We start from the raw sequence: 255355 nt of genomic DNA, 5'->3' as shown, positions 1-255355 counted from the left end.
TCCTCTACTTACGAACATTCGACTTAGAAACTTTCAGAGATACCAACAAACCTGTCCCTATGAGATACCAACAAACCTGTCCATATGTCAAGTTGCAGCTTTTCGGACCGAGAGCTGTAAGTTCAAACGCCGCGTAATAGATGGCGGTGGTGGCAGCTACATCTGCAGAACGTGAAGAACTATTGGCATTTACAACGAGATTATACAACTTTTAGAGCCATTCCCCTCGTTTAGTGTACATGCCATACAACATGTTTGGAATTGACAGGACTAAAGTTGAACTTACGAACAAATCGACATTCGAACAGGCATCTGGAACCTAACTCGTTCGTAAGTAGAGGAGTCCCTGTACTGGATGAATCCCATGAGCGATTAAGCTCTTTTTCACAGATGTCCAGTAAACTATTTTTTTTATTCTAGCAGGTGAGAGCCACTGAGTTGTATCGCTATTTTTTCAGAAGCGACATAGCCACAACCGATAGCTCAACGAAGTGGCTTATGACGTAGACATTTATAGCAGCTAAACACTGTAAAAGCATGTTGATTCTAAATTTGGAAGGTAAAAACCTGAGGATCCGGAGAAAAATGCACACGACCAGGGGAGAGAGAACACGCAAACTCCAATAATATAGGCGTCAGGGTCGAGGTCGAACCCACGATAAATTGTACACCTTTTTCGATTTAAAGCTTTGGTGACTGCAGGGATTCATCTTCTTGGTTCTTTCGGTAAAGTCACGTAGAAGGGAAATAATAAAATAATAAAAATAAAACATAATAAAATAATTCTCACGACGTTTCGGCCACAACACAAGCAGCCGTCCTCAGGTGAAGAACAGGTCTGTCGGAAAGACAGCGTCTGAATGAACACCACCAGGCTTGGCAGCGTATATTTAAGCTGGGTTGGAGGGGGAAGAGTGCCTTGACAAAATAATTTGCATATAAAGAGGAATTTAGCATATTTATGGGAAATGCAGATATGGGATTAGTCACTACTTGTGGAATGCGTAGTCTTTCCGACAGACCTGTTCTTCACCTGAGGACGGCTGCTTGCGTTGTGGCCGAAACGTCGTGAGAATTCTTTTATAATGTTTGATTAAATTATTTATTTATTTATTTCCCTTCTACGTGACTTTACCGAAAGAACCAAGAAGATGAAATTGTACACCGTTGTGCAATACAGTCCTATGCTCGTACCCCCCCTATGCACCCCACTTTCACAGCCCCCACTGACGAGCACGAACTGTGAACAAATAAGGCGCCTGAAGCCGCGCGACGTGGGGGTGACACTCATCCAGCAGTGGCACGACAATGGGCTACACATGTGCATGTTAACACGTTGAAAGAAGAGCAGTCCATCTGGTGGGACTCGTGGGAGCCAAACAGAAATGCTGGCTTGGGGACGCAGGCACGCCCGGACCCCACCCGCCCTCACCAATCGTAACGTGACCCCAAGCTCTCCCCCACCCGAGCCCATCAACCTACTTACAGATACAATGGAGATGGTGTGCTTAGTGAGCACAGAAGATACGGCTTTGCACTCCGGGAGATCCTATTTCACAATTTAAATGTTCAAATATATAAATGTTATATGGAGGCATTCGGCTATATAAACAAACAAGAAAAGCTTTAACATTGATAAAAAAAAGTAATACCATGATATGCCTTCACTAATTCGTACTCACCAGCGTGAAGTGGTCTAAGAACTACAATAGGACAATATTGTGCCACATTTGAGTTTATACCACAGAAATACATCCAAAGTACGGTACTATGCATGCTGTTCTGATCACAGACTCGTTTTCCGCTTCTCCCAACACAAACGTAAATTTGTGTTTAGTCCATAAACATTTGTGTTTCGCGTATAAAATGTAATTGCTGCCCAAATAATACTGTGTATTTGCAAAAGTCCTTCCCATATCAGTCATGGAGTTATATAAATATATTATAACCCGTCTCATTACTTCCGATTAGCACGGTTGGCTACATACGGTGCGAAATAAGTTAAACATACATACATTACATTTTCGACAGTAGACCTCTCCAATTGTACAAATTAATCTAGAGCTTATTTGACATCACCAAATCCAACTCCCCAAATGTATTCAACCCATAAAACGGTGACAGGTTGCCTTAAGCCGGCCCATAGTCTAGCATGCCGAGTTGTATTGATTGTTTAAATCTCTCTCATAATTATTTAATACGTGTTTGCGCCCGTTGCCCAAAGTGACCCCGTCAGAATTTCCATGCGGTAAAACCCCAGCGATCGGCTGTACTTCTTGTGAGTTGAGAAGCAATCAGTCCACACTCCCTGTAAGGCAATTAAAGCACCCTGAACAATTGAGTCGGACGAGCCGGACGGATGAGACGCCCTGCCATCTGGTGGACATCTGGAAACGCCACGCCAAGCCACCACGCCACCACGCCACGCCGTGGCTGCGTTATTGCCGCAGAAACTCGTGGTTCTAACGCGCGCATTTAGATGATCAATTTATATGTGCTGATGTGCTATGAAGAAGGGCCATCGCTCAAACGTCGGATATTATGTTTGTTATATATCATGTTTCTTTGGACTTTCCGTGTAACACACATTTACTAATGAAGCGAGTGTTATTCTTTGGTTCTTTCGGTAAAGTCACGTAGGTAGAAATAAAATAAATCACGACGTTTCGATCGCAAACCAAGCAATCCTCATCAGGGGATTGCTTGGTGAGGATTGCTTGGGTTCCGATCTGATGAGGATTGCTTGGGTTGCGATCTAAACGTCGTGATTTGTTTTATTTTATTTCTACCTACGTGACTTACCGAAAGAACCAAAGAGTATGGATTCCTGCAGTCACGAAAGCTTCAAATCAAGATTGAAGGGAGTGTTATTTACGAATGTATTTTTTTATGAACCACGACCAACACTATTCGATTTAAATTTAGCTCACTTATATCTACAGATGACTGAATATTGTGCAAGCAATAGCTTCGTGTCTTGCATAGGAGAGTGCTATAATCTTAAATACGTGCATTGAGATTCATAGGAGACATGCAGAAGCTTTGAAATCAACCGCTTTTCTCTATAGCAGTGCTTCTTAACCTGGGGTGCACGCACCCCCTGGGGGTGAGAGACGTGCCAGATTTTATTAAATCCTTTATATTAAGTTCGCTTGCTTGCTTGCGTGCTTGCTTGCTTGCTTACGACCGTGCACATCTTTCGGTCGTTTTTTAACCCACTTCCTGTGATCCAATCAAGCTGACATTTTCCACACAAACTCGTTGTGCGTGACAATTAATATTCGTGAAAAAATGTTTCCAAAATGTTACATTTTTTAGGACAAAAATATTATATTTAATTACCAATTGCTTAATGGTGCCATGCAATCATCTGACCCATAGTTGGCAGCCATCTCAAGCCAGAGGACGAGAGGACTCTAGCCGCCACACATATAAAGGCTTTATATAGTGAAAAACTTTGTTTTTACGGGTTATACTTGTTTTAGAATTTAAATCATCTAAACACAAATGAAACCTATGTATTTATGAACATTATGAATGTTTACGATTAAGAACCAAAGGGGTGCAAGGCTGCAGTTTAAGAACCATTGCTCTTTCGACGATCTGTCGATTACTTTAGAGGGGTATTTATAAACGGATCACTACAATAAAATAGTCTATGCGTGGTATGATGCACCATTCGAGCTGTTAAGAAGAGTAAGTGGGCTTGAGCGGGACATGTCACGAAGATGGGCGATGTCCCACACTCGAGAATAATCCAGGGAGTAGCAGCAACCAAGAGACGGAACACCTCCGTTTGGACGTCAATTGAGAAGCTGAAATGATGAGATTAGCTCGTTCTGCAAGGTATTCCGTGGATTATTACAGCCCACGTTCGTGAGAAATTGACGACTTTGAGACAGCTTGATACAGGAATGTATTAACCATGGCTGAGGATAATTTACAGACCAGGGATCCTTTATTTATAGATAAACCCCTCTCTTTCTATGCGTCCAAATGTCAGTGCTGCGCGGCTGCTTATCAATCGCACCCGTGCTGTTCATATCACTCTGCAGTTGTGTGTAAGTGCTATGGGGGGAGCAGTGGCGTAGAGCAGTTAGCGCGCTGCGCGACGAACCCGGCGTCCCAAGTTCGATTCCCGCTAACGGCCACTGAACACCAGTGACGATTATCTGAACCGGTCCTGGGCATCCCTTAGGTTGACTCAGCCTCAAGTGAATACCTGGTGCGGTGTGTAAACATCACCACTAGGTGTGGTGTTGCCCCCCCCCGCCCTCGTGTGCCGTGCCGGCCTTCATAGGTGCTCGCTAACAGTACTTGCCCCAAGAGTCTCTTACAGGCTACACGAGGGATCAAATTATAAAATCGCACCTTCACCACCGGATCCCCACCACCATACCTCGCCTTGCACTGAAGGCTCACGGTAGAACCCTACGCAGTAGCAGCAGCGTCACTCAAAATCTGCTTCTGACACCAAAGGTCTCGGAACTGTTACAGCCTCACGTCGGGTTTTCTGCTGTTGCCCCCTCGGTGTGGAATTCTGTCTCTGTGCACATACGCAACATCAGATGCACTCTGACCTTTAAGAAACATCTAAAGGCTGTGTTGGGTCAGGGCTTTCGAGCAGAGCGGAGCTTGCCTCCGCGCCTCTGAGTTATTGACCTGTCGGCATAATCTGGCGCGTGATATCATTATTATTAATTTTATAGGTATGTGGCTGATTGCATAAACTGCCTTAAGTGAAAATGGCCCTTAAATTAACAATTAATTAGATTGGAAACTGTGGGGACATTTTAAGTTTAACATGTAGGCTTTCGTGACCAATATCATCCATAATACAGGTTTTTTTTTGGGTTAGATCGCGTAAATATATCAATGTGGCTTGGCTCTCCAACACACCGGTGTGCTGTACTATAAACGAATTACCATGTTCTGTTTACGTGACAACCCTTAATAATTGGCTGTGTCGGGTGGTGGCGGGTTTAACGACACATTTATATATTACGCGATCTAACCCAAAACACCTGGATTATGGGGACATTTTAACTTAATTTTTTTATGCAAGACGGATCCGATTAGTCTCGACCACTGGCCACCGTCACTTGAAAGCGACATATCCTACACAAGCCCACGAACTTTATTTTTTTAAACATTCAACATATCTCTAATTTCCGTATGCTCTCCAATGTACAGCACGTGCCCATGGGCATTGACGAATAATGAACCCGTAAAAACAAAGTTTTTCACTATAAATCCTTTATATGCGTGGCATCGGTTTTATTTTATTATTAATTTCTGTTTTTCTTGAGTAAGAGTTTCATTTTTATCACATTGGTATTTTAAATTAAATATGAAAAAATTTTTTTCCTAAAAAGTGGAAAATTTTGGAAAAAAAATTTCACGAAAATAAATTGTCACGCACAACGAGTCTGTGTGCAATATGTCAGCTCGATTGGATCACGGGAAGTGGGTTAAAAAACGACCGAAAGATGTGCACGGTCGTAAGCGCGCAAGCAAGCAAACAAGCAAGTGGACTTAATATAAAGGATTTAAAAAGACGGAACGACGGTCGTGTGGGGCTTGTTTAACCATACTTTACCACCAAGTTAAGTGTCGAGTTTCTGAATGATGTCACACTCCACTGATTTTAGCCATGCCCGGGAATCGAACTCAGGTTGCCGAGTTAATCGGGCAACACGCCAACAACTGTGCCACCTCTTCACCCCATAACGTATTGAACTGAAGCCATCTATGGCTTATGATCACGTCCTGAAACCCTTCACAACGCCTTGCGCATGCCTATACTGCTTATATCAATAATTTATATACAGTTTCCCATGTGATAATCCACTTGCCTTTAAGTAATGGACACATTTACTGGGATTCAGCTTGACTTCGTCTAAAGGAGTTTGCTTATCTATGCACGGTAGTTACTTTATATACATTATCATGCTTATTTCGTGTTATCCATATCTTAAAGAGGTATTTCTTTTTATATATATAACAGTCCATCTGGCGGATCACCAGCATTGATTCAAGCGAGCCTGACTGCTGTACTGTATGTCAAAACCAGTCTAGAGTTTTGCCTCGACGGTATTTGAATCAATACTGCTGGAATAATGCACTCCCACAAGGTCTTGCTGCTGTTGGGCTGTGTAAAAAAAAAAAACTTTTATTTTTCACGTGGAGAGACATAGATATGAAGGAGACATTGTCTGTTTTTACCTATTTTGTTCACTACATGTGAGGTCCTCCAAATGCGGTTCGGCTGGTCATTCCGGATTATGCGATGACATTTCCACCGGTTCCCCAAATAACTGGCAGAAATTGCGACGTCATTTTCTAATAATGACGAACGCCTGCAGCAAAGACTTTAAAAAGCGGGTTGCGATGGACATCATCGTGCTATATATTAAATACAAATGTCATTTTTTTTTTAAACGAGCTGCTGAAACTCGTAAAGATATAGGGCAATGAGATGCCGCTATCGTCTTGCAAAATACTTGGTTGCACGTCCCATATTATTACACGCGTTCTTTTTTTAACTCACTCTGTCTGTTGTTGTCGTTGTTGTATCCTCAAATCTTGTAACTCAATTTGAACCCACTTTCCAATGTGGCATCGACTGCAAACTTGCTATACTTTTGTCATACTGATGACAATATTATATTCTATCATAAAAAAATAAAGTTTGTATTTTTAAACATTCTTTTTTTATATATTATGTTTCGGCTTGGGTCTAACTGTCCACGGTAAACTGACGTTGGCTGTAATTGGCCACGGTCCCTTACGTTATGGAAAGCTTCGGGGCCACTTCCTGGAGTTGTGGAGTTCTGCCATTACTAGTAGGGTACATTTCATAAAAGCGTGTTTTAAAAAAAAAAGTATTTTTAAATATTACTTATTTTAGTGTGGTCACAATTATCTTATGTTTAGAAGTCGTCGGGAAGTGCGTAACAGCAGCCGCAGCGGCCATGATCAATCCACTCATGGATGAAGACCTCAAACCCTCACCGTACACCACAGTCCTGCAATGTGGCAATTCATCTAGCACCTGCACACCATCTGAATCAATTGCGGCATCATTCTCTGCAGTGGACGTACCCTCTCGGTTGCTTTTTAAATCCTTTATATTAAGTTCGCTTGCTTGCTTGCTTGCGTGCTTGCTTGCTTGCTTACGACCGTGCAAATCTTTCGGTCGTTTTTTAACCCACTTCCCGTGATCCAATCGAGCTGACATTTTCCACACAGACTCGTTGTGCGAGACAATTAATGTTCGTGAAAAAAAATTCCCAAAATTTTACACTGTTTAGGGAAAACAAATTAAATATTTAATTACCAATTGCTTAATACTGGCATACAATCATCTGGACCCATAGGTGGCAGCCATCTCAAGCCAGAGGACGAGAAGACTCTAGCCGCCACGCATATAAAGGTTTTATAGTGAAAAACTTTGTTTTTACGGGTTTACTTGTTTCTCCTTTGGCAGTCACTCTCCGACGCCCGTCTTGACCACCGGTCGTTATCCCTTCGAACGAGGTGTCCTGCCCAACCAATGCCACTTGTTTTTCTTAGCAGTCTACATGATGTCTCTAGCTTGCGTGTGTGTTCTCCTACCCACGTTATCACGGACGTCGACGAAGTAGGTGGACGGAAAACTGATAAGTGCCCAAATAACACTCAACACATTCGTCAATACCCCTGCCTTAAATTTAAAACAAATATATAACATGCGACGTTTCGGGCAATGAACCTTCGCAGCACATAGAGACCAGAGAAGTAGCGTAGATGCATAGAAAGGTTAATGCTTGGAAATTACATGGAGAGAAAAATGAAGCACGCATACATAGCCCCGTCTTAAAGAAAATATCCAATGGACTCAACGAGAAAATGGAGTATCGGGATTTCTCATCCACCATGCAGTAAAGAGCTACACCTCACTTATACTCCTCTATTTAAGGAACGAAACAGGAGGACTTTTTCACAAATGAAGCTAGTTGTAATTACTGGCGAAACGTCGTACTCAGATTGGAAATGTTGTGGCTTTGCTCTCCAAACGGAATGGCATGTTCTGTTTACCTGACAAACATTACTAATTGGCTGTGTCGGGTGGTGGCGGGTTTAACGACACATTTATATATTTACGCGATCCAACCCCCAAAAAAACTGTATTATGAATGATATTGGTCGCGAAAGCCAGAGGTGGGACAAAGTCATTGTTATGCAAGTCCAAGTCGAGTCGCAAGTCATCAAATTCATGACTCGAGTCTGACTCGAGTCCAAGTCACATGACTCGAGTCCACACCTCTGGCGAAAGCCAACGTGTTAAACTGAGTAAATAGCCTTTTTAAGCACAATTTTAGTGCACTGGTACAGTGAGGGAAAAAAGTATTTGATCCCCTGCTGATTTTGTACGTTTGCCCACTGACAAAGAAATGATCAGTCTATAATTTTAATGGTAGGTTTATTTGAACAGTGAGAGACAGAATAACAACAACAAAATCCAGAAAAACGCATGTCAAAAATGTTATAAATTGATTTGCATTTTAATGAGGGAAATAAGTATTTGACTCCCTCTCAATCAGAAAGATTTCTGGCTCCCAGGTGTCTTTTATACAGGTAACTAGCTGAGATTAGGAGCACACTCTTGTACATGAAATGAGAGTGACGATGCACGGTGACCCGGATCTGTGGAAACAATAACGAGCTTCAACAGGGTGCACAGACGTCAACACCATCATTATAAACTGGGTACAAAAGTCCTTCCTCGAATCTCTACACTCGGCAAGGGACGTGTGCGAACTTCATTATGCACATTATACACCCACAGCCCTACGTGCAAGCAAGGTGGGGGGGCGATTAGGAAAATAACATCGAGCAAGAGAAGAAGAACAAATAGATGGGGCAAAGCTGCGAGGTGACGAGGACACGAGAGGGAAGTGATGAGGGTTATCCCCCCCCCCCCATTTCCCACCACCTCCAAATGTGTGCATGGTGGGACTTCACTTGCTTCCTCTCACGGGCAGTCCGATCGCTGATTTAATGGTGTTGGCCAAACTTCCCAACGTAGCCAGGATCCCTTCCAAAGAAGAGCTTTGAAACTCAGTGAGGGTTTTGTTTTTCTTCTTGTTTTTTTCGGTAAAGTCACGTAGAAGGGAAATAATAAAATAATAAAAATAAAACAATAAAATATAATGTTTTATTTTTATTATTTTTTCTTATTTTATTATTTCCCTTCTACGTGACTTTACCGAAAAAACCAAGAAGATGAATCCCTGCAGTCACGAAAGCTTTAAATCGAGGTTTTTGTTTTTAACAGGTAATCGGAGTTCATAGTACTGCGTTGGTTGATACGCGCCCGGTATAAGCTGGTTGTTAACTTGTTTCGATACTGGGAGAACCGGCGAACTTTAAAATCAGTCAACAAACGCAAGTGCGCACATTCTTATTTTATTTTTAGAAGTTTCTTTTTTTAGACGCACCGCGCGCAATATCACCTGTAGCGTCAGTTGGCACGCCGTTTTATTTCGGGTAAGTTCATAAGGAAGGTGTGATTTCAACATAGGTCACCTTCGCCATTTCAAGTTGGGTCTTGAGCAACTATTTTTAGTGCCTTGTTCTCAAAACCTTTAGACCTTACCTACATGCAGACACGCCCACAGACACACACACGATTAAGAGCCCCTGTATGACCTGAACAGGTTGTTGGAGGAAACAGCCATACACCTGTCAACCCATATGGTTTACCCCGTGTTCTTGTGCAGGGAAATTGAGTTTTCAGGTCCATACGGCGTACAGCCGTTTCAATACGGGCAAAACATGTTTTTTTGTTTATTTGTATGTGTTTATCCCTTGTGATGGGATTTCGTAGGATGAACGTTGAGATGTATAAGGACACGGGGTGACCACTATGGTCTGAATTGGTCTGTAATAAGATAGGCACTGATAAGGGGTTGACAGGTATGAACAGCTGTTAGCGAGCACGTATGAAGGCCAGCACGACACATGATCGATTTGGTGGGCAACACCACGCCCGGCCGTCTTTGTCTCCCCACTAATGATATTTAAACAGCACCAGGTACTTATCTACTTAGAGGCTGAGTCGACCTAGGGGAGGCCCAGGACCGGTTCAAATATTCGCTGCTAAAATTTGTCGTGAGTGGAAATTGAACTCGGGTTATTAGCACAGTGTGCAAACCACTGCGCCACCGCTCCCCAAAACACAAAAACAGATATCCCCGTATAACCTTAACATACTGTTGGGCAAGTGCTGTTAGCGAGCACCTATGAAGGCCATAACGGTACACGAGGGGGTTTGGTGGCCACCAACACCATGCCCGACCGCCTTTGCCTCCCCAGTGGCGATGTTTAAACACCGCACGAGGTATCTTCTTGGTTCTTTCGGTAAAGTCACGTAGAAGGGAAGTAATACAATAATAAAAATAAAACATAATAAAATAATTCTCACGACGTTTCGGCCACAACGCAAGCAGCCGTCCTCAGGTGAAGACCAGGTCTGTCGGGGAGACAGCGTCTGAATGAAACACCACCACGCTTGGAGCGTATATTTAAGCTGGGTTGGAAGGGGGGAAGGGCGCCTTGACAAAATAATTTGCATATCAAGAGGTACCCTTTTGAGGCTGAGTCGACCTAGGGGAGGCCCAAGACCGCTAATATTGGGCTTGAGCGAAAGTGGGTGTCGCCGGTTTTTCTTATTTGTTGGCGCAGAGTGCGGACCACCGCGCCACCGCTCGTACCACGTCCACAGACAACGCGGGGCGAAGTCGTTGCCATAACAAAACGACTGAACATTGCACGCGAAGCACCCCGGGAGGTGGGGGAGTTGTTGATCCCACGCACCTGGGCTCGGGTGCTTTGCCACGGGCCAATCACAGGGGCCGCCCATTAATGACGTCACGCACCTAGGGGGGAAGGGGGGGGTGCAGACATTTGTGACGATGTGTGACGAGGGGGGGGTGGGAGAAGTGTGACGTCACGTTAAAATGCGCAACTTTAAATAAATATAGACAACGCGTTCTACTTAATTAAATAGACTTTTTAATAAATGTTTTCTCCTACAACATCAGAGTGCAGCGCCACATTAAATACGTACTACAATGACAATAGTTTAAAACGATTTGAAGCAAGTTTTATTTTAAAAATGGAAATATGGTTTTGTGGGGGGGGGGGCAGAGCTTTGTGACGTCATATTTGACGGGGGTCTGACTTTTTGTGACGCCGTGTGACGAGGGGGGGTAAAAAAAATCGTGTGACGTCGTTTATGGGGGGGGGGGGGTCCGGATTGTGACGCCAGTAGCCGAGGGACAGACACGGTGTGTTGTAGTGCCCTGTGTCACTCACGGGTGACAGGGAGGGTTGGTGTATGGGGAGCGGTGGCGCAGTGGTTAGCGCGCTGCGCCACGAACCCCTGACCTGCACAGTTCGATTCCCGCTCACGGCCGACGCCGGCGACGAACAAGCTGCAGCCGCGGTCCCTGTGCCTCCCCTGCCCCCTAGGTCGACTCAGCCACAAATGAGTACCTGCTGGTGCGGTACACATCAGGAGCGGGGAGACAAGAGGAGGCCGGGCGTGGTGCTGGTCTCCCCCCTCTCTCTCGCGTATCGAGCCGGCTTTCATAGGTGCACCTCGCTAACAGCACTTGCCCCAACAGTCTCTCTCTTCAAGCTATACGGGGATGAGTGCGGCGGCGGGGGGGGTCTTTGTGTGCGTGGAAGAGGTGGCGTTGGCAGTGGCTCCAAGGGCCGAGTTCGGGGTTGTGGACGGCACGTGGCGTGCGTTTTGACGTTTCCGACAGCGTTCACCTCCCCCAGAGGCGAGATGACAATCGCGTCATCATTCGATTACTTTTTCTTAGGTTTTTTCGGTAAAGTCACGTAGGTAAAAATTTAAAATTAAAATTAATAAAAGTAAAATAAAAATAAAATAAAAATCACGTGACGTCGTTACTTTTATTAATTTAAATTTAATTTTTTTTACCTACGTGACTTTACCGAAAAAACCTAAGAATATGAATCCTTGCAGTCAAGAAAGCTTAAAATCTAGAATCGATTACTTTTGTTGTAATAAACAAGACAAACAACGAAGAAACACAAACACAGAATTGTAACGAGCGCGGCTCGAGACGTAACGCCCCAAAAGCTCTGTCCCGTATGGTCTGTTCCTTTGATTTCGTCCTCCAAAGCCGTTCAAAGGGGATGAGCGCCGCTCATTTGTAGGCAGGCACACTCGTGGTGCTGTCGTGGTTATTAGTGGGAGCAATACTCGCAGTCGGAGCAGCAGCAGCAGCAGTAATTATTCACGCAGAACAAGTTTCCCTCCCCCCCCCACCACCTTATCAGCCGGGGCTGGTGGGATCGTGACGCGCTCGGCTCTGCGCAATCATTGCCCAGCGACTGCGTGCGGTGAAGGCTGAACTTGTCACCGCCAAATGATCCGCGGTCTTCCAACAGCAGCAGCAGCAACAAACTCATCGTCCTCCTCCTCCCCCGGGTGGTGTCCGGGTCCTCCTCCTCCAGCCTCTCTCTTTCTCTCTGTGTCTTGGTCCGCGTATCATTCATTCATTCGTTATTCGACAACTGGGTAGGAGGAGGAGGAAGGAGTGAGTAGCAGCAGCAGCAGCAGGAGACGCGTCCGGATTTTCTGGTTGTTTCGCAGCTTTTAAGTCGAACACAGGACTCGCTGCGTGGACGCAGCGCAGATTTTGGTGGTGGTTCGTAGAGTTTGGAGGTTTCAAGAATTAAAAAAAAATATTTTTTTGCCTTTCAACGATAGCCTGCGCACACGTGCACGTGTGCTCGCGTTATTGGAAGCGCATTGAAAGCGTTCAGAGGTTCGGAAGGCAGGTGTGCCGGGAACGACACAAAGGCAGGTAGTGATAGGTGGGTAGGTGTAGCCGGTGCGCGTACACGTCGTCACCGGCGCTCTATATAGTAGCTGGGTAGGTGTATACTCATCCGTCTTGTGCTAAATAAACTCCACCGCCGAAGCCGAGATGGCAGAGACCACGGCTCCTCCGCGGCGAGACGAAGTGGGAGATGCGAAACACAACCACCAACACCACCATCAACAACAGCAGCAGCAGGAGGAGGATCAGAAGGGCGACTGCAGCGAGCAGGAACTCCTTGAGCTGCTCCGCCAGAAGGAGTCGGAGCTGGTGATGGCTGCCGAGCTGGGAAAGGCTTTGCTGGAGAACAACCAAGAACTTCGCAGGACCAAGGAGATCCAGCAGACCGAGCTGGCCGAGAGGATGGAGGTAATTGTGTGTGTGCGCGTGTGTGTGACACAGCGCACCGTATGTTTTGTGTGTGTGTGCACGCAACAGACTCACAGCTGAGCGAGACTGCACGGTCAAGGTATTGATCGCACTTCACAAGGCAGCTTGCGATGTGTGTTGGGATATTTGTGTATTTTTATGTTAACTGTTTAATATATCGGTCGGTGACAAGTAGGGCTTGGTTCTCTTGAGCGAGGCGCTACCGTTCATAACACAGGGAACCTGTATTATAGCACTTTATATTTCGATGGTCTTATGCTTATGTTTACAGGGATATAGGGTAGACTGAGGACAAGATAAGGCGACACGGATTGTGCCGTGCCAAAATAACCCCAGTTCCTGCTGAATTTAAGAACTGACCAAGACCAACACAAGCTCTTAAACGTCAGAATAGTTCCTGCAATCGGATCGTTGTAGTATTACTTTTTTGTTTAACTGTGCTCGCTCTCCGACGTGTGTTTCGCGGGTTGTTGCTCGCCACAAATGTCCGACGTTTCACGCCACGGTACTGGGAGCTCATTCGGGTGCCGAATGGGGTAAGCGCGCATTCTACCTCGCTGCTGGTGTTTGATGCAGGGTAGACAATTACGGTCCATTCACCTGCGCCCACAAGCTCGATGTTCGTTCATATTGTCTTGCTCTCTGAGGATACTTGGGTAGGTGTACTGTAGCTGCATTGGAGAACACCCGTCGCGCATGCTCGGGTGAAGACTCGAAACTCCACACAGTCCGGGTTCAATAACCCACTTCGTGCGCTGCCATATGTTGACCCTATTTGGGCGCCATGGTGGCGAGATGTTAACTACCTCGCCTGGTATACAGGAGGTCGTGGGTTCGATCCCGACCCTGACGCCTGTATGTTGAGAGTTTGCATGTCTCTTCACCCATGGTCGCGTGGATTTTTCTCCATGTTCTCCGGTTTTTTTCCCCCTCCACGTTTAGAATTAACATGCGTTTCGAATATTTGGCTGCTATACATTTCCGCATGATACGCTACTTTGTTGAGCTATCATTTCGGGGTAGGTCGTTTCTGAACAAGAGCCATACAGTATGGCTCAGTGGGCTTTACCTGATAAAATTTCTTCCTGACACACAAATCGGGCCATTGCCTGAAACGTCGCCTGTTATACTGTATAGAACCTGAAGATACTTTAATTGACGAATTGTCAGCTTTTTTGTTGCTTTGTCAATGTTGCTTGTGCGCACTGCTGCCAACGCAGTATTTTCCAATAATTGGTGAAACCTGGTTTGTTGTTTATTAGAGTCGGGAGGAGATGGGGGGGACAAGTAGCCATGGGAGCTCATGAGTAGCCAGCCATGGGAGAGCAGCAGATAGCTGACCTCTCTGTCAAAGGTCACGGGGGGGGGGGGAAGCTGACCCCTCCCCCCGTCGTCCCCCCACCTGTGTTCCTACTGGCCATGACATTACCCACTTACATACCTGTCAACCCATTGTCAGTGCCTACCTTTATTACAGACCAATTCAGACCTTATTGGTCACCCCCGTGCCCTTAGAGATCTCAACGTCAATCCTACAAAGTTATATCATAAGGGAGAAACGCGAACAAATAGGCAAAGAAAAGCTTTTACCCGTATTGAAACGGCTGTACGCCGTATGGACCTGAAAACTCAATTTCCCTGTGTACAAGAATACGGGGTAATCCGTATGGATGAATAGGTATGCACTTAAAATTACCGAGTGATACCAACCAAATGCATCTGTTCACTCCTGTCGTGTTGTTGTATCGTCTTGTTCGTTGTAACTTTGTGACCCGCCTCGACTTGACATCCTGTAAAAAATATGCTTCATAGCTCATCGGATTCTTCCACTTTAAATGAAGATTCTGATCATCACCGTGAGCCACTGACTATCCACTGCTGGATGAAGGCATCCGATGGCCATCCCTCACAGTCAAGTGCTGCTGCCACCCGCCTCACTCCTTGCACATGAACTGATCTCATTCATCGCTCCATGTCCACGTTGGTCGTCCCTTTGGATGCGTGCTCTCGTTTGGCTGATTCCAACAACATCAATATAGTAGTTCCAAACTTTAATAATACTTCTAGATTGAATAGGTACTTCTACATGTGTTTATATGTGCTTTTTTAATATACAGAATTTTTATGCTTGGTTCTTTCGGTAAAGTCACGTAGATAGAAATTAAAATGAAAGATAATAAAATTAAATGGGAAAAAAATAATAAATTGAAAATAATAAAAGCAAAAAATTCACGACGTTTCGATCGCAACACTTTACCGAAAGTAAAAAAAGACAGAATTTTGTTCGTGGTGAAAGTGGCTTAATAGTGACCAACCTTACATCTAATGGTGTATTTTAGCGCGCTAAACTATTAGAATAGTTTATTTAATTTTACCAGGTAAGGCCCACTGAGCTCTGTAACTTATTGTTTAGAAGCGACCTGGCTATCAGAAATGAGAGCTCAACGAAGTGGCTTATCACGTGCGGAGATGTATTGCAGCCAAATACTCTCAAATGCACGGTTCTGAACATTCTGCGTCGTTACGTTGCTACCTTTCTGCCTTGTGTATTTTGTATACAGTGCCTGTAATTTTAGACGGGCTGCGCGGCACAACGTGCCTCTGTCAATAGTGTACACAGCTGTGTAGAACAGGGACCACTCGTTTTAGATGATGGTAACGCTTTACTGTAAATACATTTCACGGGCATTTTTTTTTAGATGGGATGTACACATTTTTAAATATTGCACCTATATTCTCTACTGTGTACTCTGGCGACTGCTTGGAAATTCAACTGAGAGAAGGTTTAGAGAGCAATTACAAGTTAGAGAGACGTGACATTGACTGTAAAGAAAGTCTAAGGTTGGGTTTCGACAAAGAGAGACGCGTCGCTCGAATGGATGATGGGCGACGGTCAAGACTAAGGACAGAGTGGCAGCCACAGCAGGGGACAGGCCCCAGACGTTGTTTTTACCCACGAGATAAAGCAATGATTTCTGCTCGTGTGCCGCAGCTAGATGTGGGGGTTGGTAATATTCTTAGGTTTTTTCGGTAAAGTCACGTAGGTAAAAAATTAAAATTAATAAAAGTAAAATAAAAATAACATAAAAATCACGACGTTTCGGAGGCAACGCAAGCTTCCGTCTTCAGGTGGAACCGTCACAGCACAACCCAAATTTTAATTTTTTACCTACGTGACTTTACCGAAAAATCCTAAGAATATGAATCATTGCAGTCACGAAAGCTTCAAATCTGGGGTTGGTAATGTTGTGCGACTGAGGAATAGCGACGGCTTGGGGTGGCCGTCATCCTGCAGTGGATAATTCGTGGCCGATGAAGGTGGCCGTATCGTGTATTCTGGATGCATTGAATTGTACACAAGTAATGTTGTCCACGCACATTCGCGAGTGTACATTTACACAGTGTGACGTAATTCTCCTAAAAGTAAGATGAACCTGCACGCATGTTCCCCGGTTTCTATAAAGTGTACTAATTTGGTCTCGCACACCAGATTTGTAAAGTACACCTCCAACGTTTTGCTCTCAAATTCAGTAAGGGGAGGGTAGAAATGTGGTCTTATGCAATGCGCTGCCCACATTAAAAGTGTTACATTGTGGGCACGTCGTGCGTGCCAGGGTACGAGTGTCGTTGAGTGTTGTGGTTAACATCCCAGTTGTGTCAGTCATACGTTGCCTCTGATAGCATGTTGGCTTTGCAGGGAAATACGGTCTTCAAAATTCCTAATAACACTGAGATATGCACGTGCGGTTCACACAAGGAGTGCCTGTGAAGTTTCATGTTGCACAAGGGCGACTGACAACCTTGACAAGTAGATACGTGTGAATGTCTGGTTATTATTAAGCCGAGTGGAGCGGTGGCAACGTGGTTAACGCACTATACCTACGTGACTTTACCGAAAGAACCAAAGAGTACAGTAATACATATCACTAAATCACCTATTATGGAAAATGTTAACGGACTCATGAATAATGTTCCATATCCATAGCTGTACCCCCACTAGAAACTGGCTGACTCACTTTGGATAGATTTAGTGTGAGATGGAATGATTTGCTTTGCTGACACAATCTGTCATTAAGATGCATTATATTTCATGAATCTTTGCCAGTACAGTGAATTAACATTGTTACAGTACATCATTGTGTAAAGGTTTTGTGTTGCAAGGTATTCCCCCGGATCTTCTCAGATGCCATTTATAAAAGCATTGCTTAAGCTCAATGGGCATTGCCTGAAATAAGTTGACCTACTTCCTAAAGTTGGGGTAATGTTTTACAAGTTGCCTTCGTCATCCAGATTGTTATTCTTTATCTGAATGATCTTCCGTCATGACAGTTTAGGGAAAACATTATGTTAATATGATTAACTGAAATTTACGAACCAATGGGCTGCTTCTCTCAGTTTGTAATTAAATAACAGCGTTTGCCAATTGAAAATACTTTTTAAAAAAAAGGTAAATTCCTACGTTTTAACACAAATTGCAACTGGGTTACTAAGCACTTAATTCCAGAGCTGAAACGTTAACTTACATCATAGATAACTCTTAAAAATACCACTGAACTGGAATAATTTTTAGCCCTTTGTCAATCCACTACAATACTGGATTATGACATCGTCATGCAGGGCTTCTTGTGGAGGTTTGTTGACCATACTTTACCACACTGGTCAGTGACGGTTAGCTAAGTTTGGGGCAGGAGGGGGGGTCCCAGGTAACATAACTTGACAACTCTTGAAAAAAACTAAAATCAACACAACACTTTTTGAATCTCCGATTGAATTTCAGATGAAACGAAAGCTAAAACCCACATCACCCCGTCTATGAACCAACGTAAATGATCTCATCAAATGTTTGGCATCCGTCGGTGTGCATGCACAATGTGCTTACATTTCGTGTTTTGTTGCTAGTGTGTGTGACGTGTGTGTGTGTGTGTCAGATGGGCACTGGATGACACAATTGTGCTTGGTGCATTCAATCCTTCCTTTGACTAATGAGCTTGGGCGTCTTTGGATCAAAGCTGTGTACTTCCTCCTGTGTGTGGGTGTTTACCGTGTTAACAAATGCACCTCCTGAGGGATAGTCAGAAACGCTGAAAGAAGAGGTTAACAACTGGTTTCGAATCGAGGCAACATTGCCGTGTAAACATGACATCGTCACTGTAAATATGACTGAGACTTGTCACGGTCACACAAATAAACATCCTAGGTCTCCTCTAATGCAGACCTCCGTGTTCGTCATAAAATTGTGGTTTAGCATGTACAGCACTTTGTGCGAGGGAATCTAGCCGAAGATGACAAGATAGTTTTACAGTTTGTTCACGATTGTAACGTCTGCAATTGAATATAAATCCGTCACGTGTAACCTATTCAAATTAAAATGTATTCACTGCATCCAAAATTAATATTTTTTTAAGTACAATATATAGAGGACGTACTTTTGTTCGTCTTATCAGGAGGATATGTTCTTGGAAGGACATTTTTTTCATCTGTTCTTTCAATTTCCTAAAAAAACTTCAATTTGAATAAATGATCTAGTTTTTCTGATATTTCAAGTCGGATGGTAAACCGGGGAAACGTTCTGTAATTGTAGCCTTCAGATGGATTTTCGGTTTTGTACCACGTGTTGTTCAGCACGATGTCTGACGCTTCGCTCCACGTAACGGGTGCCTTCTTGAGGAACTGAATTCAGCTCCTTGCGAGAAGAATGCATGCAACGTGGGTGTTGCTGTTGGTTCTCTCCCTGCCTTGCTGATGCTTTGACGAGCACTGCTCATTGATCATCATAAACCCCCCACCCCCACATTTCTTCGAGAACTAAATTCCGCTCCCGACGAAGAAGCTAACCAGCGTGTGGAGCCAAACGTCAGAGCCCACGCCGAACGACAACCGCGAAATACAACGGAAAGCTTCACAACGCAAACCGCGAAAACTCCTGCGGGGAGTTCTGAGATTGCCACGCGACTCCTGTGAGTAATTTTTGCAAACGCCCTCCCCCTGTATCCCGTCGACTTTCCCAGCGCCTGGAGCAAGAGCGTCATGGAGCGGTGAGGCGGCTGGAGGTGCGGGAGAGCGAGTGGGAGGGCCGCGTCGCCGAGCTCGAGGTGGAGCTGACCCACGTGCGCCAGGAGCTGGACAGGAAGCAGCAGGGCAGCCTGGAGACTGACCGTGAGAAGTCGCGGGCACTTCGCGAGCTCAGCGAGCAGAACCAACGGCTCCTGCAGCAGATCGTGGCGGTGAGGACCTTGGCACGGCTATCGGGCCCGCAGCCACTCTGGCTGCACTTGGGGAGCCCGCACGGTCCCCTCCGGCTGCTCAATAATTTTGAAATCGGCGTGGAGAACAAGCTTGTTTTGGCTGACCATCGAACAAAGATGGTCACTGCATCTCGTGTTCTCAGATGTGCTTCTGCGGCCGTCTGGAATGCCCTTCCTTTCCGATATTGAGATGCCACTGGAGCTATGCACTTTAAAATCTAGATTCAAAACTCATTTCTTTATAACTGCTTTTTGTGTTTAGTTTGTTGTTCTTCCCCCGCACCTCCGAATAGCACGGTTGGCTACGTATGGTGCGAATTAAGTTCAACATACATACAAGCTCGCCACACCAGTGCGTGAGATCTTCCTGCCATCTTTCTCTCCCTTGCTGCCACTTCTTCTGGCTGTCATTCCTTTGCTCCTTTCGTAGTTGCGGCGGTGCTTTCCTACAGAGGGGGCCAGAATTGACGTGCCTCCAGTGTTTGTGTCAAAGAGAACGGATGCAAGTTTATGTAACCATGCTTCTTTAGCTGTCTCTTACCCACTTTTGCTACCCATACAACCAAATCAACTAAGCAGTAGAACTCGTCTCATTCGCCATGATGTAAGGGTGCAATTGACGCATTCTGTTATCCACAAATACCCGTGAAAATAAAGAAGTACAGCACTACGGTGCTGTGTAGATGTAGGGGTGTCAGAGGAAGGATTCCCACCAATAGGAGGGGGAGTGGAACGGTGACAGGAGAAGGGGAGGAGCAAGTGAGGAGATATAAGGGAGAGAACGAGTGGGAAGAGGGGTTGGTTGACGGGAACGAGATTGGGACGGCTGGGGACAGGTGTGGATGGGAGAAAAGGATTAAAAGACGAACCCCCTGCAAGCTTGCGTCGGCACTCCTTTACATAGATGACGGCAAAAAGACAGTGCATCAATGTCCAATGTATTGTAACCTCCGTGCTCCCATCTCTATGCCCCTTTGGCATCCACTAACCCGCACCAAGGAGGGTGGTAAAGAATGCTCCACAACTGCACGACCTGCACATAGTGGGGAGGCCCTCATCCAGCAGCGGATTGACAAGATGCTGTGCGTATACAAGTCAGAGGTGTGGACTCGAGTCATGTGACTTGGACTCGAGTCAGACTCGAGTCATGAATTTGATGACTTGCGACTCGACTTGGACTTGCATAACAATGACTTTGTCCCACCTCTGAGATGTGGACTCGAGTCATGTGACTTGGACTCGAGTCAGACTCGAGTCATGAATTTGATGACTTGCGACTCGACTTGGACTTGCATAACAATGACTTTGTCCCACCTCTGATACAAGTACACGTACATGAATTAACGTCTCGTACAACGTGACTTCATTAGTTGCCGGGGCTAATTAAATCGGCAGTTGAAGTTTTTCATCTTCGCCTCGTCGATGGCAACCTGCGGAATTTGACTCCAAGTCTGTGGATTTCATTTCGTCAACATTCTTAAATTTTAATGGCTAATTTAAATGCTGATTAACCGCACACTAAGTTGACACTGGGCGCTCAATTTTTAGCGGGAATATTTTGTTTTCATCTTCATGGCAAAGACTCGACCAAAATTCCGCTGCCCATCGTCATCATCGACGACGACGGACCAACCCTAATAACACCGTGCCCTTTTGCGCCTCGCACCTGGACTCTTCTCCAAGGCACACTGGGTGTGGAAAAAATTTGGCGAATGCAGCAAGCCCACCTTGGACGAGGGCTGAACGATTTGGGGAAAATATCTAATTGCGATTTTTCTTACAGATATTGCAATCGCGATTTGATTTACGATTAAAAAAATTTGAAGTTAAGCTTTAGTTCAATATTCACTGTGATACAATCAAAATATGAACTGCTCTATATATGCTAATGCAAGGATAAAAGCTTAAAATATATTAATTGCTTCCAACATGTATTTATTAAAATATTTTAATTGAAATAGAACAATCAAACATAGAGCAATTGTTAAGTTAAATAAATAAAGTCATAATAATAAAAAATAAAACAGTTCCAACAAGAAAGTAATAGGACTTTTCTTAAATCGTAAAAAATCGCGGCCTTTGCGATTTGCTCACCGCATTTTTTGAAATTGCCATTTCGATTTGAAATCGATTAATCGTTCAGCCCCACCTTGGACCCACTGTGCCACCACCATCTCTGTGGTTCGTCCCAACCACACCCCCCACCCCCGTGCAGTCGCCACGCAACCGAGGCCACTCACGTTTCCTGCCTGGCTTGGCAGCGATCCAACCACTCAAACCGGCATGTGACGGCTGCCTTGTGTAGTTTCGCAGCAATCGAAAGGGGGAACGGTCAGCGAACCACGCAAAAAGCTAGGGGGGCTCTAAGCACCTCAAGGTGGGAGGGGGGGCATGCGGATTGATGAAAAGAAAGGTGCACGAAATATAATCTCAAAATAAAGCCCTCGTGAACGTGAAGGGCACAAACCCCCTCTGTTTGCATCTCTCTCCCCGCACCATTGTTTCTTGTTTGCGTTCCTCTTGTGTCACTCCATCTACCTCTCCTTTCATCTAGGATTTTAGAAATTGCAAGGGCACTGCCACCTCCCGATGGCCGCCCCCAATGAGCTGGCAAGCCTACTCGCTGCTCAATTGAGGGCAATATGTGAAGCTGCTATTGATGCGCTTGTATTGAATCGGGTCCCGTCACGTAATGATTTCCTCTGTGAGTGCCGCAGACGTGCGCCCTGCAACGCTATACGTGCACGCCTATGCATTATGCACCCGCTGTGCGAACTGTCCCGTAACGCATTCTTGCGGACGTAATTACGGCATTACAACACTTTGCAGGCTAGGTAATGGCTTTTTACTTACTGCTCATGTGCAAACATATTCAGGGTTTGTATACGAGTCATTTATATTAAACGTGTGATGCGTCGGGCCCGCTTGAAAATCTGAGTGGTTGCGATTGAACTATATACACACATTTTTTTATCTCATGGCTTACAGGGGTTATATCAACCCATTAAATCCAAAGTACGTATACACAGACACATCGATTCTCACATGGCGCGATTTGATTTATGTTTTCCGTGAGCTTAAACAATCAGGTCCATTGATTAATTGCTGCGTCGCTGCACCTTGGAGTACGACATCGTGCCACTCCCTGCTTGGGGTAGTGTGGTTTGGTAGTGTGGGTGGCATGGGTGTTCGCACACTGCACTGTGAACCTGGCGATCCGCGTGCTCCAACATCGGCGGCGAGCGATGTTCGAACCGCTCCCGATTCCACCACCCCATGTAGCCAACCTGCGTAGACCCGTGCGGTGGAGTATGGACAACCAATACACCCCCCCCCCCCCCATAACCAGCAAGGGGTGTGCGGGGACGTCTTCGTCCAGCACTCGGTAAGCAAGAGGGCTGCATTATAAATATGCCGAGGGTCCTTATGAGACACGAAGGTCAAATGCAGCTATTTAATGGGAACATTCACGCAAAAAAAGATGCGTGGTGTGGGGGGGCGGGATTAATTTAATGTTATTTGAAACGGGGCAAAAAGCACAGCACGCTTTATTGTTTGCTAAAAAGTATGGCTCGCCCCCCCAGCATGTGCTTGAAATGAAGGTTGACTATCTGTTGTTCAGCGGTGTTGGTGATCGCAACACCTGCCTTGAGGCGATAAAGGCGCGTTGTATTATTATTTTTACTTTCAGGGCCGTCTCCTATTAATCTCCCTCCACTTATTTTTTCGCCTCTTGGCAATCGTTCGCTCATCAACGGATGGCCGCCCGGTCGCTCCCTTCTGGTGTTGGTTACGGCCGAGTTGCTTCAGCTCAATGGCACTTTTATGCGAAGGCTTTTACGCACATTCCACCTTTCGAGCGTGTACCGTTGGCGCTGACAGAGAGATGCGTTTTGATTTTGTATGCACGCCAGTGGATGTTCGGCAACAATATATGCGTGACGATTTCCCCCACCTCCGATTTGCCGCACCTCCGATTAGCGCTGTTGGCTATGTCCGGTGAGAAAGAAGTTCAACATACATGCATACAATGTGTGACAATGCATAATATTGTCCCCTATGTAATTATAATTTGCTTGGCGCCCGCAGAACTGTACGCACATGCAAATGTTATGATTGTCGTCCTCGTGGCAATGGAGGGTCACGATTCAATTTGCTTGCCGATTCCACTATATTTAACAATATATAGCAGCATACAACTTATACGACCCTAAGCGGAGAGATTATCGTGGGTACGATTCAATGTTTTGTTGTTTGTGAGCTTAAATATGATAATTTCCACATCGTTACAATCCATTGCATGGGCACAATATGTCTTACTGCCCGTGCATTGTGGTTCTGCTCCTCGCACATTTATTCATTATCGGTAGGGTATACCACTTTTTCCAGAACTATCGTTGTAATGTGTTGCTATGCTTCCACGTATGTGCTCCCCGCATTGACCAGCGTGGTAACGTATGGACAAATAACACTCGTGACCTGCACAGGCTTAAGAAAGGCCCCTGTCCAGCAGCTAGTTTTCTCAACAATGACACAGGGTTCTCTTGGCAGATGGAACAGTACAGTTACGAGACGAAGTGAGGAGCACGAAGAGCGGCGTGCTACGATCCTCGCTCGTGCTAGATTAGCGTCATCTGCAATCCTCTTACGCATCAAGGGGAATAAGCTTCTCAGTAGATTCACTGACGGTAGCAGAATTAGTGTTATCCTTTGCACGCGTCTGCATACGCTGTTAGGGCTGTTTATCGCAGTAACGTAATGCACGTTGCTTTCTTTAAAGTTGATGACATAGCCACCGTTTTTCTGGTTATTGTCGTGTTTCGTGTTGTTGTTGTTTGCATGGATGCAGGGTGACATGGGAAGTTCCATATCTATGGTACCTTTTTTGCCGGTATAAAAACTGATACTAAATAAGAACAGGCTACCCTTCCTGGCCATGAAACAGGTGTTAAGATTTTTCAAACACCACTTGGCTTCAGAACAATTGAACCGCGCTTAAAAGGCAAAATACGTTCCAAACATGTGTCTATGCTTAGTATTGTAAACTAAACCACGTGCATATTGAGCACTGTAGGTCCTCGTTGTTTTTCAGGAATGCACATAGTTTATCGTCATTATCGGCCAAGGTCAGTCCACTGCTGAATGAAGGCCTTCCCAAGCCACCGGAGGCACCAAACATTACAATTCTGAGATTTAATTGCTGCATCTCCGCGATGGACATCCTTTCAGATGCGCCTCATTCTTCGGCTGCCACTCCATCATTAGTCTTGACCGTCAGCCATTAACCTTTTTTTCGAGCGACGTTTCCTGCCCAAGTCCCACTCGTTTTTCTTAACGGTTTGAATGAAGGCATTAACCTGGCTATTCGACACGTAGGCTTTCGTGACCAATATTATCCATTGTATTATCATCTGGCCTTCGTACCTGATTGGCTCACAAGTGCCGACGTCACATTTATCCCTCGAAGACCGAAACAGGAGGATTTCTCCGCATCTGTGGCTGTCGCCTGATGATGCAAGTTGTAATTACTGGCGAAACGTCGTACTCTAATTGTAAATGTTGTGGGTTTACTCTACAACATACCTGCGTGCTGTACTAGTAACGAATTGGCATGTTTTGTTTACACGACAAACCTTATTAATTGGCTGTGTCGGGTGGTGGCGGGTTTAACGACGCATTTATATTTACACGATCTAACCCCAAAAACCTCTTATGGATAACCTGCCTACATTCGCCAATCGATGCGCTCCTCTTTCTGTACAAGCCGGTCTCCACAGTGCCGCTCTCTCTCTCATAAATTGGACATTACGTTCACAGTCTAGATGAGCAGCTTAAGACCAATGTACTAATTCTCAGCTGTGGAACGTGTCGCCATATATATGCGCACTTTATTATATTATTCCCCTTTCTAACAGTTAGGAGCAAAAGTGACCACAATATGTGTAAGATGAGATGGCGGCGTTTGTGGAAATTATCTGTGCAAGGTGGCACAGTCGACGCAATGGCTGCAGGTTACGCGAGTGCTTTTTCTCAGGGGGACTGTGCACCGGGTTAATGAAGACAACGTCCTTGCGATCATGGTGAGACCTCGTTATGGTAACAACCCCTTCAGGAGATGTTGACGCCACGTATGATGTCACACCTCTGTGCCACTCCCCAGCGGCCTTGTCGTGTGGCCCGAACTCCAAAGTCCACGTCCACACGAGAGGGCCGTTCGTTATCGCTAACGGCGTTCGCTCGGCCTCAGCACGGGCAGTCGCGTCTCTGGCACGAAACGTCCCATGACACAAATCTGTAACAAGGCAGAAAGATTGGAATTTTTGCTCTACGTGTTGGCACATTGCAGTTGTGGCAGAGTGCCCAGATATGAGAGTGAGCGAGGGCCCCTTTGTTTTGTGCTAACTTTGTCACCAGGCCCCCTGAGAAGACCGTGGTCTCCCTCCCTCCCTCTCTCTCAAGTGAGCATTCCTGTTGAGAGAGGACAAAGCCCTTTTTAATAAGGGGGGCAGCGTGGACATCGCTATGGCGGTGGCGCAGGGGTGAGCACACTGCGCTATGAAACCCGGTGACCTGAGTTCGATTCCCGGTCGTGGCTATCGTCAAGTGACAAGTGTTTGTGAACCAGGGGGGGTCCCCACCCAAGACCTCCACTCGGGGCCCCCCACTCAGGAACCCCGCCCCCCCACCCCCAGGTCCCCCCCACCAACTTCACCAACCTGCCACTGATCAGCTCAGTGAATGTATGGTCAAACGAGCACCAATCACGACTGATACTTGTGGGCAGGAGTTCATCCATTTCATCCAGCAGTGGGGTGATCGAGAGCTGCAAAATGTTACTATGAACGATAGCGTGACACTGGCCCGCGACTGGAGGGTCATTATTTGCATCGCCATGACGTGCAGGGCCCCCGTACCTGCCAGGCGGGCTTTGTCCATCCGAGTTCCGGTTTGGCGACTTCTGCGAAGGTCAAACGCTTCCTCCCAAACACGTCTGCCGGGGCGTTTTATATTAAATATTAAGCAAATACAAAACGCGCAAAGCCGCAACAATCAAAAGGTGCTGCTTGAGACTTGATTAATAAACGCTGGCACGCTCGCCTTGACCTTTGATCCACGCTGATGTCTGCAATCAGAGTGGTGGATGGGCTGGCTGGTTGGCATTAACTCGCCTCGTTTTTTTTATGAACTGGTCCGGATTGAATTGAGGATCTTTATACTGCACGAGCATATCCCCCCCTACACACCTGCTGGCATTGTATCTGTATGCAGAATTTATGACGAAGTAACGTACCTATTGTGTTTATATTTAGTTCAGTGGTGTCAGTGACGCCCGTACAATGTTGCATCTGATCGAGACAATGGGTGTGTCAAGATTTGATGACAGATGATGGTATGACACCTGACTCACTGCAACATTGGTTTTGCATGATGTATCAAAATAAACGCTGCCAGTAAAACACCTGTCGTCTTGAACAACACGGCCTCCATACTTAGGTGTGTTTTGGTTCATTCGCAGGACTTGCAGAAGGGCAGAAGATGATATTAAAAGTAATATTTAAACAAACTTTTTTTTTAAACACGCTTTAATGAAATGTACCCTACTCGTAATGGCAGAATCCCACGACTCGATGAAGTGGCCCCGAAGCTTGCCATCACGTAAGGGGGCCGTGGTGATTTACAGCCAAGGTCAGTTGAGCGTGGACAATTATACCCAAGGCGAAAGGTAACATTTAAAAAAGAATGTTTCAAAAAACATTTTTTGATAGAATATAGTATGGTCATCAGTATGACATAAGTATAACAAGTTTGCAGTTGATACCACATTGGGAAGTGGGTAAAAATTGAGTTACAAGATTTGAGGATACGACAACAACAACAGAGTGAGTTAGATAAAAGCGTGTAAAAAGGATTATTTATTGTATCATGAAGGTTGTTCAAGAGCTATGACAGTGTAATATTCAAACTTTAGGCAGCCGTGACCACTTAGCTCTTCTATACAGTGTAAATGTCGTGTCCAGTTAACACTGTCAAGGTATTCATCATCGGTGTCGTCAGTGGACTCTCCATGCCTACTACATCTGCCCTCTCATCTCACCCCACTCTTCACACCTCCGATTAGCACGGTTGGCTACGTACCGTGTTAAAGAAGTGCACACTCCTACCTCTCCATTCTCATCTATGAACTAACAATGAAGCCATTTTTTCTATTTTACCAGATAAGGCCAACTGACGTGTATAGCTCTTTTTTCCATAAGTGACCTGCCCATAAATGAATGCTCAACGAAGTCACCAGTCGAATATTTCAAACTCATGTTTTTTGTATAAATATGGAGATAAAAACCGGAGGAACCGGAGAAAAATCTCTGCGATCACGAGGAGAACACGCAAACTCCAAATATACAGGTGTCAGGGTCGGGATCAAACCCACGACCTCTTGGAAACCAGGCGAGGTAGTTAACATCTCGCCACCACGGCTCCATTCAACTTTCCCTCACTGTACTCTCCCGACCCCCAGACAATCTTCACTCAGTGGGAGGTCGTTCATTCTCCTCTGCCGTGCCCATTGTCTGGAATTCCCTTCCCATCGCCGTCTGTGCTGGCGACTCTCCTGCCCCTGTTCAAGACCTTCCTCTTCTGCTCCCCTCTGCCTATGACTGAGCGCCTCTCTGCAGTATTAAATAGACATGGGCTCGCCGCTTCTGCACGACGTCGTGAGATGCGGCCGCATTTAGATGCCATGTAAAATCCAAACCTGTATTGCATTCGTCAAATCGTGGCAGTGAGGATGTGAGACACATCCTGACCTGATGTGACCTTGCACAAGGTCTCAGTGTCTTGCTAAGGAGCTTGATGCAGGTCGGGTATTGTGTGGTTCTCGTTTGTGTGTGTGTCACCCCCCCACCGCCACCCCCGGTCCTTTTGTGCTGTGCTCAACAGAGAGACGGAGAGAGCACACGGGCACGGCGATTGCCTTCGCGTTTCTCCTGTAAAGCAGTTTTAACGCACACGCAAGCAAAAAAATTTGCACCTTGACTGTATCGTTTCGGGCATGCACGGATAAGGCACTTCTAGAACCACGCTGTACTTGCGTGCCCTTTCGCTGAACGCGCACGATTCCATCGATTTGACATGAAAAAATGTCATCTAATCTAAGACATTTAAAAAAAAAATCTGTTTTCTTTTATATTTTCACTTTTTTTTTACATGTACAATGCTCGCGTTTGTGTGGTTCTTTGAACACCACCACCCTGCCCCATCAATCGGCGTGCTCCATAAATCTTGCCCTTCACTTTATTACCGTACTGTACTTAAACTTCTTCACAACGCATAATTGCCAACCCATACCTATTGCAGCGGTAGTCTGCTGACTATCTTGTTTTAAATACTGTTTACCGCAATTAGATTTTTCACAGAATCACATCGGCAATTTTTTTTTAACTTTATTATAGTGGCACAATTAGCTTTGAAAGTCGGTTCGTGGTAAAAGAAAATAGTTTCAAAACCGGCAGCTTGCTTCCTTAAAGCTGTACAGTTGACAAGTATTATGATAATGGATCTTTGTGTAGCTATTATCCATGACTATTGCATTTTTAAAGTTTCAACTTTACAGAATTGTAATGCGGTCTCGTATCTCTCAGCTGACAAGAGCGCAACTGCGTGACATTACAAGCTGACACTGTGCCAACCTAAGGCTTAATTGTTATTTTTTTCCCATCATTGAAATTTTTTTTTGTAATTTTCAAGCATGAATACGGTTATTGTTGTATTTATCGTTGAGATGCAGTAATATACAATTGTGAGCTGTGGAGGATGTTCCACGCGCAACTGATAAGAGAAACATTCAACAATCTCTGCCTGTGACTCAAGCCCAATTCCCCCATCAGCATTTCACACGGACTGTATCCAAATGGGTGAAGCTGATGGTTGAAGAAGAGGTCACATTCCGAAATTTGTATTTTTGACACAGATGAATGAAAGGTTTACAAAAACAGTCGGCTTATACTGGGCATCAACCTCTGAATGATGTGCTATCTAAAAGAGGCAAGCTATGCGCAATGCCAAATCCTGAAAAGATGTGCGGTGTTAATGGCCAAGTTAAACAAGTACACTGGAGCAAACTTGACATTTTTTCATTGTATCAGATCTGGCATCAGATGATATTGAACTAAAGTAAACAAATTTTTTTTTTAAGAAGCGACCTGGTCACATAAGCCACGAAGTGGCTTATCATGTGGACATTTATAGCAGCCAAATACTCTAAACAAATGTTTCTAAATGTGGAGGGAAAAACCAGAGGACGCGGAGAGAAATCCATGCAACCACAGGGAGAGAGAACATTCAATCTCCAAATATACAGGCATCAAGGTCGGGATCGAACCCACAACGTACCCCCTTTAAGAACGGTCTCGATGACAAGAAAAAATACAACTCCCACAATCCCCCCACCCACCCACCCCCGCGCATACCACATAGCACTAGTTGACGTTCCCTGTGATTATGTACGTCGTCGTCATTGATGGAAGTCATCTCATTATTGCAAATTCACGCTTCAGAACTTTTCATCGATGTTGGAGCGACGCACGAGAACGGGGCTTGGCCAGTGGGAGTTCAAGTGAAATTAACATACTGTACTGGTGGTGTATGTATGCATGTTGAACTTCTTTTGCACCATACGTAGCCGACCGTGCTGATCGGAGGTGGCATAACATGGAGTGGAGAAGTGGAGACGCAGTGGTTAGTGCCACTACAAGTCAAGTAAACTAAACAATTTTTAAAACTATTTTACCAGGTAAGACCCACCTGAGCTATTAGCTGTTTTTTCAGAAGCGACCTGGCCACAAGTGATAGCTCAGTGAAGTGGCTTACCACTTGGACATGTATAGCGGCCAAATGCTCTTAAATGCAAGTTTCTAACATGAACCCGTCAACCTGAGTTTAATTATTGTGCTATGGCTAACGTCAATGGAGAGGTGATATCTGAGCCGGTCCTGCAACCGGCCCCCTCTTTCTTCCCCTCACCAGCTGACATTGACCACGGCGATGAATAATGGTATTGAAACAAACAAACAAATCCAACAGTGGGTTGACATAAGGACATTATCACGTGACCCAAACCAAAAAAATCTATTGTGCGTCGTAATAATGGGCTGTGAAAATATAAGCGGTAAGACTTGGTAGTATTTTTTTTTTATTACTTTGGAGAGAGTATTAACCATTTTTTTTTATCTTACCAAAGGGAAAATAGCCGAATTTTGTTGTCAACGCATCACTAGATGACTGGCATTGAGCAAATTTCAAAATTGTTTGTGTTTGGGCTGTAGTGGGTGAGGCTGCGGGCGTTTATGTGCCTAGGCAAGTGTGTACTTGTTAGCACTCAGACACACTTGTCCAAACATGCACGCATGCATGCTCAAGGTTTGTTTAAACGTATTGCATGATTTCCCAACAACTATTTCACTGCTCAGCTAATTATGTAAGTACTTGATTTGGCCTAGGCTGCGTTGGCAGTGGTGCACACATTTAAAATAATCAACACATTCGTCAATAACATGGTCGTAAAAATATATATATACACAATCTTCTACGTTTCGGTTAATGGCCCTTTTTTCATGGCCTTTCTTCAGCACATGTGCGATGACCGAAACGTTGCCTGTTGTGTATTTTTTCCTTTTTTGGGGCAACGTTATTGACCATTGCAGCGATGTTTTTTGTAATTATGCAAGTGCTCTTTAAGCAACAGTGATTCACAATGTATTTTACGCCTTTTTAATTAGCAGATGGGGTAATGGAGCAGTGGGTGTCAAACCCGGTGACCTGAAGCTTTCATTCCTGGCCGTGGCTAACATTGGTGGCGAGTGATATCTGCCGAGGGTCTGGAGATCGTACCTACCCAAACAGAAGACGTTGTGAGGGAGACCTTCATCCAGCAGTGGATTGACAAAGGGCTATACTTGTTTCATTAAATATATGCGAGGCCTTGCAAGTAACATTTCGTTGAAAACTGCTTCTATCAGCCCTTCTATTACCTGCAACTCCGATCAACCACATCACCGGATCGATGCACTAACCTTTTTACTATCCGTGCGTAAATGTCTCTTGCCGTATAATCTGCACTTTGCACGGATAAGAGGAATAACATGGCATTGTGTCAGAAAATGTATCCTATTATCCGCATTTGCCCACGCTTCTTCCTGATACAAGCGGATAATGCCCGCCCATAGTGCCCGCGCTCTTCGCCCGTATCAGCACGGATGAGAGGAATTCCCCGTTACCAGGCATCTCTGGTAGGCACACTTCTCAAGCCTGATAGTGGGTAATGCGTGAGATGGGCCAGTGGTGGAGTGAGAGGCCAGTGAGGGATTCGGAGGGGAGCGGAAGGATCCTCCATGTCGCTTGATAATAAGTATAACCCGTAAAAACTAAGTTTTTCACTATAAATCCTTTATATGCGTGGCAGCGAACTTAATATAAAGGATTTAAAAATATATTCGCCTGTGGAGGACGCGGGGATCGATCCCGCGACCTTTGGCATGGGAAGCAAGGGCGCTACCAACTGCGCTACTCCGCCATGGCCTGTGGAGGGGTTACGCTCTGGGCTCTTACACTCTGACGTTCAGCCAAAGCCATGAATGAGTTCTATTTGAAAATATGTAAAATAAAAAAATTTTGCCTAAAAAGTGTAAAATTTGGGAATTTTTTTTCACGAACATTAATTGTCTCGCACAACGAGTCTGTGTGGAAAATGTCAGCTCGATTGGATCACGGGAAGTGGGTTAAAAAACGACCGAAAGATTTGCACGGTCGTAAGCACGCAAGCAAGCACGCAAGCAAGCAAGCACGCGAACTTAATATAAAGGATTTAAAAATGACAGATTCTAATGCCTGAGACGCCACTCCAATTGCAGGAGACGTGTGAGGTCTGGGTACGTAGTGAAGAATCGAGCCATATACATAATATATACCAAACACTATATATCAGTGGGAATATGGCTCGCTATTAGTATAGTTTACAGCTCTTTGCTTGTAAAATGGCATTACGTATCATCTACCATCAGTTAGCCGACCATTGTACCTGCCCATTGGACCTGCCCATTGACGTAACGTCGATGGGTGTGACTTTCATTGGGCCAATAAACACACACAAGTACAATACTGTCACCTTATTTAGTGTTTTATTATCTTGCCCAGTGTTGTGATGCAGCGTTCAGAAGTGTGGTCTCCTAAAGCTTAAGGTTCAATGAAACTGTGGGTCTGTATTTTCAAAGCGTAAACCACGACCGGGACCTATTAACACAGAGTAATGCTTAAGAGGAAAAGGTAGCACGAGTGATTTGCATTTTCTTCCAGTTTGAGACTCTAAAAATAGATGTACTGCACTGTAGGTGTTGGCCAAGAGTAGGCGTGTACCGAAACACACCCTTGATTCGAATGTCACGATTAAATTCAGGAGTAGATCGTAATAATTGTTTAACCATTCTGGGGTGGATGTAGAATCTTTGTAGTTGTAGTTTTCAACTCTTTGGCAGGCAAGGCTGACTCCAACTGTTCTCAAAAGTTGTACTTTTAAACGAATTTTTTTATCACGACAAAGACATAAAAAAAATTCTGGGCACCAATTATTTTCTTGCACACTTATTAGGCCAAGAGAGACAACTTGAGGAATGTGTAATAATTTAATCGCATTTCCAAGGCAACATTTTCATGATGGCGTGAGGGATAGGAGTTCGCATGGGTCACTGACCGGAAAATTCCTATCAACGCTTCCCCTCTTGGGCCACACGCATGGCTTACTAACCCAGCAGAAAACAACAGCAGCAGCAGCAACAACAACAACTTTAATTTCCAGCAAAAAAACAACTTTGCTAACCACAAAACCACAAACCCCCCCCCCCCCCCGCTATTATTACGTGAGAGAGAAAAAAACTCAGCAAAGTGCGTTGGGCGCGGCGTTAAACTGCCCCGTGATTTAGTGCGATGATCTAGAATGGCACAGTCCGTCCGCTAAGTGAGCAAATTCACGTGGGAACCTTTGCCCGTGCCGCCTCTGATTGCCGCCGCCCGTGCTCTACCCTGCCCGGCGTTGGCCGCTCACAGACTGCGGCGCTTAATTATTTCGCCGGCAGGCAAATGAAGCGTGGCCCGGCCGAAACTCCACGCCGAGTGGTTAATTAACGCGAGCGCTGCGCAAAAAGGGGCAACCGGAGGAGGCGAGCGGCACTCTGAAGAGGGGTGGCTCTTGTGGAATGACAAATCTCCACTGACAGGGGCATTGCGGGCGGTTCGTGTGGTTTTGTATTATTATTTTCCTGTCATTTGCGGGTGAATTCATTTCGTCTCGAGTCTGTCGGTGAAACGCTCGCTGCGAAAACTCCCAGGGAATGGGTTGTGGTGTCGGTACGGTTTGAACAATATACACAACCCTACCACCGTTTAAACGAAATATATTTATTGGAAGTTAATTTGTATTGGGTGTAGAGAGGGGTTTGTTTTTGTGGTTGTGCTATAGAACTCCGTTCAGGTCAACGCAAACAAGCCGCGGCACAAACCCTAGAACACGTCGGAGAGCGAAAAGTACGTGTTTGACTCCTATTAGTTGTTTCTGTCGGCCGTGGAGAAGGAGAGACACAAACTCATAGCGACATTCTCATTCTAGATTTGAAGTTTTCGTGACTGCAGGGATCCATACTCTTTGTTTCTTTCGGTAAAGTCACGTAGGTATAAACATTTTTTTAAAATCACGACGTTTCGATTGCAACACAAGCAATCATCATCAGGTGGGAAAACCAGAGCAATATTGTTTTTTTCTCATTGTCTCCGTCGTGTCAGCTTGATGCGTCCTGGCCACTTCAGTTGTGACCAATAAACTGAAAACCAACGTCACTCTTCACGATTGGTGCACTCGTGAGCAACTGACCATTAAAATTGCACGACGAAGCTTTTTCGCATCCTTGGCGTCTGCTTTTTGATCATGAAAACCACGTATCCCATCGTACTTTTATGCGTTGGCTGTGCTTGTGGTATTGTGTGTGTGTTATTGTTTGGTATAAAAAAATGAATGCACGAGGCAGGGATATTCACTGTATGTAAGAACATCCCAAGAGTGTTCTGTAAGGGTAGTTGCTAAGCATCCCACTGTTGTGATGTGGTCAATCTTTGCACCGATCTCGTGGGGATTGCTGAACGTTGCAGATTCCATGCATGGCAGATTATCATCGCCGTTAATTGTCGTCATTTGCCTCCTTCAGCTTCGGCTTTTTGCGCCTTTTATCAGAATATTTAAATGCGTAACAAAATGTAAAGGGTACACAGTACGGTACTTCATAACTGAATGTAAAATGACCTTCCAAAAAGGGGCAAAAAAAGACATTCTAATAATTTTTGTTTATTTTACACATGTATATTTTATTTAGAATGCTTGGTGAGCACAGGCCCAAAACGCGAAGCGTCCAGCAACAGACGGCACGATCCAACGTGTGTGTTTGGGTTGTGCCGCGAGTTGTTCGCCATGTTGTCCGACGTTCCGCTCTGCGTGCTTAGACACTTCTGCGCGAACTGCAATCGGAGAGCTATTGCAACACGAGCACCGGAACCAGCTGCAGTTCACGAGTACAGTGGGCCCAACGGCACCGCTGGAGGTGTAACTGATAACGCGATGCTCGTTTCTGGAGGCCAGTGTCACTGTAGCCTTTGCGCCTTAAAGCAAAGTTAGAGCTATTTTTTTTGCAATAAGGGATCTATTGTTTAAACACAGTTTGCCGAGGACAGGCTTTTAAAGGCCCAAAACACCAGGTGGCTGAGCGACAAAGAGACCTGAAAGTTGTAGTAACTGTTTATGTATGTTAAACTTCTTTTGCACCGTACGTAGCCAACCGTGCTAATCGGAGGTGCCTAAAAAGGCACGGTTTTTAAATCCTTTATATTAAGTTCACTTGCTTGCTTGCTTGCGCGCTTACGACCGTGCAAATCTTTCGGTCGTTTTTTAACCCGCTTCCCGTGATCCAATCGAGCTGACATTTTGCACACAGACTCGTTGTACGTGACAATTTATTTTCGTGAAAAATGTTTTCCTAAATTTTCCACTTTTTATGAAAAAAAAATGTCATATTTAATTAAAAATACCAATGTGATAAAAATGAAACTCTTACTCAAGAAAAACAGAAATGAATAATAAAATAAAACCGATGCCACGCATATAAAGGATTTATAGTGAAAAACTTTGTTTTTAGGGGTTAATTTTTTAACTGTGTGGTTTACAACATAAGTAGATTAGAATGAACACGTTTCGTGTGAATTTAGAAATGTTATAATAACCCATGGTGGGAGGGGGAGGGTTTTGGGGCGGGGATAGACGATGAGAGGGAATTCCAAAATTGAGCAGTGCGAGGAAGGAATCGTAAAAACGTGGCGCCACGGTGGCGAGATGTTAACTACCTCGCCTGGTATACAGCAGGTCGTGGGTTCGATCCCGACCCTGATGCCTGTATATTTTGAGTTTGCATGTTCTCCCAGTGGTTGCGTGGATTTTTCTCCGGGTCCTCCTGTTTTCCCCTCCACTTTTAGACCCATGCATTTTGAGTATTTGGCTGCTATAAACTTCCACGCGATAAGGCCCCTTCGTTGACCAGGTGGCTCTTGAAAAAGAGCTGTGGAGCTCAGTGGACCTTACCTGGCGAATAATCAATTAAAAAAAGGTTTGTGTTTTTGGCCTCGCAGTGCGGCGGCGGTTGATCGAAGTGTGCCCGCGTGTGTGTTCGCCAGGCGGGAGAAACAGAAACGCGGCTGTCGGCCGAGCTGACCAAACTACGGGAGGAATTCCGCGAGAGGACCCGCGCCGCCGGGGTGCACGCGCTCAAAGAGACGTCCCTTCATTCAGAGGTGAGGACAGGCACACACACAAAGACGAAGACCCCCCCCCCCCCTGCCGTATCACTTGAACAGACTGCTGGGACAAGTGCTGTTCGCGTGTAACGCCTATGAAGGCCGGCACGGCATACGAGGGGGTGGGTGGCCAGCACCACGCCCGGCCGCCTTTGTCTCCCTAGTGGCGATGTTTACACACCGCACCAGGTATTCATTTGAGGCGGAGTCGCCCTAGGGGGAGGACCAGGACCGGTTCAGATAATCGTCGCTGGTGTTGGCCGTGAGCGGGAATCGAACTCGGGTCGCCGGGTTCGTAACGCAGCGCGCCAACCGCTACACGACCATGCCCCAAGGCACGTACACACACGTGCGCGCACACACAACAGTAGCAGCCGCCATTCCCCACTAACTGAAGGTGACGTCACCACAGCACTTGTACCAGGCCATGTGCACTTGCAGGATATCGCGTGATACGTGGAAGGCTCGCCGTTGGCAGGGGGTCACGGGGCAGAAACAAAATCTTTATTTAGAGTGGAGGAATCCGATGAGCTATGAAGCTCTTTTTCACAGATGTCCAGTATAGCGGGTCAGATGTTACGGGTTAAACGACTAAGATCACTGCCAAGATGCAACGCCTGTGCTGCCTGTTGTGCCGACGTGCCAACACACTGCGATGCACACACCTGCTCTCTCGAGCTGTCCTCACAGCTCAAGATGGGCCTTGCGTATCACGAGACTGAAAACCCATCGCAGGCACCGCTCAAACCCGTGTTATAAGCATGCGCGCTTACGTCTCAACGAAGGCACGTTTTTCAAATATGTGGTCTACAACTTTAGCCCACGTAATACCATTAATATTCTATATTTTTAAATTGCATGTGCTACAATGCTTTGGCTGTGATTTCACACGCAAACACAAGTACCGTGACATCTGTTATCAATTGCATGTAATTTCCATCGTAACCTGTATTCTCCGCCTTGGCTCGGAGGTCATCCTTGTGCCGGTGTTTTTCAAGTTGAAGCCAAAACCGTGGATGCATAGCTGCCGACAAAGCTGCTGTGACCCACTTTTGGGTTTGGCCCAAGATTCCTACCTTGCAAAAATAATTCGCTGTCCCCAGACTGTGGCCCAAGTTTTCTGTTGGCCGGTACCTCGTCTGCATTGTTACCTACTTATCCACGTTGACGTAGATAGTCTGTAAGAGTACACGTTTCTTGCAACAAATGGCCAATTCAATGTATCGGTGCACAAACAGCCCTTTACCAGAATTAGTCGCAAGAAAAGCTATCGACCTTTGTTGTTTTGTATTTAATAATAATAATTGACATTTGTAAGGTGCATTTCACCAATAGATCCCAATGCGCTGGGAATGGATAAACTGTCACGATTCGTTAATTGGTCCGCAATTGTTCTCGATTATGTCTGCTCGACTGGCAAAGAGGATACGCCATTAAATAAGATATTTAATACTTGAATAGTAGTCAAATGGCAGAACAAATCGTCATGTCACTGTGCTCTCGAATAAGAATCTTGCAAACCCGGTTGGTATTTGGACATTCGATCGTAAGCCTTCCATTATTGATGACAGCCCCCCCCCTCCCTCTGTCAAAGAATCTTTGAGAATATCAACAATGGCTTTGAGTGAGCCACATTGCTCGGTGCTGGCACAACTCTACGCCGTGCGAATCCTTGACCCTCGAATGGGAATAGTTCCGCTTGACGTCGCACCCGTTGCTCTATCGCTCCCTCCACACAATAACCTCCTCCTCGTTCACTCACCGTCCACCCCCCACCCCCACCGCACCTCTCCTTCCGCATGGCCCATGTCCACCATTCCCCCCCCCCCACCCCCGTCGTTTCACCTGCCCCTCCGCCACCGCCCCCCCCCCCCGACCCCAACTCCGTGTCCAGCTGCGAGTGCTTCTGGAGCGGCGACGTGAGCTGGAGTGCAGGGTGTCTGCCCTGCAGGAGGAGAACGCCGCCACGCAGGGAGAGCTGGACGAGGCGCTCGCCCGCTCGGCCATGCTCGAGCGCCAGGCTCACGGCGCGCAGGTGCAGGTGAGGCGGCCGCCAGCGCCCCTTCCCCCCCCCCCCCCCACCGAGTGGTTAGCGGGTCTAAACTAAAACTCAACGGTATTTTTTCTTCTTGGTTCTTTCGGTAAAGTCACGTAGAATGGAAATAATAAAATAATAAAAATAAAACATAATAAAATAATTCTCACGACGTTTCGGCCACAACGCAAGCAGCCGTCCTCAGGTGAAAACCAGGTCTGTCGGGGAGACAGCGTCTGAATGAGACGCTGTCTCCCCGACCTGGCCACAAATGATAGCTCAACGAAGTGGCTTATCACGTGGAGATTTATCGCAAGCAAAATACTCTAAACGCGTGATGTTGATTCTAAATGTGGAGGGAAAAACCGGAGGACCTGGAGAAAAATCCACGTGACCACGGGGAGAGAGACACGCAAACTCCAAATATACAGGCATCAGGGTTGGGATCGAACCCATGATCCTCCTGAATACCAGGCCAGGTAGTTAACATCTCGCCACCGTGACGCCCGTCTGCCACCTGTTACGGAGGTTCGTGGGTCGAGGGCCTGTGGCCGCCCTGGTTATTACCGCAGGTGACATAGCCATAGAGTGCCATGCGTCGACTGCTTCACGATGCACGTTGAATGCCCTGTGACGTGGTGAGCATGCCAAGCGTGCTGGTGCCACGGTTCAACGCTTCCACATTTGAAGATTGTTTGCAATTTACCTAATTAGGCAAGGCCACGTAGCAACATCACCCCCTACTGTCAAACTCCCGCAGACTATACCCGTCTGTAAAGCGTATGAATAGCGCAATTCCCATTTCAACGCTATTGCCTTTAATCCGAGTGATACGAACACCATTCACCGCACCGATTATTAATGTTATTGTTTAGTTTTTGCCCTGCATATAACAGGTAAATGCTCTAAACAAATAATTGTATTAAACAACGACATCAACAATTGACAAATGAATAAACACCTGATGATAATAATACTATCTCCCTGCACTATATTCCGCTCTATTGAAGCTTAGCAGAAGCTTCGAGAAAGTTGCTATGCCCGTGCCACAGTGCACCCCACACTCTACTTGCATAAACACAACGTCTCCACTCTCTGTGTGACACATCATAGTTGGCATGTAACCATTCCCCCATCGCCATTTGATGTATTGTCATGAATCTCGGGGGGGTCTTGATTTGATGCCAGAATCAATTCTGTCACCTAGTTTGTATTGCCTTCTAGCGTCTATGTTGTGTCTCCTTTGTTCTGTTAGCTTTTGTGCTAATCTGTACGGCAGATTAGTGGTTAAATCCTAAATAACCGATTCTTACGCACATCAGGTGAAAGTCGGGTTTACCGGTAGTTGTTAACCAGCTGAGAACTCAAAGAGACCAGGAGACGTGTCATTCCCCTCCCCTCTGATTACCGCGGTTGGCTATGTAGGTTGCGAAAGAAGTTCTACATACAGTAAAAACTTGGATTGCGAGTAACTTGGTCCGCAAGTGTTTTGCAAGACGAGCAAATTTTTATTTAATATTAATTTGATTAACGAGCGAGGTCTTGCAATACGAGTAGTACGAGTATATGCTTTGTCTGTCGAGCGTCACGTGATCGCAGCTGATATACGAGTGCTTTGGATTACCAACACGTTTCCGGAACGAATTATGCTCGCAATCCAAGGTTTTACTGTACATACATTTGCAAGTGACCTGATCGTACGATTCTGTAAACGCGCCATCGGCGTAAGCGTCGTTTTTACTCGACGAATTGTCACGCGCCCACTCCCGTGGCTCAACGCCGCCTCGGCCGGTGTTCCCCGTGCAATCCTTTCGGTGCCCTTCTTATAGGGTCGCGTGCTGATAGTCTTTTTCGCGTGTGCGTGGCGCGCACTCGCGCGTGTTTCGCGCGCAACGCGCGGTGGCGACTGATGCGCTCATGCTTGCCCCCGTGGTCCCCCCTTCCCCTCCCAGCTGTCCCAGCTGCAGGCGGAGCGCCGGGAAATCAGCGACTCGCCCCGGTGTCCTGCACGCAGGAGAGGGAGCGTGTCCGAGAGGGACCAGGGTGGGGACGTCAACAACATGTCCCTACTCTCGGAGATCGAGCACAGCATGGAGAGGGAACAGGTACTGCATGGGGGAGCGCATCAGGTGGCTTGGCTGGCTGGGCTATGGATGGGTCAGGTCAACACCACCACTGTGTAGGTTTCCGCGGTTGTTGGGCACGGCAATGTCCGGCGTTTGCACTCCGCTTGCTGTGGGAGCTTCTTCAGAAACGAAATTGTTGGCGGCGGCTTGCGGCGCGATGTAGTTGAGGGAGGAAGTGAACCTCTCGATCCAGTTACTGAAGAAGCTGCAACGTTGTTGTGAGCGTCTCTGCTCCGCCTTCTGTTGCTGATGGAGATTGAGGGGGGGCGGGTAGGGTGGAGCGGCTGTCTCCAAAAACCCAGTAACATCGTCGTTCACAAACCTCCTCCGCAGAGGCCAATATTGACACCATGGCGACGACTCCTTGTGTGACTCATTGTAAAGGGGAGGTAAATGGCATGGAAAATGATTCATCTTTCTACTTTTTAAAAGTGTTACCTTAGTTTTCCGGAAAATTTGCGAGGTCTCAATTTTCCAGGAAAAATATATTTAATTGAGGTACAGTACTTGCAACTCTTCAAAACGACTAATTTAAATCAACAATGAATTTTTTTTCTTGTTGCTAAATATGTTTTACTTTTGCACAATCCCATTAATACTTTTAAAGTGATATATTCCAAATGATCCATTATTTGTTTACTACTAATCTAGTCCTAATACGTTAATTAAATACAATTTACCTACTCCAATTATTTTCACAATTTTATCTTGCGTAACTAACAAACAGGCCATTGCACGATGGATGGAAATGGGGTGAGCATTAGATTGACCGACAGTTTTATTCGAACACATGCTGGGGAAAGTGGGATTTAACAACTCCACACTGGCTCAGCGGTAGAGCAAGCAGCTCATAATTGGAAGCTTGCGAGTTCAAAGCATTTTGATGTCAATAAAATGAGTAACATTTTTGTCAGAAAGTCAACCAGTGAGTTGACCTATGAAGAGATTCTTCCCGTCATAGTAATGTGGAATTTCCACCACTGGCTCAGGGTGGTAAGTCATGAAATGAGCACCGCCTCAATGCTCATTTGAGCAAGAAATATATATTTTTACGCTCAAATATAAGGCTGTTGTTTTTATAATGCGGACCATTATTGGTACCGACCTTCTTCATGTGTCCTAATACATTAAAATAAAAACAAATGCATTTTTTGGGAAACGATTTTTACTGCTTTGTTTAAAAGCATTCATCAGGGAGTGGGAGCGTGGAATGTGAGAGGGAGTTGGTCATGTCAATCGGCTCCACATAAATTCTCTGGTGAAAGCCGGTCAGCAATTCATTCATTGCTGCAGGTTAGGAAACAACCCAGTGAAAAGCACCCACAGTCGCGGGCTATTATTAACTTTCATGGCTGTGGTATTTTAGGAGAATTGAGTTTCGTAATAGTTCTGCGCAAAAACAAAAAGTAGTTCCACCGGCACCAGCCGTTTGGTGACATAGATATGTTCCATAATTGTTCCGACTCCCTGTTTAGCCCAGGGGGGTGGACAAACGTAGTGAGAGAATGTCCAGTTCTTTGTGTTAGCCCCAACAGAAGCTTGCAATCCAATACGTCTTTCAGAAAGATGGTAGGATCTGGATATAAGGACACCACCTGGGAGCAAGGCCAGCTTGCTTCTACCACAGCAGTGTTGCTTGTATCAGAAGTTGCCCTTTGATTCCCTCACTCAAGTCAAATACAAGGATGTGTTGCTAAACCGCGCTCAAGCAAAAAACGAAAAGTAAAAGCGCAGCCGTGTGATTCATCAGTCACGCCGTTACTGTTGGAAATCTAAGAAGTGGTGTGCTGATTCTAGCTTTGAAGTTTTCGTGACTGCAAGGATCCATACTCTTTGGTTCTTTCGGTAAAGTCACGTACCCTTATATCGAGCTTCTACTCCACCGTGTAGACCTTTTTGTCGGCGAGGGACGGTGCGTTTGGCATTCAGCTTGTCGTTGCGTGCGCTGTGCGTGTGATTGCGTTTCGCCGCGGGCCGCGGTTGTTGTGCAGCCCGTGCGTTGGCTGTGCTCGAGGCACGAACTCTCCGAGCTCTGTCTGCTGCTGGGGGTAGGCCCGCACGCCGTCGCGCACGGCTTGTGCCGCTGTTTTTGTGCCGTGTGCATGTGCTCTCCGGTTCGTTCAAACGAATCGCACTATATATCCCTTTCACCAGCACACACCAACGTAAACTGTGTGTGGCGTGTTTCAATTTTCTTTTACGAAGCCCGAGTTTGTTCTTTTGCCAATGTTCCTAGCGCGATAGTTTGCGTTTTTGTTTCGGAGGCAAAGTGTTGTTTTTGCTGCATGTTGATGCGATTGTAATTGCAGTGAATTGCATGCTTTTAAAAAGATATCTTAATCGTTAAAATGTATCCCCTGTATTTTGAAGTGCTGGAAATAACTCAAAAGGTTGACACACATCCACGATACAAAACATACATTTACCAGTTCCAGTGTAATCAATGTAAAAATACATTTCTAAGTGGCTCGAGCATTTCACTTTTAATCTAGCATCCAGGGTTCAGTTCAGAGCCACAGCTAGCATCAGTGGCACGAGTGATATCCAAACTAGTCCTTTTAACAAAAACAGTTATAATAACAGTTATCGTTGTGCAAGCTTGTAACTTAAAGTGTTCACGAATCACATACTTTTTAATTGAAAACTGTTTGCATTGCGATTTGTAAAGAGGAACAAAAAACCCGATAATACAAGCACTTACTTTATTCACGGCTGTGCCGCTTAGCTATCCGATGCGTTTTTCTGCCTGTTACCACTCTGCTATCTGGCACGATGTTTGACGTTTCACTCCACGCCCCAACCAACGTTGTTAGAAACCTCACGAGCTGCAATCGGAAGTGGAGTTGAGAAACACAACTCAAACCAGACATTGTTTTTCCTTCCCCCCGCCACCCCCCCCCCCCCAACGTTCAGTTCCAGCAGGACATCCAGAGCGTCTACGGCCAGCTGCAGTTCCTGTGCGAGCAGCTCAAGGGGGGCGACCCGAGGCTCAAGCTGGAGAGGAAAGCGAGCGGCGAGGTGGCGGCCGCGGGGCAAGCGGCGCCCGAGCGCTGGACGGGCAGCGACGTGGCGGCGTGGGCGGAGAGCGAGCGATGGCCGGCGAGCGACGCGGTCGACTCGGGCGTGGAGACGGACGTCTCGGTGGCCGAGAGCACTGGCAGCGAGGCCACCCCCGAGGGGCTGCACGCTGCTCTCGACGAGCTCAAGGCGCTCATCCGCAACCTGTGCGACAGCGACCTGCAGCTGGTACGGGAGAGGGGGGACCGGCGGCAGCGCACGTTGAACGCTGCCTCCGACCTAATCGCCCGCATGGCGTCGCGGTCTAGACCGTGGATGCCACCCCTCACTCGTCGCCCAACGCTTTCTGACCTTCTACCGGAATCCTCCAGCTGCTGCACAGTGGGGGCGCCACGGTGGCGAGATGTTAACTGCCTCGCCTGGGATACAGGAGGTCGTGGGTTCGATCCAGACCCTGATGCCTGTATATTTGGAGTTTGCGTGGCTGTGTGGATTTTTCTCTAGGTCCTCCGGTTTTTTCTGTCCACATTTAGAAACATGCGATTTAGAGTATTTGGCTGCTTTAAATGTCCACATGATAAGCCGCTTTGTTGAGCTGTCATTTGTGGCCAGATCGCTTCTGAAAAAATAACAAAAAATAAAGAGACCTATAACCTCCAAGATCTGCAATACAGATCCCACCATTTGGTCCAAAGGTCTTCCCTTGAGGCGTGCTTAGGTCTTCCTATCAACCACTTACCCACTATAATTATATAGCGAGCCTCAAGAGAGATGCTCTTGAGCTTTGACGTAACCCCTGCTTTCATCGTCACCAAGCCGTGGCGAGGCTGGTTGTGTTTTTTTGGCCGTGTTGATTGACCGAGGGTGTCTTGTGATCTGTTGTGGCTTTGCGCAGGTACGGGAGCAGAACCTTCAAGTTCAGCTGCGGAGTGCCTTCTCAGAGCTGGACACTCTCCGTCAAGAAAGGGAGCATGACGGAGAGGAGCTGCGCGTCTATAAAGAAAAAGCAGAGCACCTGCAGAGCGAGGTTTCCACCAATTGCTTATTAGAATAATTATACTACTATAACACTTGCGTTTATATTGTGCCCATAATGAACAAAGTATCAGAGTACAGCATAGTCCATGAACAACAGGCCTAATCTGGCCAGACCCAGATAGCCTCTGCTTTAGATGAAACAAGTTATGTGGTCAGAGGTAGAAAGTGTCCAGTGAATTGTACGATACATAAAAATTTGTATTCGTACGGCGTCTCAATGAAACTGCATCTCAAGATGCTGCACTGTAAACCATTGGCTACATTTATTTGGTATGTACAGGCTGTCGGTCTGAGGCAGAGGACAAAATATTTGAAGAAGCAGATAAACAACACGAATGATCTTACTATAAATACCACTAATTGTAGCCAATGTAGAACTTAAAAGTGAGATACTGAAGACCCCAAACAAAAATGTGGAAGCGAAATTGTGTAACTCGTTAAATGTATGGTTGGTTTTACACTTCACGCTCCATAAAATAATATTATCCCATACATCAATTGCACAACGGTGATAACTTTCCCAACTTTGTATCCTCACAAAACCAACCAAATGAGAATAATTTCAAAAATAGCTGCAAATATGGCAATTGTGCCGTTCATGTGTTGCTACTGAAATAACCCACGGGTACGTGGCTGAGTAGGTCACGTGGCGGGTAAGCAGATATATTTATGTTGCTGTTGCTTTGCCTGCAATGATCGTAAATATTAACTTTCACTCTAAGTGTTCCTACTTGCTCACCGGCGTATCTGAACTACAATTCATCAAAATTCCTACTTCTTGCATCCACACATTCTGCTAAAAATGTACAAAGTTCGACCTTCCGTGTGCGCGGCATCCAGTAGTAGCTTGCATTTTGTACACCGCGTTCGCCATGCGGGGGATTAACCTGAAGTCCACCGCGATTATCCAACGGCTTAGAGATTCGTGAGACCCCCGTGGCGCTTTACAGCCGACACAGATGAACTTAACCGCAAATTGGCGTGGGTAAGTCATTAACGTTGACTCGCAATGTTACGCTGGCATCCCAATGCGTACCCCTTGTGTGACCCCCCATACGCTCTCGTATCTTCCTTCAGCTGGAGGCTCAAGCAGAAGAGCTACGAGAGGTTCGGGAGGAGTGCAAGGGGCTGCATACCGTGCTGGCGGGGCTGCCCTGGGACGACGGGTTGAGGAAGGCCTTAAGGGAGCGTGACGAGGCCATTGCAAAGTGAGTCTTCCCTCTTTCCCTTCCCACACTTGACCCTTTCTCCTTCGGAGACGACTGCAAGTTGCAGGGTGGGGTTCCTTTCACCGCTGAATCTCGGAACGCGCAAGTGGTTCAGCATTGATTTTGTTCAGAGGCATGGCACCGTTGTTTTTAAAGACATTGTACTCACCGCAAGGAACTGTAGCGACACGACCGCACTCTGATAACTCGCACCAAACTGTGCCACACCGTACTAATCATCAGAGGTGCGGGGAAGGACCACAAACAAAACACACAAAGCAGTTATAAATAAATTGGTTTTCAATCTCGATTTAAAATTGCATATCTCCAGTGGCTTCCTAATATCGGAAGGAAGAGCATTCCAGATGGCCACAGAAGCGCATCTGAAAGCGCGCGAAGCAGTGACCGTCTTTGTTCAATGGCCATCCAAAACCGCTGCGAAGGATGATCACAGTTCGCATGGTGGGGCATGCTTGTGAAAAATTAACCCGTAAAAACAAAGTTTTTCACTATAAATCCTTTATATACGTGGCATCGGGGCGGCTAGAGTCCTCTCGTCCTCTGGCTTGAGATGCCTGCCACCTATGGGTCAGATGATTGTGTGCCAGCATTAACCAATTGGTAAATAAATATTTAATTATTTTTTCCCTAAACAGTGTAAAATTCAGGAAATTTTTTTCACGAAAATTCATTGTCACGCACAACGAGTGTGTGCAAAATATCAGCTCGATTGGATCACGGGAAGTGGGTTAAAAAACGACCGAAAGATTTGCACTGTCCTAAGCAAGCAAGCAAACTTAATATAAAGGATTTAAAAAAAGTTGCGTCACTGATGAGGTTGTCTCTGTTGTCTCGGTGTGATGACAGGAAACAGGGGGTCGAGGTGGAGCTGGAGAGATGTCGAGAGGACATGGTGACATTGAGCAACCAGCTTCTGGAGGCCATTCAGCAGAAGGTTGACCTGTCACAGCAGCTCGAGGCTTGGCAGGTGTGTATGCCGTTATTACATTTCACAGCACACAGAACTTACAGGATACGGGGCTTCCTGTACATTTACGTAGCTGCACCACACGTGCTCGTTATTGCGGTACTTGCTTTTCATTTGAATGTCAAGAACGCGATCCCTGAAGTTTATTTCACGCGACAGGCATGCATAATTTGTTTTAAACGCGGGAGCAAGTTTGTTCATTTTGTAATTTGATTTGCGTCGCAAATTGTCGGCATGAAATAATATTTCGTGTATGCTCCTATAATATTCCAGCAATGATTAAGCAATCTAATTCGAGTAGGGGGTATGGGCTTGCATTGGGAAGGTTGTGAGTTAAAATCCTACCTCAGGGGTGGACTCAACCCTGCATCCCTCAAGTCAATAGAATGAGTGCCATGTTGTGGGCAAGCCCACGGTGGTTTGCCTATGGCAAGGCTTGACATAGGAATGTGGAATTTCTATCACTGGCCGACAGCTGTAAACAGGAGATTGGCAGCACCCTGAAATTGAACGGAAAACCACTTTTTTTTGTCAAGCATTCCATTATCGAAAATTACTTTGGGCTAACACCCACAGTCGGTGAATTATGTTGCTGTTGCTGTTGTTGTTTTGCTTAGGCGATGTAATTTCCCCTGCCTAATTAAGTGAACCATACCTCAAATTGTAGGGAGGGATAATAAATTAGTTATTCAGACTCAATTTACAGGCAGCATTTCCATCTGGTGTTTTGGTTGTGTTTTTTTACCCACAATTACTGGTCTCCTCTCACCCTTCCCAATGATCTGCTGTCACCCTCCCTCTGGTGGCGGTGGTGGAGATAGCTCCCTTCTCTTGGGGTACTCACAGCCTGGCTTCTCTGGCTGACAATCTAGACAAGCTTTGGGTTCCTGCTTGTCACTTTGCCTCTTAACGCCCGCCTATAATCCATCACCTTGAGTGGGCACAGGTATTGTATCGGTTGTGGTGTTTTAGTGGGTAGATGTTCCACATCCCATGCTCGAATACGTTCATAAACAACCGCCAAGGCGTCTCATCGTACTTGTGAAATTCCCCATGTGCATTTCCATGGTATTTTGCTTGCAATCGTGGGCACAGTATTTATAATAGGTCGGTTGAGTCAACTCGTAACCTCCGCTATCGCATGGGGGCGTCGTCACCGCAGACGCATGGAGACAATGTTTACTCGACTTATTTTGGTTACTTGACGACATTGGTGAAGGGAAAAAAGATTATCGTCCAATCTATGATGGCATCTATCCATTGTATTCGGGGTCATCCTCTTAACTGAACTGAACTGTTATAATAGGCAATGGCTCTACATAATTGTGAATTATTTTGAATTGGTTAACAAAAAATAAATACTGGCAACTGCTACACCAAACTTCCGTTGCTCTTTCCATTGCACTCCCTGGGTCTGCCCTTGGCCTCACCGCACACGTTGCTCAGTGTTTGGCATCGTTTGTGACTCCGTACAGCTGTTACCTTTACCCCATTGTAATACCCTGTCACGTCACCATCAGCCACATTCCAAGTCATGGGCCAAAGACGATTGAAAAAAAAACAGCCTTGCCCTGTTGGAGATGACCAACCAATAGTGCAGTTGCCATACCACGCCTGGTTTGGTTGGCCGTTGAAGGACATCTGTGGGAAAGAGCTTTCTAGCTCATCGGATGCTTTGGTGGAATGTTGCAACATGTAATGTAAATCTGTAATACAGTAAAACCTTGGATTGCGAGCATAATTCGTTCCGGAAACGTGTTTGTAATCCAAAGCACTCGTATATCAGTTTGGATCACGTGACGCTCGGCAGACAAAGCGTATAGTACGTACTACTCGTATTGCAAGACCTCGCTCGTTTATCAAATTAATATTTATTTAAAAAATTGTTCGTCTTGCAAAACACTCGCAGACCAAGTTACTCGCAATCCAAGGTTTTACTGTACTCTATTCAAATGTGCAGCCGTCGTGCAGATTCGCACTGGGCAGGGCCCATGGCAGCCACATGTGTGGCCACACGCTCATGTCATGTTCATGTCACAAACATCGTGAGTCAGGTGACGTCATGCACGTGCAGCGTTCCATACTGGCCTGCGTGTCCATAGGTGTGGTAATGGTCCTCGAAGGGCAGATGACACCGTTGTGTCTTATTGACAAGTTAATATTGCATTTGCAGCCATAACATTGTACGTCTAGATGTGTACAGCCCTTCGGTCAATATGCTGCTGGGGTTATTTGACAATCATTGCGGTCTTCTTGGTGCTTTCGGTAAAGTCACGTAGAAGGGAAATAATAAAGTAATAAAAATAAAACATAATAAAATACAATTCTCACGACGTTTCTTTCCGACAGCCCTGTTCTTCGCCTGAGGACGGCTGCTTGCGTTGTGGCCGAAACGTCGTGAGAATTGTATTTTATTATGTTTAATTTTTATTATTTCCCTTCTACGTGACTTTACCGAAAGAACCAAGAAGATGAATCCCTGCAGTCACGAAAGTTTTAAATCGAAATTTAATCATTGCGGCGTTTTGCGAAGGCATACGGGGAGCGTAAGTGCCAATGCAACGGCCGCGGGTGCTACCATCTGATGCTGCTGCTGCACTGCCATCTGCTGGCGAAGTAGCCGTACTGGGATAATCGCGATTTGTTCTGTGTTGTTGCGCCCTCTGCAGGATGACATGCAGATGGTCATCGGTGAGCAGCTCAAGGAGCAACACCGCAAAGACAAGTCTCGTCAAGTGTCTGCTGGATCTCTCCGGACGAGAAGTGTTCCTCAGGACACCAAGGGCTTCTTCCTCTCTTTCCTGAAGAACATTTGAGCCCAGACTTTTTGGGCTGCTGTGTGATGCGTAGGGCTTCAAGTGCAATTGCTGGAACACGACCGTTTGTTTTCGTCAATGTGTTGTTTTTTCTTCTTCTAACGATGCCGTTGCATCGAAAAAAGTCACACTATGGGAAATGTATATTTTTGTACTATTCCAGGACTCAAAACGCATTTCATAAACAACAAAATAAAAAAAGATAAGGGTGCAGTGGCTGATGCAGGTCTCTGAAAATCCTGCAAGTGCTGGTTTCCAAAATCAGAATCTCTCTCTTTAATTTAGACTGGAAGAATCCGATGAGCTATGAAGCTCTTTTTAACAGGTGTCCAGAAGATGTCCAGTTCGCAAATGCTTTGCCTTTCATCTAAGGTACGGTGCGAAAGAAGTTCAACATACATGCACCTTGGAGGCATGGAATATGGCGCTCTCTATGGAGTTATTTTTGAAGTATGCACTTAAATGTGGAACACTGTGTACATGAATAATAATATTTTGCTAACCAATGTTATAAGCTATACAATTTGATCATTTTGTTAACAAAAACAACAATACGAAATCCCTACCTTTGATATGCTCAACAATATTTATTTGTCTTGTGCTACACCTGACATTCTTCTGTGCTTGCAATATTACATGTTTAGATGATATAATATTTATGTTACTTACACTGCAGGTTTCAAGGTCATGTTTATAATATGTATATACAATGAGTATGTGGCGTTGTGCATTTGTTTGTGTACATTGAAGTTCAATACTGAACGGCTAACCCCGTGCATCCTAGATCAATTGAAACAAGTGACCTATTCATTTAAGGAAAGGGTTTTGGTCAAATAAAACAACATGAAAATAGCACACGGTGCATTTTTTAAAATATCACATTTGATGTAAAGATCTCTGGCTGCTGAGCAATAATTTGACAAAAATTGTAATGTGTATGACCTATACTCTTTGGTTCTTTCCGTAAAGTCACGTAGGTAGAAAAATAATAGATCGACGTTTCGATCGCAACACAAGCAATCGTCATCAGGTGTGTTGCGATCGAAACGTCGTGATCTATTATTTTTCTACCTACGTGGCTTTACCGAAAGAACCAAATAGTATGGATTGCTGCAGTCACGAAAGCTTCAAATCAAGATTGTTTATGACCTGTGCGGTTGGTACTGTGTGATAAGTATGACAAGCCTAGTTTTTTTCCATTCCCGAGTTGTGTGTGCGTGCCTGAGGTTGCAGAGATGTGATGCTATGAATCTGTGCATTAGGACCTTGGTGGTGGAGATTATTCAACGTGATGAATGGTTTTCAGGCCACCTGCTACCAACTGGCCGAGTGTGGCTTCACAGATGAGCAATTCCAAATCTTAGACTTACCCTGTCACTGGAGAAGAAACCCCCTTTTTCATTTGGTGTGATTGTGCATACAATGTTATATTTATTTATGTTTATTTTAAATGTTTGCATTATCCGCCATTAAGATTTTGCATAATTAGTCTTTCAGAGAGAAAATAACATGTGATTTTGGATCTTAATACAGAAAACTCACTGCACTGTACTGCCAGTAATGGTTCAATACCCGTGCCAAAGATTCAAAAAACCTGTCCTGAAACCGTAACCTCGGGAAGTACACAGAATCATTCGTGCTCAATTCTGTAGTCGTATACCATATCATGGTGTGGGTTGTGTCTAAAATGAGTATCGTGCCTGGAAAAATCGAGTGACCAAATGTAAACTGGGAGCAGGAATGTTCAAGTCGGTTTTGGATTTGAAAGTAATCCTGATAACCATTTGATAGTTTAAGAAATGGTACAAGAAAGCTGTTTTGTAAAGAATTAAAGGTCTACTTTTAGTTGTTATTGTCAAATGAATGTGATATAAATGTGCAGTATAATATAAAATGTATACTTGTGTGTTTGATGAAACAAAAGTGTTAAACTCGAGCACTGCACATTAACTGGGTTTCTCCCTCCATGGGAACACTCTTACCCTGCTGTCAAGCTATGGACACAAAAATAACACGTCCGTTATGAGCAATAAATAGTCCTTGGCTTTTGTTAACTTGTGTGTCTCTTAACACAGCTCCATTCTGGTTACTAAAATCGCTACTCGTCTGAGCAGAAAACGTGACGGTGGTGGTGGTAGTCGTTTGTGCTACAAATGACAAAATTACCTCTGCTATGGAAGTTCTCGCCTTTGTAAGTGCTGAGCTGTCCCAGGAGTTTGTGTCCGACAGCACACCTCCCACCGTCCTGTCTACCCATAGAAAGCACATTTTAAATCATCGTTTGATAGGGACCGTAATGTTAGATGCTGCTACTACAGTAACGCCAAAAAAACCGTTTTGTGCATATATGTATCATGAGTACGTGATTGCAGAATGTGTGAAGATGCTTTTATTGAGTTCATAACCATTCTACCGCTTCTATAAAATCCGGCATCAAAAAGTGCAATGCAGTTCAGTATTGACATGCAAGGAAAATAACAAGCATAAGGCAAATGCCGACGTGGAAATTAGGTGGTTCAATTGCTTAACTGGAATGCAAATATTGTTGGTGTTTTTAATAATGCTGATACTAAATGTAATTTCTTGGCGAACTACTCTTTGTAATAGAACTCGGGCCGTCTTTGTAGATGTTTAATGTTGGGATGACTTTGACATGCTTGTTATAACACGTGTACATAAATAAAGTTACAAATATTTCCCGCACAGTTTTCAAAAGCTTCAAACATCATTTGCTATGTTCTGTTTTGCACCAGTGCTGGTGAAAGCGCCTCTCTGCTTAGAGGGAGCTCTTAGAACCCATCCGGAGCCGACTCTTCAAATCTGGCCACGCATCTTGGAAGAGGTAGGAGTACCCACACTTTACCCTACCAAGATACACCCTACCAACTTGGCTGTTGGTGTATCTATTACTGGTCGGAACCTGCTGGTTACACCAGCCCACAGGGGATTATTGTGTCCGTCCGTCGTGCAGGGAGGGGTGGGGAGGGGAGGGTGGGGAGGGGAGGGTGGGGAGGGGCCCAGGTGGGGAGGGTGGGGCTGCGTGGGGGGTGGGAGGGGTGGGGCTGGGTGGGGAGGGGCTGGTCACCCCGTGGTGCCCTTATAAAACTCAACGTTTAACCTACTCACACCGGATTGTGCCCGCCCTCAGTCGGCCATATTTGCGGAATATACCACGCCGCCGTTGACCCAGGCCATTGACCGAGCAACCCAACGCTCCTACCAGCTCCCTCCGCAGGAATGTGTTACTACTGGGTAGACGAGAGGTCCATGGATTTAAGAAACTATCCCCGTTATTTGAGTTGCCGCGCCAGGAGATCGAACCGGCTACCTCTGGATTGCAAGTCCAGTGTGCTAATCTTTGCAACTTTTATGGTTTATCAGTCGATGGATGATGACCCTGGCAAGCTCACTTTCATCTCATATCGTTAAACAAACTTGGAAGACATCAACAAACAATGTAAACACAGGATCTAGTTATAGCAGGAGAGCTCCATTCAGGGATGTTTATCACCATATCCTCATGGATCATGTCCATTGTGGTGGACTGCAATTATTTCACAAAGTAATGATGAGCGTCATTGTGGTAAAAAAAATGCTAATTATTCATTGACTTTGGGCCCATATCTAATGCAGAGAGTCCTTGCCTATGAACACTGGAAATTTGCCATTATTGGTTTTAGCAAGCCTGACGAGACTTTGAACGTAAAAAAAAGATCTGGAGTTTGAATTGTATTTGAATTAATGCTGCTGAAAAAGTCACTCCCATAAGGCCGTTTGACTAATGGGATGTGCAAAAAAAGAAATGTATGTGGCGTGACAGATATAAGATAGGAGGCGTATCGCCCGCTTGTTTATTGTGTTACAATTTATTGCCATGATAGCCACGGGGCACATGGCTCCATATAATTATACAATTGTACGTAAGATGACGGTGGTTAAAATACGGAGTGAGGTTATTAAGAGTGGTGGTGTATAGTTGTGGTGACGGAGGGGTTGGGGTAAGCCCGGTCGTAGCTCGGGAGGGCAGGGGAGAAAAGATTATTTTTAACATAACTCTTTTTTTATTGGGTTTAACAAAAAGGCTTTCGCGACCAATATCATCCATAATAGAGGTTTTTTGGTTAAATCTTGTAAATATATAAATGTGTCGTTAAAACCCGCCACCACCCGACACAGCCAACTATTACTATTTTACCAGGCAAGCCCCACTGAGCTGTAGGACTCTTTTACAGGTAGGAACAACAGGTTCTACACTGCCCACCAGGGATTATTTGTCTGTCTGTCGTGCATATTTGTCTGTCGTGCACTTGTCTGTCTGTCGTGCATATTTGTCTGTCGTGCACGAATGCGCTGTCCAACCAAGTTCCGACCTGCCCACTCCGAAGGAACGTGTTTTTCAAAAGCGACCTGGCCACAAATGATGGCTCAACTAAGTGGCTTATCACGTGGACATGTATAGCAGCCAGATACTCTAAACGCGTGATGTTGATTCTAAATGTGGAGGGGGGAAACCCCTGGAGAAGCCTGAGAAAAAATGCACGGAGGGAGAGAGAGAAAGACACGCAAACTCCAAATCGACGGGAGGCGTTCTAAAGGAAGAACTGAAACAGGTCCGTGGAGATGATTGTTTTATATGCGGTGGGAGTTTGTTCAAGTTGAAGGGGGACAAGAATGAGAAAAGGGAACGACAGCGAGACTGGGCGCAGGGCGAGGGGGACACAGGGAGAGAGACAGTCGAGATCGGGAGCGTAAGAGGTCGGTGTGGGACAGAGAGAAGCGAGGTGAGGCAAGACCACGGCACTTCGTCTATTCAGTGTGGCCAGCGGTAAAGCCGAAAGACCCAAAGAATATCAGAATAGTTATTTACACCGGAAAAATCCGAGAAGCTGTAAAGCTCTTTTTTCACAGAGGGTCCCTGGTATAAACGTCTTCGGGTGGTTCGTCCGCCTTGATCCAAGCAAGACTGACTGCCGATGAGGCATTGAATGTGCAAACCGGCCTCGGGATTTGCTTGACCTGAACCAGTGCTGCTGAATAATTAGGGACATTTAAGGGGGAAAATTGTCTGCTTATTTATTTTGGCAGTGGTGGGGAGATCGGATTCCTACGGACAACCCCACGTTGGGCCGACTAGACATCTGTGAAACGACTGGACGTCTGTGACAAAGAGCTTTACAGCCCATTGGATTCCTCTAGAAAATAAAAAAAATTAAATTCCGAATCTGGGTCCTGCAAAGTAGAGAATCGATTACTGAATCCAGAAGCAATAGAGAATCGTGCGAATCGAGAGAATCGCCAACGTGGGGGTGGGTGGGGGTGATGATGGGGGGGAACGGGGGCGGGGTGGGGTTTGTCAACGCCCCGCTTTGGTCACCCCCCCCCCAACCTTCGCTGTCAATCACCGCCGCGTCCACCAATAGTAGGAGAGGGCCGAGTTGGCGATCCACCAATAGGAGGAGAGCGCCGAGTTGGCGATCCACCAATAGGAGAGTGTCGAGTTGGCGATCCGCCATCGATCGTCAAACACCCCCGCGGTTCTCAAAACGAAAGTCGCCCTGGGGGCACCAAACAACGCAGCTCGCGGAGCTGAGCGCCTCGCGTCAGCACTCTCTTTGCGCCCCCGGGGCAGAATTTAAATTGATAACAAAACAAAAAGTGTGACCTCCCCCCACCACCACCACTGCCCTCTCCCACGGCCGAGGCATCTCCGGTTGGGCTCGGCTCGCTGGGTCTGAACGGGGCCCCGAACCTCGGTCTCGATGTCGTCGTGGTCGAGATGTTTGCGAGCCCGCGCGTGCGTGTGCGGCCTTTGCCGTTTAGAACGCTGCCGTCGATGAAGTTCTAATCGGCTGCGTTGGTGTCTCTCGCTCATCGGGCCCCGCCGCGCGCGATGGCCTCAATACCCGCGGACCCCGAGAGCGGACAGGGGTCTCGGTGCGGGGCCCCGGGGTCAACGTCCCAGGGCCGCCGCCTCCCTCCCGAGGCCGCCACCCCGTCGCAGGTCGTCCCATCACGAGCCCTTCCACCATCGCAGGTGCCCGCGTCTTCCCACGGCGACGTATCCCGGGTGCCACCGTGGCAGAATCTTCCTTGCCACACGACAACGCCGCCGCCACCACCGCCGTCGTCGTCGTCTCTGGCTGATGGAGGGCCACAGATGTCTCCGCCGAGGAAGCGGCAACGCCTCGTGCACCTTTCTACCGAGGAGAAAGTGTCGAGAAGGTATGGAGAGAGGGGGGTCCCCTGGCACCTCTTCCTTGTGCGTGCCACGGTGTGGGCAGGAGGTGGTGTTGTGTGGTGGACGGGGGTAGAGGGCATTTAAGATGTTCTCGTTGGTTCTTTCGGTAAAGTCACGTAGAAGGGAAATAATAAACTGATCGAAATAAAACAATGAAATTCTCACGACGTGTCGATTGCAACACAAGCAATCATCATCAGGTGTGAAAACCACAGCAAAAAACAGCAAGAAAATGTTCTTGCTGTGGTTTTCACACATGATGATGATTACTTGTGTTGCAATCGAAACGTGAGAATTTTGGTTCATTTTTTTGCTTTGTTTTATTTGATTAATTCCCTTCTACGTGACTTTACCGAAAGAACCAAGAATATGAATCCCTGCAGTCACGAAAGCTTTAAATCGAAATGTTATAGTTTGTTCGCTTTTTTGTTTCACCTCTGGAAGTGGCTGCATTGGTATTTTTATATATGTCATAGAAGGCGCCTTTAATTTTGTCTTGTACCTCCTAGAATCACCCAGGAATGTCCTTAACGCTCGTGGCGTCACTCCACGGCGACCAGCCCCCCTCATTAATATTCATGAGCACGTGACGTCCTTCCATTCATAATAATTAGCGGGTGACGTCACTCCACATGGGGGGGGTGAGGCGCCTCCTCCCCCCTCCTCGGCGTCAACTCAACCCTCACTACAAAGGCAGAACCCTCACGTCACGCGATCTCCGTCACGCTGTTGAGACATCGAAGTAAAAAGGACGTCATGATGAACAAGGGATTATCACCTTAAAATGAAATAAATCTGTGTCACCACGCCCTTACAAATTGCACACGAATTGATGCAATGAATATATCACGTCGTGGTCTGCTTGGCGCTTGCAAGTTTCAGATTTACTGTAATACAACCCGTCCTTGGACGGGCAAAAGGCGTGTTCTATAGAAGCAAGACTGGGATTGCGTAAGGTTCGACGTTCAATTAAACTGCGTTTCTGTGCCTTCAGTGACGTGCGGTGCGAAATAAGTTCAACATACACGATTGATGAAATGGGCTGTGAAATCGTCAGACTAAGCTTCACAGGCGAAACTGGTTTTCAGGTGGCGGAAATCTGGGATTTCTATACTTTCGGCTCGTGATAGAGATGTAATGATGATCCCTGGGAAGTAGCTTATTGGGCCACCTGACAAATCAACAATGTTTGTAACCATTTTGGTCACAAATATTTAGTGCAACCGTTTACTAATGTCACGACTCAGCCTCTTTCCCAGAGCCCCATTAACTTCAGCTTCAATCGATGGAAACTAACTTGTCTTGAATGTATAACGCTGAATTGTTAAGATGGAATCTGTAAATAATGTTGAGAGAGAGAAAAAAAACCGCTTCCGAACAGGATCCTGTAGTTGGATTGGTAGCAAATGTGCTGATGTGCTTTGATGTGTGTGTGTCTGCCTCCGTGTTGGAGAGCGGTAGTGTAGTGGTAAGCGCGCTGCGCTACGAACCTGATAACCCGAGTTTGATTCCAGCTCACGACCAACACCAGTGACGATTATCTGAACCTGTTCTGGGTCTCCTCCCTGAGGTCGCCTCAGCCTCCAATTGAGTACCTGGTGCGGTGTGTAAACATCACCACTGGGGAGACAAAGGCGGCCGGGCGTGGTGCTGGCCACCCCACCCTCCTCGTGTACCGTGCCGGCCTTCATAGGTGGCTACTCGCTAACAGCACTTGCCCCAACAGTCTGGTCAAGCTATACGGGGGGGATCTTTGTCTTTCTCTTTGTGCTTGATAGGAAGCTGAAGAATCGTGTGGCAGCACAGTCTGCCCGGGATCGCAAGATGGCACTCATGTGCGACCTCGAGAAGAAAGCCGAGGAGTTGCGCGCAAAGGTACAAATTTTACAATAATTTTAACACGTTAGGCTTTCGCGACCAATATCCATAATAGAGGTTTTTGGGTTAGATCGCGTAAATTTACGTTACAATCATCATCATCACTATTCGTGGGCAGATGTCCACTGCACATTTCCGCATTCGTAAATGTTGCAAGCTCGAGATAATAGTTTTATAAACCATCACAATAATTTATTATGCACAAACTATCGCGCTAAGTGTGTTGTTGCTTTGATGCAACCTCTGGGGCTTGAAGCATCTTATTGTGTAGCGTTTAATCGGCTCGTGAAGACTTGTTAGAATTCCTATTGAAATCATCGCCCCATACTGGCTTTGGACATGTAACCTTGTCTGCTTACATTTTGGTATCTGAGTCACCCCATATCAGTTTAATATTTTTTTAGTAACTGTACTGTACTCTGATCAGTTTAAAAATAATCTGCCCGAGCCGACTTTCGTTACGTGAAATGCATTTTTTATGTTGACTTATGTTTGTGCGTTATTTTCGATTCGTCATGTGACCGTTGTTTTTCCTTTGTTTTATATTCGCATCATTTACTTTAATTCATTTGTTTTTCCTTTATCGTTTTGGTGACCCAGGAGGCCACACTTGCGAATCAGACTTTCTTCATGTTCAATCTTGATTTGAAGCTTTTGTGACTGCAGAAATCCATACTCTTTGATTCTTTCGGTAAAGTCACGTAGGTCGAAAAAAATAATAGATCACGACGTTTCGATCGCAACGCAAGCAATCGTCATTTTTCTTCCGCCTGATGACGATTGTTTGCGTTGCGATCGAAACGTCGTGACCTCTTCTTTTTTCTACCTACGTGACTTAACCGAAAGAACCAAAGAGTATATTTCTTCGTGTTCTCGCCTTGGGTTAACAAATCGAACTTGCCTGGCAGAATAATGTACCACTTGCAGGCTAAGTGCTCCCGCCTTGTACCGCACAAGTGATAGCTTCCACGAGGTGGGGTGCCCTAGACGTAAAGCACTCTTTGAGTTGCCGAGGCATTTTAAGTGCCATATCAAGGTTATTGCCAAGGTTTTAAACACGAAACCAGACTTTTAAGTATATATCATCAGCCACGGCCAATCCACTGCTGGATGAAGGCCTCTCCAAGCACTTGCACCGACACGCCTGTTCCATGTCCTCGGTGAACGCCCACTTGATTGCACTTCATTCCGTTTGGCTGCCACTGTTGCAATTCTTGACTGTCCATCCTTCTATGCAGATAATTTTATTATTTTCTGCCTTTGGAAAATGAGACCGTATCCTTAACGATGAAATATCTTTTTTTTTTCAGAATCGGTTACTGGTGGAGAAAAACCGGGCTCTGAAAGCGCAATCTCTGAACCTTGCCCATCAGAACCTGGAACTCCGGCGTAGACTCTCCAAGGACGTCTTCCAGGAACAGGAGGTGTGAATTTGTTCACGCTCCACACGGCAGTGTATTTGACACTTTAAAGGATTATTTAATACATAAATTTCCGTGCATTTTTGTTTGTTGCATCAGGCAGCGCAAGACAAGTGTTTGGACGACCACAGTGTGGTGGCCGGGTCCTCCGAGTCAGCAGTGCTCAGGGGAGCTGTACCTCAGCAGTGGGTGCTGACCCGGCCACCATCACAACTCGTCGTCCTCACTTGTGCGGTGCTGTCGACAGCTCTGCGCACCCCAAGGTAAAGCTCGTTGATTTATGTGGAGGTTCGCATAAATGTCCTCGAGCGGTTGTGTACCTTTGACAGCGTCGGTCTACTGTTGCATGAGGACCTCCCCGTGCAGTGCAGGCTATTTGACCATCATATAACAACAACCACCATTCGCCACTAAGTGGCGGTGACGTCACCACGACGCTTGTGCCAGGCCATGTGCACCTTGAGGTCACGTGAAGTGTCGAACGCCCGCTGGCAGGAGGTCACGGGGCAGACCCAGGTGCCACGGGTCGACTGACTGAGATGACCGAGATGACTGGCTGATGCACCACCTGTGCCCCCTACTGTGCCAACTTGCTGTGCTTTAGCCACCCGGGTGACCATCATACATACACATACGTACATGCATCACACTGCACCACGTGGGTATGGTCCGTGTCCGTTGATGAAGGTGTGGAGCATACATGTGCTGCCTACCAAGTAGCTCGCCAGCTTTATCCGTATAAATTTGTCTCGGCAGACATCCTTATTTAACAGCCCAATGCCTTTAGAAGGAGTTCAAATATTTTTCGTAAATACAGTGGTACCCAGGAGATCGAACTTAATTCGTTCCAGAAGGCCATTCGAACACCGATTTGTTCGAACACCGAATAAATTTTCCCCATAAGAATTGATGTAAATTATATTAATTGGTTCCAGACACAAGCAATCTCTCATAAAGCATTTTTACACTAAGTTTACAGTAATTACATGCATAAAAGCATACAAAAAAACAAGAAAATAAATAAATTGAATAAATATTTGTAATAAATGAAATAAATGAACCGTGAACTTCACTTTACCTGTAGTAAGGAGAGTTGATGGCTTTAGTGGACCGTGGTGAGGAGGAGGATGTGGTGGTGGTGTTATTGTTGGGAAGGGGAGTCCCCTTCCATAACGTCCGGTAACTGCCCTTCTGGGGTTCTTTCTCTTTTGTGCCTCTCTTCTGCCACTAACTGTGAGTCACTTGAGCTCTTTCTGACTAAGAACTTATCTAAAGAGGTTTGTTTCTGCCTCTGTTTTAGGCTGTTTCGAAAATGACACATTGCATTATCATTGGCTTATCACTACCACTAACCTTCTTAGGAGACATTGTGTATGGATGAACACCAAAAAACACTAAAATAAAGGAAATTAACGAAAAAGTTAAGGAATTATGTTTTGCGGGTCTGCACTGGGTGACAGCTACGTGTTAACTGAGCCTCTCACACGGCAAAACCTTTGTCTGGGCAAGCGTCATGCAAGCTGGCCATACGCGTCTCAGCCGTACAGGTTCTTTCAAGTCGCGATTGCCCGTTCGACCTCCGAATTTCGTTCGGTTTCCGGGGCAACAAATGTTTGGAAATGTCGTTCGAACACCGATTTGTTCGAGTTCTGGTGCGTTCGATCTCCGAGATTCTACTGTATAATTTAATGTATTGAAAGAAACACTTTTTTCATAAATTGTTGCTTTTAAATATGCTACAGTTATGTACACATTATTTTTACATCTCGTGTAGATTTTATATCGTCATGCAAGTTTATTCTTTGGAACACCCTAAACCGTGCTTAATCTCCTTTCCAGTGCGGTGATCTGTTTGGTCTCCTGGATGAGCTGGACATGGATCTGTTTGGAGATGTTGATACGTCTTTGGGCCAAGACACTGAAGATAATGCAAGAGGTTCATCTGGTAAAACAGAAGAAGAATATTCCATACCGACCACCTCATCTCCAGATATGGGGAGCACATCAGTTGAGCTGGACACCGATAATGATATGACATTGAACAATCTGCAAGTTGATGGTTTCATTCAATATCTGGAAGACGTGTCAAATCTCCAAGACCAATACTCAAGCCCGCATGCACTTGTGGGCTCTGAGGCCAAGCATTGTGTGAACTATGAGGGATCTTTAAAACAATTACAAGGGTCAAGTTCTTTCCAACTCGGAGACCAAGAAGTGCATTCCCATTTAATGGACAGTTTCTGTGGCTGTTTTGTTGCCAAAGAGAAAAATACGTCGAGTCTAACAAGACAAAATTGCTTCATCCAAGTAAATAGTTCTCAAATGTTCATTCACGATGACTATGACCTTGCTTTGGCCAAGCAAAATGTCAACATGCAGACCATGCTGCACACATTTTCTCCAAATAGCCCTGACTATGATGACAAACCAACTTGGAGTTCCGATTGTGGCTCCCAAGACACACAGCTGATTCCTAAAGTTTTGCTTAAAGACCCCAAGGTGCTTTTTGAGGTATTACTCGATGAATCATCCTCAGAAACATCACCTGACCATTTATTTTCTGAATCATTTAAATGCAACTCCGATGCCACTGGCTTAACTAAAATACCTTCCCAGCAGTACGAAGAAAATCTAATCGAAGACGTTCTTGAGGAGCTAGGGTTATCCAGTCCAGAACGTGGGCTTTCTGCTTCAATCGGGCCTGCATCTAAACTTCAAAAGTCGAATATTTCTTTAAGCAGAGAAACACTGTTTCCTCAGTCCACTGATATCGGCGGATACTCTTTTCATGATTCAATATCTCTCTCAACGGAGAGCTTCAATTCCTGGGAATAATATTTCGATTCTCTTCACGTGATTTAAATTGTGCAGAGATGGTAGGCGACAGTGTTGACATTGAACTGTTGTGGTTTGCAGCAAATTACTCTGGTGACATGTTAACACAGCTCCGATGTGTTTTCGGGTTGTACCGTGTTGCCCGACGTTTCGCTCCGCATGCTGGCAGTGTCTGCAGGAGTGGAATGGGGAGCAGCAGCTTATGTTTCTCCCTTGATTACACTGGTCAACACACTTTTTCTGGCATAAGGTATTCCAACGGTTTTAAGGTAATTTTGGGGTGCTGATTCCAAATCTGGCATCAGTTTTTTGTCTATCACATCAGGTTTTTGAGATCTCAAATATTGCATTTTCAATAAAAACTGCAGAAGAAAAATATTAAATAAATGTGGATATCTACATAAAATTATATTATAAACACACTATCCTAAAAATACAGCACCATCTTTTAACACTAAAGCAGTCACTAAGTGACAGAGTTAATTTCGGGTAAAATCAATGAAAATGGGGTATGCCGATAGCATAAAAATGATGTGATAGAGCAAATCTGAATCCAGATTTAGAATCCGCACCCTGAAATTAGTCTAAAACCGCTGCAAAAGTCCAGACCAGAAATTTTTTTTTGTTGACCAGTGTTATTCTACCTTCTCGCTGGACAGCACCGCTGCCTGAAAGGAATGTTTAATAAACACCAAGCTTGTGTTCCTGCTGCAGTTTTTATTGACTGTAATATTCACCTGGAAGTATGATTCATGAAATGCTTATTCTTTGTCAGATGTAATTATTTCAACAAGAACACCTTGATATTATTAACATGTTATATTGTTTTAAAGCTTTCGTCGCTGCAGGGATTCATATTCTTGGTTCTTTCGGTAAGTCACGCAGAAGGGAAACAAAATAATAATAAAAATATTGTTTTATATTTTTATTATTTCATTGTTTCGCTTCTACCTGACTTTACCCAAAGAACCAAGAATATGTTATATTGTGTATTTTTAGGAGCTTAGTAGCCAATGTGTTGCCTTGTTGGCACTTTTAAGTAAAAAATTGGAGAACTAATTTGGCTACTTTATTTTTTGTTATCAAAATATTGACTCTTTATAACCCCTTGAAATAGACTATCCTAAATTGCAAGAGGTCTCCAGGGTAAAATAAAATAAAAAGTTTGTATTTTATTAAAATGTGCTAGGGTTTTCGTTTTAAAAATGCATCGAATGTTCGCAGTTCTACTGTGTAGCTTACCGATGTGCTTTCAGACAGCACAATCCGTGTTTGCCAGAATGACCGATGTTTTGCACCTCGTGTTTGGGAACATCTCCAGGATCTGCAGTTCCCACGTAATGGTTAACGTATGACTTTCGGATACTATGCCGAACAACAACGCAATAAAGTATAGGAGCGCACTTTAAGTCCGATTTACCTTCGCAAACCCTTTTATTGTGAAAGTCATACAATGTATGTTTCTCCGTACATGAATTGGTTTTTGCATGATGTGCACGTGTTTCTGTTCTTCAATGAAATGTAATATTAAAGTGTAAAAACAGAATGCTTGGTGTGTGCTCTGTTGCTTCATTCTTTCCCATTTTTGCCCCCATGGACACGTTTGTCAGATCATCAAACTGACAGTTGCGATAAATAATTAATAAAGCCATTAGCTATTTCCCGTTGGGGATTTCCATTTCAGGCGAATTTGCATTCGCCAAGGTTAAGATTGTTGACAATCGTTAATTTATTTTCTTTTTCGTTCTGAATCGTGCCTCAAACTAGCCCAACTTGTAAAACTGGAATGCGTTGCACAAAAGCTGTACAAACACTCGTGTCTCTACATGCTCGCATTCAGCAAACGTTTCCATCTGGATTTCCCCACTCAATTGAATATTTTTTACGTGATTATGGATACGTGTGTAACGGCGTAACCTCTACACGTGCAACGAGATATGCAGAATAAAAAAAAGACCGAAATGTAATACAGCACTGCAGACATTTGTTTTTTTTTATATTCGCAGTGTGTGAATAGAATCCAGTTTTTGTTCTGGCAGCACGGTTTGCCTTGGGCTCATGCATTCACACGGATTGTTTTTCTTCTTTGAGCTTCACGAAGATTTCCACAGGCTGAGAACTTAAATGTAAAAAAAATAAAGCGTGCGCGGTGTATTGCTGGCAAATTCAAAACAGCTCCACGGTTCAGACAAGAACCCTTTCAAATTTTAACACACGTGAACTTTGTTTTGTTGCTAACGTTTCTGTTCCAATTCTTTACGATGCAACTGGCAGTAGGCGTAGTCGTTAGTGCGCTGCTGTAAAGCCGATCACCCGAGGTTCGTAATGTTGTGGGCGAGTGACCTCAATCGCTCCTGGTTCCTGCTCCACCAACCAGTGTTGACAATCCCCCATCACCGGAGGGTCACGAGCCACGAGGCAGGGCTTTGTCCAGCTCTGAAATTAGAACAAGGCTCTGCATTACTTAATTTGCACTATGATCAATTCGCATGATGATCGTGTAAATATTTTCATATCATTCCAAATTGATTGACGACCTTGAGCTTTACAACACTCACTTAGTGATTGCTATCATGTTGATACGTCTATGGACCTGGTGTTTGAAGCATGATGAGATGCCTGCCGTACACACTCTGTTACGCTCTGATAAAACTGTTCTCCAATCTTTTAGATATGAAACCATATGGATATAAACTGGATCTATACAATTCTGATGTCTCGAGTCAAGTTCACTTTGTCGAGATGTTAACTCCGTTGCCTAGTATGCATAAGGTTGTGGGTTCGATCCCGACCCTGATGCCTGTGTATTTGGAGTTTGCGTTCCTCTCTCCCCCCGTGGCCGCGTAGGTTTTTCTCAAGGTCCTCCGGTTTTCTTCCTCCACATTTAGAATCAACATCACGCGTTTAGAGTATATGGCTGCTATGAATTGCCACGTGATAAGCCCAACTTCGTTGAGCTACCATTTGTGATAGCCAGGTCGAAAACGAGCGATATCGCTCACTGGGCCTTACCTGGTAAAATAAAAAGTTTAGTTTTTCTGTCATAGCCATGCATGTAATCATTACAAAATCCATCCGCCCTTTATATATATGTAATAACAGCCATAGAGGGTTCACGTGGGGATTGGCTTGCTGGTCCTGCTTGTAGCCAATAAGGGTTGAGATAGGGACCATGGCCCATGCGTCATCACGACAGGTCATCAGGAGTGATTGGCCTAGCCATTCGGGGCCCCAGCCAATGGGGAGCCGGATGAGGGGCGTGGTCCCGGGATTGACAGGGAACCATCGAGAATGGTCAAAGCTGTCCATGTACGATTGGCTGGGGGAACCACGTGACGAAGGTATTAAGAGCGAGTGGAGGGGAACGATCGGGAGCAGACTGAAACTAACAAGAGCAGGGTCACGCGCGGACGGGGGCTGGGATTGCCACGTGCGCGGTGGGGACTTAGTGCGTGGTCTGTCCTCTCTCCGTTGTCTGCCAGCAACGGAGAGTGAGTGAGCAAAGTGTATTGTGGAGTGGAAATGAAAGGACCGATTCCGAATACCGTCTCTGGAAGGATTATTACACTGGTGTCAGAAGTAATTCTGCGACTGTTTGGACGATCGTCAAGATGTCTAAACACCTCAGAAAAAAGAACCTGCTCGTGCCTCTGTCGGAGGAAGAGGCCGAGACGGAGGAAGATGAGCTGTTGGGAGCTACAGCCCTGGTGCCGCCGACTGACGACGCTCGCCTCGACGCCTCTCAGCGTCGACCGCGGGAAGATGCGACCACCGCAGGACCGAGAGACGAATGGCGGCTGATGGCGGAGCAGATTGAGTCGTTGCGCGCAATTCTGCTAAGCCTGGTGACCGCGGTGGCGTCCTCACCAGCCGTGGGTCGCCAGATCGCCGATCAGCTGGACGCCGCGGGAAGGGGTCCTGCTATGGAAGCGGGACCCGCCATTGCTCCTGCCACGCGGGAGGACGCCGTCGTCTTGGGTGGGGCGGCTGCGCCGGAGTCGTCGGCCGCCATTTTGGGCGCGCCTGCTACCACGCGGCCGCCGGACGCCATTTTGTCTGCACCGAGCGGAGAGCGGGAACGGCGGCCGGAGACGCCCGCGGCACGCGCCTGCCACCGCGGACATCGCCTTCCACAAATAAAATAATTTATCGCCGGGGGCGATTGGAGTGCTTTTACGTGGCGCTTCGAGTCGGCTTTTAGATCTGTCAACTGGACGGAGGAAGAAGCGCTGGGAGCGCTACCTACGCTGCTCGATGATGTGCCTCTGGGAGTCTTCCGCTCCATTCCGGCGTCCAAGAAGAAGACACTGCAGGATGCGTTCACAGAGATGGCGGAATTTTACGACCCGCCGACATCGGCCACCAGAAAATTTATGTCGCGTCGCCGGGCACCGGAGGAATCGCCGTTGGCCTATCGGGGGGCGTTGATGGCGATGGCCATGGCCGCCTACCCCGACGCAACGGCCGAGCATTTGGATCCACTCATCCTTTCCCGCATGCTGGAGTTGTCTCAGGAGCTCAACATCTCTCTACCAGTGTACGTCCACGAACCGCTTTCATCGCGGTGGGTGGCGCGCTGCCTGAACGCTAAGTTTAATCTCAAGTGGTGGGACCAGATGGCGGCGTGGACGGGGAAACCCGAGATCGACGGGCCGCCTCTGGGGTGGTCTCCGCGACTGGTTGTCCACTGCTCCGACGACTCGGGCGACGACGACATGCTGGCTGCTGCTGTCCCGCGTAGGATTCCGGGCCGGCGGCTGCGCGACCAGCGGGACGACTACACGGCCCGACCGCGTGCGAGGGCCGGGTCGTCCGACCACCGGCCGACGTCGGCCGCGTGTTTTAAGTGCGGCAGACGGGGCCACTTCGCCCGTGACTGCCGCTGCCGACCTCTGCTGTCGCCTCCTCCGCCAAGGGGACATCCATCTCCTCTACCTGCCGCGGAACTGCAACAACCTCGGGCGAGTCGGCACAAATCGGACACCCGGCAGGTCGTGTCACATCACTCATCCACTCGCACTCATTCTTACACTCCTAAGGCCGATTTTACTTCTCCTGCTCCATTGACACGCTCTGCTACACAGTGGAAGAAACTGGCTCGCAGGATTGTGGCTGCGGCGTCGGGCTCGTCGACGGTACGTGGTACCATCGACGGCGTTGACGTCCGTATCTTGGTGGACACTGGCGCATCGGCTACCATCATTTCGGATGTAATTTTTCATTTGTTGTCCATTCCTGCGTCGAGAATACGCAAGGTTAATGATGCGTGTGTTGCCGCCAAAGGGGGGAGCATGGGTATCTGCGGACAGGTGGATGTGCGCATCGCTATCGGAAATATTACCGCCGCAGGACCTGTGTTAATTTCTCGCTCGCTAGCTGTTCCATGCTCGTTGGGGACGGATTTCCTGCGCCGGATGCCGTTGCGAATACGGGTCGACCAGGACTGTTTGGAAATGCTGGGGGGTCGTAGGATGGCGTTCCTGCCTTCCCTGCTGGCCAAGGCGCCTACAGGTAACGCAGTTACTGCTGTAGTTGCGGCTACGGTGGAAGTTCCATCGGGAGTGCAAATGCTCATTCCGCTACGTTACCGAAAACCGCTTCAAATGGGAAGGGGTGCGAAAGGCGTGCTATTATCCCCATCGAATTCCATATCGAAATCTTTTTCTTTGGCGGCGGCACAAACGATTGTGCGCCCAGGTCAGGCACCTTTCATACAGGTCTTGAATGGGGGACCTGATCGCGTTGTTGTTCTGGAGGGATCGGTGCTGGCTCACGCCACTACCGATTTCGCCTCTTGTGAAAAACCGCCGCGCGCTCGGATGCCTGCTGATGGGTCTCCGCATGGTCGTTCACAAGAACGTTGGATCGCGGATTTATGCGGAGAGAATTCTTCCTTGTCAAATGAACATAGGAACGCCTTGCGTTCGCTGTTGCTGCAGTACGCTGATGTGTTCAGCAGGAATGATTTGGACCTCGGACGCACATCGCTTTTGTCGCACCATATTGAAACCGGTGCATCGCCACCTGTCTGTATGCACCCTCACCGCATGAGCCCGGCGGAAAGGGAACACGTGCGTGGGGCGGTAGATGAATTGCTGGCGGCGGATATTATCTCGCCATCCAATAGTCCTTGGGGCGCGCCCGTCGTTTTGGTTAAGAAAAAAGATGGTGGTACGAGGTTTTGCGTTGATTTCCGCCGGTTGAACAAAATCTCGGTAGCGGACGCGTACCCCTTACCGAGGATGGATGACTCATTGGATGCTTTATCGGGTGCTAAATTCTTTTCCACCCTTGACCTGTCCTCGGGCTTCTGGCAGCTTCCCCTCGATGACGAGTCAAAACCCAAAACGGCATTCCGCACGCCGCAAGGCCTCTTTGAATTTAATCGGTTGCCGATGGGCCTGTACGCGGCTCCGGCCACATTTCAGCGGCTCATGGAATTGGTGTTGGCGGGACTGCAGTGGGAAACGTGCCTCATATATCTAGACGATATAATTGTCTTTAGCCGCACGTTCGAGGAACACCTCCAACGCCTTGAGACAGTTTTTCAAAGAATGCGTGCGGCTGACCTTAAGTTTAAACCGAGGAAATGCCACCTCCTGCAACACTCCGTCCGTTACCTGGGTCATATTGTCAGTTCGGACGGCGTATCCACTGACCCTCTGAAAACGAAGTGTGTACGTCAGTGGCCTACACCCACTTCAGTGGGTGATGTTCGGCGGTTTATTGGATTCGCTTCCTATTATCGCCGCTTCGTTAAGAACTTTGCGACGTTGGCAAAACCATTACACGTTCTGACTGGCAAAAATCAAAGGTTTAAATGGGGGGCGGAGGAAGAAAGTTCCTTTATGGCACTTCGGGACCACCTCGCCACGGCGCCTACGTTAGATTACCCAGATTTTTCACAGCCGTTCATCCTTGATACGGATGCTAGTGATATCGGCATTGGGGCCGTTTTGTCGCAACGTAAGGATGGGGTTGAGAGAGTGGTGGCGTATGGCAGCAGGGTTCTGTCCCCTGCGGAAACGCGATATTGCGTGACAAGGCGGGAACTTTTGGCAATTGTCCATTTTGTTCGATTGTACCGACCGTACCTGTATGGATGGAAATTCCTGGTCCGCACTGATCATGCGGCTTTGCAATATTCCCTCAAATTGGATCAGCCGTCAGGCCAATTGGCCCGGTGGTTGGAATCGTTACAGGAATTTTCCTTCGATATAACGTACCGAAAGGGAGCCCGTCATGCGAACGCTGATGCGCTCTCAAGGCTGCCGCCAGTTCCTCCGTGAACTTGCCTGACGGGCACGCACCGCTGCGCCGCACCGCCCACGTCGCCCTGCCCGGTTATGGGGGCGATAGCGAATGAGGACGACGCAGGGGCGAAAGCGAAGGAGGAGGACCAGCAGGTGTCGGTGGACACCGATGACACCTTACGGCTGCCGCACGCGGTCTGGTTGCGCGAGCAGGAGGCCGATGCCTCGCTGTCTCCACTACGTAAATTGGTTGGGAAACAGAAATCGCAATTGGCGGGCTGGAAGTGGCAGATGTTCCGGGGTAAGTCGGGATTGCTAATGTGTACCGACGGGGTGTCTGACCGACCACGCTTGGTGGTGCCTACTTCGCTTCGCTACGACCTGCTCCGTGCTCTGCACGCTGATAAGTTGATGCACCTTGGCGTCCAAAAGACTGTGGCCGCGATGCAAAAGGATTTTTTCTGGGCCGGTATGACGGCGGACATCAATGATTTTGTCCGCTCGTGCCATGACTGTGCGAAAAGGAAGCCGCCTCGGAACCACTATGTACCACCGTTGCGTTCCATTGAAGTGTCCCGTATTAACGAATTAGTGGCTCTCGACATTCTGGGGCCGTTTCCCCCGTCGGCTAGGGGCAATAAATACCTTCTGGTCGGGGTGGAATATTTTTCTCGATGGCCGATGGCCTGGCCTCTGCCCGACCAAACGGCAGCGTCCATCACCGACGCTTTCTTGAACGGGTATGTCATGGACAAGGGGGCACCTGAAAGGCTGCTCACAGATCAAGGCCGGAATTTCTCCTCTAAATTGCTTAGGGAAGTTTGTGACGCGCTGGGTACAAAGAAAGTTCGCACCTCCCCATACCATCCACAAACAGATGGTATGGTGGAACGATTCAACCGTACCCTTTCCGCTATGCTTTGTCACACGGTCAGTGAAAAGCAAACCGATTGGGACTTGCACATACCAGGCGTCTTGGCGGCATACCGCATGGTTCCGCACACGTCCACGGGATACTCACCGTTTTTTTTTATGTATGGCCGTGAAAATGTTCCACCCATCGATGTGCAACTGGGTACGCCGAGTAAACAACCGTCCCGCTCCCTGCCTGACCACGTGCGTGACTCGCTTGAACGAGTAACGGAAGCGCGAGAGGCTGCCCGGTGTGCGACGGCCCGTGCTCAGGCAAGGAACGAACGGTACGCGCGTCGATCGCATACTCGCATGCCTTGGTCAGTGGGAGACCTGGCGTGGTTCCACTGCCCCCAGGTACCGGCGGGCACATCCCCTAAACTGCACAGGCCATGGCGGGGGCCTGTGACGCTCGTAGACGTTCGGAACTCGCAAAGTATCCGCGTTCAATACGGCAAACGTCGGTGGTATGTTCATTCCTCGCGACTTAAACCCTATGTTGACGCGCGTGTCGGCCCTTCATCCCCAATAGCTGACCTGCCGGGTTCTGCTGGGCCGACTACGCCGCTTGCCACGCCCGTTGATCCCAGGGGGGACTGTGTTGTGCCTCCTGCAGATGAACAGGTTCTGAGGGCTGAGGAAGCCCCCGCTACCCCCCCTCCAACGGGGCCCGCCCTGGACGTGACCAAGCACCAACAACCGACTTCTTCTTCGAGCCTGCCACCTCCTGTCCATCCGGAAGCAAAGCGACCTTGCGCTGGAAGCGGAGAGGGTCCCGCGTCGCGTACGCGGTCGAAATCTCTTCCGTTTCGTTAACGTTTGATCGTTTCGCTGATCCCTGTCGTTACCGCGCTGCAGGGGCGCCCTAATGTATGTTGTGATTTTTTTATATTATTATGGGTGACTGTTTTAAATGTTGTTAGGCGCGGGAACGCCGGTTCACCCTTAAATTGTTAAACGCACCTTGGTGCCCTAATAAGATGTTGCGGAATTGGTTCTTCACCCTTTTCCCAGCCGAGACGGCTAAATTTTTTTCACCGGGGGGGGGGTGATGTAATAACAGCCATAGAGGGTTCACGTGGGGATTGGCTTGCCGGTCCTGCTTGTAGCCAATAAGGGTTGAGATAGGGACCATGGCCCATGCGTCATCACGACAGGTCATCAGGAGTGATTGGCCTAGCCATTCGGGGCCCCAGCCAATGGGGAGCCGGATGAGGGGCGTGGTCCCGGGATTGACAGGGAACCATCGAGAATGGTCAAAGCTGTCCATGTACGATTGGCTGGGGGAACCACGTGACGAAGGTATTAAGAGCGAGTGGAGGGGAACGATCGGGAGCAGACTGAAACTGACAAGAGCAGGGTCACGCGCGGACGGGGGCTGGGATTGCCACGTGCGCGGTGGGGACTTAGTGCGTGGTCTGTCCTCTCTCCGTTGTCTGCCAGCAACGGAGAGTGAGTGAGCAAAGTGTATTGTGGAGTGGAAATAAAAAGACCGATTCCGAATACCGTCTCTGGAAGGATTATTACATATATATGAAAAAAATTATTGTTACAAATATCGAGCAATTAAAGAACTGTATTCAATTAAAATAGTGAAAAAGTAGACGGTACCTGCTGGTTCCAATATCGTATGGCACGTTTGGATGATTCCAACACAAGATCAGGTATTTGTAAATCATAGTTACACCCTTTTTCAAGTACATTTTATCCACCCATTCAGTTCACTTGTCAAAAAAACAGTTTTCATACCTTTGACGTTCGTTTCTGAAATTACTCTACATACAGAGGGCAATTTAATATCATGCTGTAAAGTTCTGATCTGTCCCTAGTTGTAACGTTCTGACCCGCCCCCACTAGACATCTTTAAATAAGAGCTTCATAGCTCATCGGATTCCTCCAGTGTAAATATTCAGATTCTCATGTGGCTGCGTCTACCCACTTGCTGATGAGACACTGGTATAACTGCTCCATACTTTGCTTGTACTGCATTAATGCTGCTGAAATGATCCCTACCAAAAGCAATGGGATTAATGAAGTGTCATAATGAACACTTTGTTTATATATATTCTGTTGTTTATATATAACGACGCTAATTATTATCTTCATTTACAGTTAAATTATTCATTCCCGGGAAAAGCCGTGGGAGCAATGTATTGTGTAAAGATGTATTGTGTAAAGATGACCGTTTTTTAAAAGTCAAGAAACATTTACGAGGGAGACATTTTTTTAATCTCTGCTGTTAGTTGGTTGGGGTTGTACGTGTATTGCTTTGTAAATACCGTAATGGGTCAATTACTGCTTATTCAGACTCACGAAGGGAGTGGTTCTTCCTGATAAGAACCAAGGAAGCTGAGAGACATTTCTTTCTCCGTAGTTACACACTCGTGTGACACATGGCAAGACGACTGAAAGGGCAGTCCTTGGGCGTCGCTTGTGTTCAACCATGCATCAATGACATACAGACATTTCGATCATCGCCTGCAGAAGTGGAATGTGACAAATACAGGCATGGCATACATAATGCATAAAGACCCACGGCGCTTTTGTTTGTACCAGTTTTTCTAATTACTGTAAATATGTGGGGTTTTTTCCCATGAAGCAGTCACTATTGCTCAGATTACAAACCTAGCTTTGTGTTGAACATCGTGGTTTAAACCACCAAAATACAGGGGGGGGGGTTTGTTCGTTAGATCGCTTAAATATAAATGTGTCGTTAAACCCGCACCACCCGACACAGCCAATTAGTAAGGTTTGTCACGTAATTTCGTTACTAGTACAGCACACCGGTGTGTTGGAGAGTAAACCCACAACATTTATAATTAGCATCTTACTTGAGGGTTGTTTGATTATACCACACCTCACCACATTAAAATAAACCTGCAACTCGAATATTGGTCGCGAAAGCCGACGTCTTAAATTAAACCACCATGCTCTTTGGTTATTTCGGTAAAGTCACGTAGTTAGAAATCAAATCAAACAAATCACGACGTTTCGATCGCAACACAAGCGAACGAAACGTTGTGATTTGTTTGATTTTATTTTATTTCTAACTACGTGACTTTACCGAAAGAGCCAAATAGTATGGATTCCTGCAGTCACGAAAGCTTCACATCAAGATGAAACCACCATGCTGAAAAAACAACGAATTATCTGATAATCGACTCCCCTTGCCCCGGCGATTCGATGAATTGTCACGACGGCTGCATTGGATCACTTGAAGCCACTCTCCACTGGTGCCCTGAAAAGCAATGAACAATGCGAATGAAATTAACATTGAAGGATGTACAGGGTGCTTAAATTTTTTTAAAGACATCTGAGAATTTGCAACAAAACCACAAGAAATGTGCCTCCGGCCTCTGGATATCACCTGGAGAAGATTCTCGGCGTGTGTTGACAATTATGGCGAACAAGTGGAGACTTTTTGAAGCGATTAACAAACATTTATTATCATGTTACAGTGTAGTATTTTTCCATTAAAAAGGATAGTCCCATGCAAGTATTAACGTTCTTTTGAAGCACCCTGTATTTTTAGCAATGAGTCACAAAACAAACCCATGAAAGCCCTATGTTAATACACAAATTGACTTAAGTTAGAAGATTTGCGAGATCGCCCAGGGCCCTGGCATCGCGCAATGCCTGGTAAGCCGACTGTGATTAAACCGGATTCTCAAGTGCACTGAGTTTTGATTGACAAACAAAAATCATCACTGCACTTAACTCTGCTCCATCTCAGTGGTGAGCAGCGCTATTTATCAATGTGGTTGGTCGAGTGCTGCCGTGTATCTCCGTTGTGTTGTGCATCATCAGAGGTCACTCAAAGTCATCCCCTGACGTCCACTTACGCGGCTCCGTGCGAGTTGGGGGGGGGGGTGGCATTTCATGGCGAGCTGCATTTGACTTTCGATTGCCGAACGAGCTGATTCCAAGGTCACACTCATTACACACCAAGTGCTTGCCACAGATGAACCCACTATACCTTGCTGATCTCGTCAAGGAGCACAAAGCATCACATGAACTCCGGTCATCCTTGCAGCGGCGTTTGGCTGGCAATCGAACAAAGACGGTCACTGCAATCCGCGCTTCTGCGGCCGTCTGGAACGCTCTTCCGATATTCGGAAGCCACGGGAGCTATGCACTTTTAAATCATCTCGATTGAAACCGAATTTATTTAGAATTTTTGTTTTTGGAGCTTTCGTGACTGCAGGAATTATTCTTTGGTTCTTTCGGTTAAGTCACGTCTAAAGATAAAATAATGAATTAAAATAATAGCGACGTTTCGATTGCAACACAAGCAATCATCATCAGGCATAAGAGAAATTGCAACAAAAATCTAACTAGAAAAACTATAGACAGACATACAAGCAGACAGACATCACAAGGACACACAGCGAGAGGACACATATCGGCACAGAGAGAGGGGTCGTTTCTGTGACGGTCCCTTAAATATAGGGAGGGGGGGCGGGGACGGAGAGAGGGAGGGGGCAGAGAAAATTAGCATATCAATGAGTGGACGGCAACGTGTTGCTGCTGCGCAAGTAAGATGACGACGTGGCACGGCACGCAAGCTTGAAAATTAGGAGAAAGACACACTAAAATTAAATAACCTCGCAAAATATCGAAATGTGATGTAATGCAACATAGAGAGTCGGTCAACACACAATTAACGCATAGCCTGGTTGATTACGTATTTCAAAGATTGCTAAGTTAGAATTTAAGTGTGAAAATTCCAAAGAGAGGAATTGCTTTTTTGTGTTCAGTTTGCTGTCCTTCCCACGCATCTTCGATTAGCACAGTTGGCTACGTACAGAGCGAAAGAAGTTAACAATGCATACGTTGCTCTGTGAGAGGAGCGATTATTTCTAGATTTGAAGCTTTCGTGACTGCAACGATTCATAATCTTAAGTTTTTATCGGTAAAGTCACGCAGGTAAAAAATAAAATAATAATAAATGAAAATAAATCAATTAAATCACGACGTTTCGGAGGCAACACAAGTCTCCGTCTTCAGGTGGAGACTTGTGTTGCCTCCGAAACGTCGTGATTTAATTGATTTATTTTCATTTATTATTATTTTATTTTTTACCTACGTGACTTTACCGAAAAAACCTAAGGGTAGCGAGTATATTGTTCATCCCGTGGCACAACACTGATGGCGCAATCGATATAGAATTCAGAAGTTAAAATACAGAAACTCTGAAACACATTTCAATTCCTAACATGCGCATGACACGCTTCCCAACGAAGCGTGGAGAGGCACAGGCTTGGAGTTCTACCGAGACACGATGAGGAAACACACGGATCAAAGAACGTGCGCATTTGAGACGTCCCATTTGCTATATTCTTGGTTCTTTCGGTGAAGTCACGTAGAAGGGAAATAATAAAATAATATAAAACAATAAACATTCTCACGACGTTTCGACTGCAACACAAGCAATCGTCATCAGGTGTGAAATCCACAGTATGCTTTCTGTGGATCATCAGGTGTGAAATCCACAGTATGCTTTCTGTAGATTTCACACCTGATGATGATTGCTTGTGTTGCAGTCGAAACGTCGTGAGAATTTTTATTGTGTTATATTATTTCATTATTTCCCTTCTACGTGACTTTACCGAAAGCACCAAGAATATGAATCCCTGCAGTCACGAAAGCTTTAAATTAAGATCCCATTTGCTGTTAAGAAAAAAGAGGGCCTATTCCTTCAACCTTATCTTTCTCTTTTCTGTTCTTCCCCTTTCCCCATTTTAATCGTATTCCTGTCGTTTCTTCGGTCAAAACTCCTGGCTCTTCATTGTTGCTGTGCCTGTTTGTGATGGTAGCATCTGGGATGCCGTGCACATACCCTGGTTCCGTGCGTCTCTGCACCCTGCTGTTTTTGAAAAGGCGAAATTAAACGAGAGAGGTGGGCTTGGGCAGTGGAAACTTCGCTCGAGTGGATGACGGCTGACGGTCGAGATAGCCCGTGGACTTGAAACCCAAGGAGAGAACCCCGCCCGAGAGGACATCCACCGGTAAATGTGATGCAGGAGGCAACGTGTATCGCCAAATCTCGAGACCGTGAGAGGTGGCAGTGGCGCGGGGAAGCATTCATCCAGCAGTGGGTAGAGCGGCGTAGGTAACGTTCATGGGGTGCTTCAGAAAATCCGACTTCTCGACTTTAGTACATCTACAATGGCCTGAGAGGGGGACAATAATACCTGTTACGTAAATCGTCACGTTTTACCTTGAGAGGTTGTTGTGTTCGAACGAGAGGCGTCACATGGGTCGGGAACAGAAGCCAAGGTATGCGGAAATATCTCACGCACAGACGCTCCTCCTTTTCGTGAATATACAATTGAGCACGCAGGGTGTATAAAGTAGCGCTGCGAATGTCTTGGAACACAGGTACGGCCACAATTTGTAACCGCGGCCGAGCAAAGCAAGTGGGCTTTAAGAGATGTACTTTGATGTACGTTCCATCGCGGTCACTTCGAAACGCACCTCGACTCTGAATGCTTCAAGGCTTGCAAGGCGAGACCTCTTTTTTTTCTCCGTAGGTGTTGCTGGATTTATTTGATCTGTTGAGTTCTGCAAGGGGGTAATGGTTGCTTCTCTAATATATATATTTTTTAATGTGGACATTTGTGAATGCCTAATTCTGGACTGCAGGAGAGAACAACGGCAAGTGAACTAAACTTCAACCGCCAACAAAGGTAGGCTGACATTGATCAAGCCAAGTTGTTGTTGTTTAATAAGGGAAATGTATACATATGTTTCCACGTATGAATGTGTACGGGGGAATCCAGCTTCGTTGCTCAGCGGTAGAGCGATGCGCTCGCAATCCGAAGGTTTGCGAGTTCGAATCCCCGTCGGGGGTTGGAATCAGCCCATCATTTTTCCCTGGGTCGATAAAAAAACGTGTGTACCACTTTGTTAGGGAAATGCAAAGAGTGGTTGCTTTATGGAAATACTCCATCCCTGCCATAGCAATGTGGAATTTCTACCACTGGGTTCAAGGCTGTATGCGATAATGAGCACTGCTTCAATGTTCATTTGAGAAGAATATGACTTTGACTTTATTAACTTGAATCTTACAGCGCAGGCAGTACCGCATTGGTTCGTGCATTGTACAATGAACGCGGCGAGCCCGAGTTTGATTCCCGATCACGGCTAATATCAGTGTAAAGCGATAATCCGTGACGACGAATGCGGTGAAGTATAGTCCTCCAGGACTGAAATAGCATGGCGAGGCCTTTTTATTCAGCAGGCATATTGACAATATGCAGTTTATATATATAAAACAATCTCACGTGTTAAATGTATATATGTGTGTGTTGTTGAATGTTAGTTAATGGGCATTGCCAAAGCCTATACGGGAATTTGAGGTGCACAAAACTCACCTCAAATAATTTCGTTTTGTCACCGTGTGCTGTTAAAAATATACGCCGATACCATTTGTATCCATGTGGTTCGTGCAGGATGTATTGTATGTCTATCTAATGTTGGCCAGGAGTTTATGTTGGGACACGTTTGCTCTGCATTTATCATCATCATCAATCATGATCAATCCACTGCTTGATAAAGGCTTCCCTCAAGCCGACACTCTCCCTCACGGTCGCACTCCATCTTCAGTCTTGATAACCATCCATCTCCCCTTTTCCTAACGGTCAACGTGATGTGTCTAACATGTGTAAATGTTGTGGATTTACTCTTCAACACACCGGTGGGGCTGAAGTAGCAAACTAATTGGCGCCTTGTTTTCCTGACAAATCTTACTGGCTGTGTCGGGTGGTGGAGGGTTTAACGACACATTTATATTTACGCGATCTAACCCAAAACAAAAACTTTATCATGGGAAAAATAAACACATTTCTTTTTTTTAAAGCGAGTGTTGTTCAATCGTGTATTGAGTTTTTGTTGTAGAGTGCTTAGGTGGGTGACCGTCACGCACAAACGGGTTGTTATGTTGATTCTGTGTGGCTATATGGCGAGTGGCAGAGGACAAAAGTGAAACAAAATGAATGATTGTACTCTACTTCTATGCTCCAGTGTCGATGCTGTCTGTAATGACCAACCTGCACTGACTGGCCTCGAGGATTACGACACATTTATATATACGCGATCTAACCCAAACACCTTTATTATGTATTCTTGGTTCTTTTGGTAAAGTCACGTAGAAGGGAAATAATAAAATAATATTAATATAAAACAATAAAAAATTATTTCTGTGGATTTCACACCTGATGATGATTGCTTGTGTTGCAGTCGAAACGTCGTGAGAATTTTTATTGTTTTATATTCATATTATTTTGTTATTTCCCTTCTACGTGACTTTACCGAAAGAACCAAGAATATGAATCCCTTCAGTCACTAAAGCTTTAAATCAAGATTGAACTTTTTTTACGAATAATATTGGTCGCGAAAGCCTCCTACGTGTTAAACTGACGTGTAGGTCCTCTGATCCATGTGATCCTCTCTCTGATCTCCGTGCCATTCCAACTGAGCACATCTCTCCGTTTTTTTTGCACGCCGAGCATTTGCACGGTTCAATCGACTCGTATCCGTGGCTCTCTTTTTATTCCCTCTCTTCATCAGGGGCCTAAACACCAAGGATCATGGAACAGTTGCTGAAGTATGCCGTTGTCGTATTCTGCACGACAGGACCGTGGGCCGGTTTCGGCATCAGTGGGGCCAAAGCTAAAAATTGTTGCTGCGGAGACAATGGATACTACTCACAATGTGACCTCGTGGCCGTGCCTCGGGGATTGCCGGCAACCGTCACCGTCCTAGACTTGTCGCACAATCGGATCGGTGCGATTCGACTCGGAGATTTTTCCAGCACTCCCAAGCTCGAAGTTCTCATCCTGGGTTTCAACCGAATTCGCACGATTGAAGCCGGTGCGCTGAAAGATGTCCCCCTGCTCCGCTACCTAGACCTGTACCAGAACGAGCTGCCTGCGGTGCCTGAGCAGGCTCTGATTGATCTTCCTAACCTGCAGACCCTCAACATCTCCATGAACAACTACACCTCCTTTGCCCTCGGCGGAGTCTTCTCCGGAATGAGTCGGCTGCAGTCACTCACCGTCGGCACACCCCGCACGTCAGCGTTGCACGCTTCAGATTTACAAGCGCTGTCAAGCATTCCCCTGAAGCGTTTGTGGCTGAACACCGGGTCCCCGCTGACATCTTACGAGCAGGGAGCTCTCGCCAACCTGACGCTGCTCGAGAAGCTTTTTACGAACGTTTCAATTGACGCAGATCCGTCCATTTTATCGAAAATGTTGCTCGACCTAGGGAGGACCCGAATTTCGGAAATTACAATAATGAACATATTGATCAACCAAGTACATAACCAGAGCATCAATTTATTCAGTGGCCTCGCGTATTGTCCATTGTTGAAGAATGTCACGCTGATCAGTGCGAATTTTACCAATTTAGATATAGTAAGCTTATTACTAAATATCTACCTGTCTGAAGTGACATCAGTTACGCTGACAAATTCATCGTACACCGACTTTGACAATGTGGTTTTTCCGCAGTTGCCCATTGAAAGGAAAGCGGCTCTGGAAACCGTCATCATCGATGGGATTTTCCACGTACCCATGACGTATCCCCTATTTTACATACCATTTTCGCTTTTCCCCAACTTTTCAAAATTTAAGTTATCCAACACAGGTTTAAACAAAGTCGATTGCTTGTTAATGACGTTCCCCGGTAAAATTTTAGACTTCTCTAACAATCTTCTTGTGGAAGATGGAATGTGGCTGCCTCAATGCCCCCAGAAAGAGAATTTAATAAATACGACTCATTTAATCATCAGCCACAACCGATTCTCTGACCTCAACACAATAGCTCAAAAGGTTGTGGACATGCCCAATATCAAGTCCTTAGACCTCAGTTACAACAGCATCAATTACATCCAGGGGTGCTCCGTCTGGCCAGCAACACTCCAGACACTGATCCTCCGCAACAACGACATCAGCAGGGATTCCAAAATCTGCATTTCAGAATATTTACAAGTGCTGGATCTCTCCTACACCAGACTCGAAACGTTCTCTCAGAACATCCTCAACGACGGAAAATCCCTGAGGGAGCTCTACCTCAGTGGCAATAACATCAAGTACATTGCACCCGAGTTGTACTCCCCGTCGCTGCAGGTTCTGTATATTGACAACAATGGCGTGGGAATCATCAGTGAAAACACCTTCAGTGGCTTTGGAAACATCAAAACCCTCGACATGAGAAACAATCCGTATTACTGCTTCTGTGATCTCTACTGGTTCCAGCAGACATTTGAAAAACAACTTCTGAAGAACTGGCCGAATGAATACGTGTGTAGCTACCCCAACGAGCTGTCGAACAGAACTCTGTCCGACTTAAACCTGAGCATCATAACCTGTGACAAGAGGATCATCATCTCCATGAGCGTTGGAATCACAGCCTTCATCATAATCCTCGCACTGGGTCTCGGGTATTACTTTGACGCCATTTGGTACATACGCATGGGCACGGTGTGGATTTCGGCCAAGAGGCGCAAAATGCGACAGGGTGCGGGGGGACCGTTCCAGTACCACGCGTTCATCTCCTACAGCCAGCTGGACTCGGATTGGGTGGAGAACACCCTGGTGCCCACCTTAGAGAGCTCCAACCCCGACCTCAAGCTGTGCATCCACGAGCGAGACTTCACGCCCGGAGAGTGGATCGTGGACAATATCATCCAGTGCATCGAGCATTCCAACAAGACCCTGTTCATCCTCTCGCGGAACTTTGTCAACAGCGAGTGGTGCCACTACGAGTTGTACTTTGCGCAGCACCGGGTCCTGGAGCAGCGCCAGGACTCGCTGGTGCTGCTGCTGCTCGAGCCGTTGCCCAGGAATTCCGTGCCCAGCAAGTTCTGCCGGCTTCGGAAGCTGCTCAACAGGAAGACTTACCTGGAGTGGCCGGCCGAGGAGGGCAAGCGGTCAATGTTCTGGGCCAGCCTCCGGGCTGTTCTGCAGTCAGACCATGAACCCAGCAATCCGGACTCCAACCATAAGTCTATCTCAAACAGTAACTCTAACACAATCCATAACCCTTATGTTTAAAAAATTAAATTACCTCCAATGTGGATTTATTTTTTACAATTTGAGCTTTAGCAATGTATATAAAATATAGTATGTGTCCATGTCCTTTTATACTAAAGACGTTTGGATTTATGGATGGCATCTAGACGCAACCACATTTCACGATGATGTACAGAAAGAGTGAGCAAAATGTGTACATTGGGGCAGGCAGTCATAGGCAGAACAGAGCAAGCCTTGAAATATTTACCTTTAAATATGTTACGTCAAATTTTAACCGTACGATCCAAATTATTCATTTAATTAAAGGAGAAAAATATGTTTGGTTATATTTATGACATGCGTACATATGATATTTTGTTATTTAAATTATAAATACGATATAAGTGTTACTCCACACTATCCCATCATTGACATGGAACGATTTGCACGCTATCTGGCAAATACAATTCCGTACGGTAAACGGTCTTGTGTGGAAACAGCCGATTTGATCAAATCACCGAGGAAGTGCTCGGGATGTCTTGTATCGTGCCTACATACTTATTTGATGGTGCTGCTGCTGCTGCTGATTCTGCGTTGGTATAGGTGTGCAACTAGCACATTAAACTCCCCCGTCGACAGCCCTGCCCTCAAAGAAAATACAACAAATTGAAAGACGATGGCTTGGGAAATGTCCCCATCCCATTGCTATACAAGTACACAACTTGAAGCTGGTTGTAATTACCAGCGAAACGTCACCACACTCAAATTGTAATGCTGTGGATGTACACATCGGTGTGCTGAAGTAACGATTTAGTACGTTGAGTTCACGTGACAAGCCTTACTGATTGGCTGTGTCGGATGGTGGAGGGTTTAACGACACATTTCTATTTTCGCGATCTAACCCAAAAAAAAACTTGATCATGGGAAAAATATATACATTTCTTCTTTTTTTAAAGCGAGCGTTGTTCAGTCATGTATTGCGTTTTTGTTGTAGATTGCTTAGATGGGTGACCGTCACGCACAAACGGGTTGTTATATTGATTCTGTGTGGGTATATGGCGAGTGGCACAGGACAAAGTGAAACAAAATGAATTATTGTAGAAGGAAAATAAAGTAAAATAAAAAAAATACAAATAAAACATAATAAAATAATTCTCACGACGTTTCGGCCACAACGCAAGCAGCCGTCTTCAGGCGGAGAACTCTGCCTTCTCGACAGACCTGTTCTCCACCTGAAGACGGCTGCTTGCGTTGTGGCCGAAACGTCGTGAGAATTATTTTATTATGTTTTATTTTTATTATTTTATTATTTTATTATTTTCCTTCTACGTGACTTTACCGAAAGAACCAAGAAGATGAATCCCTGCAGTCACGAAAGCTTTAAATCGAAATTGAATTATTGTACTCTACTTCTATGCTCCAGTGTCGATGCTGTCTGTAATGATCAACCTGCAGTGACCGGCCTCGTGAAGAAGTGCAAATAAGCCCCCCATGACCCATGTGGTGTGAGGTTCTCATCCAGAAGTAGAATGCCAAATGGGCTGTACGTGTTAATACATCTGCCCAGCACTCCGAGTGAAGTTAGGCCTTGATGTAGAACCATTAAAACGAGGCATTTGACAGTTGTGAAACCGTGGGTGTTTTTGCGCATTTTTTTTGTTACATATGCATTGTTTAATCAAGTTGTTAAACATAAATGTTTGAATTTGCTGTATGATTCATTGTACTAATACAACCGTACGTTCATTGTGTTTGGTAGTACGGTAATTATGTTGCCGTTGTGTTTTTACTTGCCAACAGTGCGCTTTGCTGTTGCAGTGGAAAATAAAAATGACAAACTCAAGTTAATGCCACAGTTGGTACGCTAATATAGAAGAACACTTTGTAAATATAGAAGTAGCCTTGCTTTAAGAGAAGTTCGTAAATAGTTTGATAGAGACCGTTGCAAACCACATCGTGCTGGTTAGATGCCAGGTATGACCAATGGAAAGCCAATCGCACGTTTTTTTTTATTGTGAATGTCCACTTCACGTCCCAAATGATGCTGTAATATGAATTCAAGGATTATGGCGAATACGTATTTTACCCTTTCTGGAGATAAAACAGGCATTGATATGTGCAGACCGCAAGTAGAAACCTTTTGCGAGGAATCAAGTTCGCATTAACCACACGTACTTGTGGTGAACATGCAAACAAACATCGTACTCTTTGGTTCTTTCGGTAAAGTCACGTAGGTATACAATAGAATAAATTAAATCACGACGTTTTGGGCGCAACACAAGCGTCCGTCATCAGGTGGGACAACCACAGTTGCCCACTTCAGCAATTGTTTCTTGCTGTGTTGCGCCCGAAACGTCGTGATTTAATTTATTTTATTTTATACCTACGTGACTTTACCGAAAGAACAAAAGAGTATGGATCCCTGCAGTCACGAAAACTTCAAATTTAGATCAAACAAACATGCTCTGATAATATTTGCATTGTCTTTGAGACTGATTGGCCTATACTACAGACTGCCTTCTTGATGGGCAAGTCTCACCAGTATCAGAGCAGAGAACGTAAAAAGGCGAACAGGACAAGGACAATGCCATGATCAGAGCATTTACAGCTCAGGGTGAGCTGCTACACAAATGGGACCTATTGTTATTTTTTATACTTTGATACTGGCAAGAAAGTACCCATTTTATAAATACATCTAACATGATATTCCTTGTGTCAATTATCGCGACTAAGTGCGGAATGTAAATACAGGATCAATAAAGCAAAACAATTGTGGGAAATATGGAATTTGGCACAAATATAAGCAAGTCTATGATTATATCTGGGGAAATATGAAAACCAAAATATTTAACATTTTCCGTCTCCCTGCAAAAAAATGACCCCATACAATTTAACAGAAATTTAAAAAATTTACATATCTGGAGGTTTTGGTGGGCGTTGAATCTAATTTTAAAATCGAGTTCAGGATAACTCAATGTATTGCGTACTCTTTGAAGACCAAGACGCGAACGCCGATAGAAAGTGCTCGTGCAATGCAGCCCCGTGGCATTGTTGAATAATAATAATTTACATCTATAAGGAACGATTCATCCAGGGTTCTCAGTGCGCCACGCACGAAGTTAAGAAATATAAATAAACATAGACAACACGTTCTACTTAATTAAATAGACTTTTTAATAAGTGTTTTCTCCTACAACATCAGAGTGCAGCGCCACATTAAATATGCACTACAATGACAATAGTTTAAAGCGATTTGAAGCATGTTTTATTTTGGGGGGGGGGGGGGAGCAGAGCTTTGTGACGTCATATTTAAGGGGGGGTCTGACTTTTTGTGACGCCGTGTGACGAAGGGGGCGGGGGTCAAAAATCGTCCAAAATCGCGTGACGTCATTTATGGACGGCCCCATACTACAAAGCCCAAAGAGTCCACTGGGTCATACGGTGGGAAGTGTAGGCCAGGCAAAACAGACGAGTCTTTCGAGAAGACCTAAACGGGGCGAGTGAGTTCGCCTTTCTAACCATTCGGTCGATTTAGCGCAGCGCATGCACAGGCTCGCTCGGTCACCCCAGGTGCAGAGTCTCGTTCTCGGAGCGTGGAGCAGATGTAACATCAGCAGATCGGAGAGGTCGTGCCGGTGCGTGCCGGTGTATCGGTTGTTGAATGGAAAATGGTGCAAGGCCCTTTAAGGCCCTTGTGTGTTGGCAGTGATACTTTAAATTCTAGCCGAAATGTAATTGCAAAATGTTGCGTTTTTTATTATTATTATAGGAGGTGGTAATCTGCTCACGGGACGAAGTTCGCGTGAGAATCCCGGCAGCCGCGTTCGGGACACACTGGGAGCTATGGACTTTTAAATCACCCAGATTGCAAACTCATTTCTTGAGATCTGCTTTTTGTGTTAAATTTGTTATCCTTCCCCCGCACCTCCGATTATCGTGGTTGGCTACATACGGTGCGAGAGAAGTTCAACATACATTACTTAAATATAAATATGGGACCACCAAAAAAAATCAGTGTTTAATGTAATTTAAACACATGTTTGAATGCTAAAGAGAATGATTAATAAAACGATCTGCGTTCGTCTTTCAAGGGTTCTACTCTTGCTCTCACTCCGTGTATTGTATACGAAAGATTGCTACACCCATTGCTTAATGGCCACCGGTATTCAATGTTGTTCCAACTCTTGTTTACGTAATTATAAGAAATTAGAAAGGGCTCCTTCCAGCCATATCAATGCTACGTCATCCAGTGAGTGATAGTTCTGCTAATGTACTGTTTAATCACCAATCAAGTTTCTTTAGTGGTAAATAAAATACACATCTAGTGTTGAGTATATTATTTAGTTAAAACAAAGTTGGTTAAAACGTGTTGAGTTTTTATTTTATGATCAGGGTTATCTCGAATACATTACCAATAAAATTAAGGTCGTCTGTTCAATATTTATTTTTAAATCTAATTATCCATGGGAGACAAAATTAGCAATCCAGTACTTTCAGTTCCCCATGTGGAGTCAAGCAATGTGACACTCGCCGATTGCTACTTATCTTACAGTTGTCAGCAACAGTGTGGCTTACGAAGGGCTTTCGTAAAAATGTTCTCCTTTTATTTTTGGGAAAACATTTGCTGCTTGTGTTATTTCTGGGAAGTCATTATTTCTGGACTGTTACCGTATTGAAAACCGATTCCGTGTAAATATGAATAATTCGCTGTAAAATCCTACTACGTGCCAAGTTTTAACGACTGATATATTACAGTACAGTGAACTCTCATATGTCCGTGGGTGGATTGTCCGAGTTATGAACCAACCGCGTGTTGCGAACAAATGTTAAAACGATCTCTGTGCCTACGCTTGCTTCCACCTTTATCTGCTCATAACTTGTGGAGGGAGTCCATGACTCAAGTGTTCACACAACTTCAAAAACATACACAAGTAATCCGATTACTTTAAGAAACAGTAACAACCGATCACACATTCGACGTCTGCACCCCGATTCTACGTAGGTCGGCATTATTTTAGAGCAATTTTGATTTTAAGCTTTCGTGACTGCAGGAATCCATACTCTTTGGTTCTTTCGGTAAAGTCACGTGGGTAGAAAAAAGAAAAGATCACGACGTTTGCAGGCCTCCTGCTGTGTTTGTTTTACACCTGATGACGGTTGCTTGTGTTGCGATCGAAACGTCGTGATCTTTTATTTTTTCTACCTACGTGACTTTACCGAAAGAACCAAAGAGTATGTTTTAGAGCAGTTATTTTTTGTTTAACCAGGTAAGGCCCACTGACCTATATGGCTGCAAATGATAGCTCAACGAAGTGGCTTATCACGTGGAAATTGGACAGCAGCCAAATGCTCTGAACGCGTGTCGATTCTACATGTGGAGGGAAAAACTGGAGGTTTCGGAGAAAATCTGCACAATCACGGGGAGAACACGCAAACTCCAAATATACTGGCGTCAGAGTCAGGATCGAACCCATGATCCTGTCTACAAGGCGAAGTAGTTAACGTCTCGCCACCGTGGCGCCCAATATGTTTGCATTATCCGTTTTATTATATCCAAGTTATCCCGACTCTATTAACCCGGTTAATTGGGAGTTGAATTTAAATCTATTACCGCCACTGAATAACGATGGCCGTTGATGAAATCCATTGTAATAAATGTAAATCTCTGATTGGTTACTTTAGCCGCACTTGTCCCGAGTAACCTAGCCTATTACCTCCTATAGCCATCTCTGTACCTCACATCACCTCCTCCAGCTCTGTGGCACCGAGTTTAGCAGGCCATTCCACGAGATGCCCGAGCAGTGTTTTGCCAGCATAGGCGTCACCCCCCCCCCCCCCCCATGTGTGCGTTTGTTGAAACTGAAAAAGAAAATGGACGCGTGTTACTGCAAGCACAATGCACGCAGCTTTTACAGACATTGCATTTTGAGAGCTAATCCTTGGTGACCACTTTTGAATGCGCTGCACAATTTACCGACATGAGTTTAGCAGCTTAGCTGTGGTCAGTGACGTAGTTCATTGCTATCGAAGGCCAGGCTTTTTTGATAGTCCGCATAAACAACTCTTGCGAAAAGAGCATTTGTGTGTACATAAGAGGGGTTTGAGAAAGGCGTACTAGCCGTGATCTGTACAATAGAATCTCTCTTAACGACCACCCCTGTTAAAGACTAATCGCTTAGCGACGAGACTCCATAGAGCCCAATGTGTAGTGTATAGTAGTGTAGTGTATAGGAGTGTATAGTAGTGTAGTATATAATGTAGTGAATAGTAGTGTAGTGCATAGTAGTGTAGTGTATAGTAGTGTAGTGTATAGTAGTGTAGTGTATAATATAGTGTATAGTAGTGTAGTGTATAGTAGTGTATAGTGTAGTGTATAGTAGTGTAGTGTATAATGTAGTAGTGTAGTGCATATTAGTGCATATTAGCGTAGTGTATAGTGCAATGCATAGTAGCGTAGTGTATAGTGTAGTGTATAGTAGTGTAGAGTATAACCCCCTCTTAACGACCACCCCTGTCAACGACTAATTGCTTAACAATGGGTCTCCATAGAGCCCAATGTGTAGTGTATAATAGTGTAGTGTATAGTAGTGTAGTGTATAATAGTGAAGTGTATAGTAGTGTAGTGTATAGTAGTGTTGTGTATAGTATAGTGTATAGTAGTATAGTGTATAGTAGTGTATAGTAGTGTTGTGTATAGTATAGTGTATAGTAGTGTAGTGTATAGTGTATTGTAAAGTTGTAGTGCCTCCATAGAGCCCAATGTGTAGTGTATAGGAGTGTATAGTGTAGTGTATAGTAGTGTAGTGTATAGTGTAGTGTATAGTGTATTGTATATGAGTGTATAGTGTAGTGTATAGTGTAGTGTACAGTGTAGTGTATAGTGTAGTGTATATGAGTGCATAGTGTAGTGTATAGTGTAGTGTATAGTGTAGTGTATATGAGTGTATAGTGTAGTGTATAGTGTAGTGTATAGTGTAGTGTGAAGTTGTAGTGCCTCCATAGAGCCCAATGTGTTCGCTTACCAACCATTCCCCTGTTGTCGGTGCAGTAAATATTAATGCATTGGCTAACCCCGTTAATTTTAATATTATGTGTTTATAACGGTGTTATTATCGTTATGTATTAATATCCATTGTTTAAATATTATTAAGTATATTAATTTTGATAAAAAAGGGGTAACTTTCGATGGTATCGTAAATAATTAGTTGTATTTCCTATCCTCGCTTTAAGACCAAACCGCTTAACGACCTGTGGAACCAACTACCGCCGTTAAGAGGGGTTCCACTGCATCCATAAAAGAAACGGGCTTTAGCAAAGACGCTATAAAATGCGTGTTTTGATCAACACTGGTAACTTTGTGGGCGGTAGGATGTGCCAGTGGTAACACTTGTGCCTCAGCCTGACGTGCATGGGTTTGATTCTCAACTTGTGCACTGTTCTGCGTGAATTGTATATGTGTGAATTGTATATGTGTGAATTGTATATGTGTGAATTATTTATGTGTGAATTGTATATGTGTGAATTATATATGTGTGAATTGTATATGTGTGAATTGTATATGTGTGAATTGTATATGTGTGAATTGTATATGTGTGAATTGTATATGTGTGAATTGTATATGTGTGAATTATATATGTGTGAATTGTATATGTGTGAATTGCATATGTGTGAATTGTATATGTGTGAATTGTATATGTGTGAATTGTATATGTGTGAATTGTATATGTTCTCACCCTGTTCGGTACGGGTCTTCTCCCAGAGCGAAATAAAACACACAATGTCACTGATATTGGCCAAACATCCCAATGCTGAAAAATGTACCTGCAAATTACTCAATTGGGATTGCACAAATCATCAACATTGTTCTCTGTTGCGTAAAAAAAAACTTGGCAGGACCCTCCCATACCTGTCAACCCCTTATCCATGCCCTATCTTATTACAGACCAATGTAGACCCTTATTGGTCACACCGTGCCCCTTATACATCTCAACGTTCATCCTACAAATTCCCATCACAAGTGAGAAACACAAATAAATAGACAATTGTGTTTTGCCCGTATTGAATCGGCTGTACGCCGTACGGACCTGACAACTCAATTTCCCTGTACAAGACCACGGGGTAAACGGTATGGGTTGACAGGGATGCCCTCCTGTAAACGTCTTGAGACTCTTGAGAGCCTCCCCTGTACACAAGCGTCATCATAATAATAACAACGGTGCCATGTGTTGTCATTGCCTATGCAACCTGTCTTTAATTGCCTCTCTCATCAGTCTCACTGTCTCACACTTATGGCCGTGACCTTACTGATATCACAGACGCCGCTAACATCAAGGGGACTCACCATTGGAACCTCATTTGTCAGTAGCAAAATATGATAATTGTTTTTTTACCCTTTTATCTGGCAACAAAACTGACACCTTTTTTACAAGGAATCATGTTTAAATAGACCACAATACCTGCAGTCGGAATGCAATACCTGCAGTAGGAATGCAACACCATGTGAAACTAGGCTCTAAGGAAAGCTGTCTCGGGTGTGGACCAATCAATTTGAAGGACAATGCATACATTATCAGAGTTATGTTTTTTGTTTGCATTACGACTGCAGGTATTGTGGTCAATGCAAACATGACTCCTTGTAAAAAAAGGTATCAGTTTTGTTGCCAGATAAAAGGGTAAAAAAAGCAATTATCACATCAAGGGGACTGGCAAACTTTAAACGTGAACGTCCGGCAGTACCGCGCTCTTGCATTGTGCTTCTTCGACTCCGCGTTGCTTCCTCGATTCTGCGGCCTTGTGTGCACACACACACACAGAGAGAGAGACGGAGGGAGAGCTCCAGCAGACGGCCGTTGAACTGTGGCCCACGACCTTTCCATTTATACGCCAAAAAAAAGGCCTGCAATGTGACCACACCAGGTCACGGCTCGGACTTAAGAGACAGCACGACTCGCCCTCGCTCCCGAAGTCGGGCACCTGAGTGCACCGAGGACAAATAAATGTGCGTCCAACCGGTGATGGAACCAGTGCCAAGATTAAGTTAGTGCGGGACCTGTAGCATATGTTATAAAGGGGCCCTAAAAAAAGAAATAAATATAAAAAAAAAAATCACTTGCGTAGTAAAGTAATTGTTTTTTTCACTTGCTATACAGCCAAATAATACGACAAATCGCTAACCTTAAACACCCAGTCGTTCATAAAAGTTGAAGGCAGTATAGTTCTATAGTAATAGAGTAAGTGCAGAATCACTGAACCGGAATTGATAGCTTGATAGCATTTAGCGCGGGGCCCTTGAAAGTGCAGGGCCCGTAGCTACTACATATGTAGTAGCTACTACACATGTGGCTACTACATATGTAGCTACTACACATGTAGCTACTTTTGCTTCTAGGATAATCCAGCACTGGATGGAACGTTGAAGCAGTCAGGCGCCTCGTTTGTGGAACGCATTTCCCCCCAGATCCGTTGGGGACGCTCCGACAGTCAGGGCTCGTCTCAAACACACATTTATTTTCTCGTGCGTATCCGTCTGCGTTGGGGTTCTTTCCCTCTTAGTTTGAACGTTAAAGGTTCTTTTTTTTTTACTGCGAATCTGTTGCAAAGCGCCGTGAGGCCTTGTGTGAATAGTGCTATATAAAACTTAGTTTTACTTACTTGACTTCCACGCCACATGCTGTGACTTTCACATCGGTGGTTTGCACACCATCAAATATCATTAGTTATTATAAATAGCCACTGATTTACCTTTAATGATTTCAAATATCCGTAATAAAAGCCAATACATTTTGCATTACAACTTCGGATTACTTTTTAGATTCGAATATCGGTGCTCCGCATGACCTAGAAAACCACTTATCGCCCCAAGTGGCTCTCTTGAGCTGAAAGTAACGAGCCCGCTAAAGTCAATCCATCCATCTGAAAGGGGAAATGCCTCATTGTACCCAGTCTTGACCAACTCCTGACCACGATGCCTCTATTGCGGCGTTTCTCAATCTTCTTGGGTCCACGGACTGCTCAGCCCCACAGCTATCATGCTTTTTGTAGGGGTGGAATTCAGATCTTAGGATTAGGGAAGTTTCATCGGGGTATCATGGTACCTCCTTTGCCCGTATCAAAATATAAGAACAGGTTTTTACCCTTTCTGGCAATAAAACCGATGGTAAGATGTCAAAACACCAAACTGTAAAAATGTCTTTGTGCTGTTCGCCTTTTGGCGTTCTCTGGTCTAACACTGTTTGAGACGAGGTTCTAAAGAAAGCTGTCTCTGGTGTGGACCAATCAGTTTCAAAGACAATGCACATGCGATCAGAGCATGTTATTGTTTGCATATTCACCCGAAGTATATGTGGTTAATGCTGACATGTTTCCTTGCAAAAGGTTTCAGTTTGGTGTTTTCAACATCTTAACACAACTGTTTTATTGCCAGAAAGGGTAAAACCTATCCTGATATGAATCAGGGTAGTTTACCCAACTTCATTTTTCAACAAAAAATATCAAGATTAAAATATGAATTAAGGTCCCAAACATTGTTATTATTATTATTCTTTGGGCCTTTCGGTGAAGTCACGTAGATGAAAAAATTATAATAAAATGAAAATTACTAAATTAAATCACGACGTTTCGGAGGCAACACAAGCTTCCGTCATCAGGTAGAACAGCCACAGCCAAATTACTGTCGTGAGTAGGATGGGGTTGACACGTTTGCAGTACTATGGTTTGTTTTACTGTTCGAAATGGCCGTATGTGGAACTGATGACGACCGCTTGTGTTGCGATGGAAACGTCATCGTTTTTTTGTTATTTTCTTTGAACCCATCCACGTGACTTTACCGAAAGACCCAAAGAATATGAATTCCTGCAGTCACGAAAGCTTCAAGTCACGCGTGTTAGTATTGTCCGGATCAACCTGCATTTGCACCACAAATCTGGAGGACGGTCGCGGACCACTTGTGGAACTTGGGGACCACACTTTGAGAACCACCGCCCTCTGCCATCCCAGTTCCTTCCCATGTTGCCACTGTGCAACGAACAAGAAAGAAACAAAAAAAATCAACGCACTCGTCAACAACAATGCAACCTTAGGGGCCGTCCATAAATGACGTCACGCACCTAGGGGGTGGGTGGGGTCAGACATTTGATGTGACGAGGGGGTGGGGGGGTTTGAGAAATGTGACGTCACGTAAAATGCGCAACTTTAAATAAATATAGACAACACGTTCTACTTCATTCACTACAATGACAATAGTTTAAAGCGATTTAAAGCATGTTTTTGGGGGGGGGGGGGCAGAGCTTTGTGACGTCATATTTGAGGGGGGGTCTGACTTTTTGCAACGCCGTGTGACGATGGGGGGGGGGGTCAAAAATCGTCCAAAATCGCATGACGTCATTTATGGACGGCCCCTTAAAAGAATATACTCGACTAAATTTTTATTTAAAGCTTTCGTGACTGCAGGGATTCATATTCTTGGTTCTTTCGGTAAAGTCACGTAGAAGGGAAACAATAAAATAATAAAAATATTAAACAATAACACAAGCAATCATCATCAGGTGTGAAAAACACGGCAATACAATTTTCTTGCTGTGTTTTTATATTTTTATTATTTTATTGTTTCCCTTCTCCGCGACTTTACCGAAAGAACCAAGAAAATATATTCGACGAAGTTTCGAGCAATCGTCCTCATTCATAGCACACGGGCTTCACTAGAGGGCGCGACCATACGCTCAACTCATCACGAACATTAATAAACACACCACCAGTCAGATTGAACTTGCCCTGCGTTCTTCCCAAGTCAGTCGGACAATATAATGATCGTGAGAACCGGCTGACGTTGCCACGCACTGAGTCTGCGGTGACTATTTTCATTAGTTTTCGCCATGCGTGGGTAAAGAATAATGAAAATTCTAGATTTGGAAGTTTTCGTGACTGCAAGGATCCATATTCTTCAGACGCCTCCGTAATTTTTGCTGGAGCCGTCAACACCTGATGACGGTTGCTTGTGTTGCTTCTGAAATGTCGTGATTTAATTTTATTTGTTTTCATTTTAAATTTATTTTATATTTTTTTACCTACGTGACTTAACCGAAAAAACCAAAGATTAATAATGAAAAGGTATCATCGCAGTTACTATACACTCTGTAAAGTTATAAAAGCATAACTAGTAATGCATGTGGGCTGTGAAAATGTCTACTTCCAAAAGGATAAAGAATTACGTTTATTTTCAGGAATTTGTGTGAAAGAACAGAGTCGGAATGTCTTGGCCAATGCAAAGGCATCATTTATCAGAGCACGTCTGTTTGCATGCTTTTTGCCACACGTATGTGTGGTTAATGGGGATTTTATTACTTGCAAAAGGTGCCCATCCATTCTTGTCTTTGAACATCTCAGCACATGCTTTATTAAAAAAGTGTAAATGTTGTGGTTTCACGCTTCAACACACCGGTGGGCTAAAGCAATGAACTATTTGTCTTTTGTCAACGTGACACTTTTTTTGCTGATTGGCCGTGTCGGGTGGTGGAGGGTTACGACACATTTATAAATAACGCGATCTAACCCAAAAACGTTGATTATGAACATGCTTTATTGCCAGCAAAGGGTAAAGAAAACCCCCACATATTCTTACTTTTCATCACTTTTCTCCAAGCGTGAAACATGTGGGCAAGTTGAAACATATTAGTTGCCGCTGCATATTCAAGGGGTCAACGGTGCCATTGGGCAAAGACGAGCAGCGTCGTTGATTGAGTCATAGTGGGATGGTAAACACCGCCCTTGGCATCCGAACAAAACCCTCCACACTTCCTCGTACGCTCGCTCAGCGCACAAACGGAGCAAACGGGGGACCCTGTCATCTGATGCGTGCCTAAACATGGGCACAAAAATGTAAGTGTGGGTGGTTTTTCTTGCCGTTGTTGTTGTTGTTGTATCATTGCTTAAAATCATACTCTCTGTAACGTGCTGATAATGAATAATCTAGCGCGCGTGCGTGTGTCTGTGTTCGTGGTATTATTTTATTATTTTTTTTCTTCTACGTGACTTTACCGAAAGAACCAAGAATATGAATCCCTGCAGTCACGAAAGATTTAAATCAAAATTTAGACGTCTCTCTGTCACTAACGCAGACCCTTGCAACGTGGTATCAGTCAGTGATACGGAATCACTGCTGCTTTGCAAACACGCATCCTTTTCCTACCTGCCTTGTGGCATTGTAGCAATCGATGCTGTTATATTCCCTTCTCACCCCCCCCCCTCCCAAAAAAAAATCAATAAACACCCCCCCCTCTCCTTCAAGTTACTCTCAAGCAAACGTTTTAGAATGCGGCCACAGTTAGATATGTATGTTGAACTTCTTTCGCACCGTACGTAGTTAATCGAGCTAATCACACTTTTCTTTCTTTATCTCTCTCTCTTTTTTTGTTAACACCGTATGAATGTCTGTGCGTCTGCATGCGTGTGTTCTCCTGTTTGTGCTCAATGTGTGTGCTGAATGTTTGTGTGTGTGCGTTTATTATATGTCGCAGTGTACCGTACTCAAACACACGTGGGAAGAGTTAAAATCGCCACTTTCTAGGCTTGGAACGAGTGACAAGCGCCATGCGCAGTGCTGCACACTCGCGTGGTGAACTTCTTTCACACCGTACGTAGCCGACCCTGCCAGTGGGCGGTGCGGGGGAAACGCAAAAAAGCAGTTGCAAACAAACGAGACGTGATCTTTCAATTTAATTGACGCGTCGCATGTATTAATAACTTTTTTTTTCAAACAGCCCTTGCATTACAGTAATATTTTGTCCGTATATTTGCTCATTTTTGTTTTATAAGCATTTATTTTACATCCGAGGTCTCTCTCCCTTCCGAAACAATATTTTATTTGCCATTCCCGCAAATAATCCGAGACTTTTAACACCGGAGAAGCCCCCCCCCCCCCCACACCGCTTGCTGTGTATCCTGATTTTAGCAGGAACCCCAATTTGACATGTCGCTGGGGACCCCCCCCCCCCACCATTCAGCTCAGTGGTAGGATTGCGTTTTTAATGCGTTCCTAATGCACGTGCGACGTTTAAATCATCATCATCAACAGCGGCGGCGGCATCATAATCCGTTTAATGATCTCATTCCACTTTTACATGATCAAATTTCCCGTTTAATGAACTTTATTTCCTCTCTTTATTTTCTCTCTTTATTTTCTCTCTTTATTTCCTCTCTTTATTTTCTGTCTTTATTCCCTCTCTTTATTCCCTCTCTTTATTTTCTCTCTTTATTTCCTCTCTTTATTTTCTCTCTTTATTTCCTCTCTTTATTTTCTCTCTTTATTTTCTCTCTTTATTTCCTCTCTTTATTTTCTCTCTTTATTCCCTCTCTTTATTTTCTGTCTTTATTTTCTCTCTTTATTTCCTCTCTTTATTTCATCTCTTTATTTCCTCTCTTTATTTTCTCTCTTTATTTACTCTCTTTATTTTCTCTCTTTATTTGCTCTATTTATTTTCTCTCTTTATTTCCTCTCTTTATTTTCTATCTTTATTTCCTCTCTTTATTTTCTCTCTTTATTTTCTCTCTTTATTCCCTCTCTTTATTCCCTCTCTTTATTTTCTGTCTTTATTTCCTCTCTTTATTTTCTCTCTTTATTTGCTCTATTTATTTTCTCTCTTTATTTCCTCTCTTTATTTTCTATCTTTATTTCCTCTCTTTATTTTCTCTCATTATTTTCTCTCTTTATTCCCTCTCTTTATTCCCTCTCTTTATTTTCTGTCTTTATTTCCTCTCTTTATTTTCTCTCTTTATTTCCTCTCTTTATTTCCTCTCTTCATTTTCTCTCTTTATTTTCTCTCCTTATTTTCTCTCTTTATTTTCTCTCTTTATTTTCTCTCTTTATTTCCTCTATTTATTTCCTCTCTTTATTTTCTCTCTTTATTTCCTCTCTTTATTTTCTCTCTTTATTTCCTCTCTTTATTCCCTCTCTTTATCCCCTCTCTTTATTTCCTCTCTTTATTTTCTCTCTTTATTTGGCGAGTTCCTTCGGTGCTGCTACGCGAACGCACTGGTTGAGGCGTCATGGAAAATTCAAACCCCGCCGCTCTCGGCCAACGTTGCTGTTGAAAATATCTGAAACCCGCCGTGTGGCCTCCCCCGAGATTGACTCGGCCTGGGTGCAGTGTGTACACATCAAGCCGTCGGGGAGACAAAGGCGGCCCGACAATGCCGCTTGCCACATCGCCCCGTTCATTTCGTCGCTCGCCGACAGCGCTTTGCCACGCAGCCGTGTTAAATGACACGTGGGGGGTGTGTGTGTTTGTGGGTGTCATAGTGAACGTTGTGTGTGTGTGTTTGAGCGTGTATACGCGTGTATAATAAGTACGTATAAGTGTGAATGTGGATGTACATTTCTGTGTGTAGGTGTGATGGCTGGCCATTAAACGAAGACGGTCACTGCATCGCCCGCTTTCAGATCCGCTTCTGCGGTCGTCGGGAACGCTCTGGAAGCCACTGGAGTTGTGCACTTTTAAATCATCGAGATTGAAAACTCATTTCTCTTAGAACTGCTTTTTGTATTCAGTCTATTGTCTCTTTCCCCCGCACCTCCGATTAGCACTGTTATCTACGTACGGTGCGAAAGAAGTTCAACATACGCTCAATCTCGATTCGTTATCGGCGTTTCTCTCTTCCATTCTTCTTTTCCCTTCAACTTTTGTATGCCTCGCCCCGGGTACGGGATCTTGGTCCGGACTCATTATCGTTAACGTGATCATTATCAGCTGTAGCAGGTGTTTTCTGTTTTCCGAACAGGAGCACGCAAGTAGCATTGTTATAGGCTTCGATGTTGTCACTTCTTGACCCTTTGGGTAAACGTTAGCTGTGTTTGTTCTTCGCTTTGGCATTGGGTGTGGCGTTCTTGTTGACTGGCATATAGAATTACTGCACTGAATTTTCCACACGTTTATAGCCACGGCATGAACAGCAGTTGCTTATGTCTCATGCCATTTTAATTTTTTATTTACAAACAGGAATATGCTCGCGTTTGCCACGACGCTTCTCTGCGTGGTGCAGCTGCCGCAAGCTTCTACGCAAAACTTGAACAATCCATACTGCTCGTACGACGACCATCAACAAACTGTTGACTGCTCAGACCGTGACTTCACGGCCGTGCCTCGGGGATTGCCGGCCACCGTCACCGTCCTAGACTTGTCTCACAATCGGATCGGTGCGATTCGACTCGGAGATTTCTCCAGCACTCCCAAGCTCGAGGTTCTCATCCTGGCTTTCAACCGAATTCGCACGATTGAAGCCGGTGCGCTGAAAGATGTCCCCCTGCTCCGCTACCTAGACCTGTACCAGAACGAGCTGCCTGCGGTGCCTGAGCAGGCTCTGATTGATCTTCATAACCTGCGGATCCTCAACATCTCCATGAACAACTACACTTCCTTTGCCCTCGGCGGAGGCTTCTCCAGAATGAGTCAGCTGCAGTCACTTACTCTCGGCACATTCCACACCTCAGAGCTGAAAGCTGCTGACTTGCAAGCCCTCTCAAATATTTCATTGAAGTATTTGGACCTGAACACTGGTTCTCCGTTATTACGTTACGAACCTGGATCCCTCGTCCATTTCCGATCACTGAAAACGTTCTTCATGAATTTTTCTGTGGACGGAAATCCGTCCATTTTTTCCAACGTCCTTATAGATCTGAATACATCTCAAATTACACAATTGGAAACATATCAAATATTGATCGAGCCCTTAAAAAACCACAGTTTTAATTTGTTTCAGGGTCTTAGTTACTGTCAGTCACTGAGAAAGATCATCATTGTCAATGCTAATTTCTCAGACAGTGAAGCCACGGACTTCATCAAAAACATGTACCTGTCAAACCTGAAAATGGTTGTGTTCACAAATTCTTCCTATAATGACAAAGGGCCTGTTGTGTTCTTTGGGATTAAGGGAGTCAACAGAACTGCCCCATTAAAAAGGCTGGTGATCGATGGGGTATTTCACCTGAATATGACTTACCCTTTATTTTTAATTAATTTCACCCTGTTTCCCAATCTTACTGAGTTTAAAATCTCCAACACAGGCATGAATAAAGTAGCCTGTTTATTTTTGAAAATTCGAGCAATTACATGGCTCGACTTTTCCCGAAATCTTTTGGATGAAACAGGCCTGTGGTGGGAATCGTGTAATTACACCGTTGTCCTACCCAATGCTGAACATATGGATATAAGTCACAATCACTTCAGGCACCTAAAGATAATATCCAGCATGGTTTCCCTAATGCCCAAAATCAAGTCATTAGACCTTAGTTATAATTATATCAACGACATCTATGAGTGTGCATGGCCTAATACTCTTCAAAAACTTAACCTACGTAATAATGACATCACCAGAAATTCAAAAATCTGCACTTCAAAGTATTTGCAAGTACTCGATCTCTCCTACACCAGGCTTGAAACATTCCCTTACAATATCCTCGCAGATGCAACATCGTTGAAAGAACTTTACCTCAGTGGGAACAACATCCGACACATCAATCCACAGATAGGCTCCGCATCTCTACAAGTTTTGTACATGGACGACAATGCCTTGGGCATCATTAGAAAAGGTACGTTTGAAAATCTCCATGCCGCAAGGTCTCTCAATTTGAAAAATAATCCCTTCTACTGCTTTTGCGATCTCTACTGGTTTCGAAAAACATTCAACAAGTCGCTGCTGACGGACTGGCCAAACGGTTACACGTGCAGTTACCCCGATTACCTTGCAGACAGCCCACTGGAGGATTTCAGCCCAAGCTACGTCGCATGTGACAGGTACATCATCATCATTCTCAGCGTCGTCATCACGGCATGTGTGATTGGCATCACTGCAGGGCTCAGCTACCACCTTGACGCCGTATGGTACATACGCATGGGCTGGATATGGGTTTCAGCAAAGAGACGGCGTTATAATAGGCTGAACGACGGTGAGACCTCAACGTTCCAGTACCACGCGTTCATCTCCTACAGCCAGCTGGACTCGGATTGGGTGGAGAACACCCTGGTGCCCACCTTAGAGAGCTCCAACCCCGACCTCAAGCTGTGCATCCACGAGCGAGACTTCACGCCCGGAGAGTGGATCGTGGACAATATCATCCAGTGCATCGAGCATTCCAACAAGACCCTGTTCATCCTCTCGCGGAACTTTGTCAACAGCGAGTGGTGCCACTACGAGTTGTACTTTGCGCAGCACCGGGTCCTGGAGCAGCGCCAGGACTCGCTGGTGCTGCTGCTGCTCGAGCCGTTGCCCAGGAATTCCGTGCCCAGCAAGTTCTGCCGGCTTCGGAAGCTGCTCAACAGGAAGACTTACCTGGAGTGGCCGGCCGAGGAGGGCAAGCGGTCAATGTTCTGGGCCAGCCTCCGGGCTATTCTACAGTCAGACAACCGTCCACTCGAATCTAGCCCTGACCCCGATGCTTAGCTTTCAAATGGCGTGGAGGAGGGGGGAGGTGGGGGGTTAAGTATGTTCTTGTTATACTTTTTTTTTCGGTAAAGTCACGTAGGTAAAAAATTTATTAAAAATTAATTAAATCACGACACAAGCTTGTGTTGCCTCCGAAACGTCGTGATTTAATTTATTTTCAATTGAATTTTTACCTACGTGACTTTACCGAAAAAACCAAAGAGTATGGACCCTTGCAGTCACAAAAACTTCAAATCTACAACTATGTTCTTGCTGTTCTTTGTATTTTCCACATTTTGAAATTGAGAGCCTTTCCAGATTTCTATTTCACTTACCAAATAAGTTGCACCGTGAATTACCAAGAGTAACTGATGTCACTGATGACAAGTAGATATTTTAATACGCTTGTTATTTCAGAACTGGTAATATGATATCAGATGTGAGATTATATATGTAGTCTCGGTGAAAAAGGTGTCAGTTTTGTTGCCAGATAGAAGGGTAAAAAACCAATTATCATATTTTTTACTGGCAAATGAGGTTCCAATGGAGTCTCGGTGTTCTTTATGTGTTTCGTGTCAGCTCTCTGTGATGGTAAGCTGCTTGAACGTTATTGATTGCTTGATCTGATTCTGTTCTCTCCAGGTTTTATATCTCTTCGCGTTTGCAAAGGTTTTTTTCCCAGTAGTACACGTGCTTACTAAACGAGATCAATATATTTCCTGCAGGTTGCTTGTGTCAATAAATGAGAAGATAGTGCGATATAGAGCTGCATTGTGGGTAGCAAAGAGCATAAAATACTATTGTTGCACTCTACTTCTATGCTGCCACGTATATGCGCCCCACAATCGGCAACCCACACTAGCCAGTGTGGTGAATCATGGTAAAAAGAATCCCCATAACCCAGAGGGCGTGGTATAAGGCCCTCGTGCAGTGGTTTATTGTCAAAAGAGCTGGCCAGTTGCACAAATAGGGCTAATAATTCGAGCTCTGAAAGTGCAGTTCAATAAAATGTTGCTTGGGCTTAACGCATTTATTATGAACGTGTTTTATTGGCCTTAAAGTTTGGGGCAGACAATTTAAAACAGCTTATTTTTACACATTGCTTCGTGTTTTTTTTTATGTTACTTTGACAATGCAATTTTATTTACAATCGTCTAATTTACGACAAATGTATCAATCTGAAAATGCTTAAACCATCTTATTTCACATCATGCGAGGATAAACGCACTTCTTTTCTACAACAAATCACCACCTTTATAAAATTGCTCTACGCTATAAGAAACGGTAGTCGTCATCTCCCAAACCAGGTGACATTTTGGAAATAACACGTGAAGAAGGGGCATCGTCTTAAATGTCACCTCTAATATTTTTTTTCCCTTTTCACGCTACAGTGGTATTGACGAATGTGATGAGTTTGTTATTTGTGCTTGTGCACCACTGCCAATGGAGTACCAGCAAATTATAATGTATTTTAATCTCCCAAATATAGTGAGTGCAGGAGATTCCCCCACTTATTCGCGGTAATGTGCAAGACGCAGCGGGGTTTACCTCTGAATTTACTCCACTTATCCTAGCTGAAGGAAAAACAGAGGATAATCACAGACGGGAGGAACGGGAGCGCGGATATTTATCTGGTTGGCGACCAAAATAACAAGAAGAGTCCAATTTTTTTCCACATTTGGTACATAAAACACAAACAACACCCCTCAAATATTTTAGATTTACGTCGGCCGTAGTTTCTCGCAGTTTCAAACCTTCCACGCCGCCGGCGGTCATCGACCATCGACCGAATCGGGACCTGGCATGGCCGGTGCGGCCACCAATCTCAAACGATCGGCCCCCACGTTGTAGACCAGCCGCTGTCTTGCCCTCCTTTAAATGAGGGGCAAGGGGACGAGATCCACTCTGGATAACAAGTAAAAAAAAATAGATTAATTTCCATCTTTAATTTGCTGCTACGAATCTACGCGAAAGAAGAAGATGTTCATGAGCCGCAATGCCACGAAGCAGCAGTTCCTTAAAGAACCAGCCGCACGCTGGTTCTTTAAGGTAAAAGGAGAAGTCGCGGATAAGAGCAGTGCCGGATTAAGCTAGTGCGGGGCCTGTAGCATATGTTGTAAAGGGGCCATAAAAAAAAGTAAATATGAAAACACGTACATTTTTAACTTGCATAGTAAAGTAATTGTATTTTTTCATTTGCTATACAGCCAGATAATACGACAAATCGCTAACCTTAAACACCCGGTCGTTCATAAAATTCGAAGGCCATTATAGTACTATAGTAATAGAGCAAGTGCAGAATCACTGAACGGGAATTGACAGCTTGAAAGCATTTAGCGCGGTGCCCTTGAAAGTGCGGGGCCCGTAGCTACTACATATGTAGTAGCTACTTTTGCTACTAGGAAAATCCGGCACTAGATAAGAGGCTTTGCGGATGATAGGGGTTCAGGTTGCGTTTTGCCAAACGTGCAGTGGGCGGTCGAGTTGAGCGGAATCCGCTTCGCTGTGTACGCGTGACAAACCTCTGTTGTGTAAATAAGGCGAATCCTAAACTGTGTTAAAATTATTTTAAAGTAATCGTGTTTTTTAAATATTTATTAACACTGTATGTACTCAATATGCTTCATCACAAAATTAGGAGTAAATTCACATTAATAATGACTGTACTTTGAACTACAAACGTTGATAAGTACGGTATATAACGCTTCTGAGACACGCTGTAAATGCTATGCTGTTTAATAAAGATTTATAATTATGTTACCTTTGTACGTGTATAGTACCATACCTGTCGAACCCTTATCAGTGCCTTCCTTATTACACACCAATCCAGACCCTTATAAATCTCAACGTTCATCCTACAAAGTTCCATCACAAACGAATAGACAAAAAATTTGATTGCCCGTATTGAAACGGGTGTACGCCGTATGGAGCTGAAACTTCAATTCCCCTGTAGAATCGAGATTTGAAGTTTTCGTGACTGCAGGGATCCATACTCTTTGGTTCTTTCGGTAAAGTCACGTAGATGAAAAATATAAACAATAATAATAAAAATAATAAAATGAAAATAACTAAATTAAATCACGACGTTTCGGAGGCAACACAAGCTTCCGTCGTCAGGTGGAACAGCCACAGCAAAATGACTGTAGTGAGTAGGATGGGGTTGACACGTTTGCAGTGCTCTGGTTTGTTTCACTGTTCGAAATGGCCGTATGTGGAACAGCCGATGTATACAACAAGTATGCGTCAACACTTGACAGTATTGTGTTTACGTGTCCCACACAATAATTTACCTTTGTTCCCTTTGCTTTTCTTCCGTTTGCGACACACACACACGCGGTTTTGAGTTGACGTGTAACCACAATTTCCAGACTTGCACACCACATTTCCATACCGCACGGTACTTACTAAGCCAGTCATTTGGAATACTTCATCGTGTATTCTATGTTTAGTACGCATTGGTTTTACTAACGCGTAGTTAATATAAGTCAAATAAAACTGAACATTTTCATTTTTACCAGGTAAGGCCCACTGAGCTTGTAATGTTATTATTCAGAAGCGAGCTGGCCACAAATGACAGCTCAACAAAGTGGCTCATCACGTGGACATTCATAGCAACCCGATACTCTGAGCTCGTGTTTCTCAGTATTTATTATATTATTAGACTGTACAAAACTGGCTCGGGCAGCTTTTAAATATGCTTAATCACAGCATTTCTAAATGTTATATGCGGTTTGAGTCCCATTTAAAGTTGACACAACACAGGCACCAGGCACCCTCATCAGCAGTGCCTCCTCCTGTCTGTACTCTGCAGGTTGAAGGCTCCTCAAAAGCCTCGCAACCATCTCCATTTCTCATGTAGTCTTGCACGAGGTGGTGCAAACCATCAGGCACATCACCGATGACTGCCCACAACACAACACTCGCATTCTGGTGGAAGAAGCGGAGTCCCACTCGGGCTACCCGTGGAACGGCTTACAAAGTAAAACGTACAATTGCAGTGGGTGTGGGTTTTTTCTCTCAAACGTCATACAAAAGAAGAAGACGAAGTTTGAGATGTTATAAATACATCAAAGACCAAGATCCCCCCCCACCCCCCATTGCCTTTGCCAGACTGTTGGGGCAAGTACTGTTAGCGAGCAGCACCTACGAAGACCGACACTGTGGTAAACGAGAAGGGGTGGGTGGCCAGCGCCACGCTCGGCCGCCTTTGTCTCCCCAGTGGCGATGTTTGCATACACACCGCACCAGGCACTCATTTGAGGCTGAGTCGACCTCGAGGTGCAGCACGCTGAGCGCTAAACTACCGCTCCCCAGAAATGCATCGAGCTCCTGCACACGAGCAATGCTCTGTGAGGAATGTTGAACTTCTTGCTGTTGAACTTCTTGTTGAACCGTACGTAGCCAACGGTGCTAATCGGAGATGCGGGGGGAAGGAAAACAAACTAAACACGAAAAGCAGATGCAAAGAAATGAGTTTTCAATTCGGATAATTTAAAGGTCCGTAGCTCCAGTAGCTTCCTCATGTCGTGGGGAAGAGCATTCCAGACGGCCGCAGAAACGCATCTGAAAGCGCGCGATGCAGTGACCGTATCTTTTTCCGATGGGGTCCATTAATTGGGGGTCATATTACATCTGGACTATCTTGTACATTGGAGGTCACAATACATCTGAACCACCCTGTACATTGATGCAAGGGACGTCGCAGCCTTTTCTCGTGTACACAGGGTGGCGATTGCTAAAGCAGAACACGTCACAGACAAACATCGGATAACATTATGAAAAAAATATCAATAGGTTTTACCCTTTCTGGCAATAAAACACGTGTTAAGAGGTTCAAGCAGCGAACTTTTGGCCAGGAATCAAGTTCTCATTAACCTGCTCACCCCGAGCTATAATTGCTCTGATAGTGCATTGTCCTTGTACTGTTCGCCTATTGGCGTTCTCTGGTCTGACACTGGTCAGACTAGGCCACCAAGAAGGCTGTCTCTGGTGTAGGCCAATCAGTTTCAAAGACAATGCTTGAAAATCTTAACACCTGTTTTATTTCCGGAAAAAGGTAATATTTCTTCTTATTTTTCACACTTTGATACTGGCAAACAGGTCCCATGACAGAGATGTCTTCCACTGCTAACAACATCCAATACACCGGTTTTTTTTTACTTGGTGGTCGCCGATCCAATCACTGCCCAGGCCAGTAAACATGGAACGTTCGGCCAGCATTTGTTCCAACGGTTCCAACCACGTGCCAACGTACGCCTAACTTTGCATGCAGTATTTACTGGGAGACTAATACCTGCTGAGCTTCCGAGGTCTGCCTCGAAGAGGGGCATTCCAGGCAATTTGGCCGTAGGCGAGCAAACATGACTTACCCTTTTATTCAACATCGTAAATGCCACCATCATCAAGGGCAGGCACATTGTGTCACACTACCTGCTGTACTTCGCTGGTATTACTGTACAACACGAGACAACTCTATCTTTTAACAAAACCTGATACCTTGGAAACCTCTGAAAGCATGAGCCCTGAACCTGATTTTTTTTCATCATCAGCCATGATCGAATCCACCGTTTGAATAAGGCCTCCCAAAGTTGTCACCATCGCCCGTGGTCCCATATCGTAACAATCCACCCAACACGAGCCAAGCAAGTTCTTCAACTCCCATCTCCGCGGTTGACGTCCTCTCGAACTGGATTAATGCAAGTAACTTCTATCATCAAGGTTACCTTTTGTATAGTTGTTGAAAAGGCAGCATAATGAAACCCGAGGGCACATTTAGTGGGTTCTCTCGTTCCTAAGACCGCAACGCCACACTCGGCCCCTTTTCACTGAAGCTTACCATTTCACTTTTTTTGAGGTCACTCTATCACAAGATCCAGAGGAAGGCTGTTTATCGTCATCTGAGCATAGCCGTGAGATAGAAATGCTGAGAACTGAGATGGCAAAAAGCGGTGTTTCAACATTGAATCAGGCAGCATTTCACTTTTTTTGAGGTCACTTTATCACAAGATCCAGAGGAAGGCTGTTTAACGTCATCTGAGCGTAGCCGTGAGATAGAAATGCTGAGAACTGAGATGGCAAAAAGCGGTGTTTCAACATTGAATCAGGCAGCATTTGAATCTCCATTTTGTCAAATTGCCTTTCTGGGATGAGGACTGCGTGGAAATTCAGGGACGATTCCAGGAATGTATTAAGTATCCCGTATATATATTTTTATGTTTAACAATGGGTACATTGCAGGAACGACATGTAACATTTGTTCCTCATTTCAAGGTCCGCGGGGCCACTAACGGCCCCTGGGTGGCCTTTAGTGCAGCCACTGAAGTGTGGCCCCCGACAATACCCAAATGTGAAAACACAAATGCGAGTGCAGTACTCGAACGATGACCACACTAGGATGCAGTACTGTACCAACGTTTGTTCGGCGCACCAACCCGCCAGACTCGACGTCATCTGTTGTGGTGCGCAACGAGAGAAAGAGAAGTGGACACAAATCACGTGGCTTTTAGGGTCGCTGGAGAAAGTCGAGTCGAGGCACGCGCGTCAGCTTGTGTTGCGCTACAGATTCACCACCTTCAGAATATTTATTGACACTGGAGGAATCCGATGAGCTATGAAGCTCTGATTTGAGTGATTTCACAGATGTCCGCGAGATTTCCCCAAAAGTGTCGCTGAAAAAAGAAGAGCGGAAAATGGCATCCACTGAGGCTTTTCTGGGTAAACAAGGGTAATATAATAATGAATTATATTGCCAGGTCATTGAAGTATAGCAACCGGGTGTAATGTTAATCACAAGCCACTTTCTTCTCATTTTAGTATTTTTATGGAAAGGGAAGTATCTTGTAAATAGGAAGGATTGGCTCACATCCGCACGATGAGTGAGTGTTGTGACGTTTTATATAAAACATTGATGGAAAATGTTATCACAAGGTTAGCTACATAAGCCATACTAGCCCAATTTATTCCGCTTAAACATTTATTACAGTACGTGTAATGCAGTATACACATTCGGTGTACTATTAGTCACCATTATATACGTATTCAGATACGTAATAGTATAACAAAAATGTTGTGCCAATAAACAGACCTCCTCTTATCTGTAACCCTGCAATCCATGACTCTTGTTATCAACGATTATTACCATTTTATTTCCTTGCAGATAAGTGGAGGCAATTTGCGGATTTCCCTGCAGATAACAGGAGAAAAAAACCACAACGCAATTGCCCTTATTCATAGCACATACATCACAGATTGGGATCCGCGATGTTTGTACCACACATCATCCCAGCTAAAGAGGCGTTCTGACGTTGAGTTAGCTGCTGAGTGGCTCCGAGCTCAAAGGTCAGAGTGCTGAACTGGCACCGCTGAACTTTTGGGTTCAATTCCAGGCAGGCGCTTGTGATAAAACCAAGTTTTTAAGTGTCGTGAGCGAAACTCAACTATTTTTTATTTTACCAGGTAAGGCCCACTGTGCTGTATAGCTCTTTTTCAGAACCGACCCGGCCACAAATGATAGCCCAATGAAGTGGCTTATCACGTGGAAATTTAGAGCAGCCAAATGCATCCGAAATGTACGTTTCTGAATGTGGAGGGAAAAACCGGAGGACTCGGAGAAAAATCCACGCGACCACGAGGAGAACATGCAAACTTCTAATATATAGGCGCCAGGGTCGGGATCGAACCTCCTGCGTAACAAGACCTCCTGCGTAACAAGCGAGGGAGTTAACATCTTTCCATCGCGGCGTTGATGGTTTCAGCCCAGTCACCAGCGACTGCACGCACACAAACAAACGCTATCACAATACATTCGATTCTGCACTTAGATTTGGCAAGATTCTAGCTCTGGGAATTTAAATATTTGGTTTACTGTCAAACAACAAACGTTCCTCTCATATGCAGAGTCGAGTGAGAAAGCACGTTGACGTTTTTCTCAGATATTCCCTTCTCTGGGCCATTGTCTAACAGGAAGGGTTGCATTGCTAGGCTCGCTGGCACAAGAGGTCACGCCACAGACCCAAGTGCCATGGGTTGACTGACTGACTGAGATGACTGACACAAGGAATATTGGGGGGGGGGGGGACATCCCTCCCCCCCCCCAATATTCAAATATGCTCAAAATTTCCCCCCAAATATATTGCTATAAAATAGATTTCTGTTTATATGATTGTGGTTATGGTTGGACTTTATTAATGCCTAATCTCTGCCATTACATACAATGAAACAAGAAAAGGTAAAAAAAAGGAAAAAACAAAGCAATGTAATACAATACACTACTAGACATTATTGTAAAAAATAAATAAATAAAGCCCGTCCTATGTGTTAGTGAATTTTATTTTATTTTAGGCAGGAAATGAGTTTTCAAATTTAGATTTTTTTTTGTGGGGGGGGGACCCCCAGACCCCCTGGAAAATTTGATCCCCCCTCAATGTTGACTCCATGGCTACGGCCTTGGACTGACAGATGCACCGCCTGTGCCCCCCACTTGCCTGTATGACTAAAAATTGTGATCAAGCTGCGTTGTATCCGCCCGGCGCACCGCGCGTTGTTGTGAGCGTCGCTCCAGCGCCCTCTGTTGTTGTTGTTGGAGGGTGACTGCCCCTAGTTGCCCAAGAGCATCCTTCACGACCCTCTTCCCTCCATAGAGGCCGATCTTGACACCGCTTGGTTACCAGTCACCGCCAAGCAGAACCGGCCCTAGACCTTTGGGGGCCCTAAGCAAAATTTGGTTGGAGGCCCCTTTGATGTATGATTTTTTTCACCCACTAGCTAGCAGTGATTCTAGGGGGCCCTCTGCTCTGCCACGGGGCCCTTTGCAATTGCAAGGGTCGCTTAGTGGCTGGGCCGGCTCTGCCGCCAAGTCAACTGAGCTCCACATCCTCCTGTACCACACCGGCGTTACTATCACCCCAGGGGGATGGTTTCCTTCCACGTGTTCCACTAATGAGGCGAGGCGGTGCCGAGATGTTAACAACCTCGCCTGGTATACAGGAGATCGTGGGTTCGATACCGACCCTGACACCTGCTGTATATTTGGAGTTTGCGTGTTCTCCCCGTGGTCGCGTGGATTTATCTCCGGGTCCTCCGGTTTTCCCTCCACATTTATAATCAACATCACGCCTTTAGAGTATTTGGCTGATATACATTTCAACATGAGAAGCCACTTAGGGGCCGTCCATAAATGACGTCACGCACCTAGGGGGGGGGGGGTCAGACATTTGTGACGATGTGTGACGCGGGAGGGAGGGGGGGTTGAGAAATGTGACGTCACATCAAAATGCGCAACTTTAAATAAATATAGACAACACGTTCTACTTAATTAAATATACTTTTTAATAAATGTTTTCTCCTACAACATCAGAGTGCAGCGCCACATTAAATACGCACTACAATGACAATAGTTTAAAGCGATTTGAAGCATGTTTAATTTGGGGGGGGGGGGCAGAGCTTTGTGACGTCATATTTGAGGTAGGGTCTGACTTTTTGTGACGCCGTGTGACGAGGGGGGGGGTCAAACATCGTCCAAAACGTCTACTTCTCGCCCCACTGAGTCGTTCTCTCTCTCCCTTTCTAGCGAATAACCGTGCGCGTTTAGCAGCTGAAACTATTACGAATCCTCCATTTGATGAAATACAAATAAATATTCAGATTCTTAAATAAATCACGTAACGTAACATCGCTCTGTGACGTCGTCACGCGTAATGGCGCCACAGCGCCGTGGCTACACGATGACGTCATTACGTACAACTCGCCGTCGGTACGTAACGACGTGATGACGTCGACACGTAACGTTTCATCCCCCCCCCCGCACGCCCCCTCCCCGCCTCTATAAAGATTTTGGATTTCTGCCCTCACCTTATACGGTCATAGCGTACGTTTCTTAGGTCTCAACTCGTTTCCTATTGGTTCGTCGCGATTTTGGGGGGGGGGGGGGGTAGGGTGGGGGCTGGTGGTGGTGGTGGGCTGGAGAGTAGGGTGGGGGCTGTTGGTGGGGGCTGGTGGTTGGGGGCTGGAGAGTGGGGTGGGGGCTGTGGGTGGGGGCTGGTGGTGGTGGTGGGGGGCTGGGGAGTGGGGTGGGGGCTGGTGGTGGTGGTGGGGGGGCTGGGGAGTGGGGTGGGGGCTGTGGGTGGGGGGGGCTATAGAGTGGGGTGGGGGCTGGTGGTGGTGGTGGGGGGGCTGGGGAGTGGGGTGGGGGCTGTAGGTGGGGGCTGGTGGTGGTGGGCTGGGGAGTGGGGTGGGGGCTGTGGGTGGGGGGGCTGGAGAGTGGGGTGGGGGCTGGTGGTGGGGGGGGCTGGAGAGTGGGGTGGGGGCTGTGGGTGGGGGGGCTGGAGAGTGGGGTGGGGGCTGTGGGTGGGGGGGCTGGAGAGTGGGGTGGGGGCTGGGTGGTGGTGGTGGGGGGGCTGGGGAGTGGGGTGGGGGCTGTAGGTGGGGGCTGGTGGTGGTGGGCTGGGGAGTGGGGTGGGGGCTGTGGGTGGGGGGGCTGGAGAGTGGGGTGGGGGCTGGTGGTGGGGGGGGCTGGAGAGTGGGGTGGGGGCTGGTGGTGGGGGCTGGTGGTAGGAGGCTGCTGGTGGTGGTGGGGGGGGGGCTGGGCAATGTCGTAGGGGCTGTGTGGGGGGGGGGGTCAAGCTCGCATCCGATTGGTGGACGAGCAGCCCGGCGCGCGCTGCCCTGTGGGAGTCCCCGGCGCGCCCCTCCCCCTTTCCTTCCGAGTCGGCGGCGCGAGGTTGGTGCTTCGTGTCGCTCTTCGCTCGCTCGCTCAACTCCGCGCGCTTCCCACCACCGTACACCTCCTTGCCCCTCTCACCTCCGGCCGGCGTGTACGCGGCTCGGTCCGTCGGCTGTAGCAGTCGCGTGCCCGGCAAGCGAGCGGAGGGAATCTTAGCGTCGGGGAGAGCTCGCGGGGTGACCCACGTTGGATTTGAGGCCTACGCTCAGGCAAACCCTTTGGTCCAACGTGGATGGATGGGAGTGGGGGAGGGAACAGTGGCGCTGGATGGGCCTGCTGTCGTTTAATAAGTAATGGTTTTAAAAGTGCGAGATACCGACAGGTTAATAGGGTGGCTGAATTATAGGTTGTGTATTGGTCCCTTTTGATTGTGTTCAAAGTTGCAAGCACAATGGTCTCGAATTGCCCAGAACGTGGTGTTACGTAGTGCTCCATGTAACATCGCAAAGTGGACCTCCATCGCAGGTGATGGAGCGATGAAATCAATGCATATGATAGGTGGATGATTGTATCTTGAGAAGTGGTTGATTGGGGGGGGGCGGCTGTTATCCAGCAGTGGATTGATAATTGGCAGATGCTGACGAAGTCGGGACTTGCTCTTCTACCGGTTGAATGAGTAGCACCGTGAAATTTAGCAATGGTTGTCCGACATGAATTCTTGCCCTCACCATATGAATGTGTAATTTCACCGCTGGTTTAGGGATGTAAAGAGATGAGCCCCCCCCCCTTTGACTTAGGATCTATCGCAGTCGTGTGAACGGTCCATTCGCCCCTCGCTGGGCAACGCGTGCTAGTGAAATGTGACGGGTGTCACTCATGGAACGCCTTAAAGTGTTTGAAATTATCCAGGTCATGGCCACTTGCATAAAGTACCCTAACGTATGTTAGGGTATCTACGTGACTTTACCGAAAGACCCAAAGAATATGAATTCCTGCAGTCACGAAAGCTTTAAGCCAAGAAAGATTATCTGTATGTAATAAGTACGAGTGTCCACACTGATGCGTTGATATTTTGAAGATTAGTGAAAAAACTGAAACGTAGTTAGTGTTCGTAAATAAACTTCTAAGTCTAGGATATCCTGCTATTTGATAGCATCCTTGGAAAATAGGAGAGCACAAACATTTACATCACTGTTACACTGTTGAATGCTGACATTGATACGAACTGTAATTACAATACGTAATCTAAATACTGTATATTGTCTTTATGAGTATGAAAATTACAATGTTTTGTTAACATTTGTAACAAAATAGATTAATTTCATGTCTAATTAACCTTAACTTTTCCATTCAACAGTGACATCGTCTTTAAACCAGTTTCTGGAACTCCTTGGTAGCACAACAAGATGCCCAGGGAAGACAAGTCAACTTGGAAGTCAAATTACTTCCTGAAGATAATCGTGAGTGTCCACATTAATTATAGAAGTACCACCACAACCCACATGATACCTCTGCGATGTGTTTTCGAGTTATACCACGTGTTTGGCATCATGTCCAATGTTGTTGTACCCATTGCGTGGAACTAAACGTTGGACATCATGCTGAACAACACCCGGTACAGTCCAAAAACACATCGGAGAGCTGTACAGCACAGTTGAGAAGGTACACAGTATAATTCATGACAACTTCATACAATAAGTTGACACTTTGTTGATTTACAGTTGACTGAGTGTGTACCCTGTTTTTTGTGCTTTTAGCAACTTCTGGAAGATTTTCCAAAATGCTTCATCGTCGGTGCAGACAATGTCGGCTCCAAGCAGATGCAGCAGATCCGCATGTCATTGCGCGGAAAAGCTGTGGTGCTCATGGGCAAGAACACCATGATGCGCAAAGCCATCCGTGGTCACCTTGAGAAAAACCCAGCACTTGAGAGGTGGGAAGATTTTGTTATCGCCTCAAATTGTAGAGTGTCTTGAGTTTGCAGTTATTGTAGTACACAGAGAGTAAGTTATCATAAGGTAGGCTACATTATATAAAGTTGAATTACCAGAAGCACTTTGCTAAGGCTAAGGTTAGCATGTATTTTTTATGCCCTTTTTATTGTTAAATGTAAAACCGTGACAGTCCTTTTGTCTATCCAGTGTTGCATAAAATATCTAAACCGTTTCAGTCATGGTGGCTGTTTGACCATACTTCACCATGCACTCCAGTGCAATTTCGGTTAACCGAGATCCAAGACTGGTTCTGATATCACTTGTCACTGATGTTAGCTCTGACCAGCAATCAAACTGCAGTCACTTTAGCAATTTCATTTTCTTGCATAGATTTATTTAAAAAAAATGAATCTTCCAAGATAAAGTTTTTTAATTATGAAAGAGTGACATGAGAACTTTACTTACCACCTTTCATTTTTTGAGAATCATAACGTACTTTATTGAACGATTGTGTTGTCACTTGTTTTGCAGAGTGTTGCCATACATTCGCGGGAATGTTGGGTTTGTCTTCACCAAGGAGGACCTGGCTGAGATCCGTGACATGCTTCTTGCCAACAAGGTTTGTGTGTGATCTAGCTTTGCTTCTGGTGTGTGGTCCTGACTTGTCAACCAAGATCTCACAGAAAAGCACAACCTTTGTCTAGTCAAGCTTGTTATCAATGTTTTACAGCTTGTCCAAGTTAACTTAAATGAATAGTAGTTTGTTTAGTGTACATTCTATGCGTGTGATGGAAAAACCTGGAATGTTCCTGATTTTGTTAGTTAACAGTGGTTGAACTTGGATAGGGTTGAAATGGATAATCAAAAGATGCACCAGGTTGTCATAGGTGACTGCAGGCCTCCGTAGTGGCCAACGGGACAAACAAATTCCACTGTTGTACTCTACTTTCTATATTCCCACCTCAGTGTCCCACCTTCATCCCACGATAAAAAAAAACGTAGTGAAGTATGCTCATATAACTCCCCGACTCGCACAGCATTCTGAGGCTCTCGCCTCCGATTAGCACGGTTGGTTACGTACGGCACAAAAGAAGTTCAACATGCATCCAGCAGTTGATTGACAAAGGACTGTATATATACAGCATGCAATATATATGGAAATAATGTCCCTTTGCTGAGGTTTTATGGTTTGATATCATTGCACCGTCATTTAAGCTTCCTTTAGCATAAGTAGATTGCTAAGATGTATTTTTTTTTTGTTTGCTTAAAAATTGTAGTTTAATTCTGTATATTTCCTAACGTTACTTAAAAACGAGAGTACAGGAATTGTAAGTGGTCCTGTGTTTTGTTACCTCGTCAGGTCCCGGCCTCGGCACGTGCCGGGGGTCTGGCTCCCTGCGACGTGATGGTGCCGGCACAGAACACCGGCCTCGGTCCTGAGAAGACCTCCTTCTTCCAGGCTCTTGGCATCACCACCAAGATCTCAAGAGGCACCATTGAAATTCTGGTAAAGACTTTTCCACAAGATGAAGGCATAACGGAATACATTTTAAAAGTATATTTTTTTCAGATTGTTTAACACGGTTTCAGTGCAAATGTGTTGCGCTTTTAACAAGGGGAAAATACATTAAATGTTGCGTGTTAAAAGTTACAAATACTGAGTGGTGGATGGAGAGGGTAGTAGTACTAGGGCGCTGGTTCTTCCGCCGAGCCCTTCACCGGGTTCCCCACTCGTCTCGGTCCCAGTTATGGGAATAGTGCCTCGAATGAGGAAGGAGTAGCGATTGAAGTGCCATCCGGCCCACAGAACCCACAGGGTAGTGAGTACCTGTCAGGTGAGCTAACAGCGATGGACCCCCCCATTGTATTTCGGATATAGATTTGTGAAACTTCATAGTTGAGTTTAATTTCACATGTTTTTAAGGCATCTGCTGTGTAAATAATGCCTTGGTAACTTTAATTTAGCTTTAAAAAAAATAATCAGGAACTCAACTATCATAATTGAGTTAGATTTGCAAATTATTAATTTGGTTGTGGTTTTGATGTGTTTAGAATTTTGTTGTATACTTTATTTCTCGTTTTTGATTCATAAAAAAAACAATTCTTCCACTTGTCCCCTGGTCAACCCCTTGAACTCAGCGTTACACTGTTTTATTGTTTGCTTTTTATTTCCTGTCCCCTGCAGAGCGACGTGCAGCTGATCAAGGCGGGTGACAAGGTGGGGGCCAGCGAGGCGACGCTTCTCAACATGCTCAACATCTCGCCCTTCACCTTCGGCCTCCACATCCTGCAGGTGTACGACAATGGCAGCATTTACAGCCCCGATGTGCTGGACATCACCGAGGAGGACCTGCGCAAGCGCTTCCTCGAGGTGCGTGCACTACGCCCGCTGCACACGCGTTTGTGACGCGACCGAGAATTGAAGGCAGTTTAGTATGATGGCAGCTAAAAAACGTACAATTTAACTTTTTATTGTTATTCCGCTTTAGCTGTGGTACAAAAGTAGAAAAAAAATACTAGATACGTTGGTCAAAAACACTGCTCTGTCAATGGAAAAAAATGCATCTGCTTTGAAAAAGAGCCATTGCCCAAAACGTTGCCCATTATGGTTTTTCGTTTTCGGACAGTGAAATCGATGCATTTTTGTTTAGAATGGTAAAAGTTAAAGTCACAACCCTGAAAATTTCGTATGCATGCCACTGTTGGCGAAAGGGCCTCCACTAGACGGAGTTCTAGAAAGACTTGTGGTGAGAGTACCCACACTTTACCTCACCACATGGCAACCTTCCCATCAACTGTGCTATATCCACCACTGGGTTTCATAGCGTTATCGATAATTGCGTGCAAAAAAGGTGATCAGCCTTCACCAACCCGCAGTGTGGTTAAGTATGGTCAAACAAACCCCATAACTGAAACAGCATAGCGAGGCCTTCTTCCAGCAGTGAATTATTTTAGAATTTATTTTGAACTGACTGTTTATATGTTGTATGTCACGTGACGGCCAATAACATTCAACTGCTCCAAGCATTTGTGTTCAAGGTAACAGCTTTGAATAGAAATTGCAGCAAAGGTATAATATGTATGTTGAACTTCTTTCGTACTGTACATATTTATCTGTGCTAATCGGAGGTGTGGGGGAAGGACAAACTAAACACGAAGCAGTTCTAAAGAAATTACTTTTCAATCTAAATTTAAATTTGCACAGCTCCAGTGGCTTTCTAATAACGGAAGGATGAGCGTTCCAGACGGCCGCAGATGCCTATCTGGAAGCACGTGATGCAGTGACCGTCTTTGTTCGTTGGCTTGCCAAAAACCACTTTGTATTCGCATGGTTTATAATCCACTTTGTATTTTACCTGTTGTTTTCTGTCGCGTGCAGGGTGTGCGCAACGTCGCCAGCGTGTGCCTTCAGATTGGCTACCCGACCGTTGCCTCAATCCCACATTCCATCGTTAACGGCTACAAGCGTGTGCTCGCCATTGCCGTGGAGACCGAATACTCTTTCCCACTTGCCGACAAGGTATGCAAGCCCAGTTGTAGCTTAGATGCATCCTTTCCTGAAATGTGAGCTGCATACATGCAATTAGTTATGTCCCATGCATGGACACTGATGAATAAAAAGCTGAAAAAGTGTGCAAAGAAACAAGAGTTGCATTTTTAGAATCGCACCAAGAGAGAACAAACACAAATCAATTGCATCACTAACTTAAGGAAAGATGAGCGGGCTTGGGCAGAACACCGTAGAGAGAAGGGATGATTGCCAATCGATGAGACCAGTGATGGAAAGGCAGCCAAAGAAGAGAACACACCTAGAGTGAGGGAATGGCCGCTTTAGAGATGGAGCGAAAAGATCCATCTATGTGCAGGACCGTGGGGGATAGCATTGGTGCGGTGGAGGCTTTCGTCTAGCAGTGGATAGGTCATGGCCGAGGATGATATTCTAAATTTCAAGATGGCGTAAAGCCATGTTTAATCAACAGATGGGCCGATTAAGCACGGGCCCTTCTTTAGCTGCATGACATTCACGTGCCTTGTGTGTGTGTTTTGTGTGCAGGTTAAGGCGTTCCTGGCTGACCCATCCGCCTTCGTGGCAGCCGCACCTGTGGCAGCCGTGGCTGCGCCAGCTGCCGCTGCCAAGGAGGAAAAGAAGCAGGAGTCTGAAGAGGAGGAGGAAGATGACGACATGGGCTTCGGTCTCTTTGACTAGGAGTCCTGCTCAGAGGGGCCCCTTGGCTGCTCATGGATCTCACCCGCAGCCATGCGCTGTTGGCGGCTGTTGGGCTCTGCTTAATGTCAAATGTCAACTAGGGCACGACGATTCATGAAAAATAAAAAACAATTTAAAATAACTGCTTCTTTTGTGGGGTTTCTTCTTTTTTTTTTACAAACTACTGTACCAAACGTTCATAAGTATACGTTTATTCTGGTGTTCTAGCTACATTTCGTTTTCTGATGGGTTTAGATAGATCAACACTGTAGGGCTTATTGCTTCTGCCAGCATGCTGCAAGGCTAAACATCCCATATTGGCTGTTGTGATAGATGTGTTTTCATAATATAAATCTGTGTTAACAATAGCTTACCAGTGCAGTGCCTTTTTTTTTACACAATGATGGATGATTGCCAGTAACTTACAAGAAAATTGGCTTGTGTTGGTTGTGAATTACTGCAGTGTCGCTGTGCGATAGGTGAAGCATATTGTCACACTCAAATTACAAATTACCTTTAAACGCATGTTTGTTCAAAATCTAAACTTTAACCGCTGAGGTTGTTTGCCTCATTAAACTCCAGGAGCTTGGGACATTTGTGCTGGATTATTTACATGCTTAAAGATGTTGTTGGGTTCACAGGAAATTTAAACAAGATTAATCACTGACTAATGTGCCCTTTTCCTTTATGATGCTTTTGTGCACCCTTACTTTGAAGGCCACATTCAAAACGTATTCCCACGGACACGGCTTTCTGTACAGAGCTGCCCAGCATGCTTTCCTGATTTACAGGAAACGAGTCGAGAATAAACACCATGTGTTTCCTGTCACTTAGGGCATAAGAAGAAAGCAACGGCTTCCGATTTTGCACAATTGAATGCACAGCGGTATATTGATAAGGAATGTGTTTTGTTTCAGGGCTAAGAAAAACACTTTACAACATAATCCCCTTGTTGCATGAGACTTTTCCTTTGTCACACTCCAAGCTGCATGCACACATGCTGAGCGGCCACTGTGGGGTCTAGTTCCATAGGGTGGTGTCTGAAATGTACTGTTGGTACGCCCTGGATACATAAGCGGTGTTTTTCAGTGAGCTGCATCCTGTCTGATCACAGCTCTTGAGGACACGAGCGGTGGTGATCTAGTCCCATTGCAGAAAGCAGTCGTGCTTCGAGGTGATGGCGAACACTCGCCTGCAACTGCTTGCCATGGCCCTGGCCCTGCTGGGCTGGCTGTGTATGCTCGTGTCCTGCATGCTGCCCATGTGGAAGGTGTCCGGAATGTCCTCCAGCAGCGCCTTCCTGGCGCAGGGTGTCTTCGAGGGCCTGTGGGTGCACTGCGTGCTGCAGGGCACTGGCGACATGCAGTGCAGGACCCACGGCTCCATGATGAGTCTGGGCACCAGCATGCAGATCACCAGGGCACTGGTCGTGTGCGCCACTATTCTGGGGGTGGTCGCCTTCTTCGTGGCGCTCGCCGGAGCCAAGTGCACCACCTGGCTGGACGAGAGTGCCACCAAGACGCGCCTTGCCACGTCTGCAGCCGTCTGCTTCGCTGTGGTGGGCCTCCTGGAGCTGGTGGCCGTCTCGTGTATGGCCCATCACATCATCAGTGACCACAACAACCCTCTGATTTCTCCGGACATGCGTCGTGAAATCGGCCTCTCGCTGTACCTGGGTTTTGGTGCGGCAGCGCTGCTGCTCATGGGATCCAGCTTCATGCTGTGTGCGTCCCGTGGCTCGGATCGTCTACAGTTTCTCAATCCACAAAGCAACGGAGTGTAGGGACGAATGGAACTCTCGTGCCGTTTTCAGGAAGCTGGTGGCATTGACTCACAAGTTACCCTGCGCACGTCTGGTTCGAGCTGATCAAGTTCAAGAGGAGAAAAGCAACTTGCGATGTTTGGTTGTCACAATTGTATCTGTCTGACACGGACTGATATCATTTAAAGTGGTTAACAATGTCTTCGGCAACTAAAGAGATGTTCCATTTATCCTTGTGCGGCGTGGACATTTACGACGATGCTGTGTGGTGTGGTCAGAGTAAAAGGCACTTACGAAGATTTGTGTAAACTCATCACATCCCGACAACCATCGTGTGGCAGCCAATGTTAAGGGGAATACATTTTTGGGGGATATAAAATGGATGAAAACTGGATTTAAATAATACTTACGTTGTTGTAGATTGTACGGTATTGTTTCGCGGTAGTTTAACACTGATATTGTCTAACACGGCTTTTAGGAAAATTAAGTTATCCGAGCAGCGATTACACTCAGCGTGCACGGAGTTAAATTGATAATATTGGCGCATCTTGCATTATTTATACAATGATACATTTACATGCTTTGTACACATTTTATACAACTTGATGTTTTAAAAACACAAACTTTACCTACTTTCTTTGAAAGTTTTCAACATGTGTAGTATTCTGTGAAGCATTGCATAGTCATGCACGTTTTTGTAATTTCATTATCATCCTCCGTCAACTTGTGCTTTTTATTTCACATCTTGGTAAAATAATAATCTCTTTAACATCATATAGTAGTGCTTTCATATTATTTAAGCATATACCCTTAAATTAGAAAAACATTAATTAAAAAAACTGTCCAGTTGTTTTTTTAAGTTAGTGAAAATACTCAATTATTATATTTACTGCACAGTTAATGTACTCGAAAATGTAAGTCATGCATATTATTGTGCATTACTTAGTCATATCGTTCACGTGTTTTTTTTATGACTTGTATCATGATTGTCGCATGCGTTAAAAGAAAGGTATGTTCATCACTAGCACAGCACAAATAAAACATCCTGTCGCATGTGCATCCCTTGTGCGCGTATGATTTGACGTGCAGGGAGGAAATTGGGACTTTAGCGAAAATCTATTTTATTTATGAAAGTGGGAATGGTCGCAGTTTTCATGCATTTTGCTACTTATGTCACAGAAAAGTGTATGTACCAGAGCCTGGTATCTTGAGAGACCAGGATAGCACGGTTTGGATTTGGCTCGACTTGGAAAATAGCCAGTGGAAACCACCCAAACTGCGAGTACCCCATGCTGCCTCGGCTCAATGGCTCAGACGAAATGGTATATGATTTAGGATGAAACATATTCGCATTTCAAATTTCACAAGTTTTAATCAAACTTTTGGAACTGTTCGGTTTACTTTCGCCGTGAAATGTTCATGTATTAAAGCTCACAAAAGTGACGCCATTCGATTCCCCACTTGACACCATTTTGGGAGGAAGAAATATGTGGGACTTTTTAGAACTACTCTTCAAATAATGTCATTATTTTAGATCGTCCGAAATCTACTACGTATCTAGTCTTTATTGTATGATTTTTCGGATTAACCTGAAAATTGTGATCACATCTCGAGTGAATTTACCTCCATGGTTCTGGAATGATTGAGCCTTGCATCATGTCGGGACGGTAACAGGATAAACATGAATCTGCGACGGATTGAATGATAAATTATTTTCACATTTTGAGCCCATACATGGAGTAAATTGGGCGTGCGTTTGATCACATGAAGAATACTGGAACGGGAATCGACGTATTTCTAACGACCCAATACTCGATGAAACGAGAATCGTTGGAGCGTGGATCAAGATGTGATATTTTGAATATACATTTTCCAATTATTTCTGGATCTCAAGAGACGATTTGTGGATCGAAAAAGCCCATAATCGGCTGCCCCTTGACGCTGATTGGCTTCCTTCTGTATGAACATAATTTTACATTCATCTTGTCGCGGATTTATTTTTTTATCCTGTTGCAGCCCACGCCTGTAATTCTGCACTGTGGAAGGCAGCGAGGGTCGGTGGATCACATAGAGATGTCGTGTAACTCCCTTCTCGGAAGGGTTGAGGGAGGTGCCATTCCCTGGCTTGCCAGGGGACAGGCGGTACAGCAAATGTGGACCCCCACCTGTTCCATCTGTATGGGATAGAGCGTTTCCCCCTCGCACGCGTGGATTTTCTCCTGGCGCTCCGGTTTCCTCCCACATGTAAACACTCATTCATTGACTGCTAACACCTTCATATATGTAGAGGACCGCAGAGCTTGGGAGGGGGATGATTTGCCGTGTTGTCTGTCGTTCAGAATCAGAATTTGTATTTATACTTGAGGAATCCGATGAACCATGAAGCCCCAGATGTACAGTCGGGGCGGGCCAGAAAGTTGCAAGAACAAACGAGACAAAAACACCATAAGAGTGCAAAGTATAGGAAATGTAAGCGAATCATTTAAAAGATTTATAAACAACTGCAACTAAACAATGTATTGTATTTCGATTTGAAGCTTTCGTGATTGCAGGGATTCATATTCTTAGTTCTTTCGGTAAAGTCACGTAGAAGGGAAATAATAAAATAATAAAAATTAAACAATACAATTCTTACGACGTTTCGATTGCAACACAGGCAATCATCATCAGGTGTGAAAACCACAGCAAGACATTTTGAAAAAAGTGGCGGTTGTTTCTTAACGTTAGCACCGCCACTTAAAAACAAATATCTTATTTTATTATTTCCCTTCTACGTGACTTTACCGAAAGAACCAAGAAAATGTATTGTATCTTACAGGATAAAACCCCACTTAGCTATTAACTAATTTTTCAGTGGCGCGATGACGTCACGACGCAACGCGCTCGACGACTTCAACGCCCAAAAGCGCGTCGCGCGCCACTGACTGCGGCGTGATGACGTCACCCCCGAACTACGGGGCGGGGGATTTCGGTGGGGGGGGAGGGTTCGAGGGGGCGGTCGGGAGGGCGGGGGGGATCCGGAAAAGGGCGGGGTTTAGGAAGAGCGGGGGAGGGGGTTCGGGAGGGCGGGGAGGGGGGAGGGATTGTGAGGGTGGGGGGGGGTGTTTCGGGAGGGTTCAGGGGGGTTCGTTCTACGCGACGACGTCATCCCACAAAAACGCGATGACGTCAACGCGTCCCTGCGCGGTGACGTCAGAGCGACGTGACGTCAGAGCGACGTCACCACGCACAGAGGCTGTTTTATTGTTCGGCGGCAGTGAATGGCCTCCGGTGGTGGCCTACGGTCTCCTCCCGGCTCCTTCTGGCCCGCACGCAACTGCGGGGAAGGCGCGGACGGAGCCGTCGAGCTCGCCGATTGACTCGGATGCCCGCCCTGCCGCTGCCGCGTGAGGCCTGCAGGCCGTGGTGATGGAGACGGAGGTGCGCGTGGTTTGCCGAAGCGGCGGTAGCTGCAGACAGAGAGAGGCCATTGCAGTGGCAGCAGTGCAGCAGCAGCGGTAGCTGCGTTGTTGTTGTTGCAGTCGTCGGTTGTAGTAGTTTTTATATAAAAACAAATCTGTTATAAATACTGCGACGTAGACGCGATGTTTACGCATTGTAAAGTGTGTTGTGTGGTTTAAAAAAAAATTCTGTAAACAGCAAAACGGCACCTTAATGGTTATAATCGCTGTCGTCGGCCATGATCGATCCACTGCTGAACGAGGACCTCCCTCCCCGAAGCTATTTTGCGGTCCCCTAATGCGTCGTGATCCTCCAAGCCCAGCACCTGCACGCCGAGCCAATTCCATGGCTTCATCTTTCGCGATGGACGCTCCTCCTCCTCTCCCCTCTCTCTCCTTTGCCTGCTCCTCCGTTGTTAGTCTCGACCACGGGGCAATCGTCCTCACCAGCAAGTTGGCCTAACCCAATCGCCACTATAGATCCTGTGTTTGACTTACTGTGTGTGTGTGTGTTCTCCAGGCCACGTGTTTCCCTTTCCGCCGCGAGCGTGAATCATCGCTCTCCAATCATCTCTCTCCAATGCCTCTTCTTTGGCAGCAGTCATTGACCAAACATTGCTCCTCTTTTAGACATTGTTAGGTTTATTTGTCACTCTCCAATGCCCCTCCAGTCGGGTGAACTTTTGCTCACTTTTTCCTGAGCGTTCACGCCTCTTTGACAGCAGTCATTGACCAAACATTGCTCCTCTTTTAGACATAGTTTTACTTGTCAGCAGGTTAAGGTTATACAAAGGCACTCCAAACCCTTCTGTAGCCCGAATATTGATCCGCCGTTGTTGAGCGAACTTGTACAAGTACGTACGTGTACCGTACTTAATCACGTTTTTTTAAAATACAATTTCTGCATTTCATTCCCAAGGGAGTAATAAGAATGTCTCCGTTGAAGATTCTTCACGTTTTCTTCACTCGTCTTGTTTCTCCAGTCCACCTTTTGGAAAATGTTTAATGACGCCGTTTCTAACTTTGGCGAATTTTACCCTGTTTCACTAACCATGTTCACGTATCTTCTTACCTTTGCCATGTCATCTCGGTTGTAACTGTTCCATTTTTGCAAATGGTTATCTTTCAAATAACTTACTTTTTATATTTAGGCATTGGTTTGTGAGCTTCGATGACTGAATCAACTTCTACCGAGACATACTTTTTAATAGTCTACAAAGGCCAAACACATAGGTATTTGAAAGTCATTCGTCTTCCCATAATCGAATTAATGTAATGCGGTTGGCCTCGACAATATTTCATTATTCCGAGTTGCAGTTCCACCTTTCTCCCAAACGGCTTCATGATATCTGCTACTGTTTACAAATACATGCATTTGTCGTTCATGAAGGCCACATTTGATCATCGGTGGCTTGAGCAGTGCTTCTGGAAACTGCGCCATGAATCCGACTTGACTCTATGCCAAAATGAGTTACTGTTGTGGTATGTACAACATCAGCACCGGGAAAGCAGATCTTCTCTGCATTCGATCGAGCTGGTACCACCCGTGTAGCCCTCAGGTTATGGAACGCTCTTCCACGAGATATCAAGGATCTCTGAGTCTAGACCTTTTTAAATGTCTTAACCTATTTATATGCTTCCGCTGATCAAACGTTTAGTTAATTTAGTAAATGGGTTCTTTAAGTGTATTTGTAATGAATTTCTATGCTGAGTGTCTGCTGCTGCTGTGTCATGTACAGTGCTTCGAGATCCTTGAGGAAAAGCACTATATAAGTATTATTAAAGGTGTCTGAGCTTGGTGGTGGCCTTAATAACAACACTTCACCCAACAGGTGTATGCCATTTCGTTTAACCAGGTGAGAACTCCAGAGATCAGGATACCCTCATTTGCAAGGGTGGCCGCTTTTAACCAAAATGGCAAAAGCAGCCAACGAAAATAAATGGGAGCATAAAAACCATGTTTAATAAAAAAAAATTCACGTTAATTTTAAATCAATTAAATGTTAAAATAACACGCGTTGGCTTGGTCAAATTACTTACAAGGGGGGTCATCTGAGGAGGCTTCCAAGAATCCAGGCAGCGGACTCAGTAAATCAGGGTTCCCGATTGTAGCAAGTTGATGGTCACAGTCCTATCACCAATAACTGCACAGAAAATAATTTTATAAAAATAAATACATTCCTTTAATCCAGGAAGTATCAAAGTCTGAAGACTCATTTTGAAAAGTATTTTTCTTAGAATGTTTTTGTATTTTTCTCTACAAATTATGTTTTCTTTGTGGGAGGTAGCTTTTGAAGTATCTGGAAAAAACCTACCTGTTTTACGACACGAATACAAACGCCGCTAGACATATAGGATCTTGAACTCACTCGATTTACTCCTGGTCACCTCTTCACAACCCAGCAGGTTTGGGAGTTACACAATTCTCCCTGCGAAACACCAATCCTTGCTTCCAAAGCACCGGATCACAGGCGTGTGATGCCAAGTCCAGCTGCTTAAGTGGCTGTGAGCGCTGTCTCATGCAGCACTTGAAAACATTCTTACATTCATGTGTGCGCGCAAGTGCTACAGTTATCGGCGACCAGCCTGAGACCATCAACTAACTATAACTTAGAACCCGGTTAAATCACAGACCTGAGAAAGTTTGTTAGCTCCTCGAGAATTATTGTTTAAGGGTGCTTTATAAGTTTAAAGTATTATTAAACCCTATAAACAGGTATCACCAAGAGTTTACGCTGACGCGCACAGTGCATCATTCAACAACGGTTGCTGCGTCGCGCGGTGAGAAAATGGCCAAAGTTTTCCCGCAGTAACAGTTGTGAAGCACCGCGGAATGGCGATGACATTTTCCCCGTGCCACATTGTGGTGGCGTTCCGTGTGTGACGTGCGTGCCTCTGTGTCCCTCTGCTGGCAGGTATCACCAAGAGTCCTCGCGGAGCCTCCCACAGACGGGCTGCTCGTGATTCCACGACAGCCTCTTCTTGCCCCCCCAACATCCGCCATGGAATTTCTCCCAACACAGTTCTTACCGAGCACCCAGTCTCCAACAAAGACGCGTCGCAGTGCATTTGGCGTCCCGGAACACGTCCGACCCCAGCAAGCCCAGAGTTCTGATGGACCCGGTCAGTACGAGGTTGCAGGTTATTGGTTTTGACATGCTCGTCGTTACTTCTTGTCAGCCTATATAGCAATCGCCACACATTGAGCATGGTTGTAATATATATGTATAACACCTATTGATTGTAAATTGTGTAGTTTGCTTATCGTGCAAGTTAATTAAATATCCTGATGCAATTACCCTTGTGGAGCATTTTTTAAATGCAAATACCGTGAACAGGTAGTTGAGTGGAGCTTTCCATAATAGAGGTTTTTGGGTTACTTCGTGTAAATATGAATGTCAAACCTGCCACCACCCGACCGACAGCCAATTAGTAAGGTTTGTCACATACAAAACATGCCAATTCGTTGCTAGTTCAGCACACCGGTGTGTTGGAGAGTAAACGCGCGAAAGCCTACGTGTTAAACTGGAGCTCTCTGATGTGTTTTTCGTGCTGTACCACGTATTTTTTGGCATGCTGTCCCATTGTTCCACTCCACCTACGGAGCAGTAAGTAGAGCGCACATTTTAAGGGTGCGGAGGTGGGGGGGTTGGTGGGGTGCTGTAGTATGTTACGTACCTACAATGTATTGCAGCACATCATCCTATTGATTTCCATGAACTTCAACCCCCGTGGGTCAATGTATGCAGAGCCGCAGGCTAGCCTCCCCGCCGGCTGGGAAGGGTCAGCGGAGCACGTCTCCCTACAGTGGCAGTGGCCCATTCCTGACGCCATGCCCTGGGTCACCCAGACTGCTGCACCCGTCTCCTTCACCGCAAGCCATCCGCGAGAGACACACTGCCAGTGAGGGTTTATGTTTTAATTGTGTTTGTACTTTCAGCAGCAACAAGAACACAACCAGGATTACATGATAGCAAGGTCATTGGGGATAAATGTCAAATCGTAAGTGCCCCGCCCCACCTAGCTGTCGTCTTGTATATAAAAAAAAAGGAAATTAGAAAAGCAAGAGGCAAGAAAGGAAGAGAAAATGAAGGGTGGGAAGAAAGACAAGAGAGAAAAGGGGGGAATAAATGGGTTGTAAGTACACTGTGTGGGGAAAGCCAGTGAGGAATTAAAAAGCATTCACCAACTAAGGGTGAAAGTATAAATGAATTGGCTCTACCCATCTGTAATAATGGGTCACGATAATTTAATTGTGATAATCCAAAATGAAGAAGATTCCGTTTTAAGTTGTTGCTATTAAAGAATTGCCTGGTAAAAACTGGCCTAATTGACCTATGGGTTGCTCAACATTTGCAGACACAAAAAAACAAAATGCAAATGCCCTTTCCCCAGGTGGCTCCCTTTCGGTTTCCATACAGCTAACATGCTGCCAAGGAAACAACAATTGGAGAGCATTACCGAATTCATGCGAATACTTAATTTTTAGTACTCGTTTTTCTGCTTGTATTTGCCCATGGCATATTATTCGGGGCTTGTGTTGTTGTCGGGTGAGATTGTTTGCTTGAACAGCTGTCTTCCCATCCATGAGTCCCAAAACGTGAATTGGCATTAGGCCTGCTAGGTTGTGGGTAAGCAGTAGTTTATTGCTGTTTGTTTTTAACAAATATCTTGTCATGTCACTGAATAGTTTGATAAATCTGTAATGGTTTTTACATGACAGTGGATCTTTGTATGTGCAAGCCTTTCCTGAATCTTAAAAAAGGAATTGGCGGTGTGTCGGGATCATTGTGCATTGGTTAAACATTAATCTCATTGTACGTCGTTATATATAGCATTAAATAAGTTATTTTTACACCAAGTAACCACGTAACGCTGTGCTCTAAGAGAATGGTTTGCATCGGTGTGTTTGCTGCATGTACACTGTACGTGGTGACTTTAGGTCTGGGCTCAAGAGTGGTGGAGTTCTGCGGCTCAAGAGGAGGAAGGCTGTGGAAGAAGAGTGCGTATAGATATACCCTGCAATTAAACAAAACATACCTAGCATTTATCCAGAGCTGCATGTAGAAACTTACTGGGGTGGGACAAGGTTGGGGGGTGCATTCCTCGAATTTCAGCTGGACCCGACGTTCATTAAAAAAATATATCAATCAAATCGATTTTTTGGGGTGACAAGGGTGGATGATCCACTCCCTTTGTTTCAGCTCTACCCTTTTGATCTGCCACTTGATTATTCTGACTCTTTAGACATACCTTTGTTTCACTTGGGCAAAAGATTTTTCATTCATAAAATAAGTAGTATTTCAAGTGTAATACAATTGAGTTGTGTCAGGAGGTTGTCTAGATTTATTTAACTTTTTGGGAGTTTATGCTATGTCGTAAGAATATATTCCGCACGGGGCATCGCGGTGGCAAAATGTCAACTCCCTTGCCTGGTAGGCAGGAGGTCGCGAGTTCGATCCTGATCCTGACGCCTGCATATTTGGAGTTTGCATGTTCTCCCCGTGGTTGCATGGATTTTTCTCCGGCTCCTCCGTTTTTTCCTTCCATATAAAAAAAACGATAAATTGCCACATGATGAGCCACTTCGTTGAGCTATCATTTGTGCCCAGGTCACTTCTGAAAAAGAGCTATACAGCCCAGTGGGTTTTACCCGATAAAACAAACATTTTAGTTTTATAGTAACTGGCGCCCATTCTGGTAACACGGCTCTGACCTTGCCGATAAACTGGTGTGACTGTCAGTTAATCATTTTTAGGGGCTCCTCTTGGGCCATGCAAAAACTGATGACGTTGGTTGTCTGTGCCACTGCAGGGCGACTCGGTGCAAGCAAGCGCTCACGGAAGAAATGATGGCAGCCAAGCTGAGCAGCCTGAGCCTCAACAATGACCACGTGTACGGCTCGAATGGGTTTCCAGCGCGGCGCGACACGCAGGAACGCGACAGCAAGTACCGCCAGTGGGAGGAGGCGTACCGCCGCTTCTGCGAGCTCGAGGGCAGGTGGGAGCCCAGTTTGTCAGCGAATCAATCTTTTCTTCATCGCCATGGCAATACTGCCACCACCTTTCCACAAGTGTGATAGGAATGTAATTGGGCATTTGTCCTTGTGCAAGAACAACAGGTGTATTGAAATGTGGCTTTGTTTTCACATATTTAGTAGTGTTTATGTGCATTTTTTTACAACTGATAGACGAATAAAGGGCTATTTAATTACAATAAAAACATTTATTTCACAGGTGTAATAAAAAAAAGAATTATCCTGGGTATAACCTGAAGATACAGCCACTTTAATTTCAAGGTATCACTCATTTTAAGCAAAAGACACGTAAATAAATCACTTAATGGACAATGTTGGAATTGCTGAATTTCCTGATTCATCTTCCACTGTTTACATGGGATGTGTGCGCAATTAAAGCAATGGGCATATCTTGAATAGGTGTATTCGTACATGTACTGTTTTTCATCACTTTCAAATTCTGTTTAACTCGTACAGCAACCAGTTCAGACAAAATATGCATTTTTGTATTTATGCTAATTAAATACTAATCAAATGTTTAATACATATAAGATTCATGTTTAATATTATGCTGTGTCAAGCGTGTCAATTTCATGGCAGATGTCTTGCAGGTAGTCCTTCGCCATCCTTGTCTGTTGGCAGTGAGCCATGACCACACATCACTGGTCTCCTAGCCGACTGTAATTTCATCCACGGCGTGCGTCATTGCACCTGCTTGAAGACCGATGCTTGTCACTATTAATAATCTCCCACAACATGCCATATAGCCTCTCATCAAGCCGCAGTACAAGACCAGCTGCCAGTACAAGAATTTGAACCGATACAAGCACCGGGTTCAGTGTGCATCCAATTATTTGGAGCGGCTTCTTTGAGAAGTCTGTGCGTGCAATTCACCGGTCGCCATCGTTTGCGTAGCACCACTGTGCTTTCATTGCATGTTGCGAGCGCACATGCTTTACATCGTTGAGAGTTAATGCAAGGATCCGCTTTAAGTATGGCACGTGCCACCTGCATGCTGCAGCACGAATAAAGATTTAAAAAAACATGGAAAGTGGCCAATAAAAGTTGGTTATTGTGCTTTAAAATTAACGTGGGTTATTGTTGTAGATTTGCAGACTGAAAAACATTGTGCCGCATTGGCTGTCCTTCAAACATCTGTTCATTAGTGCCCACCACCAGCTCCGAGCTGTCTTGCGGAAAGTATTCACAGGGGGAAGTCATTAGAGGTGGTAATATGCGAATGGATCGATTTTTGCCAACAGTATAGCAACGTTTAATGACTCCTTTTCCACACAACTGCTCTTGATTACTATTCCTTTGTGACCACGTTCTGGTATAGCCTTGCAAAGTAATTTGTTGAGTTGGATGTGGTAAATCCCTTTTAAGACTGTGACTACAATTGGCGAACTTTTGAGTATACAAAGACAAAGATCCCTCAGATAGCCTTAACAGACTGTTGGGGCAAGTGCTGTTAGCAGGCACCTATGAAGGCTGGCACGGCACAAGAGGGAGTGGGTGGCCAGCACCGCCTTTGTCTCCCTAGTGGCGATGTTGATACACTGCACCAGGTACTCGTATGAGGCCGAGTCGACCTAGGGGAGGCCCAGGACCTGTTCAGATAATTGTCAATGGTGTTGGCCGTGAGCGGGAATTGAACTCGGGTCGCCGTGTTCGTAGCTCTGCATGGTAACCACTATACTACCGCGCTCCCCCCTTGTCTGTGTATACGGTAAACTTGGCAGTATACAAATATTCCCCATATAGCAATGACAATGGTTTAACTGACTTGTGCAAGTGTTTTCATTTCAATACCGAAATGAAGTCAATTTTGATGTTAATCACTGTAATACATTTATTGCAAATGATTATTTTAAATAACGTGGCAGGGATTTTTCTGTAGCGAGGGTTTGCAGTTGGCGTCACCCTTGGCGTTGTGTCCTCAGGCTGGAGGAGGAGGAGGAGGAAGATGGAGAGAAGACAGGGGTGTTTGAGGAAGGCGTGTACGACATGTCGGACAACCCCATCATCACCCTGTCCTGCACGCTCAAGGAGCAGTTACGGAACACCATGACCGATGCCATCACTCAACTCACCATTGATTCCATGTGAGGACCACCTGTGAAAAACCACCACTCAGTACAGGGTATCTGATAACCAATCCCCATAGCGCGACTTTTTTTAAAGGTGGGTGGCGGTGGGGGATGGAACGATAAGGTAAACAAACGAAGAATGAGTAAGGATTTGTCTATCACACATCTTCAGAACTTAACAACCCCCCGCCACTGGTGATAAATATAGAACCAACATTGACTTGACTATAATATAGAAGGGGCATTAAACCTTTAGCAGCAGGGAGGGGTGGATGCTCAATCTCCTAAAGTTACCCCCTGATACTTCGGCGGTGCTGATATGCCTGAGAATTAAACGGAGCATTGTTACGGTTAGAGGGTGGACACTTCAATGAAAGTTTCATAGTTTGCTTGCTTGCATGGTGATCTTTGACCAGCAGGCGGCCGTGCATGGAGCTGGTCGTCTGGCGCCCGCCGGACAAGATGCTTCGTGAGACGCTGCGTGCCATCGAGTCCGACTCCCGGTCCCCGACCCCAGTCCCTGGGCCAGCGACACCGTCCTCCCGTGCCACCTCCTCCTCCTCCGCCAAGCTTCTTCCCAGCGTGGACGAGGGAGAAGTGGAGCCCTCTTGCGAGAATGTGCTCGTTGAGACTGATTTGAATGCGGCCGCCAGACACAGAACTCTCTTGACAGAAGAAGACATGGAACTCTGATCACATTGAGGTTGTGATGCGTGTTATATATATGTTTTTCTATTTGATGCCATTTATTGTTGGGTGATGTTTTGGACGTTGTTTGAAGGTTTGTCAGTGTGAGGCACAGCTGTATGGGACAGTAGTTGTATTGCTATTGCTCTTAAGTTTGCTAAATAATTTTCTGTCCAGTGTTATTCCTCGTGTGTGCCAGAATTCATTGACCAGTACCAATTTAACAACACTTTACTGTTTTAATCTGTGATCTTAAACATTTGGTTGCATTGATTACCTACACCAGTAATGCAATTAAAATCTAAATATGGTGTCTTAACGTTTAATAAAGTGTGCAATCATCCCAACGCTTGAAAATTGTTCCATTCAATCAGAATAACATGCAATCTTAAATGTACTTATTTAATGACTAAACATTGTATTCGTTTGAATCCAGATACATTTGTTTATTACTTAACAAGTTTGATGTATGTAGCGTTCTAAACGTGATTGCATCTCAAGCCAAGGATTGCTAAGAGCATTTTAGTCATTAACCATATAATTAGCTGAAATGATAAAGCATGCAATGTGGAAACCTCACCACAAAATCCTTAATTAATTGCGTGAAATTCTGCTCGATAAATTGCATTACCACTTGTTTTAATACGTGCTAATATTTCATTGAACATTAAACCCCCTGCAAATGTGTCCATACAAAAAAACTTGTCCTACACGCAAACGATCGAGAGAAAAAAAAATCTATCCGCCTTTTCTACTTTGTTGAATAAATACATTTACTTTTAAGCCAAGCTAAGCAACTTGTGACAGTTATTGCACATATAGAAATAACACACTGCATGCTGCTCCCCAAACAGCAGGAAGGCACGACTCCCATCATGACTCACGTACATGCCATGTGACCCGCATTGCGTTTACAGGAAAACCTTGCCCAACGCGTGTTTTGGCTATACACTGTACGGATAACGTGCATTATAAAATCATCCCACAGTCATCCCACGGTGGGACAAAGACTTGAAGATGAAGGTACACTGCGTTCTGTATCATTCTTATACAACTACCATACTGCTCGGCTGCGTAGCTCAAGTAGTTCGTCGTCGACTGCTCATAAACTGCGTCATAACGGGCGCGTTCCACGTGCGAAAAGTACCGCGTTAAATCGAAAACGCGTTGTGTGAACACTCGTTAAGCGAGGACTTGCCGTACACGGTTTACCTGTCTTTTTTCGCGGTTTGACGCTGCTAAACTTCTCATCGCCGCGTCGAAAAGCAGTGTTGTGAGAAGAGTGTTGCATCCTTTGGGAGGTGTGAATCAGAGGTGTGGACTCGAGTCATGTGACTTGGACTCGAGTCAGACTCGAGTCATGAATTTGATGACTTGCGACTCGACTTGGACTTGCATAACAATGACTTTGTCCCACCTCTGAGATGTGGACTCGAGTCATGTGACTTGGACTCGAGTCAGACTCGAGTCATGAATTTGATGACTTGCGACTCGACTTGGACTTGCATAACAATGACTTTGTCCCACCTCTGGTGTGAATGGATCGACTGAGAACGATTTATTTACCACTTTTTTTACGCGTGATAATGTAACAGATACCAACACGCACGCCATTATTTTGGGTTCCACGTCGCGGTTGGGGATTTTAATTTTATATCAAAACCAGCGCGACCGGTTACATGTCTCCTGCCAAGCGAGAAAAATCTCAGTGCAATGCAGGGATGCGATTACAGTATTGTTCGATGTTCTTGCATACATAAACACATTCCTGCGGAGGGAGCTGGTAGGAACGTTGGGTTGCTCGGTCAATGGCCAGGGTCAACGGCGGCGTGGTGTATTCCGCAAATATGCCCGACTGTGAGGGCGGGCACAAGCCGGCGTGAGTAGGTGAAACGTTGAGTTTTATAAGGGCACCACGGGGTGACCAGCCCCTCTCCACCCAGCCCCACCCCTCCCACCCCCACCCAGCCCCTCCCCTCCCATTTTTGGATTCACGACAGACGGACACAATAATCCCCTGTGGGCTGGTGGTATTAGTGGCACGTGTAGTAGTAGTGTAGTAGTGGTGGTGTAGTAGTAGTAATGACACGTGTAGTAGTAGTAATGGCACGTGTAGTAGTTGTAGTAATGGCACGTGTAGTAGTATTAGTGGTTCGTGTAGTAGTAGTGGTGTAGTAGTGGTGGTGGCACGTGTAGTAGTGGTGGTGTAGTAGTGGTAGTAGTGGTGGTGTAGTAGTGGTAGTGGTGATGTAGTAGTGGTGGTAGTGGTAGTAATGGCACGTGTAGTAGTATTAGTGGCACGTGTAGTAGTAGTAGTGGTGGTAGTAGTAATGGCACGTGTAGTAGTAGTAGTATTAGTGGCACGTGTAACAGCGCTGCGCGTGTCACGCGGCGCGGCGCGCGCTTGGTGGAGAGTGCGCGCCGCGTGTTGATGACGCGCGGCGCCTGGCTCCGCCCCCCGAGTCGCCTGGCCCCGCCCCCCGTGGTGACGCAGCAGCAGCAGCGAGGCCTGAAGCGGCGGCCTCCTTCTCTGCCCGCACCGACTGCCGGGCTCGCCGCGGCTCCCTCACCCACCCCCCCTTCCTCCTCCTCCTCTTCCTCCTCCCCAGTCCTCCTCCTTCTCATTACACAGAGGGAGGCCGAGAAACACACACAGAGACACAACCACACACACACAAGTGACACGGGGCGCGGCGGCGATTGACCCCACCACCAGTAAAACATGAGCGACCTCAAGAGCGGGCCGGACACGTACAAGGGCTGGCTCTTCAAGTGGACCAACTACATCAAGGGCTACCAGAAGCGATGGTTTGTGCTCAGCAATGGCCTGCTCTCCTACTACAGGTACATCAAGTGCTGCTTTGACCTACCCGCTCGCTGTTTGAGCTGTCACTGCCTAGCACCAACCCCCCCTCTAGTGTGTGTGTGTCTGTGTGTGTCTTGGGGGTTGGGGGGGTCCCACATTTTTAAGTGATGGTTGTTTGTGTGTATTCGCTCGACGTCGTATGGTGGCTTGACGATGGTGGTGGTGGTGGAGCCGGTCTGGGATAGGCAGCCCCCCTCTCTGTCACTGCCTAGCACCAACCCCCCCTATCTGTGTGTGTCTGTGTGTGTCTTGGGGTTGGGGTCCAACATTTGTAAGTGATGGTTGTTTGTGTGTATTCGTTCGACGTCGTATGGTGGCTTGACGATGATGGTGGTGGTGGTCTGGGATAGGCAGCCCCCTGCCCGCTTTGGAGACGGGGCGAGCGGTCAGCGCCGTGCGGGTGACGTGGAAGCGCTGTCGTGGTGTTTTTAATGTTTTCACTTCCCACAGCCCCCCCCTCTTCTTTTTCTAACATTAGATACATTACGGTATGTTGGGTTTAACGCCCTGCCAGTCCGTGATACTGCATGCTTGACCTGACCTGTCTGATACCCACACGGTGGCTAGGAGATGTTGACTGCCTCGCCGGGTATACAGGAGGTCGTGGGGTCGATCTCGACCCCCTTGATGATGCCCTGCTGTACATTTGGAGTTTGTGGTGTCTATCTTTCTTTCCCTCGCTACCCGTGGTCGCGTGAATATTTTCTCCGGGTCCTCTGTGGGTTTTTTTACACTCCACATTTTAGAATCAAGTGTTTGGCCGCTAATACATTTCCAAACGGTAAGCCATAAGTTGAGATCATCATTTGTGGCCAGGTCGCTTCTGAAAAAGAAGAGCTATACAGAGCTCCAGTGGGCCTTACCTGATATAATAAATAGTTTACTTTTAGTTTCGTAACTCGCCAAGCACACTTAGTTGTACCGCACCCCAATATTTGATCGATCATAAAGCCAAAGTGTTGTTTTTGTGACCTCCAGGAAGAATTGTGCTCTGATTGATTATTGATACTGTTTTAGCGAACACCAAAAAAATGGGTGGTCAACGAAGCATGGTGAAGACGCATGCTTGAAATTATTGCACTGAGAAATCATGAAGAGGAAACACCGTGCATCGCAGAACACGTGTACAGGTTATAATGGCATCATTCAAACTGTTGAGAGTCGTTGGCTTCGGCAGTACACATCGCTTCGAATGGTTGATGGCAAATCCTCAAGAATGGTGATGGAGTAACAGCCAGGAAATCGAACCAAGGACTTCTACTGAAGAGACAGCAAGGGAGGGAGGGCCGTGGATTTATGATGGACGTGTTCAGCAAAACGAGAGAGTCTCACTGGATTCTTAAAACGCACAAACGCCACCATGTAATATGCAAGGTTCCTGTTGGGGAAACACGTGTATGCTTGGCCACATGCTCAACCTTTACACCCACGCACTTTGGCCAGCACACACTCATCATCCTCGTTTTTATTGTCCATTGCCCAAACATGAGTCCAGGTGCCAACCACCATCGTCACCAGTCTTGTCATGCGCAAACACAAGCACGTACCTTTTACACTAACAAGTAAATACGCATCTTGGGACGAATTATGAGGTCTACTGATACAGTATCTAGAAAAATTAAAGAGTATTTACCATGATGCATATCCAGTATTGTGCTGCATATGCCACCCCTATCCACAGTGCCAGCTGCCATGCCTTCTAGAATAAGCCACGGTGGCATAGTTTTTTTTGCAACACTTAATACAATTTGCTGCAAGAATTGCTTATAAGAGCAATAGAGTGTCTTCCATAATTAAACAAAAATAACACTACTGTACTGTGCATTATATATGTTCACGTGTACAGCCTATTTTATCAATCCGCTGATGAATTAGGGCCCCTCCCCACACCATATGGGTAATGTGGTTTTATTTGACCATGCTTCACCATGCTGGTTTGTGTGAATCGGTGAAGATGGGGATCGTAGAGCATAGATGAATATTGGTACTTGTTTAAAAATAATACAGCAACAGGCAGTCGCCGATGCGTTTTTCATTGCATTTATTGTTTTCGAAATCGATTTTGCTTCTTGCGAAACAGAGTCATCCTTTTTACATTTCGTATTAGACGTGTGTAAACAATTTAACAGTTTCTCTAAATATCCGCGTGTCATCAAGTGTTATTGAGTAAGCAGCAAATAATTGAAAAGTGGTACTCTAGGTCAGTGGCTTCCAATGCAAGTTACAACAAAATATAGCAGGATGGTACGACAGAATATGTAGTAAAGTAGTAAAACAATGTTGATGGGGCTGATGAAAGTCAACGGTCTAAAGGCATCATGTCATCTATTTATAGTAAGTGGCAGAAATTTTAGCTCATGGTAAAGTTGGTGACTCCTTTAGAGTGCCAACCTAACCCCATTCCAGACGTGCAAACAGCTAAACCTTGTTTGTGGTTACACTAACAACCTTCATGTTATCCTGAACACACTCAAAGTTCTGGAATTTCTTATAAACAACTCATCAGTTGCACATATGACCAAGTTTCTTTAAATACTGTACTCCCTTATGTATACGTCTGTCTGTCCTTTGCATGGGAATTACTGACGGTGCATCTCTTTTCTAAACACAAGATAAAAAAAACTGTGAGCAAAAAGATGTTGACTTGTATTTAGATCATTTGTAAACCACAACGAGGGTGTGATAATTCCTAAATATTATATTTAACAGCACATCTGAGCCGCCGTTCACTGGGGGAGCTAGTAAAACGTGAAGATTTACTTTATGGCTGGTGCTTCATTACAATGTCACATTAAAATATCTGTCAACCCCTGATCAGTGCCTACCTTATTACAGACCAATTCAGACCTTATTGGTCACCTCGTGCCCTTGTAAATCTTAACGTTTATCCCATCACAAGGGAGACACAAACAGACAAAAACATTTTATTGCCCGTATTGAAACGGCTGTACGCCGTATGGACCTGAAAACTCAAATTCCCTGGATTGTACAAGAATACGGGGTAAACCATATGGGTTGACAGGTATGCATTGGTGTGCAACATAGTACACTATCTCCTGTACAGGTGAACCCACTCCTGTATGTGCCACTTGGTGAGTGGTGCTTGTCCGAATAAGGAAGCTCGGTCCCTTCCCCTCTTAACAAATCAACTAAGAAGTAAATAAGAAGGTAACGTTAGCCTTATTTATGACTTGCGATTGATTCAATTGTTGCTGATTACTGTTGTAAAGATGCATGGATCCATCAATTAATATCGATGTTTATGCTGCGATACATGCGTCAAAGTGTGTGTGTACGAATCCTCTGATTTGTATATATCATATAGATTGGTGTACATTAGCTCTTTGTTACTAGAGGCCACTTTATTCACCAGGATACTGTATAAACAAAATCAATAATCGATTCTCGAATCGAACTGCTACCCGGATCGCGACAAGTTATCGAAGCACTGAAGTTGGCGGTCTTCACCCACTAGAATTATTCTAAAGAATGGTATGGCACCTTATTTTCATAAGTATGGCATTTTACAAGGGAGGCAACCTTTTAGCTTTCTGCCACTTCCTCAAAAACCCTTTATGCGCTGTGCTCATGACAGAGTGTAGAACAACACAACAAAGGGCCTGGGTTTGGTTTCTGGTAGACAGTTCAGAATTTGTCCTACTGCCTCAAAGGCATTTAAGTCAATTATGATGTAAATGAACTGGTTTGCCCAGTGTCATAGTTGTGACCTTTTGTATTGGTCTCAACCCCCCAGGGAGAGAGTAATGCTATTTGTGTGAACTATGTACAGTGTCTGACGAAGAAAAACATTTCCAGTGTAGCTGTCAGACTTAAGCTACTGCTGCGTGGGTTTTTGCAATTATGCTGGATGTGTGTTTTCAGGTTGTACCGTGTGTTGTTTGGCATGATGTCAAACGCTTTGCTCCACTGTACCCGGAGGAGTTTCTTCAGGAACAGAGACTGAATTGAAAGTCAGTTGTCGATGAAATCAACCTGTGAACCGGTGGCGAGGTGGATTCCTACCATCGCTGAGAGATGGTGGCGGCGGCGTGTGGAAGCCATGATCCAGAAGTGGATTGATTGTGGTTGACGGTGATGATAAATGTTACATTGCATGCCGTCTAACGATATGACGTCACACAGCGCATCATATGATGTGAGACGATGGCGTGCATAATGGCAAGGCACGTGCATGGCTTGTAATGTCATCCGGGTGGCCGAAAAATCTTCTCTATTTATCTGTGGTTGTTTTTGCCAAATTGTAGGCAACCCTCGGGTCAACTTGGATAGTTTTGTGTAGGGAAAGTCCCCAATAGCAACACAACAAAACTTTATATAAAAATGTATTTACCTTGGATCATCTTTACCTTCTCGAGAGTTATCGTGGACCACTGCTGCAGACAAATGGTCAGACTGACAGAGCTAATGCATTCTTGCTTTCTACCTTAGTTGGAAAGCACCATCAGTGCACCAACAGTCCACGACTATGCATGGCTAAAGAAATGTACATTGTATGCAGTCATTTAACTAAAAGTAGTTACCACTTATGTAATTAATTTTCATGATTTTTCCATTGCTGGATGAAGGGCCTCCCCTCGCTATGATGGTCTCGCGATGCAATCATCCTTCTCTCTTTTGCACACAATGTGCTTGCATTGCTCTCTCCCCTGCTGAAGTCCGATAGGTAGTGTTTCCTTAGTTTAACTCGTTTAACTTTGCCTTAAAACTTTTTTTGGGAAATAGCTAATGGTTCTGAGTGAGTACTATGTACAAATACAAGGTTGCACTTTTAAAGACACTATTTATAATTTAAACTATTGTATCTGCTATGAAAGTAGTGCATTTTAAAATAGTTAATGTAAAATATTGGACGGTAAAAAAAAGGTCTCCTGTACAGTAAATCGGTATGGTTAGGCGTGAAGAGCAGACGTGATTCTATTCTGTCTGGTCAATAGGTTTTGTGAAATGAACTTATTTTGGAATACAATTAGCTTGAATGTGGATCATGGCATGGAAATAGTTGTATTAAGTATTGTATTCTTAGAATATGGACTGGTAATATTGTACTCTTAGGTTTTTTCGGTAAAGTCACGTAGGTAAAAAAATTATAAATCACGACGTTTCGGAGGCAACACAAGCTTCCGTCTTCAGGTGGAACCGTCACAGCAAAATTACTGTATCAAGTGAAGAGAGCTCTAAGAGACACGAGATTATATATACAGGTAGGAACAACAGTTCCACACTGCCCACCAGGGATTATTTGTCTGTCGTGCATAGACCCCCCCAAACATGTAGTACGCTCCCGGATTGGTTGAAGTGCGTCACGTGACCGCGAGCTTTCTGCCGTGCACGAATGCGCTGGCCAACCAAGTTCCTACCTGCCCACTCCGAAGGAACGTGTTCGGTTAAGAAGGGGGGGAGGAGCCAGGATGGACCGCGGGGGTTGGGGTGATAAGCTGGTGACATAATTTTTATGATGCAGTAGATGGCCATTGAGTTAAAACGGGGCGGAATTTAAGCTGAACAAAAGTGAAGCTAAGTTACTGTTAAGTAAACTTCAAATCTAGAATGGTAATATTGTACCCAATTCATGTGTCAGTGCTGATAGACACTAGAGGAGTCACTGCCAGGCTGCTCGATTTGATGTCACATGTAACATTTGTTACCTCAGATTTTACTTTATATTCTTTCCTTTGCTCAAGTTTATTTTGTTCATTACAAAATGTAGTGGTTCACCACTCCTGTGATTTGATGGTTTGTCGGAATTTGTCATTGCACTCTTGATATAAAATAATATACATTTTCAGATAATTTTTTACCACGTTGGCGAGATGTTAGATACCTTGCCAGGTATGCAGGACGTCGTGGGTTCGATCCTGACCCTGATGCCTGTATATTTGGAGCTTGTGTGTGTCTCTCCCCGTGGTCGAGTGTATTTCTATTCAGGTCCTCTGGTTTTTACATCCACATTTATAATCGAGATGTGTTTAGATTATTTAGCTGCTATACATTTCCACATGATAAGCCACATTATTGAGCTATCATTTGTGGCCAGGTCGGTTCCGGAAAAGAGCTACATAACTCAGTGGGCCTTATCCTGCAAAAGAACTATCGTAAATAGTAAATAAATAGTCGTTTTGACACCTTTGCACATTTTTGTTCACTATTAGCCGAAATGTAATATTGACATATCATCCTCTTTATCAGCCATTATCTATCCACTGCTGGATGAAGGCCTCCCAAGCCTGATGTCACCGTCTGTCATGGTCTTCCAATGTAACAATCCATCGATGTTACATCCAAAATTGCAAATGTTCAACTTCCTTACATTGTTTACGTTGCAAAAATTGCTGCGTTTCAGATTACCTTAATAACACGTGGCATGTGCGCTTAAAATAATTAGGCCGTATCAGTCTGGTATGTCGATGCCACTGGTGGGTTTGGGATAAATCCAGAGCTACCTGGTTTTTGAACCGTGAGTGAAATGTGACCACAAATATACACAGCCATTGTCATTCAAACCAGTTCAAAAACGCACGCTTGAGTAATTGACAGTATATAAAATAAAATGTGAACAATTAGCGTGACTCACCATAGGTGACATTTGATGTTTTTAAACAACTGAAAAATTAAGTGGCCTTAATTTTTCCAAGTGCAGTAAGATTATTAAATATACTTGTAGCTTTGTGATGAATGTACTGCAATGCTTTATCAAATGTACCGTATTCAGGTCCTCCATTGAACCACATGTAAACCTTTAGGCCAAGTGACGTTATTTGGTGCATTGCTTAGTAAAGGCCAACGTGGTACACGAGGAGTTGGTGTTGACAGCGGCATGTCCAACCATATTTGTTTCCAGGGCTGGTGTTGACAAGCACTGCAGCAGTTAGGGGCACACTCCTGTTTTTGTTTCCCATTTTCTTGTACCGTGTGTACAGCGTTTCTCTTGCTAAGTTCGCACATGCATTACATTGTCATACGTGTACTTAGTATCAATTGTGCATTCTGCAATCGGTTCTTTGGTAATAAAAACGAATTCTAAATTGAACCCAAGTTTGCTCTGGGTGTTATGTCATGGGATGAAGTATCCGTTTGGATCTCTCGCAGAGCAGCACAACCCTTTGTGTCCGAGAACGGCCCACAAAAGCAGCACTTTCACTTTCATTCTGCCACTACGAGTAATATTTATCACATTTCCGTCGACCGATATTGAGCACATTCGATGGGGTTTTTTTTTGGATTTGCGAAGTCATTGGTGACAAGCCTGAGATTGTCAACTCACGCCACTTGAGAACTCGGTTTAATCACAGCTGGTTTCTTGGATTCTAACGCAGCATCTCAGTGGCGCTAGCTCAGTGCTCTTGACCTCTGGGCTCGCCATCCACCACTGCAATCGACTTGCATGACTTGATGCGTGAACTGTGATTTTAAGATTGTTTTTTAAGCTATGCTTCATTACATGCCCACCAGTTGCTGATTTTAGGCGAAGTGGATCTCGAGGGTGCTCGGGCCAATTGGCAATGGTTGTGCATGTTCTGAATACACCAGGATCGTGATGAAGTGTGCTAATTGCCATGTCACAACACACATGTATTGCATACAGTTAAAGTAAATGTTTTCTTCTTTAGTGCAATCGTACAGCGCAATAAAGAATACTTTGTCCCTAATTTTATCTCCCGGCTGTGATAATTTTTATCGTTTATTTATATTGTTTTTGTCCTGCTTATTGAGAATGTGTTACCAGCGATATCAGTTTGGCCAACTCGATACCATAACAACTGGTCAATTGCAACTCTTTTCGCATAATATTACATCTGATGGAAGTACAGTTTGAAGTCCTCATCATCATGATCTATAATCTATCTACTGCTGAGTGAAGACCTCCCTAGGCCATTGTCTAATTCCTCAACGTCTTGGATGCCATAATTAATCTTGCTCTGGCACTTAAATCGCTTCCGTCCCTCCATCTCCGCAGTAGTCTTCTCTCAGGTGGCATCCCTCGCTTGGCTGCCATCCCTTCGCTAGCCTCGTCCAACTTGTCCATAGGCCATCGAGCGACGTGTCCTGCCCAAGCGTAGCTAAGCAGTAAATATCACGCCTCTCATCGAAAGCACATCTACAAGCTTTTGATGATTTATGTTTCCTTTTCAAGGCCTTCGTTTGTGTGCACTATGAATGACTTCATCGGTTTTCACCAAATCCTATGATTTTTGTACTCAAGCCAGGCATGTTGGTACCAGATAATTATTTTTTCTCGAATATTATTGTGCTTAATTAATGGTAGAGAAATATTTCTAAATCAGTCTGCTGCGCGTGTGAATGGTTAGCTTCTAAATTGTTTAATATACAGTTCTCCGTGATTATTGTGAACACTCTACGTACATATAATGAAATGGTAATGGGTCTTCAATTCTTCAAGAACTATTTAGCTTCCCTTTTTTTTTAGGAATGATTGAGGCATCATTCAATGGCTCACGTATTTAAGTAGTGTTTAAATATTTAGTCGTTTTTCATCCAACACCTGGTCGTCACGCTTGTTTGGTGATGCCTCTCAAGTTATTCAGTTTGGTTCAGAAAGGCAGCCCTTAAAATCCTACTGCAAAGGAGGGCATTTGTTACTTATTCAATTGTGACATCTGTAATTAAGTGACCTTTTCTTTCGGGATCAACATTAGATTTATTACAACAAAGCACAAGTCGCTACCTAGGAAGCCACTGGAGCTGTGCACTTTAAAATCTAGATTGAAAACTAATTTATTTACAATTGCTTGTTGTGTTTAGTTTGTTGTCTTTCACCCGCACCTCCGATTGGCATGGTGGGCTACGTATGGTGCGAAAGAAGTTCAACATACATACTTGAGCTATATTTGAAATTACACCTGTACAATTCCATTTGAATACTTTAGTCTTCCTAAGCGTTGTGCTCATTTGTAATCGTCACATTTGCTAATTCTTCTGGCAAAATACAAACCGAGCCAAGAGCTGATAAAAAAAAACAACTGTATTATAGCTGATATTTATTTGGTTAATAAAAAAAACCCACCCCAAAAGGTAAAAAAACCGAACATAAAATCTATTGAATAACTCGCAACAACATTCAGTCATACTAACAGGCAAAGGGAGACGTGTGGAAGGACATAATATCCTCTTAAAGTGTTGTAGGATTTTTGCCACTTCAAATGGCTATCGGGGAAGGGCCCCCGTGCCGTAAAACCCCTGGTTAAGTGTCCCACCTTGCTCCATTCTTGCCCGCGAAAGTAAACAAAATTGTTTAGGGTTTGAGTGCATCTCTGCTTCCATTCTGGCTTCGTGGGAATGACTTGTTGGTGGTGGGCTTGGTCGATGGTCAGCCATGGTGTGTTATGCCCGGGTCTTCTGTCGACGGCGTACCCCGCATGAAAGGGAACTTATTAAATATTCACGAAGTGCACTTTTGCTATAAGTGCTTTGACAAATGAATGTGCTTCGTAGAGAAGACTTATTGGAAGAAAAAAAAACTTAACCAGTAGGTGCTGCAGTGGAGTGCATAATAACGTTGAATAATGTAGTTTAGGATCCAGTTCGGTTTGTGTTACTTTCAGTGACGGTGCTCATGAATGCTTCGGCTCTGTGTGCCTGGGATGCAGCTGGGTAATGCAAGTGTGCTTTTGATAGTGGGTATGATGTGGCAATATAGGGGTGTAGGGTGTTTGAGGGACTACAACAGAGACTGCATTGTTCCTCCTGAGGTTGGTCATCCAAGGCCTTTTGTATCGCTTCACTGAAACAGGCAATCCATTGTACCTTGTCTCACTGCCATTTCTTATCGGCCAGTGATACATGGGGAGTTATTCGTTATGAAGTGTATATTTTCTATTCTATCATTAGGTGTTGTAATTCATTATTATGTGGATATTATTTTCCGGCCATGGCCAACATACTGTATTTATACCAGTCGTGGACATCTCCTAGGATCGCTCAGCCTTAAATGAGTACCTTACCGGTGGGGGGGGGGGGTAGTGGTGGGGGGTGTGTAAACATCAGCAATGGGGAGACGAAAGGCGGACACACATGGCGTTTGCCACACGGACCCCCCCCTTCCCCCCCTCGTGTTCTGTGGGTGGCCTTAATAGGTCACGCTCCAGAGCACCAGCTCCAACAGTCTGTTCAAGGCTATGTGTGCGTGTGTGTGTTTTCAGGACCCAGGCGGAGATGGCTCACACATGTCGAGGAACCATCAACTTGGCGGGCGCGTACATCGACACGGAGGATTCGTGCAACATCGTGGTGTCCAATGGCGGCACGCAGACATACCACTTGAAGGCGAGCTCCGAGGTGGAACGCCAGCGCTGGGTCACCGCCCTGGAGCTCGCCAAAGCCAAGGCCATTCGCATGATGCAGGCCGAGTCAGGTGTGTGGGAGAGGGCATGTGTGATCGAGTCATGTGCGGGGCAATGCCGTGCAGATAGAAATCTTTTTTTGTTACGGCGGTTGCTGAGCGTAGGTTCAAAAAGCCCACAACGCGAAAGTGCTAATGAAGGTGTTTTAGATTAATGCAAACGTGTTTTTTTGAAATGTGCAATGTTGTAAGAACTTGGGGCATAGAGATGATAGGAGGGAGTTTGAGCGTTTGAAGAGTTTGAGGAAGGATAGCAAGAAGAGAAGGCGTTTTTACTTGCAGTCTGGTGTATGTATGCGTGTTGAACTTCTTTCACACCGTACGTTGCCAACCGTGCTAATCAGAGGTGGTGGTTGAACGCCCCATGAATTAGACGAATCGGTCAGCTTGATAGGCCCGAGTCCTCATAGCACGAGTGGAGGAATCAATGGGTTAAGTTCATGGGAACAATGCTCATGGGAGTCATGACAGAACGGTGATAATGAGCTGACTGACCGCCGATGAGCAGGTGACTGGAGTGACTGCATTCATTAGGCTCCCACTTCCAGCAGTCATAGTTGATGCCACAGTGTGAGCTGTTCAGAGTAGTGTATCGATTTCTGCCCAATGGTACATTGATTGATGAGTAATATCTGAAGCAGTCATGCCCCCCACTCTTCCCCCACCTTTGCCAATCTACAATGATCAGTGTAGTGATGAGTTAACTATCTCTCCTGGTTTACAGGAGGTCATGGATTTGATCCCGAGCTTGACGCCTCTACATTTGGAGTTTGCGTGTCTCTCTCCCGATGGTCGCGTGGATTTTTTCTCCGGACCCTCCGGTTTATCCCTCCACAATTAAAAACGCTTGTTTAGAGTATTTGGCTGCGATGCATTTCCACGTGATAAGCCATTTTGTTGGCCAATCATTTGTGGCCAAGTCGCTTCTGTAAAAGAGCTGTACAGCTCAGTAGGCCTTTCCTGGTAAAATATATATTCTTTTAGTTTTTTATAGCTGCAGCCTAGAGAGCCCTTCATCCAGCAGTGGATTGATAAAGGCCTGAAATATTTTGTTTATTTTCATTCTGCTCCATCGAACCATTTTATCCTCTCAACGATTTGGTATGTTTTCACAATTTGGTGTCAAGGTGTGGTTTAAAAAGTCTCATTATTTTTTGGCTCTGTTTACCATCTCCTATTAAGTGTCTTGTCATTTATACGGAATTGGTTTTGTATTTAATCCATTTTACCGATTAAAATCGACGCTTACATGGTACATGCATAGAACCATATGGGATGTGTGGAAATGATATGCCAATTCCATGCAGTATTACATTTAGACGAATGGAGTGTACAAATAAGTAGAATGACATAACACACCAAGAAATAATACACAACAAAATGGTATAGCACAAGACGAGAATGTATGAAAAAAATTGTTATCGAAGCCAATGCTAATTTGTGGCAAATCATCAATCTCCACGTGCGTGTGAATTGTCACATGCCTACTGTTAATCCAGCCACCTACTGAAATACTTTGCTACCACGAGCAGCGGGTGTAAGCATTTTTTTTGTGGGGGAGTGGTGGCACATTGGCTAACATCCTGTGGTTTTTATTTTGTTTCCAGCCAAGTATAACTTCAGCGGCAAGTGGTCGATGAAATAGTTTAGGACCTCCTCAAGGTTGACACGGGCATAAATTAATAACTGTTTCGGGTATGTAAGCTTGAGTACAATTGCGATGAAGGCGGCTGGGCATGGTTGCTGACCAATCACCACTCCGTCATGCGCTGTGGCCAGCCTTAATAGATGCTCACTGACAGCACCTGCACAAATAGCTACATGAGAGAAATCTTTGTCACTTTCTGGATATGCGACAATGGCTTGAAGAGATGCAAAATGATACGGTGCAGAAAAAGAAATAAGTAATATTTAAAAAAAGTTTTTTTTAAACAAGCTTTAATGAAATGTACCGTACTAGTAATGGCAGAACTCCATCACTCCAGGAAGTGGTCCCGAAGCTTGCCACAACGTAAGGGACCGTGGTCATTTTGCAGCCAACGTCAGTTGAGCGTGGATAATTAGACCCAAGCCGACACATAACATATAAAAAAGAATGTTAAAAAATATTTGTTTTATTTTTTATGATATAATATAGTATTGTCATCAGTATGACATAAGTATGCCAAGTTTGCAGTTAATACCACATTGGGAAGTGGGTTAAAATTGAGTTACACGATTTGAGGATACAACGACAACAACAACAGACAGAGTGAGTTAAATATAAGCGTGTAAAAAAACCATCAACGCGGGATTATTTATTTAATTCAACATTCATATTTCACAATACATGAGTTACAAACTGGTTTGAGCCAAGGAATGTACAAACGCACAGTGGCCAAGTCATGAGTTGAAAAAGTTCGTAACAAAACTCGGTGAATGTGGAGCAATTTGCATTTTTGTGCGCGGCAGTATTCATCTTCTTGGTTCTTTCGGTAAAGTCACGTAGAAGGGAAGTAATAAAATAATAAAATAAAACATAACAAAATAATTCTCACGACGTTTCGGCCACAACGCAAGCAGCCGTCCTCAGGTGAAGACCAGGTCTGTCGGGGAGACAGCATCAGGGGAGACAGCGTCAGACGCTGTCTCCCCGACAGACCTGGTCTTCACCTGAGGACGGCTGCTTGCGTTGTGGCCGAAACGTCGTGAGAATTATTTTGTTATGTTTTATTTTATTATTTTATTACTTCCCTTCTACGTGACTTTACCGAAAGAACCAAGAAGATGAATCCCTGCAGTCACGAAAGCTTTAAATCGCGGCAGTATTTTTCGCACATCTCTTTTCAAGAGTGAAATACCTTCCCTCAAAGAGTTGGTGTCCAACACCAACTCTCTCGCTTTGTCTCCAAAGTGTGCATTTCAGCATTACAGATTAGTGGACGAGCACACAACTCTCAGAGTTCATTGAGCTCCCGTTGTGTACTTTGGGCGAGTTAAGTTAAACAAGGATATGTGCAAAACGTGCTCTGCACACAGTGCACAAAGGTTACTGGGAGAGTCTTGAGGTGACTGCACGAAAACCTGCCCAGTGAATTTGAAATGTATCCCTCTGTTTAAAAAAAAAACGGAAACACTGCTGCAGGTTTTATGCTTCTCAGTTTCCTTTAATACATTGCGGAGTTGTGTTTACATAAGCATGTTTGCTGTCTGTATTTTTGTTATGCTTTCATTGGATACAATTCTACTTGAGGCCAACACACTAACTATCCTGACAATGTTCTGCCAAACTAATTGTTATCTCCATATATATAAAAGGCAAAGTTGTGAATGTGTGTCTGTTCAAAATGTTTAGCGTACTTCCCGACATGCAACCAACTTGAAATTCGCCATGTGGGTACTTTCCAGACTGTACACCATGCAAACATTATAAAAATACACTTTTTTTGGGGGGGGGGGGGGAGCTCAATAATGCATATATTTTTTGCACGACAAGTGAGCTGTGACGTCAAATCTGTCACGTGACCCGCGCGTGTGGAAGCGTAACGCATTGTAGTGTCGTGGTTTGCGTGCTGCGCTACGAACCCGGCGACCCTAGTACGATTCCCGCTAACGGACACCGCCAGTGACGATTATTTGAACCGGTCCTGGGCCTCCCCTAGGGCGACTCAGCCTCAATCAAGTAACTGCTGTGGTGTGTGAACATTGCCACTGGGGAGACAAAGGCGGCCAGGCGTGGTGGATCCAAGTCCCGGGCGAAGCTGGGTAGTACAGCTAGTTTTGATGTATACGTATGTTGAACTTCTTTCGCACCGTACGTGGCCAACCGTGCTAATCGTAGATGCAATGAAACTACGTGTGCCCATAACCCCTATGTCCACGAATCCCAGATTGACTTGTAAAATCTCATGTAGATTCTTCCTGTTCCATGCAGATTGTCACAGATAAGAGGAGGATTATGATCTTCCGATTGTTACTTTTGTTGCCGATAACTGCCGCTACCCACTGCTGCTTCTCCCGCTACCACTACTGCTTCAAATGATGATGTGGTTTAGTATCCTGCTGCTGCTGATAATGATGATATATTATATCTAGGATAGTTTATCCGTGTATCAAGACTATTCCAGGAGGGTACTCTATTGGAATGTTTGGTCAGTGGCATTCGTGACCGTTTAGTTTCATTGTCGATTACATTATAAAGTTTGTAGGATGCCATGTGGTTGAGACGGATGTTTTAATGATTATATTCCATGTAGGAGGAAATCCATTTATATGGCGAAATACCGCCCCAAGATCCGCACAGATGGGTTTACGTCGCCTCTTGTCTGGGCACCACGGTGGCGCGATGTTAACTACCCCGCCTGGTATACAGGAGGTTGTGGGTTCGATCCCGACCCTAAAACGTGTATATTTGGAGGTTCCATGTTCTCCCCGTGGTAGCATGGATTTTTCTGCGGATTCTCCGATTTTTCTTTCCACATTTAGAATCAACGTGCGTTTAGAATATTTGACTGCTATTCATGATCAGCTACTTGGTCGAGCTATCATTTGTGGCCAGGTCGCTTCTGAAAAAGAGCTGTACAGCTCAGTGGGCCTTACCTAGTAAAATAAAAAAAATTGTTTAACACTTCAGTTTTATCGTCATCACCCTGGCCTCTGGATTTGGCGATGTCGGTAAAACCCGCGGCCATCTACCAGCCCTTGCTCGCTCCGTGGCATCAAACCGGTGACGAAATGGCTTCTAACGAAGAGAGCACTCCCGAGAGGATGACCGCCGCCGTGGTGGTGGAGCGATGAGGTGAGGTCGGTTCACGTGCAGGAGCGAGGACACGTTATGGTATCGCAGGACCTTGAGGGATGGCAATGACGGTGTCATATCTTGGGGGCGTCGTTTGATCCATGATTCCTCACGCTGATCAGTGCGGGTCGAACGGTTTCAGATGCCACCGGCCACTGATGTTAGCCGTGGCCAGGAATCGAACTCGGGTCGCCGGCTTCGTAGCACCGTGCTGCCATCGGCCGCACTCGGGTATTTATATCTACATTTAATTTCAGCGTGCTGTACATAAATTTGCAGACTGCACTTCAACACTACATCGAGACTATTTAACAGATAGAAAATAAGATCCGGTACTACGAATTAGCCGACCATTAAGCAGCAGTTACCACGCTGCTTATTAGGAGTAACTTGTTAGTATTGGACATGAGCAAGGATGGATAAAATGAGACCATATGAGTAGATTGTGAAGGAATGTAAACAATGTATGAGTAAACACGAGCGTCTTGCACAGTTTGATCAATGTCTGTCCCGCGAACGTGGGAGGTGCAGTGATCAATACAGCCGACGGTTCTTGCTGTGCCCGCTACACAAGAAACACGTTTTGCAAAGTCATGGCGTTTATTTTTACTTGCCATTGAGTCAGCAGGGCAATGAACCAAATAAATTAATTATACCGTTTTCCCCAGGTTATAATACGCACATTTTATAGTCCCGTAGATATGTGTCTGTGTCCGTTCAATTCCTGCTTCACGGCGAACACCAGTGACGATTATCTGAACCGGTCCTGGGCCTCCCCTAGATCGACTCTGCCTCAAACGAGTACCTGGTACGGTGTGTATAAACATCGCCACTAGGGAGACAAAGGCGGCCGGGCGTCGTACTGGCCACCCGCCCCCTCGTGTGCCATGCCGGCCTTCATAGATGCTGCTCGCTAACAGCACTTTCTCCAAGTCTGCTCAGGCGATACGGGGGATCTTTGTTTTTGTAACCATATTTAATTTATTGCCACCAGATGGCCACAGGTTTTGGGGAGGTCTTTCTTTCAGGAGCGTCCTATAATCCCGATAATACGGTATCAATAATAATATAATATAGTTGCCGTTCGGTTATGCGTTGCTGTATGAATGCCTCCTTCCCAACCGGCATGTTGACTCTCATGGAGTAGTTTTGATGACCTCGCTGGTCATTGCGGGCCGGTGAAGTAAAAACAATGACAGCGGGTAAGATTCTGTGGTAGGTACCGTGTGTGTGTGTATGTACATTGAACTTCTTTCGCGCACCGTACGTAGCCTAACGTGCCAATCGGAGGTGCAGGTGGCGGTAATCGGAGGTGTGGGGATGTGCTCATTTTTTTAGCCATCAGAATGTGTGAAGGGTCCCCTCTCTTTGTTTCCACCTTTTCACCCTCTTCTGCTGAGCGTTTGCGTCGTTCACAGTAGTTATGAGCGGAGGACATTTATTGAAGTTTGAATGTGGGAAGTGCTTATTTCGGAACGAGGTTTACGGTGGCCGAGATAGGGCATGCATTTAATTTACAGGCAGTTTGTGTTTCGACATGCAGGTAGTAGATTATTATTTTCAATCTAACTACCGTATGGGCTAATACTATCATATGAAAAACAATGCAGTTTTTCAACGACGCTGTAATTATTTCATTTTGAGCACTTAGTTAAAATAAGCGCAGATAAACCGAGTTATTTGTTAGAGACAAAGGATATGAATTATATGTTTCAAGGATGTAATATATTCAGGGCAATTAAAAAATTCAGCAGAGGCTGTTGCTAATGATAGCTTACAGCTTGCTACCTGGCATAGATTTGAGGTGTGCGTATTGTTCCTTGGTTTACGCACCAGTCATTTCGAGTAAAGAGAATAGTCCTCCTGTGTATGTTAACACAATTAGAAACGAGTTGAGTTTTGCAGAATAGGATTGCGTGTTTTTTTTCTAAATGGTCGTAGGGCACACCGCAGTTCTGTGCGTAAGATGAAACATTTAGATACGTTGCGTGGTAAATGGTGACCAAACTGTTTAAAATGACCTGGTTTCAGTTCAACAGGATCGAACCAGTTTTAAGCACGATCTCAGTAATTGACCACAATACAAATAAACATGGCCCGCTAAAAAAAAAAATTTCAACCAACAACTGCATATACAGTTTAACACGGAGGCTTTCGCGACCAATATCATCCATAATACAAATCTGGCTGCCGCCTGATGATGCTCGTTATAATTACTGGCGAAACATCGTTGTACTCAGATTGTAAATGTTGTGGATTTGCTCCAACACACCGGTGTGCTGTACTAGTAACGAAGTGGCATGATCTGTTTACGTGACCACCCTTACTAATTGGCTGTGTTGGGTGGTGGCGGGTTTAACAAAAAATACCTATATCATGAACTGGCATATACACTTTGTCAATCATTATGTTACGAGCCTTAAATTGAACAGCACGAAGGGCTAACCTCGCAGGAGAGCATTGTTTTTTTGTGGTTGTCGTTGCTTTTTCTAGACCAAGCTGCATCATTTTGGTAGAATGTACAATTTGGACAGGGTTTTTTTTTAAGATAACAAAGTTTTATCTTTCTCAAATGGGGACCTTGGTACTGAGACGGCGTGGCGCATTGCATTGCATTGCCAATTGCGGTATTGTGCTAAAACTGCAAGCCCAGTACTTAATACTGCATACCAATGGTTGAATATTTATATGTGTGCCTATTTACTTATTTAATAGCAAGGATTGTATTTCCCTGCTCCAGGTTGCCAAACTTTTGCAGTATGCGTGTGCAATGCCCTGTTACCTGCAGTCCTGGCTGACAAAACGCGAATGCACGCCCTTTTGGTGATGCAACTTCAGTCTGCGATGAGGCTTGAACCCCCCCCCCCCTACCAGTTACTAGGATCATAGATGTTTGCCGTTCCGTCGTCGCTTGTGATTCATTCTTGCCATTTAAACACTGTCTGGAGATTATTAACAGTCTGTTAGGCAGCATAGGTGGGAACCTATTGCTGGTCAGTGCCCGTGACCAAATCGTTTCATAATGCCACCCGATCTCGTCAGATGCTGCACGGATGGTTGACCACCCCTTCATGACAGGTTGTCATAGGTTGCCGGGGCTATGTGTTGGGCAGCAGAGGGCAGCGCAACACAATGCAATTTGTGAACAGTTCCGATCCCGTGCGCTGCCGCATCGACGCTCCAGCGCGTTCACCAACCCGCCCCTGCTCAACGTGGCGAAGGACGATAAAAAATAAAACCATACGCCACGGGGAGGCCCCTCATCCAGCAGTGGATTTACAAAGGGTTGTGTTCGTGCGCGTACATTTTTGTTCTCAATCGGTCACAACTCGTTGAGTCGTCTCACTCTGCCCTGTCACATTAATGCATAAAGTGACATGACAAACAGCGATTCTGCCGAGAAATGTGCATACGTGATAAATTCCAGCAGATGAAATTAAATCCCTTCCGGATTGACATAAGAATGCCACCATCAAAGTGGAGTGCGTTTTTGTTGCCAGTGTTTTCCGCGTACAACATTAGCCACGGATACGTAGAACTGCGATGAGCTTCAAAGTAGGACAAAGTACAGCACTTGATAGGACACTTAATTGGTAGCCGTTTGTAGTGTCACTTCATACCGACTCCACACAAAAACAATTATATGTTTTTTAATTCCATAACTAAAATAGTTAAACATTTATCAAGTGTGCCAGCTTAATAATGTATTCATTTTTTAACTGCAGTTAGTTTCACAATTACACAACTGTGATTTATGACGAGCGGTTAGTCATCTTCAAACACAATAAACACGGTAATTGAAAAAAAAATAACCATTTTGTTTATCACTGAAATGTGAATAGGAGTGGCGATTTAGTGTTTAGAGCACTTGATGAAACTGGCGACTTGAGTTTAATTCCTGGCCATGGCTAACATCGGTAGTTGGATGATAATTTGAACTCGTTCTGGGCCTTCCCCCTTCGCCCCACTCCACACTGACCAGCTTTGGTGAAGTATGGTCAAGCATTGTCCACAAACGATACAGCGTGGAGAAGACGTCATCCAAGGGGCTGTAAGTGAATACTATAATAAATGTAAACCGCGGTCATTTTTTATTAACAACATTAATAGTTTCAACTTTAAACACACGTAGTGTTTGCTCATGCTCGAAGAGAGAGAATGACTCTGAGGCACGTGGAACCACAGGCAAGCGTATGAGCCAGTGCAAAATTCACCCTTCCTCCCCCAAGCTCTGCAATCCTCTATATGAAGGTGTTTTCGGCCATTTAATCGGTGTTTACATGTGTGAGGAAACCAAAGCTGCCCGAGGAAATCCATCCTTGACGGATGAAACAGGTGGACCTGACCTGTAAGGTCATTCAGGGGCTTCTAGCCCTTGAGCCAAGGGGGGTGGGGGGGGGGTCCATTGATGCCATCAGGGATGTGCGGGGGGGTCCATTTGTACCATCTGGGGTGGCAAATACTTCCGGTATCCACCATGGGCAGAACGCTTAGCTTATATACTACTAGCGGGAAGTACCTGGTGTTGCCCGGGCGAAAAAGACACACATCGACCCACATACTATGTTTCATTTACACACACTTAATTTTTTACTTTTTATATTCACTTGACATTTTCCCCCAAAGTGCTTTTCTGTCTTTAGCAACCGTTTTTTTCTCAAACAGTTACCACTGTGACCTTGCTATCATACACACATATTTGTGATAGAGCGATAAAACGCTTTCAGATAATTATTGTTTGCATTTTTGACACCCCGGGTGGTACGATTTGGCATGTTTGGGTCAGTGGCTCGTGCTCTTTCTGTAGTAGGTCACGTGTTAAAAGCAGAGCAAAGGAGAAAGCTGATATCTCTTATCATCTTGCACTATTTCAGGCGTAACACACACATGTCATATAGCGCGTGCATATCATTTATTATTAAAAGTGAGGCACTTTGGTAAATTGACTGTTGATTATGATTGGTGAGGGCTATCTATTACAGTTGGCACATCACAGCACTGATACAGTCATCATACTGGTAGGAACGAAGTGAACCAGCCTACAATAGATTATATCGTCCGCCCGTCCGATGTCCGATTAGGTGTAGCAACATCGCCCCCTACTGCAAACACTTGGCAGGACCCTACAAAAACCTTTAGACTCAGTGACGCTTTCCTGGCTAAACAAGTGTAACATTCCCTTATAATTCCCTGAGATAGTTTTTTAATTCCCTGAGATAGTTTTTTAATTAAAACATTTAAATTAAAAATTAACTCATTCCCTGAGATAGTTTTTAATTAAAACATTTACATTAAAAATTAACTCACAGCGACCTCAAGCCTACAGCTAGGCCTAAAGCCTAGAACTAGGCCTCAAACTCTCCCTTCGTATCGTATTAGTTCGTTCCTACCAGCCCACCCCGCAGGGACCTGTTTTTGGAGTGTGGCTTGCCAAGGTACCAGCAGGTGGCCTCTTTGAGCTTCACTGCCGTATATTTGAGTGCGCCTGCTTCGCCCACTTATTGTGTGGATTGTTGACTGCTCTACGAAATAGAACGATGGAATTCTAAACAAGCACAGCTGCACCACAATGTGTACTTTCGAGGCCTAATGTTGCGTTTGTCTTAAAAATCGGATCGTCTAATTTATTTATTTTGATTCACAAATGATAAACTCTATTTTCGGGTGGATGAAAACTCGGACATGTAATACGAGCCGCCCCTGTCTGCTACACACCTGATGATTCTTGGCAGCACACCGCTCTAAGTATTTTCTGAAACAAAACCATCTGTTCATTTATCGTACCTGAAAATAACTTCCAAACATGTACCATTATCATTTTCATTTCCTCCCTAGAAAACACGATAATATGAATTTTGTAGTAGTATCCACAACATTTCTAACTCGATGTGTCTGTGTCTATTATTTTTTTCAAACTGACGACCTACGTGAATATCCATGGAACAGAAACTGAAAAAATATATATATAAATACGTTTTAGACATCTGAATTGACGTATCATCCTCTGAAAACAAGACATCTTCATTCTTTCATTTGAGATACAATACAATCCCAATACAATTTACATTTATAATGAAATGAAATATATCAAATCTAGATAAAATAAATCAATAATGTGCGGCCTTTCATAACCGGCTTGCTGGATTCATGTGTCCTCACGAGCATGTCCGTCACATCGGTTGTTTGACCATATTTCGCCACGCTGATCAGTGCTGGGTGGTCAGTGAGCTGGCCCACAACTGCTTCTGATATCCCTCCACTGGTATCAGCCATCGCCTGGGGCACCAGGATGATAGCCCAGTGCGTGAACCACTAAAACATTTTAAGAAATGCGTTTTAAACATCTGAATTAATGTGTCATCCTTTGAAAAGAAGACATCTTCATCCTTTCATTTGATATAAAATACAATCACAGTTGGCTACACCAATTTGGATGCACATATAACGTCGAAAGAGAATTGTATACAAAGTGTACACTACATTTCTGTCTTTATTTTATCACTTGGATCAGTGTTCTTAACTAATTTGCAGGCGGGGGTTCACTTCTGCCGATTAGACATCAGTGTGAGGGCTGCCACACATTTGAAACCATTGGGTTTGACAGTATGATGGGGTGTTTTCATATTTGGGTATTGTCAGGGGCCGCACTAAAGACCGCCAATGCCCTGCAGGCCTCGCAATGAATAACACTGACTTAGATGTAACTATTTAATAGTTGGGCCTAAACATGATTTCTAGTAAAAAATAAACTATTATAAAATTATAACAAAAAGTCCATGAGCTTTACAAGTATCATTAAATATCTAAAGTATGCAATCACTGAAATGATGCATTTATTAATTTGCCAATGAAGAGTGTTCGTGGTGTTGTGTGTATGTTGTAATCGCGTGTATCATTTTCAATATTCATCCGTTGGGGCTTCATGCCGAGGAGAGCGTACTTTTGAGATGACGTCCTCACTTGCGTTTTTATTCCATTACAACTCTTCGTTTTTTAGATCTGCCACTTCTGGTGTCAATTCAAAGGTCTACGATGTCTGGAAATCCTTTTTTAAACCACAATTTCACGAGGTTGTGTTCCTTCATTTTTTGAGATTGGACATATACGTGTCATTGGATGTTCGACGATTACCACAGCATACGTATGTGGGTATGTATTATGCCTTAATGAAGTTATTTCTGTTTGAGGTGTGTTCCCCAAGACAGGTTTATGGTTAGGTTGGGGAGGGGGGGGGGTTGGGTGACATCGGTTGAGAGTAATTATTGAGGTTGCCGTCGATTGCAGGGTGAAGGCGAAGAGAGTGTTTGGGTTGAAGTGGAGCTGTGTGAGTGTCCTGGGTTGCAGGTTACGTTTGAAGGCTCACGAATCCAGCACCCACAGCAGCAAGCAAGGATATATTGCCTGGGTGCACGAGAAATGGCTGTCTGCACGTGTCAGAATCACAATGGGAATCTTTATTTAGACTGGAAGAAATCCGATGTGCGATGAAGCTCCTTTTCACAGATGTCCAGTTAGTGGTGGGTCAGAAAGTTACAGCAGCAAACAATACCAAAAACACAATAGGAGCGCAAAGTATAGGAAAGGTGAGCAAGTCGCTAAATAAAAAATAAAGTATAAAGGTACAAATTGTTTAAGTACGTCAATTCATGCCGAGCCTGCGTGTGTGACTAAGAGAGAGGTTAACTTGTCAAGCTCGTGAGTCAGTGTGGATCAGCTCCACAGCTTACGTGCAAAAATGCAAGTCTACTTAAAACAGCCATGAAATCAATTGAATATCTATGGGCACCCTTTGGCCAGCATCAAAATATTGAATGACAGTGAAAGGTTTTATTCTACCCGGCATAGGTACAGGTGTATAATGGAGGTGTTAACATGTTCAAATGACACCATTTACAAGGTGTAAAACATCATTTTTTACCACAAGTGTATATCGTTAATGCAGACATGGGCACAAATACTTGTTTGACTATGCGGATTACACACTACTCCAGTGGGATGTTCTGTCTTTACAGCGGTGAACCATGGATCTCTTCACGTGAAGTGGAGTGTGACGCGCGTTTATATTATTTTGATTATTTCGCTGCTGTAAGATTCCACTTGACGAGCTACTTCGTTGAGCTGTCATTTGTGGACAGGTCGCAGCTGAAAAATAAGATAATAATTCAGTGGGCTTTATCTGATAAGATAAACATTTTCTTAGGTTTTTTCGGTAAAGCCACGTAGGTAAAAAAAATTTAAATTAATAAAAGTAATATAAAAAGAAAAATTATTATTATTATTTTTATTTTATTTTACTTTTATTAATTTAAATTTTTTACCTACGTGACTTTACCGAAAAAACCTAAGAAAATGAATCCTTGCAGTCACGAAAGCTTCAAATCTAGAAAAGATAAACATTTTTAGTTTTATTTGTGTATATTTTAAAGTTATTTATGAAAATTCCTATATATCGTGTGTTTGTATTGTCTGTTGTTGTCACGTTGTTTACCCGCTTTTACTGGACATCTGTGAAAAAGAGCTTTAGAGCCCATCAGATTCCTCCAGTATAAATAAATATTCTCATTCTGACATCCCATGTTTGGCTGTTTAAATCTCAAAATTGACCGTGAACATCATGTTGCATGCCTTTAATAGTGGAATGTCTTGTGCCGTCAAGACATTTTAGTTTATATCATTGAATGTTTCAAATGCTTTATTGCTTTAAACATGTTAATGTTTTTCCTTTCAGTTTTACAGTACAGTAGACGGATGTTTTATCGTAATAAATTATTTCATCAAATTACTTAGCAAATATACAGTGACTGAATGTCTTTGGCTTATATTGTAAAGTGTTTCAGGCGGTGGCTACACAATGCTGTCTGCAACATAGGCGCAGCAATGAAATGGTGAGATGTGGTCAAATGAAAACGGGCCGTCTGGTGTCATCATATTCCTGTAACCTGGCTACCCATTGTTTGGGCACGGTGGTAGGTTGCTAGGTCTGAAGCGCATTACTACGCCTTTCTTCTGCGAGCCATTTATTCATTTAACTGCCGGGCATTTTATCCCGAATTGCAGATCGCCCCGGTGGCATCAGAGATGGGCACTGTTATGGGGGTGGGGGGGGGGAATGCCATCGTGAGAAAACAAATCGGATTTAATGTCCCTTGGAGTGGCGACGAGTAAAAATGCAACGGTGTTGTGAAATATTCAAGAGGCATGCTGGCAACGTGGGTGGGTTAACTGCAGTGTTACTGGTAGGAACCTCCTGGTTACACCAGCCCACAGGGGATTTTTGTGTCCGTCCGTCGTGCAGGGAGGGGCTGGGTGGGGAGTGAGGGGCTGGGTGGGGAGGGGAAGGGAGGGGAGGGGCTGGGTGGGGAAGGTGGGGCTGGGTGGGGTGGGGAGGGGAGGGTGGGGAGAGGCTGGGTGGGGAAGGTCAGGAGGGGCTGGGTGGAGAGGGGCTGGGTGGGGATGGTGGGGCTGGGTGGGGAAGGGTTGGTCACCCCGTGGTGCCCTTATAAAACTCAACGTTTAACCTACTCACGCCAGCTTGTGTCCGCCCTCACAGTCGGCCATATTTGCGGAATACACCACGCCGCCGTTGACCCTGGCCATTGACCGAGCAACCCAACGTTCCTACCAGCTCCCTCCACAGGAATGTGTTTAGAACGGCGCACCTTTCTAACTGTAATGTGTCGTGTGTGTGTGTGTGATGCCCCATTACGTCGGCCGACAACGTTATTTAAGGAACCGTCTATTTTCTAGTCAGGTGATATTGATTATATTATCGGGACCCTCTGAGCATCTGCCAATTCAATTTATACTTGGATTGACTCTGCCATGTCACTTACAGATTACAGTGACATGGACTCTAAATATCTCAAGAATTACGCACTGGTTTCATTTCATTAAGACTGAGTGGTTTATTTTTACTTAGTCGTAGACTTTCCTTCACGTGGATTTTCACCAGCAGCGTCAGAATTGGATTCGACAGCCACCCTGATGCTCGGTACTGCTCAGTCCAATGTTTAAATCGCATTAGCGTTGTAATAATTTAAGAGTAAATCGTTGGAAACCCAGGGTGTGATGCTTTGGCAGTTCATAAAGGACACCATTTGTGTGACGCTTTTCTGCACTGCATCAACAAAAACCAGCTTCTAAAATACATCCGTATTGCAAGGAAGTGTTTTAGAAGTGAACAAAGAATGTACAACTGGACGCCCATTAAATTGAGCCTAGCAGCTCATTGGGCCCTGCCTGCTTAAATAAATACATAGAATAAAACATGTTTACACTTTAGAAACTGCGAGTATAACATTCCCACTAAAGCAATGTTTGTAATTATTAGTGGCAATAAAACACGACTCATTACCCATGCATCAAAAGCTCCAAATTGTTCCAAGATCCCCATAATTAATCAATTAATCTCTTAAAGTGAAACAATTCAGAAAGTACTCTTTTGGCTAGCTTGTGATATTTATTCTGCCGTTCTTAATCACCTCTCAGTTCAGGAAGGCATCACCCTTACGCTTGATTTGCAAACTGTGTTTGGGTAGTCGTTGTGGCTTGGGTTGGAGTTGACATAGACAGTACCTGTACCGGTATGTTGGACTGCGTAAATATGTTTGCTTTACAAACTTCCATACTTTTACAAACTTCCATACTTTGTTACGTTGGGTGGTGACATGGCCGAGCCGGTAGTGCATTCGCCGCTCGTTGTATAATCCCGGCAGCCGCACTGATTATATAATTATTACTGTGTTGTGTGATAACCGTGATTTTACGCACCATCTGCTTAGCAGTGGACGTAAAAGATTCCCAAAATAATTAGCAAGAAAAGACCATTGTGTGCCAGCGTCAAGGTCCGAATTTGCCAAATTCGTGAATTACATCGCGAATTTCTCAATTGGGATCATACATCGCAATCATCATCCCCTTCTGGCAGACTAATGTCCCAGGTAAACGCTTGCAAAGGAGACTATCCTGGTCTCTTGAGTTCTCACCTGGTTAAAAAAAATAAACGTGAACTACATGGCATGTTCATTATGTCATGTGTGGTGGAAGATTGGCTGGCATGGATCATGTGGCACAAGTGCTGGTGCTGATCTCTGATATAAATTTCCATGCGATAAACCACTTCATTGAGCTATCATTTGTAGCCAGGTTGCTTCTGAAAAAGAGTTACAGTAAATAGCTCAGTGGGCCTTGCCTGGTCAAATAATATTTTTAAATATATTTTGTGATTTGTTTACCTTTCCTTTGCACGCTTATGTCGTTGTAACGTTCTGACCTGCCCCTACTTGGACTTCTGTGAAAAAGAACTTGAACATCTGAAAAAGAACATTATAGCTTGTAAGATTCCTCCAGATTAAATACATTTTCTGGTTCTTCTTATCTTTAATCACTTGGACCATGTTGCACTGGGTCATTAACCCTGATGTGGGCAGTCAGAAAAACTAAAATAAAATAACTTTGTCGGTTCCAAGGCGCCCACAAGGCCACTTGGGAGGGGGGGGGGGCTGTGTGGCACAGTTTGGCGGCAGCTATCATAGAGTGCAGTCGTGTCGCTACAGTTCTCTGCGGTGAGTACAATCTATTTAAAAACAACGGCGCTATGCCTCTCTAAATTAAAATAACGCCGAACTGCTTGTGCGTTCCGAGATTCAGCGGTGAACGGGACACCCACCCTGCAACTTGCAGCCGTCTCGGACCGGGAAAGGGCTGAGCGCAACACTGGGCCAACTCGGCTATTACCATTGCTCAGTGGTAATTCAAAAAAGAGTGACCATTTGTAATTGTTGATTTGCCGTTAGATACAACGTTGATGTAGTGTTCATAAACGTGCTAAAAAGAAAGTATGCTTAAAAATGCCAGGTTCTCCTGATCATAAAATGTACTTTCCCCCACCGCCTCCCCTATTACAAGGTAAACTTTGGGAGTGTCTTATCTGCTAGGTTTGCGTGTGTGTGCGGTGGTGTGGCGGTTAGCGCGCTGCGTGATGAACCCGGCGGCCCTGGTTAAACTCCCTCTCATGCTTAACACCAGTGACGATAATCTGAACCGGTCCTGGGCCTCCCCTAAGTCGACTCGGCCTCAAATGAGTACCTGGTGTGGTGTGTAATCATCGCCACAAGGGAGACAAAGGCGGCCAGGCGTGATGCTGGCCACCTACCCCCTTGTGGGCCATGCCGGCCTTCATAGGTGCTCGCTAACAGCACTTGCTCGAACAGTCTGTTAAAGCTACACTGTGGATCTTTGTCTTTGTGCGGATTCGTGCCACCATATTTAGTATGGATTTCTTGACACCAGGCACAAGTTTTTGGTAAATCTTATTATCCAGAGAATACTGGAACTGAAATTCACTTGTTTTAAAATGTCTTTTGAAATGGAAAGCTATCAGCTGGAGCAGAGCCCAGTGCGAATTGAAGATTCCCTCCCAAAAATACATACCAATAAAAACCACATTAGTCTTGGCACAGTATTAAATTATTTTTACATTCCGCACGTTTTTTTCCTGCCATTCGTTCTGAGCGTCATTGAAAGTTAAGTTTTGGAAAGAATGTGTCCTTCACGATTCAATACTCAATATGTACCCATTTGAATTCAAGTCTTCTACCGCTCTACACCAATCTCCATACGGTATGCTTAGTACATCCTTTGGCACTCTTCTCTGTAAGATATAGAGCCATCCATTTCGCGACATATTCAATCACCTGTTGGGACGAAAGTAAAGAGAGGGTCATTAGAAATCCGCGGGGTATCAATACAGGGACTCCTCTACTTACGAACATTCTACTTACGAACTTTCAGAGATACGAACAAACCTGTCCGTATGTCCAGTTGCCTGTTCAGACCGAGAAGTCGTAAAGTCAACCGCAGCACAATAGATGGCGGTGGTGGCATCTACATCAGCAGAACATGAAGAACCAGTGGCATCTACATCTACAGGAGATTATACAACTTTTAAGGCCATTCCCCATGTTTAGTGTACGTGTCATACAACATGTTTGGTAGAGACAGGAGTCAAGTTGGACTTACGACCAAATCGACTTACGAACAGACCTCAGGAACCTAACTCGTTTGTCAGCAGGCCACGTGATACACCAGAGGGGGATCTCGGGGGGGAAAGGTCACAGAAGGGGCACACCAAGAACCCGCTAGTAGGTTCCAGAAAGGGGGCGTTGCCAGGGGCGGAGCCAGGCCACGCTGACAGTATAAGAAGGGCCTCTGTAGGGGATTTTGGGGCTGTTGTGTGGAGTGGGATCCCCGCCGTGCTGGTGAAGTCTTCGTCACCGTTCTTCCCGTCATCTTCACCATCCTTCTTGTTGTCGTCTCCATCCTCACCAGCTCGGGGCGTCACCAGTCAGCCAGCCTACCACCTGTCCTGACTGATGATGAGTCGGACTAATTGTAAGAGTATTAACCCCGATGGTTCTTGTTATTAAAGAAGTACCTCCAAAACTCTTTAGTTCTTTCGGTAAAGTCACGTAGGTAGGTTTCCCTGATGACGGACGCTTGTGTTGCGCCCGAAACGTCGTGATTTATTTTATTTTATTTCTAGCTACGTGACTTTACCGAAAGAACCAAAGAGTATGGATTCCTGCCGTCACGGAAGCTTCAAATCAAGTGCCTCCAAGTCTTATCGTCTTCGAGTTAGTCACTACACATGAATAATTATTAATTCTGCCCGTACGTTAGGCACAGCAGCAACACTGCCTTGTAACCCATGGGCGCTGAAACACAGCAATGTACAACACAGCGTAACAAGGCCACACGGTGTAAATAACAGGCTTGTGAACCGTCGCGGAAAATTGTTCGAGACTCAAATTTCCACAGCGCGGTTTATTTTACAAGCAGCAATTTGGGAATATGGCGCAAAGGTGAGCATGGATCGGTACAGTGCTACGGTGCTGTCTAATTAACAGCGCTGTCACCAGGGGAACAGATGGAGCCAAGATGTGTTTCAATCCAGCCCCAAGGTCTTACGCCAAGAATTTTACATCAAGAATTTTACATCACCCATTTTTATTCATGTTTTTTGGTGTATTTATACGTAATGCTGCCTATGTATTCAAGTCAATTTAATATCCGTTTCCTCACTGAGGTAACTGGAAATGCGCGAAGAGACTAAATACGTTGAGAAACTTGTCATTTTTCCCCGCATGTAGGTTAGCAGATGCAGCGATGGAGGGGGTTGCGATCCAAAAATAGATGTCCGGATGAAAGGTTTGCTCCGTGCGGTGGAAATTGCCCGCGAATCAGAAATGCTAGAAGCCTCGCGTTCGCGTCGTCTCTAATTTAAGACCTTTGTTTTGCGTCACGTTCAGTCAATCACCGATTATCGTCAAGTGAGTAATGTGTTTTTGCCGTACTAGATTTGTCACGGATTGTATATAGTTTTATTATCCTTTAAATATAACGGCGAAGCCATTAGGAGGGAGGATGCGTAAATGAAAAACGAATGACTGGGTGTAGAGCTGTTAATAGCACCTACACGCGCGCCGATTTCGTTGCTCCATCTCCTTGGGGAAAGGCCTTTCAGACGTGTATCATTCCTTGGTTGTCACTCCGTCATTATTGTTGACTATCAACCATCGTCTTTTCTAGCTACGTGTCTTGCCCAAACCCAGTTACTTATGTGAACAGTTTGAATGATGTTATTAACCTGTGTGTGTTCCCTAATCCACGTGTTTGCTCTTTCTGTTACTCGGTGTAATTGCAAGCGTTGGTTTTAGTCTTTGAGGCCAGGAACTTGTTTGATAGAGAAAAAAAAATTTGCTTTGAAGAGGGCACATTCTCAGCTGGTATTATTTTGCCATTGCCGTATTTTTATGTTTCTAAACATTCACAGCTATGTAGGGCAGAGGATGTGGGAGGTACAGAGTCTGTATTCATATGCAGTTTGGATTGCCCTTCCGTTGCGTGCTTGAACTTTGCATTTTATTTGTTAATAACCGACCGTTTTCTTTTTGCGTGAAAACAAATGTGGAAATACTGGAATTCTCCAAGTCGGATAAAACGCAAAAAAAACCCCATCGTGATGCTGAGTAGGCAAGTGCTGCAGTATAATTGGGTTTTTGTTTTCCTTCCCATTGCTAGAACCATGCTGGCAGCACTCGTGGAGATCTGGGATTAATACGCTAGACTCCATTCACACGGACGTCATTCATTCTTATAAAAGGGCCTTTGTCGTGCCACTGTAACCTACCCATTTATTGCGTAAACTTTGTATTAATGTGATTCTTATTAATGTGTTTGGGTGTGTGACAGTGTGCGGATAAGTACGGGGTTTGCATTGCAATTCACAGTCGCACTGTGTGACGATCTTCATGATATTTTCAATTTCATGTACTTTACTGGTGACATTGAGAGACTTCAATTATATTTTAACCCATAATGTTCTAGTGGCATCTAACCAGTTTAATTTAGCAGGCCCACCACACCAACAATTCAGCTAATGAATGCAAAGTAGCACTTGTTAACAATCGGCCATTGAAAAACAGGACTGCCTGCAAAATAGGTTAAATTGGTTAACGGTACATCACACCTAAAGCTGATGATGCTATTAGGCCCTCGTGCGCTTCTAGATTGAAAACTAATTTCTTTAGAACAGTTGTTTTGTGTTTAGTTTGTTGTCCTTCCCCCGCACCTCCGATTGTCACGGTCGGCCACATACGGTGCGAAAGAAGGTCGACACACTCATTCATTGGCGTTTAAGACCACAGGGTTAATGTTAGCAAGGAAATGGATTTTATTTTCTTGAGATCTGGGAATAGTTTTTACATGTAATGCGTTCTGGACGAATTATTTCTTTCATCGATGCAATGGCTACATTATTAAGTTGTCCGACCGAATTTATGCCTGAAGCCCCCGCTGGCAAGCACAGAGATGAGGGATGGTTGTGTGTCTTTAAGTCCTTGAAGGGCACTTTGATTCAATGGCGAATCCCGACCTGGTCGGCAGTGCTGTACATTGCTCTTTTCTCACATCTGTCAGTTGGAGAAATACTGTGGTGTACGCAGATGATGTATTAAAGCTTCAATTGGTGCTCGGAGAGGGGGGAGGGGGGTGGGTACTGATGCTGAAAAGTCAAAATGACAGTCATTCAGCAAGGCATTCCCCCCCCCCCCCACAAAATCCTCTGGCGCTCAGCCATTTGGTTATTTGTCAAAGTGCTGTAAAATATTCCCCCCACCCCACCGTGTTCTGATTTATTTTTACTATATTTATAGTTTTTTTGGATGGACGCTGCTTATACAGGAACATACAATAACCATGTCTTTTTTCCCCTGTTTGTGGGCAAGTAGGGCATTTACAACGGATGTCCTTGAGCAGCCCTCTAAATAATTATCTAAATTATTCTCAAAATGCGGTCTCCGCCGATGGTACGGTGGCGGTTAAGTCGCCCTGCGTGTACAATACGACCTTTGCCCTGACGCGGAGCAATAGGGTATCGATTAAGGCTCTCCCTCCGAACGTTCGATCCCCCTCCTCCTCCTCCTTCCTATCCTACCCCGGTTCGGAAGCGCTAATGGTAGTCGGCGCTTCGAGCTCGCAACGTCACGGGAGAGAGGGGGGCTAAGGCAGCGGTGCTTTTTAAGCGGACGGCGGTGGGGGGGGGAATTGCTGACAATGCTCGCCCGCCCGTCAGCCCACGCCCTCCACCACCACCACCACCAACCATCACCGCCGCTGCTGTGTTCTCACTGCCGGAGCGATGCTACCCCCAGTGCGTGTCGTCCGATCGCCGCTCGATCCCCCCGTAGCTGGCTTTCAAATATAGGCGTCTTAGTCTCTCTGCGCGGACTGTGACCGAGTGAGTATCCGCCGCCCCCCCCCCTCCTCGAAGGCTGCGGTAATTTTATAGCTTGGGCTGGGATTTGCGTGCCAGTGCTCTCTCAATTACTTTCGTTTGCATGCCTGCCTTTGCGAGATGCGTAAGCGGCCGGAGTAGTAAGTGGCAGTTTCGCGAGGGTATTCATTAGTTATTTGATGCACAGTTTCATTTAGGTAAAAAAAAATGTGTGCGTGTATTGTTTGAGCACTTATTTATGGAGCTGTTAGAAATAATCGTCTATTCTTAGTTGTTCCATGTAATGTTGCGTTAACCTTGTTAATAATTAATGTGATCTGTGTCCGACATGCAAATTATTACGTACAGTATTGGCGTGTCTCGGTGAATTATTCGGCAGTCAAAACCCTCTGCGTGGAATTGTGGCATTTGCTAAATGAGTGTCAGAATTGTCACTTGCCAATACGGTACTGTACGTTGGCTTTGACTGTTGCCGTACGTACGTGTGTGTGTGCGCGCGAATACATCGAAAACCGAATTCAGGTCGCAAAACCACCGAGCGCTTTTAATTCCTGTTGTTAATCTTGCAAGCTCTTTTTGTCGATAATAATCTGGGTTTAACGTGCAAGCTCGAATGGGTAAAAGTCTCGTTTGGCCATTGTGGTGAAGCCGTGCGACTTTCATTATGTTTCGCTCCGTGTGTCGGTTTTGTATCCGTAGTTTGTCATTGGTTACAGTACAGGAACACTACACTTTGTGAAGTTGTATCACGTGCATCATCGTAATCGAGATTATTTTCATGTTTTGGTTTTGCATGGTTATTTTGAATCGCTACGTTGGGGTCACAATAACATTTTCATCTAACAAAGATTGAATATATATCCACTCGGAAAATAATTACGTAACCACATATTGCGAGACACTTCACACGCGTTTTGGTGACTTCGCGTGAAAAAAAACTTACGTTTGGACAGCAACTGCAAAGCATGTGAGTTGAAACCGCATCATGCTTTTAATTACTTACCAGATATTGTCGACAACTGTTTTTCCCGTGTATACGACGTTTTATATTTTCTCATTCCATTCATATTTATCCAAGCAGCTTCTGGTTGCTAGAATCTTTAATCACCATGGTCAGTCTATGAGAGCATCTGCATGATTCCCACTGAACAGTGGCTGGGCATAACATTTTCTGAGCTCATGCATGTGAGACAGTGGCATTTATACTGGTAGGAACGAAGTGAACCAGCCTACAATAGATTATATCGTCTGTCTGTCCGTCCGTCCGATGTCCGATTAGGTGTAGCAACATCGCCCCCTACTGCAAACACTTGGCAGGACCCTACAAAAACCTTTAGACTCAGTGAGGCTTTCCTGGCTAAACAAGTGTAACATTCCCTTATAATTCCCTGAGATAATTTTTAATTAAAACATTTAAATTAAAAATTAACTCACAGCGGCCTAAAGCCTACAGCTAGGCCTAAAGCCTACAGCTAGGCCTAAAGCCTAGAACTAGGCCTCAAACTCTCCCTTCGTATCGTACCCCCGCCATTTCATTTTATTATAGCCATTCATTTGTTCGTTCCTACCAGCCCACCCCGCGGGGACCTGTTAAACGCTGAAGTACATTTATGTCTGACATCCTTTTAAGAAATGAACCCAGTAGATCCCTCAGGTCCTCCGGCACTGGTCTCTTTGTTGTGCCCAGGGCCAGGACGAAAACTTACGGGGAGGCAGTCTTTCGTTTCTACGGCCCTCGCCTTTGGAATGGCCCGCCGGAGGATCTCAGGGCATTAGAATCGGTGAATGTTTTTAAGCGACAACTTAAAACTTACCTTTTAGATTAGCTTTTAATTAGGATTCCCTGATTGTATGCCTATTATGCTTTTTTAAAATTATACTTTTAGATAATTATAATTTTACGTCTTTTTATGTATTGATCTTATTGTCTTTTCAATTGTGTCGGTCGCTTTTCATTTGTCTTGTGAAGCACTTTGAATTGCATTTATGCAGGAATTGTGCTTTATCAGTAAATATTTATTTGATTTCATACATGTATGTTTGAACTTCTTTCGCACCGTACGTAGCCAACCATGGTATGATTGGAGGCGCTGATGACTGTGATGGAACGATGATGGATGAATATAACGAGGGTCATCGTTACCGCCTTCATCCGTCATCGCTGCCATCACCATTGTTGCCATCGTCGGTGGTCGATGATGATGATGTTGACGATGATGATAAGGATTACAATGATCGTTCACGGTCTCTACCACGAAGACTCCTAGCCGAGGAGATTGGGAACGGTGCAGGAGATGCACGGTGTCCTATACTGACTCGAAGGTGTGCAGTACGAGAAGATCTTTCAGGTGAAGTAGTACCAATACGGTATTTCAACATTTTCAGGATAATTAAGACTATGGTGAAGATGATTCATGAATATGATGAAGACGACGGTGACGTTGATGAAGACCATTATGTACGAAGATGAAGGGACGATTGACGGTGTTGACGATGGATGAAGACACGGGTGATGGTTGATAAAGATTACGCATGAAAGCCGACGGGTGATGATGAGAATGGATGAAGATTGAGACCATGAAGATTTAAAGACGAAGATGATGGCGGATGATGTTTGACGATGCTGAGGATGGCATTGCCTTACCTGCCTTCTCCAGTTATTGCTGCTATTGCTGTAGCCCAAGAGGTACAGCATCCCGCACGACATGGTGATACAAGCTTCCTGCTATTTTCCAACTCTCATAGATAACATGCATGCCACACTACCTGGTAATACATGCATGCCGTTATTCCCAACTATCGTAGATGATGACATGCATGGTACGCTGTACCATCCAACCATTCCGTTCTATTATCCATGATAGTCACAGTGAATAGTGGCTGAAAAGAGTAGTTCCATCACATGTAATTATCAGTCTGTACTTAATTTATGTCGGAAAAAGTTTGGAACGCTGTTTCTGTATTTATTTAACTCCATTTTGTCTCATCTTGCCCTTATTTTTATATATACATGTAAAAAAAAACCTGTTCAATAGGATTATAGGAATATAGAGTTCAATAATATCGGATTTTTATGGATAGATATACCTGGTACACTCGTGGTAGTGCCTTCCACCGATAATGGCAACTCCCAAGGCGGCCTAGCATCGTTCCGGAAAATATCGCGTGCGGAATTAAGCCCTGCTCACAGTTAACCAGGGTGCAGCATCTGCCCTGTTTCCATTTCGAATCTGTCTCCATCCTCCTTCTCACTCGTACACCAGGAAACACGGTTTTCTCTCGTCCCATTTGTTGTTAGCCGGGATCTCCTACAAAAATGACCTTCGCCGGGAGGAATTTGAGATATGCGATGAACGACTGTCACATAGCCCCAGGGCAAATTTTCTGGCAGATATAACAGTCCGTTCATGCTACGTCACGAGGTGAAGGCTTTTTTTTTGGATAAGAGGAATTGGCTTGGCAAAATATAATCAGCCCTTCCTGCTGACGTGTGATCATATTTCATTAACTCTAAACTGATGGGTTTACTGTTCATTACTGTGGTGTTTAGCAAAGCGGCAGCAGCAGCAGAGCGACACGCAATCTCTTCACGGTTGGCCCGTCGTGACATCGGCTCGTTTTCAAGTGTGTTGATGTGTTTTGACCGTTGTACTTGCAAGATGTTAAGATGCGATGGAAAATAATTTAGAACAGTCTCGTCATTTTCATTTCAAATATAAGGAGGCTCCTCCTTGTATGCGCGTGATCCGTCTGTACAAATTGCTATCCAATTCCAAATTGGATGAATTTTTACTCATTTTCACCATCTAGCTTGCATAAAAATATTTTAATTACAATTATTTCGTGATCTTTTATCGTATTATTTTCCTGTCTCCTCGTTTAGGCAGTTTGTTTACCTCATTGGCAGAAATGTAAACATGAGCATATATTTTTAATGACTAACTAAGCCAGTCTTCTTTGCTAATTTTCGCTGAGAAGACAACAATCCGTGTGAGGGCCGCCACACATTTGAAACCATTGGGGTTTGACAGCAGCACGATGATGATGGGCGTTTTCGCTTTTTGTGTTTTGTCGGGGGCCGCACATAAAGGCCATCAGGGCCCACCAGTGGCACGGAGGCCTCGCAATCAAGAACACTGAACTAAAGCATGCGGTATGCACCTGATTCAATCTGATTTCAGCAGCTAAGCCAGTTTGCGCCTGGACAGTGCTTAGATTGGTTGTCCACCACGCACAGAGGGGCTGCTGTAGGCTGCTGCGGCTGTATGTGGTGGACAGCAAAGGGCAAGCACAGTGATATCCATTGTTGTACTGTACTTCTGACACAAGATATGTAGGTCTGTGTCAGCCGGATCGCTGCCTGTTTAGCTGCTTCTGCATAAAAAAAGATACTATACGTTTTTATAATATCATAATTAACCAAAGGACAACATCAACTTAACTCCAAGATTTTGACATAGTGATCTCACATATCTATGCTCCCTGCCTTCACCAACCCACACTGACTAGTGTAGTTAAGTAGGCTAAACTTAGCCCCAAAACCCACACGGCTTAGGGAGGCCCGCATCCAGCAGCGAATTGATAAATGGGCTCTACCATGTACTTTAAGGACTTTGCACATGCAATTGCAGCGCATTTTGATGTGCGGTAACTGAGCCGAGTTGATCAGAATATTTATACTGGAGGGATCCAATTAGCTATATAGTTCTCTCTCACAGATGTCCAGGAGAAGCAGGTCAGAATGTTACAAAAATAAACAACATAAAAACACGATAGAAGTGCAAAGTATATGAAAGGTAAGAAAATCACTGAAAAAAAAGTATTTTTGAAAGTATTTCTTATCTTACGAGGTCAAGCCGACTGAGCTATTTAGCTTATTTTCAGAAGCGGCCTGGTCACAAATGATAGCTCAACAAAAGTGGCTTATCATTTGGAAATGTATCGCAGAAAAATAATCTAAACACATGATACCCTTGAAAAGGCCTTGATCCAGCAGTGGATTGGTCATGGCTGGCTGATATTGATGACACTGATATGATAAATTAACTCTTCTGTAGGGAAAGGAAACACAATATGCGAGCAGTGGTTATCTGGACATCTGCGAGATTAACTGGGCATCTGCGATGAAGAGCTTCATAGCTTGTTGGATTTCTCCAGGATAAATAAAGATGCTAAAAGTTTCGGATCCTTTTATCCTACTAATATTAAGTGCTAACCTTTACATTAATCTTTAGAATGTGTTTGGACAATCGTAGTCGTTATGCATCATTAAGTGTGTGTACTGCGCTTGGAGGCAATTTTTTTAATAGGCACTTAAATAAGATATGATGCAATGGCCTGTTTACGTTTTATTAGCCGTTCAGGAAATACAAAAATAAATACTCACGTTTCCAATTAACTATGAACGTTTATGAAATCACATGATTCAAATCTTAGACACCTTTTTAAGTCCTGGCAATACAGATTGTATGTATGATGAGTGTCAAAGATGGTTCATTTTTATGTTTTCATTAAAGGAAGATGCAGCCCATAAATACATCGTCATCTGCTCGGTGTGTGCGTCACCAAATCGGTACAATTTTATTTGGCACCTGGCATACGTTTTGGGTGCTTCTTACTTAACGGAGTATCTTATAACCCAGACAATACAGCAACTCTTGTAGATATTTATCTCGGCCGTGTGTCCTTGTTTAAACACGAATTTGAAGCTTTATTAATGAGAAACCAGACTTGTCAAGTCACATTCTGTGTGTGGTGAGTGATATCTGAACCAGCCCTTGGCCCTTTCCTAGTGTACAAGCACAATTAACAAAACACTCGCGACTAACTTGGTGAGATTTTGAAGCCCTCCGTACGTTGTATTACCATGTCTCTTTAGTGTGAATGAAGTGATGACACTGAACCTGACCTCAAATTTAAAGTTTTATTTTAACAAACCTCAATATTTGTGTCTGACAGTTTTGGACGCATCGTCCCAGCGTACGCCTGCAGGGTAATCGCTGCCGCGAAGGTTTTCACGGTTGTGCTGTGTGTTGTTCAGCACGATGTCCGACGTTTCACACCACATGCCGAGAGCTTCTTCAGTTGCTGAAGAAGAGTCGCCAGGCACGTGGAGTGGGACGTCGGGCATCATGCCGTGAACAACACCCAGTCCAACTGGGAAGCCCATTGGAGAGAAGTTCATTGCCTCTTGGAATTTTGGGGCTTGTCTTCCTTTAAGACAACACCTGTGAGTCGCGTAGAGGGTCAAGGCCTTAGTTTTCTACAGTGGTTCGTGCCCTGCACTATAAATCCGGTGACCTGAGTTCAATTCCCGGCCACAACTCGCAACGGTAGCGAGTGATGTCTGAACCGGCCCTTCTCCTTTCCTCTTCACCAACCTGTGCTGACAAGTGTGGTGAAGTGTGGTGAAGTATGGTTTAAACAACCGCAGCATCTTATGTGGCATGGGTGAGGCCCTTATCAAGCAGTGGATTGACAAAGGGCTGTATGTTCCCGGTATTTAGGGCGCCATGGTGGCGAGATGTTGACTACCTCGCCTGGTGTACAAGAAGTGGTGGGTTTGTTCCAGAACCTGATGCTTGCTGTATATTTGGAGTTTGCATGGTCTTCCCGTGGTCGTGTGGATTTTTCTCCGTGCCCTCTGGTTTTTCCCTCCACATTTAGAATTGACGTGCGTTTAGAGTATTTGTTTCTGCTCCAAATTTCCATGCGATAAGCCGCTTCGTTGAGCTCTCATTTGTGGCACAGGTCGCTTCTGAAGTGCGCCTTACCTGATAAAATAAAGACAAATGTTTGGTTTGTCGTTTATTTGGGTGTGTACATTGAAAACATGATGCACGTCGAGATGACTGCGGTGCATTATTGCCTTGCGTTATGAATAAAACAAGGATTATTACGACTGTAACCACTTAATTGTTTTTCCCTTTTAGAAATGCGAAAGGGGGAAAGCTACCTGTAAAGGGTGACCTGAGAGGGAAAAAACAAATAGTAATTTTAAATGTATTTTTAAACAGTACTTCGAACTCATTGCAGTCATATTATACCGATGTCACTGAAAATATCACTGCACATTTTTTTCAGTGAACGATACGTCACGCTTGTAATTGTCTTCGCAACTTACACACGTAGCCATCAGAATCCTGATAAACGTTAAAGTTTGGTGGTTTCAGAATGATCAGACTGTGCGTGTGTATACACACACTGCGTGTATATTTTGTCATCTTCCCTGATGTCAGTTGGCATGACCCAACTGTATGAACCCCCCCCTCCTTCTCCTCCAAGCACTTAGTATGCTCCTCCGGGCCAATTCCCAGGACGCTTACGTCAATGGTTCCGACTGTTTGCTGGGCTTTTTTTTATTTGGTATCCTGCCAACAAGGGGACATATTTCAGCCGGACGCATTGAGCAAGAATCGTCCCTCTTGCCATGCGATAAAAGGACGATAGTTTAAAAGCACCGCGCTTGCGGTCAGCAAGTATACAATGACGAGCTGCGTTGAACCGTTTAATTCCTACAAAGGGTTTCCTTTTTATCAAGGAGATAATGTGTACGATACGCCACATAATTGGGCTATTACTACATTATCAGTGTTTGTGTTGCCTCGCCCACCCCCGTGCTTTAACTATACCCAGGACACATGAATTACAGTACACCACTGGGTCTGACACATTGCTGTTTTATTTAAACGTCACGGAAAATTTGACATCTAACCGAGTAATTCAGAATCTTCATTTAGACTGGAGGAATCCGATGAGCTATGAAGCTCTTTTTCACATGTCCAGATGAAACGCAGCCGAAAGGATGTCCACTGAGCATGCGGATTGGTGAGGTGGGTTCTTGTGTTGATGCCGGTCAGATCATTCCATTGCAGGATCGCGATAGGTGGCAGCGATTTGGTGGAGGCCTTCATCGATTCATCCAGCAGTGGATTGACCATGGCTCATGATATTGATGATGAACGATTTAGTGTGAGATCTGCTGCAGCGGAACATTGTGACTTTTGGGAGTTTTGGATAACAATTCATCCAAGCTCAACAATCTGATTCAAGAATGTATGTCCTATGAGCCGTTGCATGAAATGTCACCTATTATACAACGTTCCCTTTCAAGCGACTGTTATTAATGACGAATGTGTTGAGTTTTACGTTAATTATATTTTTCTGGAAATGTTTCACCATCTCGAATGTATTACGGTATTTCAAGTTTTCATCTTTTACTGCAGTTTGTCTGCTCCATTGATCTAAATTTAACACGAGTATATAATTTTCATGCCCATGATTAAAGCGCCCGCAATGCGCCTGATCTCATGAGATCTCGTGAGCCCAAGCAATGTTGAGCCTCGATGGTGTTTGGATGGGTGACCGCCACGCACATACAGGTTGTGTCACCAGGCCCGTGGTGGGCAGCGGAGGAGAGCGGTGCAGCAATATCCATCCTCGTGCTTAGACTTCGATGCTCCCATACCTACGCTGCCTACCTTCACCAACCCGCACTGACCAGCGTGGTTAGCTACGGTCAAATAACCGCCCCCCACGCCGAACCCACACAGCACAGGGAGGACCACTTCCAGCAGACACAAGGCTGTTGTACAAAAACACATTTATAGATGTATGTTGAACTTCTTTCGCATCGTACGTAGCCAGCCGTGCTAATCAAAGTCATAGGATTGCAGTGCGTGTAACTGTAAATATAATTTGCAAATGCTGTAAGTAACTTTACAAGCACGATTCAATTGGCGATTTGTGAACTTAAGGAATGATTTTGTTATATGAAGCGATATATTGCAAGCTAATAATAAAGAATACATTCGATTTCTCTTTGGCCCTTTGGCCAGATTGATTATGCACGGACGTCCACGCTGTTGTGACCCCCTGACACATTGTAAGTGTCCACTTGCCCTTGTGGCGATGAACTATTTTTTTCCTCTCTCATTTTGAGCACTTTTTTTCCTCCCTTGTTTTGTGGGTGCCTTTCAAGTCAGGGGTGACATTGGCTGCCGCTTAATCGCTGTCTTAATTAGCGGCGGTGTTTAATTTGATGGCGACTGGCAATCGCAAAGTTATTTCCAAAGTTTTGTGAAATGATGCGCGCGGTATCCTCCGTGGGGTCTGACCTGTCTTCAAACGAAGAACTTCCCTTGGCTCGGTGATGTTCGGTAACCCGCTCGAAAACGAATGCTATGAGTGAGAAGAACGTGCCTTTTGCGATGGCAGGGCGCGGCATGTAATTTTCGATGAGACGCTTTGCCAAAGTTTTCCAATTACCGACTCATTCTGATTTGAGTGAGGCAAGCGAGGAAAGAGAGGGTAGCTCACGCTTGACTGCTGCGTTTTGATTAATGTAAACCGTCACGTGTCTCGACCAAAGAAAAAAACAAGACGGTTTTTAAGTTCCCGGACTTAGCAGTGGACAACTCACCGCTAAAGGGTCTGTTGTTGGCTCGTGCAGTCAGGTGACCATCGGTATCACCGCATTTATTCTGAACATCCCAATTGAAAATGTGCACCGGTGTCTCTGTAAGGTAGGAATTTTTTTTTGGTGAAATGGAATTTTAGCATAGTGCAGTGTAAGTAAATGTATTTCAGCTTTAACTGTGGTTTTCCTTGCTTTTGCCAGACTTGTAACAAAAACACACACCCACACGCCATATGAGTATTATAAAAAATGGAGTATATTTACATGGATGGAATTGTGCATATATTTCCTCGTGTACATGCCACTTTTAGCATTAACGCTTCGGGTTGAGCAGCAGCTCAAGGGTTCCTCTGTCCAGGCCAGCATCAAGCCACTTTGAGATTTGGTGCCGCGCCTACCGAGTCCCCGATCAAACAATGTGTCTGATTTGTGAAATGTGTGTGCACTGAATCGGGGTTATTATTACTATCAGAGCTGCTTTAAAACTGATCTGCTGTAAATATGAATTCCAAGAAACTCGGAGCGAAACAGCATTTTTTGAGAAAAAATGGGACCTACTATAAATAGATAAAAAGTGATTTCTGTTTTTCACAGATGACTCAGACGATGAGAAGTCAGGCGCACAGGCTGACAAGACAGAACTGCAGACCACGCTCCGCTCGCTGTCCTCCAAACTCGAGGATCTGAGCACGTGCAACGACCTGATCGGCAAGCACGGAGCCGCCCTCCAGCGCTCGCTCAACGACCTGGAAACCCTCAAGCTGCCGCCCGAGGGCAGCGAGAAGCTCAAGGCCGTCAATGAGCGCGCCACCCTCTTCCGCATCACCTCCAATGCTATGATCAATGTGAGTGTGGTATAGCGGGCTGAGGGAGCACATTTTGTGCAACTCTTGCGTGGCCTTTCCGCTGTTTTTGTGCAGCAAAAAAATAATCTTCTTGTCCGCGAGGGGTTACGTTTTTGAAAGCGCTCGCGAATGCAGAATTCGCGAATGTGGAATAACCTTGTATGATTAAACATAGTTGGTTGGGGGGGGGGGGGGTGGGAAATGATAAATGTTGAATAAAAATTACTACAATAAGTAAATAACAAATTATAAAGAAGAATTGTAGCTTTTTTTTGCCTTTGATGAATTGACGAGGATGGAGGTGGTGGTGAGCAATTTAGGAGAGTGACTCAGGAGATGCAGGTGTTTGACAACAACGCACAGTTGTTATCATGAGGACTTGGCGCGCAGCCGACAGTTTCAAATGTTCAATTCTGCATGCATCTCCCCGGTGTCGGAGGTTTGGCACTACTACTACGTACGCTCGCGAATGCTGCAGTCCGGCGGCTCGCTAATAGGCAATTAGTATGCATTTAGTAACTCGCGAATATGCGAAACTCGCCAAATCCAGAACTCGCGCATATAGAGGGTTTACTGTGCCGTACAGCGCTCTGGACGTATTTTCGGTTCGTACCGCGTGCTGTTCGGCACGACGCCCAACGTTTGGCTCCACAGGTTGCTGAGGGCTTCTTTAGTTCTTCTTCCTCAGTTCCTGAAGAAACTCCCAGCGCGTGCAGCGAAACGTCACACGTAGTGCCGAAGAACACGTGGGAACAACCCAAAAATGCATCGGAGACCCGTGTACATTTGCCCAACTTGTCTTTGAAAGTGGCCGGCATTTAATACCAGTATTGCGAAGGAGCGTACAAATGTGTGACAACTCATTACGCGCTTTCATGGAACACTCTGGGTAATAAAATTAGTAAATGAACCTATTCATATATGAATGGCATCATTAAATAAATAGTGGGCCCAAATGTCGATGATTGCCTCAAATGGGATGAGTGTACAATGAGCAAGGCCGAATGTTGAACTGTAGCGCGTAATATTATTAATACGTTGTCAACGGCAGGCATGCATTTTTAATTTGATAACTTGTCCCAGTATTTTTTGAAAATGTCATGGTTGTATCCAAGGTACATGACCATCCAGTGAATGCTTCTGTCCACAGTTAGCTGTGTTCATCTCCCATGTATTGAGATGAGTTTCACACATGCAGTGCAGTATTCCTGGCCACTTATCAATGAAACTGGTGTTGACTATGTAGCCCTATAAATATTCAAAAGTATATATTCTGCGCGGAGGTGGGATTGGTGGCTCAGCGGTTAGCACAGAGCTCTTTGAACCCGATGACCTGAATTTGATTCCTGGGCATGGCTAACATCACTGGTGTGGGATATCTGAACTTGTTCCAGGCCCGTGACTAGGGTAGGCCTTCGATGTACAATGGCTATAATGGTGATGCTGTGGTAATGCGAAATCATTATGTCCAGGAGTATCTTTGATCGTTAAATAACAAAAACTATTGCAGAGAGATACACACGTGATGATTCTACATCATACAGTCAGCTGAAGGTATCTCAGTGAAGGAGAGCGAAAGCACGCCTCGGCTTGGATCAGGCATTCTGAATGTCAGAAAGGGATTTGTGCATTGATTCTGTGTGCAATTACTTAAAATATTTTTACATTCTCCATAACGACCACCACAATAGGAGGGTTATAATTAGAAATTAAATTGTGGTATAATTAATATTTGTTTTGGATGTGATTATGCAAACAAAAATTGGGCACAGGTGACCAAATGATTGAGTTTATGATATTGTTGTTTGGGATGCAATGGGCCTCAGACCGTCTGCCACGGTCTGAGGTCAAGAGTGTCACACTGCGTAGCAAAACTGGATTCTAATTATGGGTTCAAGGTGAAAGAGCCTCTTAACAAAATGAACACCTAAGTTATAACATACCATCTTGTGAAACTAAAGTTTTCGGCATTCTACCAAAAAAATAAAAAAAATTCCACGTTTAATATTTGTTACATAAACACTCATCAGAAAACGAATGACTTGTGCGGCTGCACGACAACTGTCGTTATGATTTATTTATTCTTAGTTGTCTGACAGTTTTCAACATCAAGTCTAAATTACGGGTGTGTGTTCATCGTCTTTGCCAACTTACGCTGACTCACCAGCGTTGGTGAATTGTGATCCGGCAACCACCGTGACCGACAGTGGTGGTGGGAGGGCCTTGGTCCAGCAGTGGATGGGCAAAGCGCTCTACGTGAATATTACACTTGTTTACATTTCAAATTGAATTAACTTATGCATCACAAAGTGTTATACAGATTCATGTATGCCCTATTAACAGTTAAACTTGGAGAATCATGACCCAAAACCATTCATTGCCTGTCATCGGTCAAGCTCTTTTTATTAATCTATAAGCAGAACTCTTATAGTAATTATAAAAATATGTTTCAGTCCGTCGGCCTATTGGCTTTTCCAGGACAGTATTATCCAGCAGCAGTCCCTTAAGCAAGCAATCTCTGGACCGAAGTTTCGACCTTCAGGATTGCATCGGCAGCAACTCGGGCTTGTAAAACAAAAGCTGGCGTGTCACCAGATGTAATTGGCAAGACCAACTAAACAATAGGGGGGGGGGGGGGGCCTCGGTTTTACGAACATTATTTTATGAGTTTGTATACTTTACTGACATTATCAAACTGGCGAGTGTTGTTGTTCTGTTTCTCAGTTGAACGGCCTGACAAAACGAGCTTCCCCAGGCACATTCAACGCACCCACCAACCCAAGTGCATCCGTTAACACTGCCCGCTTTGGACAGTGGGCCGTTTGTAGAGAGGACAGTGAGATTGCATCTCTTTGTAACACTTTTTGGCTTTCGTTCCGATTTTCTTTGTCAGCTTCCATTCATTTTGATGCACACTTAATAGCTGGCAAAAAAGGTTCACAATTAAAAACGTGCTTTCTGTGGGCACGTTGGAATGCCGCTTGAGCTTTCCAAATGCACTCTATCCTGCTCTCGTTCGTTCGTTTATGTCATCAGATTTGGGAAGAGTAGGCCAAAATACTGTCCGGAGGGGCCCCTCTAAACAAGTAAAGCAGCGCTGCACAGCTGCCTTTTACTCGAAGTGTGTCTCTGGTGGCTGTGTTTGTCTAACTCAGCTCGTCAGATTCCTCCAGTAAAATTAAAGATTCTGTTAGTGCAGCGGACACCAAGATGGCAAATCGCAAATGTTTCTCGGTGTACTGTAGTTCTTTGGCTTGTAATTGCACCAAGTAATGTTTTGGAGGAAAACATTTATGTTGAACATTAGTTTTAATGTGGCATGATTTCAATCCTTTAGCAACAAAATTTTGGGTCAACTAAAGAAGAAAAGAATAAAGACATGTTGTGAGTGTTACAGGATTTGCTCGGCAATTTTAAAAATTAATCATGTCTATTAGTTTTAATTACACACCCACAGTGACATTTTGTGACGTTAGCACGCGGATCTAATAAATTGATAAACCATGAGTTGACATTCTTGTGGTTGTTAAATTTGACAAGTGTACACCTTGTGATAAATTGCCATTGTATTTAAAGCAGATTATTTTGTTACAGTTTCATAAAATTCACTGCTTGATGATTCCAAATTTCACGACGTCAAGTTAAAGGTGCAACCCTGAAATTGCTCCTTCATGCCATTGCTCACGGAAGGGCCTCCACTAGAGGGAGCTCTAAGAGAGGCCTCGCTGAATATTTGGCCTACTCTTCCACACTGGCCAGACTTTATTATGACGTGTATTTTTGTTTGTTTAATGTAGTTGGGGTGTAAATGTACTAATTATTAATCGTGGCATCAGCGCTGCATCAGCTGATAGTATGCTTATTATACCTTTTAATATTCTTTGGGTCTTTCGGTAAAGCCACGTAGATAGAAAACATAATAATAACAATATCACGACGTTTCGATCGCAACACAAGCAATCGTCATCAGGTGAAAAAGAGGGGGAAAGTTGCTGAGGCAGGCTGTTTATAAAGGTTTAGAGATGGGCAGGGCAGCTAATGTTAATGTAGGAGAGGTCTCCGTTAGTAACGTCCTTCCAATGATTGCTCAGTTTGTACCCATCTTCTCGGTTGAAATTGTGTCTGTGTTTTAATATCTGGATGGCTTCATGAACGAATCTTTGCTGATAGCCAGTGGGTTTGCAGAGTACCTTCGTCTTGGCAAAATCAATTTCATGTGTGCCCACAGCATAAAAACAATGATCAGCCACGGCCGAGGTATTGGTCTTACCGTGTTTCAGATCTGCCTTATGTTCACGAACACGGTCTGAGACATGTCGCTTAGTTTCCCCAATGTAACTGCTGCCACAGACACAGCTTAGTTTGTAGGCACCGGGGTATTGCATATCAGGGATCACGTCCTTCACAGATGGGATCAAATCACAAATTTTATGTACTGTGTTGAATCGTACCTGGATCTTGTGTTTGCTCATGATTTTGGAAATATTTTGGTGACCCCTGCGATATATGGCAAGGTGATGGTTTGATTGTGACCTCAGATGGTGCTTTCCCAATGGTTGGGGTGATAGCTTTACGGATTGTGTAGTCTGAATATCCATTCTTCTTGAGGGTTTGGTGTACGTGCTCCAGTTCACTGGCGAGGTGGTGATGGTCGGTAATACAACGAGCTTTATGGTATAGAGTTTTGATGAGGGAATTCTTCTGGGATGGATGGTGGTGGGAGTCAGGTTTTACGTAGGCATCCGTATGGGTGGCTTTCCTGTAGACAGTGTCCCATTTGAGCCATCAGGTCTCTTTTGGATTAAAACATCCAAGAATGGTAACTTGCCATCCTTTTCCACCTCCATGGTGAATTTGATGGCTGGGTGTATGGAATTGATGTGGTTGAGGAATTGGTTCAGAGCTGGCCGGCCATGTGGCCAGATGACGAACGTGTCATCTACGTACCTCTTCCACAAGGAAGGACGTAGGGTGGATGCCTGGATGGCATCTGTCTCAAATTTCTCCATGAAAACATTGGCGACAACTGGAGATAAGGGAGAACCCATTGAAAGACCCAAAGAATATGAATTCCTGCAGTCAATATTTATACCTTTTAATATTGTGTTGTAGAGTGCCAAAAACAACAGATTGCTTGAGTAATTTTAGACAGTTATCTGAGGGCAGTTCGTGTGCAGATGCTAGATGGCCCATTGCATCACAGGACTGTGAGAGATGGCGATGACTTGAGGAGGCAGGGGATGAATCGTGGATGCCGACTGTGATGATGATGATGATGAAGATGATGAAGATGATGATAAGAAAGAAAAAATGCATGCCCATGCTCCCATTCTGCTATTGTATATACAAAAAAGCCCTTAGAACATTCCACATACCATTGAACATCAACACTAAGAACAACACAGATAGCACACTGTCTAATGGGGTGGTAATATGTCTCGGGGGAAGATCAAGTGGCACTGTTGAATAATACCCGGTGGTACGTGTTTGAAATCATATGTTGAGCATGGAGCGTTGTTTGACTTGTTTCATGAGCCAGTTGTTCTGGAAAACATCCGATTGCCAATTCAACTACATCATTACCACAGCGTTTTGTTTGCATTGTGTGTTTCATCATTCTTGCCTGCCCCTTTAATTCATGCTTTTTTTCCCTTTTCACCCAAATCATCCGGGATGTGCTCTTGATCTCACCAGATCCCAAAAGCTAAGCAAGGTTGAGCCTACTTCGCAGTTGGTTGAGCGACCTAAGGAACGCCCAGTGGGTGTAGAATATGCTGCAGCTAGAGCACTTACATCTATAATAGGTTGCGATTCAACTCTTGAATAATGTGTTCCCCCCCCTTCATATAGTCAATGGAATCAAATTTTTGGATGCATATTTTTCGTTCGATATTATTAATTGTGTCAAATAATAACGCGAATATTCATTCTCCTTGAGTTTGCTTCGAGGGGAAAAATTAAGGATCAACTAAATGATGCTCTCTGCATATCGACCTATCGTATTCCCCTAGTGTCACATTATACTGGTAGGAACCTCTGGTTACATCCTTTGGGAGGGTGGGGAGGGGCTGGGTGGGGGTGGGAGGGGTGGGGCTGGATGGGGAGGGGCTGGTCACCCCGTGGTGCCCTTATAAAACTCAACGTTTAACCTACTCACGCCGGCTTGTGCCCGCCCTCAGTCGGCCATATTTGCGGAATACACCACGCCGCCGTTGACCCTGGCCATTGACCGAGCAACCCAACGTTCCTACCAGCTCCCTCCGCAGGAATGTGTTATGTATGTACGTTGAGTTTCCTTTGCACTGTACATAGTCAACCGTGCTAGTCGGAGATGTGGGGGAAGGACAACAAACTAAAAACAAAAATCAGTTCTAAAGAAATTAGTTTTCAATCTGGGTGATTCAAAAGTGCATAGCTGCAATTCCTTCCTAACATCGGAAGGAAGAGCGTTCCAGACGGCTGCAGAAGCACATCTGAAAGCGCGCAATGCGGTGACCGATTTTGTTGGATGGCCAGCCAAAAGCCACTGATTTTGTGGTTTTAATCTGGATTGGGCCACGAGTAACTGAAGCCATTGTCAGTCAGGTGTCGTTTGTATTTAACGCACAGTATTTTTCGTCTCATCTTTGTTTTTAGTTTATTGCAACGGTGCATCTTTTGCACTTCCGTGTCTCTACTCCCTGCTCTCAAAACGAATACAGCGTGGGCGGAACAACATATGCAAAAAAAAACAGCGCTGACAAAATACTTTTTTTTGGCTTTCTTTCAACTGCGTTAAATTAGTTTTGTTTCTTATCCACACTGTATTTGTTGTTTATTTATTTGTTGTTTATTTATGTATTTATTTGCTGTTTTTTTTTATTTGTTTGTTGTTCATTTCGTACCGTTTTGTGCAATGTCGTAGCTCCCGGACTTGCCTTTCTGTATAGATCAGGGGTCCCCAACCCCGGGCCGCGGACCGGTACCGGTCCGTGGCCTGTGTTAGGAACCGGGCCGCACAGCAGCAGGAGGTGAGAGCGGTGAGTCCGCGTGTGGCCCGCCCCCATTACTTTATTATTGACCACTTCCGTCCGCGCCTCTTTCCCGCACTGCGCACTTGTCTCAGTCACTGTGTTGGTAAGCCCACAAGCTCTAACCCCTAGCCAACATGAGTAAAAAGCAAACGTCGCTGAAGAGCTTCTTTGAAAAGGGGGAAAGACCCAATGATGAACCCCCCGTCGGTGAAAAAAAATTTAAACCAGTCCCTGGTGCCAAAAAGGTTGGTGACCGCTGCTGTATAGTTTCCTCTTTATGTTGTATTTTTGCATATTCTCAACCCATACCTGATTTTGTTTCTTTAAAAATGTTTTTTTAAATAAAAAAAAAACAATTTCATTATTATTTTTTGTTTTCTATCTACGGGACTTTCCCGGTAGAACCAAGAATACCATAATTTATTTGTTTCCTTTCAATCGTCCCACACTCTTTCATTCGTCCACATTCGTCCACTTCATTAATCTCTTATTATTCTTTGGCCTATTTGGTCATCTTGTTTCGGTTCCATCACATTTCCATCTTCCTCTACCCTGTCGGTCTCCAGGCATTAATGTATAATTAGCGTATCTTAACTATACAATTTGCATGTGTATTTTTTTCACAATCTTGGGCTAGAGATTCAAAGGATGTATCGATTAGGTGAAGAATGGATTCTCATCGATGTAATTATTCAGGCCCTTTTTGGATCCTTATATTGCAGACATGCACCTAGCAAAGGAAACTGTTGAGAATAAGCACAGATTGCAATAAACCCGAGCACAAGGTATTGCCATGTAGGTCTACCACACTTTCACACTCGTGCATAAGGGTGCACCAATTCATTGATATATTTATTGTTCAAGTTTTTGATACATGCATCGGGTCACATTTGTCAAGAATCGATGTTTTTATGTAAATGAAAATTATATACTTGCTTTACCTTTTGGCTGCCGGAGCAAACAGTACTGAACACGGGGGGGGGCAGAAAAAAATACCTAGAAACATTATAAACGAGACTGCAAAAAATTCTACGAATAAATAAAAAAGTTTTAGAATCGATTTGTGGCCCAGAATCATAACTATTCATGTAATGGCCAGGGGTGGTTGTGAATTGTTCCACCCGTTCTAATTTTACAAACTTGATCTGACACTATGGGGCCGGAAGCCGTGACACTTTCGTGTGTTTGATGCTGTGATTTGGCAGGCATCACAGCGCGTTTGCAGCCTCTGCGTGCTGTGCACGAGTCAATGTGTGGACATGCGAAGTCCGCACAATGGGGCCCTTTGAGGGTTTTACGCATCTGCGATGTAGCGCAGTCTTTCTGAAAATGCTGACTGTGTACAAGCCTTGTTTAAGCTGAGGCATGTAATCTGAGATCGCATGTGGACAGATTTCTGCTCGCGTTGCTCTTGTGTACGTTCACGTGATTAGTGTCGTGTTTGAATAAGTGATGAAAATAAATCTAGTTACATAATAGCTACAAGAAATTACACCGAGCAAAATATTGCCGAGTGATAATCACGAGTAATAACCGAGCGGCGACCCAGGGATGGAACGTGTCAGAGAGGACGTCCACGGGAGGAGGTGGAGTGATGAAATTGGCTCGCGTCCAGGATTGTGAAAGATGGTGCGACGACTTGCGGAGAGATTCATGTAGCAGCGGATCAATCATGGCTGTTGACAATCACGATTGCGAACGTATTCACAATACAGGTCAACTCGAGGTGTACTCGCGTTGAGTGCGTTGATTTGCCAACAGCAACATAACAAAAATAAGTGTGAATTCCGATCGATTGCTCTACCCACCGATCTCTATGTTTCTCTTTTTCCCCCTCGTCAGAGTGATTTCTTGCTCCGCTGAGCCTTGAAGAGGGTGGTGCTCATCCCCCCCCCCCCCCCACGTTTCCATCCCTGAGCAAAGTTGTAGAAACTTGACAGGCGAGGGTGGGCCGAGTTGCCCACATCGGGAAAACCGCGGGTGACGTCGCCGCAGCCGCCACCGCCGCAAGGCGGTAGTTTCTTTTATCGACCCCCCCCCCCCCAAGGGGGATGTGACATTTCTGGGTCAACCACGAACCAGGATTCGCTCTTCCGTTGGGTCAACCTGGCTGGCAGTTACTTGACTTGCGTGCAAAAGTGCCAGCCCAGAGACTGACGTGCTCACTGCCCCCTCCCTCCCTCCTGCCCCCCCCCCCCCAGGCCTGCCACGACTTCCTGGAGCAAGCGCAGTCGCAGGGCAAAAAGTGGCAGAAGACGGTGCAGTATGAGCGCGAGCAGCGCCTGCGCCTCGAGGAGACCTTGGAGCAGCTGGCCAAGCAGCACAACAGCCTAGAGCGCGCGTGTCGCGGGGCCTCGGTGCGCACCAGCGCCGGCAGCGAGAACCCTGCTGGGAAAGGTGGGGGCCATCGCGTGGACGTTTTGTGCGTCTGCGGGTGCTTGCGCGCGCGCGTGTGTCTTCAGTGGGGAGCGGAAGTGAAGTGGTTGGCGCGCTGCGCTACGAATCCGGCGACCCGAGTTCGATTGCCGCTCACGGCCACAACACCAGTGACGGTTATCTGAATCGCTCCTGGGCGTGCCCCAGGTCGACTAGGGCTTCAAAAGAGTACCTGGTGTGGAAACATCGCCACTGGGTAGACAAAGGCGGCCGGGCTTGGTTATGGCCACCCACCCCCTCGTGTGCCGTGCCGGCCTTCATAGGTGCTCGCTAACAGCACTTGCCCCCAACAGTCTGTTAAGGCTACACGGGGTATATTTGCCTTTGTTTGTTTCTTGAGGTTACATTGGTGGAGCGGTAGTGCAGTGGATAGTGCACTGCCTTGTGAACCCAGCGGCCCGATTTCAATTTCTGCTCACGGCCAAGATCGGTGACAAACATCTGAATTGGTCCTGGGTCCTCCCCTGTCCTGTGTGTATGTGTGTTGAACTTCTTTCGCACCGTGCGTAGCCAGCCGTGCTAATTGGAGGTTGAATCAGTTTTAACTGAGTGACAGGTGCCGTGTGGTAAAATAAAAAGCGTCAGCACTGGGGAGACAAAGGCGGCCAGGCGTGGTGTTGACCACACCACCCCCATCGTGTGCTGTGTCGGCCTTCATAGGTGCTCACTAACAACACTCTCCCTCCACAGTCTGTTAAAGGCTATCCGGGGGGAGGGGGCTGCCTTTGTCGAGGTTACATTGCAGTTCAGCTACACAGTCGAACCCCGTTTATCCGGCTGTGGCTCATCCAGAGCACAGATTAACTGTGTCTGTGTTGAGCTGCCACCTGTCGTTCAGTAAAAAAAACACTCCTGTGAGATTGTGGGGTAGATCAAAGGTCAGAATGCTGAGCCGGCTAATCGGAAGCAGCTGCCGGTGATTTAGACTGGGCTCCCAAGATTTAAACTGGGCTCCCAAAGCACACAAATAACATCACATTGAATTGGTTCTGCACTTATTTGGGTTAATTGCCAGCGCTTGATTAAGGCTTGGCTCATAAGTTATGTTATAGGGCCATGAATAACCTGCGTCTGTGTATCCAGGTTTTGACTTTTCCAGGGGATGCCCTTACATTATTTAGTATTATAATAATAATTTTTACGCGCACACTATATGCTCACTCTCGAAAACGTAGAATGATTTAGAGGCATGAGGAACCAAGTGGGGCGGTGAGCCGGCGCCACGTATTGGAACTTCCTTCTTTGCTCATTGCATAATTAGTCTTGCTGCTTTTTGGCGTGGTGTGCAAGCATTTCCAAGTTTCATAATATTTCCAAGTTTGTAAGCAACGGAGAAACATTGAATCGACCAAAGCGTTTTACCCGACGGAGTTCGCTGCTGGCGCCCGCCGCAAGTTGGTGACGAGTAGGGGGTAGTTCTTGTCATGGTTGTAGGTGTAGCAGGCCGACATGGCCTTGTTTGTCAATTTACAATATTCACATTGTTCTGCAGCACGTTAAAATCTACGGTCAGGACATATCAGTAGTAGTGTTGTCTCCTCGCTATTCAATGTGTCATTACCCTGTTAATGACACGCGTAATGATGGAACTACCGGTAATTTGTGGCTAGCACTGCTGTAATTCATCATCACAAATGGCTTATAAAGTTGGGTGCAGCAAGGATGACCGGTGCTCATTCTGCCAGTCAGCGGGTGAATTGCCTACCTGGTCGTTTTCTTAGAAAGTTGCGAGCTGAAGAAACGCAGGCATTAGAAATGGATGACATTGGTTGTAAGGTTGTACTTTGTGTGGGAGCCTGCACGCGGTCTGGTAATTGTGTATTGCCACGGGAATTAAATGTGAGAATGTTATATAAATACGCACATTTGTCTCGGAAGTAGCTCAGAAGTACTGACGAAGCTATCGGATTTAACAAAGAGTTTGTTTTTTTACAACCTCCACATTTTCAACCGCGTCCACCTGGACGCAGTTTTTAAAACTCGGTCACGTTTCACCTCTGCCACTTCATCTCTGCCGCCCCCCGCAATAACTTTTTCTCGCGCCACTGCGAGCAGGAGGGAGCTCCGGAGAGCCTCTCTACCACCGCAGGCAGCGTTCTTCATCGCATGGCCACTGCTGCATGAAGGCCTTGCATCAAATCGGCTCTGTTTCCGCACATAACGTCAGCACGTGAACAAAATGCGCTGCAATTGCACGTGCAGAGTCCTGTCAGTCCATGTCAGAGCCAATTTATCGATCCGCCGCTGGATGAGGGCCTCTCTAAGCCGTGTGGGTTTTGGGACTAATTTGAACATACTTTTCACCACGCTAGTCGGCGCGGGTTGGTGAAGGCAGGGAGCGTAGAAGTAAAATACTATTACTACTATCTCAGAATATTGGAGTTAAGTTCATGTTATCCTTGGGTTAATCACTACATTTTAAAAACGTACGGTCTCTATTTTTTATGCAGTCGCGGTCATGGCTAAACAGGCCGCGATCCGGCTGGCACAGATCTATCTACTTTCGATGTGTCAGAAGTAGAGTACAACAATGGATATCACTGCACTTGCCCTCTACTGTCCACCACATTCCACTGCAGCAGCCTACAGCAGCCTTTCTGTGCGTGGTGGACAACCAGTCCAAGCGCTGTCCAGGCTTAAACCGGCCGGCTTAGCTGCTGAAATCGGTTCAAATGCTCTCCGCATGGTTTAGTTCAGTGTTCTTCATCTTAAGGCCCGCGGGGCCACTGGCGGCCCCTGGTGGCCTTTTAGTGCGGCCTTCCCCGACAATACACAACATGTGAAAACACCCCCCCCCCCCATCATCATCGTGCTGTCAAACCCCAATGGTTTCACATGTGTGGCGGCCCTCACACTGATGATGTCTTATCACTGCCCTAGAGGGTGCGTGGCCTTCTCTGCCACTGCTGTTTTGTGCAGTAAATGCTTATCTAGACGAGGCAATTATTTCGACTTGTATTACATTTCGTGGGCGTTCACACCATTTTGAGAAGTTGTTTTAAAGTAATGATCCATGTCAGTGAAACTTTGCGATGTCAGCAGTAGCATTTGGCAATTTGGATTGCGAATTTCAGCCAGGAAACCAGAAGTGGCACTCTTTGCTTGTTTATTTAAGAGGAGTGTATCATTGTGAAATTCAGCATCGTTTTATTTTCCACCTGAACAATGATGTCACTTTTAAATAACATCGTACCTGCTGGCGCTGTCGTAGACAATTTAATACATTTCATGCCTTTGTCTTGCGCTTTGAAAGCATGACAAGTAAATGAAAGCTGCTTAAATAGAAATTTTGCTACTGTTGTTAATGCTTTTATTTTCATAAACTAGTGGAATCCAGTGCCTTTGTAAATGAATGCAAACCTTTGTTGTGTATGTGAAATCGATAGCATATTGTACACAAATGACTTCACAGTGCTCACATTTAGCACGGCTGGCAACGTACGGTGCGAAAAAAGTTTTCCATACATACATGCCACATTAAAGTGCACGTCGAACAAATTCATCTCGTTAAATAGTGCACATGCTAAGATGCCCCAATCTTCGATGTGCAAGGTTGTCAGAAAATTGGCAACGAGTGTGAGTGCCCCTTCCAAGGCCGTTCACATGGTGCTGCCACCCAACTCCCTGTGGTACAGACAAGACGACCTTGGTGTCTTGGGTGCATTTTGGCTTCTGGATAAACGGGCGATTAATTTCATTCCCGTGGGTGACGACAGCTTTCTACCCCACAAGGCAAGCAATTAAAGAGTGAACAACTTTATTTTTATCTTAACTATAACCAAGGCTTCGTTTTTATGGCTCTGCTTTGCCGTACAGTTTAGGGCGCATCCCGTTGTATGCATTAGCGACGCATGAACCGTCAATTTCCACTTTTCTGAGAGATTTATTACAGCCTGTTGACAGTGAAGGCCACAGAATGAGAGGGTCAGCAGCAGCCAGTGCAGAGAACGTAAGCTGGCGGCTCCCCTTGTCGGTGGCTTTTTTGCGCACGTCAATGCGCTCGCGTGTCGTTGCGGCTCTGCGCGTGCGTGCTACACGTGTGTGCCTGTGTGTGCGAGCCGCCGCGCAGCAGTAGTGTCGCGGTTAGCACGCTGCGCTACGAACCCGGTGACCCGATTTTAATTCCCGCTCGCAGCTAATACCAGTGACTATTATGCAAATCCGTCCCGGACCTCTCCTATGAGTATCTGGTGCGGTGTGTAAAAACATCGCCACTCGGGAGACGAAGGCGATCGGGCGTGGCGTTGGCCACCCGCCCCCTCGTGTGCCGCACCGGCCTTGATAGGGGCTCGCTTCTTTGTTTTTCACCCACCGCACGCGTGTTTCCCATCAGTGGGTGGGCGAGGGGGGGGCGGCGGCAAGGCGGACGCGAGCGACGAAGATGATGAATTCGAGTTTTTCGATGCGATGGAAGACGCGCCGGAGTTCATCACTGTACCAGCCGAGTCCAAACACAAGTGAGAAATCTACTTTATTTTTTTCTCCAGAATATTTGTTTGCACTGGAGGAATCTGTTGAGCTATACAGCTCTTTTTCACAGACGTCCACTCACTCGGTCTGCGCACAACACACACCCTGAGTGCAGATTCACACCCGGCATATGCACGCACCTCCGATTTGCACAGTTGGTTACGTATGGTGCGATAAATGAAACTGAAATAAGTTATACATACATGCATACACACTCGAGCGCACATATTCGACTTTTCATTTCCCTTGTATCGTCTACACCCAAGTTTTAAAATAACTTTGCTCAATAAAAAATGACGAGTTCGTATCTATTTTACATTTAATAGTGATGTTTGCTGTTGACTGCATGGTGTGTTTTGGTCTTTGGTCCTGTGGTTTGATAATAGTGATACAAACAAAAATGCAACCCTGCACGCGCAGTCTTTTGACGAGCTATTGAGGCAGGTTCTACATCAGAGAGGTTACCTATTACGGCTGGAATTGCTCGCGATGGGGTGGTGTGGACAGCACACCAGGCCAAGTACTCGTAGAACACAACTGAGTCAACCTAAATTTCTATTTAAAGCTTTCGTGACTGCAGGGATTCATCTTTTTGGTTCTGTCGGTAAAGTCACGTAGAAGGGAAATCATAAAATATAACAAGCCTGGTGGTGTTTCATTCAGACGCTGTCTTTCCGACAGACCTGTTCTTCACCTGAGGACGGCTGCTTGCGTTGTGGCCGAAACTTCGTGAGAATTATTGGATTATGTTTTATTATTTTATTATTTCCCTTCTACGTGACTTTACCGAAAGAACCAAGAAGATGAGTCAACCTAGGTCCTGGAACCAGTTCTAATATAATTCACCACTGATGTTACCCGTGGCTGGGAATCGGATTGCTGCAGTGTGACCAACCACTGCGCCACCACTCCCCACATATACAAGAACAACAGCCACCTCCTCGCCACTTAAGTGACTGTGACGTCACCGCAGCCAGGCGAGGTACATTTTGTGACCTCTTGAAGGCTCGGTGGCGTACGCGTTTATGGAACAGGCCCAGGTCTTGTGGATTAACCGCCTGTGCTATTCTACGTACATTGCATATACACACTCCCCCACCGACACACACACATACAGACATACACATACACACACACACGCATGCTCTCTCTGCCGCACGTTCACCCGTTTTACCGAGGTGCACTTCACCCAAAACTCCGGGTAGTGTGAGTGGGGGGGGTGGGAAGAATGTAATCCAGTGAGGTTCCCGTGCGCCGTTTGTGTTTTGTGTTGTTTGGCACAGACGTTCGGGTAGCAACGTCAGCGGAGCGAGTGCCAGCGGTCACCTGGAGGACTGGAACTCAGAGGACTTGGTGAGTACGAGCGCATGACGCTGCACTCCAGAATGAATGTCAGTCAACTTCTTTGATTGACGTTCATAAATGATCAATATGTCTATTGTATAAACTTAGGGCCACGTGTGTTTTTTGGAAAATAAAGTAGTTATAATCGTAGTAGATTCTCTCCGTTACTGTTGAGTTCTGGTTTCGCCTGTTGAACGTTAGATAACGTGGATGTGCGTTTTTTTGTTTTTTTCGCCCCGGTTAAGTGTTCCAAAAAACTAGCACCTCATTATCAGCTGTTTGCTTGCAATTAACACTTTTTGGTTGGCGATAATGACAATCACAGCTTTCCTAACAAGACGGACCTAAATCCTAATAATAGCGAGAAATACTTGCCCATTCGGTCCCCAATGAAAATAAATGTATTTGTGGATCATATTCAACTGCACTCGTTACATGGCAGTATTTTAGAAAACCTGACCGGCTTTAATTTTCCTCTCTGCACGATGGAAACCAAACCTTGACATTGAACTTTATTCCAACAGTTAGATGCTCTGCGACATGTGTTGTATGTCGTGCGTGTGATAATAGTAGTAGTAGTGAGGATCTGTCCCACACAGTAGTTCCAAATTCCCATTAAGTTTCATTGTCACTTTTCGTGAAAAGAGTTATAAATTGCAAGTGACACATTCTGACCCACCCCTACTGGACATTTGTAAAAAAAAGAGCTTCATAGCACATCGGATTTTTCCAGGATAAATAACGATTCTGATTCCTAGGCAGGCATGGCGCCCCATAATGCAGGCACGTGCGTGTATGTGTGTTTGTGTGGGGAGCAGTAGCGTAACGGTTAGCACGCTGCGCTATCAACCCAGAGACCCGAGTTGGATTCCCGCTCACAGCCAACGCCAGTGACGATTATCTGAACGGGTCCTGGGTCTCCCCTAGGTCGACTCAGCCTCAAATGATTACCTGGTTTCGTGTGTAAACATCGCCACTGGGGCGGCGAAGGCGGCCGGGCGTGGTGTTGGCCACCCACCCCCTCGTGTGCTGTGCCGCCCTTCATAAGTGCTCGCTGACAGTCTGTTAAAGGGGAATCTTTGTGTTTGGGTGACGCTTGTGTTCCGCGCTCTAGAAGCATGCCAGTAGCTCGAGCTCACTGGGTCAAGAGATGGTCGTCAAAAAACAGCGGCGGGCCCGCATCCCCGACAAGCCGAACTACAGCCTCAACCTCTGGAGCATCATGAAAAACTGCATCGGCAAGGACCTCTCCAAGATCCCCATGCCGGTACCTAAAGCAGTGTACGGAAGCGGCTTCAATGTCGCGGTGTGCGCTCGTCCTTAACGCGTATGGATACATGCGTGCGTTCGTGTGCGAGCTTCTGTGTGCAGATGTGTATTTTTAGGGTGATTAAAAGGTTTCGTGACTGTAGGGATTCATCTTCTTGGTTCTTTCGGTAAAGTCACGTAGAAAGGAAATAATAAAATAAAAAAAATACAAATAGTATTTTCTTGTTTTATTTTTATTATTTTATTATTTCCCTTCTACGTGACTTTACCGAAAGAACCAAGAAGATAATAAAAGGGTGAAGGTGCATTGCCTGCCATTTGTTGCTCAGGGCTACTGTTGGTAGAAGGCAGCTCTCGACAACACGTCTGTCTGTAGAGGATTTTGACTGGTGCTTTAACACTGGCCCCGATGTTTTGAAAGAGGTGGAAATACCCACACTTTATTCCACTTGCCTCATAGACAGAGGGTGTGGTAGGTGACGATTATCCGAAGCAATCTTGGGGCCTCCGAAGCAATCTTGGGCCTCCCCTAGGTAGACTCGGCCTCAAATGAGTACTTTCTGCGATGTGTAAAAATTGCCACTCGGGAGACAAAGGCGGCCGGGCGTGGTGCTGGCCACTCGCCCCCTTATGCGTCATGCCGGCCTACTTGCGAACTGTTCTATCCCCCAAAGTCTGTTAAGGCTATACGGGGGGATCTTTTTCTTGTCTACTTGAAGACACGAGTTACTTCTGTATACCGGTTTGCCCCATGCCACCAACAAAGTTAATTGTACAATGGAGTAAAGGGGCAACGCTCCTCGTCGTGAGCAATATTCAACCACATGCAATCGACGAATCCCCACGTAAAATGGCGTCCGTTCACAGGTGAACTTCAACGAGCCGCTGTCAATGCTGCAGCGCTTGACGGAGGACCTGGAGTACTTCGACCTCCTGGACAAGGCGGCCAAGTGCGAGAGCTCGCTGGAGCAGCTGTGCTACGTTGCGGCCTTCTCCGTGTCGTCGTACTCCACCACCGTGTACCGTACCGGCAAGCCCTTCAACCCGCTCCTGGGCGAGACGTTTGAGTTGGACCGCCTGGAGGAGTGCGGTTACCGCTCCATCTGCGAGCAGGTGTGTGTGTGTGTGTGCCGCCTTGCCGGGGAGCCGAGTCCCACCGTCGTCATTGTCGTCGTCGTCATAGCCAGGACTCGGTCACGCCAGGAGCCATCCACCTCGCCACCGCAGTGCCATGGCGGCAAGATGTTAACTCCCTCGCTTGGTATATAGGAGGTTTTGGGGTCGATCCCGACTAATAACGCCTATAGATTTGGAATTTGCATGTTTCTCTCCCCGTGATCGTGTGGAATTTTCTCCGGCTCCTCCGTTTTTTTTGTGCCTCCAAATTTAGACTATGTGGCTGTTATAAATTTCCATATGATGAGCCACTCTGTTGAGTTATCATTTGTGGCCAGGACGCTTCTGAAAAAGAGCTATATAGCTCAGTGGACCTCACCTGATAAAATAAAAAATAGTTGAGTTTTAGTTCTTGGCTGTGCACACCCATAGTATTGCCAGTGTCACAAGCGGTTCTTGCTTTATGGTGCTAGCATTTTAGATTTTAAGTGACCCTTAGCTTTTGAAATTATGCTGCTCAAATAATATCTCCAAGGAATGAAAATGCAGTCAATACTGGACTTAAGAATGCCTCGTATAAGCACAGTTCGGTTATGGTGTAAGCAACGCATCCCTGCATTGCACCGGTGGCTGGTGATGGAAGGCAAATACTGATACAAAGCACACTTTGGATATAAGCACACCTTGTATTGCGCCCAAGGGCATGCTTTTATCTGAACTCTAGTGTACAGCGTTGAGTGGCCGTTAATGTTTGAATTCAAGCCAAGCTTCATACCTTCCTGTCTAGTTTCTGATAGTGTTGACATTCCCTTGGTTCACTGCACGCTGTAGCTGCTGCTATCATTCGCGCTTTCATCACGCGCAACTTTGTCGTTTTTTTTTCTGTTTGTGCCAAAATTCGGTCTTTTAAGCGTGTGTCCATCTATCACAAAACAACGACGTTGGCATGCGGCGTTTTCTAGTCAAACGCCACATCGGTATTCGCGCTGTGCCCGCCACCACTCGGCAGACGTCGCGGTTTGAAGTCACCGTGGTACCTTGTGCCAGCCCACAGCTGGCCACTGAGAGATGTGCAAAGGATCTTCGTCGTCGTGTGTCTCCTGTCCAACCTACATGGGTCTCTTCTCCCCAAATATTCTGCACAGGCCACCGCTTCTGATGTTGGCATTGCCAACTCTTGAGGGGAGCGCACTGTGGTGCTGCTGCAGAGCACCTCAGGAGATGATCCACGTGGTTTGCTTCTCCTGACAAGCACATTGGTCGATTGTGCAGAAGGCCCCCCCCCCCCCCCCTCGTGATTTTCATGAGAGAGTTGCATCTGCCGAAACCCCCACTCTAAGTCTGTTTAGGCTCCGCCGTGTAAGCCATTTGGAATTGGAGCCAGATGCGAGCTCCTCACTGGAGGGTCATTCCTCACCGGCTCCATTCAGCACAATGATGCAGTTTTGTAATCCCATGTATGTTAATGAAATCCACGGAGTCTTGAGATAACGTGGGAGCACCTGCTCACTCGGTCTCTGCCTCACTCCGGCCGCCTGGAATTCTGGTTGCCAGGCCTTTTGATTAAAATTGCAATGATTAACTTTGTCCCAGCAATGCCATAAATTGTCATGATTTGGGGTTGCAATTGACTTGAGAGAATCAATTTTTTCGTGTAATTTTCACTGTGCCGTCTCTCGTCTTTATCATCTCGTCTGTGTTGTTTATCATTTTCTGTCACATTTGTACTTTTTAACTATGTTAGCCTAAATTAGAAACTTCCTTGTGCCTTGCATGTAATTGACACGTATAATGAATAATCGATTCATCTTCTTGGTTCTTTCGGTAAAGTCACGTAGAAGGGAAGTAATAAAATAATATAAATAAGACACAATAAAATAATTCTCACGACGTTTCGGCCACAACGCAAGCAGCCGTCCTCAGGCGAAAACCAGGTCCGTTGAGGCGACAGAGTCTGAATGCTTGCGTTGTGGCCGAAACGTCATGAGAATTATTTTATTGTGTTTTATTTTTATTATTTTATTACTTCCCTTCTACGTGACTTTACCGAAAGAACCAAGAAGATGAATCCCTGCAGTCACGAAAGCTTTAAATCGAAAAGAATAATCGATTCTCGCATGCCTGTATCATGAGTAATAGCAATAGATTTTAATAGCGGAATCGATTCTTCATTTCACACCTACTTACGGTTATAAGCCATGGCCAAAACATAAGTTTCATTGTATTGCAGTTTTGGTCGATATTTGTTTTTGGGTTAGGCCACGTAGTGGTTTTGCAAGAGGTGCGTACATCGAATCATGGCTGTGAATTCTTGCGTGGCCTAACCCAAACACAGGTCATTGTATTGGCTGAGAAAACCTACGTTTTAAGCTTACTCTAATTTAGCAGAGTTCTTGTTCAAACGGCTGTGTAGTTCAGAAATGTCTCCGTATTAAGACACGGATTATGTTAAGACATTCTTGTTAAATGTATTGCATGCACCACATGCTTGTTGTTTGTAGGTGAGCCATCACCCACCAGCAGCGGCGCATCATGTGGATTCGCGACGTGGCTGGCGCCTGTGGCAAGAGATCACGGTCTCCAGTAAATTTCGTGGGAAATACCTGTCCATCATCCCGCTCGGTACGTCGTCGCCGTAGCGCGTTCCCGTGCATCGCTTTTTAAATCCTTTATATTAAGTTCGCTTGCTTGCTTGCTTAGGACCGTGCAAATCTTTCGGTCGTTTTTTAACCCACTTCCCGTGATCCAATCGAGCTGACATTTTCCACACAGACTCGTTGTGCGTGACAATTAATGTTCGTGAAAAAAAATTCCTAAATTTTACACTTTTTAGGACAAAAATATTATATTTAATTACCAATTGCTTAATGGTGCAATGCAATCATCTGACCCATAGGTGGCAGCCATCTCAAGCCAGAGGACGAGGGGACTCTAGCCGCCACGCATATAAAGGATTTATAGTGAAAAACTTTGTTTTTACGGGTTAATTTTTTTTCTTTCTTTCTTCAGCATAACAAGGGTCCAGTGCAAGGCGCAGACCCGCAACGAGGGGGTGGGGGTAATGCAAAAACTCTGCGGACCCGAGGCCCGGCCTCAGTACTCCTGGGTCCTCAGACGGGGAAGAGAACCGGGGCTCACTGCCCCCACACACACGTGGGGATTGCGAGCGGGACCGGCGATTATTATTATTATTATATAGCGAGGAGGAAAATAAGCGATAATGGGGACAAAAAGTAGCGGGAGCCTCCTGTAGAACTGGCATAGTTAAACATCTTAAGAGTACCTTGGCACGACCAACAGTTTCCATGCATTGACTGAAGTTAAGATGCATTTATTTGGGTTAGTTCATGCAGTGATCCGTTAAAGATTTTTCCTGTATGACCTTAAGCCTAATTTTGGTTAACCAAAACCCTAAACCCAAATTATGAGTGCAAACGTGCACTGATCGTGGGTTGAATAATACCTTTGGTTTCATGGCATTGATTGTTGTAACAAATTGTGAATGCCTGCAAATATCTTCATTGCTATGGTAAATGCTTACCGAATAACACTTATGAATTGTCACATTCTGCCTTAGAGCTCCGAAACAGTATCAATTAATGTTTTAAGTGTGTGCCAAAAAAAACTGAGAAGCATGGAGCGTTTGTTGGTGAACACCTGGAACATGTTTTTGGCCTCATGACCCTGATTCACAGTGGATAGGTCGTCTCTCATAGCAGATTGATAGCAGATAAATCTTATATTTACGATTAGAGACCATTTCTCTGTTGTTAAGAATGGCCATTGGCCAAAGTGTCACCCGTTACCGAGATTTGTTATTTTTTTAGGGCAATGTTATCGATGAGTGCGTTGAGTTTGAGTGTTGTGGTTGAAAAGTCAAAAGCACCGATTAAACCCGATTTGAAACTATCACGCCCGTTCGTGCAAACGTTAAAGAGAATAGCGCTGCTGCTGTATTCACTCGTGCGTTCTTTTGATTGCTCCCACTGCACGTGACGTAGGAACCATCCACTGCGAGTTCCCCTCATCGGGGAACCACTACACGTGGAAGAAGGTCACGACCACCGTTCACAACATCATTGTGGGACGGCTCTGGATCGACCAGGTGACCCTTTGGCTGTCCCACGAGTCTCGTCACACTCGCTTAGCTAACAGTGTTGACAAGCGAGAGAGAGAGTGGTTGGATCGGTTTTGTTTGCCTTTACTGAAGAGTGTGCTTTCGGTTGTAGGAAGGGGACAGTGTTGATTGCTTGGTCAATAATAACACTGAACACTTATGTAGTTTATTCTTTTTTATAGAAATACATATTGGACGACACGATGGAATTTCCCTTTACGATTGACGAGGGCTGCTCACATTCACTTGGGGTGGTCTGAAAGATAGAATGAAATATGGTGAAACAACTCAAGACATTTACATAATTTTCTTTCAAAAGTCACTCTTCTTACGTCACGGACTAGGAAAACGAGGCTGAGCGATACAGAAGCACACTCTCCCTTGCTATTGACGCACACTTCATGAATCTCATTAAATACCTCCAATGGAAAAATCACACTCTTTTTTTTTTACAATTTAAGTCGGTGACCTTAACATTTTATGGTTTTGTAAAAGCGCTTACATTTTTAGTTTTACATTCACAATATATTATCACATGAGCCCTTAATATTTATATATATTTTTCCCTTTTTTAGTTTTGCCTTGGTATTGGCATACCGACCTCAAACCCCTTGGGATAGACAATATTCGTCACTGCTTTGCAGTACATTGCCTTTCGATAATTGACACGAGTAGTAGTCAGTCTCCATAGCATAACGGCTTCATATCCTCACTTAGATATTCCCAGTTGTGCCGTATCGATCTCTCATGGATTTTCTGGAACTTCTTGAAGAACCGAATTCAGTTGCTGGAGTCTGCCGACTCCGAGAGAGAAACGACGGACATTGTGCAGGACGACGAGCGGTGTCACCCGACAACACATCGGAGGGCTTAATATTTGTTTAAATTGAGCATCGAACAGAGGTCGCAAACGGGTTTTGATTCCTTACCCGTACCCGTACCCGGCCGCACCAGGGTCGCAAACGGGTACCCGTACCCGGCAGGGTAGCCGGGTATCGGGTAGGGTACGGGTATCGGGTACCCGGTTGCGACCTCTGGCATCGAATCGTCAATTTAATTTCGTGACTTCAGGCTGGAGAAAGAAAAAAGTAAAGCAGCTGGACATCAACACAGTGTTGGCCCTTGGGGATCTACTGCATTTTGCTTGTTTTTGATGAAGCCATGTCCATCAACGTTTTGTGAAGATTCGCATTTTGGTTTGCTCCTCTGGACGGAACGTGTGCACCGTCTGCCATGTGCTGTTTGCAGTCGGGAGATATTGACATCGTTAATCACCACACAGGAGACAAATGCCAGCTCAAGTTCATCGCTTACAGCTACTTCTCACGTGACATTCCCCGCAAGGTGAGATGACCAGAGGGTTAGGTTCACCACCCCCCCCCCGCCTCCCCCGATGAAACAACGTTTCACATGAGTGCTCGTTAAGGTAATTGAGAAAACATTTTGGGACATTGCACTCCTAAGTGGAAGCGATGAATTGAAGCAAGATCTCAGCGGGTAATAGAACCGATCATCCAAATCTGATATCTCTTTGCAACCGTTCTCTTAATGCGACCCCTAATATTATAAGGGAGTCAAATATCCTTACAGACCTGTTCTTTCCGCTTGGTGCAATTCCCTCATCAACTAGTCTGTTAGTGGGTGGCAGTGACCTGCCCAGAGCTGAATTTCCAAGTCTGTGCTGCAGCGCCCCCTTGCGGTGGTATTTGGTTACATTGGGCGCCAAGTATTATTTCAGGCTTCCCTGAAATTCACCGACTCGCTTTAAGTGCCGCGGTTTTGGCGAGCAAAGATTCGGCAGCATCCCAAGATCGTGTCGACTCCGAGGCCGAAACGGAGCGGGGGCGAACCGCACCAGCCGCATTGCGACGCACGACCCGGACCTTGCACCCTGAGCGGGAGGGAGCTGCGACAGCAACCTCCCCGTTTCAGTGCGCGCGTCCCATCGGAGTGTCGCGTGTTCTTTTTTTATACGGTCACTTGCCAACACGCTAAATAATTCGGCAGGAACATGCCAGAGTGTTCATCGCCTGGGCGCAGAACACAGCACCCCCCGCGCTCGCTGCCGAGCGTGAGCCCAATGGAGCGGGTTACCCGAGACGGGTGTCGAGAGAGGAGGATTATAATTCTACGCCCCCAGCTGCCCCACACGTCGCCTCCACACTGCCCTGTACCGTTCCCCTCCCCCCCCCCCCTCTCTCCTGTGCCGTGCAGGTATCCGGCGTGGTAATGGACGCGGAGGGAAATGCGCACTACATCTTGTCGGGGACGTGGGACGAGAAGATGGAGTACGCCAAAATTGTGCAGAGCAGCAAAGGAAGCAGTGGCAGTGAGGGGCGGCAGAAGACTGTCTACCAGACACAGCCCGCCAAGCACCTTTGGAAGAGATACCCACTGCCGTACGTCCGCGTACCTGTCCGCCTGCTTTTGCACCGTTGGCCGGGGCTCGTGCTTAACTGGCTTTTCCGCGCTAGCGGTGGCTCGCGCTTGCAATCCAGCTGTTGGGAGGCGAGCGTTGACTGATCGCTCAGATTTGCGCAACTGACAAGCCTGCCGGGGGCTGCAAGGTGCCCTGGAGGTGGCGGTGGAGCATGTGGGTTTATAAAGCGGTCCGTGTGGACCCTTTTAAAAAAAACAATCCCCTCGTGCGTGTGTGTGTGTCGGTATTTCTTACACACACACACACTTGCCCCAACAGTCTGTTAAGGCTATGCGGGGGGATCTTTGTCTTTGTTTTCTTACGGTGCTCCCGTATCCTCCCGTTCATAAAACACTCCGTCAAATCAAATTGACCAAACATCCAAATTCACAGGACCCTCCTGAACAAGAGCCCTGAGGCTTAGCAAGGGCATTCCCGGATGGCGTCGGTGTTAACAATCAATACGTGCAAACCAACGGTGAAACATTTCATGGCACCGTTGTCGCTGATGGCTCTCGGCAGGGAGCACACGGAAGACACGTACCAATTCACGGAGCTTGTGCCGAGTGAGCGTGGATGTTTTTTCTCTACGTGTGTTCAGAGTATTTTGGCTGCCATACATTTCCCTGCGATGATAAACCACTGTTGAGGACTTCTGAAAAAGAGTTGCGTAGCTTCAGTGCGCCTTGCCTGGCAAAATAAAAAATGCAGTTTTAAGTATTTAATCTTGATTTGAAGCTTTCGTGACTGCAGGAATTCATACTCTTTGGTTCTTTCGGTAAAATAAAAAAAAATCCAGCTGGATAATTTTTTTCCGCCTGCGGACGGACCGCTTGTGTTGCGATGGAAACGTCGTGATATATTATTATTTCTTTTATTTTTCCACCTACGTGACTTTACCGAAAAATCCAAAGAGTATAGTTTTAAGTAATAGCTGTGCGGGATAACCGGATGAATAATTATCGCCGCTGTCGGCAAACCGACGGTGACACGCTTCGTCTCGCGCCCTGTGCCGATGGCTTTGCGCAGGGAGAACTCCGATAACATGTACTACTTCACGGACCTTGCGCTCACGCTCAACGAGACGGAGGAGGGAGTGGCGCCCACGGACAGCCGCCTGCGCCCCGACCAGCGGCTAATGGAGAACGGCAAGTGGGACGAGGCCAACGCCGAGAAGCAGCGTCTGGAGGAGAAGCAGCGTCTGGTGCGGCGCCGGCGCGAGGCCGAGCTCGCCAGCGCCGCCGAGGAGGGTACGTGTTGTTGCTGCTGTGTTGCCGCTACGTGTTGCCGCTGTGTTTTACCACTGTGTGTACTGCTGTGTTGCCGCTATGTTGCTGCTGTGTTTTTGCTGTGTGTACTGCTGTGTGTACTGCTGTGTTGCCGCTGTGTTGCCGCTGTGTTTTACAGCTGTGTTTTACAGCTGTGTTTTACAGCTGTGTTGTTGCTGTGTGTTACCGCTGTGTGTTGCCGCTGTGTTGCTGCTGTGTTTTTGCTGTGTTGTTGCTGTGTGTACTGCTGTGTTGCCGCTGTGTTGCCGCTGTGTTTTACAGCTGTGTTTTACAGCTGTGTTGCCGCTGTGTTTTACCGCTGTGTTGCCACTGTGTTGCCGCTGTGTTTACTGCTGTGTTGCTGCTGTGTTTACTGCTGTGTTGCCGCTGTGTTTTACCGCTGTGTTTACTGCTGTGTTGCTGCTGTGTTTACTGCTGTGTTTTACCGCTGTGTTTACTGCTGTGTTGCCGCTCTTACCACTGTGTTACTGCTGAGTGTACTGCTGTGTTTCTGCTGTGTTATCACTGTGTTACCGCTGTGATGCTGCTGTTTTCACTGCTGTATTACCACTCTGTTGCTGCTGTGTTTTCGCTTTGTTGCTGCTGACATAATGCTGTGTTAGTGGTGTCTTGCCGCTGTATTGCCGCTGCGTTACTGCTGTGTTACCCCTGCATTACCACTGTGTTATCTCTGTCTTACTGCTGTGTTACCCCTGTGTTACCCCTGTGTTACTGCTGTGTTACCGCCGTGTTATAATAAATGTAGCTAGCGCTGTGAGCAGCGGTCGTTAAAATATCTCGCGTGCGTTGTGCATCTGCTGTCCCCCCCCCCCCCCCCTTTCCTTGTTCTACGCCCAACGGGAAGCAGGCCGCAAGCACGAGTCCTACCGGCCCATGTGGTTTGAGCGCAAGGAGGACCCCTTTACGCGGGAAGTGAGCTGCATTTACCGCGGAGGCTACTGGGAGACCAAGGAGAAGCAGGAGTGGAAGATTAACCAGGACATTTTCTGAGACCTCCCCCTCCCCCCCCTCGCTCGGGACTGTGGGGTGCAGAGGGCGGCAGTGGCAACACAAGGGCAACGTCCGCGGCACGCAACACTTAACGCCCTGCAACAGGGAACAGACGCCATCGGTCGTTATCCAGTTCGCGTGACGATGTGGGCCGTGCGGTATTTTACACTCGCGCAAAGCACGTGTTGTCGTGCTGGCCACAGTGTGCGTCAAAACACGCTTCTCCGGATCTTCCGTTTGCTTTTTTTTCCTTGATTTCTTTTCTTTTGTTTCTTTAATGTTGGCAAAAGTGTATCGCATTCATTTAAAAAAAAAATCAAATGTGTTTGCATTGAAAGCTTTAACAGCAACAAAAAAAAACACTTAATTTAAATGCTCTACATCTTAAAGAAATCTGTTTTGGCAATGTTCAGGAAAACTAAAATCCACTTTGGAGAATAACAAATTATACAATATAAATATATATACCCTTTAAATATCCATGTAATTTGTGCGCGGAAGAAAACAATAGAATTAATCAAATATAGAGACTGTTTTATCACAATCATGAAAGAAAAAATGCGTAGCGTGAGAGAAATTCGAGCAACATCTTGTAATTTTGAAGCATCAAGGATTCTCTCACGAGTTTACTGAGGGATGAGATGCAGCAACCAAAGATGGTTGCCCTGTAATATAGCCGTGTAATTCCATGTTTAATTAGCATTAACCGTAATGCACCGTAAGTTGACAAATAGAATTAGCGCACACACACACACACGTGGCAAAGGAAGTGTTTCTGTACCTGGGGACAATTTTTTTTAAATTACTATTTTACAAAAAGGATGAATGAGAATGGTGTAAATCGCAGGGGGACATTGTAAACTTCCGGAGTGGTGTTGACTTGTGTACAATAGCTTGCAAGCGGATGGGCATCGGGGGAGGCGCTTTGCTCTGTGAAGCCCCCAGTGTGTACGGAGGCTTTGTCATCCTGACACTCCCTGCCGCCAAGCAGCTGCAGCTACCTCCCCCACAATTCGCCCGGCCCTCAATCATCACCGTCACCGTCCTTGTACTGGTACAAAAATAATAAAATCACCACCCCAAGCGTACATAGCTGGACATCTTAAGGGTGTCTCAAGAGAGCCTACGGGAGCACAAGATATTGAGGAGCGCGATGGTCAGCATGATCCGGGAGTAAAATCACGCCCACGGCACTGCACTTGAAGCCGTAAATCGTAAGCCAGCAGGTGCCGGCAAAAATGACCTGCTCACTATAAAAGGTGCTTTGATTTGTTTTAATTTCTCATTCGATTTTTACTACATCTTTTCCTATCCCTTTCTCTTAAATCTGGGGTGAGGGGGGGGGGTGTTTTTTTTGCCAAACGCTGTTCACGAACAGCGCTTACACGGACATACGCCGGCGACTTGTTTCGTCCGCGGTTGAAAGGTGAAACTGCAAAAGCTCCCCCGAGTGAATCGCCGGACGTGAGAATCGGGGCCCTGGGTGTTCTTGCCCACACCGCCACGTGCGCGCGGTGCACTTGGCAAAGTTCGCAACCGGGGAGCTGGTGATGCCTCGTTCGATTGGGGGAAGCAAATGCCCCTTCCCTTTGGTGGCTGCCAGCAGCAGATGGAACCACCGCTTCCGGTGACTGGACACAACGTGAGGGTGTATCGGCATAAATGATCCCGACCCAATGGGGGTTGTTGTTGTTCATTGCGGAGGTGTCACGTGTTGGGATCTTCACCTGCATTCACATTTGGCAGGCGTAACCATTGTGTACCCTTAGTTCAGTTACAGGTCACCTTTCATTATGGTACTTGTTCATTCACACAGTGTACGTGGTACAGCGGCGCCCTTTGTTATTCCACTGCTGGATCAAGGCGTCCCCACGACGTGCTGGTCGTTGGGGGTTATTTTTTAACATACCTCGCTAGGTCAGAGAGGGCTTGTGAAGGTCCGGGAGCACAGGTGTAGGAACAGGGGAGTGAAGTACAACAACGGATTTGATGCCCACCGTGCCGCCCAGCAGTCTGTTGTAGCCTTGCGCGCCTCTCCGTTCAGAGTGGTCGCCCATGATCCATCACCACCATCCAGGCTCATCTCCGCATAGCTTCAGGGACCTGACGACCAGGCGCATTATGAGTAAATTGGTCATGTGATCGTTAATTGGTAGGTTTTAATCCAATCGGTCGTTTAAACATCGAGGCATTTGGATGATCGGCCTTGGCTGTTGTTGTGACATCAATTGCCTACTGGTGGCCTGATGTTTAAAATTCCCATTCATGAGCGTGTTGCCACTTTATCCTAAACCAAGAAAGGATATCTTGTGGTGCCACATGCCACCCATATGCATATTCACCATATTCGATAAAGGAACGTTAATGATGAACCATTTCGGTGTCCACTAGTCTAGGATATAAGTTATTTCCAATAACCCATAGAAACTATGACTTGCATATATGTTTCTTATTATTTCTAATACACAGAACAAGTTAATAGCTATGCTGTGTGTCGGGAGGACTTGCCCACGATTCAAGCCTTAATAGAAAACTTTAGGTAATACACGACTACGTTTTATCAACGGGATAACGTTAAAAAAAAGTGCAACCGCGGTGGCCGTTTACAAATCGGTTTTGTTGTGGAATGATTCGCGTCAATCGTGCGTACATCACTCGACGGGCACGCTCTGCACCCCCACCACGAGACTTCTAATGTTCGTTGGTGACGAGTCTTCGTCATTTGAAGATTAACAACGTTCCCCTCTTGTCAGTGGACGTGCAGGTGGTGGTGTAGGCTCTATGGCAACAGAATATATGATTATTATGCCTTATTGTGAACCTTTACAACAAGCGGCTGCTTGTTCCACCCGAAACCTTGGCCACGAATTCTAATCCCGTTGATGCGACTCTTTCTGGGTGTGGCTCTTGCACGGCCCCGGCTCGCTGCACTTGCCTCTGCGTTTTGGGGGTTTGGCGAAATGTGCGTACTCCGATGTTTGCTTGTGTTTTATTTCTTTTTAAATGTGTTTTTTTTTACTAAAATTGCACAACCGCAGGACAAATGCATAGGAGAAATGGCTGTGAATTGAGACGTAAAAAAAAGAAAATCAAGCTTAAATATCCACGGAGAGCGTTGTGAATGCACAACGGTCGCTTAAACAACGACGGGTCGTGGCGCTATCGAAGATATTCATGACCCGACCAGCGTGCGCGGTGACTGATCCGCCCAAAATTTCGTACCGTTGTGTTTGGTCAGCGTTTCAAAAAAAAAAAACGACGCAAGTTTCTATTCGGAACCCCCCCAGTAGGCGTGGTGACCCATTGGATGAAATATGAAATCCAATTGTAAGTGAACTCCATTCCGTGTGTCTGATACAAAATTGATATGAATGAACATTGTGTTTTGGTCCGTCATCCACTTGACTTTCCAGACCGATTGTTGTTCTCAAAAGTTGTTCGGTCTTATCCTGTCAGCTCCAAAGAGATCGCCGTTTCAGAATGACCCTCCGGAGGACATTCTTCGGGAGTTAAATACATTCTTTAAAATGCCCTCCCTTGGTCAACACCTGCCAAAAATACACCAGTTAGCGCTGTGCTATACAAGACATTGCGGTGTGTGCATTGACTTTTCTGCGCGCGAGATGGTGTGTCAGTAATTGAGTCTTCGAGTGCTGTGCACTATACACTAATACCTGTGCAAAGGGTTTGGTCAATACGACGTGAAGGGCTTTTCCGATATCTAGGGGAAAACTGGCTGTATGCAAATGATTAATGTTGAAGCAGAGCACGTGGTTTTTGTTCATGGCGTGTATCCAAGGGGAATAGATGAATCAAGTTTCCGTTGCTGCTTCAGTGAACTTGTGCGTGAATAACTAGGTTGATTCAAAATAATAACGATATTTTATACTGTCACCGAGAGGGAAGAGGTTTTCTCGTTGTTTTATGTTCCTGGTTGTTTGACACGCATCATCCACCTCCCCACCTACCCCCCCTCCCCCCTATGCAATGTACCATTTAATATAGTTTACCGGTTCCTGCTCATAACCTCACTCATTTGGTAAATACTGTGTTTATCATAACGACGTAGGCTCATCGTTGGCTTCTCCATTACCATAGTCACCCGCAAAAGGTGTTTCCCAATGCAACCCTTCAGTGTAACTATTATAATACATCTCGGAACAAGAGGAGCAAAACGTTCACGAAAAATTCCAAGACGATGGCGATTGACTCTACGCAACAGCTCACTGTGACGATGAGGCAGCCAGGACGCAATTGTCGTCTTCGCGTCGATGGCAATTTTACAATTTAACGAAACTTCCCGTGATTCGGATGAACCGTGGGGTACAATGCAATAGCGATGTGCGCGGGTGTTGGCGATTGTGGTTATCATGGCGATTATTCGGCGCACGCTGGTGTGATTTTTGTTGTTGTTGCTTCGGTGGGAAATAAGGTTGTGTTTATCAGACGCGGGACACCACAACAAGGCGTGCGTGTGTGCGCGCGTGCGTGCGCGCCGTAGCAAAACAGGTGGGGGCGGAATGGAATCGTGTGCCGATTATTATAATTATTATTTTTGGATAAGATTTCGTTGGACACGCGTAGGGTCTCTCGGGAGAGCCGAACAAAAAGGCGGCGCTCGTGAAATAAATTCGCAAGGAACAACACCGCAAGAGACTCGTCTCCCGCGTGCTGCGTCGTGATTTGTTGAGACGCACTCTGCAGCAGCAGCAGGCGTTTGAAACCTCGTGGCCTGCGGATCGCCATTTCACGTGGCACACGCGACGAAGACCGACCATGACACGGATGGATAACATCAGAGCACGGACGAGGCAGGCTCGCGCTAGAACAGACGATGAGGATAGCAGACGACGGAAATCGGTGGTGAAAGATCGCCCCCCATGGTGCGGCCAACCCCTAGGATCGAGGATGACTGAAGACCAAGACGGCTGCCGCTATGAGGGGGCCACAATCTTGAGACGCAGTGCCGGATGATCCTAGTAGCAAAAGTAGCAATATATGTAGCAGCTACGGGCCCCGCACTTTCAAGGGCCCTCGCTAAATGCTTTCAAGCTGTCAATTCCGGTTCAGTGATTCTGCACTTGCTCTATTACTATAGTACTATACCGCCTTCAACTTTTATTATGAGCGACTGGGTGTTTAAGGTTATCGATTCGTCGTATTATCCGGCTGTATAGCTAATTAAAAAATACAATTACTTTACTATGCAAGTTAAACATGTGTGTTTTAATATTTGTGATTTATTTATTTAGGGCCCCTTTATAACATATGCTACAGGCCCTGCACTAGCTTAATCTGGCCATGGGTGGAAAAAACCCCGATTTTTCCAGCGGCAGGCATCAGGTTTAAAAAAAACAATTAAACCTGATTTCGGGGAATTAAAACCTGGTTTAATGAATGCGAAACTCTGATAGGCTTAGGCTGCTTCCTCGTCGGTGCTGCTATCGTACTCGGGGGGCCGTCGGGCACGGGGTAGTCGTAGAATGCGGCGGGCAGGTTGGTCTTGATGAACACGAGCTTCTCCACAATCGTGGGCGCCAGTGAGTTCCTTAGCTTGGAATGGACGAAGCCCATCGTTGAGAAGTTGGCGAAGTGCGGTTCTGCAATTAGAACCAATTTAACCGGATTTCTCCCAATCTCAGATGATCGGGTTTAATATAAAAAAGACAATCCCGATTGTAAAAAACCCGACTGTGCCACCCTTGAATCTGGCACTGCTGAGACTCCCTGCACACACGATATCCGTTACAGCAAGCGGGTAGTGGACGGGAATATTTTCGACTTTGCCAATAATAATGTTCCTAATTTTTAGGCCCGCTCGCTCACGACTGTTTACTGCAAGGGCCTCTTTGCCAGCGACAGAAGTGATTGATTTAAGGATTGCGCGCGTGTTAATTCGTGGACCCCCAGAGATGTTCGTAAGCCCTAAGTAAAGAATAGTTTTCGCACCTTTGCCCGACAGCGTTGGGAGCGTTCCCACCCGGCCCATATGATGCATGTTTCGTTTTGAAGATTCAAAAAGCTACCGAGCTCATCCGGTGATTTAAAGCGTGGAGAGAATTTGACGTTACTACATGTACTCGAGCGCTCTTATTGTCGTAGAGCCATACTTGATGTTCACTGTATTGTGCGATAACATAGCCCCCGGGATTCGGTTACACTTTTGCCCCATGATATGCATCAAATCACGGCGTGTGTGTGTGTGGGGGGAGCGGTGGTGTAGCGGTTAGCGCGATGTGCTACGAACCTGGTGACCCGGGTTTGATGCCCGTTCACGGCCAACACCGGTGGCTATTATCTGAACCGGTCCTGGGCCTCCCCTAGGTCGACTCAGCCTGAAATGAGTACCTGGTGCGGTGTATAAACATCGCCACTAGGGAGACAAAGGCGGCCGGGCGTGGTTTTGGCCACCCAATCCTCTCGCATGACATGCCGGCCTTAATAGGTACTCGCTAACAGCACTTTCCACAACAGTCTGTTGAGGTTATACGGGGGGGGGGATCTTTGTCTTTGGTGTCAAAAGATCCGGCTGAGAGAAGGCAAAAGATTGCTTCTTGTTAGACGCATTCGTGTGACGAGTAAAACAGACGCCAAACTTGGGTTGAGCAACATCGAACTCTTGTGTGTCTGGCCTCTGATGTTCGGTTGACCGTGTGCTGGTCCTTGGGCTAACCTTGGACACGCCTGCTCTCGCAACCGAGCAATTATACGTGCAAATATTGACGTCTTCGTTGAATAACAATCGGCGATGATAAAAAATATGCCGAAGTCGGCGAGGGCTTGATTTAGGAGCACTTGTTATCTCGTGTAACTTTGGAGGGTAATTAAAGTGGAATTTTCTACGATTGCCTGCAGCCTGGCCACCCACCCCCTCGTGTGCCACAGTGCCGGCCTTCGTAGATGCTCGTTAACAGCACTTGCCCCAACAGTCCCTTAAGCCTACACGGGGGATCTGTGTTGCACATTGAGATTCTTTCGCACCGTACGTTGCCAACCGCGCTAATTAATCGGAGGTGCGGGGGGGTGTAAGGACTACAAACTTAACAACAAGAGCAGTTCTAAAAAAATTCTTTTTCAATCGAGAGTTTAAAAGTACATCGCTCCAATGTGCTTGGCTTAAGAGGGTTTCATACTCCTCGGTTCTTTCGGTAAAGTCACGTAGGTAGAAAATAAATTAAATCACGACGTTTCGATTGCAACACAAGCAATCATCAAGTCGGAAAACCACAAAAAAATCTTGCTGTGGCTTTCTCACCTGATGATGATTGCTTGTGTTGCAATCGAAACGTCGTGTATTAATTACATTTATTTTATACCTACGTGACTTTACCGAAAGAACAAAAGAGCATGGATACCTGCAGTCACGAAAACTTCAAATCTAGATTTAAGAGGGTTTCTTCCCCGCATTGGGACTTAACGCATCTTGCGTCTCCAAGCCCCGCCCGCCCGCCCGCCCGCCAGGGTCTTGAGAAGCACCCCCTTGGTGACTTCTCCTGAGCCGTAGCGGTGAGCCCAGTGCCGGATTATCCTCGTAGCAAAGGTAGCAAATGCTCCGGACCCCGCACTTTCAAGGGCCCCGCGAGTAAACGCTTTCAAGGTATCAATTCCGGTTCAGTGATTCTGCACTTGCTCTATTACTATAGTACTATACTCGCTTGTTAGCCCGTCCTGGGACGGAAGCGTAAAGTAAACTTAGCTTGACTGCAGGAATTACTTTTTGGTTCTTTCGGTAAAGTCGCGTAGAAATAAAACAATTATTTATAATTGTAAATAATTTTTTTCTTTTTTAAAATATATATTTTTTAATAATTATAAATATTTATTTTCTTTCTGCGTGACTTTACCGAAAGAACCAAAGACTGTGGACCAATCGGTTTCAAAGTCAATGCATATATTATATTATCAGAGGATGTTTTTTGTTTGCATTCTGACCACAAGTATTGTGGTTAATGCAGATATGATTCCTTGTAAAAGGTTTCAGTTTGGTGTTTTAACAACTTAACACCCGTTTTGTTGCCAGAAAAAAGGGGAAACCCTATTCTCGTGTACAACTATTATTTTCCTTTGATTCTTTCGGTAAAGTCACGTAGAAAGAAAATAATGATTTTATTTTAATTATTATTTTATTTTAATTTTAATTTTATTTCTTCGTGACTTTACCCAAAGAACCAACGACTGTGACTTACCGTTTGTTTGACGCGCCGAAGAATTTAAATAATGCGACAAAACGCATTAACTTTCTATAAAGAGACGCAAAATGGAAAGGAAATTTGCGTAAATAAATTTTCATTGCCGCTCGCTCGACCTGCGTTAGTCTAAAAATCCAGGCAACACATGAATTATAATGAGGGGGGGGGTGGGGCGCATGTGGAGTGACGTCACGTGTGGGACACACACACACACAGCCTTTTTGTCTCGTTATATTCGTTGAGGCTTTGATGTTCTTGATTCCCTTTACTTTCCATAAAGAAAGGTAAAAATTAAAGCTGATTTGCGTAAACAAATTTTCGTTTCTGCTCCACCTTCATGCGGAGTGACGTCACCCGTTCATGATTATTAATGACGGGGGGGGGGGGTCCATGTGGAGGAGCCCACCTGTTCATGATTATTAATGACGGGGGGCTGGTCGATGTGCAGTGACGTCACGCGCGGGACACACAGACATTCTTGGCTCATTATAGTAGTAAATACTGCCTTCGACTTTTACAAACGACTGGGTGTTTAAGGTTAGCGATTTGTCGTATTATCTGGCTGTATAGCAAATAAAAAATACAATTACTTTACTATGCAAGTGAAAAATGTGAGTTTTAATATTTCAGTTTTATTTATTTATTTAGGGCCCCTTTATAACATAATGCTGCAGGCCCCGCATTAGCTTCATCCGGCACTGGGTGAGCGCGCTGAGCTTTGGAGCCGGTGAACCGAGTTCGATTCCCGCTCAATGCCAACATCGGTGACGAAACAAATGAACAGGTCTTAGGACTCCCATCGGTAAACTCGGCCTTGCATGCGTACCTGGTGCGATGTGTGAACAAAGCTAGCCGGGCGTGGTTGCTGGCTCGCCGGCTTTCATCGGTGCTCGCTAACAGCACTTGCCCCACCAGCCTGTCAAAGGCTATACGGGGGGAGCTTTGTCAATATGTGCCGGAGACAGCGCGCTCTTCAATTGAAGAGGGCTACGGATGCGATTGATTTGAGATAAAACACATCAATACATCGATGTGCTTCGATGTTTGATGCGTTTGATGATTGTTTTTCTCTCTTCAACTAATTACAGGAAAGAGCTGGGTAATTATTCAGAAGCATGTGTTATTATTATTATTATTAAGGAAAATAATAAGCAAAAAAAAATGTTAATCAAAAGCCACAATGCTGCTCTTGTTACAAGACGAACACTCGACCAACAGCAAATGTACGTCGACTTTGCAGAGTTTGACTTTTAAACCTTTCTGCAGCATTTACACGTGTCGTCGATTTTTGGAGAGTGACAAGTTTGTTATGTCCCATCAAATAGTTTCAAACCTCGACATCATTAGACCTCCTTTGCCAGTACCAAAGTAGAATAATAGGGGTGTTCCCCTTTATTCTGCCATCATCTGGTCTAGCAACCAATTGAGACGAGGCTCGAAAGAAAGCCGTCTCTGGTGTAGACCAATCAGTTTCAAGGACAATGCATATATTATCAGTAGGGTTTTTTTGTTTCCATTTTGACTGCAAGTATTGTGGTTGATGCAGACATGATTCCTTGTAAAAAGGGTTCAGTTTTGTTGCCAGAAAAAAGGGAACAACCCTAATATTATAGTTTCAAATCTATATTTTATTGTTTTATATATATTTTTATTTTATTGTTTCCCTTCTACGTGACTTTACCGAAAGAACCAAGAATATGAATCCCTGCAGTCACGAAAGCTTTCAATCAAAATTAACGTTTTTTTTCACCTTTACGTCTGTCGTGAACAACACAACATGAAACCAAACCATCGTCGTTCCAGATATTATCGGATGGATCATCATCGATGTCAAAATATCGACGCATCGGAAACAAATCTTAGAATGTTACCGATTTTTCGATGTGTTCTTTCCCATCCCGAGTAGCCACAAACTGTGGCGATTGGTTGTGGCTATTAATGCGCCTACTGGAAGTCGTGTACCGGGTGTGGAATATTTCCCGGATCGACCACTGGCCCAGACCGGGCTAAAATGTAGTCTCTGGATAGACGTGTGAGTATGTTTCAAACTGCTTGCATGTTAATGATCGACACACGTGCATGAATAAATCATTAACTCTCATCAGAAGAGTCGAGACTTGCTTTAATTAACGTCGGTGATCTGCCAGATGTGGATAGGCAAGAGCGCTGCTCCGGTTTCTGCGCGAAGCAATTTCACAAATGAAACAAAATAATTCATCAGTACCGTAATTTTGTAGAACATAAGCGACACATTATTTAGTTTTGCACATCACATCCCATCTGCCCGACGGCCACAAGTTTCTGGAATTCTATACTCTTTGGTTCTTTCGGTAAAGTCACGGAGGTATAAAATAAAAAGTATTATATTTTTCTTCTTGGTTTTTTTCGGTAAAGTCACGTAGAAGGGAAATAATAAAATAATAAAAATAAAACATTTTTTTATCATGTTTTTTTTATTTCCCTTCTACGTGACTTTACCGAAAGAACCAAGAAGATGAATCCCTGCAGTCACGAAAGCTTTAAATCGAAATGTATTATATTTTTATTTTATTTTAATTTTATACCTACGTGACTTTACCGAAAGAACCAAAAAGTACGGATTCCTGCACTCACGAAAGCTTCAAATCAAGATTCTGGAATTCTCTCTCGTTCTCAGCAGCATTGGTTCAAGGCAGGCAAACCCTGAGCCGGCCCGCCCGTTCGCCCGGGGGGGTTTGAATCATCCCGGCGTCACGGCAGGAGCGGGCACGCCGCGGTTGTCGCACATCGTAGCCGCCGCCGCTGCTGCTGCTACGGTGGCTACGATGTTGGCCGCCCGTTGTTATTGTTGTTGCTGCTGCTGCTACTGCTGGAGGCGACTGTGGACACAGCGGCATTCGTCACTGGAGGGGGGAGGAGGAGGAGGAGCGGCCTTTTAGCGGCAAATGAGCCGTGTCGGCGCGAAGCTTTTGCGGGGTCCCCCCCCTATCCAGACAGGGGTCCCCCCTCCTATCCAGACAGGGGTCCCCCCCCCCTATCCAGACAGGGGCCCCCCCCCCCTATCCAGACAGGGGTCCCAGTGTCCACCCCCCCCCCCCGAGCGACGCTTCTCCGATTCCCCCACGCAACCAACTCCTCACCCCCCTCTCATTCCCTCTCGCCCCCTCTGCATCCTTTCTGCGTCTTGCACGCATCTCCGCGTGCTCGGGCCGTTTGCTGCTGGGGGTCACTCGTCTGGAGGATTGTGACTTGGAGGCGGGGATGGTGGTGGCGGTGGTGGTAATAAGAGGAGGATAATAAGAGGAGGTGATTGATGGCGGTGATGGTTGACAGAGGAGGTGATGATCATGCTCGTGGTGGTAGTGGAGAGAAGAGGTGATGCGATGGCGGAAAGAGGAGGTGATGGCGGTGATAGTGCTAAGTGTGATGGTGTAAAAAGGACGTGATTGTGATGAAAGCACTGGTGGTGGAAAGAGACGGTGATGATGATGGTGATAATAATGATGGTGGATAGAGGAGATGATGATGGTGGTGATGATGATAATGATGGTCGAAAGAGACGGTGATGATGGTGATGATAATGATGGTGGAAAGAGACGGTGATGATGATGGTGATGATGGAGAAAGGAGATGATGATGGCGGTGATGGTGGTGATGGTGATGATAATAATGGTGGATAGAGGAGATGATGATGGTGATGATAATGATGGTGGATAGAGATGATGATGATGGTGGTGATGGTGATGATAATGATGGTGGAAAGAGACGGTGATGATGATGGTGATGATTGTGGAACGAGGAGATGATGATGGTGGTGATGGTGATGATGGAGAGAGGGGGTTGGCGATGATGCGAGGTGCAGGGAGGAGGAGGCGGGGTGTGTGTGTGTGAGCTTTCTCGTTTGGCCCGGAAGAATGAGTAACTAGGGGCAACTGTGGCAAGCGGCGTTTTTTTTTCCCCCTGAGGTTGTCGCGTCTCGCGAACTTTGCGCACAACGCCACCCACCCAACCCACCACCCCCTAGAGCGCAACGAAAAGCAGTTCTCGATGACAGCCACGAGCAACTGGTGAACTCGGACGAAGCCGCAACTGAGTTCAACAGCCTCATCGCTCGTGGCTGTGCGTGTGTGTGTTTTTTTGTCGTGTGCCATTGTTTTAAAAAAAAATCATCGATTAGGCGGATCTGACGCCAGTGGCACTCTCCCGTCAGCCTCTCTTGACTCAGCTCTGAGTGCGCGGTGAGTTTTCACGAACCACCACCAAAACTTCGTTGAGTCACTTGTCAAATCTCGTGTGTGTGTCTCTCTCTCCTCTCATCTCTCTCTCTCCTCTCTTCGGCGGGCCAGGCAACTCGCTCGCTTCTGTGAAACGTAAAACACCGATGCACCTTCTTCCTGTGTTATTTCGGTAAAGTCACGTAGAAGGGAAATAATAAAATATTATGTTTTATTATTTTATTATTTCCCTTCTACGTGACTTTACCGAAAGAACCAAGAAGATGAATCCCTGCAGTCACGAAAGCTTTAAATCGAAATTTAAAATAATATTTTATTATGTTTAATTTTTATTATTTTATTATTTCCCTTCTACGTGACTTTACCGAAAGAACCAAGAAGATGAATCCCTGCAGTCACGAAAGCTTTAAATCGAAATTTTTTACGTTTTATATAATGAGGCCGTGCTTAATGCACTACGACGACGATGGGTGGAAATAAGAAACACCTCGGACCGAGAGTGAACTCTTTAAAGGGAAGTTTGTATTTCGTGTGACCACCACGGGAACCGTTTTGTGTTGTTCGAGTCGTGATGCGTTTACAAGACTACAGCCCCTGCAACAGATTGTATGTCTTGCAAGTTGTGTACCTGTCAACCCATGAGGTTTACCCCGTATTCTTTTACAGGGAAATTGAGCCGTTTAAATGCGGGCAACATTTTGTTGTTGTCTATTTGTTTGTGTTTCTCCCTTGTGATGGGACTTTATAGGATGAACGTTGAGATTTATAAGGGCACGGGATGACCAATAAAAGTCTGAATTGGTCTGTAATAAGGGAAGGCATGGTAATAAGGGGTTGACAGCTATGAAGTTGGTCGCTGTGTAAGTTACAAAGTCTACAGGAGTCTTACAGCACGCGAGAGATATTTGTTTAAAGCAAATGTAGTCTATGCTAAATATGTGTGTGTGCCGTGGTGGAGCGGTGGCGCAGTGGTGAGCGCACTGCCCAGGAATGTATCTGAACCGGCGTGGTGAAGTATGGTGAGGCAATTCCTACGAGCGAAAGTAGGGAGAGTATGCACGTACGTTGAACTTCTTTCGCGCCGTACGTAGCCAACCGTGCTAATCGGAGACGCGGAGGGATTTCGTGTTATTGAACAGTGGGGTGGATAAAAGAGCAGTCGATTATTGATCGTGAATGGAACATAGTCCTGCGTTGGGAACCCGTCTCGTCTGGTCAAATGTATTACACACACACACACACGCCTTGTATCAGTACCGCAGTCATGGCAGCGACAATGTACCACGGATTACTGATGATCGCCAAGAGCACGAAACCAATGCACGGATGTTGTACACTTGCCAACTGGGAATGGGGCATTTACCATTTTGACTTTGAACACCAGCCGACATCGCTTGGTTGTTCTAATTGCTTATTAAATATGCGCATAAACACCACTCGCTGCGTTGATCAATAACACCCACCGCCTTAAAAAGGAAGGCACGCAATTAGTGACGTTCCGGGCAATGGGCCTTCTTCATGGTGCCGATCCTAACCCCGAGAGAAGGGCCATTTCCCATATAACGTTGCCTGTTATGTTTTCCTATTAAAGCCAATGCGTCATCGACAGATGATGTTGTTGAGCTCACCGCTGCCAATGCAGCAGCATCAGCTCGTTTTACATTTGAACTTTTGTGACATTTACAAATGTACGCAGAGCTTAGCTGTGTTGACCGCAGTTTGTATCTTATCGAGATATTCAGCAGTTAAAAACACACACACACACGCACACTCGTCCAGTTAAAAGGGTCATAATATATCGCCCGAGTAGTGGTCAACGCTGCCACTAAGTTCCCATATTCCACGACGTAAAACCGAGCTCTATTGCCAACGTAAACGGTCATGGAACACCCTTAATAAAAGGCAAAGATCCCCCGTACAGCCTTAATAGACTGTTGGGGCAAGTGCTGTTAGCGAGCCACCTATGAAAGCCGGCACGGCACACGAAGTGGGTTAGTGGCCAGCACCACGCCAAGCCGCCTTTGTCTCCCCAGTGGCGATGTTTGCACACCGCGCCAGGTACTCATTGGAGGCTGAGTCGACCTAGGGGATGGCCCAGTATCTAGGTTCATAGTGCAACGGGGTAACCACTACACTAGCGCTTCCCATAACTCGCAATGACCACTTTCTCAGACACTAAGTTCACCTGTACGCACTGTGTATAGTCTGCATGTATGTTGGACTTCTTTCGCACCGTACGTAGCCAACCGTACTTATTGGAGATGCGATGATACTCAACCTAGGGTGGAAAGGTGGCGCAGTGGTTCGTGCTCTGAACTACAAACCCGGCCTCACGACGTAACATCAGCTCAACCCCAAAGCTGTCAACCCATACGGTTTACCCCGTATTCTTGTTCAAGGACATTGAGTTTTCAGGTCCATACGGCGTACAAATTCTAAGAGTATAAAAAAAATTCGTTGTTGATTTTTTTCTTCCTGAAGACGACCGCCTGTGTTGCGATCGAAACGTAGTTTGTTGTTATTTTCTTTGAGCCTATCGACTTGACTGTACCGATAGACCCAAAGAATATGAATTCCCGCAGTCACGAAAGCTTTAAGTCAAGATTTGTTTGTGTTTCTCCCTTGTGATGGGACTTTGTAGGATGAACGTTGAGATCTATTAAGGGCACGGGGTGACCAATAAGGTGTGAATTGGTCTGTAATAAGGTCGGCACTGATACGGGTTTGACAGCGTGGTGAAGTATGGTCAAACAACCGCCGTGATGACGGATACAGCGTGGGGTGGCTTTTCATCAAGCGGTGGAATGACAAAAGTGTTGCACATTGTTGAATTGTAATTACGAAGGGATTGCATTCCTTCACGGCACCACGTGTCGTGTGAAAGTGCAGCACTGGATTTCTTCCGTAATGGTTTATTTTTTCCCATACCAAAGGAAATTCATGCCGCTGTTTTCTGAACCGGAGAAAGTGGTGCGTTAAACCCCAAATATCTTCCGGAATGGGCTTCATCACACACCAGGTGCATTTCTTTGACGGTGTTGATTGAGGCATAAGCCAGCAAACACGTCTTATCTTATCATCAGCGTTTGTCAACAATAAAAAAAATGCTACACTAGTTATTGGCTGATGGAGGAAAGGGATGGGATTTGAGTGTTGGGGAGTGGAAGGAATGGTAAGGAAGGGTTGGCGATAGGGAAATGGAGGGGTTATGTTAGGAAGGGGAAAGATGGTTCAGGTTTGAAGGACGAGGTCAGGACGTAGTACGCTATTGGTCAAAAGGTGGTGTTGGCAAGCTATTCCCACCTTTTTAACCGCCACAAACCCCGGGGCAGCCCTTACACTCCTTAAACAAGCCACCCCCCCCCCCATGTGTGCTGAGCGATCGGCTTGTTGACGCTGTGCACCAATTAAAATAAAAAAATCCCCCTCGATAAAAAAAACAACAACCGAGCGATGTACAAACCGTGGGCCGGAGTTTTCTTTAACGCTTTTAAAAAAACTAATTTCTTTCCAAGTTGCTTGTTGTGTTTAGTTCGTTGCCCGCCCGGCTACGTGCGGTGTGCGAAAGAAGTTCAACGTGCGAACCGGTGCTGGGCCCTCCCCTAGGTCGACTCAGCCTCAAATGTGTATCTGGTGCAGTGGCGTGCAGTAAACATCGCCACTGGGGAGACAAAAGCGGCCGGGCGTGGTGCTGGTCACCCACCAACCCCTCGTGTGCCGTGCCGGCCTTCACAGGTGGCTCGCCAACTTGCACTTGCCCCAACAGTCTGTTAAGGCTATACGGGGTATATGTGTCTTTGTTGTATGTTGAACTTCCTTCGCGCCGTACGTAGCCAACCGTGCTATTAGGGGGGCATCCATTTAGCACGTACGCATGGAGGGGGGATGGGGGGGGATTGAAGCCTCGATAATTAATGATTTGTCGACATTGGCCTTCAAATGAGTGACAGTTCAGTGTCTTCAGCTGTGAGACAACAAGTACTAGCGAGAGAAGTGGGACTGTGGGAGAGGTGTCACTCGTGTGCCACCGTGCCCCTGACTGCAGCTGTCACGCAGCTCAGCAAAATAAGTGGCCAAGGTACGAAACTTCGTTATTTAATGCAGCCGGCGGTGGACTATATTTGCTTAAACACGTTAATATTGAATTTCGATTTAAAGCTTTCGTGACTGCAGGGATTCATCTTCTTGGTTCTTTCGGTAAAATCACGTGACTTTACCGAAAGAACCAAGAAGACGTTAATATTATTAATCCTTGGTCGTTTCTGCGTGGATTTAATATCGGCCGTTCTATAGGATTCGGGGGGTGGTGGTGGGGGTGTAAAAAGTAACAGGGAGGGGGGGGGGCAGGGGGGGGGGTCAAGTTTTGCCAGATTTTTTTGGCGTACCTACTAAAATACTAAATGGACGGGCCCCTATAATGGGACAGAAGAGCAATCGTGACTGCCGCACAGCCGCGACAAGCTGACCGCAGGTCCCCTTGCCACCGTCGGTGAGGTTTGTTTGCCTTCAAGCTCAGGGCACCGAGTCCGCGAGAGCCTCCGCGTCGCCTGGGAGACATCTCGGGACAAGAGGGAAGAGAGTTACACAAAAAGCCACCGGGGAAACCGGGCGCAGCATTTTACGAGGGTTTAATTTCCACGATTTATTTTCTTTCTTTCGCTCGTTTGGAGACAAAAGTTGCGTGTGCGTTGTTGAAAAGAAGAGACGAAACAATGGCACGAATGTGTTGACCATTGGGACTGTGTCAGACAAATGGAAGGGTTTTAATGGAACAGTAGTGGATGTTTTTTTTTTTACAGAGTTTGGACAGACGTTATAGAGGCGATGATAATGCACGCTTGCTGTGCACCCTACGTTTTTATTGCGTGTTCCTTTCATCTTTGTTATGGCCACGTTACAGGGAGTTTTGCAGCCGCGATTATGTTCACTGATATTTGCACACATGCAGAGAAGATACACAACGGGTCCATCAAAGTATCTTTCGTTCCTCTATCCCTTTGCAAATCCACATCAGATGCACTCTGACTTTTAAGAAACATCTAAAGGGCTTTCGAGCAGCCCGGAGCTTGGCTCTGCGCCTCTGAGTTGTTGACCTGTCTGCAAAATCTGGCGCGGTATAAATGTCATTATCATCATCATCAACGTCGTCGTCGTCGTCAGCCATGATCAATCCACTGCTGGATGGATGGAGGCCTCTACCCCCCAACCCATCGCCATCTCATCACAATCCTGCCCTGTAATAATCCACCAAGAGCCCGCACCGCCAATTCGCACGGCTGGCTACGTACGGTGCGAACGAAGTTCATCATGCAGTTACGTACATACACGGGCTGATTTAATATGGTATTAATGAATGCGTAATTCGACAGCAGTTTTAATTATAATTTATAATTAGACGTGCAGGTGGTCGAAATGTTTGCGATACATTCCGTATTGAATGAAACACAACAGCCGAAAAAAATATCAGAATTTGAAACGATCGCACACCAGCGACGATGATGATGGGACGCGTGCAGGTTTGTGTGTACACGTGTACAGCCCGTTTGTCAATCCACTGCTGGATGAAGGTCTCTCCATGCCGTGTGTGTATGGGGGGGGGGGGGGCTACGTGGAGGTCCATGGGAGTTAATCTAATACGATAGACTCTTCATGCTACCAAGTGTGTGTGTGTAGGTTTATGGATCTATCTCCGATCACATTCCAATTATAATGCTTTAATAACTGAATATACTTTCAATGACGCCTTGTCTTGTTTGATTTTAATGACTGCTTTTGCCTATCATCTTGGCACAGTGTCCATCAAACAGCGACGTTCTTAGCTGGAAGCTGAGCTCAATGCTAACCCTCTTCACATCACTCATGGATTGCCTCATTTGGCCGAGTAACAATTGATTACCTGTACCTGCGCCATCGATCACCCGTATTTCTGCACAGCGCATGTCGATCTGGAGTAGGATCGCTGTTACCGATAATCTGCGGATCGTATCCTGGAACGAGCGACCTCCCGGTGATGTGCGCATCTCGCGATGGTACCTGCCAGCGTAGTGTGACATCCCATGCTCAACACATTCTCAGTAGCCAACGTCGTTAGCATTTAGCCATGATAACGAAGCGTTAACCAGGGTGGGTTTCTGAGCGAGCGGCAATGGGGCAGAGGTCCACAAAGCTGCGCTGCGAACCCCCGGCTACCTGAGTACAGCGCGGTGAAGTTATGATTGAACAACCCCCTGAACCGATATGCCTTCATCCAGCAGTGGATTTGCAATGGGTGATGAGGAAAAAAAACGAATAGGCTTCAGCCCACTCCGAAAAAAATACCATTAAGATGTTTAAACACCACCAAGGCACCGCTTACAAGATATCAAGTGAATATCGCAACGCCCTGTATTCTTGCCGGGAAGAGTAAAAGCCTGTTCTTTTTGTTGGTGTTCTTTCATCATCTTGATACTGGCTACACAAAATATAAAGGTCCCAAAGAGTTTGACAAAGGGCTTTACATTCTAGTTTGTTGTTGTTGTTTTTGTAAGTTCTTCACAGGCACCGTCGCAGCGGGTGCAATGGATGACGCGGGGGCGACGGACGGGAGTGACCTGGGAATGAACGACACGGACGAACTCCTGGATGCAGGTGAGGGGGTCCCCCCACCTCCCCCACGACGCCAGGGGGCTCAGCTACGAGTTGGAATCTGGGGGGGGGGGGGGGGCATATCGTGAATAGTTGTTCCCTGGTGATCATTGGGTAGGTTACAGACAGACGGACAGGGTCCACTAAGTTCACTCTCACTCCACCTCCCCTCTCGCAAGGTTTGATGGGGCAAACCTTTAAAAATAAAATAAATCACGACGTTTTGGGCGCAACACAAGCATCCGTCATCAGTTGGGACGCTTGTATTGCGCCCGAAACGTCGTGATTTATTTTATTTCATACCTACGTGACTTTACCGAAAGAACCAAAGAGTATGGATTCCTTCATAATCAACGTTTTTGGGTTTAGATCGCGTTATTTATAAATGTGTCGTAACCCTCCACCACCCGACACGGCCAATCAGCAAAAAAAGTGTCACGTTGACAAAAGACAAATAGTTCCCTGCTTTAGCCCACCGGTGTGTTGAAGCGTGAAACCACAACATTTACAATTTTTGAGTAGCACGACGTTTCGCTGGTAATTGCATCCAGCATCATCGGGCAATTCGCCAGAATGGTGAGGCTCTGCTCTGGCTCCCGGTCTAAACCCAAAAACGTTGATTATGAATAATATTGGTCGCGAAAGCCTACGTGTTAAACACTATGGATTCCTGCAGTCACGAAAGCTTCAAATCACGTATAAATCAAACACACATTTTGAATAAGAAGAAAAAACATACGGCCAGGTTCAGAGGACTTGCAACGATTACGCAAAAAAAGTCCGTATCGTTCAATATGCCTCTGCTCTCGGCTTGTGGACGAGACGTCGCTTGAGGGCATCTCGGACGTAGCTCTGCGGCAGGCTTCGGGGCCTGTGGCCACGCGGGACGGGGAGCCACTTGGCTCGGGAGCTCGTTGTGTGCACGCCGACGCGATGGTCGAGGGGTGGGGGGCCCTGGTGAGTGCCGCGCTGTGCTTGCGTCTCCACGACTCGACCACAGAGCTGGACGTGGGGACACCCCGGGGGGTCATGAAGGATCAGTGCGACCTCCTGCTGGACTCCATCGACGCTGTGCTGCGGGGCCTGAAGGTGGCTCGTCGCGATCGTCGTCGTCGTCGTCACCATCGCAATCCTCACCATTGTCTTCTACATCGGCATTACCATCACCGCCATTGTATTCATCATCACCCTCCTCATGATTGTCCTCTACATCTCCATTGCCATCATCATTGTCATCATTATCATCATCACAATCCGCACCATTGTACGTTGAACTTCTTTCGCACCGTACTTTGCCAACCGTGCTAATCGGAGGTGCGGGGGAAGGACAGCAACATTGCCATCATCATCATTCTCCTCATCACCACCATCCTCATCATTGTCCTCTACATCAACATTGCAATCATCATCATTGTTCTCATCATCATCATCCTCTACATCAGCATTGTCATCATCATGCTCATCATTATCCTCATCATCATCACCGTTGTCTTTGATCATTTCAATCATCATTAATTACGTTGTTATTCTTTGGAGTATATATGTCATTAAATATTATCATCCTACGCTCATCTTAATTGCTATAATAATAATAATGTTATTAACAGTCATTGGCAGACGTTGACTGCCACAGCGAGCTTCGTGCCTTTATGCAGTTCTCTCAAAGAACTGTGCATTTTGTTACAGAATGGGATTTTGTGTTGTAAACCCACACTTTGGCCTTCGTTTTTAAGAGTGGAAGCTCAACCAAGAAGGAGGAGGGGACGACAGCGAAGGCTGGCTTCGACTCGGCAGAGACGGCAGGTCAGCCAAAGCGCGCCCACATGTCCAGCGAGTTTTGCGGGAGGGCTGGTTTTAAGAAATAAATAATATTTGCAAAAAACTTTTATTATTTTCACAATGTCACAACGGCATTTCATTGTGTCTATGAGTGAAAGCAAAATCTGTTCAACCTTTCAAAATCATCGAGCTGTGAACGTACAGTCCGCCCTCTCACTGTGGTTGGTTGTTTATTTGAGTTACTCGAGATTTTCTGCATTCAATCACCGAGACGTTTCCACGTTCGTTCATCTCCCGGTCGCGGCCTGTGTGTGCCCCCCCCCCAACCTCCCCCCCGCCCCCACATGTCCCTGACTGATACAGACATGAAGCAGATTTGGAGCCATCGTTTTGTATCCTCTACATAGATGGATTCACCTAAAAGATTTAACTGCGAGCTTCACCCTTGGATTGAAACGAAACTAATATGAATAGGAAAATGTATAATCGTTGACGTTTCAGGCCTTGGCCTTTCTTACGCCATGCTATGAAGAAGAACCATTGCCCGAAAAGTCACCTAAATATTTTTTGTCCTTTGACGGCAGTGTTTTTTGTCGAACATGTCGAGGTTTTTGTTATCTGTGCTATTGCACCATTGCCAACAACACAGCATCGCCACGTAATTTGTTAAAATATGAACACAAAAAGGCATGCCTTTGGAAACAACTTCTTCAGTGGAAATTATTTGTAGTATAATACCAAATAACTAGAGCAAGGTAATAAAATAATATATCTAACACGAATTGTCTATAACTGAACATGCTATATATGTAACACGTGGATTAGGAAATGTATGTAGGATAATTACACCATTCAAACTGTTAAGAAAGGTTTAGTGGTCTCGGGGAGGGCACGTCCCTGGACACTCTTGGGCAATCATTTGTGGCCAGATCTGCTTCTGAAACAGAAGCAAATAGCGCAGTGGGCTTTACCTGATAAGATAAGATATTTGAGTTTCATTTGTATATATTTTTTGAGTGATTGGTTTACCTTTCTTATACTTCGCACTCCCGCCGTGTTGTTTGTATCGTTTGTCGTTGTGATGTTCTGACCCCGTGCCCCCTTACTGGACCATCTGTGACAAAAAAAGCTTCACAGCCCATCTGATTCCTCTTGCAGTCATAAATAAATATTCTGATCATTGTGATGATTCTGACTGTGCATCCATCCATCCATCCCTGCGTGCGAGCAGGCAGCGCCGGCCAGAGCGACACGGGGAGCCGCGACACGGGCCTGGGTGGTGGGGGCAGCACCCCAGACGACACGCTCACCTCTGACCCCGACAGAGCTGCCCCCCAGAGCAAAGGACAAATAGAGATGGTGGGAGTGGGTGAAGAGCGGAATGCAGGCTGCAAGCAGGCTCGTGATTCTGCGGGTAAGCCTTTCACGGTGGCGATAACACGGTGGTGATGATAATCATGATGATAGTTGTAGCGTTAAAGAGCTACTGCTTCTGAAGTGGCTCCAAGTACGCAGAGCGAAACGTCGGACATTGTGCCGAAAGGCTCGCGGTGCAGCTAGAAAACACATTGGAGAGCTATGCAGCAGAATCGCGAAAACCTACGCAGTCATAATGTTGCTGTATTATTTTTCGTAACAATATTCTTACAATTAATTGAATTCAGAGTGCCAGTGGTGAACCCTCTGCCGTTCGTAGCTTACGGAAAGTCCACGACTTGTCGTGTGCATCACACAGTCAGTGTCATCATATTAATTTAATATCCAGGTGAGAGAAACATAACTAGAGTTTCCACCTGTCCTGGTTTTCCCACGACCGTCCTCTTTTTGAGGCTACTTAACTCGTACACCTGTGAGTCTTTCCGAGATATTAAAAGTCCCGGTTTTCATCACTTGCCTAGTAGCACACCGCTCAAGACGATACATTTCCATGCAGCTCTCCCCTCTTCCGGTATTGTGAGATATTCCTCTTCTGCTTCTTCCTATAAAATGTCCCTCGTCGTAACGAATTAATGTGCTTTTTTTTGCAAAGCCAATTTTCAAACGTGACACGCGTTAAGGATTGGCGTGCATCCAGTACACACCATAACCCTGGTAGCCATTCCTACTGGGATGCTTAAGTTACTCGAAACGCTCAAAACCCACGTGAACGGCTAAACAGAATCAGAATGTGTCTATATGCTGGAGAGATCCAATGAGCGATCAAGCTCTTTTTGTCACAGATATGCAGTCGGGGCATGTCAGAAAGTTATAACTATACAAAAACACGATAGGAGTGCAAAGTATAGGAAAAGTAAGCTTGTCACAAAACAATAAAAAAAAAACGATATGCTATTTTTTATTTTACCAGGTAAAGCCCACTGAGCTATTAGCTTATTTTTCAGAAGTGATCTGGCCACAAATGATAGCTCAATGAGGTGGGTGATCATGTGGAAATGTATATCAGGCAAATAATTAATGTGGAGGGAACAACTGGAGGACCCGGAGAAAAAAAAAACACGCAAACTCCAAATATACGGGCATCAGGGTCGGGATCGATACCCCGACCTCCTGAATACCAGGCGAGGTAGTTAACATCTCGCCACCGCGGCGTGCCGTGACTTCGACTTCAAAGCCCTTTCTTGACGACACTTCTCTCTAAAGTGGAAGGTGGCAACGTTTCACGTATTATTGCCGCTTTTGTTTGATTTCCCCCTGCCAGCTTTTCCCCAAATGCGGGCCCAAACAGGGGAGGCGGTGGCAAGAATTCAGGACCCAGTGCAGGCCGCCCGGGCCGAGGAGTACACATGGAGGGTGCAGCAGCTGCTGGGAATTCCCAACAGACAGCTGAGGGTTGCAGAGGGGAGTGCTGTCATCAAGGCAAGGGTGAGAATCGTCATTCATTAGGCACACAAAGCCTTGGCATCTCAAAGCGCAGAAGCGCTAAACTGTGCGTCGGTGAAACTTCGCACGACGCGTCCGCTGCTGCGTTTTTTGTTTGCGCGCAGGCGGACGGTGGCGCCGGCGCTGCCTCGCGCTCGCCCTCGCCGTCCCTGCAAGACGGTGCTCACAGCGACGGTGCCTACGCCTCCTCGGTTTGCACGGAGGAGCTGATCCGGCCCCGTGGAGCCGCTCGATCCTCGGCCGTGCCCGTCGGAGACGAGCTCGCCGAGCCACCGCCGGATTCGGGGGCGGCCGCTGACTCGGGCGACGTCCTTCCCCGCGACATCTCGCGTCGGAGTAGAGACGGAGAGACGAGCGCGTCACGAGCCGACGCTCGTAGGGGCATGGGCATGACGTTCGTTCAGAAATTCAGGCACGACCTCGCGAACGACCTCGAGGAGGTGATCGTTCGCGAGAGGGAAGGTTTGACGAAGCAGAGCTCCCCCGCTAATGTGAAAGAGAAGGGCTCGTCCCAAGGGGCGGAAGTAAAACTGCCCGAGGATTTTCACCCGGAGAGAAGGAACTCGCTGGGAAGCCAGATTCGGGCCAAAAGCCGCAGCAACCTCTCCTCGTCGGAGGCTCCTGGTCCTCCCGTTGAATCGAGCAGTGACGGGCGGTGGAGTTCGCAGACTGCCGTGAGCAACCTCTCCATGGTGGAGATGCACAGCAGGGAGGGCAGTGAAGATACGCAGCATTTTTCAAAATCACCAGAAGGGTTGACGGCTGGCAGCCGATGCACGCCTCTGATGGTAAATGTGCCGGTGTCTTCCCCGAATCGAAACAGGAACAAAGACAGCAGTATGTTAGCATCTACAAATCCACACGCCACGCCCACGATTCTATCCGCCATACACGATGCGGTGAGTGGCACGAAGCCGACCAGCCACAGCTTCTCCGTGGACCAGCAGGGCCGACATGGCCCTGCTGGCAGAGGCGGCGGCGGCGGCTTGAGTGGCACTCCCACGCCGAACCTTCCCTCCCCGACTGCCAGAACAAAATTGGGCCAGCTCACAGACACTCGACTTGAGGTCACGGCCTCTTTTTCGCCATCCCAAAAGGAGACAGATTTCTCGCGCATCCTTTCTGGCGTCGCCGGCTGTGGCAGGGGCCCAGCGAGCCGGGCGTCTGCCCCGTGGGAGAATGGTGGTGCTCAGGGAGGCCGGCCCGGATTTGGCGAGCGTCGGACGGCGGCGATGGCTGCCGAGAAAACGTCGGTGCCGGGGGCTTCCTGGGAGAGCTGGGAGGCCCAGTTGTCTCGTGGGAGCAACAAGGAGATGGCCGGGAGCCTGCCCCGCATGCTCGCTGGTAAAGGCTGCTCCACATTGGAGAAACTTACTCGTGCGATAAGTTCACGCTCCTACGCAGTTATTCAATATATATATTTTCATCCCTTGCAATGAGTGAACTCTATTGTTTGTATTTGACTGAGATAAGTTTCCACGTGATAAGCCACTTCGTTGAGCTATCATTTGTGGCCAGGTCGCTTCTGAAAAAAAAGGCTATACAGCTCAGTGGACTGTACCTGGTAAAATAAAAAATTTGCGTTTATAGTTTGTGTGTGGAGCTGTGGCGCATTGGTTACTGCACTGCTCGACAAACACAGCGACCTTAGTTTGATTCCTGACCAGAGTCAATTCAGCCTTCGGTGAGCGTTGGGGAAACAAAGATGGGGTGCTAGCTACACCATTCTCTCACACACCTCTCAGGCCTTAATAGGCGTTCGCTCGCAGCACTTGCCCTCACAGTCTCTGTACGGCGACATGAGCCTCTTTTTTCCCATTTCTCTGCATGCCCAGGTGCTCACCTCACAGCACTTGGCCCAAGTGTCTGCGTGTCTTGACAGGAGTCATTTGTCTTCGCATCCAGGCGTTCCCTTGCGCAGCTTCGACGAAGTGACGGTGGAGAGCGACCTGGAGTCTGTCCGCACGGAGCACGTGCGCTCCCTCTTCAGCCACGGCCTGCACAGGGACGGTGAGTTCGGTTGCCACCTTCGAGGTTCAACAAACCACGGTGCTCTTTATTTATTTTTCCTGGAAAGAGATATTACTCGAAATGCCAAGAAAGAGGGCAGGGCTTCAGGTTAAAAGCGTTGTTTTGAATGATTCATTATTAGGCTGCGGACACAAGCCGGGACTTGTTATGTCCCGCGAAGACTTGCAGATTTCTGAGGACGGCCACCTCAAAAAGGCGACGTTCTGATAAAACCAAGGCAGGTGGCAAACCCTGACGGTGGCGAGATGTTAACTACCTCGCCGGGTATACAGGACGTCTTGGGTTTGATCTCGACCCTGACGTCTTGTGGTTTTGTGGAATTTCTCCAGCACCTCCGGTTTTCCCCTCCACATTTAGAATCAACGTGCGTTTAGAGTATTTCGCTGCTTTACATTTCCACGCGATAAGCCACTTTGTTGAGCTATCATTGTGGCCAGGTCGCTTCTGAAAAGGAGCTAGATTGCTCATTGGGCCTTACCTGGTGAAATAAAACATTATTTAGTCTTAGTTTGACGGTGAGGTGTACAACCAAACAACAACAGCAACAACCAAAGTACGGGGTTTTAACTTCGCGCGCACACTGGGCTCGGTTTGAAGAAGGCGGGCTGGATCTGCGCCCTAAAACTCCGCAATATTCCAGGTAACGAGCGCGGGGAGGTCTCGACGAATGACGAGCTGTCCTCGGACGACAGCGGGGGGCCCTCCCTGCTGGACGGCAGCTTCCTGGAGAGGCGCGGGGGGCCGCCGGGGACGGGGCGGCGAGAAACGCCGGGCCCGAGACGTCGTCCGAGCGGAGCAGTCCCTTGGAGCGGCCTCGCCGAGAGGTAACGAGGCAACCGGAGGCGTACCGGGCTCCCCCCCCCCACCCCCCCAGTCTCGTCAAGGAGCGTAAACCATCATCACCATCGTCACGTGACCTCTGGTCATCCTCGCAGCAGCAGCAGTAGCCGGCGGCTTTTTGTCTGGCCGTCGTAACAAAGACGGCCGCTGCGTCGGGCGCGTTCAGATGCGCTTCTGCGGCCGTCTAGAACGCTCTTCCTTCCGATATTAGGAAGGCACTGGAGCTCTGCACTTTTAAATCATCCAGATTTAAAAATAATTTCTTTACAATTGAATTTTTCGCTTAGTTTGTTGCCCTTCCTCCACACCTCTGATTAGCACGGTTGGCTACGTACGGTGTGAAAGAAGTTCAACATACATACATACAATGAGAAAGGAACAATGGAAATGCAAAGACAAAGATCCCCCGTATAGTCATAACAGACTTTTGGGGCAAGTGCGGTTAGCGAGTAGCACCTATGAAGGCCCGCACGGCACACGAGGTGGTGGGTGGCCAGCACCCCGCCCGGCCATCTTTATCTGCCCCGGTGGTGATGTTTACACATCGCAGCAGGTACTCATTTGAGGCTGAGTCGATCTAGGGGAGGCCCAGAACCGATTCATAAACACACACAGACACACACGTACAGTCACAAAATACAAAGATTCCCCATGTGGCCCACACAGGCTGTTGGGAAAAGTGTTTTTCAAAGCAAAAACCGGTTCAAGAGATGCCCACACACATAACTAACAATTCGACTCGCTCAAGTCACGCTGTGATCATGGCGGAATTGCACGCGTGTTACGAAACTCCATTCCCGTGCGCGTAGAGGTAGGTGCTATTATTCTCTTCGCTCGCCAGAAGAAGGTAAGTACAGCGAGTGGACTAATCGCCACGTGCTTCCATCTGTACAGGGATAGAGTGTTGCCCCCTCGCACGCGTATGGGTTTTCTCCGGGCACTCCGGTTTCCTCACATTTGTGTAATGACGACTTGACACACTTCTCTTGAGATGGCACTTTATTGAAGACACGTTCACTTGACATCAGGCGGAGACACCCACTGTAAACAGCCCCGAGTCTCCCGCGCATCTCCCTTTTATATACCAACTGAAGCCATGCCCCCCGTTTCAATCATTCTCGCTGACTCTGGACGCTCGCTCCACCGGCAGACTCCACCGTCCTCTTCCGTCACCTGACCACGCTCCCTTCTCGATCATTCCTGTAGCCACCAGTCCCTTCGCACTCACAACTGACTCCCCTGTCATTACCTCCCGTGGCCACTAGTGCATTAGCACTGTAGCTGACTCCCCTGTCATTACCTCCCGTGGCCACTAGTCCCTTCGCACTCACAACTGACTCCCCTGTCATTACCTCCCGTGGCCACTAGTGCATTAGCACTGCAGCTGACTCCCCTGTCATTACCTCCCGTGGCCACTAGTCCCTTCGCACTCACAACTGACTCCCCTGTCATTATCTCCCGTGGCCACTAGTGCATTAGCACTGTAGCTGACTCCCCTGTCATTACCTCCCGTGGCCACTAGTCCCTTCACACTCACAACTGACTCCCCTGTCATTACCTCCCGTGACCACTAGTGCATTAGCACTGTGGCTGACTCCCCTGTCATTACCTCCTGTGGCCACTAGTCCACTCACAGCGCATGTAGGCTATACTGGCATTACACTTGTATAACAATTGGGTGAAAACATCTTAAAATAAAAACCCAATATGACAAAGAGTCTTACAACGGAGTGTGTCTCTCCAGGTTAAATACTGTAAGTAAGTTATTATTATGATGGATGGTGATGACTTGGGGAGACCTTCGTTCAGCCATGGGGTTGTTTGTTCACAGGTTGATGATGGAGGTGCATTGGTCCAAATGCATCAGTACTTGTGTTAATGTTGCATGCGATGATTAATTTGGCTTTGGTTGAATTTTTTTTTCTCATCTTGCTACCATCTACACAGTACTGCATATACAGGTACTTGATCGGTATTGGTTTAAGTTAAAGGTTATTGTCTAATTATAAATATAACTATTTTCCCAACACCCGTGGTATTTGCATAACCCCGTTTAATATATATATGTGCTTGTACAAGGCAGTAAATACAACGGTGGTTATTTGACCATACTTCACCACACCGGTCAGTGCCGGTTTAGTGAAGGGGGGCAGCCTAGGATCAGTTCAGAGATCTATAATCACTCGCCACTGATGTTTTGCCGGGGCCGGGGATGAAACCCCGTCCACCGGCTTCATAACACTGTGCGCTAAGCAAATTGCACCACCACTAGACCCTAGTGAGTTCGTTGAACAAGGTAACATTTATTCTTAGAATGCCTCTGTCCCGGTGACGACGCCTCAAGCGCCAGCGTTCTTCATTGCAAGGCCCGCGGGCCACTGGCGGCCCCTGGGGTGGCTTTTAGTGCGACCCCCTGAATGTGCGGCCCCGAAAATACACAAATGTGAAAATACCCCCCATCATCGTGTTACCGTCAAACCCCAATGGTTTCGAATGGGTGGCGGCCCTCACACTGATGATGTGGTGAGATGTTAATTACTTCGCCTGGTATACAGGAGGTCGTAGGTTGGATCCCAACCCTGACGCCTGCTGTATATTTGGAGTTTGCGTGTCTCTCTCCTGTGGTCGTGTGGATTATTCTCAGGGTCGTCCGGTTTTTCCCTCCAGATTTAGAATCGACATGCGTTTAGAGAGTATTTGGCTGCTATAAATGTCCACGTCATGATAAGCCACTTCGTTGACCTATCATTTGTGCTTTCATACTTTGATACCGGCCAAAAAAAGAGCCCCATAACGTAGCTGTTGCATCGAATGCCATTTCTGTTGACGGCGAATTCTTGTCGCCGGTTATTTATATTCCGACTCAGCTGGCTCCCACGGTAACCACCGCGTCGCGCTAAACACTTCAAACTCATCGATTCCTTTGCACGCACGTCGAGGGCTGGGGACGGAGAGAGGAAGGGGGGTGGTGGGAAGAGTCCTTAACGGACTGCCACTTGTCCAGTCCTCGTCAAACCTCCCGATTCACCCACGGCTGGGCCTCCGAAGAAGTCGGCGCAACGTACGGACGATCATTGGGGCGGCTTCGCAAGCTCATCGGATTCCTCCGGCGCAGACGCATATTCTTTGATCGAGATTCTGACGGTCGTGTCGGCTGTCGGCCTTTGGTGGGGGAGTTGGTGGTGGTGGTGGTGGTCGTGGTGATGTCCGCGGTCACCGGGCCGCGGTGAGGTTCAAGTGCGCGGGGTTCGTCCGGGATGCGGTCTCTTGCCACCGGTCAGATAATCGCAGATGGTTCGGTGGTTTTTTTTTAGTAGTTCTCGTTCTCGTCCTCTGTTGTATCGTGGGGCCTTTGTTGTTGTTGTTGTTGCCAGTATCAAAGTAAGAAAAATAAGAATAGGTTTGACACTTTCTGGCAATAAAACAGGAGTTGTGTTAAAATGTTCAAACTTCAAATGGATACGTTTGGCAAGGAATCAATGACTGCATTGACATTCTTGCCAGTAGCAAAGTATGAAAATAAGAGCAGGCAATACAACAGGAGTTTTGTTCAGATGTTCAAACAATCAAGTACTGCATTAACGTGCACGTACTATATTAACAGAGCAATGTTTGTTTGTATGTTTACCAACAAGTAGTGTAGTCAAGGCAGTACTTGAGTCCTTGCAACATGTTTCTATTTGGTGTTTGAACATCTTAACACCTCCAGTTTTATTGCCAGAAAAGGGTAAAACCTATTCGTATGTTTCACGTCCTCTGGGTTTTGATCAGAGATCACTTAAAAACTAGAGCACCACGGAACTGTTAGAACCAATGTATGCAATGAAGTGTCGGGAAAAGGATGTGTTTTTTGGTTTGTCGTTGTTGTTTGTTGTGTGTAAAGCACCGAGCGGAGCGCAGGGCGGCTAAAATGCAGCAAGTTTAACACGTAGTAGTAGTAGGTTTTCGCGACCAAATATTATCCAAACTAGATTCGAAGCTTTCGTGACTGCAGGAATGAACTCTTTGGTTCTTTCGGTAAAGTCGCGTAGAAAATCAAATCAAATAACAATAGAACACGACGTTTCGATTGCAACACAAGCAATCGTCATCAGGTAAGAATGAATGAGAAAAAACAAACATTGTCAACTTAGAAACACAATGCAACACAACACAGAGAGCCGGACAACACAACAGTCAACACACCCCACATGGCTGACCACCCTCCTCCAAAGAATGACAAAAAGAAAAGACAGCGCCACTGTGTCAAACTTCATATTTCTCTCTCTAAAATGTTTTGTCTGTTTCACACTTAACTTCTAATTTAGCAATCTTTGGAAGAATGTAATCAACCAGGCTATGCGTTAACTGTGTGTTAACCGACTCTCTGTGTGGCATTGTGTTGCAATCGAAACGTCGTATTCTATTGTTATTTTATTTTCTACGCGACTTTACCGAAAGAACCAAAGAGTAAATATTATCCATGAAAGAGTTTTTTTGGGGTTAGATCGCGTGAATATAAATGTGTCGTTAAACCGCGACACCACCCGACACAGCAAATTAGTAAGGTTTGTCGCGTAAACAGAACATGCCAATTTGTTACTAGTTCAGCAACACCGGTATGTGGGAGAGTAAACCACACAGCTTTTACGATTCGAGTACGACGTTTCGCCGGTAATTACAACCAGCTTCATCAGGCGGTCAGCCGGAGTTGCAAGTTGGCACAGCAGGGGGCGCCGCTGGTGCATCTTGCCAGTCATCTCAGTCGGTCGGCCAACCCATGTGGCACCTGGGTCTGTCCCGTGACCTCCAGTCAGCAGCGAGCCTTCGACACTTCACGTGGCCTCACGGTGCACCTGGCCTGGCACAGGCGCCGTGATGAAGTCACTCCCACTTGGTTGCGAAAGGGGGTTATTGTTGTTGTTGTGTTGTTGTAAAACACCAACATGCGTCAAGGTTTCCCAGAGAAGGACAATGGGGTGAAATGTCGTTCGTTGGGCTCTGGTGTTGATGCTGTAGCTCTATTGGTTGAGCACTGTGTGCGTTGGCGAGTCTCGATTAGACCTGCAAATCGCTGACAAATCCGACGAGCTGCAAATGCAATGGGAAATTAACGTAAATAACGCATAAACAAACCGGTGGGACATATCTAACATCCCGCTACGTTGCCGATTTGTGTTACCATTGGAAACACATTCCTGCGGAGGGAGCTGGTAGGAACGTTGGGTTGCTCGGTCAATGGCCAGGGTCAACGGCAGCGTGGTGTATTCCGCAAATATGCCCGACTGTGAGGGCGGGCACAAGCCCCCACCCAGCCCCACCCTTCCCACCCAGCCCCTCCTCACCCTCCCCACCCAGCTCCTCCCCCCCCTCCCCACCCAGCCCCTCCCTCCCCACCCAGCCCCTCCCTGCACGACGGACGGACACAATAAATCCCCTGTGGGCTGGTGGAACCAGTGGGTTCCTACCAGTATAATAGTATTGTTGCAGTGCTTACAAGCGAAGAGGAGCTTACCTGCAGCGATTTGCGCGGAACTGCAACGGATGAGAGGTGGTTCGTGGACCTCTTCTGTAAAGACGAATGATTTACTGCTAAATTGTTGCAAGGTTCTCGTTAATTATTTTCAACTTATTATCGAAAAAAACACATTTTGACTTAGGCCACAATCTGTTCCTTCTTGCTGGATTGCAGTGACTGCGGTCGTATGGGGAGATATGTCTTGCACGGTCCTTAATGAACACACGTGAATAGTGTGTGTGCCACGTGTGGCATTGCCCAGAGCACAGGTGGCATGCACTAAACTCAGGTAGAACAGAGTACAGCCTGGGGCAAGGGGGGCATTGAAAAGTTGGTCGATATTTTGCCTTGTGTCATATTTCTCAAATGGCTTCAAGTTAAACGTTTGCCCCAGATTTACAGAGAAACAACTTTACTACTGCCATCGTTATGCGCGGTGCCGCACATGCCACTGCACTGTGAACCTGGCGACCTGAGTTCGACTCCCAGCCCATGGCTGACATCAGCGTCGAGTGAAATGCGAAGCTGTCTTGGGTGACCCCCCGCAAACTTCACCAACCCATATTAACAAATGTGGTGAAGTATGGTCAAACAAACCCCACGGGGAGTTCGTCATCCAGCAGTGCATTGACAAATGGCTGTCGACTTTTTTTAACGATTACATTGACGTATACCCAGGATACCACTGGCGGTTTTGAGACTTCGGTGCATGTACTCGGCAATCACGATGAATTTCGATTTAAAGCTTTCGTGACTGCAGGGATTCATCTTCTTGTTTCTTTCGGTAAAGTCACGTAGAAGGGAAGTAATACAATAATAAAAATAAAACATAAAATAATTCTCACGACGTTTCGGCCACAACGCAAGCAGCCGTCCTCAGGTGAAGAACGGACATGTTTCTTCACCTGAGGACGGCTGCTTGCGTTGTGGCCGAAACGTCGTGAGAATTATTTTATTATGTTTTATTTTTATTATTTTATTACTTCCCTTCTACGTGACTTTACCGAAAGAACCAAGAAGATGAATCATGATGAATATAAGCACCGCGTGCTGTCGTTATAAACGGAGCTTCTGTGTGTGTCCAGCAGGTCAGGTCTGGTCGGCCGGCAAGAAGCAGCAGCAGCAGCAGCAGCGCCGACGCGTGTAGACCCAGCTCGGACGACTCCAGCAAACAGAAGCGCACAGACGCGCGCCCCGCCGCGCCTCCCGCATGCGCTACCAGCGGCTGCCCCCGGCACCGTCGCCGCCAGGGTAATGGAGGCGCACGCTCCGGTGGCACGGACGCAACACCCTCCTGTCGGGTGCACGTTGTGTGTTCCCAGTAAACGTGGAACGTTGGGTCAACGTTGCCCCAGCGGTTCCAGGTGCACGCCAACGTTGGGCCAACGTTGGCGTGTTCGCTGGGTTTTCCGCATGGTGTGCACACGTTATCCCGACATGCATATTCTCCAGCATGGAGATGTGGTTGTTGGTGTTCATGGTGATTTGAACATGATGATGATAATGATGCTCTTGATTGGTAGCAAAAAATCTAACGACCGTCACCGTCGTGACGACAAAAATGACAACGACGACGACGACGACGACGTTACAGCGGTGGTGTTTGGTGATGTTCACTGAGCAGGACAGGTCTCCTGGCCAGGAGCGAGACGTGGAGCGGCTGGGGAGGAGCCGGAGGGAGACTGCGCTGGAGAGCGTGCTCGCAGAGCGGCTGCTGGCCTCCACGCAGAGCAAGGAGCGCGCGCTGCGCTTGGAGGCAGAGCTCGATTCCAAAGGCAAAGAGCTGAGGGCCCAGAGAGAGGAGCAAACAAGGCTGGAGGTGGAGATTAGAGCGAAGGGAGAGAACCTCAGGGCACAGAGGGAAGATCACGCCCGGCTCGAGGTGGAGCTGGCGAGAGCCAAAGAGGAGCAGAGCAGGTTGAGAGCAGAGCTCGGCGCGCTGAGAGACGAGAACAAGGTGTTGGGCGTGGAGCTACAAGACAGGGGAGCGGTGCTCCAGGAGAAGGAGGCGGAGCTGCAGGGCAAGAGGACGGAGCTGCAGGCGAAGGCGGAGGAGCTCGGGCGCTCGCAGCTGCAGCAGGGGAGGGAGACCGCCGCGGCGCGGAGATGGGCGGAAGCGGAGGTGAAGAGGGTGTCGGAGGAGTCGAGGGACAAGGACGCTGTCCTGGCTCGCCTGCAGGCTGAGCTGACGATGATGCGCGTCCAACAGGAGAGGGAGCTGGAGGAGAGGGAGAGGGAGCTGGGCAGGGCGCGAGCGGCGCACGCGAGGGAGATGGAGCGGCTGAGGGAGGACGAGGTGAGGCGCCTCGCTGGCACCGTGGAGAGCCTCGCCCTGGAGAAGGTGAGGGCGCGTTATTCTGCGGGAGATTGACGTCTCTCTATCCTCTTTGGTTGTGTCGGTGAAGTCACGTAGAGAGACAAAATAAGTCATCGATCGCGACGCTTCGATGGCCACACAAGGTGGAAACAGGACAGCAGGCGGACCGTTTCTGTTCGGTCAGGTGGAGGTGTAACGCAAACGTTTCGTCGGGGATTATTTTCGCTGCGTAATTTCACATCGTAACAAGTAAAAAGCCACAACATTTACATTGCGAGTACTGTACTCGAATGAATTGCCACGTTTTGTTTACGTGACAAGCCTTACTAAGTGGCCGTGTCGGGTGGTGGTGGGTTTAACGACACGTATTTACGCGATCTAACGAACAAAAGCTCTGCTACGAATAATATTGGTCGCAAAATCCTACGTGTTGAACAGGGTGACATTTGGTGTGGGTGGTTATTTTTTGTCGTGCAAATGAACACAGTCGACAAGTAAAAACGTGAGCAAGCCATGAAAAAAATGCATCGTCTGCGTCGAGGTTATTAAAGTTGTCTTGAATTTTTTCCTGTTTGCAGGACGGAGCTCTGAAGAAGCACAGAGATGAACTCGTGAGGCTGAAAACCGAGGAGCTGGAGCAGGTGGTTCTTTCTCACACAGACGCAGTCGTGATCCGTCAGTAATTGGCACTCTTAGCTTCCTTTCATGTGGAATCAGCTTGCGTCCAATCGTACAACAGCTCAGCGCGGCGATTCTATTTCAGATGGCTGAATCGCATCCAGGCGTGTGGGATATCCTGCGTATGAGGCTCTTATTAGCTCTCGTCTCCACCAGCAAATACATTACAATTCAGCTTCGAAAGCCCTGCTCTGTGCTTTACAGCCGCATGGCTACTTTGCAGGACCACATTGGTGCTTTACCTGTGCCCATCCAGTGGCTCTAACTCTGAGCCTTTTATTTGCCGTGGTTTGTTTTGAGTTTTCTGCACATGGAGTAATTCATCTATACAGTCATATTTTTATCATTACAGGGATGATGTCGGATTTTCAGGCAGACACTTTCGGATTTTATTTCGCGTTTTTGGATTTAAATTCATTGCATCACCTCTCAAGCGTTTATGCACTAAATTGAATGAAATTTTTTACCCTTTCCAAAATAAATCACTGCATTTGCCAAAGGCCCCACCGTCCAGACTAAACCAACCTATCGCAGATCATCCAAAGAGTGGCAGAAGAAGCATCCAAGGCTCGTCCCTGTTAGCTGCCTCGTTCCTTCATGGGCCGTTGTGCTGACCGTTGTGTCTTTTGAGCAAAGCTTGCGAGGTTGCCCGAGTGGCGGTCGCACGATGATCGTCAACTCTGCCCCAATGCCCCCCCCCTCCCTCCTCCCCGCCCCCGTCAGCTGTCAGAGCGGCTGGAGGAGGAGAGGAGCCGAGCGCTGGCGGATCTCGCCGATCGCCACACGGCAGAGCTCGCGCACTACGCGCAAACCGTGAAGGTGGGCACACGGACGCGGCCCCGCGCGTAGCCGCCGCGTGCTGCGAGCCGCCGCGGTTGCAATGCACCTGCGAGGTGTCGAGCAACAGCCGTGCCGTGATGCACGTGACAGGCGCTGCAGAATCTGACCAATGCAGCTCGTTACGCTCAAAGTGCTTGCCACAAATGAACCTCACCTCCGATTAGCACGTATGGTGCAAAAGAAGTTCAACATACGCACATACAACCGCAATGCCCGGCTGCGCTCGTTCAGGAGCATAAACCATCACGCGGAATCCAGTCATTCTCGCAGCAGAGGCTTTTGGCTAGCCATCGAACAACGACGATTGCTGCATCGCGCGCTTTCAGATGCGCTTCTGCGGCCGTCTGGAACGCTCGTACGATATTAAGAAGCCACTGGAACAATGCACTTTTAAATATAGATTGAAAACTCATTTCTTGAGGACTGCCCTTTGTGTTCAGTTTCTTGTCCTTCCCCCGCACCTCTGATAAGCACGGTTGGCGACGTACGGCGCGAAAGAAGTTCATACGTACGGTGCCTCGACAAATTGGGTTGCAAATTAAGCATCCATATTCCCAGCATCCGTTTCAGGTTATCACCACTCCCCAATGACTGTGAATCAAACTTGGAGTCACTGGGTTCAACGGTGCCGTGCGCTGAACCATCGCTGCCCCAGATGTGTCAGCAGAGTTTATTTTTCTCTGATGGTGTTTGCGAGTAATCCGAGCCCACGCGTTGACTTTTTTTTTGGTTTCAGGCGAGGGAGGAGGAGGTGTGCCAGCTGCGGGCTGCCCTCAGGGAGCAAGAGGCTGCTGCCCTCAAACTGAGTGCTCGGCTCAGAGAGGAAGCCACTGAGATGGTGAGGCCTTGAGTAATTAACGCATTTTCACAAATTTGGCAACCTCACCATCAAAATATCAGCATCATCCTACTGATATATATATGGTGTACAGGGTACCGTTTCGAAGGTACTATCTACAGTTTATTTTGAAAATGTGGCTTAATTTGTGGAATAAGTCCGTGGTTTGACACGTACATGAAAATGAATTCACCGTCCCAGGATGGATTACACTTGTTAAGGGATTGTGGGTAGAGTTCACTAACTTTTGAGCTAAAACATTAACATCTCTTTTGCAAGTGAGACCCAAGGTTAGTTTTACAGTTGCGTTGTTGGTGTAAAAAAAGTTGTTAGAACAGAGAATTATGGGACGAGGGTATTGTGGACCGAGATAATTGTGGGGTTAGCAATCTGTGGGACTAGGGGATTGTGGGAGTAGGGTATTGTGGGACTAGAGAATTGTGGGACTAGAGAATTGTGGGACTAGAGAATTGTGGGGTTAGCAAACTGTGGGACTAGGGGATTGTGGGACAAGAGAATTGTGGGTTTAGCAATCTGTGGGACTAGGGGATTGTGGGACTAGATAATTGTGGGGTTAGCAAACTGTGGGACTAGGGGATTGTGGGACAAGAGAATTGTGGGACTAGGGTATTGTGGGACTTGAGAATTGCGGGACTAGATAATTGTGGGCAGAGAGGCTCCGGCTCGTGAGTGGACGGCCAGGTCAACGTGCACCCACGGGCACCACCATGCCGTGCAGGCGCAGCGAGTGGTTGGCACGGAGCGTACCACTTGGGAGATGGAGCGGCAACGGGAGCGGGTCGCGCGGCAGGAGGAAGGGGCGATGGCTGTCCGAGCCCTCGCATTGGACCTGGAGTCTGAGCGACAGGCGACGCGTGGATTGCGGGAGGTGACTTCGCAGCTGACGCAGGTTGGGCATCCGTTAGCTTTCTTCCCTTCGGGCGCTGATATGTGTACAGCTGCAACTCATTAAATCCTTTATATTAAGCTCACTTGCTTGCGCGCTTGCGCGCTTACGACCGTGCAAATCTTTCGGTCGTTTTTTAACCGACTTCCCGTGATCCAATCGAGCTGACATTTTGCACACAGACTCGTTGTGCGTGACAATTAATTTTCGTGAAAAAATGTTTCCAAATTTGTACACTTTTTAGGAAAATTTTTTTGATATTTAATTACCAATTGCTTAATGGTGGCAGGCAATCATCTGACCCATAGGTGGCAGCCATCTCAAGCCAGAGGACGAGAGGACTCTAACCGCCACGCATATAAAGGATTTATAGTGAAAAACTTTGTTTTTACGGGTTAATTTTTTTTACATTTTTGGCTGCCTCTATCTTCAAGAGACCTGGTCACAAGTTGGTGGTTTTTAAATACAGATTATATTGTTTTTATAAATAATGTAATGAAGGTCTGATTAAAAACTCATGATCTCGAATCCACAAGTGCTGGCTACAGGGGCAGCCCGTCGATATAGGCGAACTAGGCGGTCACCTAGGGCCCCAAGTTAAGTGGGGCGCCAAATTAGAGGAAAACAATAAAAATAAAAAAATTGAAATAAAATAACGAAGATGTTATTATTTCAATTCCCGTGCGCGTACAGAGGGAATATGAATTTGAATTAATTTCTCAACATTTCTGAGAATGTATTAATGTCAAATGTTTTATTTACTGCAGAAATAAACACCGTAAGTCGGTCTAAAATATCGTCTAGCTGGCGCGCACAAATCTATTCATAAATTGTTGCGTCTCTATTTTATCTGATCTCACAAACATTGGTTAGACAGACAGATGGGTGTAAAAAACGACTAAGTATGCCTCTGCTTAAAGAAATCCGCTTGAAAAAACATTAAACGGAAAATAGGGGCGACATGTTTCCCAGTTTACCAGAAACCTCAGCCTAGATCTGCCCGCGCGGTTTGGGGGGTGGGGGTGCCGATTGCGTGGTTCACCCTCGGGGGCACCGGTTGCTGACACCTAGTCTAGGGCCGCCCCTGGCTGGCTCGTATTTGAATTGTTATAAAGCGATCACCTAAAGGGCTAAATAAATAACGTAATTCAAATTTGACTCTGTTGTAAAACAATATGAGTACACAAGTTTGAATTCCATGCTAGAATAGAAAGTTCACCGTTCTTACAAAGGATTCATTCAGTCCAGAGGTGGATAAAATATAGACACACATTCGTGTAATTTATATACTAACTAGCTTTACTACCCGGCTTCGCCCGAGACTTGGATTCTTGTTTTGGATTAATACGCGGCCTACGCGGAGGGTGGGGGGGGGGGGATGCGTGACATCAGCAGGCACACTGCGTGACGCTGCCGCATGCGGGTGACATCACAAGATGTGACGTCACCGCTCACTTGCCGTGCAAAATATATCCATGATTGCGCCCGCCCCCCCCCCCCAAAATACAATAGTATTTTTTTCCCTACTTTTTGCATTGTGTACAGTCTGGAAGCTACCCACATACCAAATTTGAAGTTTCTTGCATGTTGGGAAGTATGCTAAATATTTCGAACAGACAAACATATTTACAAATTTCCCTTTTATTTTATAGATTACAAATGTAACGATGCTACATATTTTCATCACGTGTCACTTAGATACTGCCCATCCTTGCCGGTCACGGGCCTGGCCTGTCCTGGCTAACAAACAGTGAGCCCGTGAAGTGCACGAACATCTTCCCGAGATGCTCCTCCACCGGAGCGTTGCACTTTTGAATGTAGATCGTAAAACTGATTTCTTTCCGAACTGCTTTTTGTGTTCAGTTTGTTGCCCTTCCCCCAAACACCTCCGATTAGCACGGTTGGCTACGTACGGTGCGAAAGAAGTTCAACGTACATACAAGGCGCCGCCCTTGGTAAGACCCGTCACACGTACCGTGGCGTGGGCGCTCACGGTGGTGTGTTCCGGCAGGAGGTGGAGGAGCTGCGGACCCAGGCGCGGCAGTTGCAGGCCGAGCGGCTGGCGGCTGTGTGCGCCGTGGAGCAGTCGTTCCGGCACGAGCAGCAAGAGGCCCTGCAGGCCCTGCGCGCACACCTGCAGGCCGTGAGATCTCCCGCACGCACGGACGCGCGTCTCCGTCGCCCGGTGGCATGCGTCAAACGGTGGACGCAATGTGTACACTTCACTGCATGCACAGCCTCCTCCCCGCGCCGTGTGGGTTGTTTGACCATACTTCACCACGCTGGTCAGTGCGGGTTGGTAAAGTAGGGGTGGGGTGGGGGCAAAACTGATGTTAGCCGTGGCCAAGAATTGAACTCAGGTCACAGGGTTCACTGTGCATTGCGTTAAAGCCACACGGCTCAACACCACACTTTAACGCTCCACTCCACACTCGACTTCAGCTTCCTACACTGTCTCTTGAATTTTTTTTTTTATTTAACCAAGAAAGCCTCACCGAGCCTCAAGCCTAATATCAGTGACGAGTGGCGTCTGAATGGGTCGTGGGCCTTCCCTAGGTAATCTTAACGTCAAGTGAGCACTGGTGATGTCGTGCGTGAACATCTGCAGTTGGGAGAAACACATTCCTGCGGAGGGAGACGGTAGGAACGTTGGGTTGCTCGCTCAATAGCCAGGGTCAACGGCGGCGTGGTGTATTCCGCAAATATGCCAGACTGTGAGGGCGGGCATAAGCCGGCGTGAGTAGGTTAAACGTTGAGTTTTATAAGGGCACCACGGGGTGACCAGCCCCTCCCCACCCAGCCCCACCTCTCCCACCCCCCACCCAGCCCCACCCTCCCCACCCAGCCCATCCCCACCCTCCCCTCCCAGCCCCTCCCCACCCAGCCCCTCTCCACCCTCCCCTCCCCACCCAGCCTCTCCCTCCCCACCCAGCCCCTCCCTGCACGACGGACGGACGGACACAATAATCCCCTGTGGGCTGGTGTAACCAGGAGGTTCCTACCAGTAAAAGGTGGGCCGGTGGTGGTGAGGCCACGACAGCCCCTCAGTAGGTGCTCACTATCAACACTTGCGCCAACAGTCTATGAAAGGCAAACATTGTGGATCGTTTTTGTCATTGTTGTTGTCGTCGTCGTTGTGAACTCGCGCACAGGAGAAGGAGCGCGAAGTCGAAAAGCTCACAGCCAAGGGGGCGGCGTTGGAGCAGGAGCTGCTCGCCGCGCAGGCAGCGAGGAAGAGGCTGCAGAAGGAAGTCCAGGCCGAGAAGCATCGCCTCCTGAGAGACCTCCAGGAGACGATCGCGAAGCAGCAGTGGGCGCAAGACGAGCTGCAGGCTGCGGAGCAGAGCAAGCGGCAGGCGGAGAGGGAATGGGACGGCGAGAAGCTCCAGCTGGAGAAGAGGATCCACGCGAGAGACTCGGAGCTGCACAGAGCGGAGAAGGAGCTGCACGCGCTGAGCGCGGAGGCGTCGGCGAAGGAGAAGGTGGGGGACGAGGAGCGGCAGAGGCTCGTGGCGGAGCTGCAGGAAGCGCAGGCGAAAAACCAGAGGCTGGAGAAGAGGCTCAACGACAAGGTGCTTGGCGCGCAGAGAATGGAGGAGGAACTCAACGAGAGAGACAGAGAGTGTCAGAAGACGATGGCGGACCTGCAGGCATCCGGCCTGGAGATGCAGAGGATGCAGAAGGATCTGCGCGAGCGAGACACGGAGAGGCAGAGGCTCGAGATGGAGCTTCACCAAAAGGAGATCGCCTTGCTGAGGCAAGAGAAAGAGCTTCGCCAGAGGGAGATTGAGAAACAGACGTGGGAGGAAAGCCTGCACTCGGGTCACCAGGAGGTGCAGAGGATGAGACAGGAGCTCAAAAACGGAGAGAGTGAGAGGCTGCGTTTGCAGATGGAACTTCGCGAGGGAGAGACGGAGAGCCAGAGGCTGGGAGCAGAGCTGCGTGCGCTGAGCTCCGAGCTTGCTGAGAGGCAGAGCGAGATGAGCGAGCAGGCTGAGCGGCAGGATCAAAGTCTGGCGACCGAGCTCGCTTCTGAGATCGAGAAGATTCAAGAGCTGATAGAGAGCACAGGCAGCAAGAGCGTTCCCAGGAGCCCTGCCAAAGCCACGCACAGGTATACAACTGCTGGGATTGGTAAGGCTAGAACAGATTAAGATAACGGAAAAGTGAAAATGACCCGCATACGTTGATGTGGAAATACCCACATTTTTTTTACTTTTATCATCGACACCCGGGCAATGCTTAGTCTGCACTCCTTCAACGGAGGAGGAATAGCAAAACTACACACACTCTATTTAAAGCTTTCGTGACTGCAGGGATTCATCTTCTTGGTTCTTTAGGTAAAGTCACGTAGAAGGGAAGTAATAAAATAATAAAAATAAAACATAATAAAATAATTCTCACTACGTTTCGGCCACAACGCAAGCAGCCGTCCTCAGGTGAAAACCAGGTCTGTCGGGGAGACGGCGTCATTCATTCAGACGCTGTCTCCCCGACAGACCTGGTTTTCACCTGAGGACGGCTGCTTGCGTTGTGGCCGAAACGTCGTGAGAATTATTTTATTGTTTTATTTTTATTATTTTATTACTTTCCTTCTACGTGACTTTACCGAAAGAACCAAGAAGATACACACACTCTCTTCTGAACCTATCTTATCATGGGTCAGCAGACCTCGACATTGGCATTTAGATTGTGAGCATGCATATTGCCATGCTCAAGAATGGAATGCTCCATCCGCAGAGCGCGTGTGCTTGTCCAGTGACGATTATCTGAATCGGTCCTGGGCTCCCCACTCCCTAGGTCGACTCAGCCTTAAATACGGTGTGTAAAACATCGCCGCTGGGGGGGTACAAAGGCGGCCGGGGGGCGTGGCGCTGCCCACCCACCCCCATCGTGGGCCGTGCTGGCCTTCACATGTGCCGCTAATCGCGAACAGCACTTGCCCCGAGCGGTCCCCTTCAGCTTGAATTACGTCGGGGCCTTTGCCATGTGTGTTTGCTGGGGGCCAGCGGGGCGCGGCTGCCCGCGAGCCAGGCGCTGCAGGGCCTGCGCGAGGTGGGGGACGACCTGCGGCACCACTGGTTGCACCTGCAGCAGCAGCTGAGCGACCGCACGCGGCAGGCGCAGCAGCTGCAAGTCGCCAAGGTGAGACGGCCTCACGGGAGCCGCCGTGCCGCAACACTCTTCCGCGCCTCCGCCATCGCCGGGCCGCTCGTGGGAGCTCGTGCACGCACGTGCATGTTGAACTTCTTTCGCACCGTACGTAGCCACCCGACCGTGCTTAACGTTCATGCATGAACGGGGTGGGAGGGGAGCACACGGTTGGGGGGGGGGGGTGCCGTTTGCATTTGTGGTGCGGTATTAACTTTTTACATTTCCCTTGAGAAAGAGAGGATGAAACTAATGTTCATATAATGAAGTCATGCACACGTAGAATACGCTGTTATATTAATATTGGTGACAGGGAAGAGTAATGTTTAATATGGGTGGACTCCAGCATTGTACCTTTTTCGGCATTTTCAATCAGATTATTATTTATTACCGGTAATTCGTCTTTCTCTGTTCATTTCAAGTGAAGAATGGTAAATAGATCTCTCTGCACGAAACAATGATACCATGGGGTGAAGTGTGGTTCCTGCCACTTTTTCCAAGATTGGCCAGCGTGGAAAGATACCGTCTGGAGGTGCCCTTTACAGCTGCCACCTCTCGTGGGGGCCCTTCTGCCAGCAGTGGCGTGAGCAAAGCAGATCGCAGGGCTGCACCTTTACCTATTAACGTGAAGCCAAGGTCAGGTTGAATTCTCAGAATTCGGTGAATGTAATTTATTTCAAGGCCGAATCCAATCCTGAAAGCGATTCCTTAAAGTCTGCTAAACTCCAGGTTATTTAAGCTGAAACCGCATTATGAACACCGCACTGTAAAAAAAATTGTTTTTATTTACAAGGACCCCGCAGTGTGCAGTGCTGGACGATCTTCCTCCGTGGGTATTTCAGTGGTTGCAGCATGTATTGAACACACGGTTCGTTCTATGGCATCAAGCAGAGTAAACAAAGTCTCACGCTGGCTTTAGGGGGGTGAGATGGAGGCAGCGGGGTTTTTGGATTCAGTGTGTTTGTGTTGGATCTTGAGATGCCCTTCAAGTAAATGTGAACCCCGCGGCCCCATCCCTCCATCAGGAGAAGGAGCTGAATGAGTTGAGGGAGCGACTGGAGCGGGAAAAGGCAGCCGCCGTGGAGGAGGTCAAGGAGAGGTTGATTCAGGTGCCGTCCTCAAGAAATCACCGGGCGGGGTGTCTCAGCGGCAGAAGTTTTGCGAGGCCAAATCCTGCTTTGGGGTTGATTCAACCCAACAGCGATTGTCCTTTGGATAGATTAGCCCTGCCATAGGAATGTGGAATTTGCACCGCTGGATCAGGGCTGTGAACTGTAAACAGGAGATGAGCACTGCCTCAATGCTCATTTGAGCAAGAAATAAAACCTTTATGACGAATTTTGGCTTCATATTACGGGAAAACCTTGCCCAACGAGACTTATCCAACACGTGTTTCAGCTAAACAGACCTTCAATAAAGAGTGAGGGGGGTGGTCATTTTGGACCCAGGAACACAACCCTATTTTCCCCATAAGGTCCATTATTTGTCTAAACTGGTTTTGCCCAACACGGCATTTTTTAATTCAATGTACCTTAAAACATATCTATACGACCATATCATATAAGGGATTTAGATCTGAAAACATCGTCTAAAAATAGTAATTATATTGTTTCACGTATTATGCTGTGTTTTCGTGTTATTTTCTCAACGCAGCATTGTTCATAACTGCTGCTATTGTTCATTAGGATCACAACGAAGAGCTGCACATTCTCAAGATTTCCAGCATCCAGGGCTCACATCAACAGCGCGATCTGAACTGGCGAGGCGCTCCACCAAAGTACGCGGCTCGGCAGAACAGCGGCAACGCCGGGCACCCATGCAGCCAACGACGTGACGGCTTCGATCTTGAGGCTTTTTCCATGGAGGGCCTCGAGCGCGATGGTGAAAACAGCCAGGGCGGCTCACGTGAGCTCCAGAACGAGGTGCGCCAGCTGCGAGAGCAGATGCGCGAGAAAGACGGCGAGCTGCGCGCTGTCCAGCGCGGGATGCGTCAGTGGAAAGAAAGCACGGCTGGCAAGCTGGCGCGCAAGTTCCAGGAGGAGCTGCACGTGGAGCTGCTGCGGTACACGCACGAGCACAGCAGTGGCGCGCGACATTTCGGGCTGAATGACGCTCGGTGTAATTTCAAGGGTTCTTACTCTTAGTTCTTTCGGTAAAGTCACGTAGGTAAAAAATGAAATAAAAAAAACAATAAAAATCACGACGTTTCGGAGGCAACACAAGTCTCCGTCATCAGGTGGGACCGTCACAGCCAGATTAGCTGCATCAGTTGTGACGGTCCCACCTGATGACGGAGACTTGTGTTGCCTCCGAAACGTCGTGATTTTTATTGTTTTATTTTAATTTTAATTTATTTTTTTACCTACGTGACTTTACCGAAAGAACTAAGAGTATGAATCCTTGCAGTCACGAAAGCTTCAAATATAGAATTCAAGGGTTCTGTTGTGTGGCATTCGTGTCCGACGTTTGCGCTCCACATGCTGGTAGGTTTTTGTGTTTCTGAGCTTTTTCGGTTTTCAGCACGTAAAGAGAAACGTCGTACCAGACGACACGTGGTACGGACCCTGAAAATGCATCAGAGGGCAAACCCGAAAATCTGCGCTGTGTCAGATTTAATAATAGCATTGACACTACTTTCTGTATTTGTGAGTGGAGGCTTTTGTTTTTGCATGTCCTCAATTTCTTCATTGTCATGTTGTTATTGACGCCATGTTTTGTGTACGCAGGCGAAGCAATCACCAGGAACATTACACAATGGACAGCTCCCGGACAGCAAACATTGTACAGTATTGCGCAACTCATTCAGCACATAAACAACTTTACCTCACATTGCCATTTGTGGTTTGTCTGCTTGGCCATCTCGGGCCTGTGCCTAGCGATTTTTTTGTATCAGTATATACACGACATTTTTTTTTCAAATATTGAATCCAAAGTATTGGTAGTCTCTCGTCGCTAAGGCTCTGCATTGTGGCAGGAATGCAGCGCATTGCCGCGACGACACCGCTCCTCCTCTGTGCCGACTCGAGTTGCCCTTGCCGACCCGGGCGACGCCATGGGGTTGGCGGGGCCCGACATGGGCAGCGGCGACGTAGGAGGCAGCGACGCGGGCATGGGGCACAGCGCTGGAACCCTGCGCCTCCTCCACCACCTCCACGGCAAAATCCGTCAACTCAAGGTGACCGCACCGACTGGCGGTGGGGGGCCTTACAGCGGAGCCCTCAATGATAGAGCTTCCGCGCACTTCGGGGAACCAGGATCCAGAAGGTTTTCCGCGCGAACCTCGAGCCTTGAGGAGCTCACAAAGGTAAGAGGGCTTTCTCAGGCAGGTGCCACTCAAGCCCAAACACATGGGCAGTCCTGAGCCTCTAAAGTAATCAACACCGTGCAGTTTCCCATATTCCCTCGACACTAGTCACTGCCGTTATTATGCAGTGTTTAGAACATATTCAAAGCCGGTAACTGGTGTTACAATCAATGTAGAATTCTGGCCTGTGAGTGAACCAGTCAACCTCCGGGCTGTAAGCTTTGGTTGCTGCAAAAATGAAAAAATATATTTTTAGTTTACTAGTTTTAAGTATAGACGCGACTAATGTCCAAAATGTCAGCCTTGTAATACCTTATGGTGCATAATGTTAATTGGCATCAGCCACACACTTGGTCACAATCCCTGTGTATGATACCTAATTTAGCGCAAGAAAATCCCATACGCAAATATAGCAGTGATGCATTATTGGTGTGGCTTTTGACGAGGTAATAAACAATGACTGGTTTAATGCCATTTTAATATTGGCGAATATGTGAGATATATAGGCATTAGTTATGTAAAGAGTACCAGCCATATTTAGATTGTTTTACAAAGGGAGGAATGAATGGGCAACTTACTTAATAATGAAACTCGCTGTTAGGGTAGCCTTGATGTAGTCTTATCACAGCCACAGCGTACACGGAAGCTCATGCCTTGCGCTACTATGAGTTTCTGAATTAAAAGTTAATTGACGGGCAAACATAATTCAATACATTAATAGTAACCCGAGGACTATTATGAAAACAAACATGCTTCAATAAATCAAGAGTTTAATTATGATAATTAGAGAAATATTGGAATTCTTCCAGCCATCAATAGGTGCCTCTAGTGAGCAACACAACCAACTAATTACTGAGTTTTGTTGTGTGTGTGAGTGCATTGCTCATCCCTGTACTAACTTTAGATTTCCAAGTTATTAGCTCTCGGGAGCTGCCCTCTAGTGGGACCTCCCTTCCACCGGCAGTAGCGTAGGCAAAGCAATTGCAGGGCAGCACCATCACCATCTATAATATTAACTGGTGGTGTTGTGCGTGTGTGTGTGCGTGCGCGTGTGGTGTTATTTCCATGGCACGTCCTGCAGCCGCTCTACGGCAGCCCTCCGGCACGGCGCACAGCAGAGACTGCGGAGACTTCTGTGGGCGCACAGAGGGTGCCCGTGCGTGCCCGACACGGGCCCTACACGCTCTCCTGACACGAGCTCCCCTGTGAAACATGCTGGCAGCAGCAACAGCAGCAGCAGCTAAAATCAAAAGTGTTGCTGTAATCGGGAGTAGGGCTGTCAATGTTTGCTCCCCCGCCTCGCAAGCCGCAGTGAAAAGGGAGGTCTTTATGCATTTCAGGTGAAGAAAAAACCACAAACATAGCACGGCTCACATTGCTCACAGCCAGACTTTAATTGCTTGTTTCTTAAACAAAAAAAACCTCTTTTACCGCACACCCCCACCTCCCCCGTCTTTGATTAGGGCAGCAAGATTATGTATTTTTTTCTATTTTTCCAAGCGGAGGTAGGGTCTGCGGGCTGCAGGGCAGTTTATGGCTATGAACACCTTGTCAGAAAGAATGAATTGGCAGTCTATCGAGAATAGAAGGCTTTTTTTTTGGATTGAGGGAACCGGGTTAAAAATATATTTCGTTCCATGAATCAAAAAAACCGGGTCCTCTGTCCAGCAGAGGGTGCTTTGCTGCTGATTTGCGGGTTTGTGTGCCTTTTGTGTTGTCGGCGTTCGTGTGTGCATTAGCAAAGTGACTGACCGTCCTTTCCCTCTGCAATTTGGCAAAAAAACAATATATAACACCGACTGTTAGTATTAAACATTCCACGTTTAAATAATAAGCAATTGCGCTTGAAGCTGTAAAGGAAACTGATAACGCCGGAATGGGCCCAAAACCCAAGGCGCGGTTTGCCAAAGTTGGAGGGAAATCCATGTCGGAAACAGGAACCCTGTTTGTCTGGAAAAGGGCCGATGAGTCACCACCAGTAAGGCCTAATCACCAGTGGTCTCTGCTAAGCATTCACTTGTATTGCCTTTGGTCTTGCAGTGTGCTCTCCATTTAAAAGTGTTTTTTTTATACATAGTTTGTGTTGGAATTTTACAAACAATGTGTGGAAGTTGCTTGTGTGCAACGTACAGTGTACCTCTTTTGAATCTCGTTGGTATTATCTGATGTGCCATTAAGTGTGGTGTGTTAATTATTGGAAGCTAATGGAGTTTTTTTTTTAATTTAAATTTACTATAATGTGTTGATGCAGTTTAACCATTTTATATCTTAATAATTAGATTGCTGTGGTTATTTAAACAAAAAATAAAGGGAGGTGTTTCTTAATGCGTTGCCTTACATGAAGAGACATGGTCACATATTGCAATCATATATATTTTAACTACAATATTAACTAAAACGTTTGCAATCGCTGAAAATCTTTGAAATAACAGCAACAACCGCCGTTTATCACTGAGTTTGCGCCAGGCTAGGTGCACAGTGAGACCACGTGGAGCGTGGAAGGTTCTCTGCTGCGACAGACACCGGGTGTTGTTATGGGTTAACTGAATGGTCGATGCCAACTCCTGCGCACTCCACTAAAGTGTAACAACGAGCTGTTTTATCAGCCTGCTCATGTAATGATTTCTTGCATAACTGACGCTATGTGCGCTATAAACGTTGTACTGTAGATTGCAAGGTTGCAACGATTAGAAGACCACTGGCACGCTTATCTCGAGTGAACTGGACGCCCAGGGTAATTATTGGTTACTCTTCAGGGGAAGGTTTCCACACAACCATTAGATCTTTTCAATCATTGGAAGGACGTTATCAACCAGTCTAAGTCATAACTAGCTGTGATGTTCCCATCCTACCACCTTCCGATGTTAGTTGTTATTTTAGGCTCTCTGATTTTACATTAACAGGTTAAATTTCTAACCCTAACACAGCCAACCTCGCTCACTGAGCTCAAGGTTTTTGCTTTGCGATCTGCCATTAACATGCTAATCTCCAGAGGTGGGACAAAGTCATTGTTATGCAAGTCCAAGTCGAGTCGCAAGTCATCAAATTCATGACTCGAGTCTGACTCGAGTCCAAGTCACATGACTCGAGTCCACATCTCATAGGTGGGACAAAGTCATTGTTATGCAAGTCCAAGTCGAGTCGCAAGTCATCAAATTCATGACTCGAGTCTGACTCGAGTCCAAGTCACATGACTCGAGTCCACATCTCTGCTAATCTCTCAAAACACATTCCTGCGGAGGGAGCTGGTAGGAACGTTGGGTTGCTCGGTCAATGGCCAGGGTCAACGGCGGCGTGGTGTATTCCGCAAATATGGCCGACTGTGAGGGCGGGCACAAGCCGGCGTGAGTAGGTGAAACGTTGAGTTTTATAAGGGCACCACGGGGTGACCAGCCCCTCCCCACCCAGCCCCACCCTTCCCACCCCCCACCCAGCCCCACCCTCCCCACCCAGCCCCTCCCCACCCTCCCCTCCCCACCCAGCCCCTCCCCACCCAGCCCCACCCCTCCCATTTTTGGATGCACGACGGACGGACACAATAATCCCCTGTGGGCTGGTGGAACCAGGTGGTTCCTACCAGTATTAACATAGCCACCTCAGGGCGCCCGCCGTGGAGGCCTCTCAACGATCTCACATTATCATGCAAATTTTTTACTGGGCAGCCCTTTGATTGGTGGGAAAACCCACTACCATCGTGGTCGCTGCCCACCACTTACATTAACATTGGCTGCTGACATTTGGGCTACGCCCATTTCAAACCTTTATAAACAGTTTACCTTTAGAAGCTAACCCCCTCTTCCTGATGACGAACGCTTGTGTTGCGATCGAAACGTCGTAGTTTTGTGTTATTTTTTGTTCTTTTCTTTAATCCTATCTACGTGACTCTACAAAAAGACCCAAAGAATATACTCTTCAGTCACTAATGAGTCGATCTTCAGTTACTATTCGGCATTCCTCGGTCACTGAAGATTGCATGTCGTCGCTGGAGGGCAGCTGCCTCCAATTGCCCCGGTAGGATCCTTCATTCAGCTTTCATCCACACGGAAAGGTTCATCTTAACGCCCTCCACTGGTCAGCGGTCTTCGACAAAGTTCCACTCAGCTCCAGAGCCCCTCCTGCACCGCATCAGGATTCAGACACAGACACAACACCAGAGGATGGCTTGAGTCCAGTTTTAGGATTGAAAGCGCCGCCTGTTTTAGCCTGCGTTACCTTTTCCATGTGCAGCAAATAAAAAAAAAGCCCAGCCAAAACAGCAGTGTCAGTGTGCGCATGAATTTCGATTTAAAGCTTTCATGACTGCAGGGATTCATCTTCTTGGTTCTTTCGGTAAAGTCACGTAGAAGGGAAGTAATAAAATAATAAAAATAAAACATAATAAAATCAAATAATTCTCACGACGTTTCGGCTACAACGCAAGCAGCCGTCTTCAGGTGAAGAATACGTTTCGGCTACAACGCAAACAGCCGTCTTCTTCACCTGAAGACGGCTGCTTGCGTTGTAGCCGAAACGTCGTGAGAATTATTTGATTTTATTATGTTTTATTTTATTATTTTATTACTTCCCTTCTACGTGACTTTACCGAAAGAACCAAGAAGATGTGCGCATGAAGTTTCTGGCTCCCGTGAGTATCAATTCCGGGGAGCAAGGGGAAGAACCGAAGATCAGATGGTGGGAAAATAAATAATGTTAGGGCAGATCTTGGAGGTTTGCTGCGTACGTGGCTGATGTACAGCAGCTGCAGGATCTGGCAAAGAATGGAAAGCGTTGGCGAAGTGTGGTGCCAGCATGGCTTTGGTCGTGATGACATCTTGAGTGTCCATTTAAAAAGTGGTAATGAAAATAGACTGCACCAACACATCACTGTGCAAACTACATTAAGTATAGTAATGCAAATGCACATGAGCATCATTCCTTTTTTTTCACCTGTACATCACTGATGCACCGGTAAGCGTTATATGATAATTTCTGCCCTTTTTTCAGTCCACTCCTGGATGAAGGACTCCAAACTGCACCATGTTAGTCAGTGTGGGTTTGAAGGGGACCATAACCGCATCCGTTATCTATCACGCACCACTGAAGTTAACAGTGGAGGGCAATTGCATTCAGATGGCAGAGTTCATTGTTCAGAGTCCAATCGTAAAAACACAGTATCATATCCAGTAAATAGCTTATTTCCCGTAATTATTGGCTCTGCATCAATGCGGCGCCCACTGTGATGCAGTTTTGCAATAAAATGTGAGAAGTTTACATTGAATGTAGATGAGTTTGTTTTTCGACTGTTAATGAGTTTGTTTGGATACCCAGTTATCTACGAATGAATAACATTCGTACGTCGATTCAAAACTACGTATTCAACTCCCCCAATATTCCCGAAGCAGGCCGTGTATAAAACGTGATACCCAGCCACAACTTCTCTCTGCCCTCAATAAGCATGAGGCCAAATTGCGAGCATTATAAATGATTTTGCCATTTAAACTTGATACGGCACGAGGCTGGAAATTTGGCCGGTACGATTGCTATTAGGCCCGTGCCAGGTTGCTTCTGTTAACACTTGTGGCAACGGGCGAATGTACTGTATGTAGCGTGTTTGTTTTGTTTTTGCCAAATAGAAAAGTCCACGAAACCCTCCAGAGTGTTGGCAAGGAAAGCAATCCTATCACTACTTGTTCCGGTAGATGACGGACACGAATAGACGCATCTAAGAATAGAGAATAGGTGAACTTCATTGCCCCTCAATCTTGCCAAGGCACTAGTCGTGCCCCTCGCAGCACTTCTCGTGAAGAGTTTTTATTTTAAAGTTGTTCCGGACGGCCGAAAAAAACCCTTTTCTCCTGTACTGTGTCTGTGTGTCTCAGTCTGGAACGTCAGATCTGTAGTCTTCATCTGTTCTGTACGATTTTGTCTGTTCTCGCCTGTTTGCCTTCATCCTTTCGTCTCGTCTAGCCGATACTGTCGTGTTTGTATCGTCTTGTCTGAAATATCTCTCGTTCGTACCCCTTCTCATTTTGCATGGTTTCATCTATACCGCCTCGTTTGTCATGTCTGTACGACAGTATTCATTTTAATTTGGAACGCACGCGGCATTCGCTTGCTCTTAGATGTGCGTGAGGAACCACAAAGGCACCGACCACGGTGGTGAGATGTTAACTACCTCGCCTGCCTCTGTGGGAGTGCGTGGGTTCGATCCCGATCCTGACGCCTGTATATTTGGAATTTGCGTGTTCTCCCCGTGACCGCGTGGATTTTTCTCCGGGTCCTCCGGGTGTACCCTCCACATTTAGAATCAACATCACGCGTTTATAGATTATTTTGGCTGCTATAAATGTCCACACGATAAGCCATTTCGTTGGGCTATCGTTTGTGATGGCTAGGTCACTTCTGAAAAAGAGCGACGTAGCTAAGTGGGCCTTGTTTGGTAAAATAAAACAATTTGTGTTACAAGTGAGAAGATAGCCAGACAATAAGTCAGTGCCAAATTCTCCCTCCAAGCTCTGTGATCTTCTATACAGGATGGTGTTATCAATCATTCTATCGCATACCATACAACATTACAACATTGTGTGATATCCTCCAACCATCACTTCCCCACTGCGGCTGTCTTTCGTAATCGTGCCACAAACTTCACATCGCTATATACAGGCTACTTAAAAAGAACACTTATATGGGACTATCGTTTTTAATGGAAAAAGAACGGATAATACTACACTGTGACATAAGAAATGTATAGCTTCAAAAAGTCAAGAGTCTCCACTGTCAACGCATGCCTAGAATCTTCTCCAGGTGGTCTCGAGCATGGAGAGGGACATTTCTTGCGGTATTGTTGCAAATTCTCAAAAGTGTTAACATTTGTTTTAAGCCCCTTGTATATACTGTAGGTGTATAGTTCTTTGTGTGTAACGTGACGAAGACGGATGGTGGAATGGCTTTCATCCAGCGGTGGATTTCCAATGGCTGGGGGCGATTGTAATCTTCGAATCGATCAATGCCAATCAAAAACTAAAGACGACTTTGGTTTTTGATTGGCTGTGGTAGTGGGCGGGGCTCACCGTCAAGTCGGCCACGTGGCTTGCTGCACGTGCAGCGCCTCGGAGCTGGGGGGGGAAGTGTACGGTGGGGGCTGTAGCGTCATGAACGCGGGTAGCGACGTCACCGCGCCGCTACGTCGTGACGTCAGCGCGCTTTACGTGATGACGCGCGGGAGGAGCTTATAAGGGGCGTCACGCGGTGGTGACGGAAGGGGGGCGGGGCGACGGCGTTGGTGACGTCACGACCAAGCCTCTCGGATGCGCTGTGACGCCATTGTGTTGGTGGC

At 45.9% G+C, this 255355-nt stretch overlaps 9 protein-coding genes across 14 annotated transcripts; all 9 read left to right on the top strand.

The window, feature by feature from the left end:
* The first annotated feature begins 12259 nt into the window (after positions 1 to 12259).
* On the top strand, positions 12260 to 52350 carry LOC144719441 (BICD family-like cargo adapter 1). The gene is made up of 10 exons (XM_078595353.1): positions 12260 to 13274; positions 19304 to 19519; positions 36299 to 36415; positions 38313 to 38459; positions 40406 to 40558; positions 43493 to 43825; positions 44493 to 44624; positions 45713 to 45843; positions 46711 to 46831; positions 49501 to 52350. The coding sequence occupies exons 1-10, from the start codon at positions 13014 to 13016 to the stop codon at positions 49645 to 49647; spliced, it is 1758 nt and encodes a 585-aa protein (XP_078451479.1). The 5' UTR covers positions 12260 to 13013; the 3' UTR covers positions 49648 to 52350.
* Positions 52351 to 55332: 2982 nt separating this feature from the next.
* XBP1 (X-box binding protein 1) lies at positions 55333 to 63565 on the top strand. Its single transcript, XM_078595355.1, has 5 exons — positions 55333 to 55869; positions 57664 to 57760; positions 59074 to 59187; positions 59284 to 59447; positions 61024 to 63565. The coding sequence occupies exons 1-5, from the start codon at positions 55538 to 55540 to the stop codon at positions 61217 to 61219; spliced, it is 903 nt and encodes a 300-aa protein (XP_078451481.1). The 5' UTR covers positions 55333 to 55537; the 3' UTR covers positions 61220 to 63565.
* Positions 63566 to 76511: 12946 nt separating this feature from the next.
* On the top strand, positions 76512 to 85936 carry LOC144719440 (toll-like receptor 2). 4 transcript variants are annotated; one of them, XM_078595352.1, is made up of 3 exons: positions 76512 to 76565; positions 76830 to 76873; positions 78756 to 85936. In XM_078595352.1, exon 3 carries the CDS (start codon positions 78776 to 78778, stop codon positions 81242 to 81244), a length of 2469 nt encoding a protein of 822 aa, XP_078451478.1. In that variant the 5' UTR covers positions 76512 to 76565; positions 76830 to 76873; positions 78756 to 78775; the 3' UTR covers positions 81245 to 85936. The 4 variants fall into 4 exon arrangements, with proteins under 4 accessions (XP_078451478.1, XP_078451477.1, XP_078451474.1 ...); XM_078595351.1 differs by having other exon boundaries at positions 76515 to 76629; XM_078595348.1 differs by having other exon boundaries at positions 76518 to 76691.
* Positions 85937 to 93568: 7632 nt separating this feature from the next.
* LOC144719439 (toll-like receptor 2) lies at positions 93569 to 102373 on the top strand. The gene is made up of 2 exons (XM_078595347.1): positions 93569 to 94075; positions 97192 to 102373. Exons 1-2 carry the CDS (start codon positions 94062 to 94064, stop codon positions 99629 to 99631), a joined length of 2454 nt encoding a protein of 817 aa, XP_078451473.1. The 5' UTR covers positions 93569 to 94061; the 3' UTR covers positions 99632 to 102373.
* Positions 102374 to 110248: 7875 nt separating this feature from the next.
* Positions 110249 to 116556, top strand: RPLP0 (ribosomal protein lateral stalk subunit P0). 3 transcript variants are annotated; one of them, XM_078595343.1, is made up of 8 exons: positions 110249 to 110330; positions 111631 to 111733; positions 112031 to 112206; positions 112739 to 112826; positions 113568 to 113714; positions 114393 to 114578; positions 115587 to 115727; positions 116262 to 116556. In XM_078595343.1, exons 2-8 carry the CDS (start codon positions 111680 to 111682, stop codon positions 116412 to 116414), a joined length of 945 nt encoding a protein of 314 aa, XP_078451469.1. In that variant the 5' UTR covers positions 110249 to 110330; positions 111631 to 111679; the 3' UTR covers positions 116415 to 116556. The 3 variants fall into 3 exon arrangements, with proteins under 3 accessions (XP_078451469.1, XP_078451470.1, XP_078451471.1); XM_078595344.1 differs by having other exon boundaries at positions 110266 to 110334; XM_078595345.1 differs by lacking the exon at positions 110249 to 110330 and adding an exon at positions 110331 to 110388.
* Positions 116557 to 117085: 529 nt separating this feature from the next.
* On the top strand, positions 117086 to 119233 carry LOC144719438 (claudin-6-like). The gene has a single exon (XM_078595346.1). The coding sequence runs from the start codon at positions 117592 to 117594 to the stop codon at positions 118195 to 118197; it is 606 nt and encodes a 201-aa protein (XP_078451472.1). The 5' UTR covers positions 117086 to 117591; the 3' UTR covers positions 118198 to 119233.
* Positions 119234 to 132902: 13669 nt separating this feature from the next.
* LOC144719436 (oxysterol-binding protein 1-like) lies at positions 132903 to 206597 on the top strand. The gene is made up of 14 exons (XM_078595342.1): positions 132903 to 133253; positions 143454 to 143665; positions 175238 to 175488; positions 184703 to 184898; positions 189271 to 189394; positions 190691 to 190760; positions 191866 to 192018; positions 192888 to 193133; positions 195638 to 195758; positions 197138 to 197241; positions 198502 to 198597; positions 199468 to 199652; positions 200702 to 200922; positions 201809 to 206597. Exons 1-14 carry the CDS (start codon positions 133132 to 133134, stop codon positions 201949 to 201951), a joined length of 2244 nt encoding a protein of 747 aa, XP_078451468.1. The 5' UTR covers positions 132903 to 133131; the 3' UTR covers positions 201952 to 206597.
* A 7530-nt stretch (positions 206598 to 214127) lies between these two features.
* On the top strand, positions 214128 to 225640 carry LOC144719648 (uncharacterized). The gene is made up of 6 exons (XM_078595785.1): positions 214128 to 214357; positions 220882 to 220981; positions 221979 to 222067; positions 222712 to 222781; positions 223989 to 224171; positions 225456 to 225640. The coding sequence occupies exons 2-6, from the start codon at positions 220912 to 220914 to the stop codon at positions 225638 to 225640; spliced, it is 597 nt and encodes a 198-aa protein (XP_078451911.1). The 5' UTR covers positions 214128 to 214357; positions 220882 to 220911.
* Positions 225641 to 225746: 106 nt separating this feature from the next.
* On the top strand, positions 225747 to 250365 carry LOC144719647 (uncharacterized). The gene is made up of 17 exons (XM_078595784.1): positions 225747 to 226981; positions 227543 to 227647; positions 228309 to 228492; positions 235094 to 235256; positions 235630 to 236346; positions 236901 to 236963; positions 237724 to 237819; positions 238577 to 238678; positions 239418 to 239588; positions 241597 to 241728; positions 242738 to 243699; positions 244595 to 244730; positions 245762 to 245845; positions 246422 to 246798; positions 247463 to 247517; positions 247711 to 248040; positions 249122 to 250365. Exons 1-17 carry the CDS (start codon positions 226021 to 226023, stop codon positions 249230 to 249232), a joined length of 4749 nt encoding a protein of 1582 aa, XP_078451910.1. The 5' UTR covers positions 225747 to 226020; the 3' UTR covers positions 249233 to 250365.
* The last annotated feature ends 4990 nt before the right edge of the window (positions 250366 to 255355 follow it).

This window comes from Lampetra planeri, chromosome 6, assembly GCF_965212315.1.
Source record: "Lampetra planeri chromosome 6, kcLamPlan1.2.h2, whole genome shotgun sequence".
Lineage (NCBI taxonomy): Eukaryota > Metazoa > Chordata > Hyperoartia > Petromyzontiformes > Petromyzontidae > Lampetra > Lampetra planeri.
Note: the sequence above shows the minus strand (reverse complement) of the source record. Positions and strands in the feature narration are given on the sequence as shown.

What these genes read in the sequence shown, in the direction of transcription:
- LOC144719441 (XM_078595353.1), top strand. Translation starts at nt 13,014, where the DNA reads ATGGCAGAGACCACGGCTCCTCCGCGGCGAGACGAAGTGGGAGATGCG. An exon ending in AGACGTCCCTTCATTCAGAG is followed by an intron (nt 36,416 to 38,312) that starts GTGAGGACAGGC and finishes CTCCGTGTCCAG; the next exon opens with CTGCGAGTGCTTCTGGAGCG. An exon ending in GCGACAGCGACCTGCAGCTG is followed by an intron (nt 43,826 to 44,492) that starts GTACGGGAGAGG and finishes GGCTTTGCGCAG; the next exon opens with GTACGGGAGCAGAACCTTCA.
- XBP1 (XM_078595355.1), top strand. Translation starts at nt 55,538, where the DNA reads ATGGCCTCAATACCCGCGGACCCCGAGAGCGGACAGGGGTCTCGGTGC. An exon ending in CCGAGGAGTTGCGCGCAAAG is followed by an intron (nt 57,761 to 59,073) that starts GTACAAATTTTA and finishes TTTTTTTTTCAG; the next exon opens with AATCGGTTACTGGTGGAGAA. An exon ending in ACGTCTTCCAGGAACAGGAG is followed by an intron (nt 59,188 to 59,283) that starts GTGTGAATTTGT and finishes TTGTTGCATCAG; the next exon opens with GCAGCGCAAGACAAGTGTTT.
- LOC144719440 (XM_078595352.1), top strand. Translation starts at nt 78,776, where the DNA reads ATGGAACAGTTGCTGAAGTATGCCGTTGTCGTATTCTGCACGACAGGA.
- RPLP0 (XM_078595343.1), top strand. Translation starts at nt 111,680, where the DNA reads ATGCCCAGGGAAGACAAGTCAACTTGGAAGTCAAATTACTTCCTGAAG. An exon ending in AAAAACCCAGCACTTGAGAG is followed by an intron (nt 112,207 to 112,738) that starts GTGGGAAGATTT and finishes CTTGTTTTGCAG; the next exon opens with AGTGTTGCCATACATTCGCG. An exon ending in TGCGCAAGCGCTTCCTCGAG is followed by an intron (nt 114,579 to 115,586) that starts GTGCGTGCACTA and finishes TGTCGCGTGCAG; the next exon opens with GGTGTGCGCAACGTCGCCAG.
- LOC144719438 (XM_078595346.1), top strand. Translation starts at nt 117,592, where the DNA reads ATGGCGAACACTCGCCTGCAACTGCTTGCCATGGCCCTGGCCCTGCTG.
- LOC144719436 (XM_078595342.1), top strand. Translation starts at nt 133,132, where the DNA reads ATGAGCGACCTCAAGAGCGGGCCGGACACGTACAAGGGCTGGCTCTTC. An exon ending in CCTGTCCATCATCCCGCTCG is followed by an intron (nt 195,759 to 197,137) that starts GTACGTCGTCGC and finishes CACGTGACGTAG; the next exon opens with GAACCATCCACTGCGAGTTC. An exon ending in GACGGCTCTGGATCGACCAG is followed by an intron (nt 197,242 to 198,501) that starts GTGACCCTTTGG and finishes TGCTGTTTGCAG; the next exon opens with TCGGGAGATATTGACATCGT.
- LOC144719648 (XM_078595785.1), top strand. Translation starts at nt 220,912, where the DNA reads ATGGATGACGCGGGGGCGACGGACGGGAGTGACCTGGGAATGAACGAC. An exon ending in GGACGAACTCCTGGATGCAG is followed by an intron (nt 220,982 to 221,978) that starts GTGAGGGGGTCC and finishes ACTCGACCACAG; the next exon opens with AGCTGGACGTGGGGACACCC. An exon ending in GCAGGCTCGTGATTCTGCGG is followed by an intron (nt 224,172 to 225,455) that starts GTAAGCCTTTCA and finishes TCCCCCTGCCAG; the next exon opens with CTTTTCCCCAAATGCGGGCC.
- LOC144719647 (XM_078595784.1), top strand. Translation starts at nt 226,021, where the DNA reads ATGGGCATGACGTTCGTTCAGAAATTCAGGCACGACCTCGCGAACGAC. An exon ending in AAACCGAGGAGCTGGAGCAG is followed by an intron (nt 236,964 to 237,723) that starts GTGGTTCTTTCT and finishes CGCCCCCGTCAG; the next exon opens with CTGTCAGAGCGGCTGGAGGA. An exon ending in ACTACGCGCAAACCGTGAAG is followed by an intron (nt 237,820 to 238,576) that starts GTGGGCACACGG and finishes TTTTGGTTTCAG; the next exon opens with GCGAGGGAGGAGGAGGTGTG.